The sequence below is a fragment of the Ptychodera flava genome, chromosome 1 (genome assembly GCF_041260155.1).
Source record: "Ptychodera flava strain L36383 chromosome 1, AS_Pfla_20210202, whole genome shotgun sequence".
NCBI classification, from domain to species: domain Eukaryota; kingdom Metazoa; phylum Hemichordata; class Enteropneusta; family Ptychoderidae; genus Ptychodera; species Ptychodera flava.
The window spans coordinates 62,126,300-62,367,071 of record NC_091928.1 but is presented as its reverse complement, the minus strand read 5'-3'; the positions used below and the strand labels follow the sequence as shown (position 1 = coordinate 62,367,071).

General features: G+C 37.7%; 1 protein-coding gene, 5 long non-coding RNA genes and 1 pseudogene across 6 annotated transcripts; 3 read left to right on the top strand and 4 right to left on the bottom strand.

Moving 5' to 3' along the window:
- Window positions 1–51,556: 51,556 nt before the first annotated feature.
- LOC139142502 (low-density lipoprotein receptor-related protein 6-like) lies at window positions 51,557–232,294 on the bottom strand (annotated as a pseudogene).
- LOC139142547 (uncharacterized) lies at window positions 113,591–114,469 on the bottom strand. Its single transcript, XR_011554418.1, has 2 exons — window positions 114,279–114,469; window positions 113,591–113,701 (listed from the first exon to the last, which is right to left on the bottom strand). It is a non-coding gene; the product is annotated as an uncharacterized lncRNA (long non-coding RNA).
- Window positions 143,165–143,953, top strand: LOC139144988 (uncharacterized). Its single transcript, XR_011554886.1, has 2 exons — window positions 143,165–143,422; window positions 143,879–143,953. It is a non-coding gene; the product is annotated as an uncharacterized lncRNA (long non-coding RNA).
- LOC139148367 (uncharacterized) lies at window positions 155,527–160,607 on the top strand. The gene is made up of 4 exons (XM_070719827.1): window positions 155,527–156,082; window positions 156,718–156,813; window positions 157,193–158,140; window positions 160,485–160,607. The coding sequence occupies exons 1-4, from the start codon at window positions 155,639–155,641 to the stop codon at window positions 160,605–160,607; spliced, it is 1,611 nt and encodes a 536-aa protein (XP_070575928.1). The 5' UTR covers window positions 155,527–155,638.
- LOC139142476 (uncharacterized) lies at window positions 174,279–175,127 on the bottom strand. The gene is made up of 2 exons (XR_011554406.1): window positions 174,849–175,127; window positions 174,279–174,453 (listed from the first exon to the last, which is right to left on the bottom strand). It is a non-coding gene; the product is annotated as an uncharacterized lncRNA (long non-coding RNA).
- LOC139142470 (uncharacterized) lies at window positions 208,080–209,081 on the top strand. The gene is made up of 2 exons (XR_011554402.1): window positions 208,080–208,499; window positions 208,894–209,081. It is a non-coding gene; the product is annotated as an uncharacterized lncRNA (long non-coding RNA).
- Window positions 229,990–230,923, bottom strand: LOC139144949 (uncharacterized). The gene is made up of 2 exons (XR_011554880.1): window positions 230,700–230,923; window positions 229,990–230,327 (listed from the first exon to the last, which is right to left on the bottom strand). It is a non-coding gene; the product is annotated as an uncharacterized lncRNA (long non-coding RNA).
- Window positions 232,295–240,772: the final 8,478 nt, after the last annotated feature.

Sequence of the window (240,772 nt, the reverse complement as noted above, 5' to 3'; positions counted from 1 at the left end):
TAAATCAAATAAAAAATGACAAGTACCATAGCCAAATAAAATTGAAAATGAAAAATAAAACCATACCGTGTATAGAGGTTTACTAGCTGCTAGTATATATTCTCTCCGCCCAGTTAGATAGGTGTTTCTTTTGAAGTCACAACCTTTATGAATATTCATATACTTGCAAAAACCGACAGTCGCTGTGTCTGGCAGCGCGTAGCCTTCGAATGCAGTCCCATCGTGGGCGCGCACAAAACAAGGCACAGCGACTGTGGAGAGTCTAGCTTTTCATTAGAAGCTGGCAGCTGGAAAAATTGCATGGCTGGGGAGGTTGCAAAAAATAATGAATGGTTTAAAAAAATATACTGACTCTGACTAATGGTCCTTTAATATTTTTTACAGAAATATAAGATTTTACAAATGACACAAGGTCGCTGATTTTCCATTCCTGCATATTCTTTGCTCTTCAGTCTTTGGCAAACTGAGAACTGTTTTTGACAAAATGTATTGTCCTTGTTTGGTTAATTGTTGAATATTGTGACTCAAACACTGATCATGCAAAAAAATATAATAAAAATATCAGTATCAGTGTTCATTGTCATTTTCAAATATTTTTACAGAGTGCAAAATAAATTGAAACACCTCTCATCACAGATTGCACCATTGCAAACATAAAATTCAAATCATGAATTTCAAACAATTATGAAGTCATTTGGAAAAATTTGATCACTGATGAAAATAGTAAACTACGAATGTACGCCAAAATAAAACATAATTTTAGATTAGAACCCTACTGAACACAGTTACAAGGTGAGAAAAGAAAATTACTCACTAAACTTCAAATTAGCAATCATGATCTAGCAATTGAAAAAGGGAGACACACTGTTCCAAAAACCCCAATTACTGATAGATACTGCAATCAGTGTAACACCAACAGTATTGAAGATGAAACACACTTTTTATTAGTCTGTCAGAAATACAAAGTCCAAAGAAAGAACTTTTTCAGTAAAATCAATTTCCCAAAAGATACAAATGAAAATCAGCTTATTTCTCTACAAACAAAACAAGAGTTATCTTTTAATGAACAACTTGCAGATTATATTTTTACTTATATAAACAAAGAAATACCTAGTTATATTTATTATTAGCTACTATTATTATACTGTATTACTTTATCTTTATTGAAGAAAAATTTGAAGTTATTTTTGTATTACACTTTTATTGCCATAAATGTGATGTAAATCCTATATTTACAAGCAAACAATAAAATATTATTATTATTACAATTTCTCAAAATTTTCCACACAAGATAGGGGACATCCCTCTCTGACGCTCTCAGCTTCTCGCATGTTTTCTTTCTCCTATGCTTTCAAATTCTGCCCGGTCAGATATCCTAGTGACAACCCAGCTGTCATGGTACTTATCTCAATTAAACAATACTTTACGATTGGATACTGGTTAGGGTTATTATTTACAGCCGGGGGAGGGAATTCAGAGGAATTTCAAAGGAAACTTTGAAATTTTGAGTGCCCTGCCTGCCAACCATGATGGATTTGAGTAACCCCCCCCCCAAACATAGAAATTTCAACTGACCCCCTCCCCCACAAAGAAAAGTAATATATTGATACATATATTTGTAAAATTTACAAAAATACAGCAATAGTAAAGACCTTTCAAATCCTGATTACCCTGCTAGGTTATCATCAGTTATTTCATGATGGTTGAAAAAGGTGAAACCAACAAAATGATATTCAAAGTGACAACAAAATACAAAATACAAAAGCTCATGCTATAACCATTATTCAACTATATGGTATTGTTTACTTTGGGATGGGTATATAATGACAGGGTTTTCACCAAGATATCTGACAGAGCAGAAAATTGAGCAACCCATCAACCCCCCACCCCCATTCCCCCCGCCCCTTTTTCCTTTCAAGTTTTTTAGCAGACCTCCCTCTGATTCCTCTGACCCCCAAGGCCATAAATAATGATGGCTCCTTTATAGCATGCGCTTTTAATTCTATATTTTGTTGTGCATTTTGTTGGTTTTACCTTCTTTAACCGTCATGAGCCAATCATCTAGCAGGGTACACCAAGATTTGAAAGGTCTTTACTATATGCTGTATTTTTGTAAATTTTTCAAATACATGTATTGATATGTAACTATTCTTAGGGCGGTGTTACTCAAAATTTCTGTGTTAGAGAGGGGTTATGTTTTTGCGGGGGGGGGAGAGTTACTCGAAATTTCAGTTTCCGATATGATATTCCTCCGAACCCCCTTCCCTCACGGTCATAAATAATGACTGCCTTAATACTTTAACATGTGACTTTTCAGAAGTTAAATTGATCAAACAATGTAATGGTTAGGCTACAAGAATTGACTGTGGATTCAGTGCTGAGATAATGATTCAGTTTGCTGCACTCTATTTGGGTCACTGACTTCTGTGTCCAATATGAAATAACGGGCGACGCGCTGACCATTAACGTTTATTTGTGGGCAAGGGCGAGAGGAAAGCCAAAAATTAACGGGCGAGGCTTGCCGAGCCCGTTATTTGGCTTTCCTCGAGCCCACGCCCACAAATAAACGTTAATGGTCAGAGCGGAGTCTGTTATTTCCATTATATTATCAGCGAACCCAAGAAAACCGTCAAAATTCCGAAAATTTCAGGAGCGAACGACAACTGGGCCCCAGAAACTGAGCAATACCCGACGCACTGTCACGCGCGCTGTAAAATTGGCAAATCCGGGGATGTTTTCAGAAAAAAAGTATCTTAACTTGACCTACAAGTGCTCTATTTTATTTTGTGATTGATTTTGATTTACGTTTCAGCTGTAAAGTTACGATACTTTGAGTTATTAATCTTATTATTCATATTCACGGCATGTAAACAGACCATTACTGTGTATTTGTGGTCAGTCACGTGGTTCAGCTCGACCAATCAAAATGCGACAGCAGTGCATGGTAATATAATGTGAAATATATCAGTCTCTCTTTTACCGCCAACAATAAGATAGCCATTATGTACTCTAGATGGTGGTATACAGACTGATACTTGTCATTTGTACTGCTGGAAATCTTGCATTTTATTAACAGTCTCTGGTTTAGCAGCTGACAAAGCATGACCAGTGCAGTTGTCCATGATAGTGATGTGATTGCATAAACAAATTTAATTGTTATATTATAGATTAGTACAATCAGACACAGAGTATAATAATTATATTTTATTGCTTGCTTGTAAATATCTGATTTACATCACATTTGTGACGATAAAAGTGTAATACAAAAATAAGATCAAACTTTTCTCCAATAAAGATAAAAGTACAGTAATACAGTATAATAATAGTAGCTAATAATAAATATAAACTAGGTATTTCTTTGTTTATACAAAGTAATAATATAATCTACAAGTTGTTAATTAAAAGAAACCGAGTTGACAGGTGATACAGCATATTGCAGATATCAATGGATGGAGAGGTACAAAGATAAATGAACAGTACACAGGCCAGTAATTACATGTATTCGTGTTGTTACGTGGCAGAAAACGAACAAAAGGGTGAACTCAGCAGTTTCTGTGTAAAACGAAATTTATTACGAACAATAAAACTACTTGCTAAGTCAGGGATAGAATACAAACTGTAAAAGTGTACAGGCTACTTATCTCAGCTGGGACGGCAAAGCTCCAGTCTTAGAGTTGTAACAGTAAGTCGGTGAATGAACAGTCCTTTGGCTTGCAGGCTTGAAGTCGCACACAAAGTCCACAGTATAAATCCAGCGTGGCAGTGAAGGTCTTAAAAAGTCTTGAAATTAGACTGCTGGAGTTTCCAAAGACTTGAAGTAACACACAAGAGACACGATCCCAAAATGTCTGACTGCAAGCTGTGCACGTCCCTATTTATATCCATGTGCCTTACATAAGGGTATATAAGAACAATCTAGAACTTTTATTGACATGCTAATTACTGTTCTCTCTTGCACAACTCAGTAAATATCCAGAACATTCCAATCATGACTAATTGAATTCAAGGTTGTGAGGTCATTATAAAGGGCAGTGATCGACCTGCATGAGAATGTTCTAGACTAATTAAACTCAGGTCATGATGAGTGCGTGAAAATGACCTACATAACACACCTCCTCTTCAAAAGGAAATTTTTTCAAAGAAAAATCTTTCTTTTACAAATGTAATCTTAAAAGTGTGAACAACAATAAACTCTAAATAGGAGAGAGACAGTCTGCAATTAAATTGTCTCTGCCTTTGATATGTCTAATATCAAGATCAAACTCCTGTAACATTAAACTCCACCTTAACAAGTTCTGATTTTTGCCTTTTAGTTTCTGCAGAAAAACAAGAGGGTTGTGATCAATATAAACCACTATTGCGTGATTGGAAGCAGTAACATAAACTTCAAAATGCTGTAAAGCTAATATCAAAGATAAACATTCTTTTTCAATTGTAGAGTAGTTTCTCTGGGATTTCCTGTTAAATTTGCGTGAAAAATAGCGAACAGGATGATCTATCCCATGACTATCCTCTTGCAATAAAACAGCACCAGCAGCCATATCACTAGCATCTGAATGGCAAACTGAAATCTGGTGCAGACAAGACTTGAGCACTTTGCAGTATGGCTTTAAGTGTATCAAATGCCTGTTGGCATTGCTCTGACCAAACAAACTTTACTTTCTTTTTGAAGTAAGTTAGTCAAAGGCTCAGTAATTGTAGAGAAAATTTGGCATCAACAGGTTTTACTTCACCCTGTCCTACAGTATGTCCAAGGTAAGTCACCCTCGCCCAACCAAACTCAGATTTGGCGAGGTTGACAGGGGTGTCTGTAAATGTGGTAACTAGCCATAACGATCAGTAACGACCAGAAACGAGCAGTAACGAGCAATAACGACCTAGAACGAGACAGAACGAGCCAATAACGATCCGTAACGAGCCAAAAAAATTTGATCTGACTCTAAGTTAGACTACAAGTGCAGTTCCCGCCAAGCTTAGAAATCACGCCCTCTATGACATTTGTATTGCCAAAAAATTGTGCAACAGTGCTCATACAGTAAGCAATAACGAGCTAGAAATAGAAAGTACGAGCCAATAACGAGCAATAAAGAGCAAAATAAAAATGATCACATAAATTGAACTACAACTGCACTTCCGCCTGTCCTTGAAATCCCGCCCTCTACGACATGCTTTGTACAATCTCGAAACTCTGGGGCAGTGCTCAGTAAACACGTGGCGTACGAGTGAAGCCTGATAAACATTTTTCGAATAAAAAGAAAAATTCACATTTATTTATGTATTGTTGATATAAAAAAGACAGAAGAGTCAATTCCCAGAGAGCTCATAAACTTGAGTGCGCGTAGTATCCGTTTTGCATTCATGAAACCACATTTGCCTGAACTCTGACCCTTGCCGTGATCATGGTAAGGGACTGGAGAGAGATTATGAGGGGAGGGCCCATTTTAAAAATTAAATCCGGAGTCTTGGTGCTCTTGATCCGTATTTGGATGGAAACACTACTTGTATTTCATTGAGGCAATCATAGTTGAGTGCATTTCTCCTTGTGCAGTAGTATGAGCTGAGTAAGTGAAAAACTTTACGACTGATAAATTCCCTGACAAAACAAGCGATATCCCTACATTTATATATGTTTGATAACTGATATATGTATTTTATAGAAATTTGGAGGTAAGAAGTGCATGTGTGTGCATGAAATATGATTTTTCTCTAATTTTACTCAAGCTGTTGAGCTACCATATGGCAATCTATGAGAAAAGCATGGACTCTTTTGCGATACAATACTGACTATGTCTTTTTGTAAATGTTTGTCAAATACAATGTGGTGTTTGGAAGTGAAGATGTGAATTTCGGGCGAAAACTACAACCTCACTTCACATGGTAATCCAGGGATAAACTAAACTATTTTTCCCTTACAAAACCACAGGGGAAGAAATCAGTCCCCTTGGGTGGGGAGGGAGGGTTTTTGTGCAACTGTTTACTTTATTTGATTTTATTTTGATTATTTTAAAAGGATAAAGCTATTATTTAAAAGGTTCACGGTATGTGTTTTTTTTGAGCACGTAAATTGATGTGCGTAACTAATTTTCATGGAAACACATTTGAAGTTCACAATTCACTATTTTTTCCTCAGCGTCATGTTGAAAAACATCAGCCCTCCGCTCTATAATTTCTTTTCTGTCCCTTAGCATGAGTAATCCATTGGGGAAAAGATCTTTTTTTTGGGGGGGGGGGCTCTTTATTGCCCCTTATTGGCTCGTTCTATCTTGTTCTGGCCCCTTATTGCTCGTTATTGCTCGTTACTGCTTTTTTCCTGTCTTTATTGACTGTAATTGTTACGCTGCAGCTCATTACTGGTAACGAGCCGCACCATGTCCAAACAGGCCGTAGAGGGCGGGATTTCCAAGATTGGCGGGAACTGCCCTTGCAGATTAATGTATGGACAGATCATAATTTTGGGCTCGTTATGGCTCGTTATTGGCTCGTTCTGTCTAGTTCTAGGTCGTTATTGCTCGTTACTGCTCGTTTCTGGTCGTTACTGGTCGTTATGGCTAGTTACCACATTTACAGACACCTGAGGTTGACAGTCAACATTGCTTTGCTCAGCAGTCTCTCGAAGAACTTCCGCATGAGCTTGATGTGTTCCTACAAGGTGTCACTATACAGAACGACGTCGTCAACGTAGGCTTCACATCCGTCTAGCCCGGATATGACGTCGTTGATCATCCGTTGGAACGTTGCCGGAGAGTTCTTCATTCCGAATGCCATGGCATGCCATCACCTTGTACTGGAACAATCCGTCTGGTGTAACAAAGGCGGATATTTCACGAGCATGATCCGTCAGAAGGACTTGCCAAAATCCCTTCAGTAGGTCAAATTTTGTCACATACTTGGCTTTTCCCACTCGATCGATGCAATCATCAATCCTCGGGATTGGGAAAGTGTCTGTCTTTGTTAAAGTGTTCACTTTCCTGTAGTCCGTGCACATACGATAACTGTGATCTGATTTTGGCACAAGTATATGCACGGCAAACTCCAGTTACTTTTACTGGGTTCAACAAGTCATCGTTGATGACACAGTCCCAACTTGTTAATGGGTACTTTGATGTAGGTCATTCCCCCACACTCATCATGACCTGAGTTCAATTAGTCTAGAACATTCTCAAGGTCACTGCCCTTGATGACCTCACAACCTTGAATTCAATTAGTCATGTTTGGAATGTTCTGGAAAGTTGATTAGTTGTGTAAGGGAGATAATTTTAGAACAGTAATTAGCATGTCAATAAAAGTTCTAGATTGTTCTTATATGCCTTTATAAAAGGGACGTGCACAGCTTCCAGTCAGACTTTTGGGATCGTGTCTCTTGTGTGTTACTAAACTCCAGCAGTAGTCATTCTCAAGACTTTTCAAGACCTTCACTGCCAACGCTGGATTTATACTGTGGACTTTGTGCAGCTTCAAGCCTGCAAGCCGAAGGACTGTTCAACTGACTGTTACAACTCTGAGACTGGAGCTTTGCCGTCCCAGCTGAGATAAGTAGTCTGTACACTTTTAAAGCTTGTACTCCATCCCTGACTTAGCAATTAGTTTTATTTTTGTAATAAATTTTGTTTAAACATTAACTGCTGAGTTCACCCTTTTGTTAGTTTTCTCTGCACGTAACAAATTGGGGGCTTGTCCGGGATACGAACATTTTGAGCCGTTTGACAACATTTTGCCAGCCTTTTTAAAACTACTGTATACTGTGAACTCAGCGAAATTAATCATGGCGGAATTTAAACCAGAGGAAATGGATGACCTTGATCAGGACACATTTGATTCCCTCAGAAAAGACGACCTCATAACACTGGCCAATTTCCTTAAAGTAGAAGTCAAAAGATCTATGCGCAAGAGGGAAATACAGTACCGTATTGCCAAACATCTAGTTGATTTAGGCCAATTTGAGGAATCCACATTGAAAGATTATGAGCCCGAGTCTACCTTTGAACTAAGAAAATTAGAATTAGAAATGCAGACAAATTTGGAGATCAAGAAACTAGAATTACAAATAGAAAAAGAAAAAATACAAATGCGGTTAGAAATGGAAGAAAGACAGAGAGAGAAAGATAGGCAGGAAAGATTAGAAATGAAACGTTTAGAGCTTGGACAGTCAGGAAAATCCTTCCCTTCACACGGTTTTGACATCACTAAGCATTTCAGGTTAGTCCCCCTTTCCAAGAAAAGGATGTTGATAAATATTTCCTTCATTTTGAGAAAATTGCTCAGAGTCTGAATTGGCCTAAGGAGTCCTGGTCTATGCTTTTGCAGAGTGCTTTGGTGGGTAAAGCCAGAGAAATTTACATTCAGTTGTCAGTAGAGCAGGCTTCAGATTATGATTCTGTGAAGGAATTAATTCTCAAGGGCTATGAGTTGGTGCCTGAAGCTTACCGTCAGAAATTTAGGGATTGTGAGAAGGTGAAGGATCAAACTATGTTGAATTTGCTCGAACAAAAGAACAACTGTTTGATCGTTGGTGTTCTTCTGAAAAGGTCAGTCAGAATTATGACAAATTACGACAACTTGTTTGATTGAGGAATTTAAAAGGTGCATTCGGAGTGACATCAAGACGTTTATCAATGAACAAAAGGCAGATACATTGGAGGTTGCTGCACGTTTGGCCGATGATTACTCATTGACCACAAATCTTCATTTCTCAGCAAACCATCCCAGTCCTTTTCCTACAGAAACAATGCAGGCAAATTTAACTCCTCCTTTTCATCCAAGAATTTTTCAAAGGAGAGTAGGAAATCAAATGACAACAGTTCACAAAATTCAAGTAACACTTCCACATCATCAGATCCCAAGTCTCAATCTCCTTCTGACAAACAGTTCGGTACACTTTCTTGTAATTATTGTAAGAAAGACGGCCATTTAATGTCAGATTGTTTCAAATTGAAAAGAAAACGTGAAGGTCAAAGTGGTCAAAGTGGATCTAAGCCACCGGCTTTATTTCTTCATCAACTCAATTAGAGTCTAATAATGTGTGCAACACATTTTCTGAGGTTAAACCCCTCTTATCCCCAATTAATGAGGTCAAGGTCAATTCTTCTCAAGATAGCATTATGGGTATTTCGAACCATTTATTCATGATGGTTTTATATCACTTTCTAGTGATTTTTCTTCCGCTACCCCTGTCAAAATTTTAAGAGATACCGGGGCTTCCCAGTCTCTTTGTTGGCAGATACCCTGCCGTTTTCTGAAAAGTCATTTTCAGGTTCTAAAGTTCTTATTAAGGGGGTAGATTGTAATGACTACATTCCTGTTCCTCTCCATAATGTCTATTTGTCTTCGGACTTTGTTTCTGGACCTGTGGCTTTAGGTATTAGGCCTTTTTTGCCTTTTGAAGGGATTCACCTTCTTCTTGGAAACGACCTTGCTGGGGACAAGGTCATTACTAATCCACTTGTGACTGATAATCCTAGTTTAGATCAGGATCCAGAGCCAATTGAACAAGAGATACCCGATTTATTTCCTTCATGTGCCATTACTCGAGCCATGTCAAAGAAAACTTCCGAGAATCAAAATACTCTCAAAAATAATGTCACAGATGTTGACTTAAATGACACCTTTCTCAGTCAGGTGTTTGACACGGATCATTCCGTTATCCCTCGTGGATTTGAAACTTCCAGTAAAACTTCTGCTGACCAAAGTCAGACATTTTCTAGATCAAATCTCATTGCAGAACAACACAAAGACCCAGATATTTTGTCTTTGTTTGACAGGGTAGATGAGAAGATAAAACTTCAGATAGCTCTGTTTCCTATTATACAAATCTGGTATTCTCATGCGTAAATGGAGACCTCCAGATGTCTTGGTTGATGACGATTGGGCTATAAAACATCAAATTGTGGTTCCAAAGCCCTATCGTGCTGAAATATTGCGCCTGGCCCATGAAACCCCTGGGCTGGTCACTTAGGAGTCAGGAAAACTTATCATAAAATTCTCAGTCACTTTTATTGGCCTAATCTCAGGCAGGATGTAGCACATTTCTGTAAAACTTGTCACACATGTCAAATGGTAGGAAAGCCAAATCAGACCATTCCAAAGGCCCCTTTACAGCCATTCCTGCATTTCAAGAACCATTTAGTAGGATACTAATAGACTGTGTTGGGCCCCTACCAAAACAAGATCAGGAAATGAGTACATGCTGACAATAATGTGTACATCAACTCGGTTCCCCGAAGCCATACCACTGAGAAATATAAAGACAAAGACTATAGTGAGAGCTTTAGTCAAATTTTTCACTTTTTGGCCTCCCTAAATGTGTCCAGTCCGATCAAGGCTCCAACTTTATGTCTGGTATTTTTCAACAAGTAATGGATCAGCTAGGCATTAAACAGTATAGGTCATCCGCCTATCATCCAGAAAGTCAGGGTGCTCTTGAGCGATTTCATCAAACTTTGAAAAACATGATTAGGACCTACTGTTTTGACACAGAGAAGCAGTGGGATGAAGGAATTCATTTTTTGCTCTTTGCTGTTAGAGAGTCAATTCAGGAGTCTCTTGGTTTTAGCCCATTTGAGCTTGTATTTGGACATACAGTCCGTGGCCCACTTAAGCTCGTTAAAGAGAAATTCCTATCAGACGATGATGATTGTCTGAATATTTTGCAATATGTGTCAGATTTTCGTACGAAACTCTCTAAAGCATGTGAATTAGCCAGAGAAAATCTTGAGTCATCTCAGCAGTCAATGAAAATCAAATATGATAAAAGCACCTCAAAACGGAAGTTTGAACCAGGTCAAAAAGTTCTTGTTCTACTTCCAATTCCTGGCAAACCACTCCATGCTCGTTACTTTGGGCCATATCTAATCGATAAGAAATTAAGTGATTTAAATTACATCATAATAACACCTGACAGGCGAAAACAAAAACAGCTATGTCACATAAATATGCTTAAGCCATATTTGGATAGGGATAATCCTACTAAAACAAAGCCTGTCAGTACAGTCAGTTCTGGCCATTATGAAGATAGTGATACTGAAACTGACTTGAGTGAAAATACTCTAAACTCAAAGCTGGGCTCGGTCAAGCTTCAGAACTCAGAAATCCTGGAGAAGCTGGAGTCTACAAAGTTGGCACACCTCCAGCCAGAACAACAACAACAGCTGAAAGAACTGCTCCATGAATATAAACACCTGTTTCAAGATGTTCCAACGAGGACAAACGTCATCTATCACGACGTTGATGTTGGGGACAGTAAGCCTGTAAAACAACATCCATACAGACTGAATCCAACAAAAGCGAAATATCTCCAGGAAGAAGTCAAATACCTGCTGGACAATGACTTTATTGAACCCAGTAAAAGTAACTGGAGTTCGCCGTGCATACTTGTTCCCAAATCAGATCACAGTTATCGTATGTGCACGGACTTTAGGAAGGTCAACACTTTAACAAAGACAGACACTTTCCCAATCCCGAGGATTGATGACTGCATCGACCGAGTGGGAAAAGCCAAGTATGTGACGAAATTTGACCTACTGAAGGGATTTTGGCAAGTCCCTCTGACGGATCGTGCTCGTGAAATATCCGCCTTTGTTACACCAGACGGATTGTTCCAGTACAAGGTGATGCCATTCGGAATGAAGAACTCTCCGGCAACGTTCCAACGGATGATCAACGACGTCATATCCGGGCTAGATGGGTGTGCAGCTTACGTTGACGACGTAGTCCTGTATAGTGACACCTGGGAGGAACACATCAAGCTCATGCGGAAGTTCTTTGAGAGACTGAGCAAAGCAATGTTGACTGTCAACCTTGCCAAATCTGAGTTTGGTTGGGCTAGGGTAACTTACCTCGGACATACTGTAGGACAGGGTGAGGTAAAACCTGTTGATGCCAAAATCAGTGCCATTTCAAGTTTTCCCATACCAAACTGCAAACGACAACTGATGCGCTTTCTCGGTATGGCTGGTTACTACAGAAAATTCTGTCCAAATTTCTCCACAATTACTGAGCCTTTGACTAACTTACTTAAAAAGAAAGTAAAGTTTGTTTGGTCAGAGCAATGCCAACAGGCATTTGATACACTTAAAGCCATACTGCAAAGTGCCCCAGTGTTGTCTGCACCAGATTTCACTTTGCCATTCAAATTAGCTGTAGATGCTAGTGATACGGCTGCTGGTGCTGTTTTATTGCAAGAGGATAGTCATGGTATAGATCATCCTGTTTGCTATTTTTCACGCAAATTTAACAAATCCCAGAGAAACTACTCTACAATTGAAAAAGAGTGTTTATCTTTGATATTAGCTTTACAGCATTTTGAAGTTTATGTTACTTCTTCAAATCAGCCAATAGTGGTTTATATTGATCACAACCCTCTTGTTTTCTGCAGAAATTTAAAGGCAAAATCAGAGATTGCTAAGATGGAGTTTAATGTTACAGGAGTTAATCTTGACATTAGACATATCAAAGGCAGAGACAATTTAATTGCAGACTGTCTCTCTCGTATTTAGAACTTATTGTTGTTCACACTTTTAAGATTACATTTGTAAAAGAAAGATTTTTCTTTGAAAAATTTTCTTTTTTTGAAGAGGGGGTGTGTTATGTAGGTCATTTCCCCCACACTCATCATGACCTGAGTTCAATTAGTCTAGAACATTCTCAAGGTCACTGCCCTTGATGACCTCACAACCTTGAATTCAATTAGTCATGTTTGGAATGTTCTGGAAAGTTGATTAGTTGTGTAAGGGAGATAATTTTAGAACAGTAATTAGCATGTCAATAAAAGTTCTAGATTGTTCTTATATGCCTTTATAAAAGGGACGTGCACAGCTTCCAGTCAGACTTTTGGGATCGTGTCTCTTGTGTGTTACTAAACTCCAGCAGTAGTCATTCTCAAGACTTTTCAAGACCTTCACTGCCAACGCTGGATTTATACTGTGGACTTTGTGCAACTACAAGCCTGCAAGCCGAAGGACTGTTCAACTGACTGTTACAACTCTGAGACTGGAGCTTTGCCGTCCCAGCTGAGATAAGTAGTCTGTACACTTTTAAAGCTTGTACTCCATCCCTGACTTAGCAATTAGTTTTATTTTGTAATAAATTTTGTTTAAACATTAACTGCTGAGTTCACCCTTTTGTTAGTTTTCTCTGCACGTAACAGTACTTTGATTACAGGACCTCAGAGAGGATAGAGTCCTCTTCATTAGGTCTGTGATAAAAATACTTTTGAATAAATTCGCTTATGTCTGAGTTGTAATTCAGGACATGAAAAAATCGTAATAAATGGCCACATGGCGGCAATATTGGATCGTATCACAAAACAAATCAATGTGCATATGTATGACATAGGTCAATGTCCTTGTACCATATATATATATATAATTGTTGGAGTATATTTTAAACATTCAGTCATTCAGTGTTTTAATGAAATTGTTGTCATGTCAGTTGTAAGATAGGAACTTGAAAGTGTCAATTCTAAAGTTTGAATACAGTATTTTGAACGAGCTTTGAATGTCCACCACTCTTTTTATGCACAACCAGATGTCAAGAACTGTTGTAGGAAAAATGTGATTTCATAATGATTAGTACACTTTGCAAAACAGACTTTCAATTTACAAACATCAAGTTATTTCTGACATATATCTCTGATATAATAATTTACTGCGCCCGCAAACCGCGCCGAAAAATATTAAACATCCAGATATCTCTGATATATACATATCTGATATATGAAAGTCATGCAGCTAAAGGGCATATATATTGTTTGATATTTTAAAGAAATGCGCCCAAAGGGCGTGCCGAAAAATTTTTAAAATACAGATATCTCAGATATAAGTATGTCTGATATATTAAAGTTTTGCACTAGGACGGGGCTCGGAAAAATATGTCTTATTATCATTAAAGTTAAATACGTGCCCGAAGGGTGCGCCAAAATGCGACTGAATAATGAAATTTGTGGCTGGCACAATGCATTTTATGCAAGTATGAGCCGTGTCGGAATTCAAAAACACACTGACCCACCCTATTCGGCATTTCAAAAACATGGTAACCCCTATCACCAAAGTCAAAAACAAGATGACCCCCCCCCCCCAGGCCGAAGAAGACTTTATGAATTGCACCCTTTACAACCTGATCCAAATCTTGACCTTGAAGGCGCTTGATATCATGTCTGACATAGCGTTCTACATTCGCACCATAAATTGGAAGAAAAAGTGTTGAAATTGCACTAAAATGGTCACTACTCTGACAATTTGATGCTCCAGTCAAGAATGTATAATAATAAGATTATCAAAAAAATACCTCAAAGGATGCACTAGCGATATGCTGCACGGATGTCCTGGTGCATCCTTTGCGCTATTTTCATAATTAATAACCTCATATCATTAAAGAAACGCGCCCGAAGGGCGCGCCGAAAATGAAACTGAATGATGAAAGTTACATCCCAAAAGGTTCTTGCTGATAGTGTGATAGATTTTTTTCCTTCCACATTAGCTTGCCAGTTTTTTTTTTCATTAAGTCATCTAAGGCAGAATTTTTTTCCCCTTGAATCTGCTAGGAATTTTTTTTTTTCAAAAATCTTCCAGACCCCCCAGGATATCAAATGGTCCACCCCTTAAAAAGAATTGGCACAGGAATATCTCAGATATCTGCATTCATGAGCCCCTATGCATGGACACAGCATATATTAATTTCATCCTTGAATGATAAGGGCCTCAGGCTCCGATGATGATGATGATTAAACATTTAAAAATGAAGAAAAATAAAAATATATTTGGACTCAGTAAAGTTGTTGCTGTTGTTGTTGTTATTGTTGTTATTGTTGTAGTTGATAGTATTTGCAGAAAAGGACAAATTATGCGCTGCAAAATTCAATACAGCCTCACTGTACACATGGAGGTAAGCTTAGCATGCTATACACTTGCGCTGCAAAATTCAATACAGCCTTTATACTATATACACATGCGCTGCAAAATTCAATACAGCCAAAGTTAGGCTGTTATATCCCCTTCTACCTCCATGGTCAAATATAGGAAACAAAATGGCCGCCGCGCAGCCATTTTAGACTGGATCAAAACAAAAATCAATGTGCATATGTATAACATATAGAGGTATCTATGTACCAAGTTTGAATGGAATCGCTCCTAACATCACTGAGAAATTTGCGTAAACATACGCACCGACATCAAATACAGGAAACAAAATGGCTGTCACGGCCATATTGGATCGGATCGTAAAACAAATCGAAGTGCATATGTATGGCATTGGTGATAATCCTTGTACCAAGTTTAAATGAAATCACTCCAGGCGTCTCTGAGATATCTGCGTGAACGGACGGACGTACGCACTGACGCACGCATAGCATGGACATGACCATGCAAACCTATCCCCCCGGACGGTGGGGTAAGCCTAATTCACGTGCCGCGTGCCACGTGCCACGGGCCGTGTGCCAGAAGTAGATGTATTTTCACTCCAATTTAATTCATTGATTCATTTTCATGAATAAATCAACATTCGGCCTTCAACGGCGCCTTCTAAATGCATGAACTCGGGACCAGCGAATGACCAGCGAATTCTGTGCATATGCAGAAAGGGACTCGAGAGAAATTAGGACTATAGGGAGGGGGGTATACAAAACGAAGACCGAAGATCGAAGACCGAACACGAAGATCGAAGACCGAACACCGAAGATCGAAGACCGAAGACCCCTGAATTTAGATTAAAGGCACGATGCACTCTAACCGGCAAGGACGGATCGAACGTTATAATATTTAGTACGCAGTAATTACACTCTTTCAGACACAATATATGGTGTCCAATCCATGCCAAAATTACTACTTTGATTTTACAACACAACATGCCATTCCGAATTCTATTTTACAATTCAACATGCTATTTCACAACTCAACATGCTATTTGACAACACATCATGGACTTCCAAATCCTATTTTACAACTCAACATGCTCTTCCCAATTTCATTTGACAATTCAACATGCTATTTCACAACTCAACATGCTATTTGACAACACATCATGGACTTCCAAATCCTATTTTACAACTCAACATGCTCTTCCCAATTTCATTTGACAACACATCATGGACTTCCAAATCCTATTTTACAACTCAACAAGCTCTTCCAATTTCATTTGACAACACATCATGGACTTGCAAATCCTATTTTACAACTCAACATGCTCTTCATTTGACAATTCAACATGCTATTTCACAACTCAACATGCTATTTGACAACACATCATGGACTTCCAAATCCTATTTTACAACTCAACATGCTCTTCCCAATTTCATTTGACAATTCAACATGCTATTTCACAACTCAACATGCTATTTGACAACACATCATGGACTTCCAAATCCTATTTTACAACTCAACATGCTCTTCCCAATTTCATTTGACAATTCAACATGCTATTTCACAACTCAACATGCTATTTGACAACACATCATGGACTTCCAAATCATATTTTACAACTCAACATGCTCTTCCCAATTTCATTTGACAACACATCATGGACTTCCAAATCCTATTTTACAACTCAACATGCTCTTCATTTGACAATTCAACATGCTATTTCACAACTCAACATGCTATTTGACAACACATCATGGACTTCCAAATCATATTTTACAACTCAACATGCTCTTCCCAATTTCATTTGACAACACATCATGGACTTGCAAATCCTATTTTACAACTCAACATGCTCTTCATTTGACAATTCAACATGCTATTTCACAACTCAACATGCTATTTGACAACACATCATGGACTTCCAAATCATATTTTACAACTCAACATGCTCTTCCCAATTTCATTTGACAACACATCATGGACTTCCAAATCCTATTTTACAACTCAACATGTCTTCCAATTTCATTTGACAATTCAACATGCTATTTCACAACTCAACATGCTATTTGACAACACATCATGGACTTCCAAATCCTATTTCACAATTCAACATCCCATTCTAAAGCTAGCTCTGCGGAGCAGGGCAGTGTTACTGGCTATCGAACAAGATTCAAAATGGCGGACGCGAAATGGTCCCCTCGCACAGAGAGAGAAATGCGAACTTTGCACAAGTCTAAAAACGCAGCTTAGTACATTGTGTATCTAAACAAAATGAGCGTGCTCGAAACTAGGATCGATCACGATTATAAATTAAAAATTGCCTGTTTTTGGAAAAGAAACTGCGCGCTGCAATCAGCAGTTTTGTCTATTGTGCACCGTGCGTGGGAGGCTTATCGTGAAAGACCGAGATTTACTATATGGCGCATCTGATATGGTCCCATCGCATAGAGAGATGAAAATAGGCTTTGTCTAAGTTCAAAAGCACAGCTTAGCTCATCGTGCATCTAGACAAGTTGAGCGTGCTCAAAATAGGAGATCGATCACGATTTTGGGTGAAAAAAACCGATTGTTTTCGGTGGAGAAACTGCGTGTTGCAACCAGTGGTTGGTTTTGCCTATGGCGGTCAGCAGGGCTGTGGTGGGAGGCCTTTAGCCGGCAAGGGGTGGACCATTGGGGAGTGGAAAATTTTCGAAAAAAAAATTCCCCACAAATTTCAATAAAATAATCAGCCAAAGAAACTTGAGAAAAACAGATGACGCACTTAGGTAAAAGGAAAAAAAAATCCGTCAAAATTCTGAAACATTTTTATTTTAGTCTGCATCAGATATACTATGATTCTTTGGCCAAGAAAGGGGGGGGGGGAAGGGGAGATCTGAAGGGTATAATCGTGGCCAGTAAATGAAGTAACTTTTTTATTTATAACTTTTTGTTTTGTTCATCATATGTTTTTCTTTCACTGAAGTTTGGCATCGTAAAGTAATTCGAGATATAAGATAATATAAAAATCATATCTGTGATATCGATTGTTAACAACTGTATTGTGGGTCTTTACACTATGATTAATTAACAAGAATTCAACAATTCAGGCAGCTTGCATCGGTACATAAAATGGGAAATATTCACCAACCATATGACAAACAATCACTTTCTTTGTATTTCACTATTCAACGAAACTGATTTCCATTGTAATGTTTAAACTTTATTTTACAATTAACATTACAAATCCGTATTTTTCTTTCAAAATTTCATTTGTACACTTGTCTTGACGGTTTCGCTTTTCTTTCTAATTCCACATAATATCCCTCGTCATATACACAGGCTTGCAATTGAGATATTTCATACTCAGCTTGCTGGAGATTGGTCACTACATCATCATTTATGATACCATGACCAGTGCCGTTCAGAACAACAAGCCGGAGCAGTGTTACCATTCTTCGGTGTATCCCATCATACTCATGATCGGTACTTTCTAACTCTCTTTCCAATAGCTGTATTTTCTCTGTGATGGTCTGCCTGATGAAGGCTGTGTTACGTGAACGATTCATTTCAATGATTATCATAAGTAGCGAGCAGCCATGACAACTGACAACTAAGCCTCAGCAAGCGGAGCGGAGATGTAAAATACGAATATGGGGCCAGACAAGGGTCAAAGCTCTGTTGGAACGGACTTCGCGAGAAAGACTTGTGGATAACAACCGATAGAGGTCGCTGTAATGTCGCTATCCGTATTCTTCTGCACTATTGCATTTCACACGCACGGTATTCAACCGTCAAGACAAGTGTACAAATGAAATTTTGAAAAGAAAAATACGGATTTGTAATGTTAATTGTAAAATAAAGTTTAAACATTACAATGGAAATCAGTTTCGTTGAATAGTGAAATACAAAGAAAGTGATTGTTTGTCATATGGTTGGTGAATATTTCCCATTTTATGTACCGATGCAAGCTGCCTGAATTGTTGAATTCTTGTTAATTAATCATAGTGTAAAGACCCACAATACAGTTGTTAACAATCGATATCACAGATATGATTTTTATATTATCTTATATCTCGAATTACTTTACGATGCCAAACTTCAGTGAAAGAAAAACATATGATGAACAAAACAAAAAGTTATAAAATAAAAAAGTTACTTCATTTACTGGCCACGATTATACCCTTCAGATCTCCCCTCCCCCCCCCTTTCTTGGCCAAAGAATCATAGTATATCTGATGCAGACTAAAATAAAAATGTTTCAGAATTTTGACGGATTTTTTTTCCTTTTACCTAAGTGCGTCATCTGTTTTTCTCAAGTTTCTTTGGCTGATTATTTTTATTGAAATTTGTGGGGAATTTTTTTTTCGAAAATTTTCCACTCCCAATGGTCCACCCCTTGCCGGCTAAAGGCCTCCCACCACAGCCCTGCTGACCGCCATAGGCAAAACCAACCACTGGTTGCAACACGCAGTTTCTCCACCGAAAACAATCGGTTTTTTTCACCCAAAATCGTGATCGATCTCCTATTTTGAGCACACTCAACTTGTCTAGATGCACGATGAGCTAAGCTGTGCTTTTGAACTTAGACAAAGCCTATTTCATCTCTCTATGCGATGGGACCATATCAGATGCGCCATATAGTAAATCTCGGTCTTTCACGATAAGCCTCCCACGCACGGTGCACAATAGACAAAACTGCTGATTGCAGCGCGCAGTTTCTTTTCCAAAAACAGGCAATTTTTAATTTATAATCGTGATCGATCCTAGTTTTCGAGCACGCTCATTTTGTTTAGATACACAATGTACTAAGCTGCGTTTTTAGACTTGTGCAAAGTTCGCATTTCTCTCTCTGTGCGAGGGGACCATTTCGCGTCCGCCATTTTGAATCTTGTTCGATAGCCAGTAACACTGCCCTGCTCCGCAGAGCTAGCTTTAGAATGGGATGTTGAGTTGTAAAATAGGATTTGGAAGTCCATGATGTGTTGTCAAATAGCATGTTGAGTTGTGAAATAGCATGTTGAATTGTCAAATGAAATTGGGAGAACATGTTGAGTTGTAAAATAGGATTTGGAAGTCCATGATGTGTTGTCAAATGAAATTGGGAAGAGCATGTTGAGTTGTAAATATGATTTGGAAGTCCATGATGTGTTGTCAAATAGCATGTTGAGTTGTGCAATAGCATGTTGAATTGTCAAATGAAATTGGGAAGAGCATGTTGAGTTGTAAAATAGGATTTGGAAGTCCATGATGTGTTGTCAAATAGCATGTTGAGTTGTGAAATAGCATGTTGAATTGTCAAATGAAGAGCATGTTGAGTTGTAAAATAGGATTTGGAAGTCCATGATGTGTTGTCAAATGAAATTGGGAAGAGCATGTTGAGTTGTAAAATAGGATTTGGAAGTCCATGATGTGTTGTCAAATAGCATGTTGAGTTGTGAAATAGCATGTTGAATTGTCAAATGAAATTGGGAAGAGCATGTTGAGTTGTAAAATAGGATTTGGAAGTCCATGATGTGTTGTCAAATAGCATGTTGAGTTGTGAAATAGCATGTTGAATTGTCAAATGAAGAGCATGTTGAGTTGTAAAATAGGATTTGGAAGTCCATGATGTGTTGTCAAATGAAATTGGGAAGAGCATGTTGAGTTGTAAAATAGGATTTGGAAGTCCATGATGTGTTGTCAAATGAAATTGGGAAGAGCATGTTGAGTTGTAAAATAGGATTTGGAAGTCCATGATGTGTTGTCAAATAGCATGTTGAGTTGTGAAATAGCATGTTGAATTGTAAAATAGAATTCGGAATGGCATGTTGTGTTGCAAAATCAAAGTAGTAATTTTGGCATGGATTGGACCACCATACATAATACACGCCAAATTACCATCACATCGGAGTCAAACTGAAACACTCGCCTGCGCGACTTGATAACGATGGCGGCTAACATTTCAAACACAATACACGAAGTTCAACCGAAATTAAGCCAATACGGCGAAATATGGCCCTTAAATACCGGAGATATTATGTCTTTGATTTGTACTTTGACTTTGACAGATACAGCAAGCCGCTAGTATAAGTTTCGGATTGTAATTCTCAAATAGGCGCAACTATTTTAAGTTTTAATGGTTCATATGGCCATTTTTGATATAATTGTGGATGAATAACTCTCACCTTGACCAATTGAACCAATTCCAACGAAATATGGACGATTATTACGAGAGATATGCCAGGGTCTTCGTTTTGTACATTTGGACTTGAAAAACGCCCAAAATTAGTAGGTTTTTCTTAAATTTCTCCAAAAATATACGTCCAAATTTTGTTTTTGGCACGGAATTGACTTCCTCCACTATTCTTCACAAATTAAACCAATACCGACAATGAATGGCCCTTAAATATCGGAGATATCAAGGGTCTTCGTTTTGTACTTTTGTCTTTGACAGATACGGTAAGCCGCTGGCGTTCGTTTCGGATTCCGATTCTTAAATAAACGCAACTATTTTAGGTTTTAATGTTTCATATGGCCATTTTTGATATAGTTGTGGATGAATTACTCTCTCTTTGACCAATTGAAATAATCCCGACGAAAAATGGACGATTATTACGAAAGATATGCCAGGGTCTTCGTTTTGTACATTTGGACTTGAAAAACGCCCAAAATTAGTAGGTTTTTCTTAAATTACTCCGAAAATATACGTCCAAATTTTGTTTTTGGCACGGAATTGACTTCCTCCCACTATTCTTCACAAAATAAACCAATACCGACAATGAATGGCCCTTAAATACCGAAGATATCAAGGGTCTTCGTTTTGTACTTTTGACTTTGACAGACTCGGATACGGTACTAGTCGCTGGCATTCGTTTCGGATTCCGATTCTTAAATAAACGCAACTATTTTAGGTTTTAATGTTTTATATGGCCATTTTTGATATAGTTGTGGATGAATAACTCTCTCCTTGACCAATAGAAAAATCCCGACGAAATATGGACGATTATTACGAGAGATATGCCAGGGTCTTCGTTTTGTACATTTGGACTTGAAAAACGCCCAAAATTAGTAGGTTTTTCTTAAATTTCTCCAAAAATATACGTCCAAATTTTGTTTTTGGCACGGAATTGACTTCCTCCCACTATTCGTCACAAATTAAACCAATACCGACAATGAATGGCCCTTAAATACCGGAGATATCAAGGGTCTTCGTTTTGTACTTTTGTCTTTGACAGATACGGTAAGCCGCTGGCGTTCGTTTCGGATTCCGATTCTTAAATAAACGCAACTATTTTAGGTTTTAATGTTTCATATGGCCATTTTTGATATAGTTGTGGATGAATTACTCTCTCCTTGACCAATTGAAATAATCCCGACGAAATATGGACGATTATTACGAGAGATATGCCAGGGTCTTCGTTTTGTACATTTGGACTTGAAAAACGCCCAAAATTAGTAGGTTTTTCTTAAATTACTCCAAAAATATACGTCCAAATTTTGTTTTTGGCACGGAATTGACTTACTCCCACTATTCTTCACAAAATAAACCAATATCGACAATGAATGGCCTTAAATATCGGAAGACATCAAGGGTCTTCGTTTTGTACTTTTGACTTTGACAGACTCGGATACGGTACTAGTCGCTGGCATTCGTTTCGGATTCCGATTCTTAAATAAACGCAACTATTTTAGGTTTTAATGTTCATATATTTTGAAGTTACTCCAAAAATATACGTCCAAATTTTGTTTTTGGCACGGAATTGACTTCCTTCCACTATTCTTCACAAATTAAACCAATACCGACAATGAATTGCCCTTAAATACCGGAGATATCAAGGGTCTTCGTTTTGTACTTTTGTCTTTGACAGATACGGTAAGCCGCTGGCGTTCGTTTCGGATTCCGATTCTTAAATAAACGCAACTATTTTAGGTTTTAATGTTTCATAAGGCCATTTTTGATATAGTTGTGGATGAATTACTCTCTCTTTGACCAATTGAAATAATCCCGACGAAATGTGGACGATTATTACGAGAGATATGCCAGGGTCTTCGTTTTGTACATTTGGACTTGAAAAACGCCCAAAATTTGTAGGTTTTTTTTAATTACTCCAAAAATATACGTCCAAACTTTGTTTTTGGCACGGAATTGACTTCCTCCCACTATTCGTCACAAAATAAACCAATACCGACAATGAATGGTCCTTAAATACCGGAGATATCAAGAGTCTTCGTTTTGTACTTTTGACTTTGACAGATACGGTAAGCCGCTGGCGTTCATTTCGGACTCCGATTCTTGAATAAACGCAACTATTTTAGGTTTTAATGTTTCATATGGCCATTTTGATATACTTGTGGATGAATAACTCTCACCTTGACCAATTGAAATAATCCCGACGAAAAATGGGCGATTATTATGAGAGATATGACAGGGTCTTCGTTTTGTACATTTGGACTTGAAAAACGCCCAAAATTTGTAGGTTTTTTTTAATTACTCCAAAAATATACGTCCAAACTTTGTTTTTGGCACGGAATTGACTTCCTCTCATTATTCTTCATAAACTTAGTGATTACTAGCGAAATATATTGTCCTTAAATACCAGAGATATCGCAGGGTCTTCGTTTTGTACTTTTAGGAGTACAATGTACGAGAGTAAGCAACCAATATTGGTTTTGATTGCGATTCTCAAATTGACGTAATCATTTATGTCGTACTGTTTTATGTGTGGGATTTGGTTTTTTTATGGATTGATAACTCACTTGTTGTCCAAATGAATCAACAACTTCGAAAATAATTAAGGCAAATGAAAAAAATTCTGTGTTTCTGATAACTCCCCCGACCCAGAACATTTAAGGACCTCAACCCGCGAGATTGGACAAAAGTTTTAAATCACACGTGATTTCATTTCGTCATTCAAATTGCTTTGTTTTTCCTGAAATCAATTAACATTTCTTTTGTTTTCTTTTAAAATCATAACTTGATTTTGAATGTAAAGGAAACAAAAGAAATGTTAATCGATTTCAGGAAAAACAAAGTAATTCCATCCGCGTTAAAAATCAAGGGTAAAAAGGTTGAAAGAGTGAACACCTACAAATATGTTGGATTGATTCTTACAAATACGGTCTCCTGGGATGAACACATTAAAATGTTAATCCATAAATGCCAACAAAGAATGTATTTTCTGCGTAAATGCATAGATTTGATGTATCAGGAAAACGTTTGCATATGTTTTACAGAGCAATGATCGAGTTTGTTATGTGCTCTTGCATTTTCTGTTGTGGTGGTGGTATCACCTCGCTAAATTGCAATCAAATAAACCGTGTCACTAAAGCTGCCAGGAATATACTATAGGCACATTGCCTAGTTTTGACGACTGTATGTGAAACCTGTAAAAGCAAATCTGCAACTATATTGTCCGACAAGACTCATCCACTACATGAGAAAACATGCCGCCAGGAATTGTCCGGTTTCGCAGGCTCGTTATGTATTCAAATATATGGCATAAAATCAGCATAATGAGGGTTAGCTGATGACGTAGGACTATCAAGTACGGTTTCCCTGGAATAGTGGGAGGAGAACTTCGTTAATTGGGATTAGCTGATGAACAAAAGCGGGCTCCAGATCCATGACGCTCTTTTGTACTCTTTGTATAAACACCAACTGCTACTTCAGTCGACCAAACGACGGTAAAATTGTAGTTCTTATTCCATTATTCTCTGTGACAGCGAATTCTCGAGTTCAACGTTTATGCTGTATAAGAATTAACAAAAATCGTAAACACAACAAAAAGAAATACAACATTAAAAAAACAAAAAAAACAAAATGATAAAACACCGTAACAGACAAAATGGCCGTGGAAATAAATCAGCCATCTTCCAAAGAAAAGCCGACAACAACATGAAATTCATCAAGAACCTTCCATCGCTCAAACTAACAAACACCGAAATAATAGCACTAGGCAAAGGCCTAAAATTCATTCCGACACCAACAAAACCAAGCAGAATAAAACTGCTTCAGGATTTCAACAAATATGGTCGCAAAGTGAGACTGCGCTACATCATGAGACATAAACAATCGCAACAGCACCCATTCAAGAAAAAATCAAGCTGGACTCCCCGAACAACAAAAAACACAGAACTTGAAAGCTATCTGAAGCTGTTGAACTTGCACTTCTAGAGATATCCTTTCAAACAAGGAAACAAGAAATGTCGCGTGCCCAAAGAATCGCGATAAACAAGCTTGCTAACAATATACAAATTACCATAAAAAACCCTTCGACAAGGGTCGGGGTATCGTCATTGTCAACACAAAAGATTACGTACACGAATGCGAAAAGCAATTACTCAACACTCAGTATTATACTCAACTAGACAGTGACGACACAGAACAAACAGTAAACAAAATACACGAACTGTTTAACAAAATGTACGACAAGAAACACATCGACCATGATACTTATAAGTATCTTGATCCAAAAAAACATAAAAATCCGTACCCCGCAGTGGTACTTATTGCCTAAAAGTTCACAAACCGCCGCAAAAAATCTAAAAGACACACTAGTCTAAACAAAATTTACAAAAGTAAAGAAACATAGAACAAACAAACCGAACCACCGAACGGACTCACAACGAGACCCAAACCACAGGGCGTTGTCTACATGTCCGTCCCCAGAGGTGGGTAGGTGTTTCGTTGTATCGCTAATAAAGATATATTCTACCAACCTTTGGTATTTCGGTCATAACTTAGCACTGCCCTTGACAATCTTGCGTATACGTTTTATCAACATGCTGCGTCTATTATCTGATGAGTTTGAGTGCCTAATTAGCCAAAGTAATCAAGGGTAAATTACTAATCTGTGGACGCTCTCACCAGATTATCACCGGATTAAATTTAACAAAGTCAACAACGAACGCACCAGCAAGGTATAACTGAAGATATACCTTGCTGGTGCGTTCGTTGTTGACTTTGTCAAATTTAATCCGGTGATAATCTGGTGAGAGCGTCCACAGATTAGTAATTTACCCTTGATTACTTTGGCTAATTAGGCACTCAAACTCATCAGATAATAGACGCAGCATGTTGATAAAACGTATACGCAAGATTGTCAAGGGCAGTGCTAAGTTAAGACCGAAATACCAAAGGTTGGTAGAATATATCTTTATTAGCGATACAACGAAACACCTACCCACCTCTGGGGACGGACATGTAGACAACGCCCTGTGCCCAAACATTAATATACTTGCCTCGCTACACGAAGAGCAAGACCACTAAAATGCATTAAAACACAGGCCCACAGTGGATACACAGTGGATAGAGGGACTGTGATTAAAATAAATTTTCACAAACACAAACTAAGGAAAGAATCTATACTGCGACTGATGAGAAACCAAACTCGGGTTTCGAAACGCAAGCGTCAAAGTGCCACTCTATCAACATTGTAACACCATAGGACCGGCTGCGTCTCGCCATAAGCTTTCCCCACACAAACAAAACATTACCGTACACACTAATCCAAACTTCCCTACAAATATCCGAAGCGAAACAAACATTTCATTAACACAAACAATCGGATAAGAATGTAGGAAGACATTTTCGAAACGAATCAAACACAAACTCGACACAAAAAACATTTTGGATAGTTAGGTGGGGAGCCTCTTTCACATTTTTACATACGAAAGATTTGGATTTTTTATTTCACTCAAGGATTGACACTGATAAGCTTACTTGACTTCTTTTGTCACCAAAGTAAACAATCACTGACTTGAGTGACAGCTTACGCTCTGCATATATGCATAGAAAATGAACACGTCATGGCTAATCCATGCATAAATGCATGTCAATTAATCGGGTTACCCGTGATTTTCACGGGTTGAAGCGGTTTGAAACCGGACACTTCCTGGCGGCAGTACTTGGCATGTAAATAATAATTTCACTAACATGAGGTCTGGAAATAGATACCAATCAATAAGGTGTCGCACAAATAGATTTAGAAATACTTTTGTACCCTCAGTAGTGAGAATACTTAACCAATCGTCCATCAGGTAAATACTTAACTGTGGACATAGTTACCGTATTGTGACATTGTTTTTTATTGTACAGTTCTACTTGAAGTTTTTTGTGCTTTGTGTTTTCAGCGATTGTGCTTTTTAAACTATGTAGGCCCCTACATATGATTGGTCAGTGTTTTATCCATTTCAACTTTTGTTATCTATTTTATATACGCCATTACGCATTTCGATTTTATATTGGACTAATAAAGTATAAAGTATAAAGTAAAGCATAAATTAATCCAAAGACGTAAAAGTTACGTCACGGTGTATTAATTGTCAATGCTACTTGTTTATGTTTATATTATAAACTAGTTGAGAAATCTAATTCGTCAGAGGATTCTTACAGCGTTTAGAGAAATGTTATTGACGTTTTTGAAAATTTCTCATTTTCAAACCAGTACTTTTTGAGAAACAAATTTTTTACCTAAAATGGCAAAATTGCCTTAAAATGCAAATTGAATATTTCTGCACAATTTGAACAAATCTGAAGTAGATCATCCGTAGGGAAATAGCAAAGCTAACTGACAGGTAGTTTTGAAGAAGAAGATTTTTAAATATTTTTTTACCAAAAACGACAAAAATTGCCTAAAATACAAATATGCAAATTTCACCACGATTTGAACAAATCTGACTGGAGTCACCCTAAGTAAACTGCATATCAAATTGCAAAGCAATCGGACAAGTGGTTTCAGAGAAGAAGATTGTTTTACCAAAAACAGGAAAAAAATGCCCCTAAAATACAAATACGCAAATTTCACTACGATTTGAACAAACTTAAGTGAAGTAACCCAAGTGAACTGCATATAAAATTTCAAAGCAATCGGACTTGCGGTTTCCGAGGAGAAGGCAATTGTTGACGGATGACGGACGACGACGGAAAATAAACCTATTTGATAAACTCCGCGTCGCTGACAGCGTAGCTAAAAAGTAGATGAGCTTACATTTACAGATCAAATAGACATTACTTCACCATCCAATTATACCAAATTAGTTCCAATCGTGTTTGATTTTATTTTGTGTGTAAAACCCTATACAAGATATACAACGCTGAAATTACATAAAATTTAGTAAAATTTGCTCTGAATTTGAAAGTGACAAAATTTTTGGGCTGACGATTTTTTGGGGACAGTTGGGTTACCCAAATTTGATATCCAGACACTTGTTTTGGTGGTGCTAAATGTTCAGGCGCTGTGCAAGACCCGGACGATCGTTCATAACGGTTGTAGTGCTACAAATGAGAAGTTCAGTGACTAAGCAAGTGTTTGTAAGCTTCAATATTGAACGTAGATAATCATCTCACAGATAAAGGTATATTGTTTCGCACTACAATGTAAAACGTACTATTTTACTCAGTCTCAATACGCATCAAATTGGCATTTGTTATAAGCGATAAGGAGAATCACAGTTACTTATACGGCGATGTCAGGATGGCTATTAAAATGCACATCACCAAGTTAGGGTCTGTCGTACTACCCATGCTATTACTTATTAAGCAACATGTACACATGTACCTTGTGTAAAAATGTTTCAACAGTATCATAAACCGATGACCCTCGCTTTAATTGTTCTAAGCAATTGTTTTCCTTCGTAAGATAATACCGATCACAATACAGTAGTTATCTGAAGTTCGAATTGCTACAAATTTGATGTTTTACCATTACAAAGGACTATGTAAGGTCAGCGTAAAGTTGACAGTTCATTTTGTTTTAATAAAAAAAACTTTCAAAGTGCATTAAGCTTGTTATATATATATATATATATATATATATATATATATATACATACGTAATCTATCTATCTATCTATTTACCTCTCTATCTATCTCTATCTGTCTTTATGTATGTATGTATGTATGTATGTATGTATGTATGTATGTATGTATGTATGTTAATTAATATAAATAAATAATTTATTTAACTCTTCGATATTCATTTATGCATTTATCATTATAAATGTAGTAAAAAATGCCTCACAACAAATAAAACAAATATAATTCAGTGAATTTTAGATTCGTAATCTGTAATCAACGCTAGATTTCGTACCTGTCAACATCAAAAGTACAAAACGAAGACCCTAATATCTCCGGTATTTAAGGGCCATTCATTGTCGGTATTGGTTTATTTTGTGAAGAATAGTAGGAGGAAGTCAATCCGTGCCAAAAACAAAATTTGGACGTATATTTTTGGAGTAATTTAAGAAAAACCTACTAATTTTGGGCGTTTTTCAAGTCCAAATGTACAAAACGAAGACCCTGGCATATCTCTCCTAAAAATCGTCCATTCTTCGTCGGGATTATTTCAATTGGTCAAGGAGAGAGTTATTCATCCACAATTATATCAGAAATGGCATATGAAACATTAAAACCTAAAATAGTTACGTTTATTTGAGAATCGGAATCAGAAACGAATGCCATCGGCTTACCGTATCTGTAAGGTCAAAAGTACAAAACGAAGACCCTTGATATCTCCGGTATTTAAGGATCATTCATTGTCGGCATTGGTTTATTTTGTGACGAATAGTGGGAGGAAGTCAATTCCGTGCCAAAATCAAAATTTGGACGTATATTTTTGGAGTAATTTAAGAAAAACCTACTAATTTTGGGCGTTTTTCAAGTCCAAATGTACAAAACGAAGACCCTGGCATATCTCTCCTAAAAATCGTCCATTTTTCGTCGGGATTATTTCAATTGGTCAAGGAGAGAGTTATTCATCCACACTATAGCAAAAATGGCAATATGAAAACATTAAAACCTAAAATAGTTGCATTTATTTGAAAATCGGAATCCGAAACTAATACTAGCGGCAAGTGCCGTATCTGTCAAAGTCAAAAGTACAAATCAAAGAACTGTGATATCTCCGGTATTTAAGGGCCATATTTTGCCGTATTGGCTTAATTTCGGTTGAACTTCGTGTATTGTGTTTGAAATGTTAGCCGCCATCGTTATCAAGTCGCGCAGGCGAGTGTTTCAGTTTGACTCCGATGTGATGGTAATTTGGCGTGTATTATGTCTGAAACAGCGTAATTACTGCGTACTAAATATTATAACGTTCGATCCGTCCTTGCCGGTTAGAGTGCATCGTGCCTTTAATCCAAATTCAGGGGTCTTCGGTCTTCGATCTTCGGTGTTCGGTCTTCGATCTTCGGTCTTTCGTGTTTGTATACCCCCCTATAGGGAGGGATGGCCAGTATTTTTCAAAATCACACTACGCGTAAATTTGTTACATTAAAAATTGATCAATCAAAATTCTGTACATTGATTTTGTAGACCATATGGTAAGCTTGCCAAAGGCGGGAAAATAGAGAAAAACTAAAATTATCAGCCAAAAGTATTTCACTTTGTCTTTTCGGCATCAACTTTGAGTGTGAATTAGGCCTACTTCCGACCTAGCGATCACGTGAACGTATAGCGTACCCCATATGTCTCCATCTGTAGTTAACTTTTATACCTACACACCGTGTTATTACCATAACATTTGTTGTTCCGCATTACTTCAATTTACTTTCTGGTAATGAAAACAATGACTGACACCCTTTCCCAAATATCACTGTGATTCACCATCAGTTTGTCACAAAGATCGCGAAGGTTTTGCGACAAAATGCACAATTGTGCTGGTCTTTACATGCCAATAAGGGGTGGACCATTTGATATCGGGGGGGGGGGGCTTGGAAGATTTGGGGGAAAAAAAGATGCCAGGTGGAGTTTCTCGAAAAAAAAAATCTGGCTTTAAGTGGCTGATGGAAAAACATTTATGGACCATTGCGACTCGGAAAAAAAATCTTGGCAATTGTTCGATGCACACTGCAGCATCAATAAAAATCAAGCAGTAGCTCTGGAGTTTTATAAAGCACAAACCATTTCAAGCTTTAGGAACAATAACTTAGAATTTATTTAACGAGGAACTGAAATAAATACACAAACAAAAACACTGAAAAAATTGTCAAAAGTTACAGCTACTATCACTGTAGCTTTCAGCAACTGAAAACAAGAACTCGTCTGGAACAAAACCAATAAATATTTGTCAAAAAATAAAGCAAAACACCAAAACTTTAATAAAGTCTCAAGGACACTGTGCTCTTTTGGTTTGAATTGGTAATAGTACATACAAGTTCTCATACTGATTGAGTTCAGCAGACATATGGTCAGCCAGGGAGCAATATGTCATATGGAAAAGTTCAATCATCAGTATTTGTATGAAGTCACACACCCCTAAGTTTGAATACAATGAGAACACGGCCGGTCGCAAACTTCTCCGCTCTGCGACAACTCGGCTCCAAGACGAAGTTGGCCTCTGTGTGTGTAGAAGTGTCGAAATTGGTCAAACTCTAAAGACTTTATTCCATCTAATTAATTTCTATTCCCGACTTTTGTGAGTTTGGCGTAACAAAGGTAGTGTTGAGATAGGTATAGGGTTGTTCACAGTTTACGTGACTGTTCTCTAATTAATATGCAAAAATAAATATTTGTCCGCATTTTTAGATTACGCTTTTGAAAATTACGCATGTAAAAATGACGAAAACACATCTTAGAACACGACTACTAGTGTAACAATGAATACTAAAAGGCATATTCACGACTAAGAGTACAAGCTGCAAAAACGGCCATGTATGCAACATTGATAAATGTGTCCGCATTTCAAGCTGCGTGTCTGATGTCGCGCGCTTACAGCTATATTTAGTGACAAACCTGTAACCGTGAACAGCGCTATTGTGGTGTTGCCTGAATATACTCTGGGCATGTATAAACTAACGCAATTCCTAGATTCCGTGGTGTGCTTGTGTCAGATTCCGTCGAATACTCTTTTTAATTAGGCCCTCCCTCCCTCCGTATAATTTCTCACGAGTCCCTGGCACGCGGCACGTGGCACGTGAATTAGGCTTACCCCGGATGGTGTCCGTGGGGACTACTAAAGTTATTGTCCAGCAGGTATTTGACTTCTTCCTGGAGATATTTCGCTTTAGTTGGATTCAGTGTGTATGGATGTTGTTTTACAGGCTTACATTCCCAAACATCAACGTCATGATAGATGACGTTTGTGCTCGTTGGAACATCTTGAAACAGGTGTTTATATTCGTGGAGCAGTTCTTTCACCTGTTGTTGTTGTTCTGGCTGTTCAAGCCCAGCTATCTTCATAAAGGCTGGAACTGACTGCACTGACAGACTGTGTTATAGTAGGATTATTCCTATCTAAATATGGCTTAAGGCTTTAAGCATATTTATGTGGCATAGCTGTTTTTGTTTTCGCCTAGGTGTTATTATGATGTAATTTAAATCGCTCAATTTCTTATCAATTAGATATGGCCCAAAGTAACGAGCACATTAAAGTGGCACTCACACTTGGTAACATTTTTAAAACACATTTTTTAAATGCCAACGGTCAATATTTGACCTGGCGACTGCGCACGGATCGCGAGATGGGGATAAAAACATGTAAAGTTTGAATTCCGGTGGCCCACCTAAATTCAGCTTCCGAACATCGAACGTTCGGCACTTGGGCCATTGTCAACTAAGCTATGGAGTACGAGTCTACGCTGACGCTGCTGTACGCCACAGTACCACTCGCGTCGGTGATCGGTCATGTCCCGTGGGACAAAGCCGAGTCTTACTGACTCGGCAAAAAAAACAACGAAAAACAAAGTTTGCTGATCCCACCAGAATTCCCATAGGTGACCAGCACGGTTACGTTTGGTTGATACATAACGGCCGTCGCGTGGTATGCAGACACATACCACGTGGCGACCGCCATGTATGGAACCACGCGCAACTGTGTGGCAGACGACAAAATGTAGTCATCAGAGACGGCTAATATTTTACACGTAAAAACTGATATCTATGTGGTATTGGTTAAAAATCTAATACAACTGATTGAGAATAATGAAAACGACAAAAACTAAGGAGAAGTTTAAAAAGAAAACTACCTTAGGTAAAGGCATAATGATGTATATAAAGTCTTCGCAGTAGGAGGTAAATTAATTGCGTCATTCGAACGTTTTTGGACTCCCTAGAATATCGTCCATCAGCACAACAACAAACCTTTGGGGGATTTCGGGTCATAATCAGAAACTTCGTGATGTGAAAAATACGCTCAGTAAATGACATGTTTTTATCTATATTTCGCTATCGGTGCACAGTCGCCACGTCAAATATTGACCGTTGGCATTAAAAAAATGTGTTTTAAAAATGTTACCAAGTGGGAGTGCCTCTTTAAGGTGCGGCATTGTGTTTTTATCGTTTTTAGAAAGTTTAGCTGGAAGTTTAGATAGCTAAATCTATTGTCTAAATCTAAATCTAAACTTAGAAAGTTTAGCCGGAAACGATAATTATCGCTTTCTAAGTAGCGCTCTAAATTTAGAAATTAGCTGAAGTTTAGAAAGTCGGGCCTCGGGTGAAAACATTTTTCCAAGGATATATCGGATAAAAACGATAATTATCACTTTCTAAATATCGTTCTAAGTTTAGAAAATAGCTGTAGTTTAGAAAGTCGGGCTTGCAGTGGAAAAAGTTTTCCAAGGATATATCGGATAAAAACGATAATTATTACTTTCTAAATAGCGTTCTAAGTTTAGAAATTAGCTGAAGTTTAGAAAGTCGGGCCTGACGTTGAAAAATTTCTTCCGAGGATATATCGGATAAAAACGATAATTATCACTTTCTAAATAGCGTTCTAAGTTTAGAAATTAGCTGTAGTTTAGAAAGTCGGGCTTGGAGTAGAAAAAATTTGTTCGAGGATATATCAGATAAAAACGATAATTATCACTTTCTAACTAGCGTTCTAAGTTTAGAAATTAGCTGTAGTTTAGAAAGTCTGGCCTTTGGTGAAAACATTTTTCCAAGGATATATCCGATAAAAACGATAATTATCGCTTTCTAAATAGCGTTCTAAGTTTAGAAATTAGCTGTAGTTTAGAAAGTTGGACTTGAAGTGGAAAAAGTTTTCCAAGGATATATCGGATAAAAACTATAATTATCACTTTCTAACTAGCGTTCTAAGTTTAGAAATTAGCTGAAGTTTAGAAAGTCGGGCCTGACGTTGAAAAATTTCTTCCAAGGACATATTGGATAAAAACGATAATTATCACTTTCTAAATATCGTTCTAAGTTTAGAAATTAGCTGTAGTTTAGAAAGTCGGGGCTTAGGTTGAAAATTTTTTTCCAAGGATATATCGGATGAAAACGATAATTATCGCTTTCTGAATAGCGTTCTAAGTTTAGAAATTAGCTGTAGTTTAGAAAGTTGAGCTTTACGTTGAGAAACAACTCCCCGGATATGTCGGATAAAAACGTTGGTACAGCATTTCTATTGTAAATTGTATATGTGTATTTTTCCCAGTGTTTCAAGGGAAAATGTATGAGTTTGTAGGAGTAGTCTTGTAGAACCAGGAAAATACTATTATCATATACCTACATTCACGTGCCTGTGTAAACCTATGGGAGGAAGCGCCCTCAGATCCGTGCATTTTTTTTACGTATCACGCCCCGGCCCGGTGCCCAAATATGGGCAATCGCGTGCATTTCTGAACTAACTCGATTCTGGTTACTACGCGCGTTGCTATCCGCAAACGTTCCATTCGTACACAAAGCCAGCGCGAGATTAGGAAAACGTCTGCTCGCTCAGATCGTAGTGGCGCGTGGCCGCGACAGTGGGTCCGCGCTGGTGACATCGGCTTATATTTCTAAATTCTAGTGAAACCCTGTGTATACTAAATACTACATGCGTGCCTGTGATCAAGGCTGAATCGAGGTGTAAGAAAAGCGTAATGTCAATTTATTGTAAGTTATACTGAGGCCTAGTAGGCCTACGAACGTTGCTCTGCGCGTTCTAGAATTCTACAGGTAAACAAATGACGTCATTATGTATGTCAATCCGCGACGGGAAGCGGCCATCGCTTTTCTAAAATATTTAATCAAATGGCGATGAATTTTTGATATCGCACGGATTTTTATCTCCAAAACAATGCTGAATATAATGTAAACTACATGCTTATCATTCCATAAGGTATATGATAAAACCTTTACGGCCCTGATACGGCTTTTGCGGCCCTTGGTCGTACGGCTTACGGGCCCTCGCACGCTCGGGCCCTTCCGCCGAACGACCTCGGGCCGCAAAAGCCGTATCAGGGCCGTAAAGATTATTAGTTTCCCCAAGAAGTAAGTTTTAAAATCCAAAGCTCAAATATGACTTGTCCAATAGACCCCGAGAGAGCATACTTCCTATTAAATTGACCATTGCGTTGGGCAAGAAGTTGAATGTTACGAAGTAGAGAAATGTGACAGTGAGTCAGCATAAACAAAATTTGTGAAGAGATATTGTAAATGTTTGTTTTGTCCGTCAAAAACAAAGTCTGTCAAATAACCACCCTGCCAACGATAATTATCGTTTTTATCCGATATATCCTTGGAAAACTTTTTCCACTCCAAGCCCGACTTTCTAAACTACAGCTAATTTCTAAACTTAGAACGCTATTTAGAAGTGTTATCACATGCACAAGCCAAGTTTGTCGTCTCCGAACAAAAAATACGGGATTTATTCTCTGGTCGTTCTACGTCACGACAACCCGCGTCTATGTCATCAATTTTGGTGCGTCGGACCTTTTTTTGGTCGATCTTCGGTGTGCTCGTAAATATGTGAACAAACAACATGGCGGCCGATGTTTCTCCCACGATCAAAAGTCATGTAATGAAATCGATATTTTCACAGACTACGACATTACTAATCCGAACAAAAGTAAACACAAGAGTGTACCGCCTGTATATTCCGAAGGAATTACGTGAATAATTTGCGGAAACAACGAACTTGAAGCTGGTCGCGTATACCGTGGGTTCCGTACGCATTGCAAACAGGGTCAGGCGCGACGTTTACAGTGTTCGCGCCGTCGAGATTCAGTCGATATTTGTTCCCGAAAAATAGCGTATCTTCGTCTGTGATAAAATTCTAGGACTATGCTATCTTTGAAATAGAGTATAACTTTGCGGAAGGTAGCCTACGTGTAGACCGAGAGCTGTCATTTGCTTCACACACGAACGAACGTGAGCGCTAACGCACACGACGGACGACTGGAAATGATTGACAACTTGTGCACGGCGTACTGATATTATTCCTAAAGTAGTTCAAAAGTTTAAACACGGAATCGTCATGGAAAACTTATTTTATTTTGCAAAAAATAACGAATTCTTGGCTTGTGCATGTGATAAGTATATTATTCCCTAATATTTTTCTTCGTTCAGCTCGGAAAATACTCGTGACGTAATGACCGTGTCACCACTCGTCTCCGACTCGTGGTGACACGGTCATTACGTCACTCGTATTTTCCTTCGCTGAACGAAGAAAAATATTAGGGAATAATATCTAATATTTATCGTTTTTATCCGATATATTCTTCGAAAAAATTTTTCAACCTCGGGCCCGACTTTCTAAACTTTCTAAACTACAGCTCATTTCTAAACTTAGAACATTATTTAGAAAGTGATAATTATCGTTTTTATCCAATATATCCTTGGAAAACCTTTTTTACTCCAAGCCCGACTTTCTAAACTACAGCTATTTTCTAAACTTAGAACGATATTTAGAAAGTGATAATTATCGGGGTTTTTTGCCGTGTTTTTAGCTAGTTTAGCTCCCATAGGGATTGCACGTAGTTTAGAAATGGCTTTCAGGAAAAGACACAATTCCGCACCTAACTCTAAGGTGCGGAATTGTGTTTTTATCGTTTTTGGAAAGTTTAGCTGGAAGTTTAGAAAGCTAAATAAGAATTGTCTAAATCTAAATCTAAACTTAGAAAGTTTAGCCAGAAACGATAATTATCGCTTTCTAAGTAGCGTTCTAAATTTAGAAATTAGCTGAAGTTTAGAAAGTCGGGCCTCGGGTGAAAACATTTTTCCAAGGATATATCCGATAAAAACGGTAATTATCACTTTCTAAATATCGTTCTAAGTTTTGAAAATAGCTGTAGTTTAGAAAGTCGGGCTTGCAGTGGAAAAAATTTTCCAAAGATATATCGGAAAAATTTAATGGGTACTTTGATTACAGGCAGGTCCTCAGAGAGGATAGAGTCCTCTTCATTAGGTCTGTGATAAAAATACTTTTGAATAAATTCGCTTTATTAAATTTTTGAAAAAGTGTGACCGGACGAGAGGCCCTCCTATTCCCTACAATGGGGCTGACACGATTTTTTTGAGAGTGAATGCTCGAAATCGAAGGCTTAAACTGGGGCTCAGTTAGTGATAAGTTGTACAAATTCACCTTAATTGTGCAACAGTTGTGCACATTTATGTCTGTGAACAAGGTAATGGCGACAAAATCTTGAAAATTACGAACACACTTTGTCAACAAACGTCGGAGGGGACGCCATCTTGGAAGTTGTCTACTCGCACGCGAACGGCCGCTATGAGAGATCGCGTGAACGGAAATAGTTGCATTTCACAGTGAATGTTGTGAAGACTAGGAAGCCAAGATGAGTGCAAAAATTTCCCCAAAACGTCTTTTTTTTTCCGAGAAACTGCTGACGAATTTTTTACTATGAAACGTCTATGACTTTTGGCATCGTTTCCCAAATAATACATGCAAAAGACTGACAAGACTCAAGCATTTTCTCTGGAACTGGAGCCTTCAATAGCTGTAGTTTTGATTTTTTCCAATATTTTTGTCCTGTCTGTAAAACAGAGTTTCTTGTGCTACTCCAAAAGTCATATGAAAAGACCCAGTATTCAACAGGGTACATGTGTGCAATGCCTAATATCAGTGAGGGTAAACTGAATTTTATTCCAGACTGGAATTCATTAGTCAACAATAACATTGCATATTGCACACCGTACAGTGTTTGTATGACTAATATACTTTTATTCTGACTTGCTTTTTGGAGAAGTGTTTTTTCATGGAGCAAAAATATATTGTCATAAATTAGCATAAATTCCTTTTAACAAAGTAAACAAATATTTTTCAATTTTGAAGTTACTTTTTGGCACAGAGGTTGACCCTTTTTCAAAATTCAATGCTCCATCCAAAGAGAAACCAAACCAACAAAGAATAGAAGTAATTTCTTACATGCCAGTATGGCCAGAGAAAAAATATTGCTCCTCAGGGATTGTTCTGCAAAGGTACAGAGGCGAGGACATTGTAACTGTTGACTAAGAGTTTAGATTTTACAAACTGTCCACAATAATAGAGGCATATCCTATACAGGCAATGTTGAGAGAACAAATTATGAGGATTTCCACATTCTCCCAGAAGTCAAAAAATACCGTCAAGGACACTATGTGCTCACATTGGGTTTGAATTGGTCCATTCAAGAAATATTTAAACCAGAAAAACAAGAATGACAAAAGCAAATAAGGTCTCCAACTTAGGTACTTGAGGTCATCTTTAGGAGCATGCATATCAATTTCTATAGCAATGGGACAAGCAGATCCTAAATACGTAAGCAAATGTCAACAACAAAAAATAGCCAGAGAAGGCTTGATAAAAAGAAAAGTTGGGAATGGGGGAAAAAAATGTACAAGGGATCTGGTAAAAAAGTAATGCTACCTCATCAATCTTTTAGACCCTACCCCCTCCTGAATATCAAATGTTCCACCCCTTGGTATTACATAAGGCCAGATGGCAGGAAATGTATTTACAACCTTGGGGATTTTTTTAATTAATGCTATGAGTGCTATCATTTGAATGTAAACAGCACTTATGTTAGTTACAGATAGTGAAATGCCTTCCACTGTGGGGGTGATTACGACATCTGGGATTATCCTGGATGCAAATTTCTCAACAGTTCTTGTGTGTCTTACATGGAAAAGTTGCAAAAATTGGTCAGCAATGAAAAAATACACCTCAGCTTTGTTTTCTGGATCAAATTTACCTACAAATTGATATCAAATACGACAAAATTATGTTCACAGCCTTCGAAACTGTCTCACAACATATCCTGGGTTGGTGTGTAGGTCATTTAAGGTCACAAGCTGAGAAAATTACCTAAAATATACAAATTTTGGGGTTTCCCAACACTTTGACCAGAAAATTTATCTAAAATTTATCTGAAATTTTGGCAAACCATAAGTCATTCATGGATAATTTTAATATTACAACAAAGGATGACCATAATAAGTTGCCTAGCTTATACTGGATACTAAAGCTCCACAAAACACCTTACAAAGCTAGGTTTATTGCAGGATCTTCAAAATGTTCAACAACAGAGTTATCGAAGATACTGACTTCTGTTCTTTGTACTGTTAAACGGGTACTTCAAGCATACTGTGATGTTGTCTTTTCTCGGAATGGTATAAATCAAATGTGGATATTGAAAAATTCAAAAGAACTCTGGAAAATTTGAAATCAAGATCTGTTTCAAAAATAATATCTATTAAAACTTTCGATTTTTCCACATTGTATACCACAATACCACATGATAATATGAAAGAACGCTTGAAAAACATCACCAACCAAGCATTTTTCTACAAAAACGGTTCACGCCGTTACAAATATGTAGTATTAGGGTACAATTCTAAATATTTTGTTAAAAATGTTACTAACGCTAAATTGTTTTATCCCGAGAAAGACATTATCAGTATGCTTAATTTCCTCATCGACAACATATTTGTAGAATTTGGAGGACACATTTTCCAACAGTGTATAGGAATTCCTATGGGCACTAACTGTGCTCTCTTGCTTGCAGACTTATTTCTGTTCTCATACGAGGCAGAAAAGGTCTCTGTAGCTCGAACTTTCAATCTAACATATAGATACATAGACGATGTTATTTCAATGAATAATTCTGAATTCAGTAAATATCTCGCTATGATTTATCTTCCAGAATTGGAGATTAAAGAAACTACAGAAACGGCCTTTTCTGCTTCATATCTGGACATTTTACTTGAATTTGACTCTAATGGTCACCTTTCTACTAGGCTATATGACAAGAGAGATGATTTCAACTTTAGTATCATCAATTTTCCACACCTCATAAGTAATATTCCACTCTCACCAGCTTATGGGGTATACATTTCCCAGCTTATTCGAAATGCTAGAGCATGCAGTTCATATGGTGATTTTGTAGAAAGACATGGCCATCTCTCTTACAAACTGTTGAATCAAGGTATGTTGTGGGTTCGAATCCGATTGAAAACTATCCGTATTTACACCAGAGCAAGACTTGTCTCTACATTCAAATGCTTTTTGGGAGGTAACAAGCTGGTAGATAAATACAATATCTGTCTTCGACAAATGATCACTGATGGCATCGGTGACATTGGGCCTTAGTTAGTGACCACTACCTATCTGACTTATAGATTAAGAGGTTATAAGGTGCGCTCGGGTATTTGGTTGCGGATATAAGACCTCTGGGGTGAAAATTAGCATATTTGGCGGGAAATAATCACCGAGCGCAGCGAGGTAATTATTTCACCCAAATATGCTAATTTTCACCCCAGAGGTCTTATATCCGCAACCAAATACCCGAGCGCACCGTTTATAACCTCATTATAATATGCTAAAGTTAAAAACAAGTGGGCAATTTCGTTATTTAGGGCCGAAGTTGGAACGAGAGTTCAGGAGCGCGCAGCCTCATACAAACTCTAAAACATAGGGCCAAAGTCCCTGAAGCTACTATAGACATGGATACAAAATTAAGTATTTCCTGACTGTATGAAATTATCTCACTTAAAGGTCATCCTAGGGACCTGTAAACCAAATATTAAAGCTGTCTGACCAGTGGTTTTGAAAAAACAAGCGACTCAACAGTTGACAGAGCTCTGCTGTGTTATGTAGAGAATAATCTTTTGCGACACATGTATTGATGAAGAAGGTGGATATCTTTGATAGCTCATTTCAGGATGGCCTGACCAAAAATGGAAAAAAAATTCCGTAAAAATACAGATTTGCATATTTCATCACAATGTTAACAAATCTAAGTTGGCTTATCCCTAGGGACCTGTATACCAAATAACAAAGCTGTCTGACCAGTGGTTATGAAGAAGATTTTTTACCGAAAACGCCTTTTTGGCGCTAATTTGCATATTTTCAACAATATCAACAAATTAATAAAAATAGTTTCTCAAAATCATATATTTTATCCGCATAACAAATATCAAATCAGTAAGTACTGCAGTTCTAAAGATATTTGAGTGGACCGACGCCTCACAAACGGACATACATACATACATACATACAGACTGACAGTGGACGCTGGACGGATACCCATCCCAATAGCTTCTGTAGACTATATCAGTCTATAGTAGCTAATAAACGAGAGTTAATTACATTCTAATTAAAGTAAACAAGACTTGCTTAAATCAAGATTTACGTCATAAAAAAACAGCATATCTGTCAGGTTATAAAGAATCTTAAGCTGGTTATCTTTATCAGTACTTTCATCCTATTAACCAAGCACATTTTAACTTTCAAATTAACATTGTAAGTAAGTTCTGTTGAATAAGTTGAGACTGTACGTACTCAGAGAAAGCACACTGAAGAGACAAATGTTTGAAACTTAAGAAGTTCAAGGTCATCAAAAGCATTATAAGGAATCATGTAACACTTTCATTGCACTGTTTACACAGATTGCATAATTGCTATAAATAGCACATGAGGAATCTTACAGCCCAGCTTTACCATAAAAACCCTATCACTTTGACCACTCTTTTAATTGACCACTCTATTTTTTTCCCCAAAAAATAATTTTATTTTATCCTTACCAAGTCAACCATAAATGGAAATTAGAACTTTCTCTATCTCTATTTATTTGACCACCCTATCATGACAAACTATTATGAGCAATTTCTTTTAGATAACATACAGGGCACAATAAATGACCGTTCAGAATATGTCAAAGTTGGGATTCAGGAAAGTTGCCGTTACATGTTTTAATCCTTGAAGATGGTAAGCATTTCACTATGTACTATCAAAAAAAGTTAAACTTTCAGTTAATTCTACACTAAAATTATTTTGGCTTTGATGATTTCCTAATTAATTCAATTATTTAAAATCATATTAATTATTTTTTTCTGGGTGAATTGATAGGGTTTATACAGTACAAGAATTAAATACAATGTAAGTCAAATTTTGACCAAAAATGACAAAAATTCCTTAAAAATACAGATTTGCATATTTCATCACAATTTGAACAAATCTAAGTTGGGTTATTCCTAGGGACCTGTATACCAAATAACAAAGCTGTCTGACCAGCGGTTATGAAGAAGATGATTTTTTACCAAAAACGCCTTTTTGGGCATTAATTTGCCTATTTTCAACGATATCAAAAAATTAAAAAAATAAGTTTCTCAAAATCATATTTTTCATCTACACAACAAATATCAAATCAGTAAGTACTGCCGTTCTCAAGATATTTGAGTGGACGGACGCCTCACAAACGGACATACATACATACATACATACATACATACAGAATGACGCCGGACGGATACCTATCCCAATAGCTTCTATAGACTATAGTCTATAGTAGCTAAAAAGAACATTTCAGAACGCGCGCGCGTGCACAGTTGAATTCATAAAATACGGTTACGCAACGCATTGATATCGCGATTAGACATCGAACTTGAAGAATTTTACTTAAAAAAACGCTCAAAACACTTTAAAAAATCATGTTGTTGTTACATAGCCCCCGCTCCTTACAGAAACTCTTCATTTGTTGGTTCGTCAAGCTGCACTAGACTAAAATTTAACAAACAAAATCAATCTGAAGCCATAGACTTGTTCGACTTTATGGCGCGTTGAGCTCTCAAGTTGGCGTTTGAAATTTGCGCGAGCTCAAAAATGTTACGCGGCGCACAGGTCTTCTTGTTGAGAATATGAACCCCGGCTCCAGCCAATCAGATTGCCGGATTCCAGCTTAGCATATTATAATGATATATGGCGGGTGCCACATGTGGGGCAGGATGCGCTTACTATTTTCGAAACACCTGACATCACTTCTTGGTCTTCTGGCCAGAGGTCCATATATCTTTCTTTCATGAATATGACTTTGTTTGTGTACCGTCTATTTACTATCTGTTCTGTGCTGTTTTGTGTCTATGTTTACAACTCTTGTCTTACAAATTGTGACCTACTGTCATTGGATTATGGATTGGTATGATTGCGATTATCCCTCGGGACTTTTATACCAAATTACAAAGCTATCAGACAAGTTATTTTGAGAACAAGTTTTCTTGACCAAAAATGACAAAGTTGTCTTAAAAATACAAATTTGTATATTTCAGGACAATTTCCACATATCTAACTATTGTGTCTCTGGATATCTGTGTACCAAATATAAAATTTGTCTGTCCATGGGCTTTAAAACGAAAATACTTTTTAAGATTTTTTAACCAAAAATGACAAACATTGCCCCAAAATAGTAATTTTCCCAATTTTGTCATAATTTCAACAAATTAGAAGAGTAACACCCCTGGAAACATCCAACCCAAATTTGAGAGCGATTGGGCTGGTGGTTTCAGAGAAGAATTTTTACTTAAAATGAGAAAAATCACCAAAAAATTCAGCTAAAATACAAAATTCAAGATATCTTCACAATATACATATAACTGTATAAGATTCACCTAAGGTACTTGCCCACTAATTTTCAAAGCAATCAAAACAGTGGTTCTTGAGTTATTTATTTTTGACCATTTTCACATTTTGTAAGCTCATTTGCATAATTTGGGCTATGCAGACTTCATTTGAACAAAATCCCATCTACAGCCCATGATGCATCCACACACCAAATACCAAGCTGAAACATGCAGCGTTTTTGATGTGTTTTTGATGTTGACGGACATACTGTACATACGTACATACATACACCAATACATACAGACGCCATCGTTCAGCTTATACGATAGCCTCACTGCAGAATTAATGCTTGACGGTGATAATTCTGTGATCAAGAATATCTGTCTGATCATCAAAATCTTATCAGATTAAAGTTTGAACATTTCGCAAAATGCAAGAGTACAAAATCTCGTGAGACTTGTGGACTTGGCAGTTCGGTCTATGCATAGATGGTCCCCCAGGAACCCCTGAACCCCATTGACTCCCTAGCGTGATGGGAGTAGATGGGCTTACATAGATCATCCTGTACAGGGGCCAGATCACTTTGAGGTCATGACGTCTAAAAGACCCCCTGGCTCAGTGAAAAAAGATGGGCTTATATAGATCACTCTGTGCGGGGGCTAATATAATCCACCCTTGTGCTGGGGGGGCTTGTATAGTCCACCCTCCCTGTGCTGGGGCTGTAACAAAATGGTATGCAACTGTTGCAACAGACACACACACTTATACAACACCATGCAGCCTGGTACATCATAGGTGATACAATCTTCCAAACCAAAGTAAAGGTGTCCTCTTGTAATATTGTATTACATGAAATTAATGTAGACAATATTTGGTCTCTCTACTGTCTATGGTTGTGCCATTGAAGACTTTCTTTAGGACTGTCATTGTTTACAATGCTGCCACACCTACATGATAATCATACTGGTATGTGCCAAACTGCCATACAGTTAAACATTAGAATTGCAGTATTATAGACAAATGTGGAAATTTCCAAATAAACCTGTTGTGTTATTGAGTTAATTAATTTATGAATGCTGATTGTATCCTTTCATATATGCAAATGTAGTCACATGATAGTTCCCCGCCATCCGTGCATATACGCTCTCCCCACATGGCATGGCGGATGTGTATGTAGCATGTCTATGTCTCTTGAATAAAGTTTACTTGTTGGTGTTCAACTAAATGTCAGTCGTCCAGTCGTCACTTATATTGAATCGAACCCAAATGTTCACCCAAGAACATAACATGGTGTCAGGAGTGGGATGCCAGCCGATAAACTGTCCCTCATCGCATCGCTGGATCCGTGAACGATTGCAACGTGACCTGAGAACACCCCATACATAATGCAGTTACCCTTCGTATTGCGCAACATGGCCGAACTCAGCGGGTTACCAACGCCCAAGATGGAATGGCATGCTGCAGATCCCAGCACTGCCCTCGCCAACTTCAAAAGCCTGTGCGAGCTATATACTTCGAAGGTCCTTTAACATCCACCGACGAGAAGAAGAAAATCCGCTATCTACTGATTTGGATAGGGCAGGAAGGTTGAGATATAGCTAAGTCGTGGGAGCTGACAGGCGCCGACAAAGATGATCTGAGCAAGCACTGGGAGAAATTTGAGGCGTATCTCAAACCACACAGTAACTTCAGAGTGGCACGATTTAAGCTACGCAACCTGAAGCAAGAGGCGATTGAACCGGTTGACACTTTCATGAAACACATCAGACTTGTCTGCGCTGACCGTAAGTACAAAGAACCAGACGAACACATGTTAGACACGCTAATCTATGGTATTAACTCGCGTCGTATACAGTCAAAGCTGCTCGAAGCTGGTGAGAAAACCACGCTTCAAGATGCTATCGGCCGTATCGTTCAGTTACATGAGGCTACATCACGCCAGTTGGACGATATAAGCGGTGCACAAGAGACTGTACATGCCGTTCACAACGCACCAAAAAACAAAGGAAATGCTCACCGGGCGAAGGGTGCCAAGAGGCCAAATACACGGTCAGTGGCGGTCCCATCCTCCCTGACGTGCGGCAACTGTGGCAAGGCTCACAAGAAAGACGAGAGATGCCCTGCCCGAGGATCTACCTGCAGAGGCTGTGGCAAGAGAAATCACTGGGTAAAAATGTGTAGATCACCCAGCAAAGACACTAAACCAACCGCTCGTATTCACGCAGTGAAAGAGTCCGATAGAAATAATTACAGCGGATGATGGAAAAGCCGACATTGTCTACTTCCACACGCTCCAAGCAGACATGGCGCGCAGAGAGATCAATAGAAACAGCGAGAAACAAGCCTTTGTTACTCTTATGACACCTCGGTCACTCAAATGATTAGCGACAGCATTCCCGGCTTTGACTTATAACAGTGATTCATGTACTGTATCACTTCATACAATATTAGACAATTTTGGGACCAATCCTGACGGGTGTAGCATGCTAGCAGGGTACGCTTACCCATTCCGAACACCTGGTACCACCACTAACTATCAGTGGTTCAGGATGGTCCTACTTAAATTTGTAAATCTCAAATGTCCCATGGACCTGGTAATGTATTACCTTGAATGAAAATGATTATTGGACCAGTTTAATGTCATATTACTGCCAAATCTGAGCACGGAACTAGAGTCATCAAATGCAAGATAGACACTGGCGCAGAGGGAAATATCATGCCCGCATCAGTGTATCACACGCTTGTGCCCACACAAGGTAGCATAGAGGCATTACCAGGTTTACAACCTTCACACACCAGGCTAGTCACCTATGGAGGTCACACCATTGAGTCGTATGGTATGTGTCACCTAACGCTATCTCACCGCCAGTGGACTGAACACTGCCTATTTCACGTGAGTAAATCAGAGGGTCCTGTATTACTAGGCTTACCCACATGCAATGCACTACAGCTGGTTACTTTTCACTACAACATTGACATTGCTGACGATAGTGTTGAGCCTGATACAAGGTCCGACATGACGTCACAATCACCAAGACCGAAAGGTGACCCCGCCGCGCGAGAAAGAGTACTTCACCAGTACACTGTATTTCAGGGGATTGGTCGCTTCGAGGACAGGTATCACATTGACATCGACCGGAGCGTTCCACCCGTAGTACACCCTCCGCGACGTGTACCTTTTGCCCTTCGAGACGCTCTCAAAAACGAGTTGGATAGACTTGTAGAGAAAGAAATAATCAAGCCGGTCACACAGCCAACTGACTGGGTTAACAGTTGCGTTTGTGTCACCAAGAGAAATGGTGAAATTCGTCTATGCTTAGATCCGAAGGACTTAAACCTCGCGATCAGACGACCGCACTATCCAACACCGACGTTTGACGAGATAGTCAGTCGCCTACACGGTGCAAAGTGGTTCAGTATTCTTGATGCACGCTCTGGCTATTGGAATGTACCGCTAGATGATGAAAGCGCTCTACTGACTACCTTCAACACGCCGTTTGGCAGGTATTGCTATCGCAGATTACCCATGGGACTAAAATGTGCCCAAGACGTGTTCCAAGGACAGATGGATAAGACATTCTGTGACATACATGTATTCGGAATCGCAGATGATCTTATTGTCGCAGGTTTGGACCAGGACGGTCATGATCACGATGCTACACTTCATCACGTACTACAACGTGCAAGAGACAAAAATGTACGTTTCAACGATGAGAAGTCGGTGGTACGATGTAAAAGCATCTTATTCTACGGTCACATCATCGGCGAGAATGGCATTTCACCCGATCCGGACAAAATGAAGGCCGTCAGAGAAATGAGCCGCCCTAGCGATGTGAAAGACCTGCAGAGCTTTCTCGGACTTGTAAACTACCTGAACAGGTACATACCATGCTTGGCAGAGCTCACCGCGCCACTACGCGACCTCTGCAAGCAAGACTCAGAATTCATATGGGCTCCTGAGCATGACCGCGCATTCCACCGTATCAAAGCGGAGATCTGTGCTGCACGCAACCTCCCATTCTACGATCCGACGAAGCCGCTGACGCTACAAGTAGACGCGTCCAGCAGGGGGCTAGGTGCCGCCCTCATACAAGACAAACGCCCGATCGCATTCGCGAGTAAAGCGCTGACTGATACAGAAACACGCTACTCAAACATAGAGAGAGAACTGCTAGGCATAGTATACGGCCTAGAACGTTTCCACGAGTACGTCTTTGGTCGACGTGTAACGATTGAGACTGATCACCGACCACTGGTAAGCATCGTGAAGAAAAACATAGCGAACGTCACCCCGAGACTCGCTAGGATGCTGTTACGCACACAGCCGTACAACTTCACGCTAGAGTATGTCACCGGAAAATGCGTGCCGCTAGCCGACGCATTGTCACGCGTTGACCCTGTGAAGGGAGAAACAGTGAAAGGCCTTGATGTTACGGTACACGAAATGCACTTTAACGCATCATCTGCACGACTTGATAAGTTCCGTGAAGAAACTACACGCGACGCTGAGCTCATGGCACTACGAGACGTCATCATGACGGGATGGCCAAACACGCGCTCAGAGTGTCCCGCCCACCTACGTTTCGGGAGGAGCTAGGAGTGTCTGATGGAATCGTAGTTAAAGGCAACAGAATCGTTGTACCTAAGTAGCTACGCAAAATGGTACTAGAGAAAATACACTTAGCACACCAAGGCATAGAGAAATGCAAACTACGAGCTAAATCGGTAGTCTACTGATTGGTATGTATAGTGACATCGACAAAGCAGTTCGTCAATGCTCTATCTGTCAGAAATACCAAGCATCACAACCCAAAGAGCCACTACACTCACACGATGTACCCCCAGGTCCGTGGCATACGCTGTCATCAGACTTGTTTCACTGGGAACAATCCACTTATTTGTTAGTGCAATACTCGAAATTTCCATTGGTAAGAAAGTTGAACAATCTCTACTCGAGATCAATCATCAATCACCTGAAATCAATATTCGACGAGCACGGTATTTGCCAACGCCTACTCTCCGATAACGGCCCACAATACGATTGTCGAGAGTTCAAGGAGTTTGCTAGAAATTACGGATTTGAGCACGTTACGTCATCACCTCATTTTCCGTCAAGCAATGGCTTCATCGAGAGACAAGTACTAAAGCCCGCGAGACTGACATAGACCCACATCTAGCAATGTTATGTCTACGAACAACGCCAATCGATCATAACCTGCCGTCGCCGTGTGAATTACTGAATTCGCGCATGTATCGCTCTAACCTACCGAGCAAGATACCGACTGGTGTTAGTCGCCATGGCAACATCTTACAGCGCCGCCAAGACACTGTAAAGAGACACTGGGAGCATAGTTGCCCATTGCCGGAACTGACGCCACAACAACCTGTTCGCGTACAGAACCCGATCAACAAAACTTGGGAACCGGGCAGAGTTGTTGCACGCACTGACGAACCACGTTCGTATACAGTTGAGACTCCAAGAGGCGTATACAGACGCAATAGACGCCACATCAGACCAACAGCGGAGAACTTCAGTGAGGAAGACTTGCGAACAACTGACTACGATGATAACCCCGTTGATACTGCGTCTGAACCGCATATCACAACGATGTCCACACCCTTGAAGAAACCGGACTCAGCTGAACCTGTGCTCTGACGTTCACAACGTGTATCCAAGAGACCACAGCGTTTGGACTTGTGAACTAGAGAGACTGATCATTTGTTGTTATTTCAGTGCCTCAGTATTTAGAGTTCTCATTGAATCGGAACAATCATTTTCGTGAGATGGGACTTCTCTTTTTGGAGCACTGCCGTTCGTTTTCTCTTTTAATCACAGGGGGATGTTGTGTTATTGAGTTAATTAATTTATGCATGCTGATTGTATCCTTTCATATATGCAAATGTAGTCACATGATAGTTCCCCGCCATCCGTGCATAATACGCTCTCCCCACATGGCATGGCGGCTGTGTATGTAGCATGTCTATGTCTCTTGATTAAAGTTTACTTGTTGGTGTTCAACTAAATGTCAGTCGTCCAGTCGTCACTAATATTGAATCGAACCCAAATGTTCACCCAAGAACATAACAAAACCTATATCTACCAAGGCTGTGACATCAGATATATACATATGTTTTAAATCCCTTTAAAACAAATCTAGCATCAATTGCGGGATTATGTGACCCACACAGACAAACAATTCCATAAATATATATAACTTAACAATGGAAAGTAACAAAAAACCTGCAAACCAAATTTCAAATGAATTTCAGCTTTTTATAAAGTACATAAAATGTAATATTTACATCCACAGATACAAGATGAGGCTATTGCAGTCTATACAGATGACACTTTTTATGTACATATTTATGTCATCCTGCATATTTGTAAATGAAAAAGTTGGTTGTTTACAAGATTTGTACATCACAACATCTTGTCACATGACTACTTCCATGCAACACTTTTTGTACAATAATATGGTATGTTAGCTGCCCTTGTTAAAATTCGAGATAAGAGCTATAAAGTGATCAACACATGTGAGGTTACCCTAAGGTATTTGAGTAAAGATGTTCAAGACAATCTTACCAATGGTTATTTAAATTTTCACTAAGTTTATACTGTTGTTGCTAATTAGCATATTTTTAGTTTTGATAACTTCCTTTGAACAAATACCAATTTACAGTTGAGCATGCATCTACCACTAAATACACAAGTGAATGCAGCAATTCTTAGGTTTTTGAAAGGTTGGACCAGGGACTTCAAGAATATCATATTTGGCTTTTTTACTTAAACAGGCAAAAATTCCCCATTACAAGATATGTACTCCATTACTTCTCTAAACACAATGTACAGATGTGGCCATGCTGATTGTATTTTGAAAAAGTGTATCAGCTGCACTGATTAAATATTAACAAACTTTTGTCTTCCAATTTGCTCATACTTATCCAAATTTCATCATTATTTGGATTTATGATAGTCAGATTGAAAAACAATTGACATGCATATGTATGCCAAATCCTTGTGCCAAGTTGGAAAGAAACAGTGGTTTGTCTGAGATAGTGCAAGAACAGACTGACAGATGGGTGGACAAATCCACAGACACATGGATGGACGGACAAGGTCCAATGTAGAAGTACCAGACTGGATATCATCTTGTGTGTTGTCCTTGCACCAAATTTGAAAGAAAATAGTTATGACAAGTCTCTGTAATGTTTGGAAACCTTAGAAATTGGAACAAAATGACCATCTCGCGGCCATATTGGTCATACCATGAAATAATGTACTGTGTGCATAGATAAGTTAGACTGTCAGTCAAGGTATGTCTGACTCTGAGAATGGCTTTAAATGACATTAAAACTGGAAACCAAATGGCTGCCTGCAGTTGGCCATATTTTACTGTATTGAAAAACAAATTGACATGCATATATACCATAGTTTAACATCCCTGTACAAAGTTTGAAAGAAATTGGTTGCAGCATGTCTAAGATCTTTGCAGGATGGACAGATGCCACACCACAGGCACTTGATCCAATGCAAGCGAAACCATCACTGATGCAACCAGCAAGTGACGGTTTTCCTTGCTTGCATTGAGTCAGTGGTACCTATGTGCCACGTAATCTCTATTAAATCTCCTAGAGTTGGTTGGTCGGCGCTTGGGGACGGAGACTAACTAAAAGAAGACCAGTTTGAACATCTGCCTTTTCATGACAACATTTGATCACAATATTTTTCAAGATTTTTGGAATTATGGGATTATGTCTATATGTACACATATTGCTGGATTTCACAGTAGGTTCTTTAACACTGTACTGTCCAAAATAAAAATATTTTGGCCAGACCTTTACAGATTAAGCTGGACAAGCATCTTTCTCTAATAACAATAAAGATTTCAGTTATTCATGGCTAACCAATATCCATGCATCTTTACATTGGAATGGGAATCATGTTAAATTTTCCAGTTAGACATGGTAATATTTGTGGTTTGAAAGAGGAAATTCATCATAAAATTAATAAGTAAGGTCTTTCAATTAAAACAGACTGAGCACACAGAATTTCTTGCACGTATTATGACAGGATGAGCAAACATATTTATATGGTAACACTATAAAATTCACACTCAATTTACAGTAGATACCTACCTCACTTTAACTGAACAAATTTATCGTTGAAACAATTAAAAATAAATTGAAATCAATTACAGAGAGAGAAAACACATGTGAATCATATCTTGTATCTTTATTAATATTTTCCTGATAAAAAGGAACAAGTCTTAAATTGATAAACTTCAAAACCACAGTAAAGATTACCATCCAATGCTTGAAATATAGGACACTATGTGTCTTTATGAGGAAATTGTGTTATATACTGGTATTATCCACTAATGACTAGTTATGAATGGGAATATCTCTGAATCACTCATATACCAGTAAATCCGTGTATAAACAAGTCATTGTAAATGACATAGTCCCCACTTCATTACAAATTCTGAAATCATGGTGAATTGATATTGGTCAAAGCGTAGTGGGAAGTCTGGCTGAAAAAAATATTAACCTTGGATTGATATGCATGTGCACTGTTGATGTACCAAGTACATTGGAATCAGTTAACGTAACTAAATTTGTGCAATAGTTGGGTAAATAGATGAAGCTACATGTATATGTGATGAGAGTGGGCATGAATAAGTTGGAATAATATGACTGCTTGTTAGCCATATTAGATTATATCACAAAGAAATCTGACATGCATAATTTTAAGTCATAATGTGTTGTCCTTGTACCAATGCTGATGGTGGTCTGGGCATGTGTGAGTTATAGCATTGGACATGGAAAAATCAGAACAAAATGGCTGCCTTGCAACCATATTGTATCACATTACTGAAAATATTAGATGTACATATGACTGTCAAGGTGTGACATCTTTTTGGCAAATTTGAAAGAAACAGTCATCATCATCGGACATCATCTATGTAATAGCTTGAGACTTTTTAAATTGGAAAAAATGGCCACTTAGTGACCACATGAACCTACCAGGAATTCTATGTTCATTTGAAAGTCACAGTGTATTGCCTTTGTGCCAATTAAGTCTGAAATAAATCAGTCTAAGCTGGTCTGAGTATTTGCTTTAGAGACGAATAAATGGCCATTTGGTGGCCATATTGGATTGTATCAAAAAACAACTTGAAGTGCATAATATATACCTTATACCTTATCCTTGTGCCAAATTTGAAAGAAATTTACTCAGGTATGTCTGATACATCTGTGTGGACAGATGGACAGGTGGAGCCTGATCTATAAGTCCCCTTGGACTTTGTCGACGGGGGAATAAGTGTATATTTTGCAAGGTGACTTGTATATTGGATAAAAATAAAAAAGACATGCATCTATATGATGGTTTCATACAAAAATATAAAAAGAAAGATTTTTTGACAATATTTAAGCATGTCATAAGTGTGAAAATAGGTTTTTCTTTGATCTACATCTTATGAAAGTAACTTGTATCTTTCACCTTACATTTCCTTTGTTAGTCCTAATATACTGCCTCATTTTTGAATTCCTATGAAAGTTTACACTCAAAACATTAAAAGCTATAGGCTACAGAATAATATTAAATATTACAATATTACTGGTACATCTGCAGTGCCAAAAGCTATTTCTTCCACATAATGAGATAAAATAGAAATTTAAAAATAGATCTGAGATATCAAAGGTACATTTATTGTGAGAGCATTCACTGATTGTTGTTGTATATCCTTTGTTTGGTGATATTACTGATGACAACAGATCCATCCGCATCAATCTGAAATAGAATGGAAAAAAAAAAAAAAAAAAAAAAAAAAAAAAAAAAAAAAAAAAAAATATATATATATATATATATATATATATATATATATATACCGGTATATATACCGGTATGTGTGTGAGTGTGTCCCCCAACCCTATAAATGGCATACATCCTAGGGTAAAAGAAGTCTGATGATTGCGAGGTGAATGAAACTTAAGTAACAAATTGATTACTGAGTACTTGAAGTAGGGAGTTCAGTGAAAATTTTAACTCCAAGATGGCTATTTCTTTTATAGATAGAAATATTTGTGTATCAGAGCAAGTTATAATTAAAAAAAAAAATTATCGAAATCGGTTCGTCGAAAACGGTTTTCAAAATTTGTGCATTTTAGTGGGTCAAAATTTGCCAATTTTCGGTCAAAATGTCCTTAAAAATGTCGTAAATGGCAAATTTCTGAAGTTTGCAGGATCAGAAACATCAAATTATACTGATATTTACAAGTATTTTCTTCATTTTTTCAAAGAATTTTACCTACTCTTATAAAAATTGCAAGATTCATAAAAGATTAATTCTATGACTTTTACATGAGCTCAACTAAACTTGTATAAAACTTTATCTGACTGGCACCATGGGAAAATTTGGATTTTTGCAATCTTTGATGATCCGTTATCTCAATCAGGATTCATCTAATTGTACGGGAATTTCTAGAAATTATTGAAATATATTTGCAGATATAGATAATGCCTTTAGTTTTTGAAATCTAAATTACAGTTTAATTTCCAAGGAGGTCAAATATGGCAAAAACTAGCATTTTATATAGCAAGTATGGCGGCCATATTGGATTTCAAAGGCGGCCATATGGGATTGACATTTCCTTGGTGGCAATATTTGTTTTAGTGCTGGCAAGTCCCTGAAAATCAGTTTAGTCACTCTGTAGTAAGTAAAAATAGGACTCTGTAGTGCCTGTGATATTTTTAAACATTAAAAAGCTAATACAGGGTTCGTACACCTTGGGAAAAATAAAATTCCAGGGCTTTCCAGGGTTTTTTGACCAGTTTTCCAGGGCTATTTAAACTAAAATCAAGTAATTTTCCAGGGCTCTTGATCATGAAAACAAATTTATACTCGACTTCTATCGACACATCGTACCAATCTACTGCTTTAATTCCTGAGCTTTTTCTTCTAACTGTATAGCTACTGATTGTATTTCAGTTTGTTTTTCTCTTTTGCAGTTTTAGAATTTGCACTCCTAAGACTATTTAACTTTGCGACAAAAGACATTTCCCTGTAGATTCAGCTTTCTTGGAATATTTATTATCAGATTTGTTAAGTTCAACTACATCAGTCTCAAGTATCTTCATTTTCCAGGGTTTTCCAGGGCTAAGTCACATATTTCCAGGGTTGATTTCATTTGGAAAAATAATATTTTTTTGTTATAGTGTTCACATTGTGTTTGTTTTCTTAATTTTCTCTGAAAACCTACCAGCAACAAGCAGACAGCAAACAAAGAATTTTATTTGAAGCGCCTTATTTTGGCAACAAATATATAATAACAATGATGATATATGATCTGCTGCTAGGTTTCTTTTAATTTTGAGGGTTTTAAATTTTCTTCAGTGCAAGGAACTTGAACTCACTCTCCAGTGTGCTGCCTTGAATAAACTTTAAGGCAATGAACACCCCGCCAGTAGTAGATCAGATAGGAATTGTAAAAGTTTGAGAGTCTGAATGTGTCATTGAGGTACAATCTACCTTAATCACTTTCATTAAATGTGAAGAGAACTTACAACAATCCTGCTCATCACTGTAATCTTCACACTCTGGATATCCGTCACATCGCCATGGAGAGGAATGCAATCAATACTTCCAGATTTGCAAGTAAACTGATTGGGAGAGCATGTTCGTGGTTCTAGAAAAGTAATGTCACGATTGCAATTAGAATACAGTTGTTATGATCCTCACTTACAAAGGATAAGTTGTTGAAAAAATAATATGCAAATATGATAAAACTTTTCCTAAGAATCTGAATAAAACAAATTTCATCTTGCCATAAAACTAAAAGTGATTATTCCTCGGAAATTCTAAGCCAAATTGAATACTGCAGGAGAAACTTTTGAAGAGAAAAATCAGTTGAACAAAATCAAGGTAAAAATTCATAAAATATGCAAATTTGTACTGATTTTACTGAAATTCGATAAGAGTATCTAAAGCAGCTTCATAGTGAATTTCAAAACTGTAGGACTTTTATTCCCAAATAATTTTAGAAACTCAGAAATAAACTGATCTTGTCTGAGTTTTCCTTGAAGGAAAAGCAGTCATACTTTATGACAAAACAACTCAATGGTTATTTTTGATCTGTATTGTCAACCACAGTTACTTGTTGTACTCTCTGAACCTTCACTTCCATTTTCCTCTGTAGAGGTCCACTATGATGGTTAAGGATTTAAAAGTACATTGCAATGCCCGTGTTAAGCTTGTTCAAACAACCTGCATATGTATAGGCAAAAAGGGAATTTTCAGTCAGGACAAAAATTATTTCATTGGCAATTTATTCACTATTATTGGGCCCGTTTTTGATGTCTTTTTTATGCATATGTAATCTATTTTGACACACTAATGCCCGAGCATTTCTTATCTTAATATACAAATATAAAACATGGAAAATTGTCAAAATATACAGCTCAGTGTCCTTTAAAAATTTTAAGCTTTTACCAACAAATGAGGAAAAAAGACTTTCAGTGAGCACAGCATTAGTTCATAAACACTTAACAACAGTCCAATTAGCGACTGAAGTTTTTGATTTACTACTGGTCTCTCTTTGATATTAGTGATTGACCAAAGTGTATGTACAACAGTTCTTGACATCTGTTTGTGCACAGAAAGTATAAAAGACATTCACAGATCATTCAAAATATTGTATTTTACACTTAAAATATTCTGTTTTTCACCTTTGCCTAGGGGAGGGGGTCACCCTGTTTTTTAAAGTTGTAAAGGGAGGGTAAGCCTGGTGTTTTCAAGAGGAGGGGTAAGTAATTTTTGAAGTAGGCAAAATATAATCACCCCCAGGCCAAAAAAACTGACGAGTGTCTTAATATGTAACTTTTTTGAGGTCAATATTCTCACTATTGATTAAGGTAGAATGCGCCTTGTGGACAGAGTTGGACTCTCAAATCTTTTCAATTCTTTTCTGATCTACCATTTGTGGCAATTCATTTTAAAGCTTTTGGTGTGAAGATCTTTCATCATCTTATTTTTTTCAGAATCAAAATTTTTTCACCCTTAGAGTGAACACAGGGATGGCGGCCATTTTGAATTTAAAATATTAGTAAATTTTAGGTAATTTGTTTCTCTAGAACCACAATTTGCATGGTGACCACAATTTTTATTCTTGATTTTGAAAGAGAATGGTTGAAAGATTCCTTGAGGAAAGTTTGAGCAAAAGTTTAAGTCTCTCACTTTCAAGGCACATATTACCTTAAACATTATATCTGAAAACATTTGCCTGATACAAGAGGGCATAACCTTGATACCTGATGTCTCACATGGGTCTTCTGTAACAGATGTTTAATGAATCTATTTGATCAATGCTTTGTAACAAGTCCATGGATCAAACACATGGGTGTTCTGTAATAGATGTTTAATGAATCTATTTGATCAATGCTTTGCAACAAGTCCATGGATCAAACACATGGGTGTTCTGTAATAGATGTTTAATGAATCTATTTGATCAATGCTTTGCAACAAGTCCATGGATCAAACACAACAAAGCTGAATTGGAGAAGAAATTCTTCTTACCACCACATGTCATCCTGTCATCAAGTAGCACTAAATTTACAGGACATGAACATATTGCAGTGCCTTCTCTGATGTAACAAATGTGTGAACAACCTCCATTGTTGATATAACATGGATGACTTTCTGGAGGAACGAAACACATCTACAGTCAAAATCATTTGAGTGTATTTACATGTCTCTAAAAACTAACATACATTGAGCATTACTAAAAGGGAAAACTGAAGCAAATTTGTCAATTAACAAGTCATTGACAATGACACAGTCCCCACTTGTTAATGGGTACTTTAACTCTTTTCCTGCCAAGTCCATATTTCACCACCAGGTCAAGATGGTTAAAATTAATGAAACACAACATATTCCATATGGTGTATTTTAACATAATACTGTACATTTGAAGGCTGTTGAAAACATAAATACTGTTAACTTGATTTTTTGGACTAAAGATGCTATAACAGACCAAGCCAAGTGGGTGAAAATACGTCATGTTTTGGCTCAAAACCGCTTTTTACTGACTTGGCTGATGGGGAATTTATACTGTCTGGCAGGAAAAGGGTTAATTACAAGTCCTCTGAGAGGACTACTGTAAGCTGCCATACTAATTACAAAAGGTCATTAAAATGAATCAATTAGTAGTTAATCGACAGGATGCTGCCAAACATTTTTGCATCCTATCCTAACACTGACAGATTATCACCAGTACCATATTTCATAAAGTTTGATGCAGTACTTTGGACATTCACCCTAAAAACAAAAATCCATTATGTAAATGCAAACTACCAATTAATTTATATATATAAATGATACCACTAAGTGTCATTGATTTGTATTTACAACACGATCAAAATCTGTACCAAGTTTCATCAAATTTAACGCATTATTATACACCTACTGCCGTAACCTATGGGAGTTTGACCGTCCAATAACTTTCCGTATTTTGTATAGTACGCGGAGTCCCGAATACGGGAGACGCGCGACGCGCCTGTTTGACCTTTGACCTAGCGATTATCGGATGTAAACAAACTATTTCACGGTGAGTTATAGACATAATAACAACTTCCACCAAAATGTATTCGTAGTATAAGGTTTAAAACACGCTAAACACAAAACTGAGTCTAAATGCAATTGATTTTTATTTTAAAAAACTAATTAAATTGAAAACATTCAGCGAAGTTTGCTTGTACTGCACTGAAAATTAATTGGCTTCGTGCCAACGCAAGGGACTTGTACTACGGAGCAGTAGGTGAATTTTTGTGGACACAATGGCAGACGAAGCAGACGATAACTCTGACCAAAATATATATCCTGAGGACCGTTATTATGATTGGTCTAGTCTACAATGGGTGCAACATCTGAAAAGTGAGTTTTACTATCCGGACGAAGTTGGAGAGAGTCAACTTCCACAACCAACAAGCGACCGTGCACAACCGAACGTCGGGGAAGCAACTACCGGTATAACTCCAGAACAGCAGACGACATCGACAGAGCCGATATCGTCCTACTTCACAAATGATGAAATCGACTCATTTCTCGACCAGCAAAAAAACCTGAACACAAAGACAAAAACATTTCACGACGTCAACAGATTTAAACAGTGGCTGCGAGATGGTCCATCACAGGAAAACCGGGAACTAGAAAATGTATCAGCAAAAGATCTCGATCGGTACTTGCAAGAATATTTTCTGACAATTCGGAAACGCAATGGTGGTGAATATGAGCCCGACTCGCTGTCATCATTTCATCGCAGTATAGAAAGATATCTTAAAGAAAAGGGCTACAAATATTCTATCAGTCGCGGTCAGGAATTTCAAAGATCGAGAGATGTCCTCAGCGCCAAACGTAAACAACTGAAAAAACAAGGCCTCGGTAACAAAGCACGCCGTGCTGAGTCATTGACATCCGCCGATCGCGAGAAATTGATAGATAACGGACAGATAGGTATTGACAGTCCAAGACCTCTCCTCAATACTGTTTTCATGAATAACTGCATGTTTTTTGGACTTAGAGGTAGAGATGAACACCACAAAATGCGTTGGGGAGATGTCCAATTGCAACAAAACCCGGACGGCAGGGAGTACCTTGAGTACAATGAGCGTGATACTAAAACCCGTTCCGGTCAAGTAAATAATGAAAGAGCCTTCAAACCGAAAGCATTCGCAACACCAGAAAACCCAAGTGACTGTCCCGTAAATGTTTACAAAAAATATGCTAGTAAACGACCATCGGACATGAACAAGCAGGATGATCCATTTTACCTGCAAATTAACCACGCTGCATCAAAACCTGGTGATATTTGGTTCAAACGGCAGCCTCTTGGAGTGCACAGTCTCGGTAAAATCATATCGTCCGCAGCTAAACAGGCCAATTTAGTGGGCCGAAAGACAAATCACAGTTGTCGAAAAACCATGATAACAGAATTACTCCATTCGGGAATTCATCCTACTGAAGTTGCACAACTGTCCGCTCATAAAGACGTCAACAGTCTCGTCCATTACGCGACAGCGTCGGAAAAACAACAGGAACACATGTCGGACATTATTGCAGGGAAATTATCGGCAAGTACGGGTATGTCAACAAAGTCACGCAACTTCGAACCGAATTCAGAGTTAATTGACCTCCCTGAAAAACGTAACAAGAGGCCCAGCCAGTCGGTAGGAAACCAGTCAAACTCACAAGTCTTACCTGTCATCGCGCCAACGCCGCCATCAATTCCAAGTGCCGGCACTAGCTCTCATCAACAACAGTGTAATTTGACCTCGTTCAGTCGCGGAGGACATAGCGGTATGTTTGAGAATGCTACCATTTCCAACTGTAGCTTCACAATTAATATTACAAATTCCTCAGAAGCAGTGTCTTCCAGTTCGCAATGTCCAGCTAAACGCCGAAGACCATATGTCCTGTACGACGACGAGGAGGAGTGATCTATTTTCCTCACTGAGTTCCACAGTCCCGAGTTCATGATTTTCACCGCTGTTATGTTCCTTTTAGCTATGCTGTTATAACATTGGATTTTTTGAAATTTTTCATGTTCTGATGTTCTCAAATAAAAACATTTCTGTCATGCAAATCTATTTTGATTACTTGCGTGCGAGCTAATGAGCGTACCGCTGTACCGTGTGTGACTGGGACGTTCTATTTTTAGGTGTAATATGCAAATTTTCAGGGGTTTGTAGCAATTTTATTTCAACAATCGCGCGCGTTCCACTCATCGCGCGTGCCGCATCCCTCAAAATTTACCATAGAATTAGTTTATACGGACGATTAATGGAGGGCAGTGAGTGACGTATTGGACTCGCCTTCGGCTCGTCCAATACGTCACTCACTGAGCCCTCGTCCATACAGGGCCGTATAGTATTTGTGGATATATCACATTAATTAGGAAAGTTCATTACATATGCAATTACAAATTAATTAACTCGACACTGATAAATGTCTTTTTCACTATTAATTTAAAAAGCAATTTGAGCTTAACATCTGTACCAAGTTTCATGAAATTTGTTGAACTACTTCTTGACATATCTTAGCCTAATTACCAAATTCATTAAATATGCAAATAAGCAATTAATTGATAAGAAACTGCTACATGTCTTTGCACGCCATTTGACTACTGGAAGGAAAAAATCTGTACCATGTTCCATTAAATTTGATGCAGCATTATTAGACATATGACAATAATTATGAAAGTTCATTAAATATGTTAATTAGAAATAATAGACATGATACTCCTTAATGTGTTCACATAGTATTATAATGCTGACAGATCAACATCTGCTCCATGTTTCATAAAATTTAAAACAGTATTTCTGGAGATAGCCCACAAATTAGGAAAAGGAATGAAATATGCAAATTAGCAATTAATTAACATGATACTGCTAAGTATCTTTGTACACTATTGTAGGGCTATGTGCTAAAGATTTGTACCATTTGTTTCATTAAATCTGTAACTAATTATGCATGCCACATCAATATAAATAAAACTGCATATGTATGCCATAGTGTAGTGTCCTTGTACCAAGTTTAAAAAGAATTGGCACAGGAATATCTAAGATATCTGCATTCATGAGCCCCTATGCATGGACACAGCATTAATATTAATTTCATCCTTGATCATACCTGGAGACCCTGTGGATGGATATCAAATACAGGAAAGAAAACAGCCATCACACAGCCATTTTTGATCAAATCATTACAAAATTCGACGTGCACATACTTTACATATGGATTAATAAGGTACCAACTTTCAATGCAATCGTTGTGAAATTTACATGGACGGCGCACGGTCGTCCAAAATAGGAAACAAAATGGCCGCCATGCGGCAATCTTAGACCGGATGAAAACAAAATCAACGTGTATATGTATAACATATAGAGTAATCTATGTACCAAGTTTGAATGGAATCGCCCCTAGCATCAAATACAGGAAACAAAATGGCTGCCTGACGGCCATATTGGATCAGATCGTAAGACAAATTAACGTGCATATGTATGACATAGGTAATAATCCTTGTATTAAGTTTGAACGAAATCGCTCCAGGTGTCTCTGAGATATCTGCATGAACGGACGGACGGACGCACGAATGCACGCACGGACATGACTAAACCTATAAGTCCCCCCTGACGGTGTCATTGGGGACTAACAAGCGACCTAACAGCCGATATAGCTCCGCTGTGTTTATATAGAGAATAAATATTTTTGACACATGTTGATGAAGAGGTGGAAATCTTTGATAGCTCATTTCAGTTGCCAGCAATAAGTGGCTAAAATAGCTGCAAAGATACACAATTGAAGATTTCATTATAATCTGAATATATCACATTGGATCATCGCTAAGAACATGTCAACCAAAGCTATCTGACAAGTAGCTTTTTGAGAATGAAATTTTCTGACCAAAAATGCAAAAAATAGCCAAAAAAATAAAAATTGCAGATTTCACCATAATGGCCATATATCATGTATCAAAATAATCCCTTTGAACCTGTATACCAAATATAAAAGCTATCGACTTGCAGTTTTCAATTGAAAACCAAATTTTTTGACCAAAAATGGAAAAAATTGCCCAAAAAATACAAAATTGCAGATTTCATCATTATTTCAATAAATATCATTTAGATCATCTATAGGTACTGTATACCAAATTTCAAAGCTATCAGATGAGTAGTTTTGGAAATACATATTTTTTTGACCAAAAATGGCAAAATTGGCCCCAAAACACAAATTACAGATTTCATCAGAAATTCAAAATATATTTCTAAGTTATCTGTAGAAACCTGTACACCAAATTTCAAAGCTATCAGACCAGAACTTTTTGAGAAACACATTTTTTGAACAAAAATGGAAAAAATTGCCCTTAAAATACATAGTTGCAGATTTCCTCATAATTTCAATAAATATCATTTAGTTCATCTGTAGGAACCTATATACCAAATTTCAAAGCTATCAGACCAGTACTTTTTGAGAAATACAATTTTTGACCAAAAATTGCAAAAATTGCCCAAAAATTACAAAATTGCAGATTTCATCATTATTTCAATAAATATCATTAAGTTCATCTGTAGGAACCTGTATACCAAATTTAAAAGCTTTCAGATGAGTAATTTTTAAATACAAACTTTTTGACCAAAAATGGCAAAAATTGCCCCCAAAATACAAAACTATAGATTTCATCAGAAATTCAATATATATTACTTAGTTCATCTTTAGAAACCTGTATACCAAATTTCAAAGCTATCAGACCAGTACTTTTTGAGAAACACATTTTTTGACCAAAAATGGCAAAAATTGCCCAAAAATTACAAAATTGCAGATTTCATCATTATTTCAATAAATATCATTAAGTTCATCTGTAGGAACCTGTATACCAAATTTGAAAGCTTTCAGATGAGTAATTTTTAAATACACACTTTTTGACCAAAAATGGCAAAAGTTGCCCCCAAAATACAAAATTATAGATTTTATCAGAAATTCAATATATATTACTTAGTTCATCTGTAGAAACCTGTATACCAAATTTCAAAGCTATCAGACCAGTACTTTTTGAGAAACACAATTTTTGACCAAAAATTGCAAAATTGCCCAAAAATTACAAAATTGCAAATTTCATCATTATTTCAATAAATATCATTAAGTTCTCTGTAGGAACCTGTATACCAAATTTAAAAGCTTTCAGATGAGTAATTTTTAAATACACACTTTTTGACCAAAAATGGCAAAAGTTGCCCCCAAAATACAAAATTATAGATTTTATCAGAAATTCAATATATATTACTTAGTTCATCTTTAGAAACCTGTATACAAAATTTCAAAGTTATCAGACCAGTACTTTTTGAGAAATACATTTTTTGAACAAAAATGGCAAAAATGGCCTTAAAAATGCAAATATGCATATTTCTGCACAATTTGAACAAATCTGAAATAAATAATCCCTAGGAACATATGTACCAAATATCAAAGCTATCTGACCGGTTATTTGAAGAAGAAGATTTTTAAAGATTTTGTTACCAAAAACGACAAAAATTGCCTTAAAAATACAAAATATGCAAATTTCACCACTATTTGAACAAACTTAAGTGAGGTCACCCCAAGTGAACTGCATATAAAATTTCAAAGCAATGGGACTTGGGGTTTTAGAGAAGAAGCAATTGTTGATGGACGACGGACGACAACGGACGCCAATGACGCCGACGGAAAATTAAAATATTTGATAAGCTCCGCGTTGCTGACCGCGGAGCTAAAAATAAAAACTGTTTAATTACTGCATTCTAACAAGCGACCTAGCAGCCGATATAGCTCCGCTGTGTTTATGTAGAGAGTAACTATTTTTGACACATGTTGATGGAGAAGGTGGAAATCTTTGAGAGCTCAATGCAGTGGCCAGAAAAGTGGCTAAAATAGCTTCAAAATACACAATTGAAGATTTCATCATACTTTGAATATATCACATGGGATCATCCCTAAGAACATGTCAACCAAAGCTATCTGATGAGTAGTTTTTTGAGAATAAAATTTTCTGACCAAAAAAGGCAAAAATTGCAAATTTCATCATAATTTCAAAGATCAAATTTAGTTAACCTATAGAAACCTGTATACCAAATTTCAAAGCTGTTAGATCAGTACTTTTTGAGAAACACATTTTTGACCAAAATGGAAAAAATTGCCCTAAAAATTCAAAATTGCAGACTTCATCATTATTTCAATAAATATCATTTAGTTCATCTGTAGGAACCTGTATACCAAATTTCAAAGCTATCAGATGAGTAGTTTTGGAAATACACATTTTTTGACCAAAAATGGCAAAAATTGCCCCAAAAATACAAAATTACAGATTTTATCAGAAATTCAATATATATTACTTAGTTCATCTATAAAAACCTGTATACCAAATTACAAAACTATCAGACCAGTTTTTTTGAGAAATACAGTTTTGACCAAAAATGGCAAAAGTTGCCTTAAAAATGCAAATTTGCATATTTCTGCACAATTTGAACAAATCTGAAATAGATCATCCCTAGGGACTTATGTACCAAATATCAAAGCTATCTGACTGGTAGTTTTGAAGGAGATTTTTAAAGATTTTTTTACCAAAAATGACAAAAATTGCCTTAAAAATACAAATATGCAAATTTCACCACGATTTGAACAAATCTGACTGAAGTCACCCTAAGTAAACTGCATATGAAATTTCAAAGCAATCGGACAAGCGGTTTCAGAGAAGAAGATTTTTTTATCAAAAACACCAAAAAATGCCCCAAAAATACAAATATGCAAATTTCACCACGATTTGAACAAACTTAAGTGAGGTCACCCCAAGTGAACTGCATATAAAATTTCAAAGCAATTGGACTTGCGGTTTCAGAGGAGAAGGTAATTGTTGACGGACGACGGACGACGACGGAGAAAATCAACCTATTTGATAAGCTCCGCGTCGCTGACAGCGGAGCTAAAAACAACGATTAAGGACTGTGTTGATCAGTTTCATCTTGACTGAGCAATTCCATAAATTGCATATTTCCAGTCACTGTCTGCCCTGAAAAAGTAACTGACCCAAGCTACTGACTGATGATGGTGACCTTAGCACATAGTGTCATGACTTGTGATTTGCAGTTGTTTCTAGTCATAATACTCCCTCAGAAAAGACAAAATGTCATTCAGCTTTGGTGACGTGCACCTGCATTTACTGTCTCCATGGATACTAGACTAAGTGCAATTTGATGTTCATGTTTTGATGGTGGTAAAATTTGAAAGCAGAACTTGAAATGCTGTATCAATGATGATATAATGGAATATTCCAGCTTCAGCATTGTAAAGGCACACAGCAATTGGAATGAAACGGAATCATGTGATCAGTGCATATTGTTATGGATTTAGTCCCTTGGACTTCGTCCTCAGGGACTTAAATCAAATTGTATCTATACATACCGGTAGATGTTACCATCATGTGCATACCATACTGACAGAGCAATTGGTGTGATACAGTGTTTTGCCCAGGAATTGTAAAGCTGGGACACCGTGTCCCATGATTGTTAAATAGGGGGACACTGAGTTACAATAGGGGGTCAATGTGTGAGCTAACAATGCAAAGCAAAGTCAAGTTTAATTATTAAAATTGTAAACATGTATGGCTGTTGTTTTCATCGAAAATTTGAAATCATGAATACATACATTCATTGTAAAATTAAGATTGCTGGACGTCTCCTATAATGGTTTGTGACAAAGTCATTTTAACTGGTTGTATTTACAGTTTTGAATTGTAAAAAAGACATCATCATGATAAAATCAATTTCATGCGCATTTTTCTTTTATGGGGATTCTTGCCAGTTACATTGTAACCTGGGTTTTATTCAGTACTGCTATAAAGTTCTCTTCTTTTTCATAACTGCTCCAACGACTGACAATTTTCCCTGAAAATTGCAAAAACTATAGTTTGAAAACACAAATATCTGAGAGAACTCCTTGATCCTAATGATAGCAATAGCACATTGCTATAACGCTGTTTTGACAAGCTAGGTGGTTCTTGTTAAGATCAGCTACAATTGAGCTGGGGGGTCTTGACTATATAAGGAATTCAGCATGGTGACCTCGATCTCTCTGGCTTGCAGACGATCGGAGAGTTGTATGAGATTCCTTCTGGGGAGATTTAAGGCAAATTACTACTTTGAGAGTCAGGGATATAGTGTTTCAACAAAATTGTGGGGTTGATGATATTTTTAGGTGAAGTCATGAGCTTCCAGTTCACCAAATACACGTGCAGTCAATTCTGTTTGAAGCCATGTGCCCGGGCTGAAAATTTGATTCTCCGTACTTCACTGTACTGGCATATATTACAATTAAACGTTTCATTCAAAGTGGTCAATAAAATTTGCTTTGTGAAAAGTTTGTTGTTCTTTTACAAGCCTTCCACTTCTGAAATCGTTGTCTTGTTATCGGGATCGTACGTGGCCCGGTATTTGAGTTTGTCCCCACGGCTGCAGGGCCAAGTGGCCGGACGCACAAATCGCCTTGCTCATACCATGAATCGTAGACTGTAACTAACAGACTAACTGATTTTCCAATAGTGTTTACATTGTAACGAAAAAAATAGACGAAATATTTAATGTTTCATTGTCTCAATAGAGAAGCAATAACTGTATGGGCTATCAAGTGTGTAATTTGGTAGCTAAAAAAGTAGTCTCTCTGTGGACGCTGGACTTACATTTCTCCCCCTGATTTTAGTGCGTCCCTGTGACCCAGGTCTGGTATTTTTGCGGGACATTGTTGCTAATTTTGCGTCAAAGACGCAAGAACGCACTCTGGGCAAAACACTGCGTGATACACATTTTACTTGTTAACATTTAAATTAATACTACCATAAATTCACCTTCATGTAAACCTTACTGCAATAATCTCAAATAAAAGTGAACTGGGAAAAGACAAAAAGGGAACATGTAACACTTTTATCAAATGTCAAGGATCAGCAACAAATGCTATTCTTTGGCCTTTTACATAGCTTCTTTGACGTGGTCAAATGTTTTATTCTGGCAGATGAAAAGAAATGCAGTGAGCTTCAAAATGGACATCCTGTGTGTCTAGTTGTCTTTTGGTACATATGGGGGCAACCTGCATAAATTTTAAACCAATTGAAATTAGACCTTTGGCAGACTTACCGACTAAACCAAGGTCATTTTCAACTGCGAGTATGTTGCTGATATGTTTAAGATCCCCCAATACTTTTTCTCGGTTTTGACTGGTGAGTTTATTAATTCTCTCTATCATCATCTGCTGTTTATCAATCCAGTATAAGTGAGATCCATAGACTGTTAAACCTAAGGGTTGCATCAATGAAGAGTCGACCATAAGTAATCTGTTTCCACCTGCAATGCAAATATGACAGAACCTAAATTTAGATTGATTATTTGTTAGCATGTTAGCATGTAAGTAAAGAAGCTACAGAAAACTTGTGAATTCAGGTAGTTACATGGCAATAACAAATATGCACTAAGGGTAGAAAAATATAGAAATAATAGCCTTGACACGAAATTTCACAGTCATCAAAATAATCATCCCTAGGAACCTTCTTATTACAGGTGAAAGGTATGTGACCAATTATGGAGAATTGGTTAGCAACAAATATTGAAATACGCTGACCATTAACGTTTATTTATGGGCAAAGGCGAGAGGAAAGCCAAGGCTTGCCGAGCCTGTTAATTTTAGCTTTCCTCTCGCGTGCGCCCATAAATTAACGTTAATGGTAACGGCGGAGTCTGTTATTTCCATTATATTATCAATGAACCCAAGAAAACAGTCAACATTTGCAAAAATTTCCCAAGCATAACGACAACTGGGCCCCAGAACTGAGCAATATGTCACGCGTGTTGTAAAAATTTGGCAAATCCGGAGATGTTTCCAGAAAAAAAGTATCTCAACTTGGCCTACAAGTGCTCCATTTCATTTTGTGATTGATTATGATTTACGTTTGAGCTGTAAAGTTACGATACTTTGAGCTGTTAATCTTATTATTCATATTCTGGGCATGTAAAACAATTAACCATTACTGTGTATTTGTGGTCAGTGCTAACAAAAAACTTTTAACTAACAAACGCATCATCGCTGCAAGATAGAAGCTCACAAATAAAGAGAACTGTAATTTTTTTCATGTTTGGACAGCTTAAACTCAACAAAGTTCCGTGGGGGTAATGTCATTGGCCCAAGTGGTTGTCAAGTAGTACATTGCCCATGTGCGGTTGGATCCTGTGAGGGACCCCATACCGCCTTCTAGGCTGCTATGATACCTCGACTCCCTACAATGGCAGTATGTGCATCCCCTGGTAACATGCTGCCCTCCCCTGAGGCCACTCAAATCTGCGAGTGGCCTTAGGGAAAAGGTGGTGACAATGCAGGGATGTGCCATTGCCACTGGATTTCGGCAAAACCTTTGTCTCCGTGTCGTTTAATTCTTTGTGTTAAGATTGTTACACTACCTGATATACCTGCAAACCAAAACAATTAAATTTGTAATTTACTAGGTAACTTTCAAAACTTTTGCCTCAATTTGCCACAATATTGGTTTTCACAAAGCAAACTGACATATATACAGAGGTTAGCTTTGACCTGTTGGCACTATTACGTGAACTAGACATATTGTCTCAATAGAGGTGTTGCCAACACTGTCAGGCATAGCGCTATCAGCTAGTCGATCACACAGAAATCAACTCTGCCAAAGCTGAAACATGTCTTGCACGCAGGAGATCAGATGTAGTCAAAACAAGTACACTTGAAAGCAAGTGATACGTCTTGGACAGTTTAGCAGGCTGTGCGTGGACATGTATACCGGTAGTCTGTGGTGTTATTTTGACTACTTCTGACCTACTAGACAATGTTTCAACTTTTGCATCGCTGATTTCCTAGTAAAAGTGACTGATATTACCGATTAGCTGATAGTCACGCCTGACACTGTTAACAACACCTCAATGTAGACATTATGTTCAGTTCCATCTATTGCCAATAGGTTAACACAAAGCACTGTACTACACATTCATACCAAACACTAAAGGTGATACAAAAATTCTAAAGTGCAATGGACAAACATCAATTCACAAACAAACTAGAATTGATCAGAACAACATGTATATTAGGACATGGTGCATATAACAGACTTACCATTTAAATCTGAACTTTCTATTCTTAGAAGACCCATATTTGACCAGAATATTTTCTCAGTGCGGTAATCAATCGCCAAGGCTCCAGGATTGCCAAGTCCAGTTGCTACAACAACTTGTCTGTCACCCCCATCCATTGCTGCTTTCTCAATGCGTGGATTCTCAACAAGATTAGTCCAGTACATGTACCTATATCAATAAATCAAAATTGATATTCAGTATAGGAGAGATAAAGAACTCATGAAATGCTCGTATAGCAAACTGCTAGGATCAATCCTAGTGATCCTGAACAAGATGCAGTGCTAATTGTCACTTAACGCTTGCCTCTGTGAGATGATAGGCAAGTAAAAGTAACACATATTGTCACAAAAATGTTGCTTTGTCCAATTTTTCCCCTTTCAGGAGATTGCCTAATTTTTGAAAATAATATATATAAAATCTCTGTACATTTGCATCACATACATGTACCGGTACTTAACAAAGTGAGACATTACATACTTGTTATAAATGCAGCAACAATTTACAGCTCTTCCATCAAAAGCCAAGAAGCAAACAGAATAAGTCATCAGCAATGATATAGTCCCAAAATTTACATTTGTCAATGTGCGATTATATAGTAAAAGTGTACAAATGTGATTGTAAATGCAGTTTCCAAGTCTAGAATTGCCAAAAAACGGCAAAAGAATGTTCTTTTTTTTCTCTTTGAATAGAAGTGCTTCTTTCATGACAACTTGATTTTGTTCAAAGTGTACTGAATGGGGTGGACTTGAAAGTGTTGTGGCTTGCAAGAGAATTGTTTTGGCAAAGTCAGGTATTGCAGAGGAATTGTGGTAGTGAAATGGTCCAAGGATAAAAACTGATCGAGGCAAGTATCTTGCAAATAGTAGCGGACAGCTCGCAAGTAAAATGGTGGAAGCTCCCATCACATGCAATCTTGCAAGAGAAGCTGGCATTCTGTTGCAAGTGAACTTGATGGGGTCAGTTCAATGTGCCTGTAAAACGCTCAAGCAAAATGCTGACAGGTTCTCTAGGCTTTGTAGAGGATGTTGGAATTGTAGTAAAATGATTCTGGATATGAATTGAGATAAAAAGTACCCAGTGATGTAATGAAAAGTATGCTACAAATATTCATTTCACTAAATTGCATATTTATATAAGATATGTTTGAACACAAGTTCAATAACAACTGGCTTCTGCCATGTTAAAATATTGATCTGTACGTCTGTGTACGAGATATGAAAGCTGTCTGTCCAGGGGTTTTAAAAAGGAAATACTGTCTAAGATTTTTGACCAAAAATGACAAAATTGCTTAAAAATAGTAATTTTCCCAATTTTGTCATAATTTCAACAAATTAGAACAGTAAACACCCTTGCAAAGAGACAACCCAAATTTGAGAGCGATTGGGCTAGCGGTTTCAGAGAAGAAGAATTTTTACTGAAAATGAGAAAAATACAAAAAAATTCAGCAAAAATACAAAATTAAGGAATCCGATATCTTCACAATATTCATAAAACTGTATAAGATTCACCTAAGGTACTTGCACACAAATTTTCAAAGCAATCAAAAAAGCAGTTCTTGAGTTATTAATTCTTAACCATTTTCACATTTTGTAAGCTCATTTGCATAATTTTGGCAATGCAGACTTCATTTGAACAAAATCCCATCTATAGCCCAGGATGCATCCACACACCAAATACCAAGCTGAAACGTGCAGCGGTTTGCGTGTTTTTGATGTTGACGGACATACTGTACATACATACATACATACATACATACATACACACATACATACAGACGCCATCAACTTCAGCCTATACGATAAACTCACATTGGTAAAACCAAATGTGAGCTAAAAATCAATATGCATATGTATGACATAAGGAGTAATCCTTGTACCAAGTTTGAATGGAATCGCTCCAAGCATCACTGAGAAATTTGCGTGAACATACGCACCGGCATCAAATACAGGAAACAAAATAGCCGCCACAGGGCCATATCGGATCGGATCACAAAACAAATCGACGTGCATATGTATGGCATAGGTAATAATCCTTGTACCAAGTTGGAATGAAATCGCTGCAGGCGTCTCTGAGATATCTGCGTGAATGAACGGACACACGCACGGACGCACGGACATGACCAAACCTATAAGTCATCCCCCGGACGGTGTCCGTAGGGACTAATAACCAGGGATTAAAATTTACTGGCAAAGTCTGCTAGACCAGGACAAGTGTAAAATACAAGTGAAAAATAAATATCTACTGGGTCCTGAATAAAAATGTACTTACTAGTCCTGTTTAGGTTTTAGATGAGATGATTCTTTTATGGACAAAAATAATTTTATACTTATTTGAAACTCAAAAATTTTACTGCTTACATATACCACAATCACTCTACCCCACTGGTTAGGAAACTGGCTCGTTCCTTTGTTTTAGTCTTTGTCTCGATAAACATTTGGGACAAAAGCGTGCCTGTCTCAATAAACTTTTGGACAAAAGCACATTAACGAATAGTTCATATGTCGGCCTGCTAGTATCCAGTGACGACACATGTAATTTTAATGGAATGGTATGGAGCACAGTAAGTGAGGCTACCCACAATTCCCCTTGATTTGTTCACTCAGACATTTTTTGCTAAAGGCTTTTCAATTTTATCAGTTTCTTAACAATTTTTAACTTACAATTTAAGGTTCAGGATTATTTGTTAAAACTATGTTCCAAAATATTGATTATGCTTAAAATTCAAGAGTAAATTGAATGAAAAGTCGATGTTCGGAGGTGCTAAAAATTGCACACTTGTCAAGATAAAGTTATCAGCAACTAAGATGGTCTCATCATACCACCTGTCAGACATGCAAATTTCCTTTGTTACGAACATTAAAAAAAATCAATACCCTTTCTTTTGCCAACACAGATGCTACTTATTCCCTTAGTTTCCTTGAAAATATTGTGTATGGCTGTCAAAAATCTATGTCGACAAAATTACAAAATTGCTATCTCCTCCGCGGAAAAGGGGTTGATCTTCTCATTATTCACAGTGAGAAATCAGAAAATTATGATTATCAGAACTATGTTGCCAGAATTTTGAAATATGGACCGAGTTGTTCTGTGTACAGAAGAAATTTGCTTCAGTTCAGTGAGTGATCTCCGTGTGTACAGATCATGGAGACTTGTGGGTAGCCTCACTTACTGTGTGGAGTCAGGGTACCTTGGATATAAACAACCTGACCAACACAGCAAAACGAGATGGCCACATCACTAGCCAAAAGACTCGGAAAAACTGTCCCTAAAATACAGAAAATTTTACCGCTATTTGAACAAATCTGACAAAGGCCAACCTAGGATCATGCATACCAAGTTTCAAGGCAATGAGACAAGCCATTCCAGAGAAGATTTTTGACCAAAAAACAGGAAAAATTACCCCAAAAGTAGGACTATCAAAATTTCACCACAACTTAAAAAATAGCGTCAATGACACTGTAGCTCCCATCCTGGACTATTTAGTGTTTGTTCTCTGGTCAGATATTTGAACATGTGTGAAAGGGATAAAGTGCATGAAGTGAAAATACTTAAATGAAATTGGAGACAGTGAAATATGTTTAATGTAATTATTCAGAATATAAAATGGAAAAAATACAGAATTAGATATATCGAATACTGTGATACAACCATTAAATCAACAAGTCATTTACAATGACATAGTCCCCACTTGTAATAGGAGTATTAGTCTTGATGGGGCAGGAAAATGTGGTCATTAAGAAGTATCACTGGAGTGTATATGTTGAGATCTATGGGCACATAGGTCTATGTCGTTGTTCCCAATTTGAAACACATGAGGCATGTCTAAGTTATGGTTCTAAATCGGGAAAAAAGATCAGACCTCTAGCAGTATTGGCCAGCCAAGAAATACATATGTGCATTATAAATGAGGTACAAGATGTGACATCTTAAGGTCTAATATCCTATCAAAATTGGAGGGTATAGAAGTTGTGGTTACTGAGATATGCATATATATGCATATATATGTATAATCAAAGTAAAAGGTCATCGAGGTCACATGACATTTTGAAAAAAAAAATTATATTGTTAATTAATCCCTATATGCCAAAAAATCAGATCTCTAGCTCTATTCGCTTGCCCAGAATTAGATGTGTACATAATTAATGAGGTAAAGCGTGTGTTGTCATAAGGTCTCCCATCCTACTAAATACAAAGGACACAGCACTTGTGGTTACTTATTTATTGACATAAACATATATTTTAGGTAAAAGGTCATCGAGGTCACATGACATTTAGTCAAAAAATTTCTCTCCTATAGTTATCCCTATATACCAAAATCAGACATCCAGCTCTATTGGCTCGCTCAGAATGAGATATGCGCATAATTATTGAGGTACAGTATGTGGCGTCATAAGGTGTCCAATCATACCAAACATGAAGGGTGTAGCACTTGTGGTTACCGAGTTATGGACAAATATGTATATTTGAGGTCAAAGGTCACCGAGGTCACGTGACATTTTGTCAAAAAAATTGTTTTGCTAAGTTATCCCTATATACCAAAAATCAGACCTCTAGCTCTATTGGCTCGCTCAAAATTAGATATGTGCATAATTAATGAGGTACAATATGTGGCGTCATAAGGTGTCCCATCATACCATACATGAAGGGTGTAGCACTTGTGGTTACTGAGTTATGGACAAATATGTATATTTGAGGTCAAAGGTCACCGAGGTCACGTGACATTTTGTCAAAAAAATTGTATTGCTAAGTTATCCCTATATACCAAAAATCAGACCTCTAGCTCTATTGGCTCGCTCAAAATTAAATATGTGCATAATTAATGAGGTACAATATGTGGCGTCATAAGCTGTCCCATCATACCATACATGAAGGCTGTAGCACTTGTGGTTACTGAGTTATGGACAAATATGTATATTTGAGGTCAAAGGTCACAGAGGTCACTTGACATTTTGTCAAAAAAATTGTATTGCTAAGTTATCCCTATATACCAAAAATCAGACCTCTAGCTCTATTGGCTCGCTCAAAATTAGATATGTGCATAAGTAATGAGGTACAATATGTGGCGTCATAAGCTGTCCCATCATACCATACATGAAGGCTGTAGCACTTGTGGGTACTGAGTTATGGACAAATATGAATATTTGAGGTCAAAGGTCACCGATGTCACGTGACATTTTGTCAAAAAAATTGTTTTGCTAAGTTATCCCTATATACCAAAAATCAGACCTCTAGCTCTATTGGCTCGCTCAAAATTAGATATGCACATAATTAATGAGGTACAATATGTGGCGTCATAAGGTGTCCCATCATACCATACATGAAGGCTGTAGCACTTGTGGTTACTGAGTTATGGACAAATATGTATATTTGAGGTCAAAGGTCACCGAGGTCACGTGACATTTTGTCAAAAAAATTGTTTTGCTAAGTTATCCCTATATACCAAAATCAGACCTCTAGCTCTATTGGCTCGCTCAAAATTAGATATGTGCATAATTAATGAGGTACAATATGTGGCGTCATAAGGTGTCCCATCATACCATATATGAAGGGTGGTAGCCCTTGTGGTTACTGAGTTATGGACAAATATGTATATTTGAGATCAAAGGTCATCAAGGTCACATGACATTTTGTCAAAATATCCGAGATATCTGCGTGAACGGATGGACTCACGGATGGACAAACAGACGGACATGACCCAATCTATAAGCTCACTGGACTTCATCCGTGGGGACTAAAATTGTGTCACTGCAGCCTTTTTGCAATATGAATATGATGAGAAACTAAATTTTTATTTTTTGTGGCCTTATACATGGGAGTCTATGGAGATCTGCCTTATACATGGGAGTCTATGGATGTGTAAACTAAAAATATGCAAATTTCACCACGATTTGCCCAAGTTTGGGAAAGGTCACTCCTATGCACTTCCATACCAAGTTTCAAATCAATCGGACTGGTGGTTTCAGATCAGGAGATTTTTTGACCAAAAATGGGAGAAAATTACAAAAAAATTCATGAAAAATAGCAAGTCCAAGATACTGACCCAAGATGCGCACAATCATTTCATGTCAGCCAAAGTACTTACATGCTAATTTTTCATGTAATCTGCTCAGTGTTATTGAGTTTTTTCAATTTTGACTGTTTTTACATTTTTTCACTTAATTTGCATATTTTTGGCAATGACAACTTCATTTGAACAAAATCTCATCTACAGCCCATCATCCATGTACACACCAAATATCAAGATGAAATGTACAGCGGTTTTGGAGTTTTTGATGTTGACGGACAGACATACAGACATACAGACATACAGACATACAGACACACAGACATACAGACATACAGACATACATACATACAGACATTTTCCTAGCCTATAAGAATAGCTTCCATTGCCATATATACATATGGCTATGGGAGCTAAAAATAAAAAATAGTGACAATGTCACTGGTCGCTCCCATATAGTTATCAAAACAAGCTAAAATCAAGCTAAAAGATTTTTTTTTCACAAATAGAAACAATTCCCCCAATAAAATAAAATTATACAAATTTCACCAGAATTTGATCAAATCTTACTGACGTCACCCGTAAAAACCTCTATACTAAGTTTCAACTCAATCGGACGTGTGGTTTCAGAGTTAAAAAAAATTTTTGATCAAAATGAAAAAAATAGCCAAAAAATGCAAATATGCAAATTTCACCACGATTTGCCCAGATTTGAGAAAGGTCACTCCTATGCACTTCCATACCAAGTTTCAAATCAATCAGACTTGTGGTTTCAGAGAAGAAGATTTTTTGACCAAAAATGGGAGAAATTACAAAAAAATTCATGAAAAATAGCAAGTCCAAGATACTGACCCAAGATGTGCACAATCATTTCAGGTCAGCCCAAAGTACTTACATGCTAATTTTTCATCTAATCTGCTCAGTGGCTATTGAGATTTTCAATAAAATGTAAACTTGTAAACATATATACATATGGCTATGGGAGCTAACAAACGACCAATGGTCGACAGAGCTCTGCTGTGTTATGAAGAGAGCAACGTTTTGTGACATATGTATTGAAGAAGAAGGTTGAGATCTTTGATAGCTCATTTCAGGATGGCCTGACCTAAAATGGCAAAATTAGCTGCAAAAATACAAAATTGATGATTTCATCATAATTATGTATAAAAATGTATACCAAATATCAAAGCTATCACATGAGTAACTTTTGAGAAACAAATATTTTGACCAAAAACGGCAAAAACTGACCCAAAAATACAAAAATTGAAGATTTCATCAAATTTCACTGTATCACACTAAGAGAACCCCCAGGAACCTGTATACCAAATATCAAAGGCATCAGACAAGTAGTTTTTGAGAAACACATTTTTTGACCAAAAATGGCAAAAATTGCACCAAAAATACAAAATTGCAGATTTTATCATATTTAGTTTATCCCTAGGGACCTGTATACCAAATATCAAAGCTGTCAGACGAGCGGTTTTGATGAAATAAATTTTTGACCAAAAATGACAAAAAATATCCTTAAAAATACAGATTTGCTTATTTCATCACAATTTGAACAAATCAAAGTTGGGCTTTCCCTAGGGACCTGTATACCAAATATCAAAGCTGTCTGACCAGCGGTTATGAAGAAGGAGATTTTTTACCAAAAACGCCTTTTTTGGCACTTATTTGCATATTTTTGGCAATGACAACTTCATTTGAACAAAATCTCATCTACAGCCCATCATCCATGTACACACCAAATATCAAGATGAAATGTGCAGCGGTTTTGGAGTTTTTGATGTTGACGGACAGACATACAGACATACAGACATACAGACATACAGACATTTTCCTAGCCTACAAGAATAGCTTCCATTGCCATATATACATATGGCTATGAGAGCTAAAAAATCTAACTAAAAGTCACTATAAAAACCTGCATACAAAGTTTTAACCAAATCTGGTCTGTGGATACAGAGTTTTAGCAATTTACAAGGTTTCCCTTTTTACCTAATTTGCATACTTTTGACACTGACATGTTTATTTCAACAAATTCACATCTCCACCCCTATTTTTTTTTTTTTTTTTTATTTTATTAATAATGACTTCCACAGCCGAGGCCATTTATGGAAGATTGTTAGTAAAAATACAGATACAGAGTTAAAACATGAGGACAAGACGAACAAGCTTTAACAAATACTGAGAAAACAATGTTTAAAACATTTTTAAACCATTTAAATTTACAGAAAAAGGATCAATGTCATTGTATTCGTTTAAAAGCAAATTAAATTGTCTCGGAATTCTACTAAAAAGAGAGTCACGAACACAATTAACTCTACCAAATGGCACATGAAACAAAGTAGTACGCCGAGTTGAAAACCTTGGTACATGAAGACTAAAAATGAAGCTAAACATTAACATTAAACTTTGCATTTATGCATTTGTATAAAAATATATGATCAAAAATAGTCCTCCTTGATTTTAATGACTGTAAATTGTAAATATTGCACAACGAGTCAATGTCATCACTGTAAAAACCAGTAATTCTTTTATGATGAAATGTTAAAAATTATGCTGTACTCTTTCAATTCTATCAGACTGGTGTTTACTTATACTGTTCCAAATCTTAGACCTTACCAAGGTAAAGTACAACAATTTTAAAACGTGCTAACTGTTAATACAATGGCTATTCCTCATAATAAAACCGAGAGCTTTTCTAGCACCTTGAATCATGTTATTTACATGGTCACAAAAATATAATCTTTGGTCAATAATAACACCGAGATCTCTCATGCTACTGACTCTACTCAATGCATGAGTGTCGAGTTTGTAAGGGAAAATATGAACATTTCTTTTCAATGAAACAGTAAGAACTTTACATTTAGTAGGATTAAGATTCAATAACCAAATGTCGGACAGGCTGACAATTCTATCGATATCAGATTGCAGCATTAAAGAGTCATTATCCGAATCAATGATACGATAAATCTTCATGTCATCGGCAAAAAGTAACGAATCTGACACAAGATTATCAGAGATGTCATTAATGAAAAGAATAAATAAAAGTGGACCAAGGTGAGAACCCTGAGGAACGCCCGAAAGGACGGGAGTCCACTCAGAAAAAGCATTTTTTATAATCACTCTGTGTAGCCTGTTATCAAGATATGAATCAAACCATTTCAGATCAGTGCCCTGGACACCAAAAGAAGTCATCTTATGAAGTAATAGTTTATGATTTACACTATCGAATGCTTTAGCAAAATCGGTATATATGATATCACATTGTGATTTGCTGTTAACTGCTGAGAGGAGATCTTTCATAAGAATAGATAAATTAGTGATACAAGATCTACCTGAAACAAAGCATACTGATTAGTAGATATGGAATTGGAAACATGATGTGAGAGTTGTCTGTGAACTATCTTTTCAAAGATTTTAGACAGACTTGGTAAAATGGAAATCGGCCGGTAATGTTCAACTTTTGAACGACTTCCTAATTTGAAAATAGGGATAATGTTGCACGTTTCCAGATATCAGGAAAAATCCCCTCTTTAATAGACTATTGAATAAGATGGTAATTGGTATAGCAAGTTCATTTGCACATTCCCTCAAAAACATATTGGGAATGCCATCACTTCCTATAGCTTTGCTGGTGCTAATGCAAAGCAACTCTTTTCTGACACTATCAACATCAATATCAATAGAAAATTGGTCGTCAATTATAGTAGCAACATCTGGAATATCAGCAGCAATATTGTTATTGAAAACTGATTGAAAAATTTACAAAACACATTGGCCTTTTCAAAATCAGAGCTCGCCTTTAAATCATTATTGTACGTAAGAACAGATGGAAAACCTTTTATACGCTTACGTGACTGCAGCAATGTCCAAAAACGCTTAGGATTGGTTGGTATATCATCTGCAATTGAGTTAATGTAAAGAGCATAGTTGTCTTTGACCCTCTTTTTAAAGGACCTAATTTGATAATACCTTTCAAGGTTGTGCAAGGATGGATTTTTCCTCAAAGATCTCCAATATACTATTCCTTTCCTTTAAAAAATCAAAAACCTCGTCATCAAACCATAGTGGAGCTATTTTTTGTATGAATTCGAGGAAAATGATCTTTGAGTGTAGAAAAACAGATGTCATAGAATATATTACACGCGCTATTTAGAGAGTCAGACAACAAAGAACTCCATGGAATGGCATGGATGTCGGCTTTGATGTCATCCCAGTTGCCCTCTTGAAATTATAGAATTTACGGTGCGTCGGAAAGCCAATGGAGAATGGTTATACGTGGGAATACTCAATGTAAGAGAAGAATGATCAGAATCAAGCAAGTTCTCACCAATATAAATTGGAATGCACTCAAATGAAGACAGAACCAGGTCATGGATATTGTTACCCCTTGTTGGTTTAGAAACATGTTGATTTAAAGAAAAATTATTGAGTATACTGTCAATGAAATACACCTCAATGTTATTAGATGAAGTAGGTGCTGAAGGGAACGACCAGTTAATAGATTGCAAATTAAAGTCATCCAACAGCATAATGTCCTTATCATCACTGTAGACCGAAGACAGCGAGTGTTCCAATTGGATAAGCGATGATACCAGTCATCACTACGAGGGCGGTAGAAAACTCCAAGGTGAAGTACGTGTATTCGTGTCACTTTTCTGAATTTGAACCCACAGAACTTCACAGTCTGTTTCAAAATCAGGACGACGTCTTGACGAAATCGATGGTTCACAGCAATGAGAACTCCTCCTCCTTTCCTGTCAACACGATCTCGATGGTAAATAGTGTGGTCAGGAAAAAGTTCTTGATTCTCAATAGTGTGATATAACCATGTTTCAGTGAGAACAATAATGTCGAATTTCAAGAGATGTGGAGCCAAACTATGAATATCCATAAATTTGTTCTTGATACTCCTGGCATTCTGGTAGTATACTGATAGATTACATTTGCTCTCAGGACCAGGGTTTGGCTGTATATCTCAATCAATAAGCAGTGATCTATATGTAGCCACGTAGTTACTATAATGCAAAACAGGAGCACCAACTTTTACGTTGAAATGACAAAACTTGAGCTGAGGAACATCGGCAGCTTTATGGACACTGTGTAGCTTGTTGTTGCAAAGCAGTAAAAAGAAACACATCAAGACTGTGAATACCATGTTACTCAATACAACATCTGGCAAACACAGCTGTTGCTCCTAAGGTTAATATTTGCATATGAATTGACCTTAGGAATTGGATGGTTCACAAGCAAAAACTGAGCTGTTCTTTGTAGATGCTAGTTGGTGAAAAAACAGCCATGAGTACAGCTTTAACGGAGGTGCTCGGTGCAAACAGTCAGCATTCACAGGATCCCTGAGTACATAAAGATCCACGGAGAAGTTTTCATCAAAAAGTGCCACTTGAAAGCTGGTAAAAAGTCTTTAAAATCAGGAGCAGGTCCGCCTGTTACCACCATGCACTATACCAGGTGCTTTAGTGAACCTGTACACCAAATACTAAGATGGTAGGTGCTGCAGTTTGCTGTTTTTGAGATGGATAGATATACATCAATGTACACATACTAACATCCATACATACAGACATACAGATTCTGCCGACCTACCGTATAAGCTCTCTTATACATATACTAAATGTGACCTAAAAATCGTCTTAAAAATACAAATTTGCATATTTCTGCACAATTTGAAAAAATATCTGAAAAAGGTCATCCATAGAGACCAATATCCCAAATATCAAAGCTGTATGACCTGTATTTTTGAAGATTTTTAAATATTTTTTGACCAACAATGACAAAAATTGCATTACAAATACAAATTGCACATTTCATCATGATTTGAACAAATCTCAATAAAGCCATCCACAGGGACCTGTATACCAATTATTAAAGCTTTCTGACCAGCCGTTAAGGAGAAGACTAGCAAAATTAGCCTCAATAATACAAATTTGCATATTTCATCACAATTGAACAAGTCATTTACAATGACATAGTCCCCAACAGACTCCCTATAATTGGCTTTTGATACTGCTAAATGCCTTTCTTGACTGTAAAATATTTGCATGATCAACATCTACAACAAGTGTCATCAGATTTAATGCAGTCATTCAGTATATAGATCACTAGTTACTAACATTGTTCCCTGTTTAGAGTTGTTGCATACCATAGCATACTGATTAAGAAAGTTCATTAAATATGCAAATTAGCAATAAATTGACCTGATACTGTTAAACATCTTTGTTCACTGTTACAGTGCTGTGTGCTAAAATTTGGTATCATGTTTCATCAAATTTGCTGCAGTATTGCTAGACATATTACCCTAAATTGCAAAAATTAATCAAACATGCAAATTAGCAATTAATGACAAGACACTTCTACATGTCTTTGCAAACTATAAGAGCACTGAGAGATCAAAAGATTGTACAAGGTTTCATAAAATTTGCCACAGAATTTCAAAACATATCACCTTAATTAAAAAATTCATCAAATATGCAAATTATTGACATTATACTGCTGAATGCCTTTGTACACGTATTCAGAGATTAATGTCTGTACTACGTTTCATCAAATATGAATTCTTATTTCTTGACATATCACCCTAATCACAAAAATTCATAAATATGCAAATTAGCAATTAATTGACAAAATACTGACATATGTCTGTAGTGTGCTATTAGAGCTCTGTGTGATCAACATCTGTACAAAGTGTCATCAAATTTGGCATGGTCTCTTAAGAAACAGCTCTTTTTATCAAAATCCCTTATTATGCAAAATAGCATAAATTATGCATACCACACCCAAACAAAGGACATGCCTATAGTGTATTATCCTTGTACTAACTTTGAAAGGAATTGGCTCAGGCATGTCTGAGATATCTGCGTGGATGAATGGATGGACGCATAAATGGACGCACGGAGCCAAAATCTCGGACTTTGTTCACAGGAACAAACAAATCTGATTCAGGTCATCCATGGGACCTGTACTCCATAAAGGAATCAGACTGGCCATTTTCAAGAAGAAGCTTGGAATTTAAAAAGTCATTTGATGGATGCTAGACGCTAGACAGCGGACGACACCACACATCCATCTATTAGATAAGCTTAATTTGTGTCATTGACAACGAAACTAAACAGTTCATGGATGCTGAACGACACCAGCCCACAGATACCTGACTCTGGACACCGCCACACATCAATCTATTAGATATTAGCTCCGCATTGCTGGCAGCAGAACTAGAAATACAATAGAGTAACATTAGTCACTTACCCCTCGGCTGGCAGGTATGTAAGGGTCCCAAATTCGACAAAGTGAGCGTCGAACTGAGCGTGGCAAAAGACAAAGTGAGCGTCAAACTGAGCGTGGAAAATGACAAAGTGAGCGTCGAACTGAGCGTTGGAAATGGCAAAGTGAGCGTCGAACTGAGCGTCAAACTGAGCGTTGGAAACTGACAAAGTGAGTGTCAAACAGCGTTTGATACAAAGTAAGCGTCAAACTGGGCGAAAAAAAGAAGAACTGAGTGCTAAAATGTAGCGAATATGCGAAATATAGCTTGCATGGGTGCTCAGTTAGCGCGTACTGGATAGTACACGATTTGCCAGTTGGCTAATAAAAACGTGTTTACAATGATGCGCGCAATATTGGTGTCATAATTACAATTAATTACAGTTTACTCTTCGTAGTCAAAAAGAATAAGAGATAGGAGTCAAGGTCCTGCAGTCAACGGACCTCGATGGAGCAATGTCAATCACTATCTGTAGTGTGCATGTATGTGAGTAGACAAATGGCAGGCAGAGCGAGGTCAAATATACGTCATTCTCTATGGGTTGACCGAGACTGAAAAGTTTTGAGCCTATCATAAGCTTACGCCTGAAGCCGAAAAAATTACTGTAACTTTCACTTTTTCGGGTGAAAGATGTTCTTTCACATTGCTTTAATTCTGAAACATTTGTCATGATAAGACATTGTTCGGCAATCGTGATGTCAAATGGATAGAAAATCACAATCACATGCACAGAATCCCACGTCCAAAAAACGATCATCGCATAGAGTGTCACGTTCAGCAAACGATTTCCAGACAATGTGTTTATTCAGGCAACGTCTAAATTGACCTTTCAACATCAAGAGTCTTTGGATAACAAGTCTGATTTATGTAGAATCATTATTGAACGTACGCGAACTGTATGTCAGTCAAGTTTAGCCACGCTGACAGGACTTCAAACAAATCAAGTTCATGGAATTTTCAGTGCTGCAGTGGGCTCAACCCTCTGAGCATAGGGAACCCAGAAGTCTGGTTGTTGTTGTTGTTTGTATTGTTGTTTATGTTTATTAGTCGTGTTGTTGTTGTTGTTGTTGTTGTTGACCAATAAAATTCAACGAACATAACTGTTTGTTTGTTGTTATTGTTTCAAGCGTAACGTAGATGTCATAAGAAACGCTACAAGGACACTTGGCCCGATACAACTGCCGGCCATATGCTAACGCGTACACTCTCTTCATACACTTAAACAGTGTATAATTATAAAAAATGACAGGAAGATTCATGAAAATTGGTAAAATGTCCCTCAAAAATTTTGTTGGGAAAATCGCCGTCATGGATATAACAAAAATGGTGCCGGTGAGCGGCGTCGCTTGACAAAACGTCGGCATTTTATGGCGATCAGCGCAGAAATGATCTGAGAAATTTTACTGTGCAGCTACAATAGTCCACAGACACATTCATTGAAAATCATCAAAATGCAGAGTGATTTTTATCTAGAGAAGCGTGGTCCGTAGCGGCACATATCCCGGGCCCCGTCGCGACTATGGTAATATCGATGCGTGCAGAGCCGTAAACTACGTCGATATGTCGGTCAATTTATATTTTTCTTGATTATTTCATAGTGATCGCGCCAACTAGATTTGCAATATCTCTATCACTCTGTAAAAAACTACAATGCTATCAACACAAGACATAACATTGGTGTCGTGTGATAAACACATAAATATTTCTAGTATATTCCTTGCTTACATTCATCGTTCTGTTTGCTCAAAGTTCAAAGAATACCTACCATTCTGTAATCTTGAATGCAGAGCTTCGGACTTCAAAACAATTATACCAGCAGCGTATTTTATTGACACGAACTTTATAGCAGAATGCTTTCTTTATTGAACGTGTTTATGAAGTGATGATAAACTTGATCGTAGAATTTCTCCAAGTCTGTAGGCGTATAAATATCAAAATGGCATAAATTTAAGGAATAAACTTCGCCTACCCGGTTGTTCGCATGTCGGGTTGGTGATAGGCTGTAGTTGTGGGGTGAACGATGTGGCTAAAACGTCGCAACCCATCGTAGCAGTTAGCCAATTTTAACTGGTAATTTCAGTGCCTTCTTTATTGAGTACAAGGACATTCATGCTGCTATCAAATATAGATAAAAATAGACACAACAAATTGTCCCCAGACGCGATGTCGATATTTGCTATCATGGAATGGCTCTACCGATGTAAGCTTATGACCAGAGTTTTACTTCCCGATCTCGCACAAATTGAACAAAATTTGGATGTCGTATACGTAATTAACTTGAACTTTACATCTGATAAATTGTCAACTATTTTTTTGACATCGATTACACCTAAGACATGTTAGGGGGTGTTCGTGAAATGCACCTTTTGTTCGGTATTTAGTTTGCAATATTTTACAGACGGAAGAGAACTGAACATAAGTTTACGCAACAGTGACAACGTACTAGTTTATTTGACCAAGACGTAGATGTACACACTCTCTCTCTCTCTCTCTCTCTCTCTCTCTCTCTCTCTCTTCTCAAAAAAATACTGCAAACTGTAGCCGTTCATGCCATTTAGCGCTGTGCCTGCGGTATTTCCGCGATCGTTAGGAGTAGAAGAGGTGTGAATGATTCACTTCCAGTCTGTGGTAAATGACTTTTCATGAATATTCAGTCTCTGAGCAGCGGTAATCCTGGCGGTAAGCGAGGCAGAGGTATAAAAATGATAATTGTTATGGCCTTGAAGCGAAATCTGTTCGGAAAGATTATCTACCTGAAACAGGGCAACAGTAACAGGGAATGTCAACTCATACCAAATCATCAGGCGGGATTGACGACTCAATGGGTAACGCCATAGTGAATGTAAACATCGACCTGGCGGGACGCGATCTCACAGCTGATGGCAAAATTAATTATACCACATCCTATCGTTGGAGGCGCCATCATGTTCACTTTGACGCTCACTTTGACGCTCAGTTTGACATTTTCCACAAAGTGCTCGATCGCTCAGTTTGACGCTCAGTTTGACGCTCAGTTTGCCATTTTCCACAAAGTGCTCGATCGAGCACTTTGACGCTCACTTTGTCAATTTTGGGGTCTTACATACCTCCTGCATGTGAACTACAACAGCTGTATTCAATACTGTACAGCAATTTTAATCTCTATATCTCACCTGTAATCCATTGTCTTTTGATCTTTTGACTGTTTTGTCTTTCCATCTACCCAGTAGACTGTTTTGGTTTTGTAGTCATAGTCAATATCTCTGATATTTCTGAGCCATGGATTGGTAAAATCACATCAGGACAATCATTCTTACTGAGTGTCAGGCGACTCACAGAGTTCTTTTGACTGAACAACAAGAAAGATTCAGGAGCTGAAAAAATCCATGCAAATAGTATCAATAATGGAATTCCCACATTTTCACTGAGGTCAAGTTAAGGTCATGGCTGAACATTTTTAGGGACAGCTGTCACTGTAATGTTGAAAAAGTGAAATTATGAAAATGAGGTTTATATCATTAAAAACAGAGATTATAATTCACATAATTAAGTAAAGCAAAGAAAATGATAGAGGTCTTTCAGATCCTTTATGATCTTATTCAATGTTTTATATTCCAGTGCAACATTGTGTTCAAATGTGGCTCCTTGTATTCAATTGCAGCATTGTGTTGAAACGTGATGACACCATACCATTGCAGTAAAAATTACAAACTACCTCAAAAGAGGAATAAAACTGCAGCAAGTGTAAATGAATACAGTAAAAAATTGGCCGACTAGCGGGAAATACAATACTCGTTAAAATAAAGACTGCAAAGTTAAAACAAATACAGTAAAATACTAACCGACCAGCGGGAAATAAAACACTTGCAAAGCAGAGACTAAAATGCGCAGACGTTTCGGGTGCAACCCTTCGTCAGTACTTAAACTCGCTAGAGAAACGTGAAGACACAAGAAAGAAAAACAGCCAATCAAACAAGGGAACGATCAAAAGCGTTAAAATATGCATTCATACCGGCTGGTGCCAGAGTACCGAGTTTGAAAATAGTGGCCTGTTCGAGTTTATGGCGGGTAGAGTCGGTGGTGGAAATTATAGCAGACACTGCCATGTCAGACCGACCGCGGTGGGGTGGTGTACAAAAATGCTTGGCCACTGGGTATGCGAGCTTGTTGTCGGTCACAGTGCGAAGGTGTTCAGCAAAGCGATCGCCTAGGCGACGCTTTGTTTCGCCGATATATAGCATGCTGCAGCGTCTGCATTTGATGCAGTAGATGATATTAGCCGACGTGCATGTGAACACGCCGGAAACATTGACTCTACCACGCGGGCCCTGAATGAAATTGGTTGTAAAAGTATGCGGGCAGGTGTTACACACTCGACGGCCACATGATGATGTTCCAGGAGCGCAGTCGCGATTAGGTAAACTGGAACGCACCAGCCGGTCTTTGATGTTCGTGTCACGTCGAAATGCCATGATGGGAGGTGCGGAAAAAATATGCTGTGTATTGGGGGAGTTGGTTAAGATGGAAAACTACTCAAAGATGATTTTACGGATTCTATGGTTAAAAGGATGGTATGTTAATACAAGAGGAATGCGATTGCATTGAGAACGAGTGGTTGACTTTAACGCATCCTCCTGTGTTCGTGGTTTCACGCGCTGTTTGGCTTTGTCCACTTCAGAGCGGGAATAACACCGATCCTAAAACCAAGTGCTTATAGTGTCTAGCTGCTGCTAAAAATCCTTTTGGTCAGAGCAAATGCGCCGAGCGCGTAGAAACTGTGAAAATGGAATGGATTCCTTGCATCGACGGGGGTGAGATGAGCTGAATAGAACGTATGCATGAGAGTCTGTGGATTTATAATGTATGGAGGTAGACAGCGAGTCCCCATTGATATAAACTGATATGTCAAGAAATGCAACCGATGTGTCTGAAACGGTGGAAGTAAATTCCAGTGCGGGGTGAAAATGTGAAACGAAATCAATAAAATTATCCAATTCTGTGCGTGAACAAGATGCTGCACCAAAGCAGTCATCAATATACCGTTTAAAGAGCTCAGGATGTGACCGGTACATGTTTGTATTGTCTGTTTTTGATGTAACCAACAAATAAAAAATAGCGTCAATGACACTTTGCTCACATTTGGTTACATATGGCAAGGTAGAATGAATCTATACACGATATTTAACACACTTCTATGTACCTTAGCTTGTGATATTCATAGTCAAGTGAATTTGAACAAATTTTGATACACCATCCATTGAAGTATGGAATGGTTGGCAACTTGCAACTATTGATCACATACACTTACACAATACCATGCACCTAGTACCGTACATCATAACTAGCGATAAAATCAGCCATACCAAACTAAACGTGTCCCTTATGATATAAATGAATAAAATTAATGTAGACAATATTTGGTCTCTCTACGGTCTATAGTTGCACAATCGAAGACAAAGGTAAGATGTAATAATGGGCATTCCTCACCTTCCACTGTTAATGAAGCTGCCACACCTACATGATAATGGTATGTCCCAAACTGCCACCAAGTTAAACAAGCATTGCAGTGACATAGACAAATAGGGAAATTTCCAAACACAAACATATAGCAAGAAGCCTGAAGCATCAGATATGTACATCTGTTTTAAAGCTATTCTAACCGACTTTCAAAGCATCAAACCAGGGATTTGTGTAGAAGCCATTACTTACACAGACAAGCAATTCCATAAATATACAATATGACAACGGAAAAAACAAAATCCTTTGAAATCAAAGTTGGAACATTTTTTCACACAAAATTGTCATATTTACATTCACAGTTGTAAGAGTTTGTAACTAATAACCTGACCTTGTTGGATTAAGCACCAAAGTTTACTGACTATACAGATGACACTTACATTGTCCTGCATCTTGAAAATGAAAGACTGGTTGTATACAAGATCTGTACACCATAACTTCTTTTAGATTCACTCATAGCGACTTCCATTGTACAATGTGGTATGTTAGTTGCCTTGCCAAGATAACCTGACCAATGTTTATTCACCAAGTTTTCACTTTTGTTGTTCAGTAGCATTTTAGTAACCCTGACTTCATTTGAACAAATACTAATTAACAGTTGAGCATGTACCCTACGTATCTACCACAAATACACAGGTAAAATGTGCAGCAATTCTCAATCTTTTGCAATTAGACCGGGACTTCAAGAATATCACATTTGGCATTTAAAAAAATAATAAAACATGCACAACATGGTACTCAAAAACTTCTTTTAAACACAACATATAGATAGTTCCATGCTAATATTTTTGTAAAACAGTGTGTCAGCTGCACTGCAAACTTCTGTCTTCCACTTTGCTCATATTTACTTAATATACAAATTTCATCAATATTTTGATATATGGTAATCAAATGATCCTTAGAACTTAAAATCCAAATTTGATACCTGGTATCTGATATTGACTCTCGAAAACAAGACTTCTGACAAAACGTCGGTAAAAATGTCAAAAATACTTATATACGAATTTTATGCTTCTCAATCAAACTATCGCATACATTGTTCCTCCAATCATACGTACCAAATAATAAAGTAATCATTCTCTTATCAATATAAATTGTAGATTACGAAAATCATGTTTTTTTCTCATTCTTTTATCAACGCCTACAAGATTCCATTGGATTATAGATAACCATCTAAACGTTCCGAAGCTGGCCACAGTTAATGTGGAAATTATTCAGTTATGAGCTCCACAAACTTGGTCTACAGAAAGACTGGTGAATGGATGGACATACAGACAGACTGACATACACAGACTGGCTGTGATGACATTGGCTCCTTAGTGTGCTTTGGCCCATGGAGAGTGATAAAGATATAACAAACAGCTGGATGTAATGATAAAATAGTTATATATATAGGCACTCGGGGTGAATATTATACATCAATTTGATTAGTTTCTTGTCCTCTTTCTACTTAGTATGTGATAATATCTAAGACAATCAACACGCAAGGCAGTTATGTGTTGGCAAATACAGGCAAACAGCTACCTTTTCTTGATTTTCATGAACAACAGATAACCTTGACTGAAATGCTTAACAATATGCAACCAATGTTTACATTTTGCTCATACACCATGGCACCAGATACACAGAGAGATTTCAACATACAACCATTAACTCAAAAACCTTACAGGGAAAAGTAAACATTGTTTTCTTCCAGTGCAACTTGTGCATCCACTTTTGGAATAACTTATAAAACCAATATGTCACAAGGGTGATGGCACTGAGATCAACTTAAGAACTTTAACTGTGGTGAACTTGACTATTCGTTTCAAATCCTGACCTGACTTGGAATCTTTAACTGAGATGCAGTGCATTGTAAAATGTGTGCACAGAGACATGGGGGTAGACCATTTGATATCCTTGGGGGGGGGGGGTCTGAAGATTGATGAGGTACATGTAGCACTATTTTCAACCTGATCCACTGTACAGTATTTTTTTCCACTCTCCCACCTTTTCTTTTAGTCAAGCCTTTTCTGGCAGATTCGTTTTTCTTTGACATTTGCTTGGAATCTATTTTTTTCTGAAAATCTTCCAGATCCCCATCAGGATATCAAATGGTCCACCCTTTGGTATCAACAATGTTTATTTAAAGAGATACAATGACAGGAAGTGTAGGAGCTATTTATAACCGTGACAATTCAAACACTGAAAAAAGTTTGGAATATATATGTTGGAAACCAAACCTGCAAAATCACCTTCAGCTGTGCTTTCTAATGATTCTTTTACCACATTTTAACATCAAATACAGTTTACAATATGAAATGCTCACAAGATCACCACATTATGTATTCTTAGTTCCTGCAGGTATAAAATCGCCCAAAATCAGAAAATCTTTTCACAAATATTTATTAATTTTGTGCATATCAACACAACCTGAAAAAGTTATTGAATCATTACTGTGGACTATTTCTGAACGTTTTTGCCATCAAAAAATTAGGAAGCTTCATAAAAATGGGAAATTGAAGACGTTTCTATGAAAATTTAAAACAAGCGACCTGGCAGCTAATAGAGCTCCTTTGTGTTATGTAGAGAATAACTTTTTGTGACATGTGTTGATGAAGGAGGAAATTTTTGACAGCCCACTTCAGGTCAGCCAGACCAAAATGGCAAATATTGCTGCAAAAATATGTAATTGAAGAAGATATAATTTGAACATATTAAATTAAGATCATACATTGGAAAATTTCTAATGAATATCAATGCTATTAAAAAAGATTTTGTGAAACAAATTTTTTGACCAAAATAGCAAAAATTACCCCAAAAATACAAAATTGCAGATTTCATCCTGATTTCAATATTTCATATTAAGATAAACCCTAGGAACCTGTATACCAAACATCAACGATATCAAATGAGCAGTTTTTGAGAAATACATTTTTTGACCAAAAATGACAAATTTGCCCAAAAAATACAAAATTGCAAATTTCATAAGAATTTGAATACATCACATTTTGATCAACCTTATGAACCTGCAGACCAAATATCAAAGGCATCAGATGAGTAGTTTTTGGAAGAAAAAATTTTTGACCAAAAATGGGGAAAATTGCCCCAAAATTACAAATACTAAAAATTCACTACAATTTTTACAAACTTGACTGAGGTCATCCCGAGGAACATGGATACCAACTTTCAAAGCAATTGGACAAGCTGTTTCAGTAAAAAAGGTTTTTCTACTAAAATCTGAAAAAAATTACCCAAAAATACAAACACGCAAATATCATCCTCAGTTGTTCACACCTAATTTAGAATAACTAAAGGAACCTACATATCAAGTTTCAACCAAATCTGACCAACGGTTACTGAGTTTTAGCAGTTTGCAGCATTTTTCCTTTTTTTACCTCATTTGCATATTTTTGACACTGACATGTTCATTTGAACAAATTCACATCTCCACCCCTAGGTGCACCTGTACACCAAATACTAAGCTGGTAGCTGCTGCGGTTTAGGAGTTTTTGATCTGGACGGACTAACAGACATACATACATACATACACACAGACGCCATGTAAATGAGATGCAAATGAAATGATTCACCTTATAAGCTCTCTTTGGTGTACCAAATGAGAGCTAAGAAGTTGCCCCAGCGGTCGGTCTGACATGGCATTGTCGGCTATAATTTCAACCACCGACTCTACCCGCCATAAACTCGAACAGGCCACTATTTTCAAACTAGGTACTCTGGCACCAGCCGGTATGAATGCATATTTTAACGCTTTTGATCGTTCCCTTGTTTGATTGGCTGTTTTTCTTTCTTGTGTCTTCACGTTTCTCTAGCGAGTTTTAATAATAATAATAATAATAATAATATTGGGTTCTTATATAGCGCACATATCCACAAGTACATGTGATCAAGGCGCTTTTTACAATTATTAATACCCCTGGTCACTGGACCTAATATGATACCACTCAACTCCCTGGGAGCAAACAACAGCTCACATGTGCAGCCAATAAGCGCAGCAGAGCTAAACACACACATTACAACCACTGTCCTACCAGGTACCCATCACTCCTGGGTGGGGAGAAGCAATGAGGAATGAAGTGCCTTGCCCAAGGACACAACACCACAGCCATGCCGGGGCTCGAACTCGCCATCCTTTGATCGTGAGTCCACTGCTCTAGCCACTGGCCCATGATGCCTCCTTTTAGTACTGACGAAGGGTTGCACCAGAAACATCTGCGCATTTTAGTCTCTGCTTTGCAAGTATTTCATTTCCCACTGGTTGGTTAGTATTTTACTGTATTTGTTTTAACTTTGTAGTCTTTATTTTAACGAGTATTGTATTTCCAGCTAGTTGGCCAATTTTTACTGTATACCATTGCAGTATTGTGCTGAAATGTGACTTCTTATGATGTACGGTATTTCTGTGCAGGATTGTGTTGAAGTGTGACCCCATGTATTCCATTGAATACAGTGTATAGTAACTCTCGCTGTAGACTGAACCTGGGCAATGGTAACTCTCGCCGTAGACTGAACCTGGGCAATGGTGTCACTTGTATATTTTGGCATAGATTGTGAAACTATATGAGGGTTTCCAGAGGGTTGTTCACATAAGCACATTACAATGTGTAAAATATGACTTTATTAATCATAATCATAATTTATTAATAATCATAATTATCAAAACAATGGAGTTTCCAGACGGCATTTACACAAAGTAGACGACATTGTGTGTAAAAAAGTTTTAATATTCTGTAACATTCATATTAATAATTTATTAATATTCATAACTATTTTTTATGATAATAATATGAAAAATCATCACAAATATAATGCCTAATCAACCTGTCTGGTAACCGCACTGCCCACCTTCCACTTGCAAGCTGAAAACTATAGCGTTCCGTCTAAAAACTGGCAATTTTTGAATCTCATTATTAACACAGGGGGCGCTTTTCTAAACTTCAATCCCAGCATTCTTTGCGTTTGCCCCCGTTCATATGCACGACAGTTTTCTCCCTTTATCTATATTATTTTTAACGATATTTTGTATCAGCGACAAGGTGCATAATAACATTTACTGGCTAATAGAGGTATATTTTATAAATGGCATGTTATGCAATAGTAATTTGTTTCGTATTCGTTTATTTACAAGTACTCAAAAAAAAAACATGGCGGCGCCCATGAAGAAGGGTACACTTCCGGTTAGTGGGATAGTATATTATAAATATGCGCATGCGTAGTCAGTAAGCCGCTGGAGGCGACTAATAAGAAATTCATTCAAAGTTACAGCTACTTTACTTTTGAAACATTAATACATTATTTCACACCAGCTATAACAAGCAGTGCCAAGTAATGTCAAAGGGCAAGAGATTTTGCCCTGCTTAGATTTAGTCACCTCATCAAATCAAATCAGTCACCAAGTTGTTTGGAGGTCCTCTTCAGATGGCCCACTGGATTCATTGTCATTATTATAGTTATTGCACTGTGCATACACACTCAATGGTAAGTTCTCATCAGATGACTGGTTGGATTCATTGTCCTGGTTACATTGCACTGTATGCACTGTATATACATATAAAGGTCGGTTTTCATCAAATGAATCGCTGGACGCTTCACCATTCTTACCGTGCTGGGCAATGACACTTAATGGCAAGTCTTCATTTGATGAAGAACTTGACTCACTATCAGACTGACAACGTCTCTCACTGGATGCATACAAGCTCAACGGCAGTGAGCTCTCTATATCATGAAGAGCATTTGGATTAGTCTGGATCAAGTCTTTCAGTAGACTTTTCTTTCCCGCTGAATTGAGTTTGCTGCGTCCACTCTTTTTGTGAACTGCATCCACAGCTGGTTAGAGACAGCAGCTGATGTCATCTTGGTAACTTTCCTTGTGCTAGTAACAAATTCTCCATCTTTCACTTTTTGCATTATTTGTCTCTTCCTCTCTGCTTTCCTCTGTGCTCCTTCAGCCTGCTTTCTCTTACGTTCTCTCTTCGCGGTCTTTCCTGTTTATACAGCCTTCTCAACTGTGACTCTTTTGTGCCCCATTCCCTTCGTAATTTGAAGCACCCTTTTGTGCCACTGCACAAAGCTTCTTCTGTTCTTCCTTTGAATGGTGGTGAAGCCATAGCGCTGGATGATCTTGTTTGGCACGCACCATAGACTGTAAAGTTAATGGGTTTGATGCTGGAGCAATGTGCTGTTGCTGTGCAAGCATGCCGAAATCTTGCTCTATACGCAAATTCGTGGCATCTCCAACTAGGTTAGCTGCTGTCACATGTTCTGGTGTAGGCTCTGAATATTCTCCACCTGTTAGATGTTCTTTTGCGTGGTCCTTTAGTTTTGCTGCTCCAGCTTTACACATCACTTGCAAAAGCTCAACAACACAGTGGTCTGTGCCAACTGGCTGCTTTACAGCCTCCATGTATTTTGTGAGTTTTTCACTCCTTTCTACAGTAGGTCATATACTGTCTGATCCATCAAGTAGCATCGATGAATTTTCACCCCACACCATTAGCTTATCAAACATGTGTTGGTAGTATGAATTCATTTCAAGTGGGTTGTTCACCTTAAAGTGGCACTCCCATTTGGTAACATTTTTAAAACACATTTTTTTAGTGCCAACGGTCGATATTTGACATGGCGACTGCGCGCGGATAGCGAGATATCGATAAAAACATGTCTTCAAAAAAGTAAAAGTTTGAATTCCGGTGGCCCACCTAAATTCAGCTTCCGAACATCGAACGTTCGGCACTGGGGCCATTGTCAACTAAGCTATGGAGTACGAGTCTACACTGACACTGCTGTACGCCACAGTACCACTTGCCTCGGTGATCGGTCATGCCCCGTGGGAGAAAGCTGAGTCTTACTGACTTGGTGATAAAACGAAAAACAATTTTTGCTGATTCCACCAGAATTCGCATAGGTGACTAGCCCAGTTATGTGCGGTTGATACATAGCGGCCACCGCGTGGTATGCATAGACGCATACCACGCGCGCGGCGAACCACACGTACTGTGTGGCAGACGACAAAATGTAGTCATCGGAGGCGGCTAATATTTAACACGTAAAAACTTATGTTTATGTGGTATTGGTTAAAAATATAATACAACTGATTTAGAATAATGACAACGACAAAGCTAAGAAGAAGTTTTCAAAAACTGACCTGTGGTAAAGGCATAATGCTGTATATAAAGTCTTCGCAGTGGGAGGTAAAATTGCGTCGTTCGAACTTATTATGGACTCCCTAGAATATCGTCAATCAGCACAACAACAAACCTTCGGTGGATTTCGCGTCATAATCAGAAACGATCGTAAAACTTCCGGATGTGAAAAATACGCTCGGGACATGACACGTTTTTATCGATATCTCGTGATCCGCGCGCAGTCGCCATGTCAAATATCAACCGTTGGCATTAAAAAATGTGTTTTAAAAATTTTACCAAATGGCAGTGCCTCTTTAAGGGCCATATTCATGAGGGGTAAACATACCTCATAGTAAAAATAACCATAGGCTCGCTCTTCTGCCATTACATTTTCATCGAAGTATCCATCGTGAACAGCTGTTTCAAGTCTATTTAAGGTACCCTTCTGCTCTCGTTTATCTGTCAGATACAGCTGTATCATGTCTTTTCCAATATAACATGATGGTATTGCATTATGAAAGAATGCAAGGAATCTATTGCCAACTATTGGTTGGAACAGTTTTTGTCCATCTTCACTGAGCTCATCATAGTCTAAAGAAAAACCCCTAAATTCTTTTCCCTGGGCGTACTCCTTCCTACTCTCTGTACACAGTAGCTTGTCTGTGGCATATATATGGGCCTGTGCACCAACCATACCTCTTCTGTTTGCTTGTTGTGTGTAATTGAGAAAGTTCACTGCCGATTTGCTCATGGCTGAAGCAACGTTTTGACACTTATGAGCAGCACACGTAAAAGCAAAGATCTTACTTCGTTTTCCTTTCTCTGCAGCTGACAATTTACCCAATTTGGGTCAAAGTCTTCTAAGTCTTTCTTCTTCCTCTCTGTCAATAGTCTTGTTACTTTGGTTTCAACATTTGCACGATCTTTCATATGTGATTTGATCTGGCCAAAGTGCACAAACTCTGCATCAACTCCTACATCCTGGGCCACGGCATGCAAGTCCGACAAATGCTTTGCCAAGTTCGCTACTGTCTCTTCAGCTGTTTCATTACAAACAGGAGTCATTGAAAGTGAAAATACCCTGTTCTTTGTTTCACTAGCACTTGGACTGAGGATGACTTTATGTGACAACCAGTGTAGTTGGCCTTAGTTTTGTGGTCACTTTGGTATGCAATGTGTTTATCAGCTGTCTTTGAGCAGTTGATTAGTCTTTTTATTGTTGCCAAGTGTCCTGCTTCAATTTTCATCCTCTGGGCAGTGGTTCTTTTTGGCAAAGCAAGTTCTTCTGTATTAATGCTAGTAAGATTTTTCGACAGATCTCACAACAGGTTCAATTATATTTGATGAAACTCCTAATGTTAGTAGATGGTAGTATGTCAGACGCACTTCCGGTTTGTAGATTCACCGTCTTGAGTCTCTAGTTTTTCCAATGCTGAGATCTTCTGTTTCAAGAGCTTTCTTTGTCTTCTCTCTTACCTAGTTCTTTCTCTAGTTCATCGACAATTACCTCAAAGAAGACAACTGCTGCAGTTTCTCGGTCTTCCAGCTCATCCATTTTTTCTTCCACACTCTTTATTCTGCCTTTCAAATTATCAAATTGAATGCTCTTCTCTCGTCTTTGCAGTTTTTTCTTCAGATTTTCATTTTGCTTCTTCAAAGTTCCAAGGGTAACCATGCTCTTTGCAGCTTCCTTTGCTTTCATTTCATTTGTGTTTGCAACATCAATCATTTCATTTGCTACCGCTTTCCAGGAATCAGCCTCTTTTGTTTTTGCTTCCAACTTTGGCTGAAGTATACTTTTTTCCCTTTTTGCGTCTTTGGTTGCTGCTGATATTGCTTTGAGGGTTATTTGTTTTGCTGTTTTAACAACAACTCTTTTTCTCGCATTATACTTCTTACCCTCACTCCAACAAGACTTGTTAGTTTTTCTTTCTCACTGGTCACAGACTTAAGTTTCTGCTTTGCTAACCTAGCTCTCTTCTCTGCTGCTTGCTTGTCTTCTTTCAGTTGCGTTTTTGATGGGGATTTGTTAACTGGAAGCCCACTGCGCAATATTTGATGTGTTGATATACTACCTCAAGGGACCACTTTGTTGATGAAGGTTGAGTAGGTGTGTTTGAGAGAGGTATTTTCATGGTTTCAGGAAGTGCAGCTGGTGGGAAGTCCATGGACACTGTACCACAAAAAGTTCATTGTAAGTTGGCAGTTGCAGGAATGGCTGATATAGCACAGTAGGCGTACTCATTGCCTCTGCATAACTAGGTGGTTGAATGTCTGAATTCAAAGGAAACTCTTGAACAGTCTTCTCTGTATTCTGCATAGGTATACACTCTGACGACGCGACCATTCGAATGGTCTCTTTATGAATTGCCGGATAGACTGCAGTAAAAGTTCAGAACTTCGATGTGACCTACATTTGTTGTATGACTGGACCAAATTTTCATATTTACATTGAACATTGCTTGCTTTTATCTTCATTTGCTTTGAAGTACGTCCATCGACATCAACTGGTGTGAACAGTTTCAGCCATAAGAGTAACATATCACTGGCTTTGGAGGTTGATATCCCCTCCTCGACACATTCCACTTTCTGATCAGCTTTATCAAACTGCATGCTGGTATAATGCAAATTAAGAAATTCTTCATTTTACAAAGACTGTTGGGAAGTGGTTTGATTCATGTCGACTAAGCTGCAATAAAATAGGAAAAATGACTTTATTGTACACTTAAACTTATTATAAATATTTTGCATTTACTTCCATCACAAATATTTGAAGGCTGAGTAAAAATAAAATGGTATTTCTACAATTTCTTTCTGCTTTCAAAAATTCTCACTTTACTTAATTTTTGCTGTATTATATTAGATCAGGTTACATCACACTCACACATTCTCACTGACAATTATAACATCTTTACCAACCTTACCAACCTACATGAATATTTCGTTGATATAACAGGAAGCACACATTTTTATTTGTGCATAATCAGACAAGCGTAGCTAGTTTCAATTGTTACTGTCCTCTAGCATTTTTTCCATCATTCCCCAAAGTATTTGATAAAGATGTGAAAAACTAAACCAGTGACATTAGGCTGATATGCACAACACTGTTTCATACATTTTCATTCGAAAAAAGTTACAAATCATTTTCCATGAGAATACGTAAACAAGTTTTTTTAATTTTGTCATAAGAAAAACAATCAGTCTGAAAAGCTCGAAAAGGTTGCCACAAGGAGCAATTTATATAATGATGTCAGTAAAGTCTTCCATGTTACAAAATACGTTACAAATCTGCAGATTTTATGTCCCGATTACACAAATATTGCATTTATAAATAGAATATCTTAACATTTTCACCAAGAGAAAATTTGAAAATCTGGTGTCAAGCGCCACCAAAGTCATAGTTTACATGTATGTGAATGTTACGATCTCAATTCGCAAATCGCTGGCCTAATATTTAAAAGACAGTTTTCAATATGGATGAAATGGCACTTATATAGCTTCAATTTTAACTATGCAGTTTCTCGGGAGTCAAACTCAAACCAATGCTAGAATCCCACACGATAGTGACACCCCGTTTGACACGCAGCACTGATTGAGGTCACAGCGTAATGGCGTCTCACACACTTGATCGATCCGCTCTGTAAACATCAAAATCACTTGTTTGAATCACAATTGTCTGGAAATGTTACGGAAACGAAAGGCAACTTTGATAATCCATGACCTCAAAATCGACCGCAAATGCATCTGAAATGTCCATAATTAAACGTGGACTTACCGACAACGGTCATCACTGAACCCACGCTTCATTACCAACAAGCTCGGGTCAACGCTCAGAGTAAACCGCTCGAGCCGCTTACAACCATCACCACGGTCAACTTCAACTGGCACTCGCGCGTACATATTCGCTCTAACAGACTCAAAACTTCAGGTCAACACTTACAAGAAGGTGTAGTTTTAAATTATACTAGCTTCAAGCGTAGTTTTTCGGTCGACGTTAAAATAAGATGGCTTGACAACTTCACGATTTTGCGCGCCGTGCAATTGCAGACGATCGGCCCCGTTTGCGCATGCACATCACTAAGTTTTATAGTACATCGTGTGTACTTTCATAAGAACTGTTTTGATTGGCTACAGGCCGAAAAATGAGAATGCGACCTCAAATCAAAGAGAACGGAAAAACTTACGACGCTGCTGATCAGCATAATTTCAATGAACAGCGTGATGCACAGTAAACACTGTCGAACGTGCGCTCAAATTGATCAACTCACGTTTTCACCTGTCAAAATTTGACGTTTAACTTGATTTTTATTACGGAACAGACAATATTACCTACACAATTTTCTCCACATATTTCAAAAATGCAAGTCATTTTTATTTTATTCTTGTTTTTTGCAGCCTATTTACCGATCAAAAAGGACATGTAGTACAATGAGTGCACATTAGAGGGATCGGGCCTCCCTTGTCCACCAGGCGGCCGGTAGAATTGGTTTTCACTTGCCCCGACTCAAAATTCACTTGTCACGGGCGGTGGGCGCCAAGACTTTTTGAGCCCTGATTATGTTGAAACGTGACACCAGTATTAATATTGCAATGCAGCATTGTGTTGAAATGTGCACTACTTGACACAAAGAACCTTGTTCTGATTGTTACATGTCTGCATAACACACATATATATTTACAATATGATAGCAATTTTCATTCACGCAGAAACTTGTAGCAAAATGAAATAGTTAACTGCACTTACAAACAGTAAATGTAGACAACAAGAGAAATATTTGACATACCAGTACAAGTTTTACCATCGCTGTTCAGAGTGTAGTGTGTTGGACATGAACAGTGAGATCTACTTTCCTCCTCCATGGTTCTGGATCAGCAAAACACAGGTATTCACAGCCACCATTGGACACTGCACATGGATTCCAACCTGAAAAACACTGCCAATTACACAGTGTTGCTCACATTTTATCAGAATTGGTACATACTAGTATTCGTACCAAAGATAAACGATGAAGGTTGTTTCTATCTGTTCAGTGCAGCCAAATTCTATGTTGATGTTATGACAATGATTTCTACACAGTACAACCAGAAAAACAAGAATGACGAAAGCAAATGAGGTCTGCAACTTAGGTACTGGAGGTCAACTTTAGAAACATGCATATCAACTTGTACAGCAATGGGACAATTGCAGATCCTATACACACATTAGCAAATGTCAAAAAAAAATCCGCCAGAGAAGGCTTGACCAAAAAAAAGGTGGGAGAAAAATTATGTACAAAGGATCAGGTAAAAAAAAAAATTAATACTACGTCATTAATCTTCTGCACACCCCCCTCCCATCCCTGGATATCAAATTTTCCACCCCTTGGTATTGACCATGTTTACATACCGGTATAAGGAGTTACAATGGCCAGATAGCAAGATATGTAAAGTAGGTGAGCTATTTACTATCTTGGGGATTTTTTAAATGCTATTAGTGCTGTCATTTGAATGTAAACAGCACTTCAGTTAAGTACAGATAGTGGAATGCCTTCCACTGTGGGGGTGATAATGATATCTGGAATTATCCTGGATCCAAATTTCTTATCAATTCTTGTGTGTCTTACATTTATAAACTAGCAAAAAATTGGTCTGCAATGAAAAAATTAACCTCAGCTCAGGATAGAATTCACTACAAATTGATACCAAATATGACAAAATTATGTTCACAGCCTTAACCACTGTCTCACATCATATCCTGGGTTTGTATAAGTCATTTAAGGTCATAGATTGAGAAAATTACCTAAATTATACAAATTTGGACTTATCCTTCAGGACTTTTATACCAATTACAAATCTATCAGACAAGTAGTTTTTGAGAACAAGTTTTCTTGACCATAAATGACAAAATTGTCTTAAAAAATGTTTTCTTGACCAATAATGACAAATTGTATTAAAAATACATATTTGCATATTTCAGAACAATTTCCATGCATCCACTCTTGTCATCCCTGGATATCTGTGCACCAAATATAAAAGCTGTCTGTCCAGCAGTTTTAAAGAAAGAGCTTTTTTATGTATTTTTGACTAAAAATGACAAAAATAGTGCCAACGCCACTTGGACATAATGACCGCCTAGTATTATAGCATTTATGAACAACCCCACTCACTGTGAATTAGACAGACCACAGAATAGATGTGCGCCATATAGCTAAGACTATTTATCACATTGCAATTTTAAGCCGACATTTGTGAGAAAAGGGACATGTACATGAATTTTGTGAAGTATTTCTTGACATATCAGCCTAATTACGAAAATTCATATGCAAATCAGCAATGAATTGACTGATACTGCCACATGTCTTTGCATGCTATTACAACACTGAGAGATCAACATCTTTACTAAGTTTCATAAAATTTGCTCAGCATTTCTTGACATATCTCAATATCTATTTAAGTTCATCAAATACACAAATTACAAACAATCACTTAACATGATACTGCTAAATATCTTTGTACACTATTATAAGAGCTAAGATCTGTACCAAGTTTCATCAAATTTGCTGCAGTAGTTCTAGACATATCACCTTTGTAAGCTGATTATTTTAATGACTCAGTGTGCAATATTTGGAAAATCTTTCTAGGTGTGAATGCCTTTGCCAAGACCATCGAGCAGGGCAGCAAAGTCATGGTTGTCTTTTGTCTCATACCTTGTGTAAGTTCATGAACTGTATATAAATCTTGCCATAGATTTGTTGCTAATGGACAATAACTGTGTTTAATCATTATGGAGCAACCCATCAATGACAGGTTTTAATTGTAATATAATATCTTTTATTTAAAAGACAGAAACTCCTCAAATAATTCAGCGTTCTCACCAGGCCGCGATTCCGCGACATTCTCGCGTATTTTTCTGTTTTGTCGTGGATTTCTTGGGCGTGCGCGCCAATAGTGGCGCGCCTTTGAAATTATAAACTTTCGTGATGCCAGCCGTACGGCGCGGCCGGCCGTATCATACAGCCAATACTTCTCACCATGGACGTAAATGATTGACGCGAGTAATTACACTTCCTGGTTGAAACCGAGGCAATCTGGAGGCAATACCCGTCAGAGGGCGTACTTAAGCCACAGTCACTTGTGATTCGATACATGATGGCCGATGTGTGGATGCATTATCATTACGTATACCACACAGCGGCCGTCGTGTATTGAACCACACGAGACTGGTAATCTGACGCACTGGACGTGGTGTTCGCCTTGCATGCATACCGGTACATGTTCACGGAATTCGCGGAAGCTGGAGGCGTCATGGGCAAGATAAATATTTTCATAGGCTACGACAACGATAATCCGAACTACGAAAACACAAGAATGTAAAGCTTGTATATCCCTAAGGAATTACATGAACATTTTTCCAAAACAACGAACTCGAAGCTGGTAGCATTATACTGTGAGTTCCGCATGGCAACCAGGGTCTTGACGGGAACGACGTTATAGTGTTCGTGCCGTTGAGATTCAGTGAATTTTTGTTCTCGAAAAATAATGCAACTTTGTCTGAGATAATGTTTAGGTCTTTGCTATGTTTGGAATCATGTATAAACTTCGCGGGAGATACGTGTTGTGTGATGTTATCAGGCATCATTTTGCTCCGTTCCTCGCCCACGTGACCTAGTACCTACGACTGGAAATGATCGACAACTGGCCCACTGCCGATTGATGATATTATTCCAAAAGTAGTTCCGAGGTTTAAATGTGGAATAGTTGGAGGAAAGTTCTCTTATTATGCAAACAATTATCAATTCTTGGCTTGCGCATGTGATAAGTATATTATTCCAGGCGAACTTATACGTGAGAACATGGGCGTCTTTTTCCATGCTTCAATCAATTGAAAAAATTTGTAGCCTTGGCTGGCGACCAAAATTTCACGTCAAAAGTTGATGATTGTTTACAAACATCATAGGGATATGTTTCCTGATCTAAATAAATGCTGACTTGGCCTATTCCTTCTGCTGGTTGTGAAAGGGGGTTTAGTGTGCGAAAAAAAAGTAACTCATGACAGGAATCAACTGGGAGCTGAACGACTGGACACTCCAGCAACTACTGTTATTGTAGAGGGCCCCGAAATGGACTTTCACACTGGAAAGAACGAAAGTCCCATAGACTTTTCATTAAAAGGCACTGATATTCAATATCAGTTGATATTTTCACCGAATGTTTACAAAAAAGTTGTTAAGTTGAATGAGTTGTTGAGTCCTTTATTTTTTCCATGCATAGAATAAGGTTCGTATTTGCAGTTTGACTTTTTTAACATATTTATATATTGTCTCACAAAATCATCCGTTGTCCCGCTTTTTTTTGGTCAGCGGGACAAAATGTCCCAAAAATTTTTTTTCTGGTGAGAACACTGATAATTTTTTTTTCCCTGTAATGTCCTGAAGGCAAAGATTGACAAAGTTAAATCGATGATTTCAACCAATACCGACTTCATCAATAATAATCTAAATGTACTCTTGTCATATTAGGTGGCTTTGTAAAGTCATACAAAGGAAAATTATTGCGTTGCATGTGCACTGTTAGTGCCTCTGGATGCAAGACCAAATTGTGTACTTTCTTGACAGGTAACATATAACGTCATGGATACTTAATCTCTGGAATGTGAATGTAGCGCGCAAACAAATTCCTTAAGACTCAAAATATTTGTCTGCAACTACTATGCAATAGTCGTCTACAACTGATATTCCGTAATGCGTTCCCTCTTAAATAAGACGAAGCAGATATCCGATCTAAGTTTCACGTGGTTTATTCGAATATAGGCATGTCTTCCAGACTGAGAACAACAAATTCTCTGAGTAGAATGTTGTACTTCAAACGTTGAGAACGTTTAGGAACGATTAACTGAAAACAAATCAAAACAAAAGGATACAGGAAGTGAGAACTAAGCTACATTCACACTATGACACAGGAAGTAAATACTCTCTTTGACCAGGAAGTAAATACACTCTATGACACAGGAAATTAGAAACAGGAAGTAACTAACAGGAAGTAATACTCCCTCTAAGATGACTCAGGGGTCAAAGGTCATAATAGGTGGGGTGGTCACGTGACCCACCTCAGTAAACGCCCTCTAACGGTGACTGAACGTTTACTTTCGTGACAAGATCTCATTTGCATAAAAGCAGCCCTGACTTAATGAACAATACGCTGCTTTGAAACAATCACTAACTCAAAGATGCATAAGAATACAATCACTAAACTACTTTACGTAAAAGGTCTCAAAAAGGTTGTATATAACGTAATCAGAGTCCAACTTGAATGTGTCCATTATAACATTCATTGTTCGCATACTTCAATAAGGTCCTTGGCCTTTTGTTAGGCACACGTGCTCTTAGAGTCTCACAATGGAATAAGGCTATTCAATGTTCCTTCAAGAATGTCTGCTTTAAAGTCACAAAAGAATCAACTGAATTGCTTACCGATTTTGTGTAGGGTTGTATAAGACTATCGCATCAACAGGTTCAAAGCTGTTTCATCAAAATGGTCTTTACAAGCAATCTTGGCGAGAACTATAGCCGGTCACTTTCAGAGACATGTCCACTCTCTGAAGGTCTAACTTAAAGTGTCTAAAAGCACGCTTGGAATGGCTGCATGTGCGCAGTGCGTAATACAAAAGATAAACATTTAAGGACGGAAGTTGATGGTGACTCATGACTTTGAATTTGAACTATGGCCAAATAAGAGGATGTTGATTTTGACCGTAACATTCCGGTCCCCTAATTGTGTAGATGTGACTCGGAACAATTATAAATCCAATATTCTAAACTGGTCAAAATTCAATCTAACTAAACAAACATGAATAATATACTGTTCATATATCACTAATAAAAAAGATTAAAGTTCTTAGCTGTTCTTGTGTCCTTCAGACGAATCTTCAATGGCGTCGGCCTCCAGGAGCACACACAACTTATCCACTGGACGTCGTAGAGTAGTCGTTCTGGTCTTGACTTCTGCAAACCTGACGAGTCCCTTCTTGTCCTTCATCACTTCGGTGATTCTGCCCATGGACCAGGAGTTCCTCGGCGCTGTGTTGTCGACGATCAACACCACGTCTCCAACGTTGAGGTTTCTTCTGATCTCGAGCCACTTCTGTCTCTCTTGTAGCAACGGGAGATATTCTTTCATCCATCTCTTCCAGAATATATCTGCCAGGTACTGCACTTGTCTCCATCGACGGCGTACGTAGTTGTCATTCTTCTGAAACAAGCCGGGTGGCAGGGCCTGTTTTGGTTTCAGCATTAACAGGTGGTTGGGTGTTAATGCCTCTAGATCGTTCGGATCTTCTGACAGCCTGGTGATCGGTCGGCTGTTAATTATGGCTTCCACTTCGCAGAACAGCGTTCGGAGTGCTCCTCTGACATGCGAAGTGGTTGTTCTTTGAGCAAGGAAAAGATGATTTTCCTTATGGTTCTGATGTGACGCTCCCATACTCCTCCAAAGTGGGAACCTGCTGGGGGGTTGAATTCCCATTTGATGTCTTGTTGGTGGAGCATCTCAGCTATCTTCTCTTGATTCCATCTCCTGAAACTCTCCTTCAGCTCTTTGTCGGCTGCAACGAAGTTAGTCCCGTTGTCTGATCTGATGGACCTAACTTGTTCTCTTTGTGCTATGAATCTTCTAATGGCGTTGATGCATGAATCTGTATCTAATGAGCAGGCTACTTCTAAGTGTACCGCACAAGTTGCCATACATGTGAAGATCACTCCATACCTCTTCTCAGTGACACAGCCACATTTGACCTCCATTGGTCCGAAGTAATCTACACCTGCGCGAGTAAATGGTGGCTCTTCGGGGGTGATGCAGTCCTTAGGTAGGTCTGACTTCTGCCACAAACTTTTGCTCTATATTTTCTACAGATGACACATTTGGTTACGAGGTTGCTGATTGCTGTAGGTGCCCGTAGAATCCAATATTTCTCTCTTAGCTTCGCTAGCATCGAGTTTCTTCAAAGATGTCCGACTTCTTTGTGGGTTTCTTGGAGTATGATTGTTGACACTGGTGAGTCTTTAGGCAGCACTATCGGGTGCTTACTGTCTGGTGACACTGAGACACGTTCCAGGCGTCCGCCAACTCGTATTATTCCTTTATCCAAAATTGGGTCCAGCTTATATAATGGGCTGTATCTCCTGACTTGCTTCTTTCGTTGTAGGAGTGCCATTTCATCTGGAAAATGCTTTCGCTGCACATACTTCATGATTGCATCTTCTGCCCTTTGCAGATTCTCTAGTGAAACAGGTGGATTGTTGTTTCACAACTCTTCTGGCTAGTATCTGCGTTGGTGTCTTCATCGCCTTCCTTTCTTTTGCGGCATTTATCTTGAAGGTTTTTCTTCGCTAACAGGAACCATCCGACTATTTTCTTTAGTTTCATCATGCTGGAGTAGCGTAGTAAGATCTTCTCTACCCCAAACTCTTGCTCTACTAGTACGTTCCCGCTTGACTTCTGGGTCTTTATTACATAGCGCTCTGGAGATGTCCTGTTGTGTAGGCCATTCACTTTCTCGTTTCCACAGGAAATCTGGTCCGCGCAGCCATCTTTTGTTTTGCAGGAACTTGTCTACCGTTAGTCCCCTAGATGCGTCGTCTGCTGGGTTGGACTTTGTGTCGACATACTTCCACTGTTTACTATCCGAACCTTCACGTATAATGTTGATCCGGTTGGCTACGAAGGTGTGGAATTGGGATGTTTCATTGGCGCAGTACTTAATCACTGATGTGCTGTCTGTCCAGAAGTATACCTTGTCGTTCTTAATGTCGAGTTCTTCCTCCAACATTCTGTTCATTCTCACGGCCACTGTAGCTGCTGTCAGCTCCAGGCGTGGGATGGTAATTTTCTTCAGTGGTTCAACCCTTGCTTTTCCATAAGGAAGGCGCAGTGAATTCTTCCGTTTTCGTTTATGAGTCTGATATACGATGCGACACCGTATCCATATTCACTGGCATCAGAAAAGTGATGTATTTCATGAACCTTGACTTCGCCAAAGTCTGCCGGTTTGTAGCACCTCTGAGTTGATACGTTTTCTAGTTTTGGAAGATCTGATAGCCATCTTAGCCATTTCTTGCGATCATCTTCTTTGATCTTTGCATCCCAGCCAATACCTCTACGACACAAGTCTTGAAGTAGTATTCTTGCAGGTAGGATGAACGGAGCTGCGAGTCCAATGGGATCGTATACTGAGCTGATAATTGATAGTATGCCTCTTCTCGTTGGAGGCCGGCTTTCAATGTTGATCTGGAATCCTATGGTGTCTGACTCGACTGACCATGAAGTACCTAGGGCACGCTCTACTGGTAGGCAGTCGTATTCCAGCTTCAGGTCTTTGATTTCCTTAGCTCTTTCTTCTTTTGGTATAGTCTCCAATACTTCGCGGCTGTTGCTCACCCACTTTGTTAGACGGAAACCGCCTTTCTTGCAAGCAGCAGTCAGATCTTGCGTCAACTCGATTGCCTTCTTTGCATTTTCTACCGACTTGAGGCAATCATCTACGTAGAAGTCTCTCTTTATTGTTTTGACAACTTCCTTGTTGAATAGGTGGCTGTTGTCGTCGGCCATCTTGTGTAGTGCTGTGTTTGCGCAGCTCGGGGATGATACTGCACCGAACAGGTGAACCATCATTTTATAAACTCTTGGAGGGCTTTCTATGTTTCCATCTGGCCACCAATAGAAGCGTACCCTTACGGAAAATTGAGATCTACATCTAGTCCACATTAGATCTACAGTAGACTTTATTTTAATTGGGCAGTAGATGAACTGCTTCATCTACTTTTGTGCATACTAATGAGGTCATAGTTCAGAGAGTAGATGAAATGTAGACAAAATGTGGATGAAAAATTAGACGAAATTTAGATCTCAGGTAGATGAAATGTAGACAAGATGTAGATCTGTTGCTTCGTCTACTTTTGTGCATATTAATCATCAGGTCATAGTTTAGAGAGTAGATAGAATGTAGATGAAAGGTAGACAAGATGTAGATGGAATAAATTACGTATAAGATAGCTTAGACAAAGAACAAGAAATTAGTGAGGCATGGAGATCTTGCAAAAGTGTTGAAAATGAAAATGTAAGTATGTTAACATGTCAATCAATTTTTAGACTTTAAAAATTGACCGATGGCCATGGTGTAGCACAGGCTAGGGCTGCAGTTCATGATGAGTATCACAATATTGCATATCACAACAGCATCCGCTGGATGTAATTTGCTGGCAACTTCACTGAGCACCATGGTATCAATGGACCTTTGCATACTATGAGATATCTCACCGCTGGAAAAATCAATCATTCAATGACCGATCATGAGTGGTATTCAGGTCGAAACAGAGAGTAGAACATTGTGCTGCTTAGGCCTAATCAAATTTTTCAAATCTTTCTCAACTGTACATACATCATTACATGATTAACAGAACAAACTGCATACAAAGCATTTCAGTACATTCAACGACGCTTTATTAAAAAATTTAGAACTGAAATATTCTACATGTTACACAATCAAAATTCATATGGTCGTGGTATTAAAACAGGCGATCAACAAACCTTGCCTACCTCACGGGCCTACCTTACAAGTTGCATTACAATTACCGCATTACCAGTACAGCTGTATACTGGCAGTGTAGAGGCAGTGCCATCGTCAAGTTATCGATGCCAACCTATGTCTCAACCCGATGTAATTCTCGATCGGAACACTTTCTATGCATATCAGAATTGATGTCACATTGTTTCCACGGTGTACAGATGACGAAAATGTGCTTGAAAAATAAGATTTGTTGAAGTACGAATGGTGAGCAGGCTGGCTTCTCTCCCCGATATGCATTGATATGCTGAACCGTTGAAAACATGGCGCCTTCTTATTGCGCATGCGCATAAGGTCAACTCTCACAGTTGACCCGGAAATCGAAGCCAGTTACAAGGTCATTTGCTCTAAAAGAGCAAGAGGTGGAGGCTGAAAGGTGGTGGGGAGATCAGTCCATGCGCGAACTCTCCATGAAAATGCAAGAAAATACGTCGCTCAGGTGAAAAAATTATTTAAAGCAGTACTGGTAATTTTTAAAGCTGACTTGTGTTATGCATGTGTACTGAAATGCCATTGCCAAAATAACACTATGTAGTCTTATCTGTTACGTGGCAATGATAACAATGTCAATACAATTATTTGTAAGTTGACTGAGAGATAGGGCCGTGGCTGCTGATTTTCACACGATTCAGAAGTGACTCAATGATACTCAGAAGCTTTTATACGAGGATAGTTTTGATTTTATTTTTTACAATTAAAAGCAGCTGGGATATCAAACAGGTTCGTTTGATTGTTTGTTGGATATGAAGCCGAGGAAATAAAGTTATCAGTTAACAAATAGCTCACTTGCATATTTATGAAGTTTTGTAATTATAGTCACATAACTCCAAGAAAAAAACTTACGAATTAGATCAGGGTCCGGCCCGTGGTTAGATGCAACCATCTGAAGAAAGTATCAATGAAAACATTGATTTTTTTATTATTTTTATTGTGATTCACTTTAAAGTCACTTTTCAAAAATTAATTACTGGATAATCTTTACATTTTTAACTTTACCACAAAATTGTAGTTTGATTCCTGTGATATTTTGCATTTGTGTTCCTCGAGTTAAACAGGAGTGCCTTAATTAGGATGAAAAAAAAATTAATTCACTTGTACAGTATATGTAAGGTAAAATGTCTTGTCTTTTACTGATGCCTTCTCGCATGGATCCTGCAGTTTGCCAATCATAGAATTTGAAGGGATTGGATTGTTGGACATAGTATACAGCAAGAAACAGTACATTAGATTAAATGTAGACAAGATGGTGATTTTTGAAGTAGAAGTAGATGAGTCTTTGTTTGCCTAAGTGAATTTTGTAGATGAAACTCCCTTAGATTGGATGGTAGATCAGTGTAGATCAAGCGTAGAGGAAGTTAGTGCGAAATGTAGACATAGTCATGTCTGGTGTGGACGATATCTGTAGCAAAGCTTCATGTAGACAAACTGCTGTGGCTGTTCATCTACAAAACCCTGATGTAGATCTACATAAAGTCTACTGCAGATGGTCCGTAGATCTACTCTCATCTACTGTGGACATAGGTTTTCCGTAAGGGTAGACAGTCACTGTCCTCTCTCTAACCTTTACCTGGTGGAACATAGCCTCTATGTCTGCCATTAAAGCGATTGGTTCCTGTCGAAATCGTAATAACACCCCTAGTAGATTATTCGTCAGATCCGGCCCTTGTAGTAATAGGTTGTTCAACGACACACCTTGGAACTTTGCTGAACAGTCAAAGACAACACGGATCTTCTCTAGTTTCTTCGGATGATATACTCCATGGTGGGGTATATACCATACCTTTCCGTCGTCTCGATCTAACTCGTTGTTAGGGACTTGTATTGCATATCCCTTCTCAATTATGTCTGCCATGAACTTCTGGTAGTCGGCATGGAACTTTGGGTTGTTTCTCAACTTTCTTTCAAGGCCTCTAAATCGTTGTAATGCATAGTGCTGATTGTCCGGTAGTCGAACTCTTTCATTTTTGAATGGAAGTCCCATTTTGTAGTGTCCGTCTACTAGCTCAATGGTTTCCTTTACTTTCTGCATGAACTTCTTGTCTTCTTGGGAGTGCTCCCTTTTGTCATCTATCATGCGCTCAGGAAAATCAAGGTCAATGGAATGTCGCACTAACCTGTCTAGTTTATCCAATTCTTCCATAGACCTCTACGGCCACAACTTCTGTTCTGTAGCTGGGAGGATGTTGCCCTTGTTCGTTCAATCTGACTACGTGCCAGGGGATCCATCCTACGCGTGTTCTGCATGCGTGAGGGGTTGAGTCCGGACCACGTATTGTTTCCAGAGGGGTAAATACTGCTGTTTCTCCGGTACCTATCATCAGTCCTATTTCGGCATCTATTCTTGGAAGCCTTATATTCTTCAAATGCGGCCATCTCATGAGATCCTCTTGACGGGGAATGTAGTCTTCAGAGACGCCTATCTCTGGTTTAGTGTATACTGTTTTCAGCTCTACCTGTGGCTCTGAACAGTCTAGGTTGTAAACTTCTATGCCCGTGACTTTGTCGCAGGTGTGGCTGCCTAAGCCGTTCACTGTATTTACCTCAGCTTTGTCTTTCTGCCTGTGGCTCCAAGTTTTCTCTGTAACGCTTCTGTGCAGAATGATATGACACTACCTGTGTCCAGAAAGGCATAAGTCTGTACCATTCTATTTGAGCCTTTCAACTTCACCTTGACAGGGATAATAGTCAGCAGGACCTTGCAGTTATCATCATCACCACCGGTGTCATCGTCTTGACCACCGGTCCCCATAAAGGACTGTACTTGGTCCACCTCTGCCATGGTGCAGTGTACTGCGACACTCTCCGTCTGTACTGGTCTCTTTGAATCCTCATCTTTATCAGTTGTCGGTCGACGATCCTGATGTAGTACTGTTGGGTGTTTTCCTTGCATTTGGAGCATTTAGCTTTCTGCTTGCATTGCCTACTCCGGTGACCAGGTTTCAGACAGCCAAAACATACACCTTGGTTTCTCAGAAAGTTAACAGTATCTTCTTGACTGGCTGCAATCAATTGTTCGCAACTGTCGAAAGAATGATTGTTATCTTGGCAGTGCAGGCATGGTTTCTGTTGAGCCTTGTTTGGTTTGGAGGTTGAAGTGTTGCTCTTCTTGCTCCCTTGGTTCGTCTTCTTGTCTGCGCTTGTAACGCTAGTGGCGAAAGATTGTTCCACTTTGTCTGTACCTCTCTTCTTTTTCACTGGATTGTCGAGACTAGCCATTGCTTGTCTACTGTAGTCCGGGCATGACAGTCTGCTTGCTTCGGACTTCACCAGATCGACGAGGTCTTCAAATCTTACTCTTTTCTTGGCTTTGCGTATCTTTGCTGTGCGTTTACTCCAAGAATCTTGAATAAAGTAAGGAAGCTTCTTGACGATCCGTTTCATATTTTCTGAATGTTCTAGTATTTCTAGGCCATCAACGCATCGGGTTGCTGTCTTACATCGATTCAAGAAGATGGCGAACTTGTCTAACGAGGCAACGTTGTCTGGCTTGATTGGAGGCCAGTCCAAACCTTCCTCAGGTAGGCGTTGGCTATCTTGTGTGGATCACCATAGCGCTCTTCCAGCTCCTCCATGGCACCTTGATATGCTTCACTTGCATCTATACCGCATACCCTTGAACTATTTCATGGGCTGTGCCTTCCGTGAACTGTCTCAGCAGAGTGAGTTTATCTTTATCATCTTCGGTAGTCGGTACAAGTTTGGTCTCAACTCATCTATGAATGATCTGTACTCCATGATGTTACCGTCAAACTTCTTTATCACTGTGGACATTTTCTTTATTGCTCTGATCATGGCCCACTGTGCAGATCTCGAGTCACGTGTCGTCTTACTCATGTTACTGCCATTGCTTCTGAAGGAAATTCTGGAAGCTGCTACACTGACTTCTTCTTCTAAATCATCCGCCTCACTGTCATTCTCCCTTTCTATTGTAGGAGTTTCCTTCTTATACACTCGTACTGGTGTTGTGGTCTTTCGTGGTTTTGTTCTGGACACAATGGATTCGTCCTCCAGTGGTTCAGTCTTAATATTGATGGCGATATCGTCCTCGAATTCGTCACCAAAAAACTTATTCAGAGATCTAGCTCTAGCATCGGCTACGGCAATCTTTGTGTCAAGTTCATGTTGCTCCTTGAGTTGAAGCTCATGTCTTGCCATGGCACGCTCCATTTCTTGCCTCTCCCGGTGTTCTTGGAGTTGAAGCTTATACTTAGCACGCTCAATCTCTTGCTTCTTCTTGAGCTTAGCTGACCTTGCCAACAGTTCAGCCTTTTCCCTTTCATCTGCTAGTTTGGTGGCTGAGAGTGCACTGTGGCTCGTATGATGGCTGACCCCACTCTGGCTGCCAACTACAGACGGCTTCGGTGTGCCGACTTGAGAGACACTATCTTCTGGTCCTACATCCTCTTGTGGATGAATTGGTGTGGGGTTCACAATTGGTGTTGGGTTCGCTTCCTGTTCGCTCAACCATGCAGTGGTGTCTTTAAAGAAGGTCCCAAAAACGTCTTCGACATCGGCCAGCCAACGAAGGCGTTCGTCTGGCACCTGATCCTTTGGGAGTAAACTTTCGTATTCATAGCCCGCGTCTGCAAGACTTGATGCAGCTCCTTCCACACTTCAAACTTCAGTTTGACTGTGAATAGGTCTGCCTTATCAGCGATGAGGTTTGTATTTTCGTGGACTTTTGGGTTAGTGAACTCGCTGTTTTCTCTAAGAAGCCACCTTTAGTAGATAACTCATATTTAAGTCCTTTTTCGGACAGTGTTCTGTCACGGCCGCTACGCCTGGGTTCTTGCAATTCCTTTTCCGGTGACGAAGTTCTTGATTTCTTTTCTTCGTCTTCCATGGTTTGACTTAGGTGAATATCACAAGTCCGATGCAAAATCGTTAATGAGAAATGTAGCGCGCAAGCAAATCCTTAAGACTCAAAATTATTTGTCTGCAACTACTATGCAATAGTCGTCTACAACTGATATTCCGTAATGCGTTCCCTCTTAAATAAGACGAAGCACATATCCGATCTAAGTTTCACGTGGTTTATTCGAATATAGGCATGTCTTCCAGACTGAGAACAACAAATTCTCTGAGTAGAATGTTGTACTACAAACGTTGAGAACGTTTGGGAACGATTAACTGAAAACAAATCAAAACAAAAGGATACAGGAAGTGAGAACTAAGCTACGTTCACACTATGACACAGGAAGTAAATACTCTCTTTGACCAGGAAGTAAATACACTCTATGACACAGGAAATTAGAAACAGGAAGTAACTAACAGGAAGTAATACCCTCTAAGATGACTCAGGGTCAAAGGTCATAATAGGTGGGGTGGTCACGTGACCCACTCAGTAAACGCCCTCTAACGGTGACTGAACGTTTACTTTCGTTGACAAGATCTCATTTGCATAAAAGCAGCCCTGACTTAATGAACAATACGCTGCTTTGAAACAATCACTAACTCAAAGATGCATAAGAATACAATCACTAAACTACTTTACGTAAAAGGTCTCAAAAAGGTTGTACTATAAACGTAATCAGAGTCCAACTTGAATGTGTCCATTATAACATTCATTGTTCGCATACTTCAATAAGGTCCTTGGCCTTTTGTTAGGCACACGTGCTCTTAGAGTCTCACAATGGAATAAGGCTATTCAATGTTCCTTCAAGAATGTCTGCTTTAAAGTCACAAAAGAATCAACTGAATTGCTTACCGATTTTGTGTAGGGTTGTATAAGACTATCGCATCAACAGGTTCAAAGCTGTTTCATCAAAATGGTCTTTACAAGCAATCTTGGCGAGAACTATAGCCGGTCACTTTCAGAGACATGTCCACTCTCTGAAGGTCTAACTTAAAGTGTCTAAAAGCACGCTTGGAATGGCTGCATGTGCGCAGTGCGTAATACAAAAGTAAACATTAAGGACGGAAGTTGATGGTGACTCATGACTTTGAATTTGAACTATGGCCAAATAAGGGGATGTTGATTTTGACCGTAACAATGAATGTCAACAGTCTGTATATTGACTCAAGGATGTTTACTTCTTCTGGAAGTCTTTTGTTGTCTCAAGCTGTTACTACAGTCACCAGGTAGTTCACACTTCACACTGAATGAACAAAAATAGTTCCTTAAGTAGTGCTGTCAGTCTACTTTCAAACCATCACCATTATCAGTGAAGTGAACTAAAGTCACAGACAAATCACATTTCAAGGCTAATAGACCATGTTTGAACAACATTACAAATCTCTGACACTATATCATGTACACAGAACGATCTGGTCTTGAAATCAATGTGCATGTAAATTATGTCAAGTAGTTAGTCATGTGACTAAGTTATGTGATAAATTCTCGAGGTCACACACAAATGACAGAAATTTAAACATGAAATATGCTGTTTTTATCACTTTTGTTGCCCAAAAGAGTGTGGAAATCTCTGAAACTTCCATTCAGTGCATCCTCCATGTTTCTAACATTTATCAAACACACATTTCTGTTCCAAAACTAAACATATAGGGCCAAAGTCCCTGAAGCTACTATAGACATAGATACAAAATTAAGTATTTCCTGACTGTATGAAATTATCTCACTAAGGTCATCCTAGGGGCCTGTAGACCAAATATTAAAGCTGTCTGACCAGCAGTTTTGAAAAAACAAAGACCCAACAGTTGACAAAGCTCTGCTGTGTCAGGTAGAGAATAACTTTTTGTGACACATGTATTGATGAAGAAGGTGTATATCTTTGATAGCTCATTTCAGGATGGCCTGACCAAAAATGGCAAATTATTAGCTGCAAAAATACAAAATTGAAGATTTCATCATAATTTCTATATATTACATTAAGATAAAGCCTAGGAACCTGTATACCAAATATCAAAGCTATCAGATGAGTAACTTTTGAGAAACAAATATTTTGACCAAAAATGGCAAAAATTGACCCAAAAATACAAAAATTGAAGATTTCATCAAATTTTAATATATCACACTAAGACAACCCCTAGGAACCTGTATACCAAATATCAAAGGTATCAGACAACTAGTTTTTGAGAAACATTTTTGACCAAAAATGGCAAAAATTGCACCAAAAATACAAAATTGCAGATTTCGTCATATATTCAATATATCATATTTAGTTCATCTGTAGGAACCTGTATACCAAATATCAAAGCTGTCAGATGAGCAGTTTTGATAAAATAAAGTTTTGACCAAAAATGACAAAAAAATTCCTTAAAAATACAGATTTGCATATTTCATCACAATTTGAACAAATCTAAGTTGGGTTATCCCTAGGGACCTGTATACCAAATAACAAAGCTGTCTGACCAGCGGTTATGAAGAAGAAGATTTTTTACCAAAAACGCCTTTTTTGGCACTAATTTGCATATTTTCAACAATATCAAAAATAAAAAAATACCGTCAAGGACACTATGTGCTCACATTCGGTTTGAATTGGTCCATTCGAGAAATATTTAAACCAGGAAAAACAAGAATGACAAAAGCAAATAAGGTCTCCAACTTAGGTACTGGAGGTCATCTTTAGGAACATGCATATCAACTTCTATAGCAATGGGAGAAGCAGATCCTAAATACATAAGCAAATGTCAACAACAAAAAACAGAGAAGGCTTGATAAAAAGAAAAGGTGGGAGTGGGCAAAAAATGCACAAGGGATCTGGTAAAAAAGTAATGCTACATCATTGATCTTCTAAACCCTACCCCCTCCTGCATATCAAATGTTCCACCCCTTGGTATTACATAAGACCAAATAACAGGAAGTACATTTACAACCTTGGAGATTTTAATTAATGCCATGAGTGTTATCATTCTAATGTAAACAGCACTTATGTTAGTTACAGATAGTGAAATGCCTTCCACTGTGGGTAGTGATTACAACATCTGGAATTATCCTGGATCCAAATTTCTCATCAGTTTTTGTATGTCTTACATAGAAAAGTTGCAAAATTGGTCCAAAATGAAAAAAATCACCTCAGCTTTGTTTTCTGGATCAAATTTTCCTACAAATTGGTATCAAATATGACAAAATTATGTTCACAGCCTTCAAAATTGTCTCACAACCTATCCTTGGTTAGTATAGGTCATTTAAGGTCACAAACTGAGAAAGTACCTAAAATATACAAATTTTGGGGTTTCCCAACACTTTGAGCACAAAATTTATCTAATAACTTCTTTTGCGACTTTATACCAAATTACAAAGCTATCAAACAAGGGACTTTATACCAAATTACAAAGCTATCAAACAAGTAATGTTGAGATAAAGTTTTCTTGACCAAAAATGACAATATTGTCTTAAAAATACAATTTTTTATATTTCAGGACAATTTCCACATATCTAACTATTGTCATCTCTGTACGTCTGTGTACGAAATATGAAAGCTGTCTGTCCAGGGGTTTTAAAAAGGAAACACTGTCTAAGATTTTTTGACCAAAAATGACAAAATTGCACAAAAATAGTAATTTTCCCAATTTTGTCATAATTTCAACAAATTAGAAGAGTAACACCCTTGCAAAGAGACAACCCAAATTTGAGAGCGATTGGGCCGGCGGTTTCAGAGAAGAAGAATTTTTACTGAAAATGAGAAAAATCACAAAAAAATTCAGCAAAAATACAAAATTAAGGATATCTTCACAATATTCATAAAACTGTATAAGGTTAATCTAAGGTACTTGCACACAAATTTTCAAAGCAATCAAAAAAGTGGTTCTTGCGTTATTAATTCTTAACCATTTTCACATTTTGTAAGCTCATTTGCATAATTTTGGCAATGCAGACTTCATTTGAACAAAATCCCATCTATAGCCCAGGATGCATCCACACACAAAATACCAAGCTGAAAAGTGCAGCGGTTTGCGTGTTTTTGATGTTGACGGACATACTGTACGTACATACATACATACATACATACATACATACATACATACATACATACATACATACACACATACATACAGACGCCATTGACTTCAGCCTATATGATAAACTCACATTGGTAAAACCAAATGTGAGCATAAAAATCGTTTCTCAAAATCATATTTTTCACCTTCACGACAAATATCAAATCAGTAAGTACTGCGGTTCTCAAGATATTTGAGTGGACGGACGCCTCACAAACGGACATACATACATACATACAGACTGACGCTGGACAGATACCCATCCCAATAGCTTCTATAGACTATAGTCTATAGTAGCTAATAAAAGAGTCCAAAATGCAGGATTAGTGTACCTAGCAAAAATACTTATATGGATTAAATCAATTAGTTAAATAAGCGATCTAGCAGCTGGGTAGCTCCGCTGTGTTTATGTAGAGAATAACTATATTTGACACATACATGTGTTGATGAAGGGTGGAAATCTTTGATAGCTCATTTCAGTGGCCAGAAAAAAACATAGGGCCAATGTCCCTGAAGCTACTATAGACATGGATACAAAATTAAGTATTTCCTGACTGTATGAAATTATCTCACTAAGGTCATCACAGGGACCTGTATACCAAATATTAAAGCTGTCTGACCAGTGGTTTTGCAAAAACGAGTGACCTAACAGTCGACAGAGCTCTGCTATGTTATGTAGAGAATAACTTTTTGTGATACATGTGTTGATGAGGAAGGTGGATATCTTTGATAGCTCATTTCAGGATGGCCTCACCAAAAATAGCAAATAGGATAAAAAATATGTAAAACAGGAAATGGTGAACTTATATAATGCAGAACAGGAGAAAAATTTAGCAACAAACTATTGTACCATAAGTGGACAATGGCTAATCTAAACCAAATTACTTAAACTGGATTGTTGGCATTGATTACACATGTATCTATTGTCAATCAAATAGAAAATAAATTTGGGCCATTGATTAAAAAACATTTGCTTGTTACACTCACCACACCATCATGTGAAGTCAACCATGCATCTTAATCTATGAGACTAAATAAGTTTACCCCTCAAGTGTGTGTAGGCAAAAACCAAATTTAATTTTGAATTACGTAATGCAAGGAAGGACATACAATATGGTGAAAAGCAAACTAAATATCATAAAAACTGAATATAAAATGATATGGAAATGTTGTGAGACAGTCATAAGTATCTGGTGTGTGCTAAGAGACAAATGTTAAAATTGGATAGCATCATCCTCCCACAATTTCTCTGACCATAGAGTGAAGCTCCATGCCTAACTGGTTTGTTTCCTTCTGATTTTCTGATAGTGATACAGTGGTAGGTACAAAATATTTATAATATGCTGCTATTCACGATAGTTATTTAACATAGCTTGCATTCGTTCACAGTAGAACTCAGTTTTACATGTGAGATAAATTTCTCGTAAACTGTAAATTCTGGCTTCGGGCAGCTCAAACGTTGCAATACTAAAATGTTTTGATTATGATACGGGGTGACTTGCACACATACACATATGTGCACTCTGCAGTCGATGTAATAGAGTCAACTACATTCAAGCATAGTGATGTTGACAATTACATGCATGCAAGTGCACGATTTCAAGTAGCCACGAGGAAATTCTGATGGTATTTTCGTGGAAATATAGGTAACAACAATGTAACAAACAACATTACTTATCACATGGAGCTAGAAACAGACGGTGATCGTGCTGAATGCAATCTCGATCATGTACGATCATGCCATGTCGGCCGACATGGCATGATCGTACATGATGACTTGGCACACTGCAGCTCTCGCCTTTGCCTTGATCCGGATCATGCCATGAGTCTTAAATGCGGCGTACTTCCTAAGTTAATCGATCAACATATAAGCACACACTGTCTTAAGCGATCGAAGTCAACAATGATGTCAAAATCAACACTCAACTGCCGAAATTACCCAAAATAAGCAACAGAAAATGCAAAAGTTATCATTGTGTTGAGAGGACTAGGACGGCAATCTTCAACTCCACAATGACCCAAACTAGTTATATGCACATGCGCGTGGCCTCGCTCTGGACCCAACTCCATACTACATGTACAACGGGGCCGGTGGATTGCCTTCCTCGGTAGAAATTACAGGTTTGCCGGCAACGAAATCAATATTCGCTGGTACTGAGTGAGTACCCCATACGGAGGCCATAATTCTTTAGTCGATCGAACGAGCCTTTCGTGCAAAAAATACGCGACAGCGACAAAAGTACCATCACTGTCAACTTCATATCCACGAGAAATCATCAAATACACGCAAAATGTTTAAATCATTAAAATCGCACCAGACTGAGAAACAATTTGGCGTCCGTTTTGTATCCATAGTCCTTGCAAACAATTTAGGCTGACTTATTATATGCGCATGCGCATATTAATCGTAGCCTAACCTGGCACTACGGGTCAGTGGTTACCTTGCCCGATAAGACTGATATATCTGCTGCCACATTCGCAGGTACCTGTTGATTATTGCCTAAAGGCCATCATTGTTCAGTCGATCGAAGGCACCTTTCGAACCAAAAAATACATGACGTCGGCAAAAGTACCATCACTGTCAACTATACATTTATGAAACATATTCAAATACACACTGAAACGTTTACAACGTAAAAAATCAGACTAGTCCAAGAAACAAGATGGCGTCTATTTTGATTCTTTAACTCCCATTTTTGTCTTTCAATTGTGCGCATGGGCAGATGGTAGCTTTAGCAAAATCGACTAAAAATCAACTGATTATAAAGTAAAAATGGATAAAAGTATTATTTAAAAATAATACAAGGTATACATCACCACAATTTTAACATTTCTGACCATTTAGTTTATCTGTAGGAACCTCTATCCCAAATATCAAAGCTGTCAGACGAGCGGTTTTGAAGAAATAAATTTTTGAACAAAAATGACAAAAAAATTCCTTAAAAATACAGATTTGCACATTTCATCACAATTTGAACAAATCCAAGTTGGGTTATCCCAAGGGACCTGTATACCAAATATCAAAGCTGTCTGACCAGCGGTTATGAAGAAGAAGATTTTTTACCAAAAACGCCTTTTTGGCGCTAATTTGCATATTTTCAACAATATCAAAAAATTAAAACAAGCGACCTAGCGACCAATATAGCTCCGCTGTGTTTATGTAGAGAATAACTATTTTTGACACATGTTGATGAAGAAGGTGGAAATCTTTGATAGCTCAATGCAGTGGCCAGAAAAAAGTGGCTAAAATAGCTGCAAAAATACACAATTGAAGATTTCATCATACTTTGAATATATCACATCCGATCATCCCTAAAGAACATGTCAACCAAAGCTATCTGATGAGTAGTTTTTTCTGACCAAACAACATTGCCCAAAAAAATAAAAATTGCAGATTTCATCATAATTTCAAAAAGACAAAATTTAGTTCATCTATAGAAACCTGCATACCAAATTTCAAAGCTGTTAGACCAGTACTTTTTGAGAAAGACATTTTTTGACCAAAATTGGAAAAAATTGCCCTAAAAATTAAAAATTGCAGATTTCATCATAATTTCAATAAATATTATTTAGTTCATCTATAGAAACCTATATACCAAATTTCAAAGCTATCAGATGAGTAGTTTGGAAATACACATTTTTTGACCAAAAATGGCAAAAATGGTTCTACTCCGGAATAAAAAGGACGCGATGCGTTCTACAGACTCAGTACGCCCAAATAATCACGTGGTGCCGGTACAAACAAACCCACATGTGTACTAACGCGTATGGAAATACAAGTACGTCTATGCGCGTTTGCGCACATGGCTTTGTTTGTACCGTGGTCGATTCGAATTCCGGGTTTGGCCTATTGCCCAAAAAATACAAAATTACAGATTTCATCAGAAATTCAATATTACTAAGCACATCTGTAGAAACCTGTATACCAAATTTCAAAGCTATCAGACCAGTACTTTTTGAGAAACATTTTTTGACCAAAAATGGCAAAAATTGCCCCAAAATTACAAAATTGCAGATTTCATCATAATTTCAATAAATATCATTAACCCCTTGACTACCTTGAACGCCGGATATATCCGGCGCCATTTGAGTTACCATATACCTTTAGTGCCGGAAATATCCGGCAAAGTTAAATAGGCGTATTTGCTTCGTGTTTGTCCCTAAAAATCCCGTAATTTTGGCATCGGCACGCAGCGCGACTGAGATAAATGTATTCCGACCTGGCCTGAATGTGATTGCGCCCCCGTATGTCCGAATATGGCCAAAATCCGGAAGCAAATGTCGTGACCATGACCTCGACCCTGAAAGGTCAGGCTGATCACTGAAGCGTCGCGCTGATTGTTTACAGGTTTTAGTAGCTGGTTGATGTCATTTACTTGCAAGATTTTTATGGTTTGTTTTTTTTCACGAAACGAAATGTTTATTTATTTAAAACAAATGATTAATATGTCTAATACTAGCGTAATATGTTCTATTAACAGCAATATTCTGAAACTGGAGGAAATATAATTTTTTACTATAACCCAGTGAAATTTTATAGTAGCCATACTGTCAATATGACTGGCCTCATGACTGGTCATGTAATTGGTCATATGATATATTGTTCCCAAAAATGTATTTAAATATTGTCAATTATTTTTTGATAAATCATAACCATTTTAGATGCATGTTTCTGCACGGAAGACATAAAGAAGGTATTTACAAATAGAATGTGTTGATTTCAAATATAGAATTATACCAGATGCTGATGTTTGTGGTTCATTTACTCTGCCTTTTATGAGAAAATTCTTAAACAGGTACACCTATAAATAAAGTAAAGGGTAGTTATTATTACATATATGTAAAGACAATGCCATGAAAATTGCAACTGTATTCAAATTTGAGTCATTTTATGGATTCAAAACACGTCCTGATGCTTCAAATATTCTTTCCCAGCATATTCTTTGCCAACTCTGGTCACATGATGAGTCATGTGACCAGTCACGTGACCTGAAAATACAAAACTTATGTATGAGAAAGTGGGAAATTTCATGCTGATTCAGAAAATATATGGTTTATTGGACGGTACTTACTTAATTTTTACTTTAAGCAATGTTGTTGCAATGACCACACCCCAGATTTTATCAATATTTACATAAGGGGCCTGGTATATAGGAATACATTGGCCTTGGTAGTCAAGGGGTTAAGGTGAGCCCCGGAACCTGTATACCAAATATCAAAGCTATCAAGTGAGTAACTTTTGAGAAACAAATCTTTGACCAAAAATGGCAATAAATGACCCAAAATACAAAATTGCAGATTTTATCATAATTTCAATAAATATCATTTAGTTCATCTGTAGGAACCTGTATACCAAGTTTCAAAGCTATCAGATGAGTACTTTTGGAAATACACATTTTTTGACCAAAAATGGCAAAAATTGCCCAAAAAATACAAAATTACAGATTTCATCAGAAATTCAATATATTACTTAGTTCATCTATAGAAACCTGTATACCAAATTTCAAAACTATCAGACCAGTACTTTTTGAGAAATACATTTTTTGACCAAAAATCGCAAAAATTGCCTTAAAAATGCAAATTTGCATATTTCTGCACAATTTGAACAAATCTGAAATAGATCATCCCTAGGGACATATGCACCAAATATCAAAGCTATCTGACAGGTAGTTTTGAAGAAGAAGATTTTTAAAGATTTTTTTACCAAAAATGACAAAAATTGCCTTAAAAATACAAATATGCAAATTTCTCAAAATCATATTTTTCACCTTCACGACAAATATCAAATCAGTAAGTACTGCGGTTCTCAAGATATTTGAGTGGACAGACGCCTCACAAACTGACATACATACATACATACATACATACATACATACAGACTGACGATGGACGCCGGACGGATACCCATCCCAATAGCTTCTATAGACTATAGTCTATAGTAGCTAAAAATGGCAAAAATAGGTGCAAATCATAATTTGAACATATCACATTAAGATCATCCCTAAGAACATGTCAACCTAAGCTATCAGACAAGTAGTTTTTTGAGAATGAAATATTTTACCAAAAATGGCAAAATTTGCCAAAAACAGACAAAATTGCAGATTCTTCATAATTTCAATATATCGTATTAAATTAACACCTTGGAACCTGTATAGCAATTATCAAAGCTATCAGATGGGCAGTTTTAGAGTTATACAAATTTTTTACCAAAAATGACAAAAAATGTTCCAAAAACACAAAATTGCACATTTCATTATTATTACAATAAAACACATTTAGTCATCTGTAGGAACCAGTATACCAAATTCCAAAGCTATCTATTGAGCTGATTTTGAGAAATACATTTTTTGACCAAAAATGGCAAAAATTGCCCCAAACTAACAAAATTGTTGATTTCATCATAATTTTACTACATCACATTTTGCTTACCCCTATAAACCTGTATACCAAATATCACATATCAAAGCTGTCAGACAAGGGGTTTTATTGAATGAAATTTTTGACCAAAAATGACAAAAATTGCCTGAAAAAGACAAATGTGTAAATTTCACCACGATTAGAACAAATCTACGTGAAGTCATCCTAAGAAAACTGCATAATTATCAAATTCAAAGCAATCAGACGTGCTGTTCCAGATATTTTTTACCAAAACAGCACAAAATACCACAAAGATACAAATATGCAAATTTCATCACAATTTGAACAAATTTGATTGAGGTTACCTCAAGTGAATTGCATATCAAATTTCATAGCAATCTGACTTGCCATTTCATAGGAGAAGGCAATTGTTGATGGACGACTGACAGACGACGACGACGGACAATCAGCCTATTGATAAGCTCCGCGTCGCTGACAGCAGAGAAAAGGGGTCAACAATTTCCCATATCTATGTAACTGCTGATTCGTTTGGCACCATTTTAACAAATTGGAACCTTCAAAATGGTCTAAACATCTGTTCCAAACATCTACGCAGTCTGTTCAGCAGTTTTTGACTTTTTGTCGTTTACGAAAAATTTTCACTGTCCAACGTCAACTCAACCCAAGCAAACCACAATAAGAGAATGACCTACGGTCATAATGTTAAAAATTGCCCCCAAACAGTAATTTACCAATTCTGTTGTAATTTCAACAAATAAGAAGGGTAACACCCTTGCATAAGTCAACCCAAATTTGAGAGCAATTGGGCTGGCGGTATCAGAGAGGAAGAATTTTTGCTTAAAATGAGAAAATAACCAAAAAATTCTGCAAAATTATAAAATTAAAGATATCTTCACGATATACATAAAACTGTATAAGGTCCACCTAAGGTACCTGCACACTAATTTTCAAGGCAATCAAAACAGCAGTTCTTGAGTTATTTATTTTTTGACCATTTTCACATTTTTTAGCTCATTTGCATAATTTAGGCAATGCAGACTTCATTTGAACAAAATCCCATCTATAGTCCAGGATCCAGGATGCATCCACACATCAAATACTAAGCTAAAAAGTGCAGCGATTCGTGAGTTTTGATGTTGCCGGACATACTATACTTACACACAAACATACATATATACATACATACATACATACACACATACATATAGACGCCACCAACTTCAGCTTATACGAAAACCTCACTTTTGTATTTGAAACATATTTCCTGTCATAACTGACATGCCGTATTTTGACTATATTCAGCTAAATAGACTGATCCTAGGAGGCAAGATACATTTTCAACTGAGATTAAAGCGCCATTAACTTTTGATATACGGTACATGCACATTTTTTTAAAGTACACTTTCTCGTTCCTTTTGCTTGTTGTTCAACATGTCAAAGCAGTCTATTCATATATCTATTCAAATGTCAAATCATCAGTGTTGACAGTCTGAATCCTCTATTCTTGTCCAGCAAGTGTAGCAAGTTACATCAACTTTGGCCACATCCTTTGAGATAAATTTCTAATTGTAAAATGGCATTAAATCAGAGTTGGATCCGATATCAGCAGTCATTCTTTAGACATCAAGCCAATCTCACTGGTCATTCTTTAAACATAAAGACAACAGACAGATTGACAGACAGAGGATGTCCATGGTCATATCCCTGTTTATGCATTTGAATATTTCGTTCAAATCTCATGGTCATTCTTTTGAACATCAAGCCAACACACAGACTGACGGACAGAGTTATTCCAAGGTCATACCCCTGTACCCCATATCCCCCCTCCTGACCTCCCCCCTCGACTTTTGCATGGTTGCTTGTGGTGCGAAGTACCACATCTATGCCCTCTTGTAAAAAAATTCTGGGGAGAACACTGCATGCATGTACATACCCGTATTTGGTTCAAATCTCATGGTCATTCTTTAGACATCAAGCCAACAGACAGACTGACGGACAGAGGTAGTCCATGGTCATACTTCTGTCTATGCATATGTGAACATGAACTCCTACATTGAAAATGGAGGAATAGATAATTGCCAACATCATGAAAAAAGAATAAAACAGTAGATTAAGGATGTAACCTAACACTTACCTGGTTGTTTTGAAGTATGAAAAACTAAGATATCCTTGACAAACTGTAGATCATCCTGGATTCTAGTTCTGTTTTCACTGCTGGTTTTATTGGCTCTTTCAATGCTATGAGTATTCCAATCTGCCCAGTATATGTAATCTTGATACTGTGTTACAACAAATGGATTTGGTAGCTTGTCTTCTATCACTGGTCGCCGATTACCACCTAGTTACAGATGTTGCAAAATAAACACTAGCACTCAAGTGGTAATATATAAGTTGCATAATCTTTGCTCCAAACACTTCTGACAGCAATCAAAGACACACATCCCCATCCATCTAGGTATACTGTATGCAGAAGTGAGGGACTTGGTTCCATCCTTGTATACGAATTACTATATGCCTAAGTGGGGGACTCACTGCCATGGTTTGAGCAAAGTACACTACCATGTATAACAATAAGGGTGGGACACAAAGTCCTGATAGGTATACGGTATGTTGAGGATGGGGATGTGGTTCCATCAAGGTAACTTAGGGGGGGGGGAAAGGTCCTGCTAGGTATATGCTAAGCATTGGGACATGATTTCATTTAGGCATACTATATGCAGAGGGAAGGGCCAAGGTTGCAGCTAGGTATACCATAGATAAGGGGATGCGATTTGGAAAAAGTATATATCGGTTTCAGTAAAAGCATACCATTAGTTGGGGATTGGTGCTAGGGATCGAGGCATACGGGGACTGTGGAACCCAGTAACTTAGGTAACGGTAAAATGAATTCTGCATTCCCTATATCTCCAGAGGCAATGCATTCCATAGATGTGGTGCAACATGTAGAATTTGAAAGTGACTTAATTACTTCAGCGAAGTCGACACTTCCACAAGAAGAAGCTTTCTGCCAGAGTCAAGACTAGCTGGTGGCTAATATAATTTTAGTGATCATGAGATTGCAGAAGTAAGCAGGTGTTAGGCCATGGATTGCACAAAATATGTGAGGGAAATGTTGAATTCTATTCACAGCTACATTGGTAACCAATGAAGAGAACAACGACTCTCTGATTGATAAATTCTTATTCATAGGAATTGTGATATTTCAGTAATTAACTCCTGATTGATTATAATTTCTGATTGAGATCAATTCTGATATTTCAGTGGAAAAGTTCTCATCGGCGGGACAAAAGGTGCTAAATAGGAAGCCTCACAGTCTCCTTGAACTAACAAAATTGTTTTTAATTTTAGTTTCTTAAGGAAATTCTGGATTTCTTAGCTAAAACATGTTGCATCTGAAGTAAAGGACTTGGCAAGAACTAAAGTTAGCTATAGAAGGCAAGAAGACAGTTCAAGCAATGCACTAACATGGATGCGAATAGAGCAGAAAAAGCAAAAAAAGACTTAACTGTAGCTAGATGGATCATGCCATGTTGCACACATGATTTTTAAGATAGGAAAAACAAGGAGTACATCAATCCACACAGAAACTACAGAGAAAATGAAGGAGGTACTATTATCAGAAATGTCTCTGATATCACTACTTATAAATGTGGACTCCAAAGTTGAAGGAAAGATTCTCCATTTAGAACCATGATAATCTGTAGGAAAGGGGCATATGATGTTCTGGACCCTGAAGAGGTGTTTAAATCTGTGGGAAAGGGGCTGTGTTGTCAACAAGGAGGTGAATAATTGGTGGGAAAGAGGCTGTGTTGTCAGGAAGTATGATTTATCAATGGGAAGGGGCCATGGTGTCTTGAAGAGGTGATTAATGTGAGAGAAAAGGGATGTGTTGTCAGGAAGAAAGTTATTAATCTGCAGAAAAAGGACTGTGTTCAATCAAGAAGAAGCTAATTAAATTGTGAAAAAGGGCTGTGGTGTCAGGAAGAACAGAACTTATCTTGTTACGTGCAAATGTGCTTACCAAACAAATCAGCGGATTCGATTATATCTCTATCTAGATTTACCCAATACATCCGTCTTTCTTTGTAGTCTATAGTAAGTCCATTGGCACGTCCAATATCTTTGATCAATGTCTTCCTATTAGTACCATCTAAGTTTACTCTCTCTATTGTTGTGCCTGTCTTTCCAATGACTCCAGTACATGTACCTGAAAGTAGATTGCATTTTGTATTTACAACTCACTCAATGAAATGACCATGTAATAAACTGACTGCGCCTATGAGCTTGGCAACTAGCTGAATTACCATACATTTAGTCCCTTTTGTTCAATCTTGATGGGTATAGCATGCTAGCAGCGTACCATGCTTACCCATTCCTGACACCTGGTACCACCACTTAACTAGTGGTTCGAGATTGGACTATTGATTTTGTCTGTTTTAGTGTTGTTGTTTTGTTTGTTGTTGTTTGTTTGTTCGTTTGTTTCTTGGACCTGGTGATTTACTTGCCTTGAATGATAGCGATCGCTGGAATTGATTTGCTGTCACATTGACTTGACTGACCACAAACAAGAAATCAACCACAGATGAAAACTTAACCAGCAATGACCATATGACCACACAACGATGAATTGATCACAAATGACAGCTTGAACACCAATGACCATGATTTGACCACAAACAACAAGCCAGATTGGCGGTTTAGCTATTATAGACTATTAGTCAATAGAAGCTATTGGGGATGGGTATCCATCTGGCATTTGTCTGACTGTCTGTATGTATGTTTGTTACATCTGTATGTATGTATGTATGTATGTATGTATCGATGTATGTACATTATCTGTTTGTGAGAATGTCTGTCCACTCATATATTTGAGTAGTACTAATATAAACTTGACATTTGGTGTGTAGATGCATCAGATTATTATAACAAACGTTTTTCTGTAAATTTTCATTTGAAAATATCGTTAAAATTATGAAAATTATCTAAGCAAGCCATTGTTGATCAAATGTCTTTCATATAACAGCTGGTCAGAGAGCTTTGATATTTAGTATACATGTCATCAGGGATGACTGACCTCAGATTTGTTCAGACTGTGTTGAAATATGCCAGTTTGGTATTAAAAGGCAATTTGTTGTCATTTTTGCTAAAAAAATTAAAAATATCTCCTTCAAAACTGTCATCAACAGCTACTGTTTTCAGAATAAGACAGTAAAGCTACTGCTGTAAACTGCAATAAAACTGTTTACACTAATTAGTTTAAACTGTAGCAAGCTGGCAAAGTTGACAACATTAACAGAGTCAGATAAGACACAATATCGGCTGAGATTTCTTCAAATTATACCGAACTCTTTGCATTTTTGAGGTTACTTATGTCATTTTTGGTCATTCTTTTTCAAAATCTTGATCAGACTAGCATTGATATTTAGTACACACTCAGGTTTTTTTAGGATGACTTAAGTCAGAAATGTTTATATAGTGAGAAAAAATACCGCAATTATACGGTGTCGCTCAAATTTGATCAGAAATGATATATACCAGTATGGGTTACCAATGATAAACAATAAATGTTGTTTCTATCTGTTCAGTGGAGGAAAATTCTACGTTGATGTTATGACAATGATTTCTGCACAGTACAACCAGAAAAACAACAAGAAATATTTAAACCAGAAAAACAAGAATGACAAAAGTAATTAAGGTCTGAAACTTTAGGTACTGGAGGTCAACTTTAGCAACATGCATAGCAGAAACAAGCCCCTCTTAGTTTGAGTATAGACGGTCTTCTCCCCTCTACTGTCTATGGTTTCAGCAGGTCTGTTAATATGTAACAGTTCATAAACAATGACGGGAAATGATTCTTACTGGCATGCCATCACTCCTGCACATTTGCAGGATTTCACTTTTTCTTACCTCATTTGCACATTTTTGACACTGATGTGTTCATTTGAACAAATTCACATCTCAACCCCTGCATCTACCTGTACACCAAATACTGAGATGGTAGCTCTGGTGGTATGGGAGCCTTTGTGTGTGACGGACATACATCCGCACATACATACCCACAAATATACAGACATACAGACGCCACCGACTCATCATATAAGCTCTTTTTGGTATTTATATACAAAACCAAATATGAGCTAATAACATTATATAATGGTGCAATTTCACATGTATGATGTCATCAAGCCTTTTCAGTAAACCAAATTTTTGGAGCAATAGATTTTTTCGACCTAAACATATATGCAAACCTCTGTGGCTAGTTTGACACTTTTATTATTCAATTGCTGAGCCACCTGACTTCAATATTTCTTCATGAAAACAAGTCATCGTTGATGACACAGTCCCCACTTGTTAATGGGTACTTTGATTAAAAGTCCTCAGAGAGGATAGAATCCTCTTACCTTTGCACCCCAAGGCCCTAGGGTTAAGATGACATTTGGAAGTACCATCTAGTATGACGTCTGACTTCTTAAATTAGCAAAGAGTGTCCCCCATACCAATATATTTTTGGAATCACCATAAAATACTTGTCCAAAAAATATGCAAATCATGATCATGTGACCTAATTAGATATTCAAAATGGCCACCAATATATAAAATATTGTATGTTTTCAACATATTTCTTTATTTTCATAGGAATTCCTCATTATCATTTTCATCATTGAACCATTGCTTTTTATCACACCAGCATTAACTGATATAATATTGAGACAAAAATTATGAAAAAACACTGATATTTTGTGTAGATTTGGCCTGCTTAGTGTAATGTAAACAAAGGCCCTGTTTAAGGGTTAGGTCAATCAAAGTATAATGTAACATAACATCCAGCACCTCATATTATGAAATATTTCCAATGGTAAGTATGTAAATAATGAATGACAATGAAACACTTGTCACAAAAATATGCAAATACTAGTCATGTGACCTAATAAAGTATCAAAAAGGCCGCCAACAATAGAAATTTATCATTATTTTTACATATTTTCCAATTTTCCAGTAAAAGATAATCAATTATCCCATGCTAAATCACATTTTACATTTTATAGTCCCATGACAATGAACTTTGATGTAAACTTTATATATTATGATAAACTTTACACAGATTTGATAAACCTTACACAGATTTTCTTGTCCTCACTCATAAGTGAAGAATTATACACAGCGCCCTTGCATTAGGGTCAAACAGGTCAAGTATCCTATTTTATAACATCTGACTATTGAATTTATCAAACTTCGTCCACAATAACAATATACTTTTGGAATTGTAGAATAACAATTGCCCCGAAAATATGCAAATACTGGTCACATGACCTCATTAAATATTCAAAATGGCCACTAGTATTCTAAATTTACAATTTTCACATAGTTGTTTCTCTTTCTGACGACATTCTAAAGAATGTATCACTTCCCATTACTCAATTATGTCTAAATGTATATTAGATACTGTTGTCTACAAAAGATGATTCCAAGGAAATGTTTTTAACATCATTTTTATGAGTCCAATACAAGCTTCTTTCAAATCACACAGAACACTAATGTTACAATCATTTTGCAAAACACAGACTTTGGTTATTCGAGTTCGCAAATTTCATCCAATATACATGCAAAAACATAAGAACACACGATTTCATTGTAACCATTGAAAACAACATTTATTTTTCTTTAGTAAAAAAATGTAAAAATAATGTAGCAACACACTATAAACCAGACCAAAAATCCTCACGATGTCACAAGGAACCAGTTCTGGACAAGGTGGGTTTTGTGGCATGTAGGGTACATCATTAGTAAAATAAAATTGGGTCTTAGAACACAACACTATCAATATTGATGATATCTCTGTTTTTTTCATATTCTGAGCTATGCATGTCCTCTCCAAGCCTTCCTCTTTCCATCTACCAACAGTAACATTGAAGAGAAAAAAAGCAGAAAGGCCTGCAGTACCGGTATATTGTCTTTTCAAAGAACAGTACTGTATGTAAAACCTACTAAACTTCTCATTTGTTTTCTCAATTATAAATCACATACAATAAATCTCATTGTGTCTTCAATTGCATTTTACTATCAAACAAATTACTCTGCAGAGAACAAAAGACTATAAACCCAAGCATTACGTTTGAAGTCAAAAGCAAACTGAGTATCTATATAGTACCAATATATCATATGATACTATTTTTACTATCAAACAAATTACTCTGTACAAAATAAAATACTACAGACCCCAAGCATTATACTTGGAGACAAAAATAAATTGAGTATCTACACGGTCCCAATATGTTATCTGATGCTGACATACAGTCACCGGTGGACCATTGTCCTCTGGTGAATGAATAGTTGACAAAAAACAGACTGGCTTACTATCCATCCAAGGCAGGGCCAGCCATCCTCAATCACATCGTTTCCCTCTGAACGTAGGTAAGCATGTCTGGCAGAGCAGAACTAAATTTGACTGTTCCACACATCCATGTGTCCTGTTGATAAAGGTCTTGCTATCCTAACACTTGTATAAATGTTGTCAGTCTACAGGTGATGGCCCAGTGTTTTGCCCAGAGTGCGTTCTTGCGTCTTTTGACGCAAAATTAGCAACAATGTCCCGCAAAAATACCGGACATGGGTCACAGGGACGCACTAAAATCAGGGCTAGAATTGTAAGTCCAGCGTCCACAGACAGACTACTTTTTTAGCTACCAAATTACACACTTGATAGCCCATACAGTTATTGCTTCTCTATTGAGACAATGAAACATTTAAAATTTAGTCTATTTTTTTCGTCACAATGTAAACACTATTGGAAAATCAGTTAGTCTGTTACAGTCTACGATTCATGGTATGAGCAAGGCGATGTGCGTCTACTGGGCCCTGCAGCCTTGGGGACAAAAATCAAATGCCGGGCCACGTACAATCCCGATAACCAGACAATGATTTCGGAAGTGGAAGGCTTGTAAAAAGAACAACTAACTTTTCACAAAGCAAATTTTATTGACCACCAACTTGAAATGAAACGTTTACATGTAAATAAATGCTAGTCCAGTGAAGTACGGAGAATCAAATTTTCAGTCATTTTACTAGCCCGGGCACATGGCATCAAACGTAATTGACTGCACGTGTATTTGGTGTACTGGAAGCTCATGACTTCACCTAAAAATATCATCAACCCCACAATTTTGTTGAAACACTATATCCCTGACTTTCAAAGTAGTAATTTGCCTTAAATTTCCCCAGAAGGAGTCTCATACAACTCTCCGATCGTCTGCAAGCCAGCCCAGCTGGTAGAGATCGAGGTCACCATGCTGAATTCCTTATATAGTCAAGACCCCCTAGCTCGATTGTAGCTGATCTTAACAAGAACCACCTAGCTTGTCAAAACAGCGTTATGGCAATGTGCTATTGCTATCATGAGGATCAAGGAGTTCTCTCAGATATTTGTGTTTTCAAACTATATTTTTGCAATTTTCAGGGAAAAGTGTCAGTCATTGGAGCAATTATTAAAAGAAAGGGAACTTTATAGCAGTAATGAAAAATACCGTCAAGGACACTATGTGCTCACATTTGGTTTGAATTGGTCCATTCGAGAAATATTTAAACCAGGAAAAACAAGAATGACAAAAGCAAATAAGGTCTGCAACTTAGGTACTGGAGGTCATCTCTAGGAACATGCATATCAACTTCTATAGCAATGGGAGAAGCAGATCCTAAATACATAAGCAAATGTCAACAACAAAAAACAGAGAAGGCTTGATAAAAAGAAAAGGTGGGAGTGGGCAAAAAATGCACAAGGGATCTGGTAAAAAAGTAATGCTACATCATCAATCTTCTAGACCCTACCCCCTCCTGAATATCAAATGTTCCACCCCTTGGTATTACATAAGACAAAATGACAGGAAGTACATTTACAACCTTGGAGATTTTTTAATTAATGCCATGAGTGTTATCATTCTAATGTAAACAGCACTTAAGTTAGTTACAGATAGTGAAATGCCTTTCACTGTAGGCGGTGATTACAACATCTGAAATTATCCTGGATCCAAATTTCTCATCAGTTCTTGTATGTCTTATATAGAAAAGTTACAAAAATTGGTCCAAAATGAAAAAATACCGTCAAGGACAGTGTGCTCACATTCGGTTTGAATTGGTCCATTCGAGAAATATTTAAACCAGGAAAAACAAGAATGACAAAAGCAAATAAGGTCTCCAACTTAGGTACTTGAGGTCATCTTTAGGAACATGCATATCAACTTCTATAGCAATGGGACAAGCAGATCCTAAATACATAAGCAAATGTTAACAACAAAAAATATACAGAGAAGGTTTGATGAAAAGAAAAGGTTGGAGTGGGTAAAAAAATGTACAAGGGATCTGGTAAAAAAGTAATGCTACCTCATCAATCTTCTAGACCCTACCCCCTCCTGAATATCAAATGTTCCATCCCTTGGTATTACATAACGCCAGATGTCAGGAAATATATTTACAACCTTGGGTAGTTTTTAATTAATGCGATGAGTATTATCATTCTAATGTAAACAGCACTTAAGTTAGTTACAGATAGTGAAATGCCTTCCACTGTGGGTGGTGATTACAACATCTGGAATTATCTTGGATCCAAATTTCTCATCAGTTCTTGTGTGTCTTATATAGAAAATGGTCCACAATGAAAAAAATTCACCTCAGCTTTGTTTTCTGGATCAAATTTTCCTACAAATTGATACCAAATATGACAAAATTATGTTCACAGCCTTCGAAACTGTCTCACAACATATCCTTGGTTGGTGTAGGTCATTTAAGGTCACAAACTGAGAAATTACCTAAAATATACAAAATAGAGGTTTCCCAACACTTTGAGCAGAAAATTTATCTAATAACATCCCTCGGGACTTTATACCAAATTACAAAGCTATCAAACAAGTAATTTTGAGAACAAGTTTTCTTGACCAAAAATGACAATATTGTCTTAAAAATAAAAATTTGTATATTTCAGGACAATTTCCACATATCTAACTATTGTCATCTCTGTACGTCTGTGTACCAAATACAAAAGCTGTCGGTCCAGGGGTTTTAAAAAGAAAAACAGTGTTTAAGATTTTTTGACCAAAAATGACAAAATTGCTCCAAAATAGTAATTTTCCCAATTTTGTCATAATTTCAACAAATTAGAAGAGTAACCCTCGCAAAGATCCAACCCAAATTTGAGAGCGATTGGGCTGGCGGTTTCAGAGGAGAAGAATTTTTACTGAAAATGAGAAAAATCACCAAAAAATTCAGCAAAAATACAAAATTAAGGATATCTTCACAATATTCATAAAACTGTATAAGGTTCACCTGAGGTACTTGCATACAAATTTTTAAAGCAATCAAAACAGCGGTTCTCGAGATATTAATTCTTTACCATTTTCACATTTTGTAAGCTCATTTGCATAATTTTGGCAATGCAGACTTCATTTGAACAAAATCCCATCTATAGCCCAGGATGCATCCACACACCAAATACCAAGCTGAAACGTGCAGCAGTTTGCGTGTTTTTGATGTTGACGGACATACTGTACGTACATACATACATACATACATACATACATACATACACACATACATACAGACGCCATCGACTTCAGCTTATACGATAAACTCACATTGGTATAACCAAATGTGAGCTAAAAAATCACCTCAGCTTTGTTTTCTGGATCAAATTTTCCAACAAATTGATACCAAATATGACAAAATTATGTTCACAGCCTTCAAAATTGAATCACATTATATCCTGGGTTGGTGTAGGTCATTTAAGGTCACAAACTGAGAAAATTACCTAAAATATACAAATTTTGGGGTTTCCCAACACTTTGAGCAGAAAATTTATCTAATAACATCTTTCGGGACTTTATACCAAATTACAAAGCTATCAAACAAGTAATTTTGAGATAAAGTTTTCTTGACCAAAAATGACAATATCGTTTTAAAAATACAAATTTTTATATTTCTCAGGACAATTTCCACATATCTAACTATTGTCATCTCTGTACGTCTGTGTACCAAATATGAAAGCTGTCTGTCCAGGGGTTTTAAAAAGGAAATACTGTTTAAGATTTTTTGACCAAAAATGACAAAATTGCTCAAAAATAGTAATTTTCCCAATTTTGTCATAATTTCAACAAATTAGAAGAGTAACACCCTTGCAAAGAGACAACCCAAATTTGAGAGCGATTGGGCTGGCGGTATCAGAGAAGAAGATTTTTTACTGAAAATGAGAAAAATCACAAAAAAATTCAGCAAAAATACAAAATTAAGGATATCTTCACAATATTCATAAAACTCCATAAGGTTCACCTAAGGTACTTGCACACAAATTTTCAAAGCAATTAAAAAAGCGGTTCTTGAGTTATTAATTCTTAACCATTTTCACATTTTGTAAGCTCATTTGCATAATTTTGGCAATGCAGACTTCATTTGAACAAAATCCCATCTATAGCCCAGGATGCATCCACACATCAAATACCAAGCTGAAATGTGCAGCGGTTCGCGTGTTTTTGATGTTGACGGACATACTGTACGTACATACATACATTAAATACATACATACATACATACACACATACATACAGACGCCATCGACTTCAGCCTGTATGATAAACTCACATTGGTATAACCAAATGTGAGCTAAAAAAAACCAGGTTACAATGTGCATCAAACTATTGTCTTCAACCACTTCTAGTACAGGAGTCATAAGTGTAATGAAACATCTTTTTTTATTCTGTTAAAACATGTAATGCAGTAACTGGCAAGAATCCCCATAAAAGAAAAATGCGCATGAAATTGATTTTATCATGATGATGTCTTTTTTTACAATTCAAAACTGTAAATACAACCAGTTAAAATGACTTTGTCACAAACCATTATAGGAGACGTCCAGCAATCTTAATTTTAAAATGAATGTATGTATTCATGATATCAAATTTTCGATGGAAAACAACAGCCCTACATGTTTACAATACCTTTCTGCCTTGGTGACTTGACTTTGCTTTGCATTCTTCGCTCACACATTGACCCCCTATTGTAACTCAGTGTCCCCCTAGTTTACAATCATGGGACACTGTGTCCCATATTTACAATTACTGCCTTCTGGTTTTAGGTTGTCTTTGCCTGAAACATAAACAAATACAAATTTTTAAAATTTAAAAATGTTATGTACTTTGTGCAAATATGTTTCAGTAAGATAATCAAAGTACAAAGCGACGCCTTTTTCATGGTGGCATATTCTATGAATAAGACCAAAGCTTGATATGGACTAAAGAATTACTATAATTACATCTCTCTCTCTCTCTCTCTCTCTCTCTCTCTCTCTCTCTCTCTCGGGGTAGTGCAAACATGTTGCAGTTACTAAAATATAACAGTATGTAATACACTCTTTGTTGAAATCTGCAAGGTATTAGCACCCTATTGCTTCAATAAAATTTATAACACAAAGAATAACTTTGTACAATGCTTACACACACTATCTGTATCCTCCTTACATTTGAACAAGTAGCTAAATAATTCACCTTTGGCATTAGTATCCATGAACAACAAGTCATCCTTGATGACACAGTCCCCACTTGTTAATGGGTACTTTAATTACAAGTCCTCGGAGAGGATAGAGTCCTCTTCATTAATTAGGTCTGTGATAAAAATACTGCGATACAGATGGGGCTCTATAGCCAAGAATGAGTTCCATGGTGGTGAAAACATAAAACCAATGCAGGCCGCCATCCTAATTACAAAAGGTCATTAAATGAGTCAATTAGTAATTAATCGACAGGATGTTGCCAAACATTTTTGCATCCTATCCTAACACTGAAAGATTATCACCGGTACCATATTTCATAAAGTTTGATGCAGTGCTTCTGGACATTCACCCTAAAAACAAAAATTCATTATGTAAATGCAAACTAGCAATTAATTTAAATGATACCGCTAAGTGTCATTGAATTGTATTTACAACAATATGAGATCAACATCTGTACCAAGTTTCATCAAATTTGACGCAGTATTTGTGGATATATCACTCTAATTAGGAAAGTTCATTACATATGCAATTACAAATTAATTAACATGACACTGATAATTGTCTTTTTCACTGCTAAAGCAATGTGAGCTTAACATCTGTACCAAGTTTCATGAAATTTGATGCAGTATTTCTTGACATATCAGCCTAATTACGAAAATTCAGTAATTGACATGATACTGCTACATGCCGTGAAACAAATTGATGTGCATATGTATGACACAGGTCAATGTCCTTGTACCAACTTTGAATGATACTGGTGGAAATATGTCTGATTTATGGCTCTGTACATGAAAAAATCGTGACAAAATGGCCACCATGCAGCCATATTTGATCTTACCGTCTAAAAAATCAACATGCATATGTATGACATAAGTCAATGTCCATGTACCAACTTTGAATAAAATCGGTTGACACTTGCCAGAGTTATGGCTCTCGACATGAAAAAATCCATAACAAAATGGCCACCTGGCATGTGGCCATATTGGATCATATCGTGAAACAAATCAACGTACATATGTATAACATCAGTCAATGTCCTTGTACCAACTTTGAATAAATCGGTTGATACATGTTTGAATTATGGTTCCGGACATGAAAAAATAGTAACAAAATGGTCGCCATGCAGCCATATTCAATCCCATCGTAAAACAAATCAATGTGCATATGCATGACATAGGTCAATGTCCTTGTACCAACTTTGAATGAATCAGTTGAGACGTGCCTGAGTTATGGCTAAGGACCTGAAAAAATTGTAACAAAATGGCTGCCATGCGGCCATATTGGATCATATCGTGAAACAAATTGATGTGCATATGTATGACATAGGTCAATGTCCTTGTACCAACTTTGAATAAAATTGGTTTAGACATACCTGAGTTATGGCTCATGACATGAAAAAATTGTAACAAAATGGCCGCCATGCGGCCATATTGGATCATATCGTGAAACAAATTGAAGTGCATATGTATGACATAGGTCAATGTCCTTGTACCAACTTTGAATAAAATCGGTTGAGATGTGCCTGAGTTATGGCTCCGTACATGAAAAAATTGTGACAAAATGGCCACCATATGCGGCCATATTGGATCATATTATGAAACAAATTGATGTGTGTATGAATGACATAGGTCAATGTCCTTGTACCAACTTTGAATAAAATCGGTTGAGATGTGCCTGAGTTATGGCTCCGTACATGAAAAAATTGTAACAAAATGGCCACCATGCGGCCATATTGGATCATATCATGAAACAAATTGATGTGCATATGTATGATATAGGTCAATGTCCTTGTACCAACTTTGAATAAAATCGGTTGAAATGTGCCTGATTTATGGCTCCGTACATGAAAAAATTGTAACAAAATGGCCGCCATGCGGCCATATTGGATCATATCATGAAAACAATTGACGTGCACATGTATGATATATGTCAATGTCCTTGTACCAACTTCGAAATAAATTGGTTGAGAATTGACTGAGTTATATATGGCTCCGTACATGAAAAATGCCTAACAAAATGGCCCCCATGCGGCTATATTGTATCATATCACAAAAAAAATCCATGTGCATATGTATGACATAGGTCAATGTCCTTGTACCTACTTTGAAATAAATTGGTTGCGACATGACTGAGTTATGGCTCAGGACATGAAAAAATTGTAACAAAATGGCCGCCATGCGGCAATATTGGATCATATCGTGAAACAAATTGACGTGCATATGTATGATATAGGTCAATGTCCTTGTACCAACTTGAATAAAATCATTGAGATGTGCCTGAGTTATGGCTCCGTACATGAAAAAATCGTAACAAAATGGCCGCCATGCGGCCATATTGGATCGTATCACAAAACAAATAAATGTGGATATGCATGACATAGGTCAATGTCGTTGTACCAACTTTGAATAAAATCGGTTGAAACGTGCCTGATTTATGGCTCCGTACATGAAAAAATTGTAACAAAATGGCCGCCATGCGGCCATATTGGATCATATCGTAATACAAATTGACGTGCATATGTATGATATAGATCAATGTCCTTGTACTAACTCTGAATAAAATCGGTTGAGATGTGCCTGAGTTATGGCTCTGTACATGAAAAAATTGTAACAAAATGGCCGCACGGCGGCCATATTGGATTGTATCACAAAACAAATCGATGTGCATATGTATGACATATGAAGTAATCTTTGTTTCAAGTTGGAATGAAATCACTCCAGGCATTTCTGAGATATCTGTGTGAACGGACGGACGGACGGACGCACGCACAGACACACGGACGCAAGGACATGACCAAACCTATAAGTCCCCCCGGACGGTGTCCGTGGGGACTAAAAACAATTCAAAGTAAATTAGATTATGAGGGATATTTATATAAAACCATATGTAATACAAAAGACAGACGGTCAGTTCCGCCTGCAATACACATCTACAGTCAGTAGGACACCTACAGTAAACCTAAAAATGCCCTAAATGCCCTATTTTTCATCTGTCAACGTCTGTCTTATCACCTCTGTTGTTGCTCTGTCATTTCCTGGTTGCTTTGAGGTTTGTCATGTTTACTAATAAAAGTCGAGCTATGCCAAGTGTCATCATTGATACATACATCTATTGCTGTGCATTGCAAGTTGTCAATTACCGGTATAAAGAGGAACTAGGCTACCTTTTCTTACACTGCGCTGCCGCGGTGCTGGATTACTTTGAAGGCACGGGTCGGACTTCCCGTTGCTCAACTGGTGGCTGAATTTCTTCGCCGTTGGTGTGGTCATAGGCCGCCATTTTGATCTACATCGATGTCCCGTTGGTCTAATGTGCGATCTTCACTTTCTGAGCAGCTTTCTACTTGGCTTTGGTCAAAACAATCCCCCTAAACACCCCCATCTAATAACGGATCAAAGCGTAGCTGTCGTCGGCCGCCATTTTTAAATTCCTGTCAGCTTCGTTCACAATCGCTGCTTAGATATCACAAACTTGACGAAGCCGTTCGTATGTGAAAAACGATGTGGTTGTTTAGAAGGTCGTATTAGGACCCCCTAGCTTTCTAACTTGGTGTTGTATAGCTGCTATTGCAATTCAGGCGGGCAAAGAACCGGACGCCAACGTTTTACAATATCAGGGGTCAAAAGGTCATCTTGCGGCTCTATAGTGCCAAACAGGGTTCAGAGGGTTAATTAGGACTGTGATAAAATACTTTGATACAGATGACGCTCAATGGCCAAGAATGAGTTCCATGGTGGTGAAAACATAAAACCAATGTAGGCTGCCATCCTAATTACAAAAGGTCATTAAATGAGTCAATTTGGAATTAATCGACAGGATGTTGCCAAACATTTTTGCATACTATCCTAACACTAACAGATTATCACCAGAACCATATTTCATAAAGCTTCATGCACATTATTTACAACACTATGAGATCAACATCTGTATCAAGTTTCATCAAATTTGACACAGTATTTGTGGATATATCACTCTAATTACGAAAGTTCATTACATATGCAATTACAAATTAATTAAAATGACACTGATAAATGTCTTTTTCACTCTTAAAGCAATGTGAGCTTAACATCTGTACCAAGTTTCATGAAATTTGATGCAGTATTTCTTGACATATCAGCCTAATTACGAAACTTCAGTAATTGACATGATACTGCTAGTAGTGCTGGAAACAAATTGACGTGCATATGTGTGAAATAGCTCAATGTCCTTGTACCAACTTTGAATTATACGGTACAGTTGGATTTATGTCTAATTATGGCTCTGTACATGAACAAATTGTAACAAAATCGCCGCCACTTATCCGTATTTGATCTTACTGTCTAAAAAATCGACATACATATGTATGACTTAAGGCAATGTCCATGTACCAACTTTGAATAAAGTCAGTTGAGACTTGCCAGAGTTATGGCTCTCGACATGAAAAAAATCGTAACGAAATCGTCACTATGCAGCCATATTCAATGTTATCGTAAAACAAATTAATGTGCATATGCATGACGTAGGTCAATGTCCTTGTACCAACTTTGAATAAATTGGTTGAGACGTGCCTAAGTTACGGCTAGGACATGAAAAAATTGTAACAAAATGGCCGCCATGTGGCAATATTGGATCATATCGTGAAACACATTGACGTGCATATGTATGACATAGGTCAATGTCCTTGTACCAAGTTTGAATAAAATTGGTTGAAACATGTCTGAGTTTCGGCTAAGGACATGAAAAATTTGTAACAAAATGGCTACCATGTGGCCATATTGGATCATATCATGAAACAAATTGCTTGCATGTGTATGACATAGGCCAATGTCCTTGCACAACTTTGAATAAAATCAGTTGAGATATGCGTGAGTTATGGCTCCGTACATGAAAAAATCGTAACAAAATGGCCACATGGCAGCCATATTGGATCGTATCACAAAACAAATTGACGTGCATATGTATTACATAGGTTAATGTCCTTGTACCCATTGTGAATAAAATTGGTCGAAACATGTCTGAGTTATGGCTCTGTACATGAAAAAATCGTAATAAAATGGCTGCATGGCGGCCATAGTGGATCGTATCAAAAAACAAATCAACGTGCATATGCATGACATATGAAGTAATCCTTGTATCAAGTTTGAATGAAATCGCTCCAGGCATCTCTGAGATATCTGCGTAAACAGACAGACGGACGGACACATGCACGCACCGACATGACCAAACCTATAAGTCCCCCCGAACGGTGTCCGCGGGGACTAATAAGCTTACCCCTCCTTGGGATCCAACACCAGGGCTCTTGGGTTTTCAATGTTTTGCCACAACAACACTCTCCTTGCTGAGCCATCTAATTTGGCAACTTCAATTCGACGTGTTCCTGAATCTCCCCAATAAATGTTATGAGCAACCCAATCTAAAGCCATACCTTTTGGATAGTCAAGACCAAATTCTATCACATGCTCCAAAGCACTGCCATTCCTATAGGCACGACTTATCGACTGAAACAAAACAGCAAAAACATTACTTAAAGTGCTTAGCTATTATGTTATTGTGCAATTACTGAATATGACTGATTATTAGCTACTATAGACTATAGTCTATAGAAGCTATTGAGATGGGTATCCGTCCGGCGTCCGGCGTCAGTCTGTATGTATGTATGTATGTATGTATGTATGTATGTACCGGTATGTATGTATGTATGTATGTATGTATGTCCGTTTGTGTTACGGCCAAAATTCTCTGTTCACTATTTGGAGTGGAGATTACAGATTCGAATAAATTAGCATAGAATGTGTCGACTCTAACACGTTTTCAAGACTGAGTTCATTGGTACAATCAGTGTTTACTTTTCTATTACGCAACACTATGCATAGAAAGACACTATGCATAAAAGGACACTACGTGGCCTAACAGCCATTAGTGTGGGAAGCGCCTCTTTGAAAGGTTCTAAGTCAATGAGATCCAGAGCACATTTTTCCTCGCCAGAATTGCTTGTTAAGACGTTTTTGCGGAACAGATTTCAGCCTGTTCAGTGCTACAGTTGTCTATGAACCCACAAATAACCGGTAAGCTTCTATCTTATTGTATATTGAGTTAACAGCTGAATGAGTTTTCCAAGAAACTCTTTTGGCCTTGTGCATACAAGGGCGTCGCCCCTGCAAGGCAAATCTATACGGACAATGACCAAGGACAAAGAACACTCGTACGGACATTGATTGAGTTAATTCATGTTTGATCTAAGACTTATTAGCTTAGTTGCTTTAGTGATTGTACTTTCATGCAACTTTGATTTAGTTATAACTGTTGCAAGCAGTTAAATTGTTCATGCTCTGTAAGTCATGGTCCTTTATGCAAATGAGATCTTGTAAACAAAGGTAAGCGTTCAGTCACCGGTAGAGGGCGCTTAATGAGGCAGGTCCTATGACTTGACCCACTGATTTGACCTTTGACCCCTGGGTCATTACAGAGTATGAATTTTAGCTTAGTTCTTATTTTTTCTGTATTTTTCTGATTTATTTCAGTTAATCGTTCCATTACGTTCTTGTACGTTATCTGGAAGACTTGCTTATATTCGAATAAACCACGTGATAATTAGATCGGATATTTGCTTCGTCTTATTTATGGAGGAACGCATTACGGAATATCATTCATAGATGACAATTGCACAGTAGTCGCAGACAAATCATCCTGAGTCCTATAAGAGTTGTTTGCGCGCTACATTTTGTGAGGCGTCCGTCCACTCAAAATATCTTGAGAACCGCAGTACTTACTGATTTAAAATTTGTTGTGTAAATGAAAACTAGGATTTTGAGAAACCATTTTTATTAATTTTTTGATATTGTTGAAAATAGGCAAATTAATGCTAAAAAAGGCGTTTTTGGTAAAGAATCTTCTTCTTCATAACCACTGGTCAGACAGCTTTGTTATTTGGTATACAGGTCCCTAGGGATAACCCAACTTAGATTTGTTCAAATTGTGATGAAATATGCAAAGGTGTATTTTTAAGGAATTTTTTTCATTTTTGGTCAAAATTTGACTTACAGTATGTAATTCTTGTACTGTATAAACCCTATCAATTTACCCAGAAAAAAATAATTGATATGATTTTAAATAGAATTAATCGGGAAATCATCAAAGCCAAAATAATTTTAGTGTAGAATTATCAGAAAGTTCAACTTTTTTGACAGTTTATAGTGAAATACCTACCATCTTGGAGGATTAAAACATGTCAAGGCAACTTTCCTGAATCCCAACTTTGACATATTTTGAACCGTCATTTATTGTGCCCTGTATGTTATCCAAAAGAAATTGCTCATAATAGTTTGTCATGATAGGGTGGTCAAATAAATAGAGATAGAGAAAGTTCTAATTTCAATTTATGGTTGACTTGGTAAGGATAAAATAAAATTACTCTTTGAGGAAAAAAATAGAGTGGTCAATTAAAAGAGTGGTCAAAGTGATAGGGTTTTTATGGTAAAGCTGGACTGTAAGATTCCTCATGTGCTATTTATAGCAATTATGCTATCTGTGTAAACAGTGCAAGAAAGTGTTACATGATTCCTTATAATGCTTTTGATGACCTTGAACTTCGTAAGTTTCAAACATTTGTCTCTTCAGTGTGCTTTCTCTGAGTACGTACAGTCTCAACTTTTATTCAACAGAACTTACTTACAATGTTAATTTGAAAGTTAAAATGTGCTTTGTTAATAGGATGGAAATACTGATAAAGGTAACCAGCTTAAGATTCTTTATAACCTGACAGATACATATATGCTGTTTTTTATGACGTAAATCTTGATTTAAGCAAGTCTTGTGTACTTTAATTAGAATGTAATTAACTCTCGTTTATTAGCTACTATAGACTAATATAGTCTATAAAAGCTGTTGCGATGGGTATCCGTCCGGCGTGCACCGTCAGTCTGTATGTATGTATGTATGTATGTATGTATGTATGTATTTCCTTGTTAGGGTCCGTCCACTCAAATATCTTGACAACCGCAGTACTTACTGATTTGATATTTGTTGTGTGGATAAAGTATCAAATTTTGAGAAACTATTTTAATTATTTTTTGATATTGTTGAAAGTATGTAAATTACCACCAAAAAAGGCGTTTTTGGTAAAAAATCTCCTTCTTCATAACCGCTGGTCAGACAGCTTTGTTATGGTATACAGGTTTCTAGGGATAACCCAACTTAGATTTGTTAAAATTGTGATGAAATATGCAAATCTGTATTTTTATGGAATTTTTTTTTTCCATTTTTGGTGAGGCCATCCTGAAATGAGCTATCAAAGATATCCACCTTCTTCATCAATACATGTGTCACAAAAGGTTATTCTCTACATAACGCAGCAGAGCTCTGTCAACTGTTGAGTTGCTTGTTTTTTCAAAACTGCTGGTCAGACAGCTTTAATATTTGGTTTACAAGTCCATAGGATGACCTTAGTGAGATAATTTCATACAGTCAGGAAATACTTAATTTTGTATCCATGTCTATAGTAGCTTCAGGGACTTTGGCCCTATGTTTTATAATATTACCATGCCCTGCCCGTCGCATTTTGATTGGGCGAGCTGAACCACGTAACTGACCACAAATACACAGTAATGGTTTGTTTACATGCCCGTGAATATGAATAATAAGATTAACAGCTCAAAATATCATAACTTTATAGCTGAAATGTAGATCATAGTCATCACAAAATAAAATGAAGCACTTGTGCGCCAAGTTGAGATACTCTTTTCTGAAAACATCTCCAGATTTGCCCAATTTTTACAGCATGTGTGACAGTGTGTCACGTATTGCTCAGTTCTGGGGCCCAGTTGTCGTTCGATTGGGAAATTTTTGCAAATTTTGACGGTTTTATTGGGTTCATTGATAATATAATGGAGATAACTGACTCTGCTCTGACCGTTAACGTTTATTTATGGGCGCGGGCTCGAGGAAAGCCCAAATTAACGTGCTCTGCAAGCCTCGCCCGTTAATTTTTGGCTTTCCTCTTGCTCTTGCCCATCAATAAACGTTAATGGTCAGCGCATCGCCAGTTATTTCTATACTGAAAATTTATTTGTTCTGCAGTTAAATATAATGACTGTCCGCAGCATCACAGCATTTTTCAAGGACTCTTTGACATCTTAACTACCATTTCCTAGGTATCAATTTACAATTATCATTTTCTTATATCAATTTACATATCATTTTTTCTATCTCACAACTGATCATCTGTCACTTTTCTTAAATTTTGGGTTGATTGTCAATTTTCCTGGACTTTACTGGACTCAATTTCATGTTAAGGACTTTTCCATGACTTTCAAGGAGGCTTCAACTTTCTAGGACCTTCCAAGAGTGTACTGACCCAGTGCAATCATTAACAATGATTTTCCTGATGCTGTAAGAGGTTAGATCAGTAATTCACAATTGAAAATTGAAATCCTACTGTTAACTGTTTAATATTATATAGGGCTCAGCCCTTGGTGTCGCGCCAGGGGTTAAGATTGGCAATGTTACTTGTATTGATTCATGATAAAATATAATTAATTGTTACTTCATATACATTTATATGACAACTATGCCCACTTTCCCTCTGATGAAAACAGTTCACGTACGTACACTGACGTACACGACGTCAAACCCTGCAGCAGTGCAGGAATAGATTTTCTGTAATGTGTAAAAATGTTGGACAAAAATTGGCAATTTTTACCATGATAACAGCCTATTGTGTTGGACAAGGGACGTATTATGCCATCGTTACCATTGCAATGGTAACCGCACTGCCCACCTTCCACTTGCAAGCTGAAAACTAGAGCGTTCCGTCTAAAAACTGGCAATTTTTGAATCTAGTTATTGACACAGGGGGCGCTTTTCTAAAATTCAATCCCAGCACTCTTTGCGTATGCCTCCGTTCATATGCACGACAGTTTTCTCCCATTTTCTACTTTTTACGCGTGATATTAACGATATTTTGTATCAGCGACGAGGTGGATAATAACACTAACTGGCTAACAAAAGATATATTTTATAAATGGCATGTTATAAAATAATAATTTGCACGTTTTGTGTTTGTTTATTTACGAGTACTCAAAAAAACATGGCGGCGCCCATGAAGGTAGGGTACACTTCCGGTTAGTCGCATAGTATATTATGAATAAGCGCATGCGTAGTCAGTAAGCCGCTGGCGCGACTATTAATAAATAATGAATTGCAAATGGCAAATCAAATCAAAGACTGATGTCTTATGCTAATTAAAATTACTTGTAAAGGCACCCCTAATTAATTTCAAACAATACTGTAAAATTCACTCTGATATTTTTTAGTAACAAGTACCTTTGAGATTGTTGGCTTTCATCTGCACAAAGCATTATTTTCAATATGCTTTCTGTTAAAATTATTGTAATGTTAAATATTCTAAATTTAGGAATACCGGTATATTGCATATTAAGTAATCAATAATATTCTGATGATTAATTTTGGCTTTCATTACGTGATTGAAGTCCAATTCTCATCATAGTACCGGTACAATAGATACAAAATTACAATAAAGCAATAACTCCAGTTGCAGGCTGGTATACAGGAGATTTTGGTACATTGTGCAACATACAGCACAAGCCAATAGGGTAAGTGCTATATGGAGCATAGTACAATATACCGGTATATTGAGAGCAGAGATCCTTTGGCAATACAGTGTATTCATGTGGCAGAAGAATTGTTTCAGTACGGCTCGTACTTAGACACCCTGTATACACAGGCATTCACCAATAGCAAGCAGAAAGCTGCCCTGTATGCCTATGCTATAGTGTCTTTGCCATCTGTCTCTCACACTAGATGGACACTTATACACATGTAGTTTGACAAAAAATGTTGAAACATTAAAGACTAAAATAGACAAGTGGTTCTGTGACAATCATTCATTAAAGTCCATATATTACCTGATTTTCTTTAATTTGAACTTAATACTATTGTTTAGTAAAAAAGCCATAATACTCAAATAATTAAAAATTATTTTGGGTATCCATTTCTAAAATATTATATTTCATACATAAAACACTGGAAATACTGGTCCTCAGAAAAAATCTGAATTCATATTGGCCGCGAAATGGGCACGTGACATGATGTCATGTGAGGCTATCAGTGCAGTGTGCAGTGACCGGGTCGCACTAGCGCTCGCCACATTCACAAAATGCGACAGAAAGTGCTGGGTGGCAAATAAAATATCTTCTTGGTTCGCCATGCTTATGAAAGTGTGGCGAACTAGCCTCAAACTAAAAGACCCCGGTCAAATTCACGTTGGACGATGCGATACTATCAGTTGATTAAATCAAAGTGACTATACTCTCGCTCTCAGCGCCACGTAAGTTTACGATACCCGACAATAGTTGCGTAATACTACTATGCGTTCTGTCCAGCTTAGGTACACATTGCTGAACTCGGCAAGCCATAAAAACTTTTGTTTACCCTTTGAACCCAGTTTAGTACCATATAAGGACTAAAATAATGACATCATCCACCCTAACAGTAAAGAGATCCAGTAATTTATGCGAACTTTCCAAGAAGGGGTCAGTGGTTTACGTGAATATTTAATCAGGTCGGCTGCCCAACTGCCATGCCATGCACTCAACGAGAGTCAAGAGACCTTATGATAGCTTTTCTACAACTCAGACACAGAAGACGATTATATCATGTACAGCTATTGCTCTCTGAGTGATAGAAACGGTAGCTTTTACCACTTTTTTGATATATTCTATTAAAAAATCGAGCGATTTGCTAGCCAAGTTGATTGCGATTGAACTTAGTTTAGTGTTGGATGGCAGCATGGCCATTGCATTGCGTGATGCTGAATGCTCCGGTCCCCGTGGTTGAGGTTTTCTTTCAATGTGCATGATGAAGAATTTGTAAGATTTTAGTTAAACTGAAATCTGTTGATTTTCAAGTGACTTGCAATCAATAAGCTCATGCAAACTGTTGATATCGTGCCTTATCCAGTCTGTAGCGAGAGAGCCGTGACCTAGTTTGTTTACAAATTTATGTGTTGTTACTGTTGACCTACGTCGCGTCGCGTCTGACGTGTGTCTCTTGCATCTCCACAAGGTGACTGGAAACCGTATTTTGTGAGTTCGAAGCCAATTGAAAAAACTATTATTTAACGTAAATAAACCGGGCATGAAACTTTTATATACTTTGTGGTTTCTTTCTATCTGAAGACTGCTTTTGGTATGCTTGTCAAAATACGTTATCCAACTTTGAAAACAGATTGACTAGTAACACAGTATGACTGCAAGACAGTGTCGATGTCACGAAATGCGTACGACGGTACGGTACAGTGTCTGGTAGGTATCAATGAGTCGGAGAGCCCGCGTACCTGGTCCGGCTAGGCTCCACTATACTGTGAAGATCGGTGGAGATACACGAATCAACCTGACTCAATTATAAAATTAGTAATCCTGCGATACAAACAAATATGGTCAAGAGAAAAAAGCTTTCACAGATCGTTTTGTTGGTCTTTCAACAAGGAATGAAGCTTCAAGGAACTAACGCAGCGCCAATATCAGTAGTTATTTCCGGAACGCAGGAATGTCGTTTGCTGTGCCAGTACTGTCGGATAACTTTGGAGAAGCAGATCAAAACTCTGGCAACAATGATTATATTCAGGTAAATCACGGACAAAACGGCCCGGGCCACTACAGCTGCAGGAAGGTCATGATGACTAATTGTACCGGTAAACTTCCGACACAAATAGCGTGTATGCACTGTGCATACAGCAGTGTAGGTTTATTTACGTCCATGACACAGTGGACTTCAACAAGGGAAATAAATAATCATGGTTTCATCTCGTTGTTTATTACATGAATGTCAAAAATGATTTTTTTATGCGTTTTTAAAACAATGGGCATACACAAGACATTTTAGTGCCATGCTGAGTTCAATGTGGCGCGTATACTGGATGCTCTCTTCTCGTTATCCAGGCTTGTTAGTAAGACTCGTATCGGCATCTGATGACAGACAGAGTTTAGTCCAGTCAATCTACGAGATTTTGGCACCTAACCCACCACAAATTGCAACAGAATTTTTTTCTTCAGAATGCATTTCAGAGAGGTACCCAGAACAACATATTAAAAGTTTACTCGAATCCACCTTTGGGAAATATGTCTAATTTGCATAAATCAAATATGGCTGCCTAACAAAATAACATAATTGGCCATATATCACATGTTAAACAAGCTATTTCAGTGATTTCAAAGTCTGACACTAGTTATTTGGCAAAGGGAATCATTTTGGAGGTATAATGTTTCATATAGGCACTTCATTAGTTTGCATAATTCCAATATGGCAGCAACATTCCTACAAAACACATTTTCGGTCATATATCACGTATTAAACAATAAGCTATTTCAGTGATTTTAAAGTTAAAAGTATATTTCTTAAGCATGGACAAACAATTTTCGAGATGCAATGATTTGCATAGGTAATTTATTAATTTGCATAAATCCAATATGGTGGCCAACATACCTACAAAATACATTTTCTGTCATATACTACGTATTAAACTTTTGGGCGCCAAAGTCCATTTTTGTCAATTTTATAAACTGTACAACAGTCAATTTTTCTGCTTTTTGCCAAATTTTGATAAAATACTTTAGCTGCTGAAAAATGAGATCCATTTGGTCCAAAATTATGAAAAAACGTACAGAAAAATTCATAGAAATTGGTAAATTATTGCATGAAAATTTTGGTGTAAAAAATTTGCATAAATCAAATAGGGTTGCCAACATCCCTACAAAAGACATTTTCTGTCATATACCACGTATTAACCCTTTGGGCGCCAAAGTCTGTTTTTGTCAACTTTATACTGTGAATTTTTCTGCTTTTTGCCAAAATTTTGATAAAAAAATATAGCTGCTGAAAAATGAGATCTATTTCGTCCAAAATTATGAAAAAAAAAACGTACAGAAATGTTCACAGAAATTGGTAAAATATTGCATTAAAATTTTGGTGTAACAAGTCATTGACAATGACATAGTCCCCACTTGTAGTAGGAGTATTAGTCTTGATGGGGCAGGGAAATGAGGTCATTAAGAAGTATCACTGGAGTATATATGTTGAGATCTATGGGCACATAGGTCTATGTCGTTGTTCCCAATTTGAAAACACATGAGGCATGTCTAAGTTATGGTTCTAAATGGGAAAAAAGATCAGACCTCTAGCTGTATTGGCCAGCCATGAAATACATATGCGCATAATAAATGAGGTACAAGATGTGACATCTTAAGGTCTAATATCCTATCAAAATTGAAGGGTATAGAACTTGTGAATACCGAGTTATGCATATATATAGTATCAAGGTCAAAGGTCATCGAGGTCACGTGACATTTTGAACAAAAAAAATTGTATTGCTAATATGCCAAAAATCAGACCTCTAGCTCTATTCGCTTGCCCAGAATTAGATATGTGCATAATTAATGAGGTAAAGCATGTGTTGTCATAAGGTCTCCCATCCTACTAAATATAAAGGACATAGCACTTGTGGCTACTTATTTATTGACATAAACGTATATTTTAGGTAAAAGGTCATCGAGGTCACATGACATTTTGTCAAAAACCTTCTATCCTATAGTTATCCCTATATACCAAAAATCAGACATCCAGCTCTATTGGCTTGCTAAGAATTAGATATGTGCATAATTAATGAGGTACAATATGTGGCTTCATAAGGTGTCCCATCATACCATACATGAAGGGTGTACCACTTGTGGTTACTGAGTTATGGACAAATATGTATATTTCAGGTCAAAGGTCACCAAGGTCACGTGACATTTTGTCAAAAAATTGTATTGCTAAGTTATCCCTATATACCAAAAATCAGACCTCTAGCTCTATTGGCTCGCTCAAAATTAGATATGCACATAATCAATGAGGTAAAATTTGTGGCGTCATAAGGTCTCCCATCATACCAAATATGAAGGGTGTAGCACTTGTGGTTACTGAGTTATGGACAAATATGTATATTTCAGGTCAAAGGTCATTGAGGTCACGTGACATTTTGTCAAAAAAATTGCATTGCCAAGTTATCCCTATATACCAAAAATTAGACCTCTAGCTCTATTGGCTCGCTCAAAATTAGATATGCACATAATTAATGAGGTACAATATGTGGCTTCATAAGGTGTCCCATCATACCATACATGAAGGGTGCAGCACTTGTGGTTACTGAGTAATGGACAAATATGTATATTTCAGGTCAAAGGTCACCAAGATCACGTGACATTTTGTCAAAAAAATTGTATTGCTAAGTTATCCCTATATACCAAAATCAGAAATCTAGCTCTATTGGCTCGCTCAAAATTAGATATGTGCATAATTAATGAGGTAAAATGTGTGCGTCATAAGGTGTCCCATCATACCATGCAGCACTTGTGGTTACTGAGTAATGGACAAATATGTATATTTCAGGTCAAAGGTCACCAAGGTCACGTGACATTTTGTAAAAAAATTGTATTGCTAAGTTATCCCTATATACCAAAAATCAGACCTCTAGCTCTATTGGCTCGCTCAAAATTAGATATGTGCATAATTAATGAGGTACAATATGTGGCGTCATAAGGTGTCCCATCATACCATATATGAAGGGTGTAGCACTTGTGGTTACTGAGTTATGGACAAATATGTATATTTGAGGTCAAAGGTCACCAAGGTCAAGTGACATGTCAAAATATCTGAGATATCTGCGTGAACTGATGGACGAACGGATGGACGAACGGACGGACATGACCCAATCTATCAGCCCCCTGGACTTCATCCGTGGGGACTAAAAACTGTGTCACTGCATCCTTTTTGCAATATGAATACGATGAGAAACTAAATTTTTATTTTCCTTGGCCTTATACATGGGAGTCTATGGCGATACATGGGAGACTATGGAGGTGTAAACTAAAAAGCCTCTAACACGGCCAAAAATTGATCGCATTGTGAAACAAATCGAAGTGCATCTGTATGGGGTAGGGTACTATCCTTGTGCAAAGTTTGAAAGAAATTGACCGGGGCATGTCTGAGATATCTGCGTGAACGGACGGACGGAGGCACGGACGCACGCATGGACATGACCAAACCTATAACACCCCCCCCCCCCCCCGGGACGGTTGTCCGTGGGGACTAAAAAATTACAGCAGTCAAAGGGTGCAACAAGCTATTTATGTGCTTCAAAGTTATAAGTATATTTTTTGAAAGAACAAATGATTTTTGAGGTGTAATGATTTGCATTGGCACTTTGGTAATTTGCATAAATTCAATAGGGCGGCCAATATACCTACAAAAGACATTTTCTGTCATACATCATTTATTGAACAATCTATTTCAGCCATTTTGAAGTTTAAATATATTCTTGAGCATGACGAAACATCTTTTGCGGTTCAATGTTTTAAAAGACACTTTGATAATTTTCAGAAATTAAATATGGCTGCCAAATTAATGTCCAAATAGCTTCTAATATAAACAAGGTTCTTGTTGAGTTTTTAGCAATAGGAATATCAAGAAACCAGATATGAACTGAAAATGCTCACGTGTTTCATACAGTTATGTGTAAATTTGAACCTTTGCCACATGTTTGCAACTTCATTGAAAGTATTATGATCAACATAATGAACAATAATCACCGCTGATTAATTCTCAAAGGTCATGAAGTATACAAATATGTAATTAGCTGAAATAAAAATATTAAAGTTCTTTGACTGCTGTCATTGTATCACCATTTTATATAGCAAGTGTAATTACCGTTGGCCAAGTCCTTCAAGCCATATATGCCAAGCTGTGAAAGCTCATTAGATATGCAAATTGTAAATTAGCTGACATGAAAATGTGAAATGACTTTCGATATTGTTTTAACCAGGTATAATCATCAATGTTGTCATGTTTTGCCAACTTTGATCAAGTAAATCCCAGTATATATCCCTAATAAGCAAAGTTCATTAAATATGTAAATTAGGAATTGACTTAAGTAAAAATGCTTAATGATTGTCAATAATGTTGTATCATGGTACCTGCAATATATGTAGCAAGTTTTGTCACTTTGGTCAAGTCAATTCAGATATATATCTCTAATTAGGAAAGTTCATTAAACATGCAAATTAGGAATTTGCTGAAGAGAAAATGATTAATGACTTTCAATAATATTGTATTACAGTGTCTGAAATGTACATAGCAAGTTACATCAATTTGATCAAGTCATTTAAGATGAATATCCCTAAGTATGAAAATTCATTTAATATGCAAATTAGGAATTGGCTGAAGTAAAAATGTCTTTTGACTTTCAATAATGTTATATCACAGTATCTTTGATGTATATAGCAAGTTTCAATGACTAAAATCAAGTTAAATTGTGTTGCTAAGTTATCCCTATATACCAAAAATCAGACCTCTAGCTCTATTGGCTGGCTCAGAATTAGATATGTGCATAATTAATTAGGTACAGGATGTGATGTCATAAGGTCTCCCATCATACCAAATATGAAGGGTGTAGCACTTGTGGTTACTTAGTTATGGCCATATATGTATATTTGAGGTCAAAGGTCATCGGGGTCACCTGACATTTTGTCAAAAAAATTGTATTGCTAAGTTATCCCTATATACCAAAAATCAGACCTCTAGCTCTATTGGCTGGCTCAGAATTAGATATGTGCATAATTAATGAGGTACAGGATGTGATGTCATAAGGTCTCCCATCATACCAAATATGAAGGGTGTAGCATTTGTGGTTACTTAGTTATGGCCATATATGTATATTTGAGGTCAAAGGTCATCAAGGTCACATGACATTTTGTCAAAAAAATTGTATTGCCAAGTTATTCCTATATACCAAACATCAGACCTCTAGCTCTATTGGCTGGCTCAGAATTAGATATGCACATAATTAATGAGGTACAGGATGTGATGTCATAAGGTCTCCCATCATACCAAATATGAAGGGTGTAGCACTTGTGATTATTGAGTTATGGACATATACTCATATTTAAGGTCAAAGGTCATCGAGATCACATGACATTTTGTCAAAAAATTTGTATTGCTAAGTTATCCCTATATACTTATTTTCACTTTGTTTAGTGTGATTAGATATTATTTTAGCTGAAAAAAGGGTCCAGGGAAAGTAAGGAAAATCCAGTATTCCACAGTGTAACAATGGCTGATTTGCATAAAGATGGCGATGACGTCATAGGCGCAATGCATTGTTGTCCTCAGGGGTACAAGTTGTTAGGTTGCTATAGACCGCCATTTTGTTGGTTACTATTGACATGTAAATTATGGGGCGTTACGTTTGTGCTATCGCTCACTGTCCTGAAAAGTCGTATGAGCGATCACCGGGTGTAAAGTTTTACAAACTCAAATACCAACCTCAACATATACAGAAGATATGGAAAAGAAGAATATTGCTGATGAGAACGGACGTTAAAAAGCAAAGCGATTTGACAGATGTGTGCATTTGCAGCCGACACTTTCAGGGTGGTGCAAAAACGAAAATTTCGAACATTCCGACTATTTTTCCCAAGAAGTCCGACGATGGTAGCATCACATGGCCTCAAAACCACATTCAAATATTCCCCCGTAAGTCATCACGAAGAGGACTTCCACCAAACCGTACACCTCTTTCGTTAAACAATAATAACAACAACAACGACGGTAGCGGCGGTACGTTGTCGGAAAAATTAGAGGATCTGAAACGAAAGGAATGCAATAAAAACAACGAGGTAAGTTACTACGGTCCCTTGAGGGACCATGGTTACTTTTTCTTTTCAACCCGTCAGACCGTGATCATTTTCACCTCGAATACGGTATCAACTTGTGTAGATTTCGCGAAAATGTATTACCGCTACGGTACGAACTGTATCAGGAAAACCTGGCACCATAGACGTTGAATTTTGAAACAGATAGCTCATGGATCCCTCTTCTGTGTCATAGGGCCATAGGGGCCATACTCCAGTGGTGCGATGACAATCAATCTCACGTCTTTTTAAATGATTTTGAATGAAAATGAGTGCGGCCTCGTTATTCGTATGCTCTCATCTGGGCGCCAATAAACAAAGTCGGAGGAAAGAGCAGTAGGATTCACGGCAGTGAAATCCTCGTTTGACCTGAGACTCACAAGGGGGAATCCCCCACTGAAACTTTGTATGTTATTTGTGAATCCCTGTCGAAACATTTGTGTCCAAAGTGTAACTTTTGGATAGGGATTCCTCTGTGGGATTGAACATGGAAACTTTGTCTGTGTGATAAGTTACAATGTTTCTATATGAATCAAAGTTTCCTGCTATTTTTAGTCCAATGAGCTTTGTTTACATTCTGTCAGCTGTGATATTGACCCACTTTCAATCCTTTCTTTCAGCCTGAGTGCCATGACATTGATAAGGGAGAGAAATCACCCATGTTATCTGTCAAATTGAGAAGTCTACAAGCTAAACAAGACTCAGAACCATATGGGGTAAGAATATCTTCAGTCGTATGACTATATCAGAGCATTTTCATAATGTAATAAAAATCATATCATAAAAGTCTCCAGTCATTAAACATGATTTGTATTCAGTGTGGTGGTCGATTTATAGTACTTACTACAGTCACTTTTGTGGAGTGATCGTGATTAAAGTCACTGGAATGTTGGCACATGCAGTCTCTTCTTTGTCTCACAAGATGTCAATTGTCTTTCTGAATCATGTTGTTATTTTTGATCTCCTGTTGCTCACTGAATGATGTGCCAATGGATTTGCATTGAGATTTGTTGTGTCATATTATAGAGGTATTGTCTATGAATTATGAAGTATACTGTGGATAACAATAGATCTTGTCATTTGATTTTTGTGCAGGTACCAGAAATACCTGGTAATGTTACGGAAAAGGAATTCCATACCAGTGACAAATTAGCAGAATTGGAAAGGCAATTGATGGAAGAAAAGGAGAAAACTAGGAGACTTGAACAACAGTTGGAAATTGAACGTTTTGGTTTGAGGCGATTTATGTGCAGTAATGAGGATTTTAAGTTTTATACTGGATTACCAGATTATTTTTGTTTTCTTGCCATTTTTGATTTTTTAAATACAGATGGGAAAATAAATTATTGGGGATCAACAACTAAGGGGAATGATCCATCTTATGTTACACAAAGGGGGAAAGAGAGGAGTTTATCACCAGCAGATGAACTCTTTCTTACACTTAATAGGCTACGTCAAGCTTATTTAGAAAAAGATCTCGCCCATAGATTTCACATCTCTGAATCAACTGTAAGTAGAATATTTTCAACCTGGATAAATATCATGTATAATAAATTTTCTCAACTTCCTATCTGGCCATCAAAAAATTTTGTTCATTCTAAACTCCCCCATGTTTTTAGTTCTATTGGATATGAAGACACATTTTTAATTGTTGATTGCACAGAAATTTTCATTGAGCATCCTAGTAGTTTAGCATTGCAGAGCATTACATTTTCAAGGTACAAAAATCATAACACTGCCAAAGGTCTTGTTGGTATATTACCACATGGGCCAGTTGCTTTCATCTCTGACCTTTATGCTGGTTCTGTATCAGACAAAGAGCTAACAAAGAAATGTGGGCTGGTTGAGAAGTTTTCTACATTAGCTGGTGTACATGTTATGGCAGATGAAGGTTTTGAAGTGCAAGAACTGTTTGACGCTGTTGGTGTTCGTGTGAACCATCCTCCTTTTCTAAAAGGAAATAATCAGATGACACTTAAACAGGAAACTGAAACTCGTAGAATTGCTCGTCTGAGAATACATGTTGAAAGGGCAATTGAGAGAGTAAAGAATTTCAGAATATTACAAATGACTATTCCAATTACCTTGTGTAGACAATTAAATGAGATCTGGCATGTTTGTTGTCATTTAACAAATTTCTTCCCCCTCTTATTGATGATGGGAGTGAATAAATACTTCACTTTTATCATATTGAGTTTCTGTAATGCCTACTTATATAAATTAATTAATTCTAAATATAAAATAGTCTCAGAAATATGAATTGACAGATTATGTGATTATTTATTGCTTAATTTATTTCAGATATATTTATCCGTATATACAGTATTTATATAAAATTATTTGTCACAGTGTATAAGTCAGTATTGTATATTAAATATTCACATACATTCCTCAATATGTACAGTATATATCAAAATTATTTGTCACCGTGTATAGATCAGTATTAATGTATTCAATATTCTGATATACAGTATGTAAAATAAATTATTTGTCATTGTGTATTAATCAGTATTTGCATATTCAGACATATTCTACAGTATATACAGTATGTATAATAAAATATTTTTCACTGTGATAAATCAGCATTTGCATATTAAATACCTGGTATGTATAAAGACAATAAATATAATGATAAAATATCAACATCAGATTAAATTGTTTGATTCATCTATTACATATTGTTGTATGGCTTCAAATAATTAGAATATCCGACACAGTTTTTAATTACTACACTGCGTCTTGTCAACTCAGGCAAAACATAGGTAAAATAAAATTCCCCAAGCACTGGCAACATTTCTTTCCACAAAGCTATGTCTTTATGTATCCTCTCAACAGCAAAACCACATGGGGACCATACAACTAAATCACACCAATCTAAGCCACACACGAACAGTTGACCTTGTATCTGAAATAATACTTATGATTATGATTTAGTGAAAGCTTATTATCAACAAATTCAAAAAAAGTATCAGGCATTTTAGAAGCTTCTTCTGGTGTATACTTTGCATACTTTGATAGAGATTTCACTTCAACACAACCATGTTGAGGGCTTTTATCAGCAGGAATACATGGTGGTTTAATTGTCACAAACTTATCTACAGAGGCACCCAAGAAGGATAAGTGGGATTAACAACCAATCCCATATCTCTTGTTGATACTGTGTAGCCATTTCTTTCCATATCTTGTACATACTGGGCTACAGCTATATGTTCACTCTGAAGGCCCCATGTAGTATGTTTATTTGAAAATGACTTTGGATTAACTATTCTGTCAACCAAATTATCAGGGGGATACTTTTGTCTACAGAAAACATCTTTGAACTTACTGGCTGTGATTCTTAATTTTCGGTGGGAATGCCAATTTGGATTTCTGTATTGACCCTAGTTGACATTTCTATCCTGCGCGATGATACTCATCACTTGTAATATTTACTTTCAAAGCATAAAAATCATAATCATTTTTATCAACATTATAAATTAAATTACAGCTACATGGGCTAACTACCTCTGAATGCGTACAAGAAATACTAGAAGATGGAACAACATTTACTTCAGTCATGCTACACAATGACTTGTCAATCTGTCCTTGATGTGTAACATTTCTGCTTACTGGTTCACAATCATTAGAATTAAGAAGCTCAACAAGATGAGATGATCTAGAACAGGCATCCAGAAAGTCTGCAAGCTGCTTTACTTTCTCCTTTGTGACAGTCTTTTCTTCTGTTGGACAAGCATTATAATTATCTTTCCGTTTTCTTGGACGACAGACTCTCTCCGAATTACAGTCACGTTCATAGTCATGTTTTATCCAGTCAATCGAGTCAAATTTTACAGCTGTGTTCCATATACACTAGGATGGTGGTGTGTTTGTAGTTTCTGGGTGCTGGTTGTAGTTTCTGGTATTTCACTTAATCCACATCTCTGGAAATCCATTACAGCAAACACAGTGGCTGCTACATGTTTGCAATACCCACCCAACCCTGCTTTACAAACACATTTCCCACCAAGGATTTTACCAGAATTCAAATTTAAAAGAATGAGGGTGGAATACAGTTTACTTTGGGGTACTGGATTGTCAGCTTTGGAATATGACTTTACAACCATTGATTTTATAAGTAATAATGACTGGTGTTCACTGTCATGAAGTAAAATATCCTTTACATGGTTACTTTTATAGAAATTCCAACCACTGTCTCTGTGTTTTCTTGCTGTACTCAGGCAGTTGTCACACTTTGAAATGAAATAGTAAAAGACAGTGCTATCTGTAAGATCAGGAAGACTAGTCAAATTTCTCGTCCATCCACCTGCAGGAGGGTATGTGAGCAATGACTCCACAGTGTTCATGGAAACTGGAACATTACAAACTCCAGTTTTGTTGACTCCATCAGGGTCAAACAGGTACTGCTCATCCCATCCATGACCAATATACAGGTACACTCAATGAGAATAAAAACAAAGGATACTTCATCAGTTATCTAGACATAGATCTGTATCTCAATATAGCATTTTAGAAATTCAATTGAAAGGATAAGTAAAATTTATATCATACACACACGTTTGAACTTCTTTTGAGGATTAAGAAACTATTTTTGAGAAAACATCATTCAGACGCTGTCTGTGTAACCTAGTTTGACTACAGAGGGCCAAGAAAAAATAAACAAACAAATAAATGAATAAACAAACTAAATATAAACAAACATACAAATATACAAATACATAAATAAATAATAATCACACAGACAAACAAACAAATACATAAACAACACAAACACAATATCATAGAATGTGAATAAATAACAAACATACTAACAAATAAACACGTATACACATACTCAAACTATATATATATATATATATATATATATTGTTATGTAGGTCATTCCCCCCACACTCATCATGACCTGAGTTCAATTAGTCTAGAACATTCTCAAGGTCACTGCCCTTAATGACCTCACAACCTTGAATTCAATTAGTCATGTTTGGAATGTTCTGGAAAGTTGATTAGTTGTGTAAGAGAGATAATTTTAGAACAGTAATTGCATGTCAATAAAAGTTCTAGATTGTTCTTATATGCCTTTATAAAAGGGACGTGCACAGCTTCCAGTCAGACTTTTGGGATCGTGTCTCTTGTGTGTTACTAAACTCCAGCAGTAGTCATCCTCAAGACTTTTCAAGACCTTCACTGCCAACGCTGGATTTATACTGTGGACTTTGTGTAGCTTCAAGCCTGCAAGCCAAAGGACTGTTCATTCATCCAACTGACTGTCACAACTCTGAGACTGGAGCTTTGCCGTCCCAGCTGAGATAAGTAGTCTGTACACTTTTAAAGCTTGTACTCTATCCCTGACTTAGCAATTAGTTTTATTTTCGTAATAAATTTTGTTTAAACGTTAACTGCTGAGTTCACCCTTTTGTTCGTTTTCTCTGCACGTAACAAAATTGGGGGCTCGTCCGGGAGCCGAATATTTTGAGCCGTTTGACAACATTTTGCCTGCCTTTTCAAAACTACTGTATACTGTGAACTCAGCGAAATTTAATCATGGCGGAATTCAAGCCAGACGAATTTATGGATGACCTTGATCAGGACGCATTTGATTCCCTCAAAAAGGACAACCTCATTGCACTGGCAATTTCCTTAAAGTAGATGTCAAAAGATCTATGCGCAAGCGAGAAATTCAATTCAAGATTGCAAAACATTTAGTTAATTCTGGCCATTTTGAAGAGTCTGCCTTAAAAGATTATGAGCCTGAGTCTTCCTTCGAACTCAAAAAATTAGAATTAGAAATTCAGGCAGATTTGGAGCTTAAAAAATTGGCATTAGAAAAAGAAAAAATACAAATGCAATTACAAATGAAAGAAAAAGAATTGCAAATGGAAGAAAGACAGAAAGAAAAAGAAAGGCAGGAAAGATTAGAAATGGAAGAAAGACAGAAAGAGAGGGAATTGGAAATGAAAGAAAAAGAATTGCAAATGGAAGAAAGACAAAGGGAGAAAGAAAGAGAGGAAAAAGAAAAGGAAAGAGAATTAGCTGAACACCGACTGCAGTTAGAAATGAGACGTTTAGAGCTTAGAAAGTCAGGAAAATTCTTCCCTTCAGACAGTTTTGACATCACTAAGCATTTCAGGTTAGTTCCCCCTTTCCAAGAAAAGGATGTTGATAAATATTTCCTTCATTTTGAGAAAATTGCTCAGAGTCTGGATTGGCCTAAGGAGTCCTGGTCTATGCTTTGCAGAGTGCTTTGGTGGGTAAAGCCAGAGAAATTTACATCAGTTGTCAGTAGAGCAGGCTTCAGATTATGATTCTGTGAAGGAATTAATTCTCAAGGGCTATGAGTTGGTGCCTGAAGCTTACCGTCAGAAATTTAGGGATTGTGAGAAGGCGAAAGATCAAACTTATGTTGAATTTGCTCGAACAAAAGAACAACTGTTTGATCGTTGGTGTTCTTCTGAAAAGGTCAGTCAGAATTATGACAAATTACGACAGCTCGTTTTGATTGAAGAATTTAAGAGGTGCATTCGGAGTGACATCAAGACGTTTATCAATGAACAAAAGGCAGATACATTAGAGGTTGCTGCACGTTTGGCCGATGATTATTCATTGACCCACAAATCTTCATTTCTCAGCAAACCATCCCAGTCCTTTTCCTACAGAAACAATGCAGGTAAATTTAACTCCTCCTTTTCATCCAAGAATTTTTCAAAGGAGAGTAGGAAATCAAATGAAAACAGTTCACAAAATTCAAGTAACACTCCCACATCATCAGATCCCAAGTCTCAATCTCCTTCTGACAAACAGTTTGGTACACTTTCTTGTAATTATTGCAAGAAAGACGGCCATTTAATGTCAGAGTGTTTCAAATTGAAAAGAAAACGTGAAGGTCAAAGTGGTCAAAGTGGATCTAAGCCAACCGGCTTTATTCTTCATCAACTCAATTAGAGTCTAATAATGTGTGCAACACATTTTCTGAGGTTAAACCCCTCTTATCCCCATTAATGAGGTCAAGGTCAATTCTTCTCAAGATAGCATTATGGGTATTTTCGAACCATTTATTCATGATGGTTTTATATCACTTCTAGTGATTTCTCTTCCGCTACCCCTGTCAAAATTTAAGAGATACCGGGGCTTCCCAGTCTCTTTTGTTGGCAGATACCCTGCCGTTTTCTGAAAAGTCATTTTCAGGTTCTAAAGTTCTTATTAAGGGGGTAGATTGTAATGACTACATTCCTGTTCCTCTCCATAATGTCTATTTGTCTTCGGACTTTGTTTCTGGACCTGTGACTTTAGGTATTAGGCCTTTTTTTGCCTTTTGAAGGGATTCACCTTCTTGGAAACGACCTTGCCAGGGACAAGGTCATTACTAATCCACTAGTGACTGACAAACCTAGTTTAGATCAGGATCCAGAGCCAATTGAACAAGAGATCCCAGGTTATTTCCTTCATGTGCCATTATTCGAGCCATGTCAAAGAAAACTTCCGAGAATCAAAATACTCTCAAAAATAATGTCACAGATGTTGACTTAAATGACACCTTTCTCAGTCAGGTGTTTGACACGGATCATTCCGTTATCCCTCGTGGATTTGAAACTTCCAGTAAAACTTCTGCTGACCAAAGTCAGACATTTTCTAGATCAAATCTCATTGCAGAACAACACAAAGACCCAGATATTTTGTCTTTGTTTGACAGGGTAGATGATGAAGGTAAAACTTCAGATAGCTCTGTTTCCTATTATACAAAATCTGGTATTCTCATGCGTAAATGGAGACCTCCAGATGTTTTGGTTGATGACGAGTGGGCTATAAAACATCAAATTGTGGTTCCAAAGCCCTACCGTGCTGAAATATTGCGCCTGGCCCATGAAACGCCCTGGGCTGGTCACTTAGGAGTCAGGAAAACTTATCATAAAATTCTCAGTCACTTTTATTGGCCTAATCTCAGGCAGGATGTAGCACATTTCTGTAAAACTTGTCACACATGTCAAATGGTAGGAAAGCCAAATCAGACCATTCCAAAGGCCCCTTTACAGCCAATTCCTGCATTTCAAGAACCATTTAGTAGGATTCTAATAGACTGTGTTGGGCCCTTACCAAAAACAAGATCAGGAAATGAGTACATGCTGACAATAATGTGTACATCAACTCGGTTCCCAGAAGCCATACCACTGAGAAATATAAAGACAAAGACTATAGTGAGAGCTTTAGTCAAATTTTTCACTTTATTTGGCCTCCCTAAATGTGTCCAGTCCGATCAAGGCTCCAACTTTATGTCTGGTATTTTTCAACAAGTAATGGATCAGCTAGGCATTAAACAGTATAGGTCATCCGCCTATCATCCAGAAAGTCAGGGTGCTCTTGAGCGATTTCATCAAACTTTGAAAAACATGATTAGGACCTACTGTTTTGACACAGAGAAGCAGTGGGATGAAGGAATTCATTTCTGCTCTTTGCTGTTAGAGAGTCAATTCAGGAGTCTCTTGGTTTTAGCCCATTTGAGCTTGTATTTGGACATACAGTCCGTGGCCCACTTAAGCTCGTTAAAGAGAAATTCCTATCAGACGATGATGATTGTCTGAATATTTTGCAATATGTGTCAGATTTTCGTACAAAACTCTCTAAAGCATGTGAATTAGCCAGAGAAAATCTTGAGTCATCTCAGCAGTCAATGAAAACCAAATACGATAAAAACACCTCAAAACGGAAGTTTGAACCAGGTCAAAAGGTCTTGTTCTACTTCCAATTCCTGGCAAACCACTCCATGCTCGTTACTTTGGGCCATATCTAATGATAAGAATTGAGTGATTTAAATTACATCATAATAACACCTGACAGGCGAAAACAAAAACAGCTATGTCACATAAATATGCTTAAGCCATATTTGGATAGGGATAATCCTACTATAACTCAGCCTGTCAGTACAGTCAGTTCTGGCCATTATGAAGATAGTGATACTGAAACTGACTTGAGTGAAAATACTCTAAACTCAAAGCTGGGCTCGGTCAAGCTTCAGAACTCAGAAATCCTGGAGAAGCTGGAGTCTACAAAGTTGGCACACCTCCAGCCAGAACAACAACAACAGGTGAAAGAACTGCTCCATGAATATAAACACCTGTTTCAAGATGTTCCAACGAGGACAAACGTCATCTATCACGACGTTGATGTTGGGGACAGTAAGCCTGTAAAACAACATCCATACAGACTGAATCCAACAAAAGCGAAATATCTCCAGGAAGAAGTCAAATACCTGCTGGACAATGACTTTATTGAACCCAGTAAAAGTAACTGGAGTTCGCCGTGCATACTTGTTCCCAAATCAGATCACAGTTATCGTATGTGCACGGACTTTAGGAAGGTCAACACTTTAACAAAGACAGACACTTTCCCAATCCGAGGATTGATGACTGCATCGACCGAGTGGGAAAAGCCAAGTATGTGACAAAATTTGACCTACTGAAGGGATTTTGGCAAGTCCCTCTGACAGATCGTGCTCGTGAAATATCCGCCTTTGTTACGCCAGACGGATTGTTCCAGTACAAGGTGATGCCATTTGGAATGAAGAACTCTCCGGCAACGTTCCAACGGATGATCAACGACGTCATATCCGGGCTAGACGGGTGTGCAGCTTACGTTGACGACGTCATTCTGTATAGTGACACCTGGGAGGAACACATCAAGCTCATGCGGAAGTTCTTTGAGAGACTGAGCAAAGCAATGTTGACTGTCAACCTTGCCAAATCTGAGTTTGGTTGGGCTAGGGTAACTTACCTCGGACATACTGTAGGACAGGGTGAGGTAAAACCTGTTGATGCCAAAATCAGTGCCATTTCAAGTTTTCCCATACCAAACTGCAAACGACAACTGATGCGCTTTCTCGGTATGGCTGGTTACTACAGAAAATTCTGTCCAAATTTCTCCACAATTACTGAGCCTTTGACTAACTTACTTAAAAAGAAAGTAAAGTTTGTTTGGTCAGAGCAATGCCAACAGGCATTTGATACACTTAAAGCCATACTGCAAAGTGCCCCAGTGTTGTCTGCACCAGATTTCACTTTGCCATTCAAATTAGCTGTAGATGCTAGTGATACGGCTGCTGGTGCTGTTTTATTGCAAGAGGATAGTCATGGTATAGATCATCCTGTTTGCTATTTTTCACGCAAATTTAACAAATCCCAGAGAAACTACTCTACAATTGAAAAAGAGTGTTTATCTTTGATATTAGCTTTACAGCATTTTGAAGTTTATGTTACTTCTTCAAATCAGCCAATAGTGGTTTATATTGATCACAACCCTCTTGTTTTTCTGCAGAAATTTAAAGGCAAAAATCAGAGATTGCTAAGATGGAGTTTAATGTTACAGGAGTTTAATCTTGATATTAGACATATCAAAGGCAGAGACAATTTAATTGCAGACTGTCTCTCTCGATTTAGAGTTTATTGTTATTTCACTTTCAAGAAATTTTATTGTTGTTCACTTTCAAGAAACTTTACTTTAGAGTAAAACAAAATTTGAGTACTTAAATCCTTTTCAAGATACATTTGTAAAAGAAAGATTTTCTTTGAAAAATTTTCTTTTTTTGAAGAGGGGGTGTGTTATGTAGGTCATTCCCCCCACACTCATCATGACCTGAGTTCAATTAGTCTAGAACATTCTCAAGGTCACTGCCCTTAATGACCTCACAACCTTGAATTCAATTAGTCATGTTTGGAATGTTCTGGAAAGTTGATTAGTGTGTAAGAGAGATAATTTTAGAACAGTAATTAGCATGTCAATAAAAGTTCTAGATTGTTCTTATATGCCTTTATAAAAGGGACGTGCACAGCTTCCAGTCAGACTTTTGGGATCGTGTCTCTTGTGTGTTACTAAACTCCAGCAGTAGTCATTCTCAAGACTTTTCAAGACCTTCACTGCCAACGCTGGATTTATACTGTGGACTTTGTGTAGCTTCAAGCCTGCAAGCCAAAGGACTGTTCATTCATCCAACTGACTGTCACAACTCTGAGACTGGAGCTTTGCCGTCCCAGCTGAGATAAGTAGTCTGTACACTTTTAAAGCTTGTACTCTATCCCTGACTTAGCAATTAGTTTTATTTTCGTAATAAATTTTGTTTAAACGTTAACTGCTGAGTTCACCCTTTTGTTCGTTTTCTCTGCACGTAACAATATATATATATATATATATGCATCTGTGGATACATTTGTTTGTTTTATTTGTTTGTGTGTTTGTTATTTATTCAACATTCTATGATATTGTATGTTTGTTTGTTTATCTATTTGTTGATGTTTGTCTGTTTATATTTATTTATGTATTTGTATGCTTGTTGTTGTTTATTTTTTGTTTGTTCATTTGTTTGTTTTTTTCCTTGGCCCACCTGTGGTTTGACCTTGACACAAAATCAAAACACCAGCTTGTACAGTATCTCAAATGTAGCACAGTGATGGGACTGGGACTGTGATCTCAAGAATATACACTCGCCAGGCAGTATGGCGCGCGGCAATGGCATCATTGCACTCTACAGCACATATTACACGGTTATGCAAAATAGATCATGACACACTCTATCATGCTTTTGTTTTCGTTTTTTCAAAATGCGGCAATATGTAAATTGGAAGAAAATCCCACACTCTTACGCTAGGCTAGATTACTATGATTAGATATTAGATGTAAGTTGAACTGTGGTCAGTCTATTCGTCTGACCTTTACATTGTGAGACACCGGAAAAAACACTACAAAACCCGTACGGTGTGCACGACAGTGCTGACATGGGCATTTTCTGCTCCTTCCATTGTCACTTTATGTTTTGGGAAGTCAAACAAGTGCAATCATGTTTTGTTTTCATTTTTGGCTACTAGACGTAGCAGGTAAAAATGGCACACCTGGCCCTCCCGTATACAGCTTCACATTAGCACAGAAATGGATGGTCGAGAACAAAATTAAAGTTCTTACGCCCAAAGTACAATCACTTGTGGTGAAATCACATATGTGAACGATAATTTTTCATCACTTTCTAAAAAAATGTTCATATATTGGAGCAATAACGGTAGCAACCATGGCCAGCGCGAGACTAGCTGTAAAAAGTGGAGGCATCACGCCACAAATCTGTAAAAAAGTCACATACGAGTTGGAAAAAATACCTTTCAACGAGTTCTCGCTTGTTCCCTCGTAGACTGGCACCTTTTCTGCATCTCAGCCATCTCTTCAGCTCTACTAAAGACAACTCTTCCGGTTTACGACCTCGCAACTGTGCCCCAGGAATCGCTGACGACATGTTTACTTTTACATGAATATTTATGTTCTGGAAACTGACCCTTGTACCCCTGAGGACAACAATGCATTGCGCCTATGACGTCATCGCCATCTTTATGCAAATCGGCCATTGGCTGAAAATATAAAATTTCTTTCAGTCTCTAGAATCCGAAACTGAATCCGAAAACCGAATCCGAAACCGAGTCTAATTTCAGCATCGTCTAGCCAGAGTGTAACGTGGGGATAGCGCCCTCAAACCACAGATACCGGCTTCCCATAGACTACCATGTATCAGAAAAATTAAAACTGTGATAACTTCATTAATATGCAAGCCACGCCCACCAAAACCTTTTCAGTTCTAGCCATTTGAATTCTGAAGATGTCTACCAAATTTGACTGAAATACATTCAGCCGTTTTTGAGATAATGGGGATACAGACAACAACAACAATCCATTTAAGAATGAAAGTTTATTTTAATAGATGTCTGTGATACCTGAATTTGTTAAAGTACTCCATAAATATATTGTATTTTGAAAAGAATGTTAAAGCAAATTTGGTAGACTTATATGTGACTTCCGAAGGGATTAAAGTACGTATATGTTGGTGTGCGTTTACTATTGAGATGTAAGAAAGTCATGCAATTTTAATTATTTTGTGATTTTTCTAAATATGACAACCGTTAATGATTGTTAGTCGTCTAATAATAATCTATTTCTGAATATAACATTGGATTCATCTGTGTACGACATTAGTTGTTATGCAAATTAACAAATTACCTATGCAAATCATTTCATCTCGAAAATCATTTGTCCATGCCTAAGAAATATACTTTAACTTTAAATCACTAAAAATAGCTTATTTAATACGTGATATATGACCGAAAATATCTTTTGTAGGAATGTTTGCCGCCATATTGGAATTATGCTAATTAATGAAGTACCTATATGAATTATTATACCTCCAAAATGATTCTCTGAGCCAAATGACTAGTGTCAAACTTTGAAATCACTGAAATAGCTTGTTTAACATGTGATATATGGCCAGTTATGTTATTTTGTCGGATCGTTGGCCGCCATATTTGATTTATGCAAATTAGTCATATTTCCCCAAGGTGGATTCGAGTAAACTTTTAATATGTTGTTCTGGGTACCTCTCTGAAATGCATTCTGAAGAATAAAATTTTGATGCAATTTGTGGTGGGTCTAACCCTATTTTGACTGGACTAGTTATGAATTCAAGTTTCACCCAGCCGCTTTCAGAATGTTTCGTTTGGGCATATTTATCATAAAATCGAAGGCCTAAATGATTCTTATTACTAGCTATCTGTGTTTCCCACTCATGAAGGCTCGGGTGAACCTGGGTCTGAAGGTATTTCGTCGCTTGACCGATTGATCCGCAAGTTGGGGAGATACCTCGCACCTCGCTGGCTCAAAACCTATACGGCCGTGGCTCTGAATTTCCTGAACAATAGTCATGTACCGTAGAGCCCAAGACTCCCCATTAGCATCTGAATCATACTCTCCGAGTCCAAAAACTATCTCTTCATTTGCGCTCGCCGAGTTTAAAATGACGCCATTGTTACTTGTGTATGTACAGAAGGCATAGATTGATTTGCACAACAATGGCCTCACGTGACGTCACAGATGAGGGCGTGGTTCAAACAGAGATTTTTTCTCAAGCCGTGAATTTTTAGCAAGATTGCATTTATTTATCAACAGAAATAAAAAATACCGTCAATGACGCTGTACCTTCTCTAATGTGTGGTCAGGTCAGGTAATTGGTTGTTGGCATGGAGTTGTTGGTAAATAGTTGATGATGTAGGGGCATGAGGTGGGATATGGACCCAAAGAACCCAAAAGATGATTAAATACATCAATCAAAAAAATTCTAAGCTACAGTATAAACTGCCTAAAGATAGTTCAATGTGGAAAAAAGTTAAACAATTCAGAAATAAGAATTAACAGTCCAAAATAGTAATGACGCACTTCCCTACTGACCTGAGTGCATGTGAAATACACAACCTGCATCTGTAAATTAAATGTATACCAAGTGATCATTTCCAGTCACTTTTAACGGTTTTTAATGGATTTTCCAAAGAGTCCTGTGGAAATGATGAAAAACGCTTATCTGGTCTTGTGTTTGTATAACCTCATGGCTGATAATTGTCATAGTATTGAAAAAAAATGAAAGTGAAGAAATTACAGTTTTTAATAGGCATATTTTCCTTGAAATACATGACCGTGTAAAGAATATATGCTATAAGTGTTTAAGAGTAAATTTCTTTTCAAAAAATAATTTAATTTGTGACCAAAGGATTTTTATTCTTTGAGTTTACAAATTCAAACATTGCAATTTGTTCAATCATCTTGTGCAGTGCAAAATTTAAAAATGACTGAAAAACAAAAAAAATTGGCAGAATTACAGTCTTTGTGATGTAAAATTATGGGGTGACATCACGATAACTATTAATCTGTTTGAAGTACTAATATACTATAATTTAAAAAAGAAAAATTCATGCAGAAACGGTAAAATATATTGTCAGCAATGTAATGTTAATTTTGACTTGACATCAAAATATGCTTTGCTGGATACCAAATATATAGGGCGAAATATCAGCCATGTTCAGCAAAATCCACAACAGCATTGATCCTTTTCTAATTTGATTTGATTTGCTTATGTTATCCTTGTATGACAGTCAGTACAATATGGAACTTGAACACAACACAGTGAATAAGTATGCTGTAAATGAAATGGTGTGGCTGCATCCACATGCAGCAATAGGAGTGCCTTTGTCTCCCACCCCTCATTTGCAACCTGTCCCATCCCTGAAAAAATAGTTTGGTCTTATATTTATAATGTTAATAATTGCTGTATTTGTTAAAATGTGCGCATCTCAAAAACTTTTGATCATAAACATTTTCATTGTTTTTTATAGCTGACCAATCAGTTAACCTGTTTATTTGAATATTTGCGCATTTTTCCTCAGTATTTGACATTTTCTGAATACCTTCTTATTCAGTTTGTCATTTTCTAAAAGTTTAAATGCTCCATTGTGTGGTCAAGCTTTCCACAAGCATCAAATGTGGTACTTCATATAGGAGGGTCTGCCTCTAGAGGGCGGGCATCATGAACACTCCTGTGTTTGTTGGTTAATTCCTCCACGTAAACTTCTGATTGTACTGTAAACATTGAACATGGCCGACGTCCGATTTTCCTGTCTAAAACTTTCACTCATTTTCGTTCATATGACTCTGAAACTCCAGGAAACGATTGGGAAGAAAGGGTTATCTTGAAATATTGAGGTACTCGCCGATATTTTGCAAAATTAAATGAGAAAAAATGCAAGGAAAATGCCGACAGGCTTACACAATGACAGTTTTCAGACTCGGAGGCATATGATCATCTCTGCAGATTATGCAACAGGCCCAGATCACGTGAGGCCATGACGGGATATCCACGCAACTCAGTACCAAACACTAGCGCTCACAGAGTGAGCAAACACAAAGTGAGTACCCCTAACGTAAGCTCAGTAGTCTGTAATAGATTGTAGTCAACTAAGAAACCTTGGAGAAAGGCTTAACACTGTGGCTATGCCGCTAAGTCCCTTTGATTTTTGTCACAGCTCAAAATCGTTCTCCCACACCTCAACCTGAGCCACGAACACCCCCACCAGTTTATGATATGACCCATCACAATGGCATGACGTCAACGGATCTTGACAGACGGAAGTCTTGACAGACGGAAGTTCTTGACAGCAGCATATTGGTTTTCAACTCTAATACCTTCTCTGTCTATAAATAGACACGAGAAGGTAAAAAAATAGTTTGGTCTTATATTTATAATGTTAATAATTTCTGTATTTGTTAAATGTGCGCATCTCAAAAACTTTTGATCATAAACATTTTCATTGTTTTTTATAGCTGACCAATCAGTTAACCTGTTTATTTTGAATATTTGCGCATTTTTCCTCAGTATTTGACATTTTCTGAATACCTTTATTCAGTTTGTCATTTTCTAAAAGTTTATTATATGCTCCATTGTGTGGTCAAGCTTTCCACAAGCATCAAATTTGGTACTTCATATAGGAGGGTCTGCCTCTAGAGGGCGGGCATCATGAACACTCCTGTGTTTGTTGGTTAATTCCTCCACGTAAACTTCTGATTGTACTGTAAACATTGAACATGGCCGACGTCCGATTTTCCTGTCTAAAACTTTCACTCATTTTCATTCATATGACTCTGAAACTCCAGGAAACGATTGGGAAGAAAGGGTTATCTTGAAATATTGAGGTACTCGCCGATATTTTGCAAAATTAAATGAGAAAAAATGCAAGGAAAATGCCGACAGGCTTACACAATGACAGTTTTCAGACTCGGAGGCATATGATCATCTCTGCAGATTATGCAACAGGCCCAGATCACGTGAGGCCATGAGGGGATATCCACGCAACTCAGTACCTAACACTAGCGCTCACAGAGTGAGCAAACACAAAGTGAGTACCCCTAACGTCAGCTCAGTAGTCTGTAATAGATTGTAGTCAACTAAGAAACCTTGGAGAAAGGCTTAACACTGTGGCTATACCGCTAAGTCCCTTTTGATTTTTGTCATAGCTCAAAATCGTTCTCCCACACCTCAACCTGAGCCATGACACCCCCACCAGTTTATGATATGACCCATCACAATGGCATGCCGTCAACGGATCTTGACAGACGGAAGTCTTGACAGACGGAAGTTCTTGACAGCAGCATATTGGTTTTCAACTCTAATACCTTCTCTGTCTATAAATAGACACGAGAAGGTAATAAAATGACACAAGCATTTGACACATGACTCCAATAAGAGTTTATGGTAAAAAAAAAAAATATTTTTCATAGGTAATATATGGGACTTAAGGCAATATTTTGATACTGCTTAATTTTTAGCCTGCTGCACAGTGTTCCTGCACAGGTGCGGCACTAGTGCAACAGACAATTACTGTAACTCAACTGTAAGGCGACTTTTTCGCATGCAAATTAGCTGCTGCCGCACAGGCGCAAGAAATGATAAAAACAGTAACTGTGCGGCAGCTTTGTGCAGGAACTGTGCAGCAATATACGGCAGGTTGCGGCAGCTCTGCTGTAAGGCGATTTTTCTCATGCAAATTAGTTGCTGCCGCACAGGTGCAAGAAGCAATGAAAACAGTAACTGTGCGGTAGCTTTGTGCAGGAACTGTGCAACAATACAACAAGTTGCAGCGGCTTTGCTGGAAGGTGATTCTTTCGCATTATACACATTAGCTGCACCGAGCAAATATATAATGCAAGAGATGCTGAAAACAGTAACTGCAGTAACTTTGTGTTGGAAATGTGGAAGCCTGTGTTTGCACAATAGCCCTTTGAACTACAGAGTACATGAAAGACTGTGCAGGAACTTCACAGAAAATTGTGGCATCTTGCAGGACAGCTACCAGGAGTAGGTAAAATTTGCGGCAAATTATTTTGCATGTTACTGCAGATTTGCCGTAAACTACAAAATGCAAACTTTCCTTCATAAGTTGGCATAATTCCACAGCAGTCAGCTGTGGGATAAACTTTTACCAATTTCAGCAACAGTAAGAAAAAGAAATACATTATTAAATAGACGATAGATACTGAAAACCAAAGAAGCAACACAATTAAGTGACAGCAAAATTTCTTGTATTGAACCATAAGTTTCAACGTTTTTATCTTTTCCAACGATATAATACGTTCAGCTCAGATATGTACACAGAAGTTGTAAAATCGCTTGTGTAAACATGGCCAATGTTAGTGACACCATGACAGTGACACCGTTGAAAACCTGACAGACTGTGGAAAGCACAAGATGTGTTTTATCCAACTAAGCTCTGAAATACAAGTTTCACAAGAAAAAATGGTCAGCGCAAATAAAGTAATTGTTAAATAAAAAGACATAGAGAAAAAAAGATTAAATTCAAATTGTGGTACGATTTATTTTAAATGCCATGTTCATTTCATGCCACAAGTATCTTCAAGAGAATTTCTTTTGACTCGAGAAGTTTCATGTAACATTACATTACTGTCATAGGCTGCGATTTGGCTTTCTGTTCTCTGAATTTCTTGTCCCTTCCTCACTATGCATTCTGAAAAATACAAATCGTTCAGGGAAGAGTATAAGTCTTTACTGTTTGACCACACATTTAAACATCGCAATTTGATGAAAGACATCAATAATTATTTGAAAAGAGACAAACAAGTTGAAAACTTGAAGCAAAAAAATGCATATACATTTATGATTATTAAATTAATAATGATCAAATGTCAAACAGCGGACAGCTCGCCCTATGTTGTTTACATACCAACGGCGGCGACGGGCGACAATCTGCAAAAATCTCAGCACTTTACTGTAACTGTTGTGAAACGAAAGTGAATTCAGTATGAATCAGTACTCAACGAAAATTTATCTGTAGCTAAACATAGCAATGCAACGATTACAGAACATTATAGCGATGAACAGACGGACGGTACATTGACTTACCGGTACATTTGAGAATTGCTCGCAGAGGCTGGATGATTCGATCCCGGTTCCGGCTGCAGGTCTCTCCGAACCGTGTGTACATACTTAGAAAACATAGTGAGCATTTTTACTGCTGTTCGCGTTCACAAATTTTGAAACCCGTCTATCTCTGGTGCTGTACACACGTTTTTCCAACACTGTGATATCATTTGCCTGGCGATTCCATAGAAAGATCACGAAATTGTCCATTAGATAACTCCCTAACAACAAGTACACAGCCGATGGTATCAAAATCTAACTTCGCGCCGATCAAGCCCCATGACGTTAACGGAAGTGCGATCTATAAATCATTACGCGATTTATAATGTAGTCCCGTTTTTAAACGTTGGAATTGACTCTACATTATTCACCAATCCGTTATGTTTTATACTTGATAGAGCACCCATTTACAAGTATAATGAAACTGGTTATTTTCACCATAGAAAGACTCAAAATAGAGTAAAATTTCTTTCAACACGAAGATTCAATATCAATGCGCGAACTGAACTTGATGAACCGTGACCTCAGAGTGTAAACAGGTAAACATGTCGGCTGCAGCTCAGCGCTGGACGTTGGCGAAGCAGCGTATTGGATTTTCGTACAGCGGTCGGGATGGGGTGTGAAACACCCCAAAATTGTGCTCGGCAATTATCTAACGCTGAAAACATGGACAAAAGCATTGAATATCAATCCAGTCATAACAGAAAGCGAGATTTTGTTAGCGATGACAGGACACAGACTTTGCTTCCAGTGCTGGGCACTGTACGTACGTACCGTATACTGTATACACTGCTATAGCGTCTGAGCACGTCCACGGCCCTGCTTGGAGCCAAGGTACTAGTAGCGGGTCCTGCGACATTGAAGTTTATTTGTTTGTTTCTACAATGAAAAGTTCTCATCTGTCGATATTTTTAAGGTACAGATTGTAGTAACAAAAGTCTACGACGCGTCCTTACACAAGTTACAGACCATCATAGATTTCGTTCGAAACTGTTTCAGTGCATTTTGGTATCACTCGCAGAAAATACAGAGTTTAACTTGCAAGTCAGACAAGTCCCTGTTTTAAAAATTTGTTTTCCTAAAAATTCAGTTGTCGATTGAACCTTGATTTACCAAACCAGATCGTCGAAGGGGGTACTCATCTAATGATGTTACATGTCACTGCTGTAATACAGATGTACTCTTTATATCCATCATCCTGCAATGTTGTTGAGTTTAGGCCTGTGTCGCTTTCACCAGCTGAACTGTGCTTTAAAAGCTGTCCATTATCTAACAGTTTTTATAATTTAAAAGTTGGATTGTCTGTTATAAAAATAAATGAATGCAAAATATAAATGAAAGGTCAGTTTTGTTTTCTTGAATATGACTGGTCACGAAGTGCAATGGTACACTGTACTCCCGGTAATGAAATAGTCGGCAATGTGCCCATCATGTGTTGCTCCATATATTTGCAGCAATAACCAATAACAATCTGTACACGTAATTGTCATTTCTGGCACACAAGCTGCACACTTTGATGGCCTGCTGCACACAAGCTGCACACTTCAAGGTCTGTTGTACACAAGCTGTACACATTTTACATTTGCCGCACACAAGGTGTACAGTGTGGAGATTATTGCACAGAAGCTGCACAGTTTTGTCTCCTGCTGCACAGTTTCTGCTCAGATTAATACTGTGCAGAAACTGTGCAGCTAGCTGCATTTTCCTGCACAGCCTCTCTTGCACAGCTTTCCTGTGCAGCACTAGTGCAGCAACTCTACGGCAGAGCTGCCGCTAGTCTACAGCAGAGCTACCGCACAGTTTCATTTTCATAAGGGATGTCGCCTTTAAAATATACCTAAGTCAATTTTTTATAAATTTTTCCAAAATTTTGACAAAAATCTGTAGCCAATGAAATATGATGTCCATTCGGTTCAAAATTATCAAATAAATTACTGAAAAATTCATAAAACTTGGTAAAATGTTGCACTAAAATTTTGGTGGGAAAATTACAGAACTCAAAGGGTTAATGTGTTTTACAGTGTCAGTAAATCTCTGTATAAACAACAGGTAAATGTCACTGAATTTGACAGTCTTACTGGATGCATTACTTTTTATGGGGCTTGAACTCACAATATCTACAATACTAATTCACCTGGCCTAACAATTGACTTGCTAAAATCCCTCAAAATAGATGTTTCAATGAGTGGTCTGAAAAAAGTGCTATTGTGTTTGCAAAGAGTTTGAACTTTCAATTTTAGGCAGTAGTCCATTTGAACGACCAGTTTTCCATTTTGGTGATCAACAGTAAAAATTTGTAGTACAATGATCAGTTACATAATACACAGACAAACCAGGCATAAAACGTGCAATATAAAGTATACAGGTAAACCCAATAAACTGATGAGAATGAAACTAACAACAGCTTCACTAACTTTCCAATGTTAGACATCAGTGAAAACAGAAAGATTTCAATTATTTCCTAGTTGTGTGCGATGTGTGACATTAAATGTGAATTACTTGTTGGTTTCAGATACAAATGTACAACTATATTTTTACATTTATTGTCACCAAAATATATTGGAAGTCAACATTGTCCAAGTAAGTTGAGAGTTGTGATCAAAAACAGGAAACCACGGGTCACGTCAAATGATCACTGGAACGAGCAAATTTGTATAGTGATAAAGGTATATAGGAAGTCAAAACTGTTGTTTATTCTGTTTGTGTGGTGAAGTGACCTAATATCATCCTTACTTGCTCACCTTATTAATCCTGTGCACGAGTTGCACTTGGATGGCCCCCATGCTCTGATGATTAACTTCATCAATCAATGACCTGACAGCTGTGTGTATGTTGATATAACAGAATGATTAGAACTAGGACAACTACCGGAAACTGGAGTCTAGTAGGGTGCATCTTGCCATATGGCATGCTATTCCTCATCTGTCAATGTTTTGGTTTCCTCTATAAAATATTTGCCATAGTTGGTTTTCAAAGCTCTCTTACAAGGTATCCGGAGTTGGTATGGTCATTTGAAGTTAGAGACTAAAAGATTAGCTCCAAAAATACAAAGTAACCCCCTAGTTTGAACAAGGTATATTGTTTAGTTCATCCCTAGGAACCTGTATACCAAATATCAAAGCTATCAGGCATTCAAGTAGTTTTTGAGAAACAAAGCTAAGGCTAAGGCTCATTACGCATTCATGGTAACCTCTAGCTAGCTGTCAATATCTTTGAAAGGCTTTTGTTTTAAGCCTGCTTTGCATATGACATCGATGGAAGCAACCTGCCAATCACCCAAATAGTGAATAGATAATTGACTGTTAATTGACCCAATTAACACTACCCAGTATCAGTTTGTCTTGTCCATGGGGCTATATTCCGTTTCTACTCCGTATCTAGTCGAAAGTCACAGTGAAGCAAATAGCCTCGACTTTACAGTGCTACCTATTCCCTTACATTTCTTGTTTGAGCAATCGGCGATCTATCCAAATATATTACCATAAACTTTTTAACTACACATGAATCTTGAACAGGTCTACGTGCAATGATGTCTTCTCTGGAATAAAATGCCATAGGCAATGAAATGTGAAAGAGGCTCCCCACCTTACTATCAAAAAGTTTGTGTTGCGTTCGTATTCAGATATGTTTGATTTAGGATCATTAAATTGCAATCCGATTGTTTGTGTTACAATAATGTTTGTTTCGTTTCTCATTTGTGTACGGAACTTGAGGTTAATGTGTACAATAATGTGTTGTTTGTGTGGGGAAAGTTTATGGCGAGACACAGCCGGACCTATGGTGTTACAAACGTTGATAGAGCGGCCCTTTGACGCTTGTGTTTCGAAACCCAAGAGTGGTTTCTCATCAGTCGCAGTGTAGATTCTTTCCTCAGTTTGTGTTTGTGTGTTTGTGTTTTTTTATTGAGTGTTTTTTAAATGTTCTTGTTTGAGTAGTGAAGCAAGTATATCAATGTTCAGATCATGCTGTAAATCTGTTTGTCGATCTGGTTTGTTTGATGTTTCTTCCGTAAATTATGTTTTGATTAATGTGTCTTTAAAACTTTTGTTTCTTTTGTAAGCAGTTATTGATGATTTTTGGAATATATCCCTCAGTGTTGTGGCTTTTTTAAAGCTCTGCCCAGTGTTTCAAAAGACTTCCCGTGAGATCTTTCGTTTTAACATATGGGCTGTATGTTGTGCTGAAAATAAGTTTGTTCGTTGTTTCTTTTTGTGTTACTGTGCAGTTTGTTAGTGTATTTCGGATACTGTGGTCTATTTCCGCTGTTATTTTAGTGATTTTGTTTTTGTATTCTCTGTCGAGTAGTTTGCTTGTGAAGAATCCGTCTTTTTAGTAAAGTCAGTGTTGTTACAAGTGCAAGCATACCTGAGGATTTCGCCTTTGATGAAACTATAATGGTTGCTATCGGGTGACACGATCGTCTATGTAGAAATTAGGATATGTCTATTGGTTTAGTATGCGTTTACTGTTGAGAATGTTTCCTTTGTGGTATCTTGCACCTTTGAATATTACTACATCAAGGAATGTAATTTGAATCCTGTTTTGAGCATTCGAATGAAAACGTGAATGTCGGATGCATTGCATTGATTGCATGGATGAAATTTGTAAGTTTGTGTTCTGAGATAAATCGCGGAGATCTCATCTCTAAACCTTTTCCAAAAGTTGATGTTGTTGTGGTTGCTTGAAATTATTTTCTTTTCAAGTTTGTGAAAGTAATGTCGTCTATTTCCGGTACATTGAAATCCACCATAGGTGTCTTTGGTACGCGTATACGCGTATCATCCTGGCAACGTTAATCCACCTTAATCAACACCACTTATCACCGTCGGGAAGGTACTCCTCCCATAGCACAGACGATCCCAACCCTCGAAGCCCTGTGTCATTCGACATAGCATTGTTATTATAATTTCCTGCATAAAATTAACAGCTGAGTTAGCCGGTCAAATCGTCTTGGCAATTCCTGGCATGCAAAATTGCAAATTTCATCACAATGTCAACTTATCACATTAACTGTTTCAGGAACTTGTATATCAAATATCAAAACTGTATCAGAGGAGTAGTATTTAATAATCAATTGTTTTAACCGAAAATGGCAAAAATTGCCCTTAAATAGAAAATTGTAGATTTCATCATAATTTGGATACATCATATTTTGATCATGACTATGAACCTGTTAACCAAATATCAAAGCTACCCGGTATAGGGGACGCAAATTTTGCGAAGAATTTTTTAACCAAAATTGACAAAAATACAATTTGCATATTTCTACAAAATTTGAACAAATCTGAAATAGGTCATCCCATGGGACTTATATCCCAAATATCAATGCTGTCTGACCAACAGTTTTAAAAATCTTTTGACAAAAATGACAATAATTGCCCTAAAAACCATAAATTTGCATATTTAATCACAATTTGAACAAATATAAGTTAAGTCATCCCTAGGGAGCTGTATACTACGGTATAAATCACGGCTGTCTAACCAGCGGTTATGAAGAAGAAGATTTTTTACTAACCAGATATGAACTGAAAATGCTCACGTGTTTCATTATATATTGCATTTATGTGCAAGTTTGAACATTTGCTACATGTTTGCAACTTCATTGAAAGTGTTATGATCAACATAATGAATTTCACCACAGATCAATTCTAAAGGTCATTAAGTATTCAAATATGTAATTAGCTGAAATAAAAATAATTAATTTCTTTGAGTACTGTCATTGTATCACAATATAACTATAGGTAAGCGGACGAGTAAGAGGCGGTTTACGGAATTTAACGGTACAGTTTGCCAGTAAAACTCCGAGGCCCGCAGGGCCGAGGAGTTTTATGGCAAACTGTACCGTTAATTCCGTAAACCGCCGACAACGAGTTCGCTGACCGTGTTATACCACGAATTTGCCGAGTTTTAGAGCCTTGTTTGCACGCCGAATGTTTTTATTTGTAATTTTAGTGCAGTGCAAGTTGAAACTTTGGCAGGAAAACATTGACGCGTTTTGACACCTTGTTGAACGAAAGTATAAAAAACTAACCATGATTGGATAAAATAAAGTTGACATGTGTTGCTATAGTAGTGCGATGACGTGGTTGCGCACCTGGTTTGATTTGAATTGTATGAATTATGTTTGATTGATTGGTTGGTTGAATGAAGTGAAAAGGTGTTTGCAGATCGACGTTAGAGTCACGCTTTGCTCATTTGGGTCGAAAACTTTGAGCAGCATACACGATATTGCCGAGTCGCTCTACATATATCGATATGGCGGATGAAGTACAAATGAAAGCTGTATCCGGTGCACTTCAACTACCAAAGCCAAAGATGGAAAAGAAAAGTCCCCCTGTCACGCCAGTGCTAACGGCCACAATCGGAAGACCAAGCTACACAGCCACGTCAGAGAAAGGCGCAACAGAAACTGCAAGTACAAAAAAAAAATACGTGTAGATCCACAATGACCGTGGTACTGCGTGTGTGTTTGCCTGTAGCTAGATTTAACTTTACCAAAGGCGACTGAAACCTCTACATTCAGTGTTAATAACTGACTTTGAAGTCTTAAATTTCAGCTTCGAATGATCGTGATAACAATAACCTTAACACAGAAGTGATATTTGCAATCAATACCGTTATTTCACGGTGACCTGTAATTGGTTTTGAGATGTACAGTCGTGCAAAATTAATTCAGACCGGTGATTCTTTTAAAGTGTCTTTACTCTGTACTTGATGGTGAAATAAATTTCTTCTGGTATAATGTCTCGCATTTGTTTTTTTTACTCGTCGCCACGTGACTTTCTTTTGTTTAAAAAGTGTCCATTTTACAAGTTCTTTTGTTTAAAAGTGTCCGATTTACTAGTAAACCGGACAGTTTTTAACAAAAGAACTGTCCGATTTACTAGTAAATCGGACACTTTTAAACAAAAGAACTTGTAAATCGGACACTTTTTAAACAAAAGAAAGCCAGGTGGTATATAATTCGGTTATGGAAATTAGAGAGCATGGTTAGAACAATGGGCACGAGGCGGAGAGTGGTATAACATGTGTAATTGCCTTTGGTCAAGTCCTTCAAGCTATATATGCCAAACTGTGAAAGCTTATTAGCTATGCAAATTATGAATTAGCTGACATGAAAATGCGAAAATGACTTTCAATACTGTTATAACCTGGTAAAATGATCAATGCACACAGCATGTTTTGCCAACTTTTATCAAGTTAATCCCAGTATGTATCCCTAATTAGGAAAGTTCATTAAATATGCACATATTGGAATTGGCTGAAATAAAACTATCAAATGACTTTCAATTATGTTGTATCATATTATCTTTAATGTACAAAGCAAGTTTTGTCGACTTTGGTCGAGTCAATAGAGATAAACGTCCCTAATTAAGAAAGTTCATCAAATATGCAAATTATAAATTGGCTGATGCAAAATTCTTAACGAATTTCAATAACATGTATTATAGTATCTTAAATATTTCATCAACTTTGGTTGAGTCAATTCAGATATATATCCCTAATTACAAATGTTCATTACATATGCAAATAATGAATTGGCTGAAATAAAACTAGTTAATGACTTTCAATAATGTTATATCATAGTATCTTCAATGTACACTATGCCATCGTTTGGGCCAATCAGGTGGCCCACTTTTAGGTCCTTGGCAAACAAAAAGCTTCAGCAACACAGATTTCACATACTCAACTTTAACGCTTTGAGACAAAAAATTTCATCATTGGCCAAATTTCCCGCATTCGGAAAATGATCTTTGAACTCTTTGCTTGCAAATGGACCGCGTGCTTTTGATTTCTACTGTTGTTTTCAGGAGTTAGAGGCGATCTATAAGGGCGCAGTAGAGAGAAAGATATAGATTTACATTCCCACGGCTTCCAATCCTGGAAAAACCACTCCAATAAGCAATGAAGTCAACTAAAAATGACAACAGAGTTGAAATATGGGTTTCTAGCAATCTTAATAGTGGTCTTATGCCTTATGCGGGATATCTGACCGCAGGTGGGCCAAGATTGCATTATAAGCGTGCAAACCCCAACTCACTGCATGGACATCACATTTATGAAATTGAAGTCCAAAGTCAACTACGTCCATGTTAGAATGAGAGAGGTTTTCCATCACACAGAAGCATATCTCCACAAAGTTTGCACAGATACTGAGATAGCGTTGCACTGGCATTGGAATGGAATGGAAGGTACATGGAATGCGGGCAGTTTCCGTCGCTATGGGTAGGAAATGTATTGAACAAGACACACTTCCGGGTTTGCAAAAATAGCGTCAATGACACTGTAGCTCCCATCCTGGACTTTTTAGTGTTTGTTCTCTGGTAAGATATTTGAACATGTGTGAAAGGGATAAAGTGCATGAAGTGAAAATACTTAAATGAAATGTACTGGAGACAGTGAAATATGTTTAATGTAATTATTCAGAATATAAAATGGAAAAAATACACAATTAGATATATCGAATACTGTGATACAACCATTAACTCAACAAGTCATTTACAATGACATAGTCCCCACTTGTAATAGGAGTATTAGTCTTGATGGGGCAGGAAAATGTGGTCATTAAAGGCGGAGCCTCCCTTTAAAAGGGTGCCAACCTATGGCGGCATTCATTGTGTAAGTGGACACCAAACAGGCAACATGAGGGCACACGCTCCAGAAAATGCCACTTTTTAGTTTTCCCCAGCCGCAAAAACGCCGACAGACTGCCAAGCGGCCAGCCCGAAGCTGCTGCCGATCGAACTCTGTGGTTATATTCAAATTCTAACGTGACTGGAAGACGTTTTTTAAGGAAATTCGAATGTGTTGCTGGGGAATAAATGACCGTTGGCAATTTGAACCGACCGTCAATCAAACGGTTATATAAGCTCTATTTGCAGGATTAGCAAAAGGTGACAAAAGATTGAAATCAGTTTGTGTAATTAATGTAATAGAAATCAAACATCGTACTGGCCATGTGTTTGACTGGGAGGAGAACTCCACTAATGCGAGAACCTTGGATTGAAAAGTGCGGCTTTAAGAAGTATCACTGGAGTGTATATGTTGAGATCTATGGGCACATAGGTCTATGTTGTTGTTCCCAATTTGAAACACATGAGGCATGTCTAAGTTATGGTTCTAAATCGGGAAAAAAGATCAGACCTCTAGCAGTATTGGCCAGCCAAGAAATACATATGCGCATTATAAATGAGGTACAAGATGTGACATCTTAAGGTCTAATATCCTATCAAAATTGGAGGGTATAGAACTTGTGGTTACTGAAATATGCATATATATGTATAATCAAGGTCAAAGGTCATCGAGGTCACATGACATTTTGAAAAAAAAAATTATATTGCTAATTAATCCCTATATGCCAAAAAATCAGATCTCTAGCTCTATTCGCTTGCCCAGAATTAGATGTGTACATAATTAATGAGGTAAAGCGTGTGTTGTCATAAGGTCTCCCATCCTACTAAATACAAAGGACATAGCACTTGTGGTTACTTATTTATTGACATAAACATATATTTTAGGTAAAAGGTCATCGAGGTCACATGACATTTGGTCAAAAAATTTCTCTCCTATAGTTATCCCTATATACCAAAAATCAGACATCCAGCTCTATTGGCTCGCTCAGAATGAGATATGTGCATAATTATTGAGGTACAGTATGTGGCATCATAAGGTGTCCAATCATACCAAACATAAAGGGTGTAGCACTTGTGGTTACCGAGTTACGGAAAAATATGTATATTTGAGGTCAAAGGTCACCGAGGTCACGTGACATTTTGTCAAAAAAATTGTTTTGCTAAGTTATCCCTATATACCAAAAATCAGACCTCTAGCTCTATTGGCTCGCTCAAAATTAGATATGTGCATAATTAATGAGGTACAATATGTGGCGTCATAAGGTGTCCCATCATACCATACATGAAGGCTGTAGCACTTGTGGTTACTGAGTTATGGACAAGTATGTATATTTGAGGTCAAAGGTCACCGAGGTCACGTGACATTTTGTCAAAAAAATTGTATTGCTAAGTTATCCCTATATACCAAAAATCAGACCTCTAGCTCTATTGGATCGCTCAAAATTAGATATGCGCATAATTAATGAGGTACAATATGTGGCGTCATAAGGTGTCCCATCATACCATACATGAAGGCTGTAGCACTTGTTGTTACTGAGTTATGGACAAATATGTATATTTGAGGTCAAAGGTCACCGAGGTCACGTGACATTTTGTCAAAAAAATTGTTTTGCTAAGTTATCCCTATATACCAAAAATCAGACCTCTAGCTCTATTGGCTCGCTCAAAATTAGATATGCGCATAATTAATGAGGTACAATATGTGGCGTCATAAGGTGTCCCATCATACCATACATGAAGGCTGTAGCACTTGTGGTTACTGAGTTATGGACAAATATGTATATTCGAGATCAAAGGTCACCGAGGTCACGTGACATTTTGTCAAAAAAATTGTTTTGCTAAGTTATCCCTATATACCAAAAATCAGACCTCTAGCTCTATTTGCTCGCTCAAAATTAGATATGCGCATAATTAATGAGGTACAATATGAGGCGTCATAAGGTGTCCCATCATACCATACATGAAGGCTGTAGCACTTGTGGTTACTGAGTTATGGACAAATATGTATATTTGAGGTCAAAGGTCACCGAGGTCACGTGACATTTTGTCAAAAAAATTGTTTTGCTAAGTTATCCCTATATACCAAAATCAGACCTCTAGCTCTATTGGCTCGCTCAAAATTAGATATGCGCATAATTAATGAGGTACAATATGTGGCGTCATAAGGTGTCCCATCATACCATACATGAAGGCTGTAGCACTTGTGGTTACTGAGTTATGGACAAATATGTATATTCGAGGTCAAAGGTCACCGAGGTCACGTGACATTTTGTCAAAAAAATCTGCTAAGTTATCCTATATACCAAAAATCAGACCTCTAGCTCTATTGGCTCGCTCAAAATTAGATATGCGCATAATTAATGAGGTACAATATGTGGCGTCATAAGGTGTACCATCATACCATACATGAAGGCTGTAGCACTTGTGGTTACTGATTTATGGACAAATATGTATATTTGAGGTCAAAGGTCACCAAGGTCACGTGACATTTGTCAAAAAAATTGTTTTGCTAAGTTATCCCTATATACCAAAAATCAGACCTCTCAGCTCTATTGGCTCGCTCAAAATTAGATATGTGCATAATTAATGAGGTACAATATTGGCGTCATAAGCTGTCCCATCATACCATATATGAAGGGTGGTAGCACTTGTGGTTACTGAGTTATGGACAAATATGTATATTTGAGATCAAAGGTCATCAAGGTCACATGACATTTTGTCAAAATATCCGAGATATCTGCGTGAACGGATGGACTCACGGATGGACGAACAGACGGACATGACCCAATCTATAAGCTCACTGGACTTCATCCATGGGGACTAAAAATTGTGTCACTGCATCCTTTTTGCAATATGAATACGATGAGAAACTAAATTTTTATTTTTCGTGGCCTTATACATGGGGTCTATGGAGATCTGCCTTATACATGGGAGTCTATGGACGTGTAAACTAAAAATATGCAAATTTCACCACGATTTGCCCAAATTGGGAAAGGTCACTCCTATGCACTTCCATACCAAGTTTCAAATCAATCGGACTTGTGGTTTCAGAGCAGGAGCTTTTTGGACCAAAAATGGGAGAAAATTACAAAAAAATTCATGAAAAATAGCAAGTCCAAGATACTGACCCAAGATGTGCACAATCATTCATGTCAGCCCAAAGTACTTACATGCTAATTTTCATGTAATCTGCTCAGTGGTTATTGAGTTTTTTCAATTTTGACTGTTTTTACATTTTTTCACTTAATTTGCATATTTTTGGCAATGACAACTTCATTTGAACAAAATCTCATCTACAGCCCATCATCCATGTACACACCAAATATCAAGATGAAATGTACAGCGGTTTTGGAGTTTTTGATGTTGACGGACAGACATACAGACAGACATACAGACATACAGACACACAGACATACAGACATACAGACATACATACATACAGACATTTCCCTAGCCTATAAGAATAGCTTCCATTGCCATATACATATGGCTATGGGAGCTAAAAAAAACGAGGATCCCATTTACAGGGTGCTCAAATACCGGGGTATAACTATTTGCTGTGATACATAGCAGAGGCGTATATGTTTGTGATGCTGAGAATGACATCAGTAAATAAATGATGGGTTTTAAAAGTTGACGTGTTTTGCGACGAAACAGACTTCTGAAGGTAGCTCGCTTGGAGAACACGTCATTCCGACCATGTCAGCTTCAACCCCATGCAGTAATTCACACTGGTTTTGTTCAACCCCGGTACCCAAGTCACTTCGACCCGTCACACTTTTAACGTAATGTGACATTTTACTGAATATTTAACGCAACTTTGCTAGAGAGAATTGATGGTGTTTCTGTGATAGAACTGTTTGCTTCGAAACGATAATTTGGCCGCTGAATGTTTGCACCACGGCCTAGTGCCCACCATGTCCGCGGAGACGATTCAACATGTTCCACTACAAAGCCAAGACAAAAATTGACAAGCGACCTAGCGGCCGATATAGCTCTGCTGTGTTTATGTAGAGAATAACTTTTTTGACACATGTTGATAAAGAAGGTGGAAATCTTTGATAGCTTAATGCAGTGGCCAGAAAAAAGTGGCTAAAACAAGCTGCAAAAATACACAATTGAAGATTTCATCATACTTTGAATATATCACATCGGATCATCCCTAAGAACATGTCAACCAAAGCTATCTGATGACTAGTTTTTAGAATAAAATTTTCTGACCAAAAATGGGCAACAATCGCCCAAAAATAAAAATGCACTTTTTGAGAAACACAGTTTTGACCAAAAATGGGAAACATCGCCCAAAAATTCAAAATTCCAGATTTCATCATTATTTCATTAAATATCATTTAGTAGATCTATAGAAACCTGTATACCAAATTTCAAAGCTATCAGATGAGTAGTTTTGGAAATACACATTTTTTGACCAAAAATGGCAAAAATTGCCCCAAAAATACAAAATTACAGATTTCATCAGAAATTCAATATATATTACTTAGCTCATCTGTAGAAACCTGTATACCAAATTTCAAAGCTATCAGACCAGTACTTTTTGAGAAACACATTTTTTGACCAAAAATGGCAAAAATTGCCCCAAAATTACAAAATTGCAGATTTCATCATAATGTCAATAAATATCATTAAGGTCATCTGTAGGAACCTGTATACCAAATTGCAAAGCTATCAGATGAGTAGTTTTGGAAATAAACATTTTGACCAAAAATGGAAAAAATTGCCCCAAAAATACAAAATGCAGATTACCTCATAATTTTAATATATATCATTTAGTTTATCTGTAGGAACATGTATACCAAATTTCAAAGCTATCATATGAGTAGTTTTGGAAATACACATTTTTGACCAAAAATGGCAAAAATTGCCCCAAAATACAAAATTACAGATTTCATCAGAAAATCAATACATCTTACTCAGTTCATCTATAGAAACCTGTGTACAAAATTTCAAACCTATCAGACCAGTACTTTTTGAGAAATACATTTTTTGACCAAAAATTGCCTTAAAAATGCAAATTTGCATATTTCCGCACAATTTGAACAAATCTGAAATAGATCATCCCTAGGGACATATGTACCAAATATCAAAGCTATCTGATTGGTGGTTTTGAAGAAGTAGATTTTTAAAAATATTTTAACCAAAAATGACAAAAATTGCCTTAAAAATACAAATATGCAAATTTCACCACGATTTGAACAAATCTGACTGAAGTCACCTCAAGTAAACTGCATATCAAATTTCAAAGCAATCGGACAAGCGGTTTCAGAGAAAAAGATTTTTTTACCAAAAACACCAAAACATAGGGCCAAAGTCCCTGAAGCTACAATAGACATGGATACAAAATTAAATATTTCCTGACTGTATGAAATTATCTCACAAAGGTCATCCTAGGGACCTGTAAACCAAATATTAAAGCTGTCTGACCAGCGGTTTTGAAAAAACAAGCGACTCAACAGTTGACAGAGCTCTGCTGTGTAATGTAGAGAATAACCTTTTGTGACACATGTATTGATGAAGAAGGTGGATATCTTTGATAGCTCATTTCAGGATGACCTGACCAAAAATGGAAAAAAAAAATCCGTAAAAATACAGATTTGCATATTTCATCACAATTTTAACAAATCTAAGTTGGGTTATCCCTAGGGACCTGTATACCAAATAACAAAGCTGTCTGACCAGTGGTTATGAAGAAGAGTTTTTTACCAAAAACGCCTTTTTTGGTGCTAATTTGCATATTTTCAACAATATCAAAAATTAATAAAAAGAGTTTCTCAAAATCATATATTTTATCCACACAAAAAATATCAAATCAGTAAGTACTGCAGTTCTCAAGATATTTGAGTGGACGGACGCCTCACAAACGGACATACATACATACATACATACATACATACATACATACATACATACATACATACATACTGACAGTGCACGCCGGACAGATACCCATCCCAATAGCTTCTATAGACTATATTAGTCTCTAATAAACGAGAGTTAATTACATTCTAATTAAAGTCAACAAGACTGTTTAAATCAAGATTTCGTCATTTGTGAACACACCACCGCTAAGTTGATGAAAGACAGGAGGGTTTATTGCAAAAAGGAGAACGTAAACGCCAACAAAGTATATAATAAAGCACAAGATGAAACGGCAAAAATAAAGCAGTAAAGGGCATAGAACTAGTGCCCTCGCAGATCTCAAACTAAGTACTATCAAAACTTACAATACAAAACAGTCAAAAAAAAGTAGCAAACTAACCTACAATAAAATATGAGCAAAATATATGGGAGAGGGCCCCTTCAGTCAAGCAACCGAGCAACGGTCATTGGTGACCTTGGGGTCAAGGTCTGAATGACCTTGATGATGAATCCATCCTGAGAGGCCGCAATGTGGGAAAGGAGTGGAATTCCCGAGAAATGGGGGTCAGGATGGAATCCAAAGCCCAAACGAAGGAAGCATGACTGAAGTGACCCCCAAAGGAGGGAAGAAATTGAGAATGATGTTAGTAAAGGGGCTCTCGCACCCAGGGGAACACCGCTGGTGGTGATACGGCCTGGGGGGAGGGGGTCCTGGGGGACAGGTAAACTGTACGAGCCCAGGTGGAAACATGATGAACGGAGACGAGGTTCTCGCACCCAAGGGATCACCATGGTGGTGATACGGCTTGGGGGGAGGGGGTCCGGGGGACAGGTAAACTGTGCGAGCCCGCGTGGAAACATGATGAATGGAGACGAGGTTCTCGCGCCCAAGGGATCACCGCGGTGGTGATACGGCTTGGGGGAGGGGGTCCCGGGGACAGGTAAACTGTACGAGCCCGGGTGGAACCATTGAACGAAGACAAGGTTCTCGCGCCCAAGGGATCATTGTGGTGATGATACGGCTTGGGGGGAGGGGGTCCTTGGGGACAGGTAAACTGTGCGAGCCCAGGTGGAAACAACATGTAGGAACGTTAGGTGACAGAACACAGACGTGGAACACGACGAGACATGTAACGTGTGAGTCATAGTGCAATGGAATGAGGCTGACTTGCAATGACGACTAGGCAGCTGTTAAGATGTTTGAGTGTGCACCCAGTGAGTCCAGAATTAAACAGGGTGGCGCCATGAGAATTAGGAGGCTAGCCGTTGAAAAGCATGACGCAAGGAAGTTTCTGATGTTCTTATGTAAAGTCGATAGCAGTTGCTGGACCATCTGCCCAATGTCTGGATCAGGTGGTCTGGAATTTGTGATGCTGCGGCTGAAGTGGCTGCTCCAATGCGGAAGGAATGGCCGGCGAAGAAATCCGGTCGAAGGCCGATACGTGATAAAACAGTCCGCAGAAATGTTGTGAACGTGTTGTGGTCTAAAGGTGTTCTTTCTGGCAGGAGGAAAAAGGGTTCGGATGCACTTGGACACATAGCTTGACGGACAGACATGAAACGAAGTAGTGTGGAAACAGGACAGATTGCGGTACCCGTTGGGAAGAGGCGCAGGTTGAAGCCGCGGCGAAATTGGTCAGTTTTTGATGACTTCAGTCGTACTGACAGACAGGAGACTCGTCCGTTGGATGCAGTGGTGGTAACGTCCCCGAAGCAGAGGTTACGCTGGGGGTCAAACTTATGGGTGGTGGATGTGAACTCGCTACAGCGTAGAAACCCGAAGAAGGCAAGGAGGAATGCCGATTGCAACAGAAGGTCTACGTATGGGCCGAATACTCCTTCGTTGAGGATGTTGCACATGCGCCGGAGAATGTCGGCTGTAATGGGGAGGCGTGGTCTTGTGCTTGAGCCTTGTACACGATGGATCCCCTTGAGAACATTCTTGAGGCGTGGGTGAGGTTGGCCGTATTCTGACACGAGGGGATTGCGATGGCCATTCATAATGTAATAGGAGCGTATTCCCGCTAGATACAGTTTGATAGTGGACAATTTCAGGTGAAGGAAGGTGGCACAGTGGGAAACAAAATAGACTAAAAGCTCTTCAGACACATCAGGCAGAGACGTTGAACTCAATGGAACGTCTGACAACGAGCAGAAAGTTTTCCATGCGCGAACCCCCGATGAATAGGAACCGATTGTCCTCTTGCTTAGTGAAGCTTGTTGGAAGATTGCCACAGCTTCGTTCAGTGGAACATTACTTCTGAGGGCACTTGGCAGGGGGCTGGATCCGCGTGTGGTGCCTCGTCCCGAAAGCGCTGCATCTGAAAACGAGACAGAGAGTCAGCAATAGTGTTCAACTTCCCAGGGATGTGTTCGGCATGAAACATGAAGTGATGTGTGGCTGCCAGAAGAACGAGGCGCCTCATAATTTCATGATGATGGGTGACTTGGAGCGTCCTTTGTTGATGATGTGGACGGTAGCCGAATTGTCACAGTGGAACAGTATGCGTTTGCGCGCCCAGAGATGGCCCCACAGGAGAGCGGCAATGACGATAGGATACAGTTCTTGGAAGGCTATAGAAAGTGCAGGGTCGGAGTCTAAGCGCAAGTTGCTGTCCCAGCGTTCTTGGAACCAGTGGCCGATGAAGTAGCCGCCGTGACCAATGCCGCTGGCATCTGTATAAAGTTCCATGTCTGATGCTGCTGTTGTACTTGTGTCGAGGAACATGGAAATGCCGTTCCAGCTCGCGAGAAAATGGTGCCACATTGTGAGATCGAGCCTGCTTTCTGATGAGATGGTGATGTGAAAGTCTAGTTTTTGTGTGGCCTTAGACAATTCAATAAGTCTAGAAATGAAAGTTCTTCCTGGAACCACGACGCGACACGCAAATGTGAGGTGACCGAGTAGACTGAGAAGTTGCCTTTTCGTGCAGGATTTGCAATTTAGGAAAGAAGCGACGAGACCGAGTATTCTGTCGAGTTTCTCTTGTGGCAGGCGGGCTTGCATCTTTATGGTGTCTAATTCATGCCGAGGTATTCGAGGCAGTTGGTGGGCCCGACGGTTTGTGCGGTGCAATCGGGATAGCGAGACGACGGAATATCAAGGTCAGGAGGGCCATTGTTTGGTTGGCATCAAAAGATGGAGGGTTGACGGTGAGGAAATCGTCAAGGAGGTGGAAAATGGTGTCAATACCGTATACCTTCTCTGCTATCCAAGAAATGGCGGTTGAAAGTTGGTCGAAAATCTTTGGGCTAGAACGAGAGCCGAAGGGGAGACGTACGAAGAAGTAGCAACGGCCTTGCCACTGGATACCGTATAGATGCCATAGCGATGGATGGATAGGGATCAACTTGAAGGCATCAACAATGTCCGTTTTGCAGAGCCAAGAACCCTTTCCAAGTCTGAGAATAGAGGCAATGGCGTCATCCAGTTTAACGTAAGATAGACTGAATTCTTCCTTGTCAATGAGTTCGTTAATGCTTGAAGTGACTGGGTCGTTACGTGGCGAGGATAGATCAACGATGAGACGTTTTTTCGCAGAATATTTCTTTTCGGCGAGACCGATAGGACTACAGCGGAAGTTAGCAAAGGGTGGCTGCTCGAACGGGCCGAGTAAATACCCTTTGCGTACTTCAGAATCTATTAGTTCTGAGACAGTTTGTGGCTGAGAGCGGGCTGAAAGTAAGTTACGGCCGATGAAAGTTGACGAGGGTGCATTGCGAACACCTGTGTGGAAGCCATCTTGCAAGCCTGAAATTAGAGCGTTGACAAAGTTCCGATCCGGATGAGGGGCTAAATGTTCAATCAGACTTGCGATATTAATTGGAGTAGAGGCCTTCGATGGTAGTCAGTTCGTTGTGGGGTTATTGCTAGGGCATTTTCCTTGGGCTTTGCTGTGCTTATCTGAGAAACATTGAGAGCAGTAGTGCGCATATGTACAGTTCGCCTTGGTGCAGCCGCTGGAGGCATTGAAATTATTGCATAGTTCTCTACCTTGATGGAATACACGAAGTCGTCCCTTTCTGTCTTGTGACGATGATCGAGAGGTCGCTGCTGAAGAAACCGGTTTCTTACTGCCTGGGGCCAGTTGAGGGCAGATTTCCGTAGCATGGGAAACGCTGCCGCAGAGGTTACACAATACCGCCCGTAGACCAGAAAAAATAGAGCAGAAGAGGTCGTTATCACGATGGGCCCAATCGACTTTGATATTGTGATTGAGAAGTAAAGCTGCCGCCCTCGCGGAAAAACGCCGGTGGTACTCGTAAAATGCTAGGCCACTGAAACGGCTGGACATGCCCACGATTTGACGTGATACGCATCTAACTCTCCGCGTCGTTTCGGGAAAACCTCGCACTTAACGTTTTTATAGATGGAGAAGGCTAGGATGAATTCCTGGATAGTAAGCGAGCGGGCTACTCGCGAATCGTATAGCGGTTTTAGTGATAGGGCTTCGTCGCCGATGACGATGTGACGTTGGCCGTCGCTTGAACCATAGCCGGGGATGAGTAAACAGGCAAGATTCACATCCTTACCTGCCAGGATATCGCGGCAAATCGCTGGAGACACCACTTCGATATGTGGTAGGCTTTCTGAAGGCGTTCCGCGGTCCGTAGCAAGTTGTTGGACGACGATGTGGAGGGGATGACATCGATGTTGTTAGAACGTTGGGCGCCGCCATCTTGGATTGTGTTGTTTACGTTCTGGAGTGGAACTTCGGGAAGTGACGTCAGAGGGTTCATAGGTGACTCAGCGGCCGCTGGTTGAAGTTGCCGTTGCAGGATATTGGATATCGTGTTGACCGAGTCTTGCAGCTGCGTAAACATGGCAGTTGTTACATAACTATCTTCTTGGTGGTACTGTTGGCTTGGGACTGCTGCCCGCCGAAATGCTGGCTGAAGGAACCATTGCAGACAATGGAACTGTTGAAGGAGACCTGGGTCCGAACTCGGTTTGAATGCAAGGACCGTCGTTTGCCTGAGGCCGATTAGAAGGATTGTGAGTAATACGTGTAGTACCATGGACGTGTTCCGTATTCGCAGTTATAGTATCCAACGTTGCACTTGCAGTGGAATGAGACAGGGAGCGAGTGGCCGGCCTGGTGTAAGGCTGCGCGCGGGGTCTTGAAGCTGGTTGAGCATTCGGACGCTGAGATTTGATTTTTCGGACGTCCTTTGGCTGGCATAGTTGTTCGACGGAAGGATCGTAAGCGTATACGGACGGAGAGTAATAGGCTGAGCTGGTATGGCATGAACTCAGCGGCTGAATGAATGAATGAATGAATGAATGGGAGCGATGAGACAAAGGCTTGATTATGTAGTGTCGTGTGCAAACGTGGCTGATTGGCTGGGAAGGATGATTGATAACAGTCATGGGTAGAAGAGCCGATTGCTAAGGGGACGACAGTGAAGATGTAAGGAAGGCAGATAGCTAGGTGTAATCACAAAACACATCTGTGATAAAACACAGATTCCACTAAAAAACAGCATATCTGTCAGGTTATAAAAGAATCTTAAGCTGGTTATCTTTGTATCAGTATTTTCATCCTATTAACCAGGCACAGTTTAACTTTCAAATTAACATTGTAAGTAAGTTCTGTTGAATAAGTTGAGACTGTACGTACTCAGAGAAAGCACACTGAAGAGACAAATATTTGAAACTTAAGAAGTTCAAGGTCATCAAAAGCATCATGTAACACTTTCATTGCACTGTTTACACAGATTGCATAATTGCTATAAATAGCACATGAGGAATCTTACAGCCCAGCTTTACCATAAAAACCCTATCACTTTGACCACTCTTTTAATTGACCACTCTATTTTTTCCTCAAAAAGTAATTTTATTTTATCCTTACCAAGTCAACCATAAATGGAAATTAGAACTTTCTCTATCTCTATCTCCTATCATGACAAACTATTTGAGCAATTTCTTTTAGATAACATACAGGGCACAATAAATGATGGTTTCAGAATATGTCAAAGTTGGGATTCAGGAAAGTTGCCTTTACATATTTTAATCCTCCAAGATGGTAAGCATTTCACTATGAACTGTCAAAAAAAGTTGAACTTTCTGATAACTCTACACTAAAATTATTTTGGCTTTGATGATTTCCTAATCAATTCAATTATTTAAAATCATATCAATTATTTTTTTCTAGGTGAATTGATAGGCTTTACACAGTACAAGAATCACATACAATGTAAGTCAAATTTGATCAAAAATAACAAAAAAAATTCCTTAAAAATACACATTTGCATATTTCATCACAATTTGAACAAATCTAAGTTTGGTTGTCCCTAGGGACCTGTATACCAAATAACAAAGCTGTCTGACCAGCGGTTATGAAGAAGATGATTTTTACCAAAAACGCCTTTTTTGGCATTAATTTGCCTATTTTCAACAATATCAAAAAATTAAAAAAAAACAGTTTCTCAAAATCATATTTTTCATCTACACAACAAATATCAAATCAGTAAGTACTGCGGTTCTCAAGATATTTGAGTGGACGGACGCCTCACAAACGGACATACATACATAATTACATACATACATACCGTACATACAGACTGACGCCGGACGGATACCCATCCCAATAGCTTCTATAGTAGTAGCTAAAAATGCCCAAAAAATACAAATATGCAAATTTTACCACGATTTGAACAAACTTAAGTGAGGTCACCCAAAGTGAACTGCATATAAAAGTTCAAAGCCATTGGACTTGCAGTTCCGACGAGAAGGCAATGTTGACAGATGACGACGGAGGATGACGGAGGAAAATCAACCTATTTGATAAGCTCCGCATCGCTGACAGCGGAGCTAAAAATATCAATAAAATGGCTTCACAAAGGCTGAAATACGCGATACTCGATGAAGTATGAAGTTTGTGAAATGAAATCAAAATTGACAACACAAGTGTTTGTCTCGGGTAGTACTACTTGAACTATTCTACAGACTGTTTTTTCCGTACAGTGCAGTATTTGTCAGTGACAAATTAATCTTTGCAATACATTTTTTGCGATGAGCTGGAAATTTGATTAATATCGAGTTAATGTACATAAATATTCCGTTATTTACTGGGACACGTTTATTTTCTCAATCCGCAATCTGCGGACTACGTGCTGAAGTACATTGACTGTTCATGTCAACGATCGTTTCTCCCTCTGCAGAGTTTCTGTATCCCGTTCAACAACGCTGTACCTCGATCACGCGATAGTGATGCTATGTAGCTTTGCAGTATTGAAAACTTATCATAAAATGGCCACCAAGTCTAACCGTAACACGAATTGTCGGGATTATCATATGGAAAAAGACTGCAAAAGTAAGACTTATGAATCTTCATCGGAATTGAACACATCATGATTGTACATGAGTACCAACCGTGAATGCAGGTTGAGCTCGGCAGTTACACAAGCATGGTACGCTACATGCACTGCCGCGATGCCGATCGTATGCATACCAAAGCCTATCCCGGAATTTGTTTCACGAACAACCTCGCCTTTTTAATCTGACACAGAATTTTAAAATGCTTACAAAGGAGAGCAAACATACTTTTATGGACAATGGCGAGCACGTTTCTTGGCGAAGCAAAATCAAAACACGGCAGAAGTACATGAAGTAGGTCACGGCCTTGGACTTTGTGCATGAACCTGATTGGACACTTCAATACCTTTGATCCAAAGTTATTATTCATCAGCACTTCCATATTTAGGGATTGGGCGAGTGATAATGCCATGCCATGAGGCTAGGTAGAGAACGTATGTAGTCATGATCGAGCAGCGAGAGAAACAATCAATCACCAAGGGTAAAGCTAATTTGCTAAACGATATTTTATCTTGAATAGTGAGTTGAATGAGTAATAAAATATCATATTTTTAACGTTCAATACGAGGTTGAAACACGGAGGGACCGTGGTTGAAACCAGAGCTATCCAGCTGTAGCCAACCTGGACCAGCTCATTTCACAGCGCCCTCAAACAGTCGATCGTTTTCACTTGTCATACGCGGCGTAACAGAAAAATTAAAACTTTCATAACTTCATTAATATCCAAGCCACGCCCACCAAAACCTTTTCAGTTCTTGCCATTTAGATCCTGAAGCTGTGCACCAAATTTGGTTGACATCCCTTCAGCAGTTCTTGAGATATTGGGTATACAGACAGACACACATACACACATACACACACAAACACATATACACACACATACAGCCAGCGGTAAACTATATGCTCACGTGTGTGAACATGTGAGCAAAAAATGGCTTTTTTGAACTAATGTGCAAATTTCCAACGATATAAAAAAATGAAAAAAAGAAAGTTTGTAAAAATCATATTTTGCATTTATCCAAGAAATATCAAGTCTGTTAGTACTGCAGTTCTCAAGATATTTGCGTGGACGGACATACACACTCACACACACCATATGGATGACGGGGACAGATACCCATCCCAATAGCTTCTATAGACTGTAATCTATAGTTGCTAAAAACTGTTGGCAACATGCAGCTCCACCTTGCTTATCAAGAACAACATAATGCAGATGAAATTGAGTTGTTGAAGTTTAAAGTTCCTTGCACTATTCAACAGTTCCTGTTATTGAAATATTCCAATATTCATTGTTTCATTTCAATAGCAGAAAACAAAAACATCAAAAGAATTAATTAAAAATTTGACAAATCTTCAATCTGCTGTCAAGGTTCTGACATTTACATTCAAAGTTCAAACTGACTATAAAGGGTAATAACATCAAACCCTTTGCAAACAACCGTTAACCTTCTTCAGTATTTTGACTTCTTAATCAAATGTTATACTCCTGCTTGTCATGTAACAGGTCACATACATCCAGATGATGGACTTACCTTAACAGTTGTATCTGACCAATAAATTCTGTTATCATTGATATCAAAGTCCAAAGAATGAGCAGCTTTGACACCAGACAGTGGAATTACTACTTCATTATTGTTTGTTCCAGGGAAATCTGTCGAATATCATAACGTCTTGACAGTAAAAGAAATGCCTCTGGGACAATGCACATTTTCTGATCTTCAGTCAGTTCAAAATCAGTTCCAGGACAGGCACAAAGTACTCCATTTGGTCGATACAGGCAGAGATGACTACAACCTCCATTGTCTTCGACACAAGGATTATAACCTTGGACAAAATAGAATACATGACAGTTATAGACTATACTTTATAAACAAATAAACAAACTATAGGCAACATACATCTTGCAATACTATTATTTTCACACATTAAGTTGTTACTTGCGTGTCATGTTACAGGCAAGACTTAAAGTCTGCTTTGTTTTCATCAGATTGTCCTCACATCAAAAGTACACAACATTTGAAGTCATTAAGCATGTACACATAACGGACAACTGGTAGATAAATGTTGTCGCTACACACATATCTTAATTTGCAGAGAACTTCAGAACTTGAGATTGAGCTTGTCTAATGGAAAGTCACACCTGAAAATGCATAATGACATTATACTGTCCAATCACTGGCAATTGTTAATGCTTCTAATTCTTACGAGTTGCAAAGTTTCTCCACAACAAATTATGAATTGAGGGTTCTTAACTTCAACTTTAGCTTTTTTCAACTCTTTGATGCTTTGATCCTATCTACATCTGTAAATTCCACTAATGGTAACTGTTTGGTAAACACAACAGGCAAAAGGCTGACTTACCTTGTATTTGTTTAACATTAATTGCTTTAAGTCCCATTAAGTCAGGCAATTGATCAATGATGACTTCTCTATCTTGTCCATTGTATTTATTTACTCTTTCGATAGATCTCCGTTGCCAGTCTGTCCAGTAAATGTAATCACCTGCAATTGTAATTAAAATTTGACACAACAGTCGACCTTAAAAGCCCAATAGCTGTATCTTTTAGCATTATTTTCGTGACTTTACTTCCAAAGTAAAACAAGTTCGTGGGAATGTACTCATTGAGGTGTGTTATACAAGTACCGAATAACAAACTGTCCATTGGGACTGCATGTGCAATTTTGAGCAAGATAATAATAAATGTTTGCCCAAACATAAAATGGTGCTCTCATGCAAATAAAGCACAAACACTGTAAGTTGTGCATATGAATTGGAATCTTCACAGAAACAACAGAGTAGTCCAATATAATGCATATGTTTTCCACAGGGACATCAAATGCTTTGTTTTCTTTGGAATATTACCAGTTTTTCTAAAATGGCGGGAAATCAAAATAACAGTTAAAATTTAAATGTACTTGTTCAATTTTTCTGTAGTAAAAGACTATATCCTTGAAATTTGTAGTGTTTAAAGGAAACCAGAGAAAATAGAAAGCCTTTTTCAGGTGAACAAATTTCAAGAGTTACAGCTACAGGGGCTTTAAACAGCAACTAGAAAGGACAGTTGGCGATGTCTTTCGCGAAACGCTGTAAAAATTGCTGAAGAAAAATCGATATATTACATGTTGGACGTCCTAGTAGATCGAAATGCAAATAGGGTGTTATTATAGGAAAGGTGGTGACTTATTTTTAAAGCTGAATAAAATGCTCTCTCTGGTTGTGTTAGTCTGTCGATTGAAACGTTTTTTTTTTTTTAGCTGATTAATCATGGCAGTCTCGATCTCCCCTTTATGGTTCAGTATTTACTGACTCGTTCCTTCTCATTTTTGTGAATCGATGAAAGCATTTTCGTCTTCCATATTCAATCTTACTTTGACTGATGTTATATCCTGACCTATACTGTCATTAGTTTTGACCAACATACAAAGACGTGGCCAATGCGCCCAGTTGACAAGATGTTTTGTGAAACGGTGAAGAAATATTTAAGCAAGGCCATACCATACTGTATGTGTGGGGGCCAGGAGACATTGATGTCAGTCTTTCCAGACTGTTTACATGTACATAGCTTCGGGGATATCAAAGGAGATGAATCAGTTCGTTGAATAAAACAAAACTTTTAGGACATCTTATTTTTTGTCAATTTTGTAAATGTCAGACTTTTGATTCGATTGAGGAACCGAATCACCTATAGAGATGTCTGCATTAACACGGACGCACAATTCGGAATAGTTTGTTGTGCCACCCTTACTGATATTTTAGGCTTAAAGCAAACTGTTACTGCAAATTTGCCGCAAGCTTTGCAGTAAATTTGCAGCAAACTATTTGCTTCTAATATGCAGGTGGTTCATTTTTCAGATGCAAATTAGGTTTCTTGTGAACTTGCTGCAAATATAAAGCATACTCCTTGCCGCAACCTTGCTGCAAACTGTTTGCAGCAAATTTGGGGCACACTCCTTGCAGCAAATTTGCGGGAAATTAATTTGAATGTTACTGAAAATTTGCCACAAACTCCATGCAGCAACATTATTTTGCATGTTACTGCACATTTGCTGCAATTAAATTACACATGTGTGCAAAATTTCCTTCAAGAGTTGGCATAGTTCCACAGCAGTCAACTCTGGAATAAACTTTTACCAATTTTAGCAACAGTAAGAAAACTAAATACATTATTAAACAGATGAGAGACACTTAAAACTGTAGGCACGCTGCATGCTGTGATATATGGTCTTGATTGCAATGGAAATCAATCGTTTGACCACTGCATATTTTCATGGATTTAAAACTAAATGCACTTATCATGTCCAAGGGAACGTCAAATTCTGAGTAGGGCAAACTGCTGGATGGCAAATTGACAGAAGACGGAGAGCAGCTGAGCACATCAAAAGCTGACAAACATGTTGTCAATGATTGTATGGGTGCTGCGCATACATTGACGTCACAACTGAACTGTGTGACGATCGTAATGATATTGGGGAAGTGCTTCCTAGGAGCATGAAATCAATATCAACTCTGCCCTCTAAAATGTCAAGTCTGCCCCCTCATTTTGATATTTTGATGAATGGGGCACAAAGTGCCCCTTCAATAAACAAGCAGAGAAAACGCTGCATTTTAGGTATACCTAAATTGTACTAGTATTTATTTTGAAAAGGTATACCTTACTTTTGAGCATGTGTCCAAACCTGTAGTACCAGAGTAGCTCTGTTATACCAAAAGTACACTTCAGGTATACCTAAATTGTACCAACTTTGGCTGAAAAATTATACCTTACGTAAGTTTTAGTGTACCTGAATTAGGTAAGGGTTAGCAGTCAAAGCTAGCAAAGTCTCAACATACAAAGGGTTGACCTAGCCTTAAAAACTTATTATCATTAAGGGGCTGTGGATAATTAAAACGCGCATGGTAAACGCAACTGCTGTGTTTAGGGACAGGTGGTTTGGCTGTGAGCATGCGTGCGTGAGTGCTTCACGAACTCTACAACGTGTTGAGCGGTCTCAGTCAGAAAAATGTAACAACTTAGCCGGCTATTGAACCACTCTTTTTGGGAGTGGAGATTTAGCCGACTGGTTCTGTCTGTGGCCTCCCAGCTAGGCGACTGATGCCGTATGGTGTGGGTTCGAATCCGATTGAAAACTATCCGAATTTTCTACCCTGGGTAGGTAACACTGCTGGTGGACAGAATTGTCCCCGAGGTTATCGTTCGCCCAGTTAAAAGCGATGAAATTCGTTTCTTCGCTTCGATAAAGTGTGTATGTGCGATGTATGATAGTGAGCATGCGTGCGTGAGTGCTTCACGAACTCTACAACGTGTTGAGCGGTCTCAGTCAGAAAAATGTAACAACTTAGCCGGCTATTGAACCACTCTTTTTTGGGAGTGGAGATTTAGCCGACTGGTTCTGTCTGTGGCCTCCCAGCTAGGCGACTGATGCCGTATGGTGTGGGTTCGAATCCGATTGAAAACTATCCGAATTTTCTACCCTGGGTAGGTAATACTGCTGGTGGACAGAATTGTCCCCGAGGTTATCGTTCGCCCAGTTAAAGCGATGAAATTCGTTTCTTCGCTTCGATAAAGTGTGTATGTGCGATGTATGATAGTGAGCATGCGTGCGTGAGTGCTTCACGAACTCTACAACGTGTTGAGCGGTCTCAGTCAGAAAAATGTAACAACTTAGCCGGCTATTGAACCACTCTTTTTTGGGAGTGGAGATTTAGCCGACTGGTTCTGTCTGTGGCCTCCCAGCTAGGCGACTGATGCCGTATGGTGTGGGTTCGAATCCGATTGAAAACTATCCGAATTTTCTACCCTGGGTAGGTAACACTGCTGGTGGACAGAATTGTCCCCGAGGTTATCGTTCGCCCAGTTAAAGCGATGAAATTCGTTTCTTCGCTTCGATAAAGTGTCTATGTGCGATGTATGATAGTGAGCATGCGTGCGTGAGTGCTTCACGAACTCTACAACGTGTTGAGCGGTCTCAGTCAGAAAAATGTAACAACTTAGCCGGCTATTGAACCACTCTTTTTGGGAGTGGAGATTTAGCCGACTGGTTCTGTCTGTGGCCTCCCAGCTAGGCGACTGATGCCGTATGGTGTGGGTTCGAATCCGATTGAAAACTATCCGAATTTTCTACCCTGGGTAGGTAACACTGCTGGTGGACAGAATTGTCCCCGAGGTTATCGTTCGCCCAGTTAAAGCGATGAAATTCGTTTCTTCGCTTCGATAAAGTGTGTATGTACGATGTATGATAGTGAGCATGCGTGCGTGAGTGCTTCACGAACTCTACAACGTGTTGAGCGGTCTCAGTCAGAAAAATGTAACAACTTAGCCGGCTATTGAACCACTCTTTTTGGGAGTGGAGATTTAGCCGACTGGTTCTGTCTGTGGCCTCCCAGCTAGGCGACTGATGCCGTATGGTGTGGGTTCGAATCCGATTGAAATCTATCCGAATTTTCTACCCTGGGTAGGTAACACTGCTGGTGGACAGAATTGTCCCGAGGTTATCGTTCGCCCAGTTAAAGCGATGAAATTCGTTTCTTCGCTTCGATAAAGTGTGTATGTGCGATGTATGATAGTGAGCATGCGTGCGTGAGTGCTTCACGAACTCTACAACGTGTTGAGCGGTCTCAGTCAGAAAAATGTAACAACTTAGCCGGCTATTGAACCACTCTTTTTTGGGAGTGGAGATTTAGCCGACTGGTTCTGTCTGTGGCCTCCCAGCTAGGCGACTGATGCCGTATGGTGTGGGTTCGAATCCGATTGAAAACTATCCGAATTTGAATACCATGCACAAAAATGGCACTACAGGTTTTCCCATTGCAACATCTCATTACACATTTTTCTGTATCGCAAAATATCGCTACATTGTTTGGTGTGTACCAGGCCAGTACGGCACCGGCGCTTCACCAGCATTCTTTTGACATACCGTACTCGTCCGAGTATAAGCCCCTGCTCGTGTATAAGCCCCCCCCACTGATTTCAGAGGATTTTAGAAAATGCATTACATTCGTGTATAAGCCCCTACCCTAGTGTAATTCAAATACAGAAGGGTTAGGAGAGTATATTTGGTCTTTTAACTTGGTAAAATTACTTTTAGATAATAAAGAAACTATTAAAAGATGTTAAAACAATGGGAAACTGGAGTTCCCGTGACAGTATCGTAAGAAAATGACACGTTTTCCCAGTACTATCTTGATTCTTTGACCCTGCTCACCCCCGTCGCCTAAATAGAATAGTCTCACTCACATCCGCCATTGTTTATTTTCATTCACGGCCACGATGTTTTCATGCTTGAAACATGCAGTTTCTTTTGTTTGAAGCAATTATCCTTTCATTTGTGAAGACTTTTCCTGGTGACTATTACAATTTTCACTGCTATGTTGTTGTTTTCACAAGATGTAGACAGTTTGATACTGGAATATTGAGTTGCCTTTCTGTGTAGGCAATGCATGCCTGTTCACATTACTGTTGATCAGCAGCATACATGATGTCTTTGTTTCAAGTTTAGGGTTTTTTTTGACGCTGAAATTTCACCAAAATGTCACTTCTGTATTCAGAGATTGTAAAATCAATTTCTTTGGATGTGTAAGTCCATCTTGAAAGCGATAGAAAGATCGAGTGGTGTTGAAAAAAATCGTGCATAAAATTAGCATAAATTAAGCGTCCATGCCAGATAACATGGGGTTGCTCGAGTATAAGCCCCTCCCCTAGTTTTACCGCTGTTTAGTGTTGCTGAACCGGGGGCTTATACTCGGACGAGTACGGTATATGTGAATCAGTGCATGAGTAAAATAACATTACAATCATTTTGGATACACTGTTTCATTTCATTCTATTGGTTGCGTCATTGTTAAGTTGGCACTGAACAGATATTGATTTTAGAGGGGGTTTGTGGGGGGTGGGGGGTGTTTGCGGTTGGTAGCATATGCATATGTGTGATTTCATAGCGAAGTAAACACAAATTGTTGGATGCAGATACAGAATGAAGCTTGATTGGATTTCCATACTTCCAAATTTTGTTTAGGGGACGGGGAGGGGGGTTGAGGACAAATGCACTTACTTTCTTTTACCATGCACATGTTTTAAAAGGAAAATTTACCTTGAAAACAAGTCATCGTTGATGACACAGTCCCCACTTGTTAATGGGTACTTTGATTACATGTCCTCAGAGAGGATAGAGTCCTCTTCATTAATTAGGTCTGTGATAAAAATACTTTGATACAGATGACGCTCAATGGCCAAGAATGAGTTCCATGGTGATGAAAACATAAAACCAATGTAGGCCACCATCCTAAAGTTCAGAAAATGAGTCAACTAGGAATTAATCAACAGGATGTGCAAAACATTTGTGCACACAATTCTAACACTTGACAGATTATCACTGGTACCATATTTCATAAAGTTTGATGCAGTATTTACAACACTATGAGATCAACATCTGTATCAAGTTTCATCACATTTGACATTGTATTAATTTATGGCTATATCACCCTAATTAGGAAAGTTCATTACTTATGCAATTACAAATTAATTAAAATGACACTGATAAATGTCTTTTTCAATGTTAAAGCAATGTGAGCTTAACATCAGTTATCATCTGTATAAAGTTTCATGAATTGATGCAGTACATATTTCTTGACATATCAGCCTACTTACAAAACTTCAATAATTGACATGTTACTGCTACATGACGTAAAACAAATTGACGAGCATATGTATGAAATACTCGTAGGTCAATGTCCTTGTACCAACTTTGAATGATACTGGTGGAAATATGTCTGATTATGGCTCTATACATTTGAAAATTGTAACAAAATCACCGCCATGCAGCAATATTTGATCTTACTGTTTCAAAACTCAACACGTATATGTATGACGTAAGTCAATGTACATGTACCAACTTTGAATAAGATCAGTTCAGACTTGCCAGAGTTATGGCTCTCGACATGAAACAACCATAACAAAATTGCTACCATGTGGCCATATTGGACCATCTCGTGAAACCAATCGACATACATAAATAAGTCAAGGTCCTTGTACCAACTTTGAATAAATTCGCTTGATACATGTCTGAGTTATGGTTCCAGACATGAAAAATCGGAAAAAAATGGCCACAAAACAAATCAATGTGCATATGTATGACATAGGTCACTGTCCTTGTACAATGATTAAAATTGGTGAATAAAATAAGTTGAGACATGCCCAAGTTTTGGCTAAGGACACGAAAAAATTGTAACAAAATGGCTGCCATGCAGCCATATTGGATCATATCATGAAACAAATTGACATACATATGTATGACATAGGTTAATGTCCTTGTACCAACTTTGAATAAAATCGGTTGAGATATGCCTGAGAGTATTATGGCTCTGTACATGAAAAAGTCGTAACAAAATGGCCGCAAGGCAGCCATATTGGATCGTATCATATAACAAATTGACATGCATATGTATGACATTAGTCAATCTCCTTGTACCAACTTTGAATAAAATCGGTCGAAACATATCTGAGTTATGGCTCTGTACATGAAAACATCGTAATAAAATGGCTGCCTGGCGGCCATATTGGATCGTATCACATAACAAATTGACGTATATATGTATAACAAATTGACGTGCATATCTATGACATTGGTCAATGTCCTTGTACCAACGTTGAATAAAATCGGCTGAAACATGTCTGAGTTATGGCTCTGTACATGAAAAAATCGTAATAAAATGGCCGCCTGGCGGCCATATTGGATCGTATCACAAAACAAATTGATGTGCATATCTATGACATTGGTCAATGTCCTTGTACCAACTTTGAATAAAATCGGTTGAAACATGTCTGAGTTATGGCTCTGTACATGAAAAAATCGTAATAAAATGGCCGCCTGGCGGCCATATTGGATCGTATCACAAAACAAATCAATGTGCATATCTATGACATTGGTCAATGTCCTTGTACCAACTTTGAATAAAATCGGTTTAAACATGTCTGAGTTATGGCTCTGTACATGAAAAAATTGTAATAAAATGGCCGCCTGGCGGCCATATTGGATCGTATCACAAAACAAATTGACGTGCATATCTATGACATTGGTCAATGTCCTTGTACCAACTTTGAATAAAATCGGTTGAAACATGTCTGAGTTATGGCTCTGTACATGAAAAAATCGTAATAAAATGGCCGCCTGGCGGCCATATTGGATCGTATCACAAAACAAATTGACGTACATATCTATGACATTACCCTTACCGAAAATTATTTCTACTGCAAATTTGCCGTAAGTTTGCTGCAAATATGCAGCAAGCATATAGCTTGCAGGAAGGAGTTGCAGAAGTTTGCAGGTAGATGTGACCCTCCTGCAAACCCGTAAGTCAGTTTGCAGCAAATTTGCGGTAAACGACTAAGTTGCTGCAAATTTGCGGCAAACCAGATTATTGCTGCAAATATGCAGCAACACATGATTGACATATTTCCCACTATTTCATTACCAGGGAGTACACACTACACACTGAGTACTGTTGCACTTCGTGACCAGTCATGTGTAAGCAACATAAAATTGATCTTTAATTTATATTTTTTGTTCCTTTATTTCATAACAGACAATCCACTTTTTAAATTATAATAACTGGTAATGCTAGATAATGAACAGCTTCAGTTATGCTGGTTAAAGCATTGCATGGATATAGAGTGCATCTATAGTATATGCTGTAGTGACATGATGTAATAAAAGTGCCCTTTGACGATCTGGTTGGGTAAATTATGGTTGGATCGAAAACTGAATTTTTAGGGAAACAAATTTTTGAAACAGGGACTTGTCTGTCTTGCAAGTTACACCCTGTATTTTCTGCGAATGATACCAACATGCAAACAGTTTCGAACGAAATGTGCGTTTGATGATGGTCTGTAAGGACACATCGTAGACTTTTGTTACTGCAAAGCTGTACAGTAATGTTTCCGCTACTACCTCCAAGCAGAGTAGTGGCTGTGCTCCAAGCTATTCATCCCATCAATATAGTACATGTATACGGTACGTACAATGCACTGCAGCTTACAGTCTGTCCCATCGATGCCGCTGACAAAATCTCGCCTTCTGATAACATGGGTCGAGGTAAAAGGCTTTTTGTCCATGTTTTCAGCGTTAGAGTTGAATTGCCGAGCACAAATTTGAGATTTAGGATAACACTCCATCCCGAGTCGCTGTACGAAAATTCAAAGCGCCGCTTCACCAACGTCCAACACGTCCTGTGTATCAGCTGCGAGCAGCCGACATGTTTACACTCTCCGGTCACGGTTCATCAAGGTCAATTCGCGCATTGATATTGATTCATCGTGCTGAAAGAATTTTACTCTCTTTTTAGTCTTTCTATGATAAAAATAACCATTTTCATTAAACTAATAAATCAAATGCTATATTAAGTATGAAATATAACGGATTGGTGCAGATGTAGAGTCAATTCCAGCATTTAAAAACGGGACTACATTATCAATCGCGTAATGATTTATAGATCGCACTTCCGTTATCGTCATGAGGCTTGATCGGCGCGAAGTTAGATTTTAGTACCATCGGCCAGTGTCGGCTGCGTACTTGTGAGCAGGGAGTTTTCTAGTGGACAATTTCGTGATCTTTCTATGGAATCGCCAGCCAAATGATATAACATAGTTGCAAAAAACGTGTATACAGTACCAGGGACAGGCGGAGTTCTAAATTTGTGAACGCGAGCGGCAGTAAAGATGCCGACTATATTTCTGAGTACGGTATTTACACACAGCACGGTGAGACCTGCAACCGGACCGAGAATCGTTCAGCGTCTGCGAGCCGTTCAGAAATGTAAGTCAATGTACCGTTCGTCTGTACATCGATCGCTATAATTATGTTCTGTAATCGTTGTATTGCAATCTTTACCTAAAGATAAATTTTCGTTGAGTACTGATTCATACTGAATTCACTTTCGTTTCACAACAGTTACTTACAGTAAGTGCTGAGATTTTTGCAGATTGTCGCCGTCGTGTATGTAAACAACATACGGCGAGTTGTCCGCTGTCGGACATTTTAATCATTATTAATTTAATTTCGATCATGAATATTTATGCATTTTCTGCTTCAATTTTTCAACTTGATTATGTCTCATTTTCAAATAATTATCGATTTCTTTCATGAAATTTACAATGTTTGGTCAAACGGTAAAGACTTACACTCTTCCCTGAACGATTGTATTTTTCAGAATCCATTGCTGGTACACTAAAGGACAAGAAATTCAGAGAACAGAAAGCCACATCGCAGCCTTTGACAGTATTGTAAATGTTACTTGAAACTTCTCAAGTCAAAAGAAAATCTTGACATGATCATGACACTTATGTGGCATGAAATGAACATTGCATATAAAATAAATTGTACCACAATTGAATTTAACCCTTTTTTCTCTGTCATCTTTTTGTTTATAATAACTTTATTTGCGCTGACCATTGTTTCTCGTGAAACTGGTATTTCAGAGTTAAGTTGGATAAATAATATTTATATATTGGCCAACTGTGGACAGCACAAGATGTGTTTTATCCAACTAAACTCTGAAATACCAGTTTCACGAGAAACAATGGTCAGCGCAAATAAAATAATTTGCTGTATGGAGTTTGCGGCAAATTTTCAGTAACATTCAAATTAATTTGCCGCAAGTTTGCTGCAAGGATTGTGCCGCAAATTTGCTGCAAAGAGTTTGCAGCAACGTTGCGGCAGGGAGTTTGCTGCATATTTGCAGCAAGTTCACAAGAAACTAATTTGCATCTGAAAAATGAACCACCCGCATATTTGCGGCAAATAGTTTGCTGCAAATTTACTGCAAAGCTTGCGGCAAATTTGCAGTAACAGTTTGCGGGAGGCCTAAAATTTCGGTAAGGGTAGTCAACGTCCTTGTACCAACTTTGCATAAAATTGGTTGAAACATGTCTGAGTTATGGCTCTATACATGAAAAAATCGTAATAAAATGGCCGCCTGGCGGCCATATTGGATCGTATCACAAAACAAATAGACGTGCATATCTATGACATTGGTCAATGTCCTTGTACCAACTTTGAATAAAATCGGTTGAAACTTGTCTGAGTTATGGCTCTGTACATGAAAAAATCGTAATAAAATGGCCGCCTGGCGGCCATATTGGATCGTATCACAAAACAAATAGACGTGCATCTGTATGACATATGTAGTAATCTTTGTACAAGTTTGAATGAAATCGCTTCTTGCATCTCTGAGATATCTGTGTGAACGGACGGATGCACGCACACACGCACGCACGCACGCACGCACGCACGCACGGACATGACCAAACCTATAAGTCCCCCCGGACGGTGTCTGTGGGGACTAATTAATTTTGGAAATTGAACTGATATAATATGATCATTGAAAGGCTTTCGAGTCAATTTTATTCACTTTCACTCACTGGCTAATAAAGAGCGGTGTACTATAATACCGGAAGCAGTCGACGGTGTGTGTGCAACTGCAAGCTTTTCCACTATTGAATGACTACAGAATATTGGGCCAAGCACTCGTGTCGATGTATAAGTCGAGCAGAAATAAAGGTTTCTGCAAATATGACTTTGAGAAGGACTGCTTTTAGCGAAAGTTGCAAGTCCAACTACTGAACTACAAGCCCAAAGGAAAACTGTCCAGGGCATATGCAGCCCCAGTGCGTCGCTTGTACATATGGGACTGTACATGTAAGTACGCTCAGGCAATAGAAACAGAACGCGGTAGACAGGACCGCTGGTTCTAGACTAATCATAGCTAAATCAGGTGGATCATCAATTGCTCGTTCAGGTTCGAAGTCATCGCCGATTATCTTCGCCATTATGATTTTCAGTCAAACGCTGAGGTTTGCGTACCGCTTACGCATTCTTTATTTGGCGTAGAAGAGCTTGGCTGTAAATGACCTTGCTTTCAGCCCGCTGTGTACACGACGATAAGCAAGTTTGATACGTCACTTCTGGTTTCCATGCGTTCAACTTATGGCCACTGGGCTAATACGCGCAAATGAAAGTGAATGAAACCAACGCTATTTTGTTTATTTTCACTAAATAACGACTTGATTACTTAAGGGGCCGTCGATAATAAAAGCTGACGCACAAGAAACGTAATTCCTTCGTTTTACTTGAAACTCCCTCCCTCCCCCCTCAAAACGAAAGTTTTTATGCGAAATCAATTTCGTATTATGATGCCGTTTCTGACAAACCCACACGCACCTCTCCGGTCCGCACGCTCATGAAAAAATACCCTACTGGAAGCGCACATTAATTAATAAACCTCCACTTTACGCGTTTCACTTTTTAAGACACAGAACATTTTAATGCATTTCGCACGAAGGAAATGTTTCACGTAAAGCATACAACTTTTTATTTCAAATTTATGTCTTTTCGTTGTCTTTTCTGTCTCCGTATTTCGTGGTCATTCTGTTCTCGATGAACGCTAAGGTAGTATTGCATTCTCGCTGCAAAGTCGCACTTCGAAAACAATAGACGAAAATCCTTATGCGATTTTGACGCACACAAAACGAAATGAGCTTTTACCCCTCCCCCCCTAAACGAAAGAATTACGTTTGTCGTGCATCAGCTTTTATCGACGGCCCCTAAGAAAAGCTGGGTAAATTTCCCCTTTAATTATCCATGGCCCTAAGAGGGTGAAGTCAAGTTCATTTGAAAAACATCCAAATGTAATTGGCTCACTACAAATGAACACATCTCACCAAGTAAACTGAATCCAAAGATATGAGGGAGCTCTTCAGAAACCAGGACTTGTCTTCCAGTGCCATTCATATTTGCCATTTCAATTTTATCAGTTTTGGCATCACCCCAATAGATTTTCCTGTATGTGAAATCCAGGGCCAGTCCATTGGGCCATCCAAGCGACTCACTAATGAGTGTAACTCTACCAGTACCATCTAAATGTGCTCTCTCTATCTTTGGTTGCTTTCCCCAATCCGTCCAGTACATGTATCTGATGAAAGACACCAGGATTAGTTTGTTGCAAATTGCTTTCTTTCATGCAGTGATAGGATGCAATTTAACAACAATATTGTTAAATTGTAAATCCTGAGAGTAAATAATAATAATAATAATAATAATAATAAAGTACATTTGTAGTGCGCCTAATCTCTGAACAGAGCTCTAGGCGCAATAGTGACAATACAATATAACAGAGGAAATGTTGAACCACCGGGACTGGAGACTACGTAAACGAAAAAGGTTAAACTACTGTTTAAAGAGAAAAGTCTTGAGGGAACGGCGGAAGGAAAGGGTAGTAGAGTTGGAGTGGCGAAGGTCAGAAGAAGTTTGTTCCATAATGCAGGGCCAATGTAAGAGAAAGATCTCTCGCCAAAAGTCTTTGTGGAAACTCTTGGAATACTGAGAAGTCGAGAATCTGAGGAAGAGCGGAGTTGTCTTTTTGGAGTGTATTGATGTAGAAGTTCAGAGAGATATTGCGGTCCTGTGCCCGCAAGTGAATTGAAGCAAGTAGATACAACTTTGTAGTGGATACGAGAACTAATAGGCAGCCAGTGTAATTTTTGCAAAAGGGGTTGAACATGATCATACTTTTTAGCATTACAGACGAGACGAGCGGCAGCATTTTGCACTCTTTGCAACTTGTCTATAAGCTGTTTAGGGCAACCAGAAAGGAGACAATTGCAATAATCTAAACGAGACAGAACAAGTGCAGAGACCAACGTTTGAGTAGCCTGTACGGAGAGAAAGTGACGAATAGAGCTAATTTGTCTAATTTGAAATATCTGTGGAGAGACCTTTAATTTCAATTTGATAGAACTTTGACCATCCTAAACATGGGCAATTAAAATACAACACATCAAAATATTAAAACAAGCAACCTGGCGGCCAACATAGCTCAGCTGTGTTATGTAGAGAATAACTATTTTAGACATATGTGTTGATGCATGAAGAAGGTGGATAGCTTTGATAGCTCACTTCGGTGGCCTGACAAAAAATAGCAGAAGTAGCTGCAAAATACACAATTGAAGATTTCATCCTAATTTGAATATATATCACATTAAGATCATCCTAGGAACCAAGCTATAAGACAAGTAGTTTTTGAGAATCAAATTTTTGACAAAAAGAAAAACAAAATTGCAGATTTCATCATAATTTCAATATACCAGATATAACAAGTCATCGCTGATGACACAGTCCCCACTGGTTATGTTTTTTGAATTACTGTGATTAAATTACATGCTTGGTGGCTTTACTACAGGGCAGAGCGGGTGAATTTGGTAAATTTTGGGAAATCACATGATAGTGCGTGGTCTGTTGGGGTAAAGTTTGTGTATGCGACAGTAAAGTTATGGCTGTTGGTGTTTTCCATGGCAAAATCCACTGTTCAGGGATAGTTATGGTTCAAAAACATGAAAAATTGTGTCAACGACACTGTGCTCACATTTAGTTAACGCGGCAAGCCAAAATGAGTGTGTATTAATAGCTTTTATAGACATCGAGCTTGTGATATTCATAGTCGAGTGCATTTTAAAAAAATGTTGATGCACTCCCCCACTGAATTATGAAATGGTTGGCATTGTTGCAATCGTTGATCACACATATTACCCATACCATGCAACCTCGTATATCATAATTAGCAATACAATCTGCCATACCAAAGTAAAGGTGTCCTCTTATAATATTGTATTGCATAGAATTAATGTAGACAATATTTGGTCTCTCTAGGGTCTATGGTTGCACAATAGGAGACTATTAAAGGTAACATGTAATAATGGGCATTCTTTAGAGCTTCCACTGGTAACGATGCTGCCACACCTACATGATAATGGTATATCCCAAACTGCCACCCAGTTAAACAAGTATTGCAGTATCACAGACAAAAGCAGAAACTTCCCAGCACGAATCTATCACATATGTACATTTGTTTTAATGGACTTGTAACCAGATTTACAGCAACAATCACCGAAGGAAGGCAGTTGTGTACATTACGCGAACTTTTTTGTAGGTTGCACACAAGTTTGTACATGTAGATAACATTGTAGATAAAAAGAACCGACCCATTTGAATGTTTGGATAGAAGACACAACAGAGGTGTCGGAATACTTATCATGTTGATAATATCTATACAGATTGCTGCTGGATAATATGTTAACTCTTTGTAGATGAGACATGCAGTTGGCAGATTCCGATCATTTTTTCTTAAGACACATGAATAAACAGAGAGTGGAATGAATGAAGCAGCCACTGCGACATTTGTGTCCGACAAAAATGTCTTTCAAATACTGGTTTTTTTTCTGTCCTATGCAAGTTTAAAAAAAACAAAGACTTTTAATGGAAACACCAAGCTATGGATACCACACCAGATGTTTTTCATGTCATGATTTAAGAATAACAGTATAAACTTGTACAGAAAAGCAAACATCTCGCTTCTTAGCCTGCTGTGTCCTTACAAGAAGCTGGGACTAATTGACTCCATCCTAATTAACTTCAGACTCCACAATCAACTTGACAAGTAATTAAGCATTTCAGGTTGCGTTCTATCTAAGCACTCAAATAAGTTGGTTCTTGTTATCTACAATGTCATCTACAAAACTTGTGGGACGTACAAAACAGTAAACGTAATGTATAACCAACTGTCCACCTTCGGTGACTGTTGCTGTAAAAGCATCAAACTAGCGATTTGCATAGAAGCGATTACTTGACTTACACAGACAAACATTTATTTAAACTTTTGCCACATGTTTGCAACTTCATTGAAACTGTTATGATCAACATCATGAACAATATTCACCACAGATTAATTGTAAACATCATTAAGTATACAAATATGTAATTAGCTGACATTAAAATACTTTCTTTGACTGCTGTCGTTTTATCACAACTAACAAGTGTAATTGCCTTTGGTCAAGTCCTTTAAGCTCTGTATGCCAAACTGTGAAAGCTCATTAGATATGTAAATTATAAATTACCTGACATGAAAATGCGAAATGACTTTCAATATTGTTTTAACCTGGTACCATCAATGTACATTGCATGTTTCACCGACTTTGATCAAGTAAATCCTGGTATACGGTACATCCCTTATAAGGAAAGTTCATTAAATATGCAAATCAGGAATTGGTTGACGTAAAAATGCTAAATGACTTTGAATAATGTTGTATCATAGTATCTTCAATGTACATAGCAAGTTTCGTCAACTTTGGTCTGCTCAATCAAGATATATATCCTTAATTAGGAAAGTTCATTAAATATGCAAATTAAGAATTGGCTGATGTAAAAATGTTTCACGACTTTCAATAATGTTGTACCATAGTATCTTTAATGTAGATAACAAGTTTCATCAACTTTGGTCAAGTTAATTCGGTTAAATATCCCTAATTGGGAAAGTTCATTAAACATGCAAATTAGGAATTGACTTAAGTAAAAATGCTTAATGGCTTTGAATAATGTTGTATCATAGTATCTTTAATGTACATAGCAAGTTTCGTCAACTGTGGTCGAATCAATGAAGATATATATCCTTCATTACAAAAATTCATTAAATATGCAAATTAGGAATGGCATGAAATAAAAATACTTAACAACTTTCAAAAAGGTTTTATAATAGTATCTTCAATGTGCATGGCAAGTTCCATTTACTTTAGTCAAGACAATTCAGTTCTATATCCCTAATTAGGAAAGTTCATTAAATATGCAACTTAGCAATTATCTTTCATGTCACCCTTAATACCTTTCACGGCTGACATATCCTGGTGTGTTCAACATTTGTAGGAAATTTTTATAGCATTATTCTATCCAAAGTTTTATGTTATTCAAGAATTAAAGTTAAGTTTCTATTTTTCGATCTTTTGGGGGATAATTTTGGCTATCGTCTCTCTAGTTTTTAGCTCATGTCACACACGTGACATAATCGGAGCGATGTCTGTCTTCTGTCTGTCTTCTGTCTGTCTGTTGGCCTGATATCTGAAGAATGGCTTTTTGGATCAGAATCAAATCTAGTTCATAGATTTTGTTCGAGATAGCAAGAACTGATCAGTGTTCGGTGCGTGTGGCTTGCATACTTTTTGCTCATTTGCATAATTAATGATTTTAGGAAAAAGAAATACATTGAAAACGGCTGCACACAATTTGATTAGATCTGGAAAAACCTAAAAATGTATGTCTTTCAGACTATCCAATGGAAGTAACTGCAAATGAGGATAAAAAATATGCATATGCATACAATTTCATTTTTCAACTTTTCACAGCATGCATTAGTGATATATGTAATGGCACCCTTGGTGGCAGAATGGTGATCTCTGATCATACAAATCATATTGCATCATTGGATAAAATACGTACTGTGCAGCGGAACCAAATATACAGAAATACATGGACAAAGAATGGTGACCAAAAACATCTACACAAAATGCTGTGGTATGCTATAAAACATTACACGAATTATAATCAGATTCTTGTGGACAGGAAGATTACATAAAAGAGCAGACTTACTTATTAGACCAGGGCTTGAAATACTTTTTTTCAACCACCTGTCCACTGGACAAGTCAAAATAAAAAGTATTTGTCCCAGTGAGAAAAGTACCTGTCCAAAATGGCACAATTTATTTTAAGAAGCTATACTAATTTCAATTCAATTCGACAAACTCATGTCTGTATTGTATGCAAACTGGCGTAACAGCGCTCTTGGTGTTGAGATAGCTCTGAGAATCTTTCAATTTAAGAGATTTGAGATGTGACCTTAGATAAATCAACATGGCTGCCTCCTGTAAACAGTGATTAGATATTATCGAACTTTCTTTTACTTTGTTCTGACAGGTAAATATCCAAATAAAGATTTTAAAAATGTTAAAAGGTACATAAAGGTACATAAATTTATTTGCTGCAGTCAATAGGTTGAAATACTGGTTGCAGGCTGAAAAAACCTGCCTGTCCACTTGGACAAGTACTTTTCAAAACTACTTGTCCAAGGCCAAATTTCACTTGTCCGGGACAGGCAGACAGGTATTATTTCGAGCCCTGTTAGATAACCATTAGAATAGACCATTAGAATAAACTTACCAACTGAAACATTGCTTCAAGAAGAGACTAAACCACTGAGAATAGACTCATCCCTTACATGGCTATTATAATAATAGACCTTCCAAACTAATGGCTATTAGAATAGACTTTTCCACTAGATGGCTGTTCAAATAGACACCAAATACCATAGGGTAGATAGCTATTAGAATAGACTTACCCTCTATATAGCTATTAAAATGGACTTATCTACTGTATAGCTATTAGAATAGACTTAACCCACTAGATACCTATTAGAATAGACTTACCTGCTAGATGGTATAGATTTATCCGCTAGATATTATAGAAATAACGGGCGACACGCTGACCATTAATGTTTATTTGTGGGCAAGGGCGAGAGGAAAGCCAAAAATTAACGGGCGAGGCTTGCTGAGCCCTTTAATTTGGCTTTCCTCGAGTCTGTTATTTCCATTATATTATCAGCGAACCCAAAAAAACGTCAAAATTTCCGAAAATTTCAGGACGAACGACAACTGGGCCCCAGAAACTGAGCAATACGTGACGCACTGTCACGCGCGCTGTAAAAAAACAGCAACTCCAGGGATACTTGACCTACAAGTGCTCCATTTTATTTTGTGATTGATTATGATATACGATTCAGCCGTAAAGTTACGATACTTTGGGTTGTTAATCTTATTATTCATATTCACGGGCATGTAAACAAACCATTACTGTGTATTTGTGGTCAGTCACATGGTTCAGCTCGACCAATCAAAATGCGACGGGCAGGGCATGGTAATATAATAGAATATAGACTTGCCTCAAAGATAGCTATTAGACTACTTACCCACTAGATAACTATTAGAATAGACTTGCCTACTAGATAGTTATGAGAACAGACTTGCCTACTAGATGGCTGTTGGAATAGACTTACCCACTGGATGGATCTAATGCAATGGCACGCGGTTCATCAAGATCCTCTGATATTAGAATTTTCCGTGATGTTCCATTTAGCCTTGCTACTTCAATCCGATCTGTTCCTGTGTCTGTCCAGTACAAATTTCGACTTATCCAATCCACTGCTAAGCCATCTGGATGGTCAAGTTCTCTTTGAACAATGTACTCTACACCTATAAAATGGAAGTAAACATACATGAAACATAGCACCACCTACAGTACAACTTACAGTTCTATGAAGATATTGGATTGCTGCCCTTCAAAAAAGTTAGAAGAATGTCCAGCATCAAAAGACAAACTCTGCTGAAACCTCTCTTTGTAAAAGATTCCTACTCATTGAAAAATAGATTATACAAAATCTGGTGGTAACGGTACAAAGCTAATGACAATTTTCTACAGAGTAAAACTAAAGCAGACATTTTACCTGAACCATCCATTGCAGCCCTTCTAATGGCTCTCACTTCATCATCTGTCCAGTATATGTAGCCATCAACAGGATCATAATCTACAGCAATAGCATGCTTGATATCATCTAGTTGTAACACAACATCTGTATAATCTGGCGTGTCCAAGAGATTCGTCTCAGATCACTGTGTCTTGCAAATATGAGCATCTCCTTACATCCTACAAATATGTAGACACTGAGGTTAGGTTAGGATTGAACAGAACATGCATTATTACCATTCAAATAATTTTGCCAACATGCAAATTTCACCCCAATTTGTACACACCTTACTTACAGAACACCTAAAGGAACCTGTATACCCAGTTTAAACCCAATCTGACCAATGGTTGCACAGTTTTAGCTATTTGCAGGATTTCTTTGCTTTTTTCCCTCATTTGCATAGTTTTGACATTGACATGTTCATTTGAACAAATTCACATCTCCAACCCTAGGTGCACCTGTACACCAATACTAAGATGGTAGGTGCTGCGGTGAGTTTTTGATCTGGACAGACATACATACCGGTACGTACATACGTATGTACATGCATGCATGCATATACATACAAACATACATACATACATACATACATACACACACATATCATGATCAAGAAGGAAACAAGCATAATGCCATTAACTTGAATGCACAACACAGGATGGCCAATATTTTGTTGTTGTAATCTTTATTTCTCTGTCACATGATTAGTTTTTAAAAATGGCTGAAATCTAAAATGATGCTAAAACATTTGAATTTACATACCACTTTTGACACTTATGACAGTGTTATACACTTTCAGTGCATCTTATTCAAAGCAGACTATTGGAAAACTGAAGATATTTTGAGATCAGTTTATTACACATTCGCAGCTATTGTGACTTTAAGTTAAGTTAGTTACAGATAGTGAAATGCCTTCCACCATGGAGGCGATGATCACATACGGAATTATCCTGGATCCAAATTTCTTATAAGTTCTTGAGTATCTTAAATGAAAAAGTAACAAAAATTGGTCTGCAATGAAAAAATTAACCTCAGCTTTGTTTTCTACAAACTGATACCAAATAGGACAAAATTATGTTCACAGTCTTCAACACTCTCTCACAACATATCCTAGGTTGGTACAGGTCATTTAAGGTCACAGACTGAGAAAATTACCTAAATTATACAAATTTGGGGTTTCCAAACACTTTGAGCATAAGATTTATTTAATAACATCCCTCAGGACATATATACCAAGTTAAAAAATAGCAGACAAGTATTCTTTGAGAACAAGTTTTCTAGACCAAAAATGACAAAATTGTCTTAAAAATACGAATTTGCACATTTCATGACAATGTCCATTATCCAACTGTTGTCATCCAAGGGCATCTGTATACCTAATATGAAAGCAGTCTGTCAGGTACTTTTAAAGAAAAAGATTTTAAAAGATTTTTAACCAAAAAAAAGACAAAATTGACCCAAAATTGTAATTTCAACAATCTAGATGGGTAACACCCTTGCAAATACCCAACCCAAATTTGCGAGCAATGGGCCGGGAGTTTCAGAGAAGAATACTTTTTGCTTAAAATGAGGAAAATAACAAAAAAATCAGCAAAAATACAAAATTCAAGATATCTTCACAATATACATAAAACTGTATAAGGTTCACCTAAGGTACTTGCACACTAAGAAATCAAAACAGTGGTTCTTGACTTATTAATTTTTGACCATTTTCACATAATTATGACAGCACAAACTTCATTTGAACAAAATCCCATCTATAGCCGAGGATACATCCACACACCAAATACTAAGCTAAAAAAGTGCAGTGGTTTGCGAGTTTTTGATGTTGACGAACATCACACACGCATACATACCGGTACATACATACATACATGCATGCATGTATACATGCATACACACATACATACAGAAGCCATCAACTTCAGCTTATATGATAACTTCACATTGGTACACCAAATGTGAGCTAAAAATTGCCCCAAAATTACAAAATTGTAGGTTTCATCACAATTTGAATATATCACATTTGCTCATCCCTATGAACCTTGTACCAAATATCAAAGCTGTCTGACAAGCGATTTAGGTGAAGCAAAGTTTTTGACCAAAAATGACAAAAATTGCCTTAAAAATATGAATATGCAAATTGTACCACGATTTGAACATATCTAATTGAGGTCACCCTAAGTAATCTGCATATCAAATTTCAAAGCAATAAAACGCTGACATTGGAATTAAAAACTGATTACTACTGTAGCTGTATATGCAGAGACAATGCCAAATAATATTTCAGTAAATTTAGCCATAATTATAACTTAAACAGCTGTATTAATATACATCTCATGTGGGACCAGCTGAATTGATGACATTCAAGGTAACACCAGTATGCCTCTCTAAGAAGAGGCAATGTTCAGCCTTTTTGATTTGCACTTGTGCAAATCTGATGATTGGCCATGTACTGTACACCCCACTTATACAATGCATCTCTGTGGTCCAAGTGTTTAGCCCGACACGATAATAATATAGGAATATTCGGTAACGTGCTGACCATTAACATTTATTTATTGGCAAGGGCAAGAGGAAAGCCAAAAATTAATGGGCGAGGCTTGCCTAGCCTGTTAATTTGGCTTTCCTCAAGCCCACGCCCATAAATAAACGTAAATGGTCAGGGCAGAGTCTGTTATCTCCATTATATTATCCAAGAAAACCGTAAAAATGTGCGAAAATTTCCCAAGCGAATGACAAGTGGGCCCAAGAACTGAGCAATATGCGATGCATGCACTGTCACATATGCTGAATAAAATTTGACAAATCCAGTATCTCAACTTGGCCCACAAATGCTTCTTTTTATTTTGTGATTGATTATAATTTACATTTCAGCTGTAAAGTTACGATACTTTGAGTTAATCTTATAATTCATATTCATGGGCATTTAAACAAATCATTACTGCGTATTTGTGGTCAGTCATGTGGTTCAGCTCAACCAATCAAAATGCGACTGGCAGGGCATGGTAATATAATGGTAATTGTCTAATACCAGTGTACTTAACATACAAACTATCAACAGATTGCCATAGTTTGATACAAGTATGCCATAGTTTGATACAAGATGCCATAGTTTGATACAAGTATGCCATAGTTTGATACAGGTATAATGTAGTTTGATACAGGTATGCCATGGTTTGATACAGCTATGCCATAGTTTGATACCGCTATGCCATAGTTTGATACCGCTATGCCATAGTTTGATACAGGTATGCCATAGTTTGATACAGGTATGCCATAGTTTGATACCACTTTGCCATAGTTTGATACAGGTATGCCATAGTTTGATACAGGTATGCCATAGTTTGATACAGGTATGCCATAGTTTGATACCGCTATGCCATAGTTTGATACCGCTATGCCATAGTTTGATACAAGTATGCCATAGTTTGATGCCATAGTTTGATACAAGTATTCCATAGTTTGATACAGGTATGCTAGAGATTGCCATAAATACATTTGATACAGATATATCCATACTTACCATCTGCACACGTGGCTCCATCCTTTAATAATCTAACACCTGTTGGACAAGCACAAGAATATCCTGGTGGTGTTGGCGACATCAAACATAAATGTGAACATCCTCCATTGTTGGCACCACATGGACTCATTCCTGGAATACACATTGTTGCATATGTCATTGTAAACATTGTCAATGATATTGTGTTACGCATTTCATTATGAAAATAGTATCAATTGGACAAAGGTACATTCAATTTAATACTGGTTATAATAAGCTTCTTTGACAGAACCAAGGATTCTCTCAGGAGTCTTAGCTTTAAATACCAGTATAAAAGCAATAAGGGGAATCATCAAATGTGAGTGTGAAGGGACTCCATCTGATTTACAGTTTCAAGAATGAGATATTTAGCATATCCTTTCCAAACTTCATCAAACTAAATCATCCTCAACTGAGATGCATTCATTTGTTAACTGCACAATGACACAGGTGATGTCCATGTATACTAAAGAGACACATTTGCCAGACGCTGAGAGGGTAGAAATGTATCATATGTGACTATTTACAGCCTTGATACTCTGTAATGCGCCATTATGGCTTTGCTATTATCATACCAGTAGTTAACTTTGGGAAGAGACACAGAGGCAAAGGCCACTACATAACACCATTGATTTGGGCAGACCACTGCATCACTGTGTCACATTACCATCTGCTATGATATAACACTAGGCCTAAGCCAATCTGTACCTGCTCCATACCCTTACTCATTATCACTATCAAATTTATCTGCGTCATCTCTGCTGAGTTGTAACCCACTCGCACATACCGTAAAAATTCAGATCTCACCACTTCAGCTGTTACAACACTCAAGTTCACATTGTAAATCTCCTACCGATCATCCACCATAAACCAGATATGAACTGAAAATGCTCACGTGTTTCATTATATATTGCAGTTATGTGTGAATTTGAACCTTTGCCACATGTTTGCAACTTCATTGAAAGTATTATGATCAACATAATGAACAATATTCACCGCCGATTAATTCTAAAAGGTCATGAAGTATACAAATATGTAATTAGCTGAAAAAAAATATTAAATTTCTTTGACTGCTGTCATTGTATCACCACTTTATATAGCAAGTGTAATTACCTTTTGCCAAGTCCTTAAAGCCATACATACCAAACTATGAAAGCTCATTAGATATGCAAATTATAAATAAGTTGACATGAAAATGTGAAATGACTTCAATATTGTTTTAACCTGGTATAATCATCAATGTACATAGCATGTTTTGCCAACTTTGATCAAGTAAATCCAAGTATATATCCGTAATTAGAAAAGATCATTGAAAACGCAAATTAAGAATTGGCTGAAGAAAAAATACTTTAGTATCATTAATGTATATAGAAGTTGCGTCAACTTTCGTCTAGTCAATTCAAATATATATCCCTAATTAAGAAAGTTCATTAAATATGCAAATTATGAATTGGCTGAAGTAAAAATGCTTAATGACTTTCAATAATGTTGTATAATAGTATCTTTAATGTACATAGCAAGTGTTGTCAACTTTGGTCGAGTCAATTCACATTTATATCCCTTATTAGGAAAATTCGTTAAATACGCAAATTTGGAATTGGTTGAAGCAAAAGTGCTTAATGACTTTCAAGAATGTTGTATTGTAGTATCTTCAAAGTAAATGACAAGTTTCATCAACATTGGTTTTTGTAATTCAGGTTTATATCACTGATTAGGAAAGTTCATTAAATATGCAAATTAGGAATTGGCTGTTGAGAAAATGCTAAATAACTTTTAATAATATTGTATTATATTGTCTTTAATGCAGATAGCAAGTTTCATCAATTTTGATCAAGTCAATTCAGATACATATCCCTAATTAGAAAATTCATTTAATATGTAAATTAGGAATTGACTGAAGTAGAAATGTCTTTTGACTTTCAATAATGTTACATCATAGTGTCTTTATTGTACATAGCAAGTTTCATAAATTTTGATCAAGTCAATTCAGATATATATCCCTAATTAGGAAAGTTCATTATATATGCAAATTTAGTATTGGCCGATGTAAAAATGCGTAATGACTTTCAATAATATTGTATCATAGTAGCTTCAATATATGTAACAAGTTTCATCAACTTTGGTCCAGTTAATTCAGATATATCTCTAATTAGCAAAGTTCATAAAATATGCAAATTAGGAATTGGCTGAAGTTAAACTGCTTAATGACTTTCAATAATGTTTAATCATAGTATCTTAAATATACATACCAAGTTTAGCCAATTTGATCGAGTCAAATCAGATATATATCCTAATTAGGAAAGTTCATTAAATATGCAAATTAGCAACTATCTTTCATGTCACCCCTAAATTGTTCCCACTGATAATACATCTTGGTGTGATCAACATTTGTAGCAAGTCTCATCAAATTGTGTGCAGTCATTCTCAATGTATAGCCGTTTTTTCTAAAATCATTAATTATGCAAATGAGCAAAAAGTAAGCAAGCCACACCCACCAAAAACTAATCAGTTCTTGCCATTTGCTAACTGAATCTATGTACCAGATTTGATTCTGATCTGATCAGCCGTTTTTGAGATATCGGACCAACAGACAGACAGACAGACAGACAGACAGACAGACAGACATCGCTGCGACATATGCTCACGTGTGTGAACACGTGAGCAAAATATGACATCCTTGGGATTTGCAGCTAACAAATGAAGAAAACTGTTACTTTTTCTTATATTTTGACAAAAGTAAAAATTCAACAAAAAAACATGGGATTATTGTCATTGCCCTGGGTGCCTGCAACACGTTGCCTGATGTGCAGTGAGATCACGTGACAGATCTTGTACTGCCTTCAGGCTGATACAACTTCTCAATGCCCCACTGCAGCATTATGTACATCTTAGTAATCAACCAGCTGCCCTCCTCTGAGATCAATTCAAAAGTACATGTGAGTGGCCTCAGGGGAAAGGTGGTAATGACGCCCAGATGTGCCATCACCCCTGGATTTCAGCCAATATACTGGTACGTTCATACCCTTGTATGTACGTACATACATAAATACATACCAGTGTTTAATCTAGGCTGTGAGACTGCACAATTTGCCCTCTTTGGTGTGCACTGCGCCTCCAATCTTATATAGAAGGGACGAATCATCGAGCACTGTTCTGAGTTGGCTGGCATATCAAATATCATGGGTGTCACCCTTCCACGCATTTGTATAGTTAATTGCATGAGTAGGTGTGCTGTTACAGTTGTAATCACCACACTTATGGTCAGGAACTTGTAAACATCACGAGGCCGAAGGCCGAGTGATGTTTACAAGTTCCTGACCATAAGTGTGGTGATTACAACTGTAACAGCTCACCTACGAGGTGCGATTAACGACTTATACCACGAAAAACAGGCCAATCTTCTCTAAAATTTGAAAATTACTGTCAATAAATCGTCTACTTTTGATTTGAATACCCACAATGGAATGGAGTGATCCATTGTATGTCGAAAGGTTCACAGAGGACATTATGCACCTGCCATGCGAGTTTGGGAGAATGACCTATCCCAGACAAGTAGGACAAGGGCACTGGTCAACTGCAAATCTGCATTTGAATAAGGGCTACAGAGTGGTATAATGCACCTGTGTAGAAGGAAACTGTTTTAGTCTGATTGGTTAAATAAAATGGCTTGCCTTACTCTATCTTGTTGGCTATTGGCTAGCGAGAAGGAATTCAATCTGTAGATGCATGTGATTGCCTCGTGGATGCTCCAGGCTTTCAATACCATTTTCGTGTTTTCGACTGGTCAAGATGGACCTTGTCAACTTGTCTGATCTGATGACCCAAGAGACTTCCTAGAGTTCCATGGACGGCCATGTAAAAACAACTAAAGTGGATTTTACACGGGCAGACTGCCCTATAAGAGCAGCCGCTACTACGGAGCGCATAAAATCCACGATGTGTACTTCAACATATAAAAAAGTACTTGGCGATGATAACACCGGACGGGATTGTACAATCGATGACCCTTGCCAAGGGATAATCAAGTTCTCCTGCCAGAAAATATACGTCTTTACACAAAGCAAATGTGCAAGATGGCTTGGCCAGACTGCCAGCACACTGGATATTTAGGCAAGGTAATTTATTGTTTTACTAAAAATATTTATACACAAAACGAATTCTGTAAAGTTATAAAATTAAATTCATTGACCAAAACAATTTGTTGTGTGTGCGGCAGTATCACAGAATTTCTTTCGACTATTCCACAAACGTTACAAAAAGGCTGTACTTATTTCCACGATGTTTGTCACATATGTCTTGTGTTTGATAATTTCAGTTGAATGCGGCAACATCTCTGTACCATCAGGGATTCGATGAGCAGCTTATCAAAGAACAAACAGGTCACAGATCAGATGACGGTTTACGCGCCTAAACTGTATGTCTACTGCACAACAAAAGCATGTGTCGAATATATTACTACCACCTCCATCTAGTGTTAAATCAGAGGAATCTGTAAGTAAACCAGTTTCTCAAGTTACGACAAAACAATGCAACAAAACAGACAAGATTGGTCCAACCCAAGAAGACGCCGAATCTAAAGATGAACAGTCTTCATGAACAAATCATGTTGCTTACATTGAGCATGGTCCAAAGAAAGTTAAAATTGAATTATAAAATGTGATGCTATAACATATCACTTGAACAAATTGTCTTCATTTTGTTATTGAATGTGTGTGAATGCTTTAGACTTGACCTATTGTTCTCTTGCAAATTAGTAATCAGTCATACTTTTTTTCATATTTAAATTAAGTAATCACTACACTTTTATTGATATGATAATGATTTTCTTTCATTAAAGTGTGGTGATTACTTATTTACATATGAATAAAAGTATGACTGATTACTTATTTTGCATAAGAACAATAGGTGTCAGTCGTGTTTTCAGGGATAAATGGATGGCAAGAACAATAGGTCACATGACCTGGAGTGGTATAAGACCCATTATCGGCACATGTTGATGTGGCAACAGCCATTGTATAACAGTCCCGGTTATGTCCAACTGGAGGATAGTAAGTTTGACCTATCAGCAAACCTCAGTGGCCAACATCATGAATAATTAACCGTGTAAACCTAGGCTTATAGATTGCAACAAGTTCGGAACTTTTCAGCTAGATTTTGCCCTTTATTTTTAGCACTTGATAGTTTTTAGATGTAGACGTCATGCACATTGTTCGGTATGGTCGAGATGTGAAAGACACTAGTGGTTAGTACATCGAAAATTACTGCTTTGGATGGTTTTTGTGGCCTGGTACCGCACCGAGAAATCAGGATTTGACCCTTGTAAATTTACAGTAAATTGTCACCAAATATCACCTATTTTGGTCAAATTTTAATTTAACCTTGCCATATATAGTATGCAGAATTTTTCAAGCTTTGCAACGATGGGTCAACGATTCTTGTTGGTCATTAGAGCACGATGGAGCGAGATTTTTTTAATCACCATCCATTTTCCGGTATGATTGACCCTTCGCATGAAAAACGCGCGCCAGATTAATCGCTGGAAAGTTAATCAAAAGCTGGAAAAGAGACCAAAAAACGTCAAATAACTCTTTGTCAAATATGGTCAAGGGGACAGAAACTCAGAAACTGTTCCTGCAGAAATCCTCACAATTTTTAAAATGGGAGAATGTCGCAAATCAACTTGGGCTGACACACTTCACGTAGCCAACAGTCGCGCTCAATCGCTCGATCCGTGGGTCTCAGCATATCATTTTGAAGCAAACCCACATATAATCTTTAACCCACATTACATATACAGTACATGATTGGTTCTTGCCTTAACCCTTATAACATATATGTTAAGCCATTGGCTCTTCACAACAATCCTCTCTATGGACATTACCCGGACTGTGTAATGTAGCAAAAACTTTACATGAAAGGGACTAATTTTAGTTCGATTTTGATAATCTTTTTTTAACTGCTTCAATAAAAATACTGTTGAAAGAATACCACATGTGAATTACTATACGCTGATTTTGCATATGAAAGCCTGTCAGCCAGCCAGTTTAGATTACGTTCACAAAAGTTCATTGCCCTAGCTAGATAAGGTTTCTGTGTCACATTGTCTCTGTACCTTTAAATTTGTAATAAGGGACAAACAGATGTTTTTATGCTTCCTATGAATGCCCATAACATTATGAAAATAACTCCGGTAGTGAAAATTAGCAAGAAAACTTGGACTTTTACTAAAACATGTTCAGTTCAGTGAATGCCATGACAATATTGTGACGAGACTTCATCCAATGAAAGTCGCAAGCAAGTTCTGGTGTCAATTCTAAAATGACTGACAAAAAGCAATAATTATTGCATCGAATCTGTCATCGAGAAACTCTGCTTTCAAAACACATAGCAGACTAGCCAACACCATTAAAGTTTTACACATAGCAGACTAGCCAACACCATAAGTTTTTGATTTTAACTCTCCTGAGTTTACACACAAGACCACACGACCAGCTAGGTCATTAGAAAAATACAGCCAACTGTTTTGTATGGGGCAATGTTGATCTAAACTTTACAGTGGTGAAGAATTATATAAGCATGGTAAAATGTGACAAACAAGTATTATTTTTGAAAAGCTACAAAACATTTCTTTATAACTACAAAGATTTTTTCTTGATTTGTGGAAGTGCACACAGTTCAGTTAAAAAACAAAAAAATCCCATGAGGGTACAGTGGAAATGGTTAGCTGTTGTTATTATGTTTGAACATTAAGCCCTGAGAAAGCAAACATACAGAATATGTACAAATAAACATACATACAGAATATTGTTACTGTAGCATATAGAATATGCTACAACTTTTTCATGAATACTAAAGAGCTGTCAGCCACTCTTGGAAGCCCTATACATTCACAACAGTTATACTCAAATTCATTGACTTTTTTAAAAAATCTTTGAGGATGGTGTTTGCAGCCAACAGCTTGGATTATGTAAGCAAGTGGTTTATGGCTTATAGCATGTACCGCTATATCACAAGTGACATCACTGCAACATTAAAACTTACATGTAAAGATGTGATTATATGTTTCAGTTTAACCCCTTGACTACCTATGGCGCCGGATATATCCGGCGCCATATTGAATTACCATATACCTTGAGTGCCGGAAATATCCGGCACAGTTAAATAGGCGTATTTGTTTCATTTTTGACGCTAAAAATCCAGTAATTTCGGCGTTGGCACACAGCGCGACTAAGATTGATGTATTCCGATCTGGCCTGAATGTGATTGCGCCTCCGTACGTCCGAGTATGGCCAAAATCCGGAAGTAAATGTCATGACCCATGACCTCGACCCTGAAAGGTCAGGCTGATCACAGAAGCGTCGTGCTGATTGTTTACAGTTTTCAGAAGTACGGACGATCGCGAAGATGTTTATGGTTTTTTTTATGAAATGAAATGTTTATTTATTGAAAACAAATGGTTTATATGTAAATATGTTCTATTAACAGCAATATTCGTAAATGAAAGTAGAGGAAATACAATTTTTTACTACAAGCCAGGGAATTTTTATAGCAGCCATATTATCAATATGACTGGTCACATGACTGGTCATGTGTTTGGTCATATGATATGTTGTTCCCTAAAATGTATTTTTAAATATTGTGAACTATTTTTTGATAAATCATAACCATTTTAGATGCATGTTTCTGCAAGGAAGACATAAAACTGGTGTTTACAATATAAAATGTGTTGATTTTCAAATACAGAATCATATCAGGTACCGATGTTTGTGGTTCATGTACTCTGCCTTTTGTGAGAAAAATCTTAAATTAATACATCTAAAATATAGTAAAGTGTAGTTATTATTACATATATGTAAAGACAATGCCATGAAAATTGCAACTGTATTCAAATTTGCGTCATTTTATGGATTCAAAACACATCCTGATGCTTAAAATATTCATATTCTTTGCCAACTCTGGTCACATGATGTGTCATGTGATCAGTCACGTGACCTGGAAATACAAAACTTATGTATGAAAAAGTGGGAAATTTCATGCTGATTCAGAAAATATATGGTTTATTGGTACTTACTTAATTTTTTCTCTAAGCAGTGTTCATGCAATGACCACACCCAAGATTTTATCAATATTTACATAAGGGCCTGGTATATAGGAATACATTGGCCTTGGTAGTCAAGGGGTTAATCCCTCCAAATTGTAAAGTCCCCCTCAAAAATTCCCTTAGAGGGAGACCTGAGTCTAGATGAAAGACTAACATGCATACATATGTAACCCAGGTAGCTGAACTGTCAGTCAACTAAACCTGGACCCAAGTTCATATTATCCAATTAACAACAAAGGAAAGAATGATTATCGTACAATTTGAGTTGCAGTTTATGTGGAAGTTTATTTTACTACACACTAATGATGATAAAAAGTCTACAATGATTAGCCGGCAATACTGTTTAAACATACAGAAACTCTAGACACGCCCCTATCCAAGTTCGTATCAATTACAGTGTTCACTCAATAGACACTCTCCAGAATTGTTCAGGGTTCAGAGTCCACGTCGATACTGTTGCTATGGTTACAAATTCCGTGTCGTAACCTCTTCCAGTTCGGGTGGGAAACTGATTCACACAAAACGTCCTCCAGACAGTTCTCCTTTGGGATTAACTCATTAGCAGTCCAAACGCTTCCGTCAATGGGTTGGTATGTCGGGAAACTAGAAGTTCATAAGCCATGCAAAAAGACAAAAAGCACTTACAAGTTACATAAGCTCTTTGAGTCAGCAGATCGTGATATCAACTGGATCTTAATCCATGCATGGCAATGCCATTCTAGTCACTATGTCAAGTTGAACAAGTTCATTTTCTGTTGAACTATTGGTATTCAAAAATCAAAACAAAAAGTACAAAACTACTAAACAAATCAATCTATTGCTGTGGAAGCTTGAGATTCAGAATGGTTCACAGTCCAATCGGGAAAGCACATGGCCCCTCCAATTTGCCTCACAATGGGTGTGGTCTCAAACTTCAAAAAATACACCATGAAAACACGTTACAAATTCCGTATTGCAACAAATGTAAAAACCTACCTAGAAGTTCATAAGCCATGCAAAAAGACCAACCACGTCGTCTTGGTTAGTGGCAAGAAGAACTAATTCCCTTAGACCGAGTCTCTGCCCGCACAACCACACCACTCCACGCAGTATCTGTCTGCTCGCAGTGCATTGTGGGAGATAACGGCAATCAAGGAATTCCATCTGATTACTTAACTGTCAGATGGGATGGAAGATCAAATCACGTGACTTACTTCGTAACCGGGTTACACACACTGCATAACACGTTGTATATATTATATGTATACCAAATTTGAGTGAAACATTAAAACAAAATGGCAACAATCACCCATACAGGACGATATCACAAAACAAATTGCAGATATAAATCACATATAAGTCTTTGGGAGAACTCTGAAAGAAATCAGTTAATGTAAATTATAAATTTGGGTAAAAAGCCTAAGAGTGTAAATTATAACAGAAAGGCCACAGTTTGTTGTCCTTACACTAAGTTTAAGACAATTGGTCCTACCATGTCCAAGAAACACCTCCATATGGAAGGATGCATTGACGCACAAAGGAAAACCAATCCATAAGTCCCTGATCCTTACTCTGTCAGGCGGAGACTAATCATCAAGAACTCACCTGTTGGTTGTCTCACTGATGAAAACACATGGATATCCATCGGTGAAAATTCTTCATGAATTATTTTTTTGTCATTTCCTGTCAGTTTATGACAAGAATGAATTGATAGGGTATGCCAGTCAGTCCAAAATAATGTCTCTCCAAAGACAGTCAATGCAAAAGGATGTGGTAATGATCCTTCTAAAACAGACTGTCTATCAGTTCCATTGAAATTTGAATGATGAATAACGCTAAATTTGGCGTCTGCCCAGTAGATTCTCTTAGCTTCATAGTCAATAGTAAGTCCGTTTGGCCAATAAATATTTTCATTTACAATAACTTGTCTCTCAGTTCCATCCATGCCGGCTCTTTCTATTTTGGGAGTTTCTCCCCAATCTGTCCAGTACATCAATCTGAAAGCAAATGCAAATGACTATTTTGAGAAAGTGAAATAAACGCTAATGAGGTGGAGTTTTCACTACAAATATTTAAATCTGACACAAAGTATACTGAAAATTTACCTTTACTTGTATTCATATTGGTTTGACAAAAATACAACAGTTACACCATAAAAACAAGTTATTGTCAATGACATAGGCATTTTAGCATTCACTGACTGCCAACCTGAGCATGGGTACGATACATTCTTGATAAAGTGAGACATTGCACTTGGTTATATTTTGTAGCAACTGCTGTGTACTTACTAAGCAGGATTAAATGTTATGAGGTCTGAAGGAAAGTGAAGAACGATGTACAAACTTACCCTAAATGAGGATCCAATGCAATCGCTCTCGGCTGATCTAACTCCTTCCAGAATAACACTTTTCGTGAAGTTCCGTCTAAATTACTAACTTCAATGCGATTAGTTTCAGAATCTGTCCAATAAAGTTTCTTTCCAAGCCAATCACAAGCAAGTCCATCGGGTGACACAACACCTGTTGTGATAATACTTTCCACAATTTTGGATCCATTACAAATGTTCTTTTGATCATTTCTTGGCTGACATCTGTCCAAAATACAATTTTTCCTGGTGGAAAAAGTCTAAAGCAGCAGCATCTTCCAGACCATTAATTACAACTGTATCATTTTGGTGGAGTTGTTCCCGCATCTACAATCTGAACATCTTGGCGGTTGGCAAATAGCAATAGTGGGTCAGCTGGAAAAACGACAAGAATTACAATTAGAGATATCACCAGTGTAAACAGTAATAAATAGAGTCAACTTCATAATATGGCTAAAAAAGTATCAATCAAGATCTTAAACTTCACAATATGAGTGGCAGATGCCTTGGTTTGTTAAAGGGACAACGTCACTCTTTTCTGACTGTTTTTCATGAATTTTGTTTGATGTAAAAAAGAAGTCTTCCTTACAATAGTGGCAATGTCTATTTGTCATAGGAAAGCAAAGAAAAACGTGATCTTGTCCAGAGGTCACAAACAAAAATCACCTTTTTGCATCCAGCATAGGGTTATTTTTGACCTTTCCACTTACCGTATGTGCTGTTGTCAACTTGTTACCTGAGTGATTTTATGGGTACAAGTATTCTCAGACTATTCTTGATATCACAAAAAGACAAAAGAACGACTTTGCCCCTTTCAGATACATCAATCACATGATCAAGGTCAATGTTTGCGACACATAGCTGTCATGTACTGTAACAATACATATCTCAACAGTGTATACATATGTCTGCATTGACTCTCATGGCATAAACAAATTACATGTACCCATTGCAACTGAAAAAGAATATAGGGTACTGGTATACCCTTGTTTGTTTTTTATATATGCTACCTGATTTGGCTGGCGCAAACTTCAAGCCAAATTGACTCTTTAATTTCCATTTTATTTCAATGCATTTAATTTACATAAGCAGCCAGTAATAGTGCAGCAACTCAACTTTCTAAACTTAGCAGATGGGTCATGTCAACTATTTTTCACGCTTTATAAGTAACACAAGTGTGATAACTTTCAGATTGACTTCTGCACTTTTACACTGTAGTGAAACAATCATAACCTTTCCAATCTCTTTACTCAACTTGACATCTTCAACTGAAGTGCTTTGTTAATTGTGTGCAGGAAGTTTGCCATAAAGATACTTGTTTACTTAAAGAGATATAAAGGCCAGATGGCAGGAAATGTAAAGTATGTGAACTATTTGACAACCATGATACTGGTTAATGATAAATTAATGGAATATACTTGGTTGGAAACAAAATGCTAACATTAATGACCTTCACAATGTCAAGAGTTTGTACTTTACAGCTTGACACCAAATAGAGTTTACCATATCTATTCCTCAATCACCACGTTATTATGTATTCAAACTTCATGAGAAAAATCAACAAAAATAAGAATATATTTAAAAAAGATTAAATTTTACTCATTTCAAATAATGTGAATCAGTAATAGTACTGCACTTTCAAGGAACCTACATGCTACCATCATGCTAACCTACCATCAAAAGATGGAATGGTTATTGAAACAAGTAACAAGATTTTTGACCAAAATGGTACCTCCTCAGTCTAAAAAACTCAGGAGCTAAAAATTGCCTGAATAAATTTGCATATTTCATCATGATATGAAAAATTTAAATAAATCATCCCTTCGGACCTCATATCAAATATTAAAGCTGTAAGAACAGCCATTAATGAGAAGAAAATTTTTCCAAAAAATAGCAAAATTAGCTTTAAAAAAAGACAAATTTGCATATTTCATCACAACTTGTACAAATTTGAATAAGGTCATCCTTTGGGACCTGTTGGACCAGCAGTTTTGAAGAACCTTGGAATATCAAAAGTTGATGGCTGTCAAACAACGGATGCCATACAACGGACAATGAACGAGGAACAACAGATGCTGCTACATCTCAGCGTCGCTGACAGCAGAGCTAAAATTACACCAATTTACAAATTTCTGCACAATTTGAAAAAATCTTAAATGAGTCATCCTTAGGGACCTATATCCTAAATATCAAAGTTGTCTGACAAGCAGTTTGAAGAAGAATTTTAAACATTTTTTGACCAACAATGACAAAAATTACCTTAAAAAATACAAATTTGCATATTTCATCACAATTTGAAAAATGTTCCAAATGTCCCTGAAGCTACTAATACCATAGACGTGAATGGTACAGAGGACATATATAGCTTAATACCAAATACAAATTGATGAGTGTAATGGTGCAATCTGAGAGGTTTTTCAATTTATTGTACACTAACAACTAAGTAACCCTCTTCTTTATCTCCACATTTTCAGCAACCCCCCTCCTTTTGTAGCTTTCCATTTTTTGAGCAACCCCTCTCAGATTCCTCCAACCCCCAGGTCATAAACAATGATTGCTCCCTTGAGTCTGTCAAAAGTTTAATCTATTTTGCCAGAATCAAGATTTGGCTTGCAAAGACTCAAAAAACCATAATTTCAAAGGTAACTTTCACAGAGTCATAATACATGGAAAACGAGAAAACATGGGGTTCTCTTGGGAATGTTCATTTTTAATCTAGGTCATGCCATCATATGATGATGCTGACGTTATTTTCTTATTCATTTTTGTATTCGTTTTCGTATTCGTATTCGTATTGAAGTCACTGACAGAATTGGTACTTTTAGTCCAGGTTTCAGATATGAATGTACTATGTACGATATTTACTGAGGTTTAAATATTGTAATAATATGGTTCTTAATTTCATCTGCCAAATTTTGTTAAATTTACATAAATTTGCATATGTAGATTTTAAAGAATTTTGTTTACCTCATTTTATTTGAAACAAATTACTTCAAAGTGGTTGGGATCTGGTAAGGCAGCATCTTCGCTTGCCAAGGACTCTTGTCCGGGCAGCTAGATACACCCCGAAATCAGTTAGTTAGTACCAAGTAACGGGACTCGTGCGAGCGGACAATTGTAAGGCAGTCGTTGTGCGAAGGAGCTGGCCCAGACTGTACCATTATTTTGCGGGAGGGCAGAGAGGTGTGACGCACTGCAAAACGGATGAATGTGGAAAGCTATAATGAAGGGGGGACTTGTTGTCCAGGACAACCATGCATCCAATAAAAAAGTGAAAATTATTATATCCAGTCATCCTTTTGGATTCACTATAGAATAATCATATCCATTTACAATTTGTATTTTAAGTATTTTACTTGATTTTGATATGGCTCTATGTTGACCTGAAATAAATAATAATAACAATACAATACAATAGTTTACAAAACTTTATTGCTCAACAACACACTCAGGGAGTGCGGTAAGGCAAAAATTACAAAATTCCAAGTTACGACAAAATTGTATGTGTTGCTACTGGGGAGAAAGTAACAGAAATCAATCACAATAGGTAGTTTATCTTTCAGAGTAAAGATGTGAGCAATATTAACAAAAAAATACCGCAATTATACGGTGTCGCTCAAATTTGATCAGAATTGGTATATACCAGTATGGTTACCAATGATCAACAATAAATGTTGTTTCTATCTGTTCAGTGGAGGAAAATTCTATGTTGTTGTTATTACAATGATTTCTGCACAGTACAACCAGAAAAACAACAAGAAATATTTAAACCAGAAAAACAGGAATGACAAAAGTAATTAAGGTCTGAAACTTTAGGTACTGGAGGTCAACTTTAGCAACATGCATAGCAGAAAAAGCCCCTCTTAGTTTGAGTATGGACGGTCTTCGCCCCCTCTACTGTCTATGGTTTCATCAGGTCTGTTAATATGTAACAGTTCATAAACAATGACAGGAAATGATTCAAGATCAGTGGAGTTGGCCGGTTTCTTACTGGCCTGCACATTTGCAGGATTTCACTTTTTCTTACCTCATTTGCACATTTTTGACACTGATGTGTTTATTCGAACAATTCACATCTCAACCCTGCATCTACCTGTACACCAAATACTGAGACGGTAGCTTTGGCGGTATGGGAGCCTTTGTGTGTGACGGACATACATCCGCACATACCCACAAATATACAGACATACAGACATGCAAATCAGATGCAAATGACTGATTCAGCTTATACGATAACCTCACATTGGTATACAAATATGAGCTAAAAACCAGACCGACCGATAATTTCATGTGATACATTCAATTAGGGCTCAGAGTAGAGATTTTTCAGTCGCATAGGCGACCAAATTTTTGAGATTGCGACTGAAGGTTAGTCGCATTTTGCGACTGAAATTTTTCAAGACATTTCTCCATACGTGATCAAATTCAACATGTATTCGCTCAGTGTTGACAAAGCATTGTCCAAAAAGGCTGCGACCGGTCACGTGACTTAGTGACAGGTCACATGTTCACGTCGCTCTGAGAAAAAAACTTTCTAACGACTTATATCTCAGCTATCGATTTCCAAATTCAACTGAGTATAATCGTATTTATTTCTCTGATGACATTTGATGATCCAAATATAATGCACCATGTAGCCGCTTTCACTTTACACGCCATGAAAGTGAGAAAGGAGATAAATGATAATCAATTATTCTGAGTGTTTGTAAATACCATTTTCCTGTCAATTTTTTGTATATTGATGCTAACTATGTTAAGTATGTTGGCCGATGGCCTAGAACTCAGGACTACTGAATAAAGACCCACAATAGAAAGACCGCGACCCCAAAATACACATTGAATAAGCATAGCCGTTGAGCGGAGTTACTCAAAGGTTTGAGCGCGTTCTCTCCACTGCACAGCGCTGAATGTGTCTGCTGATGTTATCTTGATCTGTCAAAATATCCCATGAATTTAATGATAAATTTTACTACAATCCAATCAAGTATCAGAAGCAGTTTTAGTGCTGTCACATCACTTTCAATTGACCAATCATAATCTCAGCATAACTTGTCATCAAAATATAGCTGACAAGGGAAAACAAGTCCAACGCGTAACTGCAACATGTTATGCGTTCACGTGCGTAATGAATATTCGCGTAGTGGCCTGTAGGATGCAAAGCTCGCTAGACCATTTCAGGAAATCGTCGTTTGGAAAGCAGATCAAAGCATCGATTTCATCAAGCTTGGACTGGATTAGCCTGTTTTATAAAGGTTTTCGTTTTCAGCTAGAACTAAATAGCAAACAACTTTGTTGAAATATCATAGCAAATCTGCCGGGTAGCGACTGCAATTATTTAGAACAGACCATGGATGTACAAAAATAGAACAGACGTATCTTAACGTTTAGCCTAGAATCCTACACGTACGCTAGCCTCTGTACCTCCGACCCAGAGTGGGTAGGAGGTACGAAGGCAAGCGTATGTGTGGGATTCTAGGCTACTTAACGTTCGACCCTGCGATCGACAAACACTGGAATTTAATGCGCATATATACGTTTGAGTTTTGTTCTCTTGCCTACAAAATATCCATCAAAAGTTGATAGCATGCATTTCTATTCAGAATTTTTGTTGAAAAAAGTAACTATCTACAGCTAGCGGCTTAATTGGTACCCCAAAATAGTATTGCTGAAAGTTTTTGGAGTGATCTGCAGAATGGAGTTGTATTGGATAAAGAGCGGGGCAAACTACATAACACTAAAACAGGATTGCACAAATGATCTATACTGATCGAGCCAAACGCGACAGCTACTAGACTTGCTGAAGTCTATTTATCCACGTGGATAGAGGGACTATGATTTATCATAGAATACAGGTATTTCTCGATATTTCGCGATACAAATCAATTTCCATGCATTCTGATGTATCTTACCACAACGCAAGTTGATCAACATGTTCTGGCAATGACAGTTGACGCAAACGTAAGGAAAGAAAAGAGATGGGCCGTACTCAAATAAAGACAACAGCACATACATTTCGTCTTTTAGATGTACGTACCGATCGGGACATATGCCTATGATACCATTTTATTTGTCTCGTTTTCTTTAATGACGCTTTCCCATATCATATGAAATGATATTTTCTGTGCAACAGCAGTCTTAATATAGCATGTCATATTTAATACAATACACAATATGACAATACAAGATACCTCTAATCTTTTCAAGGTTTGCCCCTAAAATTTCGACTTGGGGGCATGCCATCAACTGAAAATGTTAACTTTGAGCCCTGCTCTTGATGGCTGTTGGAACAAAGCTCTTGCTGTACCTTAATTTGTAACACCCCTTACAAAAATATCCTATACCAGTCCTATAGGGTAGAGGCATGTAGGGTCTTATAGGACATCAGGCAGTAGTAGTCTTATAGGATTTTGGAACGCAGTCTTACAGGGAACCCTATAGGGAGCCCTATAGGGGGTCTTATAGGGAACCCTATAGGGGTCTTATAGGGAACCCTATAGGGGGTCTTATAGGGAGCCCTATAGTGGTCTTACAGGGAGCCCTATAGTGTCTTACAGGGAGCCCTAGAGGGGGTCTTGTAGGCAGCCCTATAAGGGGTCTTACAGGGAGCCCTATAGAGGGTCTTGTAGGCAGCCCTATAGGGTACAGAATATGCTTTACATATTGTTATCATACTTTCTAAGAGATTGAACTCGCACAAGGCAAACAAACGTCTGTAAAAGAGTGCAGAAATTTTGTTAAGTAAGGAATAACTCCTTCTGATTTTGCTATAGGTACCAATGCAATGAATAACTGCAAAACTCACAAAAAGTCAGTCAACTTTCAAAACAAGTAATTATAAACATGTAGTTTATTTCTAAAGGAATTAAGATTAACAATCAATCAAAACAGAAATCAATGCAACATACAGGGACTACAAATATAAAGCAACCTACACATATTAATGCAAGGCCTACCTTTGACTTGCCACCTCAGCCAAGTGCATAATTAACTGAATAGATGTTTATCTTAACTCACGTAATTAAGAGGTCAGTTCAGTTGATACTGCAATGTCGATTCTTACAGTTGTGACAAATTAGTGAGCTCCCTTCTCCATAACATTGTTAGACTCTTGGTAATGGACCTTGGATCCTAATGTTCCATGCAATGTGGAGTTCAACTTTAGTACTTTACATTAAGAAGAGCCATGCATGTTCACTGGTGCACTGCCTCAAGTGCAAATGAATAATGCGTGGCTGTACTATTATGTAATCAGCCCATTGTAAATGCAGGAAACTATTTACATAACAAAGCAAAGGCACAGGTCAGCTCACTTGACCTTGGATCTAACAAAGAGAGTCTTTGTCTGTGTACAGCCATGACATGTACAAACGGCAAAAGGAATATGGTATAATCCTGGCATGTGTGTGTAAATAGAAATAGCTTTTGAGAAAGGGTATATGAGAATGTGTGAAATTCTACAGACTATTTTCGTAAGGGAATAATTATAATTATAAACATTACTCAAACATTACTTGTTCAGTTTTACAGTCCTAAAAGTCAGGCAGAATCACCTTGTAGTAGGGTGTCCTATAGGGCACAAATATGAGCCTATAGGACTAGTGCAAACCCATAAGACACGACACATAAATCCTACAGCACAGGCGCTGTCCTATAGGACGAGTGCTATAGGATGGAGGTAGCCCTATAGGACTCCTGCAGGGATCCTTGGGTCCTACAGGGATCCTGTAGGACTTTTTTGTAAGGGACTTCAAGCAGCGAAATCTCCTTCCGAAGGCAGTAATTCAAAAGAGGAATACAAAGGATGCTTTACGTCAGCAGTGATTGCTCGTGCTTTGCGCAGTATTGCATTATCCGTGAGCACTGACAGGGACGGGGTGGGTCTACCAATTATCTTAGCAGCTGTTTGCGAGATTTTTAACAACTTATTGCGATTTACGGTAGAGAGCAACGAAAAGTAGCAGACATTGCAGTAAGTCAGAAGTGGTTCAATAATACTCCGATATAGTAAGAGTAACAGATGTGAATCCACATCAAAGGAACGCAGCCTCCTAAGCACGTGCAACCTCTGCTGACATTTCTTTTGAAGGGCTGTTGTATGATGACTAAATGAAAGTTTATTGTCGAGAATTACGCCAAGGTACTTGAAGAAGGTCACCTGTTCAACAGGTTCTCCATCAATACAAATTGGGTCATTTTGATCAGGAACCTGACGAAAGTCGATCGTAAGCTCTTTCGTCTTTGATACATTTAGCTCTAGGAAATTCGAGCTACACCAATCAGAAAAATATTTAACCGAATTTATGTAATCAATTTTCGAAGTTAAGTCACTAAGGAGAGCAAGTACAGCTGCATCATCTGAAAATTTGAAAAATTGGCTAGTTGGAGAACTACTTTGGCAATCATTTGTATACAAAATAAACAAGAACGGACTTAAAACACATCCTTGTGGGGCACCAGTGTTTGTAGAAATCATCGTAGATTTGGACTGTCCAACCCTTACACATTGTGGTCTGTCAGTTAGGAAAGTATAGACCCAGTAAATGATTGAAGATGGAACATTGAACTTCATTAATTTATCTGTCAAATATGTCGCTGAATAGTGTTAAAAGCAGAACTGAAATCAATGAATAAAATGTTAGCATAGTTACCAGCTTTATCAAGATGTTCTAACAATCTATGGAGAAGGCAAGCGACTACGTCATCT

Excerpts from the sequence above, each read along its gene's own strand:
- LOC139148367 (XM_070719827.1), top strand. The coding sequence starts at position 155,639 with ATGGGGCGTTACGTTTGTGCTATCGCTCACTGTCCTGAAAAGTCGTAT. Across the intron at positions 156,083-156,717 it reads AATGCAATAAAAACAACGAG|CCTGAGTGCCATGACATTGA; the intron begins GTAAGTTACTAC and ends CCTTTCTTTCAG. Across the intron at positions 158,141-160,484 it reads TTGAAAGGGCAATTGAGAGA|GGTCAAACAGGTACTGCTCA; the intron begins GTAAAGAATTTC and ends TGACTCCATCAG.